At 41.7% G+C, this 288,358-nt stretch overlaps 4 protein-coding genes and 1 long non-coding RNA gene across 8 annotated transcripts; 3 read left to right on the forward strand and 2 right to left on the reverse strand.

Moving 5' to 3' along the window:
- The first annotated feature begins 4,265 nt into the window (after window positions 1–4,265).
- On the forward strand, window positions 4,266–115,142 carry ADGRL4 (adhesion G protein-coupled receptor L4). 3 transcript variants are annotated; one of them, XM_039485386.1, is made up of 17 exons: window positions 4,266–4,423; window positions 7,297–7,446; window positions 58,986–59,138; window positions 68,123–68,278; window positions 68,823–68,893; window positions 70,694–70,873; window positions 70,998–71,145; window positions 73,407–73,523; window positions 75,564–75,757; window positions 86,801–86,971; window positions 88,492–88,695; window positions 90,683–90,903; window positions 91,018–91,084; window positions 109,568–109,659; window positions 111,240–111,408; window positions 112,006–112,064; window positions 113,608–115,142. In XM_039485386.1, exons 1-17 carry the CDS (start codon window positions 4,402–4,404, stop codon window positions 113,615–113,617), a joined length of 2,184 nt encoding a protein of 727 aa, XP_039341320.1. In that variant the 5' UTR covers window positions 4,266–4,401; the 3' UTR covers window positions 113,618–115,142. The 3 variants fall into 3 exon arrangements, with proteins under 3 accessions (XP_039341320.1, XP_039341318.1, XP_039341319.1); XM_039485384.1 differs by having other exon boundaries at window positions 4,268–4,423; window positions 70,962–71,145; XM_039485385.1 differs by lacking the exon at window positions 113,608–115,142 and having other exon boundaries at window positions 4,268–4,423; window positions 70,962–71,145; window positions 112,006–113,592.
- Window positions 115,143–127,387: 12,245 nt separating this feature from the next.
- LOC120370897 lies at window positions 127,388–143,780 on the forward strand. The gene is made up of 3 exons (XR_005584045.1): window positions 127,388–127,502; window positions 141,883–141,982; window positions 142,987–143,780. It is a non-coding gene; the product is annotated as an uncharacterized LOC120370897 (long non-coding RNA).
- Window positions 143,781–157,207: 13,427 nt separating this feature from the next.
- On the forward strand, window positions 157,208–202,145 carry LOC120370896 (vitellogenin-1-like). 2 transcript variants are annotated; one of them, XM_039486202.1, is made up of 35 exons: window positions 157,208–157,247; window positions 157,588–157,608; window positions 157,825–157,976; window positions 159,681–159,932; window positions 162,511–162,672; window positions 163,216–163,367; window positions 165,924–166,074; window positions 166,179–166,336; window positions 166,435–166,600; window positions 167,658–167,783; window positions 169,896–170,114; window positions 172,101–172,318; window positions 172,416–172,513; window positions 175,542–175,666; window positions 175,765–175,866; window positions 175,952–176,071; window positions 176,332–176,521; window positions 176,607–176,700; window positions 176,818–177,003; window positions 182,798–182,942; window positions 185,467–185,686; window positions 186,467–186,642; window positions 187,041–187,769; window positions 187,856–187,903; window positions 189,961–190,191; window positions 191,380–191,586; window positions 192,782–192,924; window positions 193,022–193,160; window positions 194,749–194,884; window positions 195,734–195,920; window positions 196,269–196,366; window positions 197,131–197,225; window positions 197,331–197,490; window positions 198,682–198,843; window positions 201,829–202,145. In XM_039486202.1, the coding sequence occupies exons 1-35, from the start codon at window positions 157,208–157,210 to the stop codon at window positions 201,951–201,953; spliced, it is 5,733 nt and encodes a 1,910-aa protein (XP_039342136.1). In that variant the 3' UTR covers window positions 201,954–202,145. The 2 variants fall into 2 exon arrangements, with proteins under 2 accessions (XP_039342136.1, XP_039342138.1); XM_039486204.1 differs by lacking the exons at window positions 157,208–157,247; window positions 157,588–157,608; window positions 157,825–157,976 and adding an exon at window positions 159,493–159,534.
- Window positions 202,146–215,297: 13,152 nt separating this feature from the next.
- LOC120369762 (interferon-induced protein 44-like) lies at window positions 215,298–235,701 on the reverse strand. The gene is made up of 8 exons (XM_039483416.1): window positions 235,563–235,701; window positions 228,667–229,172; window positions 228,533–228,584; window positions 221,719–221,914; window positions 221,324–221,476; window positions 219,313–219,484; window positions 218,133–218,233; window positions 215,298–216,293 (listed from the first exon to the last, which is right to left on the reverse strand). Exons 2-8 carry the CDS (start codon window positions 229,160–229,162, stop codon window positions 216,105–216,107), a joined length of 1,359 nt encoding a protein of 452 aa, XP_039339350.1. The 5' UTR covers window positions 229,163–229,172; window positions 235,563–235,701; the 3' UTR covers window positions 215,298–216,104.
- Window positions 235,702–248,076: 12,375 nt separating this feature from the next.
- LOC120370867 (interferon-induced protein 44-like) lies at window positions 248,077–264,238 on the reverse strand. The gene is made up of 7 exons (XM_039486143.1): window positions 263,628–264,238; window positions 263,494–263,545; window positions 257,177–257,372; window positions 256,771–256,923; window positions 254,242–254,413; window positions 252,134–252,231; window positions 248,077–249,191 (listed from the first exon to the last, which is right to left on the reverse strand). The coding sequence occupies exons 1-7, from the start codon at window positions 264,121–264,123 to the stop codon at window positions 249,003–249,005; spliced, it is 1,356 nt and encodes a 451-aa protein (XP_039342077.1). The 5' UTR covers window positions 264,124–264,238; the 3' UTR covers window positions 248,077–249,002.
- Window positions 264,239–288,358: the final 24,120 nt, after the last annotated feature.

The raw sequence follows: 288,358 nt of genomic DNA on the forward strand, positions 1-288,358 counted from the left end.
GCCTATAGCTAGTTTAGTGGACAATGAGTTAACTATTAAGTCTGTGCTTTACTAGAGGCTCCTTTATTTACAGGTATCGTGAGTGCTGCATGTGAAGGTAAGTTTGTTAACATTTGCAAGAAGAGATCATACATGCTATATCAGCATCAGCATCAGCCAGAGCTACGGCTGGTCCTGTTGGCGTATGCTGATGACATACTCCTCGTGGTCCCGGGGCGACTTGGTGCGGGTGGAGGCTTGCCAAGCCATCTACTTGGTGGCTTCCTTTGCCCAGGTTGATAGGGTTAAGAGCTCTGGCCTGGTGCTCAGGGATGGGTGGCAGGCGAGCTCCCTCCCACCACTTCAAGCCATTTGGTGGAGCGGGGGTCCGCTGCTCTATCTCAGTGTTTACCTTTCTGCCACGCATCTGTCGCCACCAGAGAACTGGCACGGTTTAGAGGGCAGGGTGGTAGAGCAGCTCTGGAAATGGACAGGACTACTCCAGTGCCTCTCCCTCTGAGGGAGGGCACTGGTGCTCAACCAGTTAGTCCTGTCCATGCTCTGGCACTGGCTCAACACCCTGGTCCCAGCCCCAGGCTTCCTGCCAGCCAACCTCCGGATGTCGATTCTAGAGTTCTTCTGGCCAGGACTGCACTGGGTCTCTGCAGGGGTCCTCCACCTGCCCCTGGAGGAGGGAGGACAGGGCCTGAGGTGCCTGCGCACTCAGGTCCACGTCTTCCACCTCCAGGCCCTGCAGAGGCTCCTGTATGGTGCAGGTAGTCAGGCGTGGAGAGTATTGGCGCACACCTTCCTGCGCCGCTCCCAAGGGCTCCGATACAACCGGCAGCTCCTTTATCTCCATCCAAGAGGTCTTCCAGGAGACCTCTCTGAGCTGCTGGCCTACCAGGGCCTCCTCCAGACCTGGAAACTGCTCTCGGTGACCAAGTCCGTGGCAGCCACTGAGGGGGTGGCTCTCCTTGCGGAGCCCCTGCTACACAACCCCCAGCTCCGTGTGCAGGTGGCAGAGTCCCCTCGGTGCGCCAGAGGTTGGTCCTGGTGAAAGTCACCAGAGTCAGAGACCTCCTGGACTACGACTGGGGAGACTGCCTGGATCCCCTGACACTCACTCAGTGTATGGGGCTCTCCAGGTCTCGTACTCCCTGGGTTTTCCTCAACCGGGTCCTGTGAAGGGCACGCCCTGCTGACTCTCCACCCCAGGCCCTCCGGACCGTTTCATCGGGCCCCTGCCCTGTGGATCTTCCCAGCCTTCCCACCCCTTTACCGTGAGCCGGCTGCACAAGTTGCAGCCCGTTCGGTTCTGGACCACACCACAAAAACATCTGTACACGCTCATGCTCCACACCCTTCACGTCCTCACCCTCGTGTCCCGCCCCGACACAAAGTGGCGGGACCTCCTGCCACCTCTGGAGGGTGACGAGCCCTGGTGGGCCAGTCTATATTCCACCCTGGTCCTGAGGCCCGCTAGGGATGTCAGCTGGCGGCTCCTTCACGGAGCCGTTAGCACGGGCATGTACTTGGCATGGTTCCCTCCACTCCTAGACACCTGCTCCTTTGGCAGCATGAGGGAGACCCTGGTGCATGTATACCTGGAGTGCACAAGGTTGCAGCCCCTATTTCGGCTCCTCTTGGATATACTATTGCATTTTTGGTTGCACTTTTCCCGTCACCTGTCATCTACACACTCCCCATCCATGGCCTCACAGGACCTCTTTATCAACCTCCTCCTAGCTCTGGCCAAAATGGCCATCTACAAAACTAGGGAGAAGAGGTTGGTTGATGGGATTTCCTGCAACTGTGGGGCCTATTTCCGCTCCTCAGTCCATTCACGCATCCCTGGCAGAGTTCCTCTGGGTGGCATCCGCTGGCTCCCTTGACACCTTTGAGGAGCAGTGGGCGCTGTCCGGGGTTCTCTGCTTGGTGTCCCCATCAGGTTGTCCCCTGCAATTATTTGGAATCCCAGACATGTGGATCCTCCCCTTAGGCTGGGGGGGAAGTCCTTAAGCAGTGGGTGGGTTCTGCCCACCCACTTCCTGGATACCAACAGGATCAGCATGGGCAATCCAGCCGGAGTAAACTACACTGTCCCAGGAGCAGGGGAAGAACCAGAGCTGCACTGAGCCTCATGTGGATTATAAAAATGAACGTATATGTTTTCTTTACCATGTTTTCATGAATCATTTATGTTTGTTTCTTTATTTGTTGGGAAACGGAAGAGATTTTTCAGCACTGACACTCCATGTCACCTTCTCATGTCATATATTTGAATGTCCTTTTCAAATGCACAGGGATGTACATGGATGTGTACATATGCCCCTGCCCCTCTCTATCTATAGACATGATCATGCATATATCAACTTAATATTTTTATTATATCTCACCAATTTTTTCTCAACAGATTTAGAAAACTATGACAGTGAAGATTTTGCAAGTGTCTATATTCTCATGTGTTTCACCTACTTTACTCTTCTTATGTGACAATCTTCTCCTTATCCCCACATACTGGTAGACACTATCAGTAAATCCAGACGGTTTAATCTCCAAAATGTCTCTGAGATCTTTTCTTTCCTTTTCATTCTCACTACAGAAATCCTTCCATCATCCTTGATTATTGCACTCTTATTCCCTTCAGAATCCAATTGACACATTATGCAATTTTTCCAGTACTCTGTTGCAAAAATAATCCACATCTCCCAGTATTAAGATCACATTCAGACATTCCTAAATCCCTGGCTCCCTATTGCCTACTCAATCTGATCTGAATTCCTCATGTCATTTTCAGTTCCCTCACAACCTACACCTTCTGTTCTGCTTTTAGCATCTATCTCCCTTATGCTCTCTGCACATCCAATGCCATTCATCAGAAGTTACCATTTCAACCTATGGTCCAACCTTCTTTGATTCTAATCTCTATGCCTGGGTCCAAGGTAGGGTGATCAGATAGAAAGTGTGCAAAATCGGGACAGGAGTGAGGGGTATTAGGCGCCTATACAAGAAAAAGCCCTGAATATCAGGACTGTCCCTATAAAATTGGGACATCTGGTCACCCTAGTCCAAGGTAGCTCAGCAATACTGTCTGAGCTGGGATGATTACAGTATTCTAGCCTGCCTGGTACATTTCCTGGGTTGGCCTGCCTTTTTTAACTAGAGGCTGGAGACAAGATACCAGTGACCAATTCAAGATATCATGAATTTCCAGGGAGAAAAAGGATGTCTGTTGTATAATGATCTTCCTAGTCTGAATAATCCATCCTTCCTTGTGTGTTTAGGCCTTGATTCAGCAAAGGATTTAAGCACGTTTAATTTTAAGCACATGCTTAAATCCTGTTGATTCACTTGCTTTGCTGACTAGGGATGGGATTATGACAATCAGCAGTAAACATGTGTCTAAGTGCTTTGCTGAATCAACCTTCCTGAATATGCCTTGCTGCATAACTTTCTGCTTCAGTCGCATAAATCCTTAGAAATGCTGGCTCCCTCTACTCCTGACATTCCCAGCCATGTATTTGCCTTCCTGCCTCCTTCCTCCCTGTCTCCATGTCTTTGTTTTCCTCACAAAGCAGAGTTCAGTGGATTTCCTGTACTTTTTCTCAGGCTGTTACCCTTAAAGTGACAGAGCCTGGCAGCAGTTAGGACGTCCCTTAAAATGTGGAAAGCAACAGGGACAAAAGCAACTGCAGTCAGTGGGGGTCTTCTCTCAGAGACGGGTGTTAGGGCTGTGACAGGGAACAGCCAGGGGAGGCATGCAGCAGCTTCTGAGCTGCTTACCAACCCCTTGCACCCTTCTGTCTGTCTGTTCCTCCCATCCTCTGTGATTTGTCCAGTATTCCCCTGCTCCAATCTGCGCCACCATCCATCACCCCTTACACTCTGCGACTGCTACCCTCCCAGTCCCTGGTCTGCTCCACACCCTCTCCACTACCTAAACTGCCTCCACTCTCCCTGCCACTGATCTGTTCTGCATCTGGCCTGCCACCGTCCTCCCCCACCATCTGTTCCACCACCGCCTCACAGCGACAATCTGCTTCTCCATCTCTCCACTGCCCTCTGAGCCCCTCAAATTACTCCTTTAGCCTACTCACCCCCGATCTACTCCAACATCCCCTCCATACCTACCCCTGCTTATTCCCCTGTGCTCTCTCATCTGGTCCTTATCTTCCCCTGTAGATCTGTTCCTCTTCTTCTCTACCCTCCCTCCCCAGCTCCTGAGTCACTAAGGAGTTTTTTTTGTGGGGGAAATGAGGCTCAGGGTAAAGGGCAGGGTAAGGCCAGCAGCTTCACTGGGGTTTCACATTCCTAATGGGCGTGTGCAGACACTTCGCACATGCTCATACATTCTAAGGCAGGGCAGGTTCTTCTATTACACAGGGGCTCAACACCAAGCACTGCATAGCAGCACCACCAATGAAACTACTCCCTCTCCTAGGTAGGTGATTTTCCTTACCAAATAAGTGAGGGGCAGGTGGAAAACAGGGGTTGGAAAGATGAAACTGGGGGACAACTTTGCAGGGGCTATGCAAAGGACGGAGTCAGTGGCAGCTGAAGGGAAAACTCATGGGTAACAATGATTAAAAGTTTCCCATAACTCTGGTTAGTGCAGCTGCTGCATTTGACTATCCCATCTCATCAGGGTAACCCCAACATCTCAAAGGCCATAGGTATTAACTCTCAGAATCCCTCAAGTGTTTGCCTTTATTTCATTCTGTAATCTGCTCTGTAAAACCAAAGCTATTGATTGTCTTGGTTCGGGATGATGTTGGACTTCACTTCTCCTCTAGCTTTTTTGCTTCCGATATCTGCAAGATGCTCTGAACAGTAAAAATAAATGAGCAAGAAGATGGAACTTGGTAGGAAATGGATTGATTTGGTTTGTATATAGTTTTTAAACAAATATGTAATTTTTAGAGTTTTTCATGAATTTTTTTTGTCCAGTAAAGCAACTTTTCAATGAACTTTTCAGGGGCAGTGAAAGGTGTAATTGTAACACTAGGCTAGCAAATATTCAGCATGATATTTTTGTAGAGAGAAGCAGAATTGCAGGGGAAGGGAGTACCAAGAAGGGGCTTTATGTTTTGTAACTTTCCTTATGTCTTTCTAATGGTTTGTAAAGTACAAAGTCGGAAATGTTTTTCCTCTCCAGTGTTAGCTGCCTGGTTTTCTTAATTATATATATTTATGTCAGTTGGCATGTATAATTTTTTGTGAACTGTTAGTTTCATCAAAGTCAGCAGTTCCTCTTTGTGTTGAAAACTATACACATGTATATAATGGGAAAGCAGCTTCTTAATTCAGGAATCATTTAGTGAGAGAAAATAGAAGGTAGCATTTTTGGAACACAGACATGCTGTTTAAAAAGGCTTTTTTAAAAATAATTTGGAGGTTTTTTTCAAATGATAATGCTACAAATGTTGTTCCATGGGAATTTAATCCTCGCTCAGATTGTGACTATGTTCTGTGTTAACTAGATATGGGTAGACATGGTTTAAAAATTGATCTGGGGAACTCTCACTGGTATTTTTCACCTGGTTATTGTTAGGTAGTTTGGATTACACTCCATGCATAATTCTGAATACAAAGACAACTATCTGCATCTGCATCTAGGAAGGAGTAGAAAGCTTTGAAAATCTTTCAAAGGTTTTCCCCACTCCACTATGTACCTTTTATGTTGATCATCATTTTAAGCTTGTTGAACACAGGTTCCAATCCTCCAAAGGCTTAAATGCTTACTGAATTTTGAGCATGTAAGTAGTCTTATTGAGTAAGCTTTTGCAGGACTGGAGCTTCAATTCTTTGTACCACTTCAGTGGTACCATATTCTTTAATGTTTACATAAAAACATAAGAATGGCCATATTGAGTTGGACCAATGCTCTATCTAGTCCCATGTCCTGTCTTCTAACAGTGGCTCATGCAAAGTGCTTCAGAGGGAATGAACAGAACAGGGCAATTTATTGAATCATATTGTTTTCCAGTTCCAGCTTCTGGTAGTCAGAGGTTTAGGAACATCCAGAGCATGGAATTGTATCCCTGACCATCTTGAATAATAGCCATTGATAGACCTATCCTCCTTGGAATTACTTAATTCTTTTTTTAACCCAGTTATAATTTTGGCCTTCACAATATCCCCTGGCAATAAGTTCCACAGGTTGACTGTTCATTGAAAGAAGAAGTACTTCCTTATATTTGTTTTAAACCTGATGTCTATTAATTTCATTGGGTGATCCCTGGTTTCTGTGTTATATGAAAGGGTAAATAACACGTCCTTATTCACTTTCTCCATGCCACACGTGATTTTATAGAAATCTACCATATCCCCCCTAAATCATCTCTTTTCTATGCTGAACAGGTCCTAGTCCTTTTAATCTCTCCTCTTATGGGAGCTGTTCAATACCCTAATCATTTTTCCCCCTTCTCTGTACCTTTTCCATTTCTAATGTATCTTTTTTTGAGATGGGGCAACCAGAACTGCACATAGTATTCCAGTTGTGGGCATACCATGGATTTATATAGTGGCATTATGATTTTTTCTGTTTTATTATCTATCCCTTTTCTAATGGTTCCTATCATTGTTAACTTTTTTGACTGCTGCTTCACGTTGAGCAGACCCCATCATTTTATATGTATAGTTTGGATTATATTTTCCAATGTGCACTACTTTGCATTTATCAATATTGAATGTCAGCTGCTATTTTGTTACCCAATCACCCAGTTTTGTACCATCCCTTTGTAACTCCTCACAGTCAGCTTTGAACATAAATATCTTCAGTAATTTTGTATCATCTTCAAACTTAGCCACCTCGCTGTTTACCTTGTTTTCCAGATTGTTTATGAATTTGTTGAACAGCACTAGTCCCGGTGTAAATTCTTTGGGGACCTTGCTATTTTCCTCTCTCCAATGTGAAAGCTGACCATTTATTCCTACCCTTTGTTTCCTATCTTTTAAACAGTTACTGATCCATGAGAGGACCTTACCTCTTATCCCATTACTGCTCATTTTGCTAAAGAACCTTTGGCGAGGAACCTTGTCAAAGGCTTTCTGAAAGTCCAGGTACACTATATCCACTGGATTACTCTTGTCCACATGTTTGGGTTTAGAATTCTGTCTAAGAATTCTAATAGATTGGTGAGACATGACTTCCCTTTATAAAAGCTGTGCTGAATCTTCCCTAACATATTGTGTTCATCTATGTTTCTGATTACTGGAACGCCCCCAGTTGGCTGGGTATGTCCTGCCGATGTCTGATTTTAGAATTCAGTATGCATTTTAGAAACGAACAAACACGGTTTACATTTGTTTCAGTGTTTGTGTCCAGTCTGCTGGACTATGGCTACACTTCTCCGAACTGCAACATGACGTGCCATAAAGATGCGGAGTGTGAAGTTAAGGGTGGAGTACAAGGCTGCTATTGCGTCCCAGGATTCACAGGAAATGGCATACTTTCCTGTCACGGTAAACATATTTTACCTATGTACATTGCTAGAGGGCATGAAAAATACACCCAGTATCTATTAGCTTGACGACTAAATTTATAACCAGAATAATACCTATGTTGACATGCCACCAAGGCTAAAAAACTGAAGTGCTATCCGTGGTAATTTAAATTAATAGTGGGTATTGTATTTCACTGCAACTTGTCAATCAACTTTCTATCTAATATTTTAATGTAATTTACCATATTACATCTCTCTTGTTTTATTTGACCTGCTTTCCCTGTTGGACTTTGTTCTACTTTGTCTGTCTTTTCTTTCCTATGATAGATAATTATATATTTTTCACAAGTTACTTTCAGCTATTTTTCCTTCTGTCCTCCTTTCCCCCCACCGCTCTGAAAAGATTACAAGAATAGAAGTGCACAATTTATGGAAAGAATGGTTATTTAGATCACCTACATTGATTTTCTGCCTTTTTCCACTGCTGCCCACCTCAGTGCTACCAACTCTCATATCATCTGATGTTTTTTTCCTAAAGCCCCAGATCCTGGAGCCCTGTGATTATGTGAGAATCTCAACTTTAATAAAAAAAATAACTTTCTATGGAGAAAAGCTTGAAAAAGTGAACCCTAAAGACTAATAAAACAGAAGACAAATAAAAAGAGTCCTAAATACATTATTTTAAGCCAATCTCTTGGATTTTAAGCCAATGACATGACTTTGGAGGGGCCTGACTCAGTATTTTTTAAGCTTGGATAGGCAATACTGCCACTTCCACACTCCTTCACACCGATCCACTTGCACATAAGGCTTTGCAACTTTTCTAGACACCTAATATTAATAACTGACAGGCCAATGTTCCTCCTTTCACCCAGCTGCTGGAAAGGGAAGTATGCTGGGATTCCTAACAGGAATTGGTCCCTGGGGGACTCCATCTTTCATAGGTATCTGATTATTTTGAAACTTCCCTCACCCCTGGCCATATCTCTCTGGCTGCTGGAAGGGCTAAGGAATTTCTCTTTCTCTCTGTTCCCCTCTCCCATCCCAATCTCTACTCTCAGCATTCTGGGCTGCTGCAACATATGTGGAGAAAGAGGTTAGGTCCTGCTACTCTAGCCCTCTCTCTGCTTTCAGGCTGCTGCAAGTGAGGTCGCTATACTCTTCCTCTCCCCCAGCCTTCATTTGTGAATTGCCCTTTGCATTAAAGAGTTGTAGTGCCTGCCTCTGCTGCTCGTCAAGCTATGCCCAGCTGCAGCACTGTGACCTGATTCTTGTCAGTTTTCACTGCTGTTCACTACGTCTTTAATAGCAGTCGTGACCAGTAACCAGACTCTGGTCAGAGCTTCCCCTAGTGCACCTTGGCAAAGCTCTGAGCAGAAACAAAGGCACTGGAGCTAGCTGTGAGCAGAGTAAAGAAAAATCTCTGCACTTGGGAGTCCGTGATCAGGGGCCCAGCCGCAGCCCCAGCGGCGCCTGGGGCGGCCGGGCGGCGGCGGGGCGGGCATGGGCTCGTGGTGGCTCTCGCCTGCGCATGGCTGCGCGGCAGGCGGACCGCGGACCGGACCGCTGCGCGGCATGACTGCGGCGTCCCCCCTTCCCTTCCCTCTCGGCTGAGCTCGCGCTCTGACTGCGGCGGCAGGTCCGTCGTCGGCAGGCAGAGCAGAGCAGAGCAGAGAGGAGGAGAGACCCGGGGCGAGGAAGGGCGCGCAGTGCTCCACTCCACTTTGGGGCAGCCTACTTTCTAGAGCCGCCCCTGTCCGTGATTCAGGTTCATGAGCCTAAAGGCTAGAAATTTTCTTTCTTTTTATGAAAGCATAGAACTTGAATGTGCTTGCCTGGGAAAGCTGCCTTCCCTGCATGTGTCTAGGGAACGTTTGGGTGTAAATATAACTGATCAATTAATGAAAAATTGTAGTGATAAAAAACCCAGGTCACCTGAATCCCAGTCCAATGATCTATCCACTAGATCAGTTAATCTAATTGATTTCAATGCTCCATACATGTTTGCAGAATCAAGACCTCTATTTGTGAATAATTATTCAATGAAAAAAATCAATTAATATTATTTGCAACTCACATTTCCTTCTGCCTCATTATCATGTCACTTTGATATTTTTTTGGTGAGGAGCAATTATGAGTCAGCAATTAAATTCACAGCAAAGTTCTTTCACTATCCTTCCTCCCCAAGATCTAAGGTATTTCAAATGTTTATATTTTGTTTATTTTAAAAAAAATCCCCCTTTCAAAGACAGAGAGATACTTATTGGTTACCATTTACACCAGCTGCAGTTTAAGACAAAAGTATCAGTTATTCTCAAAGCGTCGGGCTTGATTAGCTATATAGAGTTATGCTAAAGGCTTGTCTACACTACTGCACGGGATCGATCTAAGATATGCAACTTCAGCTACGTGATTAGCATAGCTGAAGTTGACGTACTTAGATCTACTTACCGCGGTGTCTTCACTGCAGTAAGTCGACAGCTGACGCTCTCTTGTCGACTCCGCTTGCGCTCCTTATTCTGATGGAGTATCAGAGTCGATGGGAGAGCGCTCAGCATAGACGCAATAAATCAACCCCCAGTGGATCGATCGCTGCCCGCCGATCTGGCAGGTAGTGTAGCTAAGCCCTAAGTGTCAGCAAGCTGAATCCTTCAAACCAAATTCCTAAAAGCGTTCAATTAAGGCAGCTTCCAGGCAGATTCATGGTGCATCACAGTGAAATCAAGACTGTTTGGGTATGTCTACACAGAAAAGAAAAGCCCGCGACTGGCCTGTGCCAGCCAACTCAGGCTTGTGGGCCTCAGGTTGCAGGGCTGCTTCGTTCCTATGGAGACTTTCAGTCTCTTGCTGGAGCCTGAGCTCTGGGATCCTCCCATTCCATGGTCCTACAGCCCAGGCTCCAGCCCAAGCCCGGAAGTCTACACAGCTATGAAACAGCCCCACAGCCTGAGCCTGATGGGTTTTTCTTTGCTGTGTAGACATACCCTTAGAAGCCTCAGTTAAGTGAGACCAACAGTTTCTATAACAAACCACCTCTAAAACCACCAAAGTCACTTACCCTCCAGCTTAATAGGGCAGTTCATATGTGGGATGTTCTTCCTGAAAGAGAGGCTGTGTTATGCAGAACATTGTTAACAATATATGTATTCTTATAACAGAATACACAAGTTCATTCCATTTTAATTGGGTAGGCTCTAAAAAGGATTAAAAACATAGTTAGGCCTCACCCCATCATAATTAGATTAAAGCTGAAAAATGTAGAGCAAAGCTGCAGTTGTTTAATGATGTATTAGATCTTATTGTTCTAGATAAAGCATGCAGCACAGGTTTCTACTATTCCAGAGAAAGCTACACATTTCTCTTCAATTAATAATTTTAGGCTTTTATGATGATAATTCAGTCACCTTCAAAGCAGACCATCAATCATGCGTTAACATAAGCATTTTTTCTAAATAGTGCATATAATGCCATTTTGTAAGAATTTTAGCCCTTTTTGTTATTTAGAAAGGTTGTAACAGTCATAATTACTGTCATTAACATGAATAATGTTGCACTGCGTAAGCCTATCTTCTCCTCTGTATTGCATCTTTCCGTTGATAACCACCCAAAGCACAGTAGCTGTTTCTTTTGAAAAAGAAGTTCAAGCTCCATTTTTGTCTTCATTATATGATTTTCTCTCTGTAAAATGCTTTTAACATCAAAACACACCCGTTGTCAGTTTAATTCCAAGTCAGTTTATATAAAACTGTCCCTCTTTATTTAAAGGGACATACTCAATTATTTCTAAGTGGTTTTAATTTGTCTCTTTACACTCAGTTGCTTTTAACACCTTTTAAGTTCTTGTAAAAATTATTTCCCTGCCAAGTCTGTCTTTTCAATGTGATACACTTAGACATTTCCCTCTGAGTTTATTGTGGAGCACAAGGCAATATAGTCCTGTTACTTATTTCCTAGCACTATCATTGATCAATCATGAATCACTGATGTCAGTATACCTTAGGGAATGGGGTTTGTTAGTTAACTTGTCCTCTCTTTGCCAGCTGGCTAAGTGACTGCAGAGCACACAAAATTATTGGACTCACTGTGTTTAGATAAAGATACACATATATATGAATTTAATTTCCTGGTGTCAAAATCATGGATTTTAAAATAATTATCCATTTAGAACCGTGTGGATTTTTTCCCACTAGATATCAGACATTTTCAATTAGGTCATGTTTTGAATCTTCAGGAAGCACGGTTTCATCCAATCCTGCAAAATGTTACTTCCATGGCTAGTCCCATTGTCTTCAGTGGGAATATGTGTAGGAGTGAGAATAGCTATGGGAATGACCGTTTGCTGGATCTGGCATCTTCTATATATTAGCACTATAATTTACACAGTGATAAATTCTGTCTGAATATAATCTTCCAGAAAGCTACAGATGAGCCACTTTTTTCAAACTTTACACTACATTGCTGCAAAATAACCTTACATTTCTCTTATTTCTTGTAAAAGATCTGTTTCTCTAACTCTCTATTTATAATATGATGCAGAGAGAATGACCTTTCAAAATGTAACCATTTTCCTTCTAGGGCTCGCTTTGGGGGCATATATAGTAGTATATTTTGAATATAATGCATGTGGCTTTAGCTGCATATTTCCTTCCATCTGTAATTGAATTTGCACAGCTAACATTAAGGTAAAGCATGACGCTAGCATTATGGTAAAAATATAACCAAATAGGACTGATTTATCAGAGAATTAACTTCCTTTCATGCAAGATTTCTGTGGATTTTGTACAAATAACTAGACTATATCTGCCACTTTCATAAATCCTTTTCTTTTATAAAAAGGGTGACCTTTTTCTTTTGTACACAAAACATCCTTACAAGCTAAAGAGAAGAGAATTGGCCATGTAAATTACATGTTGCTTGTAATCCTGACTTCCTCCATTCCAAAAAACTTTTAGACCTTTGGAGAAAAGCAGGGTGCGGAAGTGAAACTTAATGGAAGTCAATCTTTTATTTTTAAAACAGAGAGAAAAATGGGCTGGCACCATTTAAGCTTTCTCAAGCAGCTCTATCATTTCAACACTGGCTGCCTCTTGCATGCTGTCTGCCAATTTGCGGCTTTGTTGGCACACTGCAGAAAATTAAAGTAAACAGTGTGATCACCGTGTTTACTTTAACTTTCTAAAATATGGCAGGAAAATGCTGCAGTGCTGTTTGTTCCAAGCAGGCAGGCAGGAAAAATAGGAACCCAGTATCCCCCCCACATTTCCTTTTAAATGTCCATTGAAAATTAGCCTTCTAAAAGATGAATCAATCTTATTTGTAAAGTAGATGCAGTTTTTTCAGACATAGCGAGAAGGGAATGATGCCATCAAGACAACATTAAAACTTTAGTAGGACACAGGGCTCTGAAAAGCTATCATGTCTCTCTGTCCAATATGCAATAGAGTAATATTTATCAGTTTTCTAGAATCACAGCCTGTGTAAAGTAATATTTTATACCAAAATACAGAAGCCCTGTTAGATTGTTGGTAATTTACCTAAATTCAGCTAAATCAAATTGAAAGCCTACTGGAAATCCAAATGTAGATATATTTTAATGTGTCTTGTTTTATTGAGAAGCACAGTGCTGGCTTTATGGCTTTAGCCAACTCTGAAGATGATCTCTCCTGTAAGACACCAGGTTATCACCCTAATGTGATGTTATCATATTCCACCATCCAGCCTTCATGGCAGTCACTGAATTCATTTTGATTCATCAGTGTCCCTATGGTCATTAAATGGTATACTATAGGTGTATGGTTTCCAGAGAAATTTTTCCTTATAAAGTAACATGACCCTATAAAACCACTGTCTCTAGTCATTTTATTCTATAAAAAGATGGTCTTTAGCAGCAAACAGTCTAGTCTAAATGCTGGCCCAGCAAAGGATCATTTTTGTTGTTAGAAGCAGATACGCATCATTAAATGTCGCAAAGCTTTTACTTCTGTGTTTACCAAAAAGCCTGAAACCACTGACGTAAAGGATCCAGTCCACCCACTTCTAAATCCATGTCACTGGTATCAGTAACCAGAAACCATAAAGGACAAATTACAGTAGCTTTAGCATAGTGCAGAGATGTTGGGAGATGATATGCGTTAATCAGACACAAGTTATTAGGCTCAATACGGGGGTAATGGGGCAAAATTATTTTGCCTGTGTTATGCATAAGATCAGACTAGATCATCTAATGGTCTCTTCTGGCCTTGAAATCTATTAAACCCTTTTTGCTCAATCATCCCTCAATGCACCTGCTCAGGATACAGCCATGTGATTGATCATGTCCTAGTAGTGCAAAGGTAGGAGGCACTATTGCTGGCATCCATGCATGCAACTCAGAGTATTCTACACTTCCTGTGCACTAGCCAGAGGCTGTGGGTCTGTGAAGAAGGACATTGTACAAATGTAATAGGGGCTGTCACTAAGTGTACACACCCTGGGTCCCCAGCAGCATTGTGTGTACTCCTGCCCTCTGTGAGCCCATGTGCTGCCCTCTGTAGGCCACCATTTGGGTACTACACCTCCTCATCATTGTCACAGCAGCTCAGGCTTTCTTAGCTATAAATAAGATGAAAGTGAAATAAAGTCCCAATCCTGCAAACTGTTCCTCACATGAATAGTTATGCTGAGGTCAATGGGCAAGGACTGCTCACTTGACTAGGAGTTTGCAGTATCAAGTCCTCAGTCCATTGTTCATGAAGATCTGAAGCCATGAAAAGCTTGGTTCCGACACATTGCTTCTAGCTATGAACCCTAGCTTCTATTGAAAGCAATTTTATTTTTTTCTTTGCATTAATATTGGCTGACTTTGACATTCATATTATTAGGTAGGGTCCTCCTGGGAGACTGATCCTGGGAGAAGGGGCTAGCTGAGTGAAGTGTGCATAGTCTTGTGAATAAGGTGCCTGGCTTTGGTATACAGCACATGGTTGTGGTTCAAGTTTTCTTTGTGCTTCTGTTAAAATTCTGTACTTTACGTAGTAAAGAATGTAAGGGTTCTTCTGGAATTTGCTGACCTAGGAAGGTCAATCCTTCTTGCAGATAAGGAGGCTGGAAAGGCTGACCTGAAGCACAGCTCTGCAACATGGAGTTGTGAAGGAGTCCCAAGGAGTGATGTGTCCAGTCCTCTCCTCCACATGGGCTAACATTAGTTTCATTAGCAAACTTGAGGCATACTGAGCATGTGTAATGCTGACAGACCCCTGTTGTCAGCGGGCGGGTTTGAAGCGGGGACCTCTGGAGCTTAGTGCATGAGCCTCTACAGCATGAGCTAAAAGCCAGCTGGCTCTTAGCTAAGGCTGCAGAGCAGACTCATTAATCTCTCTCTCTCAACATGGTCTTGGTGCCACTAGATGGGACAGAACAACACACCCAGCAGGTGTGTGTGGGTTACACATGCTCAGAGCGTTCTCAAAGCATGCCAGGATGGCTGGGCTGGGTCTATTTCTGACCCCCGGAAAAAAGGCAGACACAGGCATGGAGCTGATTTAGGCAGACACAACTTCTCCTGAAGAGTTTCTGTACATGAGCCGTCACAGAGGCTATATTATTGGCTCCTCTCTAAAGAAAATATGTGATTCCGGATGAGCAATATAAAATCTGAAGAAGAAAATTCAGGATAGAAAAAAATATATTTATTGAAATGTTTCATGCCTCTGATCTTGGGCGTGTTATCCAACATTGTTTCATTTTCCCAGCTGTGACATGGGAATAATCATATTTCCTTTCCCAAGGTGCTATGTGAGGCTTTGTTTATTAATAATTGTAACATGAGATCCTTTAATGGAAGATGCTATATTTACCTATCTAAAAGACCAACACTTTAAAAGACAAATTATCTAGTTGTGTCTTTTTTAAAGTGATGCTGTCAGGGCTGAGATGTCCAAAGTATGACCTTCTGCATAAAACCTGATTTTTCAAATGTATTTATTTATTTGCATTTCTGCCTTCACAAAAAACAAAAACAAAAATAAAAAACGCTACACTCACCTCATCAGCTCTCCCAAGCAGCCAACCCAGTCTTAACATCCTCAGTGGCTGACTGGAGACATCAGAGGAAAACCCAGGATATGCTATGTTCATTGTGGATATGGATGTGCATGTGGTGTGAGCCAGCGCACTACATCGTATCTTCACGTCTTTGCTGGCCCTGTTCTTGGGCGCCAACAGGATGAGGTAACTAAGAATTCATGTTAGTTTTAATCTGTGCTATCTGACAAGAACAGAGCTGGCAGTGAAGCAAAGGGATGTTGGAATGCAAGACCCTTGTGTGGGATTCCAACAAAGATGCCGGCCTGGATCTTAAAATTTTGTTCAGTGTATGTCATCCAACTCATTGGATGAGGTTTTAAAAAAATATATGATTATTGTTCATTCTTTCAGAATAAGCCACATGTCTGCAAGGATCCAGATGATAGATTAGCTGAAAAATAACCAAGTACATATATCTGTCCTCATACCAAAAGGCAGAGTGGTACAGAGGATAGGGCATGGAGTCAGTCACTGGATCTGGTTCTGTTTTTGGTTCTGCCACTGACTTGCAGGTTGACCTTTGACAAATCACTTCACCTCTCTGTGATGTTCTGCTAAGGACACCCAGAACTGTCAGCCACTGTGTTATCCCCCTGTCTCAGCAAAAGTGAGCTTTGCTGGAGATTAGACTGTCAGCTCCCTGCCACACTGGCCCATCTGCTTTACCAGCATACTCCTCAAGACTCTGCCAGTCAAACCTTGCCTTTGTGGCAACGATCAGTGAACCCCAGGTCCCCAGAGACATATGTGTACAGTGCCCAGCTCCCTCTCAGTAGATACTCAGAAATTATTAAGTTCACTGCCTCCAAAGAGCAGAGTGCACACCAGCCTGTTAGCTTAGCTGAGAACTCACACTGTAATTCAATATAACAGCACTGAGATAGTTTATGGTCAAACTAAGAATAAGTTTATTAACAAAGAATAGAGATTTACATGATATGAAGCGAGAGGAAAAAGAGATAGTCATGGTTACAAACAAAACAAAACACGTTTTCTATAGACTAAAACTTAAGTTGAGCAAGTTACAATCTTTGTCTAAGCAGTCTTCTTACTTACATCAATTTACCAGCAGCCCCTAGCCCTCCTGGCCAGGAGATCCAGCTTTCACAGGCTCAGAGGATGCAGTTCCCCATGTTCCCTGAGTGATGGATTCCTAAAGCGTCTTTTTGCTCCTGTGATATTACCCAGAGTCCATTGTCTCTGACTCAAGGGCTAGCAGGGCTTCCTGGGATGCAGATTCTGTCCCCTGATCGTTAAACTATCTTCTCCCTGCTTGTTAGCTTGATGGGGTTGTTTACCTTAAATGTAAATGTACTTTAATTTAATTGTCCTCTGCCTGTTATCAGGCCAGTCAGAAAGGGGAAATCATATTCCTTGTCTAGGGCAGGCTTAATGTATGCACTGCCTCTCAACCACATTTGAAGGACATATTTCTAGCACACATATATAACTCCCTGAATGCAACCCATACATACATCGCACAGTGATTTTCGGGGCCAGCACATCACCAGTTTAGGTATGATTGCTAACAAGACATCTTTTTGATACATATTATGACAACAGTGTGCTGGGGACAGTGTCAGGCCTGATATGAGTTACAGTATGTTGGGTACTCTGCCAGTTGGCATTAAGGAGCTACCAGGGTCACAATTACTTACCCACTTTTGAAAAAGCACTTTGAGATCTACGGATGAAAAGCACTATACAAGCACTAAGTAATATTTATTATTACATACATAATTATTGGGGCCTAAACATTTGTATTTGTCATTATTTCATCATCACACAAAACAACAGTAGACAGATGGATGTGAACAAATTGAAAATAATTTGGCATGTTGTTTCTTGGCTAGGGTGCATATTTAAAATGGAAATAGGTCCTATGAAACAGGCTACTGTGAAGAAATGGTGAGATTTTACATGTTCTACAAGTTCTATATCTTTCAGATGACAGAAAAAAAATCCTTTTTTGTTTGTTTTGTTTGTATTTTATTTCATTTGAAATTATACTTTGAACATGAGTAAAGTTCAGTACGTGAATTTTCTGAATGGGCCAGAAGGAACAAAACTTCCTCTTTTCACATCTTTAATCCTATTCCTACACTCTTCTAAATTGCTTCTGATAGCCTCTGAATAAAGCTAAAAAAAAAAGATGGGTAGCTGATGTGATAGAAAAGCGTTAGTTTCCCCTTCTCAGAAATGTTCCTCAACCTTCAAGTTGATTATCCAAATATGGATGAATACTTGTTTATTTAATTAAAAATGTGCTTTAACATTTGCCAAGTGTTTCTGACTTCCTTTCTCTAAGAAAGATCCTTTTCATCCTGTTTTGTGGCTCTAAAATCAATCAACATATTACATGTTTAGAGGATGTGGGAAAATTCATTTAAGAAGCTGTAAATGTATTATCTTAGAGTCTGCTCTACTTTGTGTCTACCAAAGATATGATTTTCTATCTGGTATCTCTAGTATCAAAAGGAAAGTGGTCCCAAGGTCCAGAAGTAACAAATACGTATAACTAGCTTGTTTGTCTGAAATAAAGTGAAGGTATGTATTTCCAGCATGTGTGTATGTATTAATGTGTGTATATTTGAGTATACACTTATGTGTATACAGATATTTATGAAATTGAATTTACATGCTATATATTCCCTAGAAAAAATATTTGGAACAAAAATATGAAGTTATCTTTCTAACAAGAAAATGTAAAGAAATATAAAATTTCTATTGTTTTACTTATGTTGTAAGACTTAACACTTTCTTAAAAGATTAAATGTATACTGGGGTTTAATGGGAAGGAATTGCTTGCATAATTTCCATTACCTTTAGATGTTTAGATCCAGTATCTAGACTTAGACAGTAGTAAAGTTTGCCAGCTGTTAGTCACCGCAGTTGTATTTGTGGCTAAGCAGAGAGCTGAGAAAAAATGTGTTAGCTAAAGTAGGATCCCAAAGAATTATACATGTGAAAGAGAATGATATCATTTTCGTGCAGGTACCTTGCTGTTTTCCATAAAGTACCAGTATGTAAATTATTTCTCTATGTGTGGCTGGTTTGGTCTGTTCAATATATTGTGTCCCCATTGCATAACTTAGCTAGTTTAACATTAGAGAACTTGTTCTTAGTTTTTCCCCGTATGAACTGGGCAGAGGTGGTGGTGTTGTGCACACAACCTCATTTGAAATGTGTAATTTATCCAGGATGATAGGCTGGTGCACAATTTTTCTGTGTATGACTGTGAAAAATTGCCAACTGAGCTACTGGCAGATGGGACGTCTAACCCTGTATAAATCTTGTATGGATAAAAGACTTTAAGAAGGAAATTGACACTTTGGGCCTCTATTTGCCGTAGAAAGAGATAATGACATTCTCCAAGAAGATTAGAATCTAACCAAACATTGTATTCTAAATACAGAGCACAAAGCCAGGTGCCATTTGTGAAAATGCTATTGAGTGGGTGAGGGAACCAAGAACTAGTTTTTTTCACTGTATATTTTTTTAGGTACACAGATTTAATTTGGAGATTATGCTTTGAAAATAAAATGTATAGTATGTGTGTTTTTGGCTGATAAGAAATTGATTTTGTGACCTTGGTATACTCTAATTTAAATATCTGGCACTGGGTTTTGTGGCGGTTAGAGGAAGCCATATATGCTTGGAACCATATTATTTTTTCACCTTGAACTCTGCAGTTAATCACAACTGTAATCACTGGGTGGAAGGAAGCTGCTGTTTTGATGTGGTACAAGGAAACTGAATAATCTCTGTTTATTGTCTAATGGGTAGGGTCTTATGTGATTACTTTGGGATTTAGAGCTAAGGTTAAGAGATTCATGATGATTTTAAAAATGGAGATTTGTGGGTGAATTAACATTGAATAAACATGGAGGGACAGAACCACAGCTACAGTTGTGCGGGACACAGTGCAAAGGAAGGAAGAGGAAGTCTAAGGCTCAGTTGAGCAACATCATGATCCTGCTGCCTTTGTATACAGAACTGGACACCTTTGGCTGAGGCTCTTCTAATTTACACTCTCTGCTAGCCTCCCGCCCTCCCAATACCAGAAAACTCATGTAGTGAAAGGGTATCCTGACCACTCACATTCTTCTATACCGTGCCAGCAACAGGGAGGGGGATTGACCCTGGCATAAGAACCTCTGTGCCAGTGGATTGCCTTGTGAAGAGAAGATCTCTGCAGCCCAGCGTAGGGGCAAAGTGCACCAGTTGTATGGCATGTAGCAGCAACCCTGCCTGGCAGAAACCTGCCCAGAGTATTTCTCTGGTGGTTTTTCAATGTTATGTTTGTTTGATGTTGGGACTGAATTTTTGGCCCGGTTTAGGTTCAGGCAAGTGTGATGGTCTGAAATGGTTGGTAAACCAATGTTGTTTACACAGTTGTAGTGTCCATGTTAGTCCCAAGATATGAGAGAGGGAAGGTGAGTGAGGTAATATCTTTTATTGGACCAATTTCTGGTGGTGAGAGGGACAAGCTTTCGAACTTACACAGAGCTCTTCGTAAGCTCAAGAACTTGTCTGTTTCACCAACAGAAGTGGGTCCAATAAAAAATATTACTTCACCCACCTTGTCCTGTAAACCAATGTGGCAGATAGTCTCATTATTTTAGTTATGCTTTAATGTAACCCATTTGTTACCTTGACACAAGGATCTTGTTTCTTCAAAATAGAAAATTAAACTGGCTGAAAATCCTCCATAATAAATGGTTATTTGTTCAAAAACAGTCAAATCCAATCTTTATTTATGTTAGAGATGTTCAATATAGAAAAATAGTTCTTGCAGATGTGCATTGCCTTTTATGCTTTATTCATAATGAAAGCTATTCACATAGACAGGTATCTAAACAAGTTACTTTGAGGGAGGGCATAAGTATAGATGGTGACTAGCATGTTTATATATTAATATTTATTTGTTGCAAACAGTGCCTGGAAAGGATTTGAGGCTAGTCTGTAGAATTTTGAAAGTGTAACAGATTGTTTCTCATCCCTAAGAAGCTGCTCTGCAAAGGCCAATGAACAGCCAAATTGCAAGAGGCCAAATAAAGGATGAATTCTGAAAATTCATTCCTGTTCCATCTGACCAGAGAAACACCACTCCCATTCCACTCCTTTACACCCCAGCATGAAGAGGGCAGAAACCACCAGCATCTCCCCAGATGAGGAGTCCATAGCATGGGATAGAGTCCCCAGACAGTTACAGAGCTAGCATAGCTGGTGGCTGTGCCATTCTTCCCACAGCCCACATGTGTATGGAGAGGTCACATTACAGCAGAAGCTTCCCTTCACTTAAATAAATCATCATGGAGAGGAATACGGGAGGTAGTGCAGAGCCTGTGGAGGGGTGACTGGATCTGTACTATGCAGCTCCACTGGCCCAAAATTAGCACATAGTGTAGAGGGGAAGTGAGTGGAAGTTGAGACTGCTCTATAACCAACAGGATCAGAACCCTTGTGTCCAGCCAAAAAGCACAGTAGAGTATTTCATCATTTATATCCACGATGGTGCAAGCATCTGTCTTGAAACAGTGAGTGATGCAAAAATGTCAGTTTCACTGTCCTATTGTATAAAGGATACATCATGCATACAGAGAGAATTTTATCTCCATAACAACCACAGAGAAAATAGGAAAGGCAAATAGCTTCAATTGAATATTGACTTAAAAGCAGATTTGGGGAAAGTTTCTATAACTTAACACAGCTTCTCATGTAGGTTAATCCGAATAGAAATGAACTTGGGTTGCAGCTGTAAATGGTGCACGGCCCTGGCTCAGCTCCTTTTATCTTCCACAGTATAATAAGTGGGTGTCATGCAAATCTTGGTGCAGTAATTGTAAATATGATTAAGATTTTATTAGACTTAGTTCCATGATTCAGTAAAGCCGTCTTTAGACAAATGAAATCATAGTCTGCTTTTAAATAGGCATCACGTGGCATCATTGTTTTCACAGGCAGGGCTAAGAGCTCAAACGTGTTATGGCCTAGGTGTGTCAGGATACAACAGTGGGCTACAAAAATGCTAAGTTCATTTGTATCACTATACACACAATGTCTAAAAGTGAGAGGGATGTGGCAGGAGATATTGAGGTAATATTTACACAGCTGTGTGCTGCAAAGAAAACATTCATTAGCTGAACTTTTTGTATATCCTCTTGGTTTGCGTGCACTGCCAAGTGCTGCTTGCCGTGGGGGTACTCCAACTGGCATCTGGACTGGATTTCTTGTTCTCACACACTGGGCTCTCGAGTGTTGTCCCTATTCTGCCTTTCATCCATCCACAAAAACCTCTAGCTCAAGTGTGGTGGTGTTTTAAACCCAAGCTAGCTGGCCTGTCGGCAGGTACAGGCTGAAACTCGAGTGCTGTTGACATCTATTAACAGAGCCACTCTTCTGAGTGGATGCATGCTATGGCTTGTCCGGACAAGATTTTAGGGTTCCCCCTTCATTTTGTTTAGAAACAACTGAGTCCCCCTTTTGCATTTTCTGGCTAGCAGAGCAGACACCTGACCCTCAGTGAGGGAACTCAGATAGTAGCTCTTGGGTCAGCTTTTAGCTGTATTCTGTGGCACTATGATAAAAAAAAATCCCCTTTGATTTACTTGGTTTCCACATAAATTATACTCTCCCTTCAGTGATAGGAACTACTGAATCAATAACAATCATGATCATTATGATGTGCCAAATTTCCATCATAAGTCCACTGAGGGAGTGCTGATGTTGACTATAATGTAACGGGGCAGTGACTTGCAGATGACTTTTACAAGCCACAACAGCCATAGAATATGTACCTATAGGTTGGGCCAGGATTTCCAAAAAGTTGAGAGTGGAGCACTGATGAAATCTAGCTCTTATTTAGGTGCCCAAATGGGAGTTGAGCTGTTTTGAAAATATGGTCCTGGTTGTGGGTGCAATTGAAAATAAGAACTTAGAACGGCTGTACTGGGTCAGACCAAAGGTCCATCCAGCCCAGTATCCTGTTTACCGACAGTGGCCAATGCCAGGTGTCCCAGAGGGAGTGAACCTTACAGGTAATGATCAGTGCTCTCTTTCCCTCCATCCATCTCCACCCTCTGACAAACAGAGGCTAGAGACACCATTCTTTACCCATCCTGGCTAATAGCCATTAATGGACTTAACCTCCATGAATTTATCTAGTTCTCTTTTAAACCCTGTCATAGTCCCAGCCTTCACAACCTCCTCAGGCAAGGAGTTTCCCAGGTTGACTGTGTGCTGTGTGAAGAAGATCTTTCTTTTATTTGTTTTAAACCTGCTGCCCATTAATTTCACTTGGTGGCCCCTAGTTCTTATATTATGGGAACAAGTAAATAACTTTTCCTTATTCACTTTCTCCACACCACTCATGATTTTATATACCTCTATCATATCCCCCCTTAGTCTCCTCTTTTCTAAGCTGAAAAGTCCTAGCCTCTTTAATCTCTCCTCATATGGGACCCATTCCAAACCCCTAATCATTTTAGTTGCCCTTCTCTGAACCTTTTCTAATGCCAGTATATCTTTTTTGAGATGAGGAGACCACATCTGTACACAGTATTCAAGATGTGGGCGTACCATGGATTTATATAAGGGCAATAAAATATTCTCCATTTTATTCTCTATCCCTTTTTAAATGATTCCTAACATCCTGTTTGCTTTTTTGACTGCCGCTGCACATTGCATGGACATCTTCAGAGAACTATCCAAGATGACTCCAAGATCTCTTTCCTGATTGGTTGTAGCTAAATTAGCCCCCACCATATTGTATATACAGTTGGGGTTATTTTTTCCAGTGTGAATTACTTTACATTTATCCACATTAAATTTCATTTGCCATTTTGTTGCCCAGTCACTTAGTTTTGTGAGAACTTTTTGAAATTCTTCACAGTCTGCTTTGGTCTTAACTATTTTGGACAGTTTAGTATCATCGGCAAACTTTGCCATCTCACTGTTTACCCCTTTCTCCAGATCATTTATGAATAAGTTGAATAGGATTGGTCCCAGAACTGATCCTTGAGGGACACCACTAGTTACCCCTCTCCATTCTGAAAATTTACCATTTATTCTTACTCTTTGTTCCTTGTCTTTTAACCAGTTCTCAGACCATGTAAGGATCTTCCCTCTTATCCCATGACAAATTATCTTCCTTCTTATCCCATGAAAAATCTAGCCCTTCATTTTATGCCCATGTGTGCTAGCTGTTTTTACTTTTGATTTACTTATTTTGAAATTGCAAAGACCCTTTAATTAGGGAGGGAACTATATGAATGAGTTAGATCTGGCAGTGGTAATGGCTCCTCTGCCACAAGAGATTCAATAATTAAATAAGCAGATAATCTCCTCCTTATTGATGAGATTTAGTAAATCATAAGGACATTACACTATTACAGTACAATGTTTAACATCAGTAAATGGAGAAAAAACATTCTAGCAATTTTTATCAGCTGCAATGCACGCAGAGGGACATTTTTCTTCCTTTTGAACAGCACAACACTGAACCTTTACTACATCCCTCCTTGTTACGTATGTTTACTTTTTTGGTGGTTAACCCCCCCATAAACCTGAAATTGAAGCCTTCCTATTAGAATACTTGCTGACAGCTTCATCAATAACATCCTTTCCAATAGTACCATCACATCGTGATTCATCTATTGTGCTCGATATAGTCAATTTAACCAGATGTGTCTTCCTCAGTTAGGATCCACTTGCCCTCATTGGTGATTTTTTTTCCTTTAGACACTTTATCAGATCCCCACTATAAACCTATGTTTATCTTTGGTACCCTTTTAGTTGTGGAATTCAGGTAGCCTGCAGAAAAACAGAGTAATTGGCTTGCTGCGGGCGAAGAGTGGGAGTGGCTGAAAGGAATGGCAAACTCCAATGCACAAGACAGCAGTACTGCCCCTTTGCCTCCAATGGCTGCTATCCCAGGCTGTGGACTGGAATTCCAGCTTCAATTTCTCGGCACCACTTGCATGAAATGTTAGGGCACTGGATCTGCGTAATCACCTCAGCCAGTCTGCTTCCAGCAAGAGCCTTCCATTCCAGGCTCTTCGTAGCCAGCACAGAGACCCATCATCAGTGTGCAAGATAATGTGTGGCCACTCTGTGCAGAACTCCACTTGAAGCTCTCCTCACACAGGATCCTCAGCATCGTGTACAATAACATAGCTTTATTGATTTACACCAGCTGAGGATCTGGTCTAATGATCTTCCCACATTTTAGTGTAAGAAACCAAAAAAAAAAAAAAGGGAGAAAGAATTAATTGAAATTTAACATTTGTTTTCAGAATTAAACATTCAAGCAACAGCTTTATCTGGTGAAACCGCTAATACTGCTTGAAAACAAAACCTATGTTTTCTCTGATGCTGATACAGTTAAACATCTTCTGCAACTAATTTTGGCCCCTAAATAATCTCTGCAAGTAATACTGGACACTAGCAATGATGCAGATCTGAAAGACTGAAAAACTGAATCTCTTTTAAAGTCATTGATTTAGTCCTACACCCTGTTAGGTGTTCTGATCCAGATCCTCAGGTATGCAGGAGCAGTGCTCAAGGGCGGCAATGGTGGCTTTTCACCCTCTTTCTGTCCCCGATCCATGGTGTAACATAGAGTACCCTTAAAGCTATTCTAAATTTGCACTGGCTTGCAGGGCCCCACTAGGGACCATTTGTCTTATACATTTTTTTTTCACAATTAATCTGTATTTTGTTAATGGCCAGGTTTTCTGAGAAGGCAATTGCAATCCTTGCTTTATTTTTCTTTTCATGCTATACTAATACTGAATAATGAACATATGTAGGAGTGTTTATACATGCAGTATACATCACTGTTTTGCTTTGCTACAATTTGATAAATGTGATAAACATCATGATTATCCTAACATGCAGAGTTTCATACAAACCCAGGGGGTCTAATTCAGCCCATAATCTGTTTTGGTTTTGCGTGCTGTGTGGGCTACAAAGTAGAGGCGAGAGAGATTCCTATGTTTTCTCTTGGTAAATACATCTTATCTCTTTCTATATGCATGTGCAAATACAATAAAAATTATAAATGATATCTACATTTCTTGAAATCTGCTGAAAAACATCAGAGATCAAAACCTTCTGGTAGAAAATTTGGATCAGTATTTGATTTATGAGGTACTTGGCTTCCATAAATATATTTAAAAAAATCAGATTCCCTGTGGCTGAAATATCCTCTGCCCTGCACAAAGCTGACTAAAATGGCTTTGGACAGGGATATAAGCAAGAGATGCTGGAGAAGAAATTCACACATCTCAACCTACAGGCAGGCTACTGGGACACAACAGAACCCCTCTGTAGGCACAGCCCCTGTACTGCAATTCCTGGCCATTGCAATAATCTAATCCAGACCCCATGAAAATCCAAGGATAATCTCTCAGATGTTCTGCTCCATTGGCCCCTCTGCTGGCCAACTACATCAATCCATTTAGAACTTCCCCTCTCTGACACACTTTGAAGCCTCCCCTCTCTGGTGCACCTGGGATGTGGTGGCTGGTCTTCAATGTAGCTGAAATGGCACCAAGTTTTTTGTATAGACTCTCCTCAATTGAGTGTATTTCACCCTATAACAAGATGTTACACTCACATTCTTATACTGGAAATTGATCAGCAAGGATCAGGAATCCATATAAATGGACAAATTGCAAAGCATAGAGACCTGCCTTTTATGGAAACCTAATTCATTCAAGATGGAAACTGCAGTACAGAAAACGAGTGAAATCTCAAAAATACCAATTAAATGTGAAGTACCCAGCTGGTATGGAGCTTCTGATAATAGATACTCTTCAACAATGCTCACAAACAATGAAAGCAAACTTCTTCAGAAAGTACTACCATCCTGAGTCCAGTACTACCTATTTCCAATTAAAATTTGACAAACTTCAAATGCGAATCCACTGAGCTAAACTTACTATTATAAATGCAGTCACCAGATGGCACTATAACATACAGTCTGACAAGTTTTTTTTCTTCTCGTATAAGCAGTCTTTGAAGAATGGTGCATTGTTAGTTTTATGAGTCAGGATGTGTTTGGAGAAGCTCTTGCAAATAGCAAGGGAGGTTGCTCTCTGCCTTAGTCTGTGTAACCAATCAATTGTTGGGGTAGAGTTGCTTGCAGGGAACTGGGCATTGTGTTGGCGCTGAGATTGCTGAAAGAGCAGATTGCTTTTGTGCCTGTTGGACCACTTCTTTTCAAGGACTGGCGCATATAGTGTAAATAAAACAAGGAGATGCATAGATTCCAAGGCTGGAAGGCACCATCGTGATCACATTGTCTGACCTCCTGTAGCACAAGGCCATAGAACCTCCCCAAAATACTTTTTAGAGCATATCTTTTAGAAAAAATCCAATCTTGATTTAAAAATAGTCAGGGATAGAGAATCCATCATGATCCTTGGTAAATTGTTCCAAGGGTTAATTACTCTTGCTGTTAAAAACTTACCACCTATTTCCAGTCTGAATATGTCTAGCTTCAACTTCCATCCATTGAATCATATTATACCCTTCTGAGCTAGACTGATGAGCCCATTATTAATATTTGTTCCCTGTGTAGGTATTTATAGACTGTAGTCAAGTCACCCCTTAATCTTCTCATGAGTAACACTAAGGAAACATCAACACTCTGTGTCACTGATTTCTTTTTCAACAGGAAATCAACATGCAAGGCTCTGACATCTGCTCTCAAGAGGCTTCATTGCAATAGCTTTCTAAACTGATTCTAGACAATACTAGCAAAAAAAAAATCCAGGCACCTCCAAGTATAAAAACTGTTGGGACTATAGAAATGAAATCCCTAGGTTGAAATTTTGTACAGAGAACTTTGTGTCACAATAAGGCTGTCACAGCTCCCCAGTTGGTGATTAGGTATGGACAAATTGTCAATGGGCCTCCCTAATTGTGCCCAGATATTCCCATAGGACATACAGATGTTCACATTTAGTACATATAAATATTGTCATTGACTCTTGCTGTTCCTAACCTTTTTGCCTGCCTTTGTATTATTTCTCTGGCCTGACTGGTGTTAACAGCACCTCCTAAGATAGTACCATCTGTGAATTTAATTCACAGGCTGTTCATCTCTTCTTCCAGAATATTAATAAATATGTAAAATAAAACTGGGCTTATCAACGATCCCTGTGGCAACCCAACTGGCCACCTCTTCACAACTCAGTACAGTGCCATTTGTCACGACTCATCCTTATCTTTTGTTTACATTCCTTCAACCACTTTTCAATCCACATGACAGCACTCCTACCCAAGAATATGAATCGAGTAAGATTTTGAGAGCCTTCTTATCAAATGCTGTAGTAAAATCCAGATATGTTTCAGCAACTGTGTTCCCTCTATCCACTAACTGGTAATTGTCAAAAAAGCAATTATGTTTTCCTGGCATGATCCAAGCTGTTTATTGGTCATAATTCTATTACCCTCTTCCCAGTGTTTTCACCCTTTAATAATTGTTCCATTATTTTACATGGGACTGAATGTAGCCTTGCTAGAGAGAACTGCCAGACTCGTTCTCCTTTTCCTTCTCCTTTCACTTTGGAGATTGCTAACAACTTTTGAGGTTCAAAGATTCATAAATTTTAAGGCCAAAGGGGTCCATTAGATCATCTAGTCAGATCTCTTGTATGTCATAGGCCATTAACTTTTACCATTACCTTTGTGTTGAGTCCAATAATGTGTGCTTAACTAAAACACATCTTCCAGGAAGGCATCCAGTCTTGAAAACATCAAGAGACGGAGATGGATGTCTCTACTTTGTAGTCCACGCAGCATGCAAAACCAAAATAGATTATGGGCTAGATCAGGCTCGCTATGTTGGTATGTGTAAGGGTCCGGTAAGGGGGTTCGTCCTTCTCAGGCACGGCAGGGAGCCAGGGCGCCTCACTACAGGCAGCGATCCGTCTCGGGCTCAGACCCCTCAGCAGGGGCGGAGCAAACCAATAGTCTCTAAACAAGGCAGAGTCCCGGCCCTTCAGCAGGGCCCGAGCAAACCCAGAGTCTATAAGCTCGGCCCTGGAGCAGAGCAGGGCAACAAGCAGTCCAGGCTCAGGCCTTTCAGCAGGGCTGAGCAAACACAGTATCTAAGCCCTGGTCAGGCCAGGGGGAAGGGGGAGTCTGCCACCCTTGGAAGGGTGGCAGGGGGAACGCAGGCCCTCCCACTCCACTGCGTTCCAGCCCGGGGCCCTAGCAGCGGCAAAGATTCGCTGCAGTCAGTGGGGATCCTGGCCGCAACACACTGATATTGGCTCGGGGGTCCCCTGGAGCCAGACTGGGGTCGGCTACCCCCGGGCCACTTCCAATCTCCCCCTCCCTAGGTACCTGTCTCTCGCCGGCATCATCCGGTGGGTCCCAGACCATGGGCTCCTCAGGATACCGGGCGGAGGGGAGCTCAGGCGACTCCTCTGGATACCGGGCAGAGGGGAGCTCAGGCGACTCCTCTGGATACCAGACATAGGGGAGCTCAGGCGACTCCTCTGGATACCGGGTGGAGGGGAGCTCAGGCGACTCCTCTGGATACCGGGCAGAGGGGAGCTCAGGCGACTCCTCTGGATACCGGGTGGAGGGGAGCTCAGGCGACTCCTCTGGATACTGGGCGGAGGGGAGTTCCAGCAGCTCCTCCGGATACCGGGCGGAGGGGAGTTCCGGCAGCTCCTCTGGATACCGGGCATGGGGAAGCTCAGGCCAGCGCTCCTCTGGATACCGGGCACGAGGAAGCTCAGGCCAGCGCTCCTCTGGATACCGGGCATGGGGAAGCTCAGGCCAGTGCTCCTCTGGATACCGGGTACGAGGAAGGCTGGGCCCGGCAGGAGCTCAAGCACCGGCATCTGTCCTCTCCGGCAGCCTCCGTCTAACTGAGCGCTGGGGCCTGGTTTTTATACATCCTGTCCCACCCCTTGACTTCCGGGGGGCGGGGACAGGCGGCGGTGGCTCTGCCCACTCCGGCGCCTGGTCTGGCTCGTCCTTCTCAGGCGCGGCGGGGAGCCAAGGCGCCTCACTACAGTATGAAACTCTGTCCATGTATATGGACAATCCACCACTTCCCTTGTCAGTTTCATCCAATGGTTAATCACCCTCACTGTTAAAAATCTGTGCCTTATTACTGACTTGAATATATCTGACTTCAGCTTACAGCGATTGGTTCACATTGTGCCTTTGTCTGCTAGATTAAAGAGCCCTGTAGCACCCCAGTGTTTTTTCCCTGTGAAGATACTTGTACACTGTAATCAAGTCACTGCTCAGTCTTCTTTTTCATAAACTAAACAGATTGAGCTCTTTAAGTCCCTCACTGTAGAGTATTTTCTATAGCCATCAAATCATTTTGTGGCTGTTTTCTGTATCCTCTCCATTTTTTCAACATCTTTTTAAATTGTGCACACCAGAATTGTATTCAGTATTCTCGGATAACTGGTGGAGATGAGAACTACAGTGGAGGGTCCATAATTTTTCATTCATTTCAGTAGTTCCTAAAGTTGCTATTTTTTATGAAGGGGTCTTGGCTTTTCATTTTTCTGGTAATGCTCATGTTACTGCTTTATTCAGAGCATTGCACTGGTGATTTTAGAAGCTGATCATAAGGCTAATGTCCAGTTTCTGTTTGTGAAATGTGATGCATTTGTTTCTAGTATAGGATACCTTTAATGTGTGATTCTTTTCTTGAGCCATCTGTGCCTTTTGCTGTGTTGAGGAGGATAACCTTTGTGTGTATGATCCCACTTTGGGGGCCAATCCTGTGGTTTAAGCCTGCAGTACACAGGCATAACTCTCACTGCCTTCAGTGGGAGTTGTACTTGCCTGAGGACTGCCGGCTCATACCCTCGGTGGAATTATTTTTGTATGGGAATTATACATTCTACCACTGGCTGGCAGCAAATCAGTCACATGGTTCAGTTGCAAGAACCTATTCGGGGGCAGGGGGACGCGGGAAGAAAATCAAATGGAGAAAATTGGCTATGACAAGATAGAAACTCTAATAGTGGCTCTGCATCAATGGGGATCATGGGAGAGCGCTCTCTCAGACTCTGATCTAGCAAACAACTCTGTGTGGACTCAGTGGGACTCTGCATGAGTGTAGGAGTCTACCCACCCCAGATTAACTTTCAAATTGGTGCCTAATTGAGCTGTAGTGCAAACTAATGTATCCCACTGTGCCAAATTAGGAAAATGCTAACTTATTGCTGCTGATGCTAATTTGCCACCAACTCTGGTGGGTTCCCTAATCTTTTGTATCAAGGGGTCCCAACATGCTCGTTTATTTTCAGACATTATTTTCCTTTGCTGCCATCTCTTGTCATCTTTCTCCAACTCTCTTCCCTTTTTTCTCTGTATCTCATTCCCCAATCTTTATTCTCTCTCTTGCCAAACCACATTCCTCAAAAGGATAATGAGTTTCATTTTGAACAGCATCAAGGATTTCCTTGTGAAAACAATGGTGTTGAAAACATGTAAGGTCTGACTTGAAAGGACATCGTGGACACTTTGTCCATGCTACAAAAATCTTGATCTAGCTCCTGGAAGAAAACAACATTAGCAGATTTTTGTTTCTTGCAGACCTGCATGCCATATGGTTGATAGAGCAGCAGAAAGGCATACTTCCTCTGTTGACAAGCAGAAAGGCAGATGTTGTCACTTCCACCCACTGGAATTTGGCTGCCAATTTAGTTAATATCCTCTGCCTATTCAAACAACTCACTTAGGAAGCCGGTGGTGATAGTGTAACTTTGAGGGTTTCGCTCCGTTATCTGGTTAGGGTTGCCAGGCGTCCAGTTTTCGACCTGAATGCCTGGTCAAAAAGGGACCTTGGCTGCTCTGGTGAGCTGTTGGGTTTCAATAAGAGTGGCAGGTGCTCAGCAGCTCTGAATTTCATCTCCAAAGTATTTAAGTGCCCAGATACATTCCAGTCCCTTCACTACTATTGCAAAACCCATGGGAGAGGGTTGGGAGGATCCCCTCATGATGACCCACCCCACAGGGAGAAAGATGCAGGGCCAGCACACAAACAGTTCGTGTGGGCAGAGCTTTTATACTTGCTACCTATCCTGATAGGATCCACAGCAGTATCTCTCCAATAGAGCTGTGGAACCAAGGACTCCACTTGGTTGTAGTCACCCCCAGGATCCTTGATGGGGAGGAATGCTCTGTGAAAAAGATAATGCAGCACTGAGCAGTCCCCTGCCCTGCCCCCAACCCACACAGTTGCTACCTGCTACCTCAGTGAGGACCCCACAGTTGCAGAGAATTGGGGACCATGCCAGTGAGCCAGCTAAAACTCCTTTCCAAACAGAAGATGAAAAACAGAAGGTGATGATCTGGTGGCAGATCAAAGGTCTATGAATTTAGATACCTGCATTTGTACACACAAGTAGGAAATTTTGCCCCTAAACTATAGTTTTATTCTGATATGAGGAAGGTTGTGTATTTTATTCCTATTCCAATTTTTGCTGATTAGTTCTAAGAGAAAACAATAAATATAAGGAGACAGACTGTGGGGCTGATTATATCATTTTTATCAGTAGCCTTACACTAGTGACTGTGAGAGGAGAACCAGGCCCTCCTTTTTATGTAAATAATCTATTTTAGGTACTCATATGGACCACATTATATGAGCAGCTCACAGTCTTTAATCATTTACCCTCACGACACCTTTGGAGGTAGGAAAGTACAATTATCCCCATTTTTCTGATGATGAACTGAAACAAGAGAGACCAAGTGCCTTGCCCAAGGTCACACAGGAAGCCCCAGCCTACTGAGTCCTAGGCTAGCACTCCAATCCTGCCCCTTTATAGCTGTGACAGTTTGGGGGAATCAGTCTCTGTACAGGTTAGGAATTCCAGTCTGATTTTATGAACTGTGTGTATCCTTATATCTTATGCCTGTCATTTACTGTGTACCTAAATCATACTCCATGTGTCCAGGATGAGGGAAGCCCATCAGGTGTGTATTGCCTTGAATAGGCTAATCATAAAAGATTACCACCACCTGACTTGATCTAGCCCATAATAGAATAATGGGGTTGTTGAAACCTGACCGGAACCAGTTCTGCCCAGAGTGTTTGGAGAGAGCCTGGGATTGGAGTAGTGGAATTTCTCCAGAACAGGACAGAGAACCAAGGTGTTGATTCTAGCTTTTAAAGCCTCAGAGACTGGGTAGGTCTGAGAGTGAGACAAAGGAAGCGTGAACAAGAGAGGGGCAAGCTTTCAGAGCAAAGGGGACCTATTTAATTGCAGGACTAGGTGAAGAAGCAGGAAACTGGCCCCAGAGGAGAGAAAGAGATTCTGAGATTCAGAGGAGAAGCTGTGTGCTGTAGTGGGGATCATGGACTACTACAGAACTCTGACCTGAGCACAAAGAATGCTCAAACGTGGTAAGGAAACCGAGGCAGGGAAATTTTGTCTAGATCTTCATATTTCTTGGGCCAGCTAAAGTGAAGAGTGATTGGTGTTTTGGGAGGCTTACAAAGCCTGTCAGTTTGCTTTCACCATCAGGTGTCCCTGAAGAACTGAGCTGTAAACCCAAAGCAGCCACAAGCCTGGGAAAGGGTATGCTTACGGGGAGTCAGCACTGGTCCTGGGGTCAAGGGCAGCGGGGCTGCAGACCCTCATTTACATGAAGGGGTAACAAATAGACAGCTAGTGCCTAGGAATTATCCTAGAGCAGCCAAGGAAACAGTGTTATTGCCTACTCAGGCCTAAGGATGCACATGGCTTTTGTATGGTAGGACCCAAACACAGCAGCCTAGTGAGTGTCCAGCTGGAGGAGCTCAACCAGGGCTGTGTGACAATATGCAAAGACTCTTTCTATGATGTATTTTGATAAATGGTGTATAACTATTGTCACTTGTAAAATGAGATACTGGAGCTGCCTGGTATTTTGGCCTACATTTTAAGGAGTAGCTAACTTACTGGTTCCATCATTTTAATATTCATTGGTGCAAGTTTTTATGGCAGTAGATGCTGTGGTCATTTTTCATTTCTCCTCTGATTTCGTGGGCATGGTGTCTGGGCTGTCTTTAGTCTGGCTATTGAAGGCTACTCTATCTAAGGGACATTTCTTTGGGTAATCCATATACAGTATGTTAAAAAGAAAACACCGGTAGGTATTTTCAAGGGTGCCCAAAGCACCCATTTGTAAGATGTCGAGATCTAACTACATAAATAACACTTTCTATGTTAATATGCAGAAAAACAATGGGCCAGTTCCCAGATGGTGTAACTTGGCAAAGCTCCAGTTAGTTCAATATCTTCCTGCTGCAATTTTTGGGTGGGAATGGGTGGGAATTTTCTTACTAAGAACAGTGAAATATATATTTTGCATTTCAAAGCTAAAATACAGAAACCAATATGTCATTAAACCATTTAATTTTCTTCCAAGTTTGAGACTGGATTGACAAGAAATCAGCAATTGGCGGGAGAACAAATGGAACATACTAAAGCAACCAATTTGCCAGTATGGAGGGAGGCAGATGTGTCTGTTTTGCATCTATTGTTGTAAAATCCTGGTAGTTCTTTTCACATACAGTACGTTGTCTAAAGGGTTGATTATTAGATAATTGAATAATCCTTTACTATATCATGTGTACAAATGCTAGGCCTCCTTTCCATCTAAGGATCCTTTCCACCCCTGCGTTGTGGTTCTGTGTTACAATTCATTATGGAGGTTTATGATTTACACAGAACCCTTCGTACCTGCCACATATCTGTTCCCAATGCCAATTAAATTTGCTTGTTGTACCCTTATGCTCCAGATACCAACTCACGTCCTTTTTCTAGTAAGTGCAGACACAGGAAGAGGAGTGGGATTGTCACTGCTACCCTGCTTGAAGCCAGGTGCCGAGCAGCAGACAGAAACAAGACAAAGAAAACCTTTTCCATATTTTAAATAGAGCCAGGCAAGTGGGTAACCATAGATACTTAATTTATTTGTAAAACAAGTAGACAAGTGTGAGTTAGATTGCCAACTTTCTAATTCTAGAAAACCGAACTCCCTTGCCCTGCCCACTGTCCCACCCCTGCCCTGAGGCCCTGCCCCCTACTCATTCCATCCCTCCTCCCTCTGTCACTTGCTCTCCCTCACCCTCTCACGTGCTCATTTTACTGCAAGGCCCAAACAGGCATATTTATTGTTTTGACAGATGTATTATGCTAAGTTCAGGTTTTATTTGTTACAGAACCTTAGAGCTGGCAGCAAAATAGTCAAAAAGGGTAATTTAAAAAAAAAAAGGAAATTTCACAAAGATTTTAATGATTCTTTCCTTCCCGTCTTCCCATTTTTCATAATCAGCTCCATGTTTTTTGTTCACTAAAGTTATTGTAACGTTATGTGTGGAACTAGGACCACACATTGTCACAGCTGCAGTGAGTCCATTAAAGGCCCACTCCTTGAGCCCAAATAAAAAACAATACAACCACAGAAATGTACACCTGTCCAGATACATGTGTATACATCTAGCATGCACTAACACATTTACTTCCACATTATTTAATATTACAATTGTTGTTTAGTGCCTAGAGACCCCAACTCAGATCAGGGCTCCAGGGTGGTAGGTGCTGGACATACACATAAAAAGAGAGAGTCTGCAACAAAGAATTTATAATGTAACTAGAAAAAGATGAGGAGAAATGTATGATCCATTGGGTCTTTTGCAATTACTAGTCAACAACATTCACTTTTTAAGAAATAATATATTTCTTTTAGCGTTCCCTTCTCTTTTAAAAACTTATGACTTTTTTTGTGCGCAAGCCAGAAAAAGGAATAAAAGTCAAAGAGTTAGGCTGCACATTTTATTCACACAGGTATACACACATGCAGCATACACACACCTCCCTACACAAAGACACAGTCTCTTACACACACACAATGAATGCATGCACGCACTTGCCTACACAGAGAAACTTTTTCATACTCTTTTCCAGGGGCTTCCTAAATCACCCAGCTGGGAAGGGAGGAGGCTGGGCTGGAGGAGAAAAGATGGGGAGTGGGCAGTGGAGGAGAGAGGTTGGGGTAGGAAAGAGGCCAAGGATGAGAGCAGGGTGGGGTGAGATGGGCAGTGAAGAGGAGAGGAGGAGGAGTGGGGGGTATGTGGGGTGGATCGGGATGCGGGGGAGGCAGAAGTCTACAGGTGCATGAGGATGTGGGGGGCACAGGGATATATAAGGACATAATGGGAGTGCAGCAGTGTATGGAGGTGAATGGGGTGCAAGGGTGTGGGGGGTGAGGGACATGGGGGTGGCAGCTCTGGGAGGTGGAGAGGATGGGTGGGAGAGCACTGTAAGGGATACAGGGCTGGGATGGGTAGGCATGGGGGCAGGACAGGATGGGATGGGGAGGGATGCAGAGAGAGAGCTGGGGGGGGGGGGACAGGGAGGGATGCAATGAGGTGGATGGGTGTGCAGCCCCATTCCCAGCACTTGGAGATGGGGATACACATACCTCGAACTCCTAGGTGCCAGTGATGGGGTGACAGACAGACACCACGGATCGCCACAGGCACACGCTACAGCTCTAGCCCTGCCCCACGAGGAGTGTGAGGAGAAGAGGGCTGGGCAGCAGCGGGAGAGGTGCACGCCAGCAACCACTCAACAGCTGCCTGCTGAGTGCTCATGAGTCACACTAGTTCCTGCCCTGACCCAGCCACTGGGAGCTGCTCCAGGGGGTGGGGCAGCACGCGGACTCCCCTGGCTGCCCCTGAGGCTAGGAGCCAGACATGCTGTCTTCTTTCTGACCCAGGAGCTGCCGGCCCCACTGCACTGCACAGCGTGGTGATGCACCGCGCCAGCCGGACAGTTAACGGCCCGGTCAGTGGTGTGGACTGGAGCCGCCATGATCCCTTTTTGACCAGGTGTTCCGGTCCAAAACCTGGTCACCCTAGCTAGGTGGTCACTCAATAGGCATTAGTTAATCTGGCCTGATCAAGAATGCTGCAGTGGTTATTGTTTGAAGGGCTGGTTAGAGATGATAAGGTAAATAATTCTCTGCCCATAACTTTCCCAGACATTAGTTCTTGAGGCTTTAATAGAATGTGATAGATAGAATAATGGCATACTTCTCTTTTATTAATTTTAAAGAATTACAGCATATCCTGGATGGTATTGAGAATTTCACACTGGAAGTGGCAACAACTCTTAATCAAACATTCAAAAAATCATGAGTCAGGTACCAAAAAATCAGGAGATTGGCATAAAAATTAGATGTTTTTAATTTGATTTTTGAGCCTTTTCGCTGCAGCCATGGGGGGGTTAGAATTTTTTGTGGGGGGGGGGAGGAGATGGTTTTCTCTCCTCATGTAAACTAAAATTGTCACATGATTCCAGGAGCTAAGGCTTTAGAAAAATACTAAATATCATGAGACTATTAATCTTGTGCAATCTAAACATTTCTAAAACAACTGATCCTCATAGCATCTTGGGGTTGTTCACAGTAAAATAGCACCGGGAATTCTGCCCAAAATTATGTTCAGCATCTGCTTTTTTTTTTTCTTGCTACAATTTATCTCTTAAATCCACCACTGCCTGAAGTTCTGTGTTTCATTATGGAGGGAATGTCTCAGTGGAGACATCCTGATCAGTGTTCTATAGGTTAAGGTCCTGCTTCAGGATTGTGCATCATCCACTCATCCATAAATCCTTCTAACAAATTAATAAAACCCAAAGTAGCAGGCACTGGCTGTGGAAACCTTGTTTCAGCTCCAGCGGAACTGCACCACTGGGAGCTGGGACAGCAACAAGGAGCTCCGAAGCCAATGCAGAGGCAGAAGGCTATAAGTTCTCTTGGGCCTCAAAGGATGTTCCAAGTTCTGCACAGATTTCAGGGCTTCCAGAGGTTTGGGTATTCCACCCTTAGTTTTTCATGTGAGTGGACTCCAAGCTAGCCTGTTTTAAAGTCACACCCTACTCTTTTACTATCCTTCACCCAACAACATAGTAATTTGAAGGGAGACTTCGCAATATTTTGTTACTACTGTTATTACTAATTACTTGTTTTACAATAGCAGCAAGAAGTCCCAAATGAGATCAAGGCCCCATTGTGCTAGATGCTATATATACACATAGTAAGACAGTACTTGCCTGAAAGGGATTATAAATAAATAGATAAGATCGAAGACAGAATTTTGCTAATGGGGAATTGAGGCACAGACAGATTAAGTGATTTGCCCAACCTCACACTAAAAGTCTGTGGCAAAGACAGGAAGAGAGCACAGATCTCCTGAGTCTCAGTCTGGTGCTTAACCACAAGATCATTTTTCCTTTCTTCCGCCCTGGACAACCTCCTATGTCTGAGTGTTGCCAGTGGAGAAGATGATGAGGCCCAGTGTATTGTGTTGAACATCATTCCAAATTATCCAATTGGTATCAGCAAGAATATCACACCTTCCACATTACCGTAGTCACCCTTCAAAAGTCAGCATTTCCCAGCAGTTATCACACAGTGCTATTGGAGGTGCTGCAGTTCTCCCTCTATACTTAGAGTAGAAGGTATCAAGGTGACTGTCGGTAGCAGTTGGCAATTTAAAAATTGTGTCTACCGCACTTCATATAATTATTGCCAAGGTGATAGTATAGTGAGATAAGCATAGCATTGACAAGCAGACTTATCCACCTTCAGAGTTTAGTTAACAGGCTGGCTGTTTTGGAATTCAAGAGAAGTCCACTCTGTCAGGAAGGATTTCAATAGAAAATTAAATGGGTTTGCATATTGCTCTGCATGACAGATTTTTCTGTTAGCCTTCAAGGTCTGCATGATCTAACCAAGCATGTAGAAGTAAGATACATGTTTCTGAGTGCTGTAATGTTTGTTTTTATTGTGGAGAACTATGAAATATAAGCAATGGTTCCCTTTATCCTGTTTTCCAAAATTGTTGTTTTAATCTATTAAATATTGTATGGGTTTACAATATTGAGTGGTTCACTTTTTGGGGGGGTATTGCCCAATTAGCTTCCCTCTCAGAACGAATTTTCTCTCTGGCTATCTTCTTCCCTCAGGGGAACGATTGTAGACAAGAAAGATGGCTCTGCAATTATGTCTTGACTGGAAGTAACTGCAGAGGAAATTGTTTAGTTTTTCTTTTCTTTTATGAAGTGCAATTAGTACTTTGCTTACCTCTTTTCACGAGATGTTTCTGTACAACATTATTATTAAGCAACATATGCTGCCACTGAACCCATCCTTTAAATATGCAGTTGAAACAGTCAGCTCTGTTCCACTGACACAAAACATGAGAGCGGCAAAGCACAGCATTTTATCTAGTGGGGGTAACAGTATCTCAGCTAATAAAATGGCTGTCATTCTGCCCGCTGTATAGATAAGGAAACCAAGGACCTGTGGATGCCCTTTGTTGGCATGCCAGTTTGCAATTATCCTATGATGGAGCACTTCTGTGCTTTGATTAAGCATTTTGGAAGAAAGGACTTAAATAAGGGAATTTCACTGGATTTCACAATGACATTGTTAACGCCACAGTAGTCAGAAACAAAAACATTTAAAGTACAACTGGGGAAAAATGGCCTCATTTAATCTCCCTCGGATGTCCTTGCCACATTCCCTTATTCACCTCATATGTGGGATGTAAACAACTTAAATTCTAAGGTTCTTGTATTGACCTTTTTTACCACTTGGATCAAAGTAGTTTCTCTCAAATAAAGATGAGACACTTTCGAGACTTCGGCGGCTTGTCACAATAGGCTGTGTTTAAACATAGAACAGCACAGTGATACAGCCTTTGGCTAAAACAGGCAGTAAAGAAATGTGCAGCTCCTCAAGAGAATCATGATTATCTTGCACCTTGAAGATGACCTAAAACTGGGCTAATTTTGAACTGTTTTTCTTTGTTCTTTCCTGTGTCTTAACATAGGAAATAACAGTAAGACTCTGTGCCTTGTCTCTTAGGCACAGCACAGAACTCGCAGGCTGGGAGGAGGGGTGACTTTAAGCTACCCGTGCAACTGCTTGATCCTGGGCTGCTTTGGGGACTGGAGAGGCCCCCTGTATAACTTACACAGCCCTTGGGGCCTTTCTAAATTACAGCAACTTCCCTGAGTCATAGTGCTGCCTGGGATTTCTACAGTGTGATATGCTGTGGTCTCATCCCTAATGTCCCCCTCCTGACCCCAGCTCTGGCTCACTCTCTATGCCAGGGCTTGCAGCAGGGTCTTTAGAAAGCAGTTTCCCTGACCTTCCAGAGCCCCTTTATGCCATTCTGGATCTTTTATGAGGCACAAAGGAGTTGGAACGTAGCTAAGAATCTTGCCCTATAATTTTAGTATGACATACCAGGCCACCGGTTCATTTAATTTGGTGTTCTTACTCTGGCAGTGACCAATACATCAGAGAGGAAACTGACCAACACACCCAGGTGTTCGTGCAGTGCTGGGAATGGTACTGTGGAAACCCCACAAAAGATCACAAAGCATGAGATTTGGTTATTCTTTTTATTTTAGCTGGTAGAGATATAAAATGGTGTGATTATGATCGTTTACTGTAATAACCATGTCCTGTAATAACACAGAATGAGGCCTGGTTCTGCTAGGCACTGAAGTAGACAGTCCCTGCCCTGAAGTGCTTACATTCTAAAGGGTAGTGGAAGGGTAGGGCTGCCAACCCTCCAGGATTGCCCTGGAGTCTCCAGGAATTAATCTTTAATTAAAGATTATGTCATGTGATGAAACCCCCAGGAATATGTCCAGCCAAACTTGGCAACCTTAGGAAAGGGACATAACATCTGAGCCAAGAAATCAATGTGATGACAGCAAACATGCAATTCCAAGACACTTTGGAGGGTTGGCAGGAGGGATAGGGGTTGAATTAGGCAGAGATGAGCTAAATAAAAAGACAAGAGGAGGGAGAGTAGAAAGAAGGACAGAGCAGGTGAGGAGGGGGAAGGGAGAAGGAGCAGGTGTGGAGTGAGGCTGAGGTGAGGAGACTGGGGGGAGGAATGGGAGAGGGTTGGAGCAAGTATCCAATCAACACGGGAGAGAATGCTGTACAACTACTTGATGGCCTCTTGTGGAAGTGAGTTCCCTATATTAACTATATTCTGTGTATGTTTCTTTTATTTCTTCTGAATGTATAGCCACTTACATTTGTTGTTTCCCCCTTTGCTTTCAGATTATGGGACAGATGTTGTTATTCATTTTGGCTATAATCTTCATAATTTTGAATCCCTTCACTCACTACTTTCCAACCTACATGATAGTAATTTTTGCAACATTTCTTCATAACTGTCTTCCTGTACCTCTTACCCATTTTATTGTTTTGCACCTTTTTAATCTCTGTCTTTCTTAAAGTGAAGTCACCCAAACTGGATAAAATGTAACCAAATTCCATTTTTAATTTTGGTGAAGTTAAGTCCTAAATTAAGATTGAACTATATTTTCAGGAGCTATAAACCTATTCAGTGCTGCGACTGAAATAAGAGTGTTTGTCAAACCCCAGTTAAGTTAATGACCTGCAGTGTCTTGACTTTTTAAAGGAGCAACAAACTAAATAACTTCTGTAAGTATTCAGTAAGCAGGGGGCTGGACGCTGCAGGGAGACATCTCCGGGAACTCATCTGCCAGGCAACACTGGCAGAGTCCTGAAGAATTTGCAGGCAAGCTAGTATGGCAGGGAGCTCCCACTCATTTTAGCAATAGCAAAACTCTTACTTGCTGAGGCTGAGAGGGGTAACCCAGTAACTCTCAATTCTGGGAACCTCAGTAGATTGTCACACTGGCAGACAGTTTGGGGAATATTCAGGCATGGGAGGGTGTTGTAATCACTCTGCAAAAAGTAACTGGGTGGTGGAAGCCAGGGTGAGTCCTGCATGCTTGTAGACTGGCTATTGGTATCAGGGCTTTGAGTCACAGCAGCATAGCACTGAAGGCACTCAGTGTTGCAGGGCAGGCAGTGACACAACCCTGAAGTGTCACTACGAGTTTCAGCAGTATTCCCTGTTATATGTATACAAGTTATCACTCAAGCCAGTAGTATCTGTCAAAATCATTTGAATGTAGGACTGGAAGGGACCTCGATACATCATCTAGTCCGGTCCCCTGAACTAAGGCAGGACGATAAGTATTATGTAGACCAGTGATACTCAGACTGAGGCTCGGGAGCTGCAAGCGGCTCTTCAGTGTGTGTCCTGTGTCTCTTTGCAGCACATGACATTAAAACACTGTGTGATTTAATTATTAACCAGTCTAAGTTATTAACCAATCAGGATACTTTTGCTATGTTGTTAACAAATTTTAGAATACTTGCTTAGTCATTTTGCTGTGAAAATTATATATAGAGAAAGTAAATGAAACAATGAATTCACACTACTGCGGCTCTTGTGGGTAATGTTGATCGCTAATTTGACTCTTGAACCACTGAGGTCTAATCTAGGCCATCCCTAACAGGTGTTTGTCTATCCTATTCTCAAAAATTTCCAACAATGGAGATTCCACAAGCCCATTACTTCTTGTCCTGTCCTCGGTGATTAAGGAGAACAATGTATCACCTTCCTCAAACAAACCTAATTTTGTCGGTCTTTCCTTGTAGGTAATTTTTTCTAAACCTATAATCATTTTTTGGAAATGGAAACATTTCAAGTTTGCCCACTGTATAAACTGGGAGTTTCACATCTCAGTGCCAAGCATTTGTGTGTGTGTGTGTGTGTGCGTGTGCACGCGTGTGTATGCACAAACATACTCAGTAATAACTAAGAAGGTTATTTACATAAGTTGTTCAGGTACATTAGTGGTATTTGAAACCACTGTCCAATAACTATTGACAAATACCTTAATAGGTTGCCATTAGGGGACACTTCTATAACCACCGAAGGCAAAGCTCCCCATGGAAAGAGTTAAGATGCCATAAGCTATGATTGCAGTCACCCACCTTGTCTCTCTCCTATGCCAACTACACACACAGGAGTCATTGAGTGGGTTAACTCACTCTCCCCTTGGAGTTCAAGCTTTGAGAATCCTCTGTATTGTAAACAGGCACAAAAGGAGAGCTGAAACCCAGCTCACCAACCATGTGGTCTGAAAGCAGCTTGGAGCTGCCAACATTACATAACTCTAAAGCTCATAAGCTGGGTTTGTAAGAGGAAAACTGTTCTGTGACATCATCAGTTTTGGCAAAGACTGTGGATATGTCTACACGGGGAAAAAAGTGTGTTCTTAACTTGGGTTAAAATAGTAGTGAAGTCACAGCTTTTAACTCACTTTAGCAGCTCAAGTTGAACTCAAAGCTGCTAACCCAAGTTAACAGCTGAGTTGCCATGTCTTGGCTGTTGTTTGAACATGGCTCAGCTAACCCGCTTAAAAGTGTACTCTTTACCAGTGTAGATATACTGTGAGTCCTGATTCAGAGGCAAGAGAGCAGTTTCTTGGACAGGGCAGAGGTGTCCGGCCTGAGGTTTCTGCCAGAGAGGGTTGTCTATATACTATTTGTTTCTTCTTCTGCCCCAGAAAACCAAGCAGGTGTTTATTTTGTAAATAAACAAATTGCACTAAGCAAATACCTGGCTCCAAATCACCAATTTCTGCTCCAAAGAGGAAATTGACTTATGAGAACCCAAAAATCTGCTACTCCTTGGCAGAGGGGCCTGATTCTCCCCATCTTATGCTATGTTACTCCATTGATATCAGTGGATTTAGTTCTAATTCACAGCAGAGTAAGGGATAGGACGATCAGGCCCTATCTTTTTGATGGTGACCCAGGTGTAATATACACACTCCTTAATCTAAAGAGGATTTTCACCAAGCGATTGAATACTTACAGCATTTACAGTAGCTAGAAATACTTACAGTAGTTATTATAGTTGAAGTAATTAGTCTAGCTGCAGTATGGCTGGGATGTTTTCCCTCTGGGCGGAATACCTCAGTCTGGGTGTCTCCTCCTAGGTCTCAGCTTGCCAGACTGTATATGATATCTTCCGTTTTGGAGACTGGAAATTTTCCAAAAAGTAATGGCTTTTCTCAATTATAGATTGAAATGGTTTCCTTTTGTGAGTTAGTCTGTTATTGAATAGTGAAGCTACTGAATTCCAGAGCATTTAACTGAATGGCTTACAAATAATATAGAAGGCATTTTGTTTATCACCAAGTCACATTAATGCTAGGGGCGTCATCATGTAGCTATTTGGTGACATGGTAGCTTTATGGTTCACGTGTAGTCGTAAAAGAAGAATGAAGCAGAGGCAATTAAAGAAAAAAACGTCCACTCCATGCTTACATCAAGTGGTTTATTTACTGGGATTGTTTTCCCTTTAATAACTCAGCCTTAATAACAAAGGAGACACAGTTGACATAGCTCAATGTCTCTCATCAAGTCACAGATTAAGACCATAATGGACCATTAGATCATCTACTCTGACCTCCATAGAATTTCAACCAGTTAGCTCTGCAGTGAGCCCCATAAGTTGTATTTGACTAAAGCATATCATAGTCTCAATCTCTGATACCGGGACAGATCTCTGAAAAGGACTTTCTCCATGTAGAGGATAATTAGCTACTGGTTTTAGATATCAGTGAATGCTGCTCCACACAGAGCAAATATCTTCTTCAGAAGGCCCTTCTTTAAGGGCTTCTGTTGCATTTGAACCATTACTTCTGTCAAAGCAATTTTTACCACATCTTTTGGTCTATTTTATTACCCAGAATGGAGGGTGCGACAGATATGCAATTTCCTGCAATATCCAGGACAAACCTTATTGAATTAAGTTGAAGTATTTTAAGAGTTAATTATATTAAACTGCAAATGTTTATGTTATTGTGGAATTGTACGTAACATCTCAAGGGGGGAGCTGTGACTAATGTAAACCCTGGGAAGTGTTATTAGCTTCAAAGGACCATTTGAAACAACAGGAAAGACAAGAATGAACTTTTTAAGTTAAGTGGTTTTCCCAGGAAATCTTTAAGGGGAGGTGTACACAAAGGTATCCCCATGGGTAATGCAAAAACTCAGCTTTTTGAAACTTCATCCTGAGGAGGGAACCTCTGTCTGCTGGTCACTGTTGCATGAGGACAAGATCAGAGGCACAACAAGTACACAGGAGTGACTCTCAGATTCATGGTGTACTTGTTTTGAGCCAAGGCATTCATGAACTTGTATCTGAAACCCCCTTAGTGGGGTTTGAAGGATTGACTTCCTACCAGAGTCCTTGTGGGAGTTGGGGTGATCTCTGGTAAGCTTATTAGCATGTGTGTCGGTTCTTCCATTGTTTTGATATGTTTTCTCTGTAATGATTTAATCATAAGAATTAACGTGCTTGCATAGGGAAAGCTGGGTGGTAACTTATAACTGTGGGGAATTACCCTGCTTATAGCCTTTGAGGAGAAAAGCAAAGTAGGCCTGACTTGCTGGGGGCTTCACAATGTAGGCAGGCAATGTGCAACCTATAAATATGCCTGGTCAGGAGGGAGTGAGATGTGAGTCTCCACCCAAGACAGCGACAGCTGAGAGCAGGAAACCTGAAGGTGGGAACCCTCGGTAGACCATAGAGGGTGGAATACGGGTTCAGTTACCCTTTGTCACAGGTCAGGGCATTATTATAACAGATCTCAATCTAAGAGCAAGCAAGACAATTAATAAATACTTTATTTCAGATACTTTAAAGCAAATTCTTTTTTAAAAAGCTTGGCATTTCTGAAGGGAAAGGTAACACACTATTACATATATATCATACATAGTGCCATAATGTGGCACCAGTTTTTAGGTGGAAGACCCAGTGAAGTGAAGCAGGAGTTCTCTTTCCGCACTGATGGTACTAAATGGCTCATATTATATATGCCATTGTTTCTCGGAGCTGAGATTTCCTATAATGACTTTTAAATTCATCCGATATCATGACTTGGCAAATAAGTTTTCAGCAGAGATGGAATTTTTTTTTCCTCCTCAAAATATGGTTAATTAGTTGAGCTGTGTAGCGTTGGCATAGGCAATCTTGGAGTATCACCTTGGGTTACAGAGGAGACCCTGAAGCCTGCATAGGGCTCTTTTTACCCCTCCCCATTCATGCTGCCGATAGATGGGGCATTGCTCGAGGAAAGGGGCTGTGGTCAATACTTATGTGTGCCTCTCTGGCCTCTGACTGCATTTGCAGCCTCTTTGTAGCTGCTAGCAATTGACATGAGTTAGAACAGCCTGAGAGATCCACTAACTTATGCTGATGTACACACAAACACACACAGATGATGATACTACCTTTGCAGCTGCACACACCTTGTGCTGTACATAAAATGGCACTTGGTAGTTAGATGTGAAACCATTTTCCTGAGAGTAGGTGGTTTAAAGATTCTGCTTTAAACATGCAAAAGAAAGTAAATTCAGATGTAGGCTGATGTTCCATCCTGAATTTGTGCAATTGGGCTTATGTATTTCAGAAGATCATATCAATCGTATTGGTTCTGCAGCTGGAAGATTCAGAAGTGGATGACCTATCTTGTGCAATAGCTACAACAGAGTGAATTTAGGGCTGAATGGTAGCCTTAGCTCTGACTTTCCTGAATGCTGTTGTAGAGTGGATTCTGGTATTCATTTCTTAGGAGAAACCATTGTATTCCCAAATGCCAAAAAAGAGTTAATTTGAGATTGTGCTCTTAGAATTGAGCATTACAGGTTCTGGTCCTTCTAATTCTGTAATGCTGGTGTAATATCTGCACCATGGCAAATTGAAAATACAATGGGACATCCACAAGAAATTACAGAGGAGATGTTGTCTGGTTTTAGTTTTAAAACAAATACTGTTCTAGTTACCCTGCTGAAATGAAGCATTCATTTGGACTGCATATTTAATGCTGCAGTGAGCATTGTTATCAACCAAAGAATCTTTCTCAATTCGAGACACTGCTTCACTTCTCACTTTCCTTTTAAAAGAAAACATTTTCTGAATGTACATATGCTTCTTTACTTCTTGGTTAGAAGATGTGATTTAATGAAAATAAGTCGGTTAGCAACAAAAAAGCATAACACAAATTGAGAATGACTCAATGTAATAAGCGTGGAAGTTTCCAAAAGCCTTATTGGTAGTGTTCAGAAAAACATTCACACCTGTATATGGCTGGCAAACCACATCTGATATACTCCAGTTCCAGAATACATCACCTTGTTTTAATTCAGTTTTTTCAGTGGAGGAAATCCAGGCATCCAATGGTGGTTTCTCTTGCCATAATGTCTCAAGCACGTTGTGTCCAATACCCAAGTGGGATGTTTGACACAGGGTGCATGCCAGATTGTGTTTCCCTGAGGAAGGAACTTGGAAACTTGATCCATTTGTGGTGAGAAGAGTATAGGCCATATGTTTTTCATTCTTCCTTCTGTTTCTGTGCCATTTTTGTCTCCACCAGCCTGATAAAAAATAACTGAAGTCAATGGGAGCCTTTCCATTAATTTCAGTGAGTTATAGATCTGGCCCCAGTTCAGTACCAGACTCTTCGCACACTTACAATGTAAATATATATGAATAAATTGTGGATCCATTTGCTCCAGGTGAATGTGGAGGCTGTACTGCCATTTCACATCATATCACTAGGGGGGAGTGATAGTGCAATTCATGCAAGAAAATGCTCTTTGTTCAGAGTTCAGTGGAGATGAGCCTGAGCCAAACCCTAAGTCCAAACACCCATCTGCCATCCCCATCCTTTGAGGGAGTTCAGAATCCCCACCTGAATCTGGTTCCAAAGTTCATGTCTGGCCCCTAACTCTATAATGGACCAAACAGAACAGAATGTGGTTTTCCCTTGCATCCAGTAGGCCCCAGTTCAGCAGTGTATGTAAGCATCTGCCTAACTTTGTGCATGTGAATAGTCCCATGTAGATCATTATAGCCAATGAGCACAGTCCATTTCATACTGCATGGTCAGAGTAGAGTTAGGTCTCAGCCTAACTCCAGCCGTGCTCAAAACTCCCCTCCGTACTCCTGGGGAGGGCTTAGCAGGCAAAGAGTTGTGAAATTCTCCTAAGTGCTTCTTGCCCCAGCTCCCACCTGCAAATTGGAAATGGGCAGTTTCTGGTGCCATTTGGGCCTAATGTCGACAGGTTGAGGACTCCAGGATTTGACCCTATATAAACAAAATGTGGGTATATACCTTAGTCTAATGCAGTGTTGTTTCTCAAGCCCTTTGTTGTCTGTTTTATGTTATGAGTCGCTCGTTAGATAAAGCCCTAGGTGTATCTGCCTAATTCAAGCTGTAGTCTTGTTTATCAACACTGTAATGACAGGGTTCGTAAGCCAGACTGTTGTGATGCATTTCCTGGCTGCTGGTGATCAGGTTCTGTTGTCTGGAAATTTGGGAGAGTGTTGCCCAGAACATAAACTTTTCTTCTTCTTTTTTTTTAATCAAACTGCTTGTTGATGTGTTCTTTTCTGTAATCTTTGGTGTGGGACCAAAATGTTTAGATACGCATGATGGTGTCTCGCTCACATCCTCTCCAAATAAGTTCACTGTATTTGTAATTACTAAGGAATAGAAGCTGCATGCGATGTCTCAATAGAAATTGGATCATTGTTTATCTCCTCTTGTCAAGTCTCCATCAGGCCATTTTCCAGAGAACTAATCCATTCCTCACAGTCACAGACTGAGAATTCAGACAACTCACTCCTAATCTGGACTACCAGCATTTCAATTTTGTTTGTGACTCATCGTTTTCTGTTATAACTAAACTATCACAAACAGGTCACTCACTTTTCTTCTTTCAGTCTGTGCCTTAACAATCTCACCAGACCAGATGCTCTGCTGGTGTAAATTGACATCATGCCATTGAAGTCAAATTTCTACTTGCTTTGTGATGAATTCATAGAACAGCCAGTGCAATTGGGTTCCTGGCGGGTGTGGGGAGCGCCGCCTCTTATGGGAAAATTCACAGCAGAGAGAGGAAGTCTCTGTGACGTCAGCTTGTAAAGTTTTCCTCAAATTGTTCTGTACAGGGAGAGGGGTTAGGAGTCGCCTAAGTGAAACAAGCAATTGACTCTGTTTCTTCACATGAATTCTGGAACCACCCATAAGCTTCCAAGCAGCACAGCTGTAAAGGAGATGGGCTACCGAGTCTTCTTCTGCCCACTGCTGCTCCTGAGATACCCCCGCCCTCAACAGTGCAATGCTGCAGACATACACACATTCTTGGTGAATCATACCAAGGTGGGGAGGGTGTGACACCTCTCCTCCACACACACACATTCACGGGACTTTCTGAGGGAAGAGGAGTGACAGTGCTAAGGACACTACTAAATAAACACTTCCCTCTCTGTATGGGAACAGTGAGATCACATGCAGTTGTTCCAGACTTTACACGGATCCTAAATGATTGAATTCCCTCCCCCCCACACCCATGCTCACTTTCCCTGACTAATTTGAGCGCCTGCTTCTTCTTCTTGAGTCCCAGCTGATGCTTTGCAGGGTAAATATTTTCTTTCCAGTCAAGGAGTAGCATTTTAATGATGTTTTTTTCTTTTATTCTGTTCTCCACATATGAATGATCACAAATTATAGATTTTCTTTTCATGATACTCCACAAGCATTGGAGAAGTGCATTGTTCTGTGCAGCTAAGCAAATGACACTTCTCATCACTAGCATTTATTCCAATAATAAATGCATCTCACATTTAATTTATAATGTCTGATTTTACAGACTATAATGAGGAAAGCTTTTTGGGTAACATAAGAACCTCTCCAAAGTTTGCCCAAGCTCTGAATAAACCCAACCTGAATGCTTTTTTGGTTTCAAAAAAGTGTAACCCTTTTCCTCCCCACTGTCTTTCATTTTGGGGGGCTGCTTTGCACTTCAAGTTTCAAACCAGGACCTCAGTGTCTGTTTACATGGAATATGCAGCCCCATTGTTCACGTAGAAGCACAAGAAATACTGGCCTCAATTTGCCCATGCATCAGTGCAGAGCCTGGTGCAGGGATTGAGAGGGCAGCCTTATGCCTCAGTGATTCCAGGGGTTCCCAGGGTTAGTTTGGAACTGGTGTGGAACCATTATACCCACATGCCTAAAAGACCTCAGCATGCTACTAGAATGCCCGGGGCATCTCCAGTGCCACAAACTCTTGCAAGGAGGTGCACAGCCATGAAAGCACAGCAGAAAAGAGGCATGGATATTTCCCATGCAGCTGTGTGGCTGCCGTGTATTCCCTTCATGCCAGCATAGCTGGTGAAAGGCACCAGAGGTCAAGGATGAATCAGGCCCATTATGAAAAAAAATAATCCTAATGAGATTTCCAGCCCAGTTTTGCAGTCTCAAATGGTTCATCTAAGCATCTGCTCTTTCCTGCTGATTTAAGATATTTTAAGAATCATAAATAAATTGTGTTAAATTAACATTAATGGTAACATATTGCAAAAAGGAAAGCCGGATTGTTAATGGCATTGCTATTCTCGGGTCAGTTTCTCATAACTGTAGAGATACTGTACTGCAGCACATGAGTAATGTATGTAAGATTGCCTGCTGTTCTGAGACCTCTAGACAGGCTAAGCACAGCAGGGTGAGTAGCACTGGAATTTGTTTTACAGGAAGCCTTCATTTCCTTGCTTTTGAGGGGTTAAGTGAGGCACTTCAACCACTGCTCTCTCTTGGGGGTTATGTTGGGGAAGGTCAGCTTTAAGTTTCCCCCTGAGGCTTTTCAGGAGCTCTAGCAGTAGAGGCTGCTGTCAAAGGAGAACAGCAGAATGCAATGAATCAGTGTATTCCCCAGTCACCTTGGCTACATTCCCTTCCCAGCCAGTGCTGTCCATTTTTCAGACTGTGATGGTTCCACGCTAGTCCCCAGGCTTGTGCTGTCACAACCACCCTGACAGATTTTTGACCACCAGGGACCTGGTTTACGCTGACCTGAATCAGGGCTCAATCTGATTCTTTTTTTAATTGCTTCTTTTAGGGTGATATGGGGAGGGAGGAAAATCTGACAATAACGCCGTGAGCATACATTAGCATCAGTAGGAGCTGAGTATCTTATAATCCATAATAATATCAAATGTGTAACTACCTTTATGGAAAGTAGCTACTGTGCTTGTTCAGTTGTTGCTTTTTAAAACTCAGTGCATCATTTTAGCAAGCTGCTTGCTATGTGTGGGTCCAAGAGGGATGAATTTGTTGTAGAAATATTTTGTATGTGGGGGAGAACAAAAGTGTTAATCTCTCTCTCTCTTAAATGAAAGTGGTTGATTTCAAAATTTCTAATAAGAAAAATAGTGCTATTGCTTCCTGGCTAAGATCTAGTGTGGCAGGTCTGAACCTGAGACTACTTGGCTAACAAACTGTTCTCACTGTAACAAAGTTTATCATGGAAATTCACTAATTTATAATGGAAATACTTTAAGGCAGTTGTTTTGCTCAGCTAACTGCCAGGAAAGTTTATGCTTTCTCTCAAGAAAAAAATGAAAAGGGTATTTCTAATCAAACCCAACATTTAAACTACCGTTGGCACTTCGGGGACTACTTCTATTTAGCTACTGCCATATTACTGATCGTTGATATCATTTTGTAACTGTAATAGTTCCAACACATCCATTTTGGAGATTGTAATTTAGTTTCCATCTAGGGTGACCAGACAGCAAATGTGAAAAATCGGGACAGGGGGTGGATGGTAATAGGAGCCTATATAAGAAAAAGACCCCAAAATTGGGACTGTCCCTATAACATTGAGCCATCTGGTCACCCTATGTCCATCCTGCATTAAAATTGGGTAATGAGTGGGATGAGGATGGAGAACTTTGTACTATAAATTCAGATTGTTAAAGTCATGCTGAATAGGATGCATTTTTCAGTAACATGGCGGCATCCAGACACATAAATGAATATTTTACACCAAAAGTTCTATTTCATCCAAATTTTAGAGTTCATGCGTAAGAAATGTTCCATATGTAAAACTTTCTTATAACTGCATTGAAAGAAATAGTTATAGCTTTTCTTTACCAGTAGCTGTACAAGCTACGGGGTTGGGGGTGGGAAGGTTCAATATACAGCCTGCTGAAGTCAATGGAAAGACACACATTTGGCATCAGTGGTTTTTGGATTAGCCCCTGTAATTAATTCATGAAACTAATGTCATGCACTGTTTATACAGAAATAACATCACCCCAGTTCAGAATGCAGTGGGCAAGTAAAAGCACATCAGTCTCTCAAACCTATTCTTTTAGAACATCTTTATATGTAGCCTGGAAAGTAGCAGAGAAATTGAGTTTGGCCAATAACTGACTTGATTTTTGTTTGACTATAAATATGCCCGTGCATCATAAAATATAGAGTGTTCTCTGAAAACAGATGTCCATTATCCTTGTATTTTTTAGACCAGCATGAATAATCACTTTTATTTTACACATATAACAAAAAACCACCCTACTCGTACACGCCCCCATGTACAGTCCTTTTTGGTCTTTGGGCTACTTAAAACTAATTTCCTGTAACTAAGTCACAAATTATTCATGGTTTCCTCCCATTGTGATATTTAATGATAACAATTTGAGTGCATACTAAATATTATAGAACTCTGTGCTTTAAAAAATGAATTCAAGACTGATCAGCCATTCTGTGAACCTCTTGTATATCAAATAGATTGGAATGCCACATTACCATTTAGGCACAAGAATTACCCTTGTCATTTGACCACTCTTGTTTCTAAAAGTCATTCATATTTTTCATCAGTTATTTTTTAAAAAATCTTTAAAAAATACCTGTTTCACTTATGTCATTTCTTTCCCTTGATTTTCAGTTTGCATTCCTGAAACATTGCCTGCAATGCTTAATGGGTTTCGTTTGCCAGCAGTTGCTTTACTGTGCATGTACATGTCATAATTAGATTATACAGCAACAAAGCAAATGGCTCGTATGCCTGTTCGTCTTTTAGGGTATCCTCCTTTCTGTCCATATTGCTAAACAAATTTGTTTAAGAAGGGGTTAGAGATTTTCTAATCTATAAATCCTGATTTTGTCTGATTCCCCATAAACCACAAATCTGATAGCATTATAAATTATATAAAAATTGGAAAACATCTTTAAACTCCTAGGCTGGATTTTTTTATACAGTAGCTCAATATCTTGACTATAAAAAGAATTGAAAAATATGTTGTTTTGTTAGTGGTTTTTAAATATTTTTTGTCAAGTCAAACAGAATACTTAAATACGATAACAGCCACCCTTGCCGCTGTTCATTGATATATGGGATGCAAACTTCCATCAACCGCATAGCAGAAATTCCATCTGGACAGTGCCCTGCAAACTTTCCATTTATGTGAAATTTCTTTTTTCATGAAAACACATCCCCTTTCTGTCCCTTGCAGGAATTCAGTAATTTTTTTTCCATAGTGAGCATCCCCTTTGTTCCACAGATGTCAGTGATACTTTTGCCATTAATTTCAGTGGGAGTAGAACCTGGTCCACTAAATTAGACCCCTGGCATGGTCTCTTCAAATGTCATATATGTGAAACCTGAGCATGTAGGGAAAGCTAAATGAAAGTTTACTGTCACGTCTTCATTGATATCATATTAGCACTTCAGATGCTCACTTTGCTTGTGTTTGACATGTAAATTGCTAGGTTTCATCTCAGACGACTTTGAGGTTTCTTGCATTCCAATCTAGATTATGTCAAGCCTTGTGTGTTCCTGAGAGCAGAGTTGGTGGCCAGGTTAGAGATGGCAAGGTCATGTTTGGCCTAAATCTCTACTGCACACCCTGTGTCACTATTGACAACTATGCAAAATGGTGTGAAATGCTGCCAATCTGAGTTTGGTAGCATTTTGCATCCACTCTGCACAAGCCTAAATGACCACCCCAACTGCAGGGCATCTCTCCACCTCTCTGCTGATGCAGGGTCCTTCTCTAATGTGCATTTTCTAGTGCTTTGTCCAATTATTTTAATTGTCTTAGGTGATGGAATATCCACCATTTCTCTTTAAAGGCTATTCCTCAGTCAAAACAGATCTCATAGTTTCTCCTATTACTCCTATTTCTAATGCCTTATCCCACATCAGAAAAGTTTATCTTGCACAGTGCAAGCATGAGGGAAAGATAATGACCATGACCAGGAACAATTGGCAAATTTTATCAGCAGGGGCGGCTCTAGTAATTTCGCCGCCCCAAGCACGGCGGCATGCCGCGGGGGGCGCTCTGGCGGTCGCCGGTCCCGTGTCTCCAGTGGACCTCCTGCAGACATGCCTGCGGAGGGTCCGCTGCTCCCGCAGCTCCGGTGGAGCATCCGCAGGCACGCCTGCGGGAGGTCCACCGGAGCCGCCTGCCGCCCTCCCAGCGACAGGCAGAGCACCCCCCGCGGCATGGCGCCCCAAGCATGCGCTTGGCGCGCTGGGGTCTGGAGCCGGCCCTGTTTATCAGGCATTAATGAAAACAATGTAGTGTGACCACCAAGTTCCTCTGGTCTGGGAGCTCTATCCTGCAAGGAGCTCAGAACTCTGGCTCCAGTCCAGTAAACCACTTAACATCATGTGCATAGTCCATTGTCTTCAAGGATGTTAAGGCTCACACTTACTCCTGTATGTCATTAGATACACACATTTTCTGTCTTGCTATATCTTACCCTTCATTTTACCTGCACTGTTACTGCAGAGTATAAGAGGAAACATACAAGAGGCTTGAGACTTACTTCACTGCACACTTGTACATAGCTATAGCCTGCATTTACAGATGGTGCTGGAAAGCAATAGCCATTTGCAGGGCAGGCTCTAGGTTTTTTGCCACCCCAAGCAAAAACATTTTTGGCTGCCCCCCGCCCCAGCCCTGGGCTCTCACCCCCGCCCCCACCGCCCCAGCCCTGGGCTCTCTCTTCTCACCCCTCACCCGCACCCCCTTCCGCCCCAGCCCTGGGCTCTCTCTTCTCCCCCCCCCCACCCGCACCCCCTGCCGCCCCAGCCTTGGGCTTCTCCCCCACCAGTGCGGACTCCGCCTGCTCCCCCCTTGCCTCCAGCTGGCCCGGTGCTGGCAGGGTCGGGGTAAGCCGCACCTCAGCCCGGGGTCCCTCCAGCTGGGGCTCCTGCCTCCAGGACCAGCCGGGACCTGGGAGGACAGAGCCTGGGGACCACCCCGGCAGGGGGCTGAGGAGCTGGGGCAGGGTAGCTCCAGAGGGAGCGGAGCCCCGGAGAGTGGGACACGGGCCCCACACGGCAGCACCTCGCCCTCTATGGACCTGCTGCAGCTGCTGCTTCTGGCCGTCCTGCCACAGTCCCTTGGAGGCTCGGGACGCTTCACCCAGTGCTGGCTGCGGCGCTGGGGGGCAGCCGCCCTGAGGCACCTGCAGGTGGCTCCATGTGCCCCGTGGGGCGGCCCCCAGCCTGAGTGTCCCCCCGCTAGGATCCTGCCCGGCCCAGCCACAAGGTGCGGCGCTGCTCCCCCGCGGCACGAACCACAGCGGCCCCAGGGTGCCCCCCGCGCACGACGCGCTGCTGCTGCCAGGGCTGGCTCTAGGGTTTTGCAGCTGGAAGCCAAAAAAAAAAAAAAGATGGCCAGAATGCCGCCCTTGAAAATGTGCTGCCCCAAGCACGTGTTTGGTTTGCTGGTGCCTAGAGCTGGCCCTGGCCATTTGCTTCCTGCTGTGCATCACATCAGCCCTTGTAGATTCAATACTAAATAGTTTCTCTCTTTCCTTGGTACTGAAATACTTCAAATATTTGTACACAGTTATTAGGACCCTCCTAGACATTGTGGAACCAAATTATACATAGATCAGTCCCGATTCTGCTGTCTGTGACACGGGAGCAAATCAGGATTAGAACCATTGATGTATATGGAGTTGCATCCATGTAAACCTGACGTTAAGTGACCTGGGAAGTTAGCTTTCATAACCTTCCTTGAAGGAGTTCCTGCGATGCCTCTGTGTAAGCAGCCTAAAATTCTGTGCTCATTAGCTAATCAGGCCAGATGAATGAAAACAAGCCAGGCTTGTAGGGTGATTAAAAAAGAGACTTGTTTCCTCTCAGGAAAGTGTGGGGCAGCAGGAGCACTTATCTGAAAAGGTTCCCAGAACAGGAGATCCTTCTAATATACAATGATTACCATTAAAATATTTATGAGCTCCCTAAATATATGGAATGCCGCCAATACCATGGGAAAGTTAATTAGACAAAACTGTAAAGATTTTAATGGTGTCCACTGTATGAGTCAGTTTATACTGCTTGAGAGTGTTCTTTGGGCCACTTGAGAGCTGTAATACAGCCAGGCTTTCAGGACTGCAGCTCTTATGTCCGAGACACTAGAAAACACAGGCAGGAGTTTTTGTTTTTTACACTCACAAAATTCTATGACCTCTGTCTATTCAGCTTTATTTCCCCCTGGCCTTGAATAAATCTCCATGCAGTCAGTTTTCTTACCCACTTCTGTTCTTCTAAGGCTTCCACCCCCACATTTTCCAAAACCAGTGTGTCTTATTTTCTAGAAATCATGGCATTGCCTGCCCCAACACCAAATTTTTCTATCTTAATAGTAGAAATTGTATGGTGCACTCATAGCCACACTGATTTTTCAGCTGAAAGGCTAGGGTTCTAATGGATAGTATGCTTCACAATAATAGGTCATTCTGAGCAAGATCACCAAACACACACACAAAATGCAAGTCCATCGTCACACTCACTGTCCCTAAGAGGGTAAGGTCTAAAGGAAAACAGCCTGAAGGTTAAAGTTTTCTATGGCATGCTTGTCCTTAGAGTGAGAAGCATGCCACAGATCATGAAGTACTCATATCTTAAATTATTAGTTTCTGGCTCTGATTCTGATCTCATTTACACCAGTTTTTCCCCGATGCAATACCATTACTTCACTGAAGTTAATTCGGGTGTACACCAGTGTTCTGTAAGTGAGAGCCAAATCACACACCCTTCTCTATTGTTTTCTCAGAAGTACAGCTGCTGAAGCCATAAAATAAATATTGTTAACATACATTAGCAAATTGCTTTTACACTTGGATTCCTTATTAAATTACAATATTAGTTATAATGAGTGTAATCCATTCATTAGCATTGACCCAAAGTCCTCTGGAGAATGTTGTAAATCCATTTGATGTTCCTGAGTTGGCATTTGCACTGTGAATTAACTGAAAGGTGTGTTAAATCATATGTAGTGAAAGGGCTTCCTATTAACTTCATATCTGAAACGGTCCCTGTGCCAGGGCTATTCCAGGGGTCCAGAATAAGTTATAAGGCAGAAATTTGTTCCTGCTATATCCTTACAAATATTGCCACTCTCAACAAATTTGTCACACTGGTATCTTCTTTATCTGCTGGCACAGTCTTGCTCCTGTGTCTGAAAACACCTTATTTGTGACATTTGCCATCATTTTTTCTCCCCTACTACCATGCCTCTTAATATAATTATCCTTCTGCAATTAATAGTTATATCTTAGGGTTTTATATTGCTCCCCATCATTATAGACTCTGAGCATCTTCCATATAAAAATAAGACCAAAGACCCTAGTGGACTTCATGGGAATAGCCAAGGCCTCCCTCTCTTAGGCCTGGTCTACACTGGGTTGGGGGGGAATCGATCTAAGATAGGCAACTTCAGCTACGAGAATAGCGTAGCTGAAGTCGACGTATCTTAGATCGAATTAAAATTACTTACTTCACATTCTCGCAGCTCTGGATCGACGGCCGCGGCTCCCCCATCGACTTTGCTTCCACCTTTCACACTGCTGGAGTTCAGCAGTTGATGGGAGAGCGATCGAGGATCGATTTATTGCATCTACACTACATGCAATAAATCGATCCCCGATAGATTGATCGCTACATGCTGATCTGGCAGGTAGTGTAGACGTACCCTTAGGATTAAAATCTCTGCTTGGAGTATTTTTTGGTTCCTGGGAGCTCTTGGTAGGTTAATTTATTTCTTTTGCTTCAGGATTTTGGGGGGAATTTGAGGGGGAACATTTGAGTGGATAGAGGTATTGGTGTTGTGTCATTCTTGCTATAGTGAATAGACTTTACTGAAGATGAAGGTTTTTCAGTTTTTCCTAAAGTTGGTAAGACGATTATTTAATTGTATAGAACATCCAGAATGCAATGTGTATGGAAGAATATAGAAGAAATAGTTGTATTGTGTGTATTGATTCACTTGACTAATGCGCTAGTCTTAGTAATGGCTTCTTAGTATGTTTTGCCAAATCACTTGGATCATTCCTCTTCTCCTCCCTCTCCCCCATGATAAAACCCACAGAAAAGGTGTCTAGAGAGGTAATCTTCAGAACGATACCCTTATGAAGTTATTTCCCTGTTGTTCCATTGAGAGCATGGGTTGGCCTGCTTCTGAAATATACCACTGGGCCTTCCTTTATGGTTGGTGAATCCCCCAAAATTTGTGGGAGATTAAGGTTATCTAGGTCAGGATTCTTGTCCCTGGCAGAAGCTCTCTTCTCTTTGGCATTAGCTGTCCCAAGGACCCTCAGGAGAGGAGGCTCCATAGCAAAAATAATGCATTCTTTTCCAAAAAATATCTAGAAGGATGGAAGTGGAGAACAATATACTGTATATCTGTGCACCTGCCCATGGCCCATCCTCCATGTGTGGATCTTGGGACATCATCCACATGTTAAGGACTGGGACAATTGTCTGAAGGTCAGAGCAGAAGTCAGGTCTAGTGGGTACAGCAGGTGTCCAGGTCAGCAGACAAAGTCAAGGGTCATCACTAGAGTCAACTGCCAAATTACCAGAGCCCAGGGTCAGAGCTGGGACTGGTAACTGATGGTCAGAAGTGAGGCAAAATGACAGGAACTGGAAGAAAGGCAAGGATGAGGCACAGAGGTGAACAGGAACAAAGGCAGGGGGAAGCCAGGAGCAAAGAAGGAATCAGGAACAGGGTTGGGTGCAGAATGAAGGAAGCAGGCACACGCAGGATTTGATGCAGCAACAACAGGGAATCACCTAGTTGCTCAGACAACTTCCTATGCCTCCTTCTGGCTTACGTGGAGTTTGGTGATCCTCCAATCCAGGCTCCTGTGGGTGGTGCCTCGGCTGAGACTGTAGTCATATTAGCTCCTCAACCCACCAGGCTTCAGCAGACATTGGATGAAGATGAAAATGTGACAGCTGTCTGGGCACTCTCAGACCCGGGTTTGAGACCCATCACATCAGGTCTCTATTTAGAGATCATCCAAACATGAGCGTATCTGACCTGATATGTGATTTGGAAGTGGGGGTCCCAGCTAGAACATCCGTTTAGTACATGCATTTCTGTTCTCCTCTAATACAGAGCTGGTTTTACTTTGTAAAAAGCGACAAAGAGTCCTGTGGCACCTTATAGATTAACAGACGTATTGGAGCATAAGCTTTCATGGGTGAATACCCACTTTGTCAGATGCATGTAGTGGAAAGTTTTACTTTGGATACCTATGTGGCTTTGAGCATGATTAAGTCCTTGGCATTGGTGAGGCCAGTGTTAAATAAATAATCAACATGTTAGTCTCAACATCTATAAATAAAAAATACTGGAGTCCAGATTAAACCATTATTTTGTTAAACTGGCAAATAAAAATTATTTTTATGTAATTTGTCTCTTGACAGATGATAACGAATGTGAAAATGCTACACAACCTTGTGGAGAAAACGCGAACTGTACCAATACTGTGGGGAGTTATTACTGCATGTGTGCAACTGGTTTCAGATCGAGCAGTGGTCAAGAGAAGTTTGTAACTAATGATGGAACCTTTTGTGTGGGTAAGTTACTGTAATGTCATCCAGGTAGCTTTAAATTGTCACTTATTTCTTATGTCTCCTGTTAATTAGAGAAATCCAGTAAAAGAAATTCAGGTGCCCTGATCTGTGCAATTTGGATGAGGGCTTCCCACAGTTCACAGACCTGGTATTCCAGTTCAAGCCCCTATGTCTCAATAACAAAAGACTGCTTCCTAGTATCTTTACTCAACAAAAGTCCCATTGAACTCAGCAGAACTTCAAGATTTAATCTGAATGTGGTAGCTTTATATAGGAATATAGATCTAAGGCCAAATGGTGGCCCACATTCTTTCTACCTTATAACACCTTCTCCTGGCTCTGCCAACACAATGGGCCTGGCGGGGATCAGATGGGATTTGGTCAGAATTCAAGGGGCCAGCAGAATGGCCTTTAGGGTTTGTCCCATCCACGTTCAGTTTGCTTACATCTCAGCACCAGACTCTGGCCAATATTCCAAAATTCCCTTCATCCCTCACTAATTCTTCTTTTCAGTTCTGGTTTAAGGTAGTGAGTAGGATAAGTAGCTACCTGCATTCTGTGCAGTCCTTCAGTTTCTGCCTGTATAGCAGTTTGATGGATCATGTTTAGGATTACAAAACAGAAATATTCTCTGGGAAAATATTATTTCTGAACAATTGTGCGGTCCTTAAGGATTACCCTTCATTGGAAGAATTGTAACTATTTCTCTTTTTTCAATCCTTTGGTAATTTTCTTTGTGTGCTGTGATACTCTTTGGGGAATGGGAAAACAAGCAATAAATCCGTTGCCTCTTTACACAGGTATATCATCTTTGGGCTGATTATATCTAGTTCCAGGTATCGCTCTCCAAAGCTTGACAGTCCTGACAATCTCTGTCTTTTCTTACCATTTCAAATATAAGCAAAATAGTTGCATATTAGGCTAGAGAGTGATCTAGTCAAACTTCCATTGATGTTCTTCACATCCTGATATCATGTTTCCCTTTTACTAAGTTGCTGTGAATCTCTTCTCAAGTTATCTGGATTTTTGTGAGCACAATGAGCTGTAAAAATTACCTGTTTCTAGATGTCTTGATTTTTACTATAAGCTTCAGAAGTCTTGTCTTCAAAGTTGTTTCACTTGAATGTTCCTAGTTTTGCTTTACGTTTTCGCCAGTTGAGAGAGATTACTTTTTATTATTATGTTTGTCTGTCTATATCCACCTGTCATCCCTTTTCTTGTACTAAGATTATGTCTACGCTGCAGCCATAGGTGTGACTGAAGCACGTGTAGACATACCTAAGCTAGCATTGGTCTAGCTAGCTATGTACTCAAGAGGCTAATCTGTGCTGCTGCAGCTTCACTATTATTATACAAATTAGCTAGATCCAAGCTAGTTTGGATATGCCTACATGTGCGGAAGTCCCTGATTTCAAAGCAGACGTATCCTAGATTGTAAGTATCTAGATGGAACAAGGACCATCTCTTCGTTCTGTAATTGAACACCACCTAGCACAATGGGGTCCTGTTCCATGCCTACGGTGTTATATATTAATAATAAACTTTTTTGCCCTGCTGTTCAGAGTGCAGACATTCTACTGTCATCCTCTAGTGGTCCTTGATTGTCAGCTTTCCCCTTCTTTTGTGCAAATCAGTGTGGATGGAGCTGACGTGTTCCAAAACAAAAAATAGCCTTGTGGCATATTGTCCCATTAAATACAGGGACAAAATAAATAAAGTCAGTTTTGCAGTTTATCAAGGAAGCCATAGAGGATTACGTTGTAACCCATGGATCTGCTACAGGTGAGAGAGGTCTCAGACATGTCTTCTGTACACAGACAATAGCACCCTAGTGGAGTACCTAGGTGGCAGGCAGTGCCATATGTCTGGAGTGGACACCAGTATTATAATAGGAATCTAGTAGTGTTGGCTATACTGTACAACTCAGAGCTGCTTAATTTGCACTAGGACAGTGCTGCCAGCCCACTTGCTGATTTATATGGCCCCAAGACACGTTCTGAATTTGCACAATCTAAGCTTTCTTTAAACAAACAAACAAAAAGTTTCTATCCCTTTGAGATGTCATGTTAACCTTTCAAATGTGAAGCAAGGATAACCAATGCAATGTTGAAGCAGCAAAGAATCCTGTGGCACCTTATAGACTAACAGACGTTTTGCAGCATGAGCTTTCGTGGGTGAATACCCACTTCTTCGGATGCAAGCAGTGGAAATTTCCAGGGGCAGGTATATATATAAGCAAGCAAGAAGCAAGCTAGAGATAACGAGGTTAGATCAATCAGGGAGGATGAGGCCCTGTTCCAGCAGCTGAGGTGTGAAAACCAAGGGAGGAGAAACTGGTTCTGTAATTGGCAAGACATTCACAGTCTTTGTTTAGTCCTGAGCTGATGGTGTTAAATTTGCTGATGAACTGGAGCTCAGCAGTTTCTCTTTGAAGTCTGGTCCTAAAGTTTTTTTGCTGTAGGATGGCCACCTTAAAATCTGCTATTGTGTGGCCAGGGAGGTTGAAGTGTTCTCCTACAGGTTTTTGTATATTGCCATTCCTAATGTCTGATTTGTGTCCATTTATCCTTTTCCTTAGAGACTGTCCAGTTTGGCCGATGTACTTAGCAGAGGGGCATTGCTGGCATATGATGGTGTATATTACATTGGTGGACGTGCAGGTGAATGAACCGGTGATGGTGTGGCTGATCTGGTTAGGTCCTGTGATGGTGTTGCTGGTGTAGATATGTGGGCAGAGTTGGCATCGAGGTTTGTTGCATGGGTTGGTTCCTGAGCTAGAGTTGCTATGGTGCGGTGTGCAGTTGCTAGTGAGAATATGCTTTAGGTTGGCAGGTTTTCTGTGGGCGAGGACTGGCCTGCCACCCAAGGCCTGTGAAAGTGTGGGATCATTGTCCAGGATGGGTTGTAGATCCCTGATGATGCGTTGGAGGGGTTTGAGCTGGGGACTGTATGTGATGGCCAGTGGAGTCCTGTTGGTTTCTTTCTTGGGTTTGTCTTGCAGTAGGAGGCTTCTGGGTACACATCTGGCTCTGTTGATCTGTTTCCTTATTTCCTCGTGTGGGTACTGTAGTTTTGAGAATGCTTGGTGGAGATTTTCTAGGTGTTGGTCTCTGTCTGCGGGGTTAGAGCAGATACGGTTGTACCTCAGTGCTTGGCTGTAGACAATGGATCTTGTGGTGTGCCCAGGATGGAAGCTGGAGACATGAAGGTAGGCATAGCGGTCGGTAGGTTTTCGGTATAGGGTGGTGTTAATGTGACCACCAGTTATTTGCACCGTGGTGTCTAGGAAGTGGACCTCCCGTGTAGATAGGTCCAGGCTGAGGTTGATGGAGGGGTGGAAGCTGTTGAAATCATGGTGGAATTTTTCCAGAGTCTCCTTCCCATGGGTCCAGATGATGAAGATGTCATCAATGTAGCGTAGGTAGAGAAGGGGCGTGAGTGGATGGGAGCTGAGGAAGCGTTGTTCCAGGTCGGCCATAAAAATATTGGCATATTGTGGGGCCATGCGGGTGCCCATAGCGGTGCCACTGATCTGGAGATATATATTGTCATTAAATTTGAAATAGTTGTGTGTGAGGATAAAGGCACATAGCTCAGCAACCAGTTGTGCTGTGGCATCATCAGGGATACTGTTTCTGACAGCTTGTATTCCATCAGTGTGTGGGATGTTTGTGTAGAGAGCCTCTACATCCATGGTGGCTAGGATGGTGTTTTCTGGAAGGTCACCAATGCATTGTAGTTTCCTCAGGAAATCAGTGGTGTCACGGAGATAGCTGGGAATGCTGGTAACATAGGGTCTGAGTAGAGAGTCTACATATCCAGACAGTCCTTCAGTGAGAGTTCCAATGCCAGAGATGATGGGGCGTCCAGGATTTCCGGGTTTGTGGATCTTGGGTAGTAGATAGAATAACCCTGGTCGGGGCTCTAAGGGTATGTTGATTTGTTCCGGTGTTAGTGTAGGGAGTGTCCTGAGTAGATGGTGCAGTTTCTTAGTGTATTCCTCAGTGGGATCTGAGGGAAGTAGTCTGTAAAATTTGGTATTGGAGAATTGTCAGTGGTAAGTTTTTCATGGTTGATCATTATATCAGATAGATTAGGGAAGGGGGTGATGATAACACCCACAGGGAGAAGAAAAACTGGAGGTTGCTGTAGAGAAGGAAAAACACAGGGAAGAAAGGAGGAGAGTCACAAAGACACGGGACAGAGAAATTAAGAAAGGAGAATAGGGAATGAAAAAAGCCTCAAAGTAGAAATAGTGGTGGTCCTGAAGGTGAGAATATTTTCCTGCTTCTGATGCTCAATATAAGTTAAATAATAATTATAAGCTTATTTACTACATAAAAGCCATTTTCCACTTGATTTTTGTATATTAGTTCTGCTGCGGGTCAAAGGGGAATGGAGCCCTAAATTGTAACCCCAGCCCAAGAGGTCAAAAATAGAATTTGTTTCTGTCCAGAATGAATTTGACATCTCTGCATCACAATTTCTGGAAGAAGTTGCACCATTCTTCCAAACATGCACTATTGCATTCAGGTCCTGCTTTTTCCCCCAGCTAATTGGCCGTTCACCCTTTCTCCCTCATACCACTTTGTAGTGCCGTTTGTGTGGGGATATGGTATTATGCCACATAGCTGTTATCTCTTTGCATATGCCCTTCTTAGGACAATTTGGAATCCAGTTTGTGTACATTGCTTCCCTCCACAGTGCAAAACCAAAAGGAACATCTGGTCCTTTACCAGTGGACTTTTCAATACTCTGCAAGCTGCTAATAAGCATCATTTATAATGTAGACATCAAGCTGTCTTGACTGGCTGATGAAGAATCAAAGAAATATAGCTATGATCCCATAATTGGCAAGACTGAACATAATAACCATTCTCACTACCTTTATATAAATTGGAATTATCTTGCCTGCTGTAGTAAATGAGCAGTGACCAAAAAGCAGAAATATAATAAAAAGTTATACATCTCTTTTCATACTAGTTAAATGGTGTTGGTGGTGTTATTTTGGGGGATTTTGCTTTAATATTTCTTTCTGATCAGAGCTATTATAAAAGCTTCAAAGCTCAGTTCCAGGGTTTATTTTGAATATTTTCTGAAAGGCAGGGTTTCTTGCTGAGCCATGGCAAATGTTCTTCTCATTAGAGGGCCCAGTCCTTCAACCATCACTCACGAATCTTCTCACTAAAGACTACTCATGTGCGTTAGAGGCATAAGACTCTTTGGGCCCCAAACTTGCTCCTATAGTAGATAATGGGAGAAGGAACGGGCTCCTAGCTACAAACCTCAGGTGGAAGTGGATCACTTTCTAAAAGAATTGACAAGCTGTTGTCTCCTGTGTGGTCTAAAGTTGCATATTCATTTAAAATAGAATGACCCCCCGCCCTCCAAAAAACCCAAACCCTGCAACAAGTCCAGAAGAAAACTTAAACTGACACTGTTAAACTATTTAAAAGCAACATGCAATCTACCTTGAAATGGTAGTAAAATTGTTGATGGCACCTGCAAATCATATTGATTTAAAGAGAATGTGAAGGTGATCAGTACCTTTAATTATGTACTCCAGTAAATATTTTCTCCAACAAACACTGAATTAGCTATGATTCATATAAATTCATTCTGTATTGACAACTCAGCTGCAGATAAACTATTTGTATATACTCCTCAGTCGTTTTGTATGTCCTTAGCATCTTTGTTGCCTGTCATGTCCATGAGCTTCCGCTTCTGTTTTGATAATCCTGGCTCCTCATTAAGGTTCTCTATTACAATTAACATGTGACAACAGTATGAAAAGAAAGGTAATTTGTATAAATACCTAATAATGACAAATACATGATTTGGGTTTATGAAAAACAAATTATCATATGTTGCAAGTATAATAACCTTGAAAAACTTTTGTAATTGTAAGTGACATAGCAACCTGATACTTAGCAATGATGATCTTGAATATGTTCAATTATTTAGGCACATCTCTAGGAGGTATAATTTTTAGGAAAGGAAGGTTGCTATTGGTCATCTGTTGATTTTTTTATACCAACTTTATAAGTGTTGTTATAAATCAAACTATTAATAGATTATTTTAGCACACATTCAAATCAGGCATTTCAGGTTGTTGTGAAGTTTGGCATTTATTGATATTTCACAGTGAGCTGCATGCTGGAGATCTTGTTAGGACTTACACATCCTTCTCTACGTAGCTGAGAAGGCCAAGAAAATCCCTGGAGATGAGGCTCATCTGTGGAGCCATTATGCAGACTGGTGTTGTCATTGTTTTCTCACCCTTGGCACTTCAATTTAATCCAAGTGCATCAAGAGTCACATAGTGGGACACTGAGTGACATTTACATGCTCCAAAAAAGAGCCATACAATTAATTGATGTGAATGGATTATTTAAATGCCAGGACTAGTGTCTTTGGCCCCATGCCTTCAAATGACAGCATTTGATTATGATTTACCCTTTGTGTAGCAATATCTCACATGGTACTTCTCTTTTTGTTTTCTCACTTTTATCAATCCCCTGAAATTTGACATGGTTGCCACCTCAGCAGGCAGGTCATAAAAACCATTCAGATAGAAATAATGCAAAACCCCATATGCTGAAATCAAATGACTCAATATTTGTTAATTAGGTATCAAAACGAATTATCAACATAACACAGATGTCAGCAACTTAGGGGGAAGGAAACTGGAAAAATCGATATAAGATAACGAACTTCAGAAACGCGAATAAAGTCTGAATATCTCTTATCTTATATCGATCTTTCCTCGCTCACCACGATCGGACGGGCGGTCTCTCGGCCTCCCGCCGCGCATCGCCCGGCGCGCTCGTGGAGTTCGGAATAGAATCGGCGTTCGGGAGGATCGATATCGCGTCTAGATGAGAGCGCGATATATCGATCCGAAAAATCAAATCTCGCCCGCCCGACGACGGGGGGTAGTGTAGACGTAGCCTTAGCCTCACACTTGATCTTTCAAGATACCTCTTAATGCCTTCTACTGTGATCATGGCAAGCTGTAATTGTCTAGGAAGGCCTCAGTCTAAACCAGTAGAAGATAGGAGGCTGTGGGGAACTGCAGACAAAGCAATAAAAAACAGTGGGGTGAGATGGTTCTTAGACTCCTCCATTAAATGTTCAAATGCCATGTACAATTCTGTGCACATAAGATTTTTTTAAAGCATTTATCTGACCTTTTTTAACCAGACATGCTTGTCATTGGCAAATTACGTTCTATTAAATTACCAACAGATGATGCCCACCAAAAGCAGAGGCCTTTTGTATATTCTTCAAATGACTTTATGTATCTTTGCCTCCCTCCCTGAACTCAGACAAGTAAAATCTTTTTCTCTTCCTCCATTCTCATTGTTCTGCTTCCTCTGTTCTTCTAATATTTCTTTTTTATTGTATTATCCTCTCCCTAACTTCCTTTCCTCCTTCCAATTCCAAATCTCTCCCATTCTCTTTTATTCCCTGAATTTCTCCATTCTCTCTCTAGTCCACATACCCTAACATCTACTTTCGATAAATGTATTCCCACTCCTCCTAATCCGTACTCTCCCCTTTCTGTGCCGAATCCATTCATTCATTCTTTTTCTTACCCATTTTTGCCTCACACATTCTCTGCGTCACAGAATCAGTGTCACCAGAAATCCACTCTCTAATCTAAACAGTGCCAGCACTGAAAAACAATGATCAGTTCCTCAAAACTAAAAGACTATTTTGTAGTCCCCCCCTCGATCCATTCTCCATTTGTTCTCTCCTAAGCCGCTCTTATCAGCATGAGCCCCTCCATTGATTCATAAGTGTTTGCACCATCCCACAAACGGATCACCAGTTGTTTTTCCCCCCAACCCCTACCCAATGTATTCAGTTATCCCCAATTCACCAATTTAATTTTGCCCCCTTTCCCAGATCATCAGTTCTGTTTTCCACCTCCACAATCCTTCAATTCAATTCTCAGCCCCTCCTCTTCTAAATCTATACATGTATTGGCTTCTCTCTACAAATTAATCAATTCTTTTTTCGGTCCTTCCTCTTTCCAGACTGTTCAGTTCTTCCCTCCTCCTCAGTACATAATTTCTCAGACCCCTACCCCACTGCTCACAATTACTCAGTATAGTTCCAAGACTCAATGTATCAATTGAATTATTTGGTCGCTATCCCCAGTCAGTTGATATAATGCAAGACCCTCTTTCCCATCCATCAAATCAGTTTTTGCCCTGCCTTTCCAAATCCATCAGTTCACAGATTTCCTTCCCACAATTCATCAGTTTAATTCTCAGACCCACTCTCACTCGGTCAATTGAATTACTGAACTTACCTACCCAAATTAATTAGGAAGGCATCATCAATTTTAGAGAAATTAAGTTTAAATGTGGATAAAATAGACAAGTCAAGCACTTTGAAGAGTCTTTGACTTAAATATTAGATTAACCAGATAGGCAAATTGATCCTTTAAATACTAAAATAATAAAGCATTGATTTTAAATCAAAAGGCTGTGTATACCAGTTTCCTCTGTCTTTTCTAACTGAATAATAAGGTAGTACAATTTATTTTAGTATAATATGTAGAAAAATTAGGTTTCAGATTATTTTCATCATACATAGTCTAGTATTTTGATATTGAATTAACTTTTAAACTCACTTTTGAAACATGAAAAATACACTATATGTACAAATAGAAGGTTTTTTCAGTGAACATAGAGTTGTTATAGCTGTGCAAAAAATCAGCAGTCTCTCATTGAAGAATATTTTTAATATTAAAAAGATGCTTAATTGTGCTTTATTGTTCCAAACCCTAAGTGATATAATTAACAGATGTGTTTGCCATTAAATTTGGCTTTTTTAGCTTTTTGCTATTTTTTTCTTTAATAGTATTTTGTGAAATGTTGATGTGAAATTGCTGTATGCATAACTTATCAACAAGGCAGCAAGGTGTTAGTCTTTAAATACTTAATAAAAAATTCAATTTCTCACGATATTTGCAGATATAGATGAGTGCAGTGAAGCAGTAACCGTTGCCTGTGGAGATCATGCGAAATGTGAAAATGTGGATGGAGGATATAACTGCTCCTGTAAGGAAGGTTATCAACCATCCACAGGAAAATTACAGTTTAAGCCAAATGATGGCACTTCCTGCCAAGGTAAATGATATTATAAAGGTTTATGTGTTATTATAGAACTACATCTTCTGAGAAACCCACCAGTGTCTCTTTATCTTCAGTTAGATTAATCAGCCAGACATGAAAAAGAGGCAAGGCACTCACACCTATATTTTCTAAGAATATCATTGAGATGTGCTCTTAGAAATGTATTTGTACTGAACAATGTGATGAAATCTGAAGACCCAACCTGACATTGTGCTGATGTGTATTCTAAGCTGCATAAGCCTGATTTCTTCTCTCACTCATACCAGTGTAAACAGTGAGTCAGTGGGTCAGATTCTCTGCTGGTGTAAATTAGCAAAACTCCACTGAAGTAAATGGAGCTGCTCCCATTTAAACCAGCAGAGAATGTGGCTTGGTGCCTTTATACCAGTGTAAACCCAGTAAGTGAGGTCAGGTCCTAATAGTTTATGCTTGCGAATGATCCATATGTATGTGCAAGTTTCAAATACTGTAGAGGTTTGGGTTTTCTTATACAAGAACTGTTACTGTAATTGATTAGTCTTCTTTTTAATTTCTACAGAAAATCCAAAGGCAAAGTGCAAGTTACATAATGACTGTATAACTGAAAATATTACTCAAACCTCAGCTGAAGTAAGTAGCAATGGTTTATAGATTAATTTGCAAATTCTTTGATTGTTTCTCTTTTAAAACTGTTATTTCAATTATATCTATTGAGGCACTTTTAACAAATGGCTGAAGATATAGATGAATGCAAGCATATATATAGAAGTCTTTTTAATACTTCCAGCTTATTTGAAATGGTTATGTATTTGAATCACAGTGTTAATTTGCCTGCAAGCTTTGTTTTGTTTGTATCTCCAGTGAACTAAATCATGTTGTGCATAGAATTCAGAAGTGTGGTAATCACTCAACAGTTTCTGAATGGCAAGTTCTTGAAATTACACCTTTCTACATTTAATTATGTGCAGCTATTTGTTTGTTCTGAATGAAACCTAGAAAGATAATTTATAGAGGCAGTAAAGGCAAGTGACAAAATATAAAATAGAGCAATAATACACTTGGGTACCAATATTTTTCTCTCTTTCAAAACATCACGTGTTAGGCTGCATGTGAAAGAATTGGGGAGCCAGATTTTTCCCCAGAAGCATAAATTTCAAACAGCAAATTAAATAAACTGGTGAGTCCACAAGACTATCGGTTTCTGATTTGACTAAGTGAATCACCACTGTGCGTGTTTACTTTTTATCTCAAGGAGTTTGCCTCAATGATCAGATTTAAAAGAACCCAGTCTTTTAACATAAGAGGTTTGATTTCTTCAGTGTTAAGGTATACATTATATTAACATGCTTACTGTAAATTTAAGTAGAGAAGACAGGATAAGTATAACATCTGAACTTAAAACCAAATAACTCTCTGTTTTTAAAGCTGTATTTAAACTAAGGTTGGGTCAAAAACTTGAATCTAAATTTTGAAGAAAAATGAAGGCTTTAAATTTGAGCCCTGGGATCTGAACCTACCCCTGTAGTTTTGATTCTGAGTTAGATCAAAAACAGAAAGAGGCCTGTTTTCCAGTTCCATTAAAATGCAGCCAAAGATAAAGTCCGGATCTCACGAGAGCACTATCTCATGGGATATTCACCTTTGAGATCAAAGGAATCTCACCAAATTGGATGATCTCATTATGTTTCTACTATTTAGGAATGAAATCTCCTTGGATTTCAATGCCAGAAAATCTGAAACCCTTCTCTGATTCAGCCATGGCACTGAATTCTGAATCCTAGCCTAACCCTAATACAGATCCAGATCTCAGTCTTCTCAGCCCATTACTAATATAAACATTTTTGTACAAACATTTCCATCTAATTACTTTATATTAATATTTTCAGTAGGGAAGTTATTTAATAGTTTTCAGCCCTTAGCAGTGAAGATTAAGATTGCAATAGAATATTGGTAATCTGTGCGCTTTTTAAAAAAACTGGCCATCTGTTTCCACCTCTCAGCAAAGATTTAACAGAAGAGGCTGTAGGTAAGTTGGCATACTACTAAGATTTAATTATTTTTACAAAATATGCAACAAAACGTTTACTAGTACATAATGGAGCATTATGCTAAATAAAACTGAGTTGTACTGGTCAAAATAAATTAAGACGGTATGCTGGATATGTATTATACTTTTATGATGTCTATTTGCCTGGTCAAATTCTGGCTTGCCTACTCAATTGGAGTAGCTCCATAAGTAGACCTGCTGACCTGCTGTGCCCTGTTTGTGTGTAGAAACCGGCCCTTATTCACGAATTCACAGAAATCATTAACTTATTTCCCCATCATTTGTGCAACTCTTTTATATTCCCCAAAAGTCATCAGTGGTTGCTTTGCTGGTTGAATTGCCAGTGGAATCTCCTAAGTATACTGATTTCCTGTTTCTTTCAGCTTAGGACTATAAAAGAACCCTTGGCTTTCCTACAAGAAATCAATAGGAACACTGTGGGACAACTTTCACCTGTAGATATGATTTCATATGTGGAAGCATTATCTGTATCTTACCCATCACTAAGTACCATGAATAACACAATTTCTGACAAGGAAGCACTTACTAATGTGACTATTAATGTAAGTGGCTTGAGCCTTACTATTGTTTTTTTTTTCTTTTATAAATAGCATAAGGCTTTTGTGCTTAAAAATATTTTTATACTGACAGGTTTTTGTTAACACCGTGAACAATTTTGTTCAAAAGGATAAAATTACAGTTTGGGAAGCACTCCCTACAGATAACAGGAGAACAAGTCTCACTAAGCTGATGCATGCTGCAGAACAGGCAACGCTGCTCATGTCACAGAACTTCAAAAAGACAACACAGCTAGATGTTAATGCAAGTGAAATGGGTAAGAAAAAGAAAATGAATGTAAGTGATACTTTAGATGTGAATTACACTGTGAAGTTTTTTCAGTATAAATTGTTGAGATTAAAGTAGTGTTATATAAAACCTACAGATTTGGGGGTTTAAGAGTTTGAATGAGCAACCAAAAAACACCTACAGATTTTGGGCCAGACGCTCGGCTGATGTAAATCAGCTAACTATATTGACTTCAATGAAGGTAAGACCAGCTGAGGATCTAGCTTGGTTCTTAGAGGGATGATGTAGAGGGTCCTGCTTTCCACTCTGAATGTTTTCCAGTTCAAACTTCACTCATGACCAAAGTGGCAGTCATCACACTGCATTTAGCAAATCATTGTACATCTTGAACAGATGCATTAAAAATGCCAACAGAATGAACATTAGAGTTGCTAGCAGAACTCTACAAGCCACGTTTTGTTTTATTTTTGATTCAGTAAAAGTAATGTAAACAAACTTTGAACTAGTCTGTGCCTTGAAGGCCCAGCCCTGTGTTGGTGATGGCACAGCTGTGTTTTGAATTTCAAGAAAGTTCAGATAAGGATATTGGGGAAGATCTCAACTTGACTTCCCACTATCTCCCTCCATGTATAAGTTGCTTGTCTTCTGTATTGTGGTCTTAGGAAGACACTAAGAGTTGCATTTTTAAAAGTGCTCAGCTTTGGCCTATCTCCTTTCACTGAAGTCAGGCATGCAGTGAAGATAACAGTGTTATAGGCTTCAGTGGGAGCAGAATAAGGCTAGTGCTGCGCCCTTTTTAGATTCTATCCTAAGACTACACTGTTGTTTCCCCTTTTTGGTTGTGACCAGCCATTCTGCTTTCCTCCTTCCAGAGTAACTCATCTATCCTCTGATAGACCCAGTTTCCTGATCTGGTGTAGTAAAATCCAGTATTCCCTCCCCTGGTCACATCAATCTTGCCATTTACAGATCACTTCCCAAAATGCACCGCAATACTGAGAAAAAACTTGCCTCAGTTTCTAAGGAAGAACAGATCCTTTTCCTTCTTTCACTTCAGTGAGATTTGCTGTTGTCAGATGAAATGAGGGAGAGAACATAGAATGAACCACTGTCTCATAAGCTCCAGGGAGCCTGTTGCATTTGTAATTTGTAGCACAGATGGACCCAGTTGTATGGCCAACTGTGGGAGCAGTTTGCTAGGCCACACCCTAAAGAGAAGCAGATGCTAATACAGAGACCTAATGGAGAGCTTTGAAAATTTCAGTCATTTTCTGGCAAAGTTTTTTTTGAGAATCTGAATTTATAGGTGCTTATCCAAACTGAACCCAAGCTCTAAACCTTTTGACGTTTTCCCATTACTACTCAGCACTATGAATATCTTACCCACAATGCCGATGTGTTTCCCACACACTTATTTTTGAGACCAGGCCCACAATAATGTCTCATTCTCCATTGCATTTCATGGTGCAGCTTCGTTAACTACAGGCTATCCAAAACTTCAGCCGCGAGAACTATTTCTTATGTCCTGACAACATTTTCTGACAGCTGGTCTATTGAAGAGCTCATATTGTTTTTGTGTGCTGCACTATAAGCAATGCAGATGGTCTAGTTTAGTGATTCTAGCCCATCAGTCAAGTTTTAGATTTTTCTTTAAGGCCTAATTCACTTCTTTTTCCCCACTATGGGTGATTGAAACTCTGCACTATAATGAACTGAGTAAAGAGCTCAGTGTCCTCTAATGTAGTTTTTGTCCTGAGGGGCAATGATTGTTTGTTTGTTTTTTGTTTTGTTTGTTGACAGCACACATCATTATATCATGGTGCAATGTGCATTTCGTACCAGGGAATGATCACTGTGAGAGATTCACTTTTCAAAACTTGGCTTTTTCAAATGTTTCTATTCAATGGAGGATTTTATCCTTTGCTTTTTATAATTGTGATTTGTGGTCCCTTTCAGAAATGAATTTTTAATAAAGCAATAGCTCTTCCTAAAGTAACCCACATTATTCTTTCCAGTGCCTAATTTAATGCAAAGTAAATAAAAGACCATATTTTTCATGGAAAGAATAAAAGGTATGAGAGAAAAACGTATGCATTAGAATAACAAAGTCTAGCGGTTTAAAGCAAACATGTACCCTATTAATAGCATTTCTTCTTGAAATATTTGGCACAATGATGTATTTTTAAAATTCGCAATAATTATGCAATCTGATGTCACATTTATTAACCTAACTGTAAATTATGTTAGACTGTAATGGAAGTGATTTGCATAGTATTTTTCTTTTTACAGCTCTCAAGGTTTTTGCTTTTGATTCGCACCACATGAAACACATTCACCCTCATGCACACATGGGAGGAGATTATATAAAGATATCTCCAAAGAAAAAGGAATCACCTAATTCTAATGGTAAGAAAAAGCCATTAAACAATAGCTTAGTTTAAGCAGCATTAATGGTACCTACTTGCTGGCAAAAATCTGATGCATAATTCACTAACTGTGTAGTTGTGACATTGATAGCAATAGAAAAAGGCATTTGTAATACCTTGTTGTCTAGCCCTGGTCCTATCTGCTCTACAGCTTCCACTATATAATGCACCGCAGGAATATTATGCCTCTTATTTTTGCCAGTTTTTATATGGAAACCTCCCTCCATTTTTTATGTCTTATTATGATATGTTTTAAATGTACTAAAATACTAATGATCATACTGGCACATCTAAAGTATTTTACAAGGAAGCATATTTCTTAAAGTTCGAGGTGTGTGTACGTATATTAAAAATATGTCAAGTAAGATCCAAGTATAACTAGCCCATCCAGACTGACCCCAGCTCTCAAGAAATGAATTGATCAGCAGCACAATAAAACTACCCCATGCATCTCAACCCACTCCTCAGCGAAGAGAAAGCCAAGACAGTAGACAAGTCTTACAACCTGTCAGAGTTGGGTTAAGTGGAAGGAATGACTTGCAGACTCAGTTACCTCTCCTGAAAAATACCCAGTCAAATGTCCTTTGAAACCAAGAAGCTGTTACCCTGATTGCAGTGGTGGGAGTACCACACAGAGATGTACAAAAGTGATGGTGGCTATGTTGAGAACCTAGAGGGATAATATACCATTTATGTGAAATCCCCTCATACTATCCCCCTAAATTGAAACACAACAGCTGTGTAATAGCATATAGCACCACTGTATAACACTTTAGGACAGACAGTGAAGAAAAAACGTCTAGCTGAAGCAAGGTGGAGAATTTTGGCAGGCATAATGTACCTACATGATCTGTGAGCAATAGTGTAGTGCCGCTCTTCTCAAACTGTGGGTTGGGACCTCAAAGTAGGTTGCGACCCCATTTTAATGTGGTTGCCAGGGCTGGCGTTAAACATGCTGAGGCCTGGGGCTGAAGCCCTGGGCGGTGGGGCTCAGGCTTCAGCTTAAGCCCTAGGAGGTGGAGCTCAGGTTACAGCCCCACCCCGACTCTGCCCTTGATTGTGTAGTAATTTTTGTTGTCAGAAGGGGGTCACGGTGTAAGGAAGTTTTGAGAACTGCTGGTGTAGTGTAATGCACAGGGCACTGACTTCTGGGATTTAGAAAACCTGGGCTCTATCTCTGGCTCAGCTATAGATCTGCTGGGTGACCTTGGGCAAGTCACTTCACAAATCTCTGTAGCTCTGTGTATCTTGTCTATTTAGGTTGTAAGCTTATCGGGGCAGGGACTCTCTTACTATGTGTTTGGACAGCACTTAGCATAATGGGGCCCTATCTTAGCTGGGGCCTTATGGTGTCACTGAAATACGGATAATAAGAAATTAGAATTTTGCCAGAACACCAGAACTAATGCCCCAAATCTGGCAAAACCAACCTTGAGCTCTTTCTCTGTCTTTACCTGGGTTTTCAGCCAATCAAAACCTCACTCCCAAACACCACAGAAGGGCATGGTATCAATCCTGACTCAGGAGGAAGCATCCTACGTATTACTGTGGGTTTCTGTGCCTTGCATGTCTCCTATCCAGTTACTGACCAGGCACGAAATCCTGGGTGCAGTAAAATCAATGGCCAAACACCCATTAACTTAAAACTGGGGCCAGGATTTCATCCCCCTTAATTAACATTGTTTATCTTACAAGATCTGACACCTGACCTGCAGCCGGAGGTAGTATTGCTGCAAGTATACATTGCTCCAGAAAAAAACGTGCATCTATCCTGTTAGAATATCCGATATAAACACACATTTTTAATTCCAGTGGACATTACATTGTTTTAAGTAAGGCTATATTTCATTGTCTCTAAAACATTTTTATAAGTATTCCACGAAGATTCCATCTGTTTTGCATATTTTATGCAATAGCAGTAATAATGTCTATTGTTTATTGTTTTCTTAATGTCTTCAATTTTGTTCTACTATAAAAAAAAAACCCACAAACTACTAAACACAGTCTGTTTGATTGATAGGCACTGTTGCAGTTGTGTTTCTGAGGTATAGCAATATTGGTTCTTTGCTTTCATCATCTAAAAACTCCTCATCGAAAGATAGTTCAGAGCAGAGAGAGACAGTAAGCTCATCAGTTATTGCTGTTGCAATTAATTCAAATCCACCTACACTCTATGAGCTTGAGAAAATAACATTTACTTTAAAGTACATCAAGGTAAGATTTTTTTTTAATCAACATCTGAATAAAGGAAAACAGTACTGTAATTATTTGATGTGATATAACTGTACCTACAGGATATGTTGGCTACCACGGGAAAATGTTTCTAGAGTATGTCAACAGTAATAACTACAGAGTCACTGGACTAATTGTGAGCAAAAAGTTATAAGTGTGATCAGAGAATCCTTCCAGCTTCTGACCTTTCTGTATTTAGGATAATCTCGCAAACAGTTTGTCAGATGATTAGAGCCATAAAAGGGAAACACTTCAAATCAGCTTGAAGCAGATTTGCACAGGATAAGTGACTGCAGAAGCTTTTTGTTCTGTGCACATTAGCACGTGTAGCACATCAGGGCCCTGGCCCATGGCATGTCATGACTGGCACTCCGAGGTCCTACCACAGTACAAATAATAATAAGGTCTTGGCAGTTGCCAGTATCATATTTGATGTCAGTGCATTGATGTTGAGCCAGAAATGGCCTTAAGTACCCACTAACCCCTGGCTCCCTCCTCCTCTCCTCCTCCCCCCCACCCACCTGACCCTCTGGCTGGACTTATAAAATGTATAGGACAAATCTGTTCTTTTTCCCTGTGCTGTGACTATTGCAACACAAGATCATTTATGAGCAGTGAGCTAAGCCTAAAGTCTTTTTCTAGTTCACATTACTTGTAGATGGAGGCACCCCAGGTTGCTTTACAAGTGCCCAAGGTATTCAGTGTGATAGATGTAGCCCTGAGGATTAATCTGTTGGTCTGTATAAAATGTCTTTTTGATAAAAGTGTGTAGGCTGCATAGATTAATAGAATTTGCAATAGCTATAAATGCAAGATACCTAGAAGCTTCTAAACCAGACATCCTGGCCTATTTCCTCTGTGATGCTGAAAGCAACCTTTAAGACCCTTACTCAGAAAAGTGATACTAGGAAACAAACCTACGCAAATTGTCTAGGGACTTTCTGAATATCTGCTAACCTTTCACCTAGTTAGGTGCAAAAGTAGGGTATTTCTGCCCACAAAATATAACAAGTCTACCACAAAATACGTAGATAGTTGTCATTAGTACGTACACAAAGGTCAGCCTATGAAAACAGGTACCCTCACCTTTCCATGGGGGAAAGACAAATTTGGGCATAAAGGGAAGGATTTTTACCTATAAAAGGTGTGATAATCCACCATTAGGGCAGGCGATACATCTCTCTGTTTCCTGGTCGTCTCAACCTGCTTCGAAGCCTCCTTCTCCTCTAACGCTGTCAATGCTAGTCGTAGTATTAATTCTTTGTGAGTATGAAATAATTCTTAATTTCTACTTCACCTCTAAGCATCTATGCTAAGAAGGGTTTAATTTACAACCAGTTTCTTTATAACTATACTTCCTCTAGCAGAGGTGTGAAATTCACTTAGTACTCTTTGCTGCAGAGTGCATTTAGGACTGTATAATATCATATTATATCTCTTAAAGAATTGTGATACTTTGTAATCTCATACTGCTTTTAACATTTTACATTTACTTCTTGTTTCATTGATTTTAAATAAAAGGTCTTGTTTGACTAAACTTTGTCTCAGTGTAATTCCTGTTATACCCCAATCTCCTTGGTATTAAATTCTGTGAAGCCTGATTCAAGACGAACTTTTATCTTCTGATCACACATATTGGCGAGCCATACCCATATTATTAATATCTATTAATTATTACTAACATTCTTAATTAATTAGAAAATTAATTATTAAATAAAACTAAATTAAGTGGATAAATTCCACTGTCCCTATTAACCCTCCCCAAATCAGGCAACAGACTGGCGAGCCAGCCAGGAGGAGATTTAAGGAGTGTGTGACAGGAATTTCTGGACCCTTTAGAGACTTTTTCTTTGAACCGTAAGTAAATAGTTAATTTCAGTAAAACTCTGAAATCTTTCTTTTAAACCAAAGTCAGAATCAACTGTGGTTATTGCTGCTGGCAGCACGCCCAGTATTTCCGTTTTGTATTGTGGTTAAGCAATCTTAAGGTCTTTACTTTCACTTTTGCCTAAAGGTTTTGTATTGATAACTGAATATTAAAGTAATATTGTTTTAAAGTGATAAGCGCGCACAGAAAGGGGTTTTTATATGTTGAAGAAGTTAATGAATGGTACCGAATAAAATAATAGCAGCCGCACCTGGATCCGGTGACCCACACTAGTGGTGGCGGGGAGTTAATAAAGGTATTCATAGCCGCCAGAAAGGCCGCAATCAGTCAGAACTTGAATAGTTCAAAGATACCTTATCTTAGTCCCATTAACTCTTCCGGACTGCACCTCTGATCCGTCTGCCTCAGTATTCCCCGATATTTGGCAGGTCCCGACAGAGGGGAAAGACCTCTCGATCTGCTATAAGCCATCGAGAGAAGAGAGAAGAGAGTATCCCCACTCCCTCTATTTACTTGGGACTTTTATGATACAGTGTTTAAACCGGTGTACAAGGGGTATTATCCTGTTGTTTCTGTGAAGGGACGCCTTCTATATCAGAGTAAATCAACAGAAGATTGATTCTAGTGAATATACTAGACAATACTAGATTCTAGTGAATATACTAGGAAAAGAAAGAGATGAATTCTCTATTTCGTAGTAAGAGTGTTAAAAGTGAAGATAGCACAGGAGTGGAGTGTGTTGGAATTTCTAGTAGTTTAGCTTTGGAAAACTTTGCTAGGAAATATATTCAGGAACATGGTGGAGGTTTGGAGCAGCTGAGAAATAGTAGAATGATTTCTGAGCAGAGAAACCCATGGGGTTTTGTGAGTAATGTATTTGAGGATGAAACAGAGCAGAAAAAGAAAAAAGCTAAGGTGGTGAAGGGAATAGCTGTTGAATGCTTGCTTGTAGCTTGTAGTTCATTGGGAATGAAATTGGATAATAAGATGGTGTTTCTCAGGGAAGTTCAGCAGATGCTGGTAGCCTATAGAGTGGACCGTGGTCGGCTGTTGGAAAAGATTAAAGAACTAGAAAATGGAGAAAATAGAGCAGAGGAAGTTGAAGAATTGATTCCCATTCCTATTGGTATGGTGGACCCGACAGAGGTAGAAAATCTTATTGGACCAGTGACTAGAAGTAAAACAAGAGAATTAGCAAACACAGTACCTTCAGAAGCGAATCTTGAATCTGTAGAGTCAGAAGAGGAAATTGGCAGTGCAGAGAAAACTGACAGTCTGCCGATAAGAGACGGAAGTTCTGAAGTGACAGTTCAGGAGGCGGAGACAAGTGTCACAGTCAGTGAAGCAGTTAGTGACACAAACAGAGAAGCAGAGAAAGAGGAAAAGATCTCTACTTCTGTAGAGACAGCTTCTGTGAGTGTACCTTTAGAATCGGTCATTGTTCAAGGGTTGGAAGAGGCTGTATCACAGGTAACACAGGTAGCTAATGCATGTGATGTAGTGATCTCTAAGTTACAAAGAGAGCTACAACAACAAGCAGGGAATAGAATTCCTGCTCCTCCACCCAATGTTACATTAGCACCATATAGAGTAGAAAATCCAGTCCCTTTGGGTGGACATTTATTGGCATTCGGGCAATCAACATTGCCTAGACCCCAGGAATTTCGTGGGTCCTCTACACCCCCGTGGTATATGCTGGTATCACCTAGTATATCGGTAGAACGCCCTACCACGCCAGACTTTAGTGGACTAAGAGATGTCCTGCGTCAGTGTGGAGACACTTTGGATGTAAGCCATAGATATTTCATGGAAAGTTATCCTAGATACCCAGGATTCTCTCCAGTGGAAAGTTTTGATGGTTTAGATGAGGAAAATGTGAATCCAGGTAGAAGGAGGCAAGGAATAGAAATTGTAGATTTAAGCTCAGATGAAAGCTCAGATTCAGATCCAGAAGAAGGAACTGCAGGTTCCAATTCTGATTGTCCTGTAGCAGTTGTCACAGATATTAAAACCTTAGACCTGGTAGCTAAGCAAGTAGGAATGATGGAGGATTCTTCAGTTGCTATGCATGCACAACGTGTGCAGGAGACAGCAAAAGTGTTTGGCTTACCAAGGGAAGATTGGGTTAAAATCTTACAGCTCACAGTGAATCGAGCATTGTGGAGTACTTTGCCACTTAAGTTTAGGGTAGGAGAGAAAAGTTTTCAAGAGACAGTAGCCCTATTGGAACATAACCAGCACCCAGGGCAAGCTGGAGTAGCAATTCTGTCTAACCTAAAGCAGAAACCTAATGAAACTCCACATCAGTTTCATTTGCGGTTAAGTGCAGCTTGGCGGAGTCATATCAAAGAGGAAACAGACGAACTGCCATACATCAGTTTGCTAGTTAATAATTCTCTTCCTCAGTTAAGAGAAATGGTTAATATGCATATCACTGATGATATTTCTTTAAAAAGAACATTAGCCTTACTGGCTAAAGCACATGCACAGGGAGGCTCTAAATTAGGTCGGCATGGAGCCCCGGTTGCAGTACTTCAGGAACCACAAACTAATCCTACGGTGAGGATTGAGGGACCTCAACCTCAGCCAGGATTAGGACGAGGAGTTCCTAAATTCCCTAAGTATCAACGTTGGCAAAATGACCCTAACCCACGTAATAACCCTGGACCTTCGAGTGGCCAGGCCCCTCGACAGGGTTATGCGTTTGGATCCTATGCAGGAGCCCGGGATCGTGTTCCTTTCTTTTCAGATGCTGCACAGAACAGTTCACGTCTGCAGAGACCCAAATCACCGCCTTTGCACAAAACTGAGGACTCAGTTGTGAAAATGTTTAAAACAGTGCAACAGACGCTTGAGGCTCAACGACGGGCTATCCGAGAACTTCATGCCCGTGTGAATGAGCTGATGATGATGGAAGGCCAAGGCTCAGCAACCTTGAACCGTCCAGTGGCCTCCGTCGATCCATCCCCTTTTTCCCAGTGGACAGCCACTCCTCCAGAATTGGCTGCCTCTGAGGAGATAGAGGAGGAACCCCTTGATTATCTGACAGCATATGCTGCATGACTACAAACAACCCCGAGTGTAGTCATAACCCCGTTAGGCAGAGATACAAGTGGAAGACCCACAATATCTGCAGTGATAGAGGGACTAGACAGGAATCTCATTATAGATACTGGAGCAGCAATCAGTATTCTCCATGTCGAGGATCCTAGATCCTCTCCTCTATCATCAGGATGTACCAAGACACTTGCAACCTTTGCAAGTAATCAGGTTACTACCACACTTTCTAGACCCCTTGAAGTACAAATAGGTCACCTAAGAAAGAATCATACTTTTGCATTAATGAAGTTAGCAGACCCAAAGAATTCCTTATTGGGAACTGATTTCTTATACAAACAGGGATGTGTTCTTGATTTGTGTAACCAATTATTGTGTCTTTCAGTAGAACAGGAAAAGGATGACTCTCCAGTAGTCATACCTGAGTGTGGCATGGTATCTCCAGTGGAGGACTTTGAACCTGAAGGGTATGATTTGGACAAAATAGTGGCTAAACATGCAGACCAACCTGAGTTACAGGCATTACTGTACAAACATGCAGATGCCTTTGCTAAACATAAACATGACTGTGGATGCATGGCCGTCACTATTGTGGTGGAAGGAGGAGAAATTTCAGCCCAAAAACAGTATCCTTACCCAGAACAGGCAAATCCATACATAGAAAAGACTATTAAGTTTTTACTGTCCAACAGGGTAAAAGATGGGCAAGTTTCAAATGCTCGCCTTGCTCACTGGGCATTATTACTGCAAGGGAAAGATATTGCAGTCAAACCTATTAGGACACCATCCTTGTTACCAACAGCTCTATTGTATCAGGGAGAGCCACACAAGTGTCCCAACTTTGATCAATTGGATCTAAGGGGGGAGGAAAAACAAAAGCTCTTTCAACCTTTAATCCAGGAGACAGATCCCATTAATAGGTATAAATTCTTTGTTGATGGTTCTAGTTATTACCATCAAGGCAAACCCTATACTGGGTTCGGAATCTATGCAGTTCCCCCTGAGGGGAAAGGAGAGCCTTGGGAAAAGGCATATTCATGCACTCCACATTCGGCTCAATATGCAGAATTAGCTGCAGTGGCTTGTGTGTTGGAGTACTGTGTGCAGTTCTCCATCACCACCACATACCAAGATATCTGTCTGTTTTCAGACTCTGCATGGGTATGCAATTCTCTCACAGAGTTCCTACCATATTGGGAAACAAATGGTTTTACATCTTCTGATGGCACACCTATTAGGTATGCATCACTGATGAGATACATCCATTGGTTAACAGTAATAGTTACTGTTTCAGAGCGGCCAATCAAAATAAAAAAGGTAAAAGCTCACTGGAAATTAGACCCTTATGCTATGGAAAATGAGAAAGCTGATAAATTGGCCCGTGAAGGAGCCCAATCAGGAGAATTTTGGGAAAGTAAGGATCAGGAGTATTCTGTTATTACCCATAATCCTAAATGTCCTGTAGCTGCAACTAAATTGGTACAACCCAATATACCAGATCTAAAAGACATGCAAAAATTGGATAAGGACATAATAAAAGTAATTTTAGAGCTTTCCAAAATAGACAAAGAGGGATCACTAACAATAGACCCTTTGTACAAACGACATGAACAGCAGTTACAAGTCGTAGATGGAGTTCTCATGTATACAGGAGGTCCTTTCCCTGTGTGGGTAGTTCCAGCTCACCTACGAAGGGAAATGATGTACATGGTCCATGACACTCCTACAGGAGGACATCAGGGAGTGGACAAAACTGTCCAACGTCTTGCATCTGTAGGGTAGTGGCCACTTCTTAGGATGGATGTGCAACAATATTGTGAAAATTGTCTGGCATGTGCCCAAGCTAATCCTACTCCATCCAAAAGAAATGCGCCACTAAGATCCCAGGTGTATGAAGGTCCGTGGATGGCTTTGCAGATTGACTTTGTAGGTCCTTTGCCAAGGACCCAAAGAGGTAACCAATATTTGTTGGTGATTATCGATCCTTTCTCAAAGTGGATAGAGGCATTTCCTCTTAAAGCCAATACTGCAAAAGCCACTGCCAAGGTTTTGGTAGAACAAGTCTTCTCTCGCTGGGGATCCAAGGTAGAATCAGACCAGGGATCACATTTCACTGGACAGTTCTTTAAAAACTGTCTTAAATTAATGGAAGTCCCGCAGAGACTACACATCCCATACAGACCATAGTCATCTGGGATGCTGGAGCAAACCAATCAAACTATAAAAGTAATGTTGAGGAAACTGGTTAAGGCCAATAAACGTAACTGGAACACTCTCATTCCTCTAATTTTAATGGCATTGAGAGCAACACCGGCTCCATCTACTAATAAAACACTCTTTAAAGTGATGACAGGCTGAACAATGTAATTGCCAGAACATTTAATTTGGCACACCAGTGGCACTCAATTAGAGGGAATAAAAATGGATACCTACCTGCAAAATCTGCAAAAACATTTAAATCACATTCACTTGCAGGTGGCTGCTAAATTGGGAAAATCCAGACGTAAGGCAAAGGCTTACTTTGACAAAAACCAGAGAGAGAATACTTGGGAGGTAGGAGATCAAGTAATGTTATTGTCATATAAGTCACCAGAACATGGGTTGTGTAATCGATGGATTGGACCTTTCCAAATCATTGATAAACTCAGTTCAGCAGTATATAAGATCAGAGTAACAGGAGGAAAGCATAATAGAGACAAGATTTATCATGCTAACCAGTTAAAGCTGTATCGATCGTCCAGGTCTCAGGAGCAACTTCTTCCTCAGGACTTAAGTGATCAGACGAAATCGCAACAATTGGAGCCCAGCAGTTTGCAACCATGAAATTGACATTGACATTTTTGACTTATTACACCCTTATTGTTGCTCTAAGGGTAGGACTATGCCAAAATCTTAAGTCTGAAACTGAACTATTGCAACCCCAGGAAACCAGACGACCGGATCACACTCAGTTGTCTGAGCCCAAGCAACAGAACATACCAACAAAGAAGGAACGGACTATTATACTTAATCCAGAACTGGTCAACAACCCGATTCAACAGGTTAAGGGAATTCGGGGGGAGGATGTTATTTTTGAATATCAATTAGTAGAAGTAACTACCCTCTAGTGGTTGGAAAAAGATGTGTTAATCGCTTTTAAAGTTAATTGCTTTAAACAATGATCAGAAAAGAGATCAGCATTTGGGGAAAGAAATTATATGTTCTGCATATGGGGAATATGTTGTAAGCACAATTACTGATGCATTACGATCCTTAAAATTAGGAGAAGTCCCTGACTTAATTAAGGATGAACAACTAATGAGTTGGTATTGTCCTAAATGTTTTCAAAAGCTGGAAAAGGAAAGATCCACTTGTTTGGATGCATGCCAGCATTTGTCAGTGGGTGCTATGAGAGAGATAGAATCTGTGACACCTCACCCCAACCGAGACAGTTGTTCTCTTACAAAAGATTGTATGATGGCACGGTCTTTGTATGTCTCATTCACGGTCTCGTTACCAGTGTTTGACCCAGACAGAGATGTGTACAGGCAATTGGCTGCTATCCATTCTATAGGTCACCTCGAAGATGACATCTACAGGGAACGCGTTAATGCACCTCCCCTGGTAGTCTATCACACTCCAACTCAGACTTGGAAGGTACCACAGATGGCCTGTTGTTCTGAAAAGGGACCCCAGTATATCTGTAGGTGTAATGTGTTTGAAACAGACACTGTTTTGTGTGGACTACAGGGAGAGAAAGCACAGAATTCATCATCGTCATGCCTGGTGAGGCTGACCACATGGAAGACTCCGATGGAGAGGGTGACCTATGCTGGAAGGAACCAATTTTGCGTGGTTACCAACCAAAAGAGGTACCAGTATGGTCCCTTGGAGTGTCCTGTCACAGAGCCAAATTTCTGTTTTACCCCAAAGCAACCCACGGTAATAGGAAATCAAGTTATTTCCCCTATTCCTATTTTTGAGAACATTACCATTATTCAGTCTAACCCTGATTACCAAAATTTAACTATTCAAAGTATACCTACTTTTCTGGCTTATATTCCACCATTAGGGTTGCAACTGAAATCCTTAATGACTCGTAAAGAGACTCACCTCATTCAAATTACTAACAATATGGATGAAGCCCAACAAGTTATTACCCAATTAATGAATGAAGGGAATGAGCCTGCAACAACTTCTAAAGAAAAATTCGGATTAGAAGTATGGATGATTATCCAAGGAATTGGGATTGTGATTAATTTCCTTATGTTAGGTTATATGCTGTATAAATGCAACAAACCCAAGCCAAAAACTAGGCAGAGACCTAGACAGACACCCAGACAATCCCCTAAACAAATGCACAGACGAGCACCATCTGGGGATAAAGATGAATATATATACATGGTGCCCATTCCTGATACATACCAAAATTTGCCCAGGTATGAAACTAAAAAGGGCCCCACAGATATTAAGTCCTAGGTGACGGGGTTTCTTTATGTAAACCACCCCGTCAAAGGGGGGCGTGTAGCCCTGAGGATTAATCTGTTGGTCTGTATAAAATGTCTTTTTGATAAAAGTGTGTAGGCTGCATAGATTAATAGAATTTGCAATAGCTATAAATGCAAGATACCTAGAAGCTTCTAAACCAGACATCCTGGCCTATTTCCTCTGTGATGCTGAAAGCAACCTTTAAGACCCTTACTCAGAAAAGTGATACTAGGAAACAAACCTACGCAAATTGTCTAGGGACTTTCTGAATATCTGCTAACCTTTCACCTAGTTAGGTGCAAAAGTAGGGTATTTCTGCCCACAAAATATAACAAGTCTACCACAAAATACGTAGATAGTTGTCATTAGTACGTACACAAAGGTCAGCCTATGAAAACAGGTACCCTCACCTTTCCATGGGGGAAAGACAAATTTGGGCATAAAGGGAAGGATTTTTACCTATAAAAGGTGTGATAATCCACCATTAGGGCAGGCGATACATCTCTCTGTTTCCTGGTCGTCTCAACCTGCTTCGAAGCCTCCTTCTCCTACGAACGCTGTCAATGCTAGTCGTAGTATTAATTCTTTGTGAGTATGAAATAATTCTTAATTTCTACTTCACCTCTAAGCATCTATGCTAAGAAGGGTTTAATTTACAACCAGTTTCTTTATAACTATACTTCCTCTAGCAGAGGTGTGAAATTCACTTAGTACTCTTTGCTGCAGAGTGCATTTAGGACTGTATAATATCATATTATATCTCTTAAAGAATTGTGATACTTTGTAATCTCATACTGCTTTTAACATTTTACATTTACTTCTTGTTTCATTGATTTTAAATAAAAGGTCTTGTTTGACTAAACTTTGTCTCAGTGTAATTCCTGTTATACCCCAATCTCCTTGGTATTAAATTCTGTGAAGCCTGATTCAAGACGAACTTTTATCTTCTGATCACACATATTGGCGAGCCATACCCATATTATTAATATCTATTAATTATTACTAACATTCTTAATTAATTAGAAAATTAATTATTAAATAAAACTAAATTAAGTGGATAAATTCCACTGTCCCTATTAACCCTCCCCAAATCAGGCAACATAGAACAGAAAAGAACCATGCTGCCTTAGGGCTGCAAATGAAGAGGGAGGAAATGAGAAGGAAAGAATGGAAGCAAGCTGTTCTATTGGGTAGGCTAGGGGCAGCAATGTGGCTGTAATGTTGCAAGTTGTTCCATTCAGGTGCATGTATGTATATATAGTTGTGTACCAGATATAAGATTCTGACACCTTTGTAAATGCCAGGAAGGTTGGATAGTTGGATCAGTCCAGCTTGTTTAGTTTGCTGTTAACTAAGTGAATCAGGTATTTCAATGTTGTGCTATTTTTAATTGCTTGGGATAGGTTTGTTTGTTTTTATGTTTTGTTTTATGTTCTGAAGGTTGGTTTGGAGTGGGGGGCGGGTTGTGTCTTGTTTTGTTTTGGTTATTTTTCCTGAACCTTCCTTCAGTAAAATACAATTTTTAATGAATTGTTCTGGCTAATGTAACAAGAGTCTCTTGATGGAAAGTGTCTGCCTTTCACCATCAGTAAAACATCTTATCTCTCTTGCAGACTGCAGATAAGGATATTAAATGTGCATTTTGGAACTACTCAGCAGACACAATGAATGGCAACTGGTCTACCGAAGGCTGTGAGCTGACACATTCCAACACTACTCATACCTCATGCAAATGTAATCATCTGACTCATTTTGCTATTTTGATGTCTTCAGGCAGCTCTGTTGTAAGTGCTATTTTTCACTTAGTGTTTTACCAGATACTTAGATCTCATTTAATGTGGGTTTTTTTCATTGCCACTAATATCATTTATTGCCATTCCCCACCCCTACCCCCATTTTCGCTCCATCTCTTTTTCCTTATTCAGCAAACACACAATTTATTGTGAACAGTGCAAACACAATTCCTCCCATTTCTGCCTGAATTTCTTTGTGTCCATTTTGCAGTATGACAGGACAGTGATGCAGCAAAGAATCTTGTTCCAAACTTGCAGTCTGTTGTTCTTTAGTTCAAAACCCACTTCAAGGCTACAATGGGATTTAACTGGTATCTGAAGTGGTCAGCAACCATATGGCCTGGGATTTTGTTCACAATGCTTTTTTGTCATATATTCGTCTTAGTATCTAAAAATCTAGAATGTCTCCTTTAATTGTATCCGCTGAGTTGCAATAGCATTGTTGGAAAATTGCATAGGAATAGCAAGGCAGGACTGAGTTCATGAACATTCAAACAGGGACCCTCACAAACATCACAGAATTGTGAAAATGCCCCCTCACTTTGTGCCCCACTTGCATTAAAAGGCTCCTAAGGTTTTTGGAATCCATACAGGATATATATATATAGGAGCCTAGGTTTAGCCTCAGGAGGCAGCTTTTTTAGGCATCAGAACTGGTGATAAGAAGAGCTTTAGCATGAATACATTGTGCTGAGACAATTCTTCCACACTGTGCACTTCATACTGATAGAGGGTGCTTCTTAGTTGCTAAATAGCATCTTAAGTCTTCTGTTCAAATTTAAGACTTTTGAGGGGTCCTTATATAGTTTATTTTAAAAAGAGGATAATCTCTGGGCCTGTATTTAGAATTCATACTTAGATATACTTTATGGCCAGCCACAGCCTGCCCTTATGCAGTCACGTATTTCAGAGGTTCTTTTTGCTGAATACCAAGTAGCCAATGTAACTGTCCTTCTGCACAGAAAATACATGCACATAATCATTAAAAATAGCCCATAATATTTTAGACTGTTTCCATACTATGTATCTTGAACTAGCATTTGATTTAAGCAATTGTAATTTCCAAGTCTTTTATTGCTCATGTTGACATTGAAGAAAAGTGATGCCCTTTGCTATGTAGGCAAATATGAATGAGTCACTGATGAGGTAATATTTTAATGTCATGTATTAATACATTTTCTGTTGCCAATATGTTTGTCATTTAGTAATAGATCAGATTTTTTTAAAGTCATATTACCAGATATCAATACTAAGATGATATTATGCAAGGAAATAACACATCACTGGTGTTCAGAACATTGAAATACATATTGTTGTTTTTACTGAGCATTATATCTGCCTCAGAAAAAATACTTTTGAGATTATCAAAAGTGTGCATTTGCACTGCAACCCTACAAACATTTTTGATGTATGTTTTGCAAAAAGGTAAAAGGGACTATATTATAGAATGATGCTTTTTTGACAAGGTACACAGTTATTCTCTTAACTATTATAATATAATTTTCCCCCAGGGTGTTACAAATTATAACATTCTTACAAGAATCACTCAGCTAGGAATAATTATTTCGTTGATTTGCCTCTCCATGTGCATTTTTACCTTCTGGTTCTTCAGTGAAATTCAAAGCACTAGAACGACAATTCACAAAAATCTCTGCTGCAGTCTTTTCCTGGCAGAACTTATCTTTCTTGTTGGAATTAATATGAACAATAATAAGGTGCGTAGCCCTTGTCATTCCTTGATTTTTACATTTGCAAAGTAAATACACAGTATAAAGTACCATTTTCCATATAGCATACAATATTTTCTGATGTTAATATGAACGTTCTAGTGCTATTGACATCTTAGTCTCCACATTACTTATGGTGAATACAAAGTGTTTTTATTGTGTTTTAGTGTGTATTTTATTTTATTTTACTTTGCTTTAGTTCAAGAAATAGAGCCACATTAATTGATGTAGCTCCATTGAATTCAATAGTGCTTTGCCAGTTTACGCTATCTGAAAACTTGGCCTCCGTGTGGTTGGTATTTCAACTATTTCACAACCCTAATGTTTTGGCCTTTAAGAGTTCCACCAACTAAGCATTTAGGTGCTGTACAAAGCAATGCTGATGAATCAATGGATGGCACTTTTCCCTCAGAGTCAGTCCTGAACCAAAGCCCAGGGCCGGCTCCAGGCACCAGCTAAGGATGCAGGTGCTTGGGGTGGCCAATACAAAGGGGCAGCACTCCGTCCGCTATTGGGGCAGCACGGCCGGGTCTTTGGCGGGAATTCGGCAGCGGGTCCCTCAGTCCCTCTCTTCCTCCTTGAGCTGCCGCCGAAGTGCCTCAGAAGAGGAAGAGAGGGAGTGAAGGACCCGCTGCTGAACTGCCGCCGAAGAATGGAGTGGCACGATTGAGCTGCCGCCGAAGTGCTGCTGATCGGCTTTTTTTTTTTCCCCTCCACTTGAGGTGGCAGAAAACCTGGAGCCAACACTGCCAAAGCCCCAGCCTTGTGTTAAAGACACTGTGCTGCTAGAGGTGCCATCTGTCAGATAAGATCTAAAAGTGATTAGAATATATAGAGATATACCTATCTCATAGAACTGGAAGGGACCTTGAAAGGTCATTGAATCCAGCCCCCTGCCTTCACTATCAGGACGAACTACTGTCCCTGACAGTTGTGGGAGTTTTTTGTTTGTCCCCAGATCCCTCAATGGCCCCCTCAAGGATTGAGCTCACAAACCTGGGTTTAGCAGGCCAAAGCTCAAACCACTGAGCTATCCCTCCCCCTCTTGACCATTCACTGTCACTTAAGACCTCATGACACTCGTCAGTGGAATAAGGATGTTGAGCCCTGCTTCCTGGGAAGACTATAGTTCTGCCTACCTAAATTATCGTGTAGTTTCAAGTGAATATGGTATTCTTCAAATCCTGCCTTAAACTGCTGGTTAGCATTGCTGTGTACCACACACCAGAGGTGGCTGAGTCTCAGTGGAGGTGGGGGTTGTGAAGTAATCCTTGTGTAATCCACCTCAGTGATGTAAAAAGACCTCTTTAGCACCTTGAGATTCTCAGGTGAAAGTTGCTATGTACATGTAAGATTTAATAATTATGATTTTTGAATTAGCTTGACATCATTTTAATAATGGACAGTAGCTAAAAAGCATCGTCTCTTTTCTCACGTATTGTAGAACAGTATTTTAAATTGTTTGAAAAATATCATTTGAAATTCCTGAGACAGCTCTCCAGTATTGATTGACTGAGGAGTGTAATTTTACAAGCATTGTTTACTAAAAGCATGTCCATATGCTTTAAAATAAAACTTTAAATAATGATTTGCCAGGCAATTTAATTTTGGTATCTAAAGGAAAAATGCATTGTGCATATTCAGCTCAATATATAGACTAGTCAGCTCCAGTTGTGGGGTCAAGAGTGTCAATTTATAGATGTGATTTGGGCAGGGGGACACAGACATAGCCACAGCTTGATTTTAAAAGTTAAATATATTTTCTTTGCTTTACAGATTGCTACAGAAAAATAATAATGAAGAGGTTTAGTTTTGTGTTTAGGCCAAGTATCTCTAAGTATGGTTAAATTTGGACTGTGATAATACCCTTTTGGCATAATTATTAATAAACAGAGCCCCCGGTCATATATTGTAATAGTACCGGTAATACATTAATTACTATTTATGACTTTGCTTTCTCTGGTTGACTTTCTAGCTCTTCTGTTCAATCACTGCTGGATTACTCCATTATTTCCTTTTAGCTGCCTTTGCATGGATGTGCATCGAAGGCATACACCTGTACCTTATAGTTGTGGGAGTCATCTACAACAAGGGATTCTTACACAAGAACTTCTATATCTTTGGTTACGTGAGTCCAGCAGTGGTGGTTGGAATTTCAGCAGCGCTAGGATATAAATATTACGGCACTACCGAAGTGTAAGTTGCTGTTTTACATGTCTGTTTCAGTTAGTAACATGGTGTAAGAATGCAGAGGAAGTATATGCAGGAGTTGGGCACATTTCAAGACATTCTGTGCTGTTTACTTTTCAGATGTTGGCTCAGCACAAAGAATAACTTTATATGGAGTTTTATAGGACCAGCATGTCTAATAATTCTTGTAAGTATAATTTTCCTTTTTATTATAGTTCGTAAAACTGATAATAAAAGGTGTTTAATAATCACTAAACTATTGGCAGTCTATCTGTGAGTGCTAACTAGAGGGCAGGATTGACTATTTAAGACTATTTTTATAGTGTCTCTAAATTATTTCTATGCTATATATCTAAATGCTTTGCTAGCCTGGAAAACAAATGTTGGACTAACAAAACTCCATGGCAGATCAGAGCTGTTTCTTCTTTTTTTTCCCTTTTAACCTGATAGTTTGAGGAATTCTGTGCAGCATTTTTAGTCTGTAAGAAGCAACATCTTCACATGTCAGTGGTATCTCAGCAAGGCTCAGCAGGAGGTGTATACAGACACTATGCCAACAGACAGATAATCTAGTATTTGAAATGTTGCGTTACTTAATCTTTTATCAGTGATCGGTCATCTTAGAAGATTAGACTGTCATCTTTATGGTTTTTTCTTTCCTGTGTACCCTGTCATCATCAAAGCTATTTTAAACTAAATTGCGATGTCAAAGACAAGAACCCTCTATTTCACGTGGGCAGACAAGTCAAGTATTGATAGCCCTATTTCAGATGGGAAGAGGGCCTTTTTAATTCTTATTGAAAGTGGTTTCAAACCTGCAAATTTGGCAGGTATTATATGTTCCATTCTAAATAAGACATCTTTTGGTACTTTACAGCACTTAGAAATGCTCTTGAAGTTTAACAAACCGTTCCATCTGTAATCGGGCATCACTATATGTGAGAAGATTGACAGTGATCAGACAATAGCAGGCGCTCTAAGAAGGAGAAGGTATAGTGGAGGCCTTGTGGCCTCGATGGTCAGTTCAGTTACAACCCTTAGCTAATTTTTTATGTGTTTGGTGATAAATTTTGTGGATTTTTAAAAGGAGCAAGTGACAGTGTTCAATATGAGTACAGTGAAAGCAAAAGAGTTTAAGCAAGGACTACATACATGAAAATATTAACCTCTTTAATGCTGAATAACGTACCAGATATATTTTGGCCCAATTCTACTTGCATTATGTGTGTACCCAAAATTCCCACTGAAGTTAGGGGACCAAATCTTGAGCTCTGTCATGCTAGCTGTGCATCGTTCCAACAACTCTACCAGATACAGGACAATCGCCCTCAGGACAATATAACCCCCTCTCACCCGTCCCTTCCAAGCCTAGCACTGAAACCATAGGCAAATTTCAAGTCATTCTAACTTCTACATGGGAAGCAGACCAGTGGAGAGTAACTCCAGGATCAGAGTAGTGCAAAAGTATATTTTGCAGAAGGCAGGTTGTCGGAGCTGAAAGGGGGCAAGAAGAGCAGTGAGGAGAGACAACTCCTCACTAAGACTCGGTTTTCTCCTGTCTTCTAGATCATAGGGCTTTACAGGCTTAGGATGCCATTTCCCCTGCCTCCTTTATGGACTTTATCCACTTCTTCTGTGAGCATAACTTACAAGGTCCACATTTCTTTGTTCTTTCCATTCCTGTGCCTCATATCTCCAGGGGAGGGTATCCGTTTTTCCTTTTATCATTAATTTCTTGTCAGCGCTATGCCTTAGATTAATTCACTGTTAGTATCCAGAACTCCAGTCTATAAAACTATGGGATCTAAATATAGAAATCGTCACAGTATATACATACGAGTTTCAATTCTCAGGTCCAACTGAGCTGTGCTTGGTGCAGGGCCTAAGAGAAAAGATGCAGAGATAGCTTGACCCCACTTTTGTGGCTTCCCAGTTTTGGACTCCACTCAGCCCTTGGCGTAAGTTAGAGTAGCATCAGAACTGCTCTCATTTAAGTCTAGTCACCTGTGTCCCCAAAAGCAGACCAATCATCCAGGAGTAGGTAGACTATGTGATATACAATGCAAACCTGATTGCCATGCCCCCTATACCAAGAAGATCATGGGGCACAGATTGGAATGGGTTAGACCAGCGGTGGGCAAACTTTTTGGCCTGAGGGCCACATCGGGGTTGTGCAACTGTACGGACGGCTGGGTAGGGAAGGCTGTGCCTCCCCAAATAGCCTGGCCCCCACCCCCATCCATCCCCTCCCACTTCCAGCCCCTCTCAGGACCATCAACCCATCCAACCCCCCTTCTCCTTGTCCCCTGACCACTCCCTCCCAGGACCCCCGCCCCCTATCCAACCCCCCTGCTCCCTGTCCCCTGACTGTTCCAACCCCTATCCACACCCCTGCCCCCTGACAGGCCCCCTGGGACTCCCACCCCCATCCAACCATCCTCTGCTCCTCGTCCCCTGACCACCCCTTCCCGGGACCCCCCTCCCCTAACTGCCCCCGGGATCCCACCCCCTTATCCAACCCCCCTGCTTCCTGTCCCCTGACTGCCCTCCCAACCTCATCCACATCCCCGGCCCTTTTCAGGCCCCCCGGAACTCTCACTCCCAACCCTCCCTGTTCCCCATCCCCAGACCACCACCCCAGAACCTCTGCCCCATCCAACTGCCCCCTCCTCCCTGACTGCCCCTCAAGACCCCCCGCTCCCTTACCCAACCTCCCTACTCCCTGCCCCCTTACCAGCAGCAGGAGCTCGCAGCTGCGACACTGGCCAGAGCCAGCTGCGCTTCCCCACGCTGCCCAGCGTGGCTGCGGGGGAGGAGGAACAGCAGGGGAGGGGCCAGGGACTATGCTCCCCAGCCGAGAGCTCAGGGGCTGGGCAGGATGAGCCCATGGGCCGGATGTGGCCCGCGGGCCGTAGTTTGCCCATATCTGGGTTAGACCCACTATGTCAGTTCTACACCCCCAAGTAATTTCCCCTGTCCAGGGAGAGACCACTCTGACTAGTTTCCAAGCCCTTTCCATCCATGGCGCAGCACAACATGGCTGTAGCAGGTCAGGATATCAAATCAAAAATTGTTTTGTTGTGGTTGCCTGTGCAATGAAAGTGCTTTCTGACACTGTTTATTTTAACAATATTCTTACACATTGATGATTGTCTGTTAATAACCATGTGTGCACACACTACTAAATCCATGAGGGAATGTACTCCATTCACAGTGGACTCTTTTCCTGCTGTGTGACTTTTTGATAGTTTTGATTGGGTAGTAACGGAAATTAAGAAGTGAAATACACAGGAATGTTTTCAAAGTACTTCAGGGGATTAGCTAATTTGCCTGCTCTACTTGGAAAACCTCAACCCACATAACTCTCCAAGGAGAAAATAGAAAATATCTTATGAAATGCTTGATTTAGGAGATGAAGTCAGTACTAAGTTCTGTGGAATGGATACAGATGGCATTATTTCCATTCTTGTTGTTCCTCCTTCCCAAATAGTGTGCTAGGTGCAGGGAATGTAACAAATATATGTTCTTTCCAAGGCAATGAGGACTTGGAATTACCTTTTTAATTAGTAAACCCTGTTTCTTTCCATAAGGCTTTCCAAGGTTGCTGTTCCAGAGAAAGATTAATTAATTTAAAATCAATAGAGAAATCTCTCTGAGAAAAAACACAAAACAATTAAGTACCTTGAAAAGGAAAGGCTACTTTTTGTTCTGACATAAAGAGATAGAGCACCAGAATCTTCAGATATAGAACTATATATACCGGCAGCTTTCAAACTTGCCTTTAATCCTGAGCCTAACTAACTGATGGCAGGGAGTTCACAGGCTTTTCCAAGCAAGCCTAAAGGGATTTGTACACCAGAGTTCAAATCTCTAATGAACAGCTCACCACAGCTCTAATTCTTACTCAGAAACATTACATTCTTAGTCAACAGGAAAACCCATGTACTGTAAATGGTGCTTTCTGCTTTTATGAATGGAGCCCTAGGAGATTTGTGGTTTGGGATTATAATGTAATATGCTTTTGAGACAACATGTAAATGATTAAGAACAGAACTGGTTCTGTGCTGATGGATTATCTACCTCTGGGTGCATTGTTTCAAACAGATCTTTGGTCTTTAAATCTACTGTAATAATAGCTAAACGCAAGAAGCTCAGGTCTTTATCATCAAGAGTACAAGCTATGTTCCTCTCTGTTTGCTTAAATAGTAACACTTGCCTAAGGTATTTGCTTATTAATATTAAGGTTCCATTAGAATTCTGAAGTATAACCAATGGCATTATTGATCCTATCTAAGGATTAATTATTATTATTTATTATTTATTAGATTGATGACTGTACATGAAAAGGAGTGGGTCAGAAGTTTGCTAGATTGGGTTATGGAAGAAAGGGCATTTTAAACCTGGGTAAAGCAAGCTGAAGGCTGAAGATAATTTCCACAACTTCACATCTTCTTATTTCTTCTTCCTAATACTCGTAATCTTTTAGAACCACAACCATTTTAACTAAAACTGTGCCACAGATTAGATCAAAGCATACAAGCTTGAAGAAATTATTTTGTAAGAACAATTTAAACTTTTTAATATAAAAATGAATTTACTACAGACTTTAAAGGGAGAAAATATATACACACACCCACAACTGTATGCTTGAATGAGGAAAATACAAAAGTAAGCTCCAGTGATAAAAGGTATAAAAATGAGAGAAAATTTTCTAGTTTTTTTTAATGCACTCTTATAGCTTTAATCTCTATGCAATAGAAATAATGTAAAATGAAAACATGCTTTGCACACAGTTTAGTGCAGGTGCATTTTTGATTAATACATAATGTTAGCAAAGGATGAAGTCTACCTCTTATGGAGATCTCATGCAGAGCCTCCCACACATTTGAAGCTGCCCATTAAGTACTGTGTAAGAGGGAGAAAGGCCCCTGACACAGCCCCCCATGACTTCAGTGGGGCAGGATGAAGCCCTCTACTCCCACACACTGCAGAGAAGAGTTCTGCATTAGCTCCCCAGTAAGCTGCTGAGGAGGGGTCTCCAGGGATGGGCCAGGAATGGAGCCACAAGAGCTGTGCTTATGCAGATCCAGCATCTGGAAGCCACTGAGTAGATGATACAAAGGAGAATCCAATTGCTTTTGGATGAGCAGCCATCAGAGGGCCCCTTTCAATATCCTACTCACCCATCCCTGACATCTTTCCCTCACAAAGCCTGTTTAGTGGTGCATCAAAGGTTGAATTTCAGCCATAATGAATTAATTCAATCAAAATGTCCCCTAGTAACAGTACTTGCACCCTGACAAGACATGCAGAGATACACAGGTCTGATATGACTCGACTCTCCGGTTACACCTATGTAATTCCATTGATATGAACCTGGCATACCAGAGCAGAGGACTGGCTTCTGAAAGTATTATAAGCAGTAGTATTAACATACTAGGTATGCAATTCAATTTAACAATCATATCTATCAGTGCAGTCATTACCTCTGTGATCACAAAAAACATACATGATCCATAACAATGGGGCCTTGAGACTAGAAGATATCCAAAACTGGACACTATAAAATGATCTCTCTAACTTTTTATCCAGATATTGCAGTGCTGTGTGTAAGGAGGACATTATTACTGTGTTCTTCCATTTTTACTCCTCTAATGTGTTTTCAGGGACACTGAAGGGACTTGGCTCAGATTCAGGCTCTAATTTCTTGAAACAATTGGTAATTGTGGTGGTTGCAACTACAGAAATGGCTTATAAGATGAGCCCTGCAATTTCTAGATTGTTCTTGTAAACTGGGCCTGGAAAGTACAGACTGAAATTACTTCCTGGGAACGGTATCTCATAAATGCAGAGTTCCTTTTCAGGTGCTCCTATACAGGAATAGAATGACAACTGTAAGAACATAAGAATGGTCCAATTGGGTCATACCAATCAGGGGCGGCTCTAGACATTTTGCCGCCCCAAGCACGGAGGGTCCGCTGGTCCCGCGGCTTCTTCCACCGAAGCCACGGGACCAGCGGACCCTCCGCAGGCAAGCCGCCGAAGGCACTCTGCCTGCCGCCCTAGCGGCGACCGGCAGAGCGTCCCCCACGGCTTGCCGCCCCAAGCATGCGCTTGGAGCGCTGGTGTCTGGAGCCACCCCTGATACCAATGGTCCATTTATCCCAGTATCCTGTCTTCTGACAGTTGCTGGTGCCAGATGCTTCAGAGGGAATTAACAGAACAAGGCTATTATCTAATGATCCATGTCTTGTTGTGCAGTCCCAGACTGGTAGTCAGAGGCTTAGAAACACCCAGAGCGTGGGGATGCATCCCTGACCATCTTGGCTAATAGCCATTGATGGTCCTGCCTTCTATGGAACTTATCTAATTCTATTTTGAACCTAGTTATGCTTTTGCCCTTCCCTTCATCTCCTGGCAACTAGTTCCACTGGTAGACTGTGTGTTGTGTGAAGAGGTGCTTCCTTATGTTTGTTTTAAACTTGCTGACTATTAATTTCATTGGATGGCTCCTGGATCTTGTGTTTATGTGAAATATAACACTTTCTTATTCACTTTCTTCACACCATTCATAATTTTATAGACCTCTATCCTGTCCCCTCCCTTAATTATCTCTTCTCTAAACTGAACAGTCCCAGTCTTTTTAATCTCTCATTGTATGGAAGGTGTTCCATACTCCTAATATTTTTGTTGCCCTTCTCTGTACCTTTTTTCCAATTCTTATATATATAGAGGGGGCGGGAGAGGGGAGAGAGAGAAAGAGAGAGAGAGAGAGATGGGTCCACCAGAAACTGCATGCAGTATTCAAGGTGTGGGCGTACAATAGGTTTGTATAGAGGCATTATAATATTTTCTGTCTTATCTATCCCTTTCCTAATAGTTCATGACCTTCTGTTTGCTTTTTTGACTGCTGCTGCACATTGAGCAGATGTTTTCAGAGAACTATCCACAATGATGCCACCATATCTTTTTTGAGTGATAACAGCTAATTTAGACTCCATTCTTTTGTTTGTATACTTGGAATGATGTTTCCCAATGTGCATTATTTTGTACTTATCAATATTGAATTTCATCTGCCATTTTATCACCCAGTCTAGTTAGAGCCCTTTGTAACTCTTTGCAGTCAGCTTTGGACTATCTTGAGTGTTTTTGTGTCATCTGCAGATTTTCACACCATTTGCCCCCTTTTCCCAAATCATTTATAAATACGTTGAACAAGATAGGTCCCAATACAGATCCTTGGGGTCACCCTCCCCATCCCTGTTTACCTCTTTCCATTGTGAAAATTGACCATTTATTCCTACACTTTGTTTCCTATCTTTTAACCAGTTACTAATCCATGAGAGGACCTTCCCTCTTATCCCATGACTGATTACTTTGCTTTAAAGCCTTTGATGACGGACCATGTCAAAGGGTGTCTGATAGCGCAAGTACACTGTATCTACGTGATCACTCTTGTCCACGTATTTGTTGACCTCCCTCAAAGATTTCTAATGGATTGGTGAGGCATGATTTCCCTTTACAAAAGCTGTGGTGACTCTTTCCCAACTTATCGGGTTTGTTTATGTGTCTTATAATTCTGTTCTTTACTATAGCTTCAACCAGTTTGTCTGGTACTGAAGTTAGGTTTACCAGTCTGTAACTGCCAGGATCACCTCTGGAGTCTTTTTTTCAAAAATCAGCATTACAAAAGCCTGCCTTTTATCTGCCAGTTACCTGGTACAGAGGCTGAAAAGCAATAGGTTACATACCATAGTGTGTGTGAATCATACATTGTACAATAGAAATATTCTAATGATTGCAGTGATTGATTAACCATAGGATTTTGAACATCACGTGTATAAATGAATGGGTAAATGAATAAAATATACAGATTGCAGTTGCACAATTCAGAAGAGTGACATGTGAATGATGAAAGCAGGCTACCAGTAGATTAATGCTTTTCATTAAGGGACTGCCTGCATATTCATTAGAGCTGGTCAATTACTTTAAAAAATATGCATCAGATAATTTATTTGATGAATTTTGCCATTATTTGTCAAATTGTTTATTCAACAAAAATGGGCAAATGAACTGAATGGTGCATTCATCAAATAGTATTCGACTGTTCTCGTACTAGTTCTGTGCATTTGCAGCTAATTCAGGAATAGTAATATTGCTGTAATCAATGCAAAAGAGGTTCTAGACAAAACTATTACTAACAGCTTTCCCACACTTAATGCTTTAATCTGGATTGTTCTGATTGATCACGTCTTTCTTGTTGAAAATAGGCTCAGCAGAAACAATATTTCTCAGCCCTCAGATATCAGGCAGATTTACCACTCTGCCACTCCAGTTTTACAGTGTAACTCCTCTGAAATCAGTGGAGTTCCACTGGTTTAGAAAGCAACAACAACAACTGGACTAATGGAATGGTGAATCAGGCCTATTGTCTCTTCAGATTTTGATATGGATGCTTATATTATTATTTCTGTTCTAACTGTGAAGTTCAAGGCCAGTATTCTTGATAGCCTACACTATGTTATTTAAAAGGTTCCTTGACCTCCAGCATCTGCCAAAACAAACCTTACCACCATCTCACACTTTTCAGCTAGTGTTTATGCTCCTTAGAGTTTTAGCTTTCCTGGAGGTTAATACATTGTGGTAGATACCTATTTACATTTCTTACACAAATGTGTATTGTTTGGTCTCCAGTGTTTAGAGTGCATCTTCCATAAGCCATTTTAACCACTTGTTTTATATCGACTCTTGTTATTAAGCCTGCCTTTTAGTGGAAATTAATTTCCTTCAAGAATTTTCTGTGGGTTTATTATTCTTCACAAAAGTAAGTGTTAATAGTCATCTTTTCACCTTTCACTCCATTTCTTTGGATGAAGTGGAAAAAATTGTAACACAATGGTAGTTGACTTAAAGATCAAGGCTTCAATCATGATTGAAATACAGTAGTTCAGACTGCAGTGTTATTCAGCAATCCATAGACCCTGCTGTGCTAAATAATCACAAAACCTGAGGACACCTACCTTGTGCCATGGACACCAACCAGATGCATCCTCCAGACTATAGTTCCCTAATCTTACCAGTGTAGGAGGGGTAACTGTTTTCTCATGGAGGCACTGGTACATGTGCATGAGAAGAAGACCCAACTTTGCACGCATGTCTTCCCCCAAATCATCCTTAATACAGCTGTTCCCAAGCACCTGCAAATAATTTGGAGAAAGAGGCCTCAACACCAATTTCCACCAGAAGGGAATGCCCTCCTATTAAGTTGTTACATTGAGAACAAACATCAAACTCTGATAGCTGGATGCTCCAGGGGAAGGGGAAGGTGGTGCCACAGATTAAAAAAAAAATGTTTACCAACCCCAAATATGGTGACCAGTTTCACCCTGGATGGAGCATGTGAGAGACAATCAATCCAAATGAGCTCTGCCATAGAAGCAATTGCCACACAAAGCCCAATCTTCAACTTCACTTATCAGAGTTAAAAAGTTCTTTCTCAGCTCTTTCTAGCATGGGTGCAGAGTACTTTCAGGTTGTTAGCAGTGATATAAGAAAGGCCCCAACTCCCACTGGCAGCCCCTTTTTAGTTTCTGCCAGCATGTGGCGGGCCCACTGCCACCTTCTCCAGGCCTATACTCACTCATGGTAGCTGGAGGAACATTCCACTCACCAAAGTAAAATTTCCTCCATCATAGGAAAACAACCAAGGACAGAAAGAAGGAGAGGAATACAGGCCAGGTGCAAGCTACCCTTGCAGACTACATGACCCCATCCCACTAGGGTTGCCAGGTGTCTGTTTTTCTACTGGAATGCCCATTTGAAAAGGGACTCTGGTGGCTCCAATCAGCACCACCAACTGGGCCGTTAAAAGTCTGATTGGTGGTGCTGCAGGTCTAAGACAGGCTAGTCCCTACCTGTCCTGGCACCGCACTGCACCCTGGAAACGTCCAGCAGGTCCAGCTCCTAGGACCGCAGGTCCAGCTCCACGAGATGCCACACACGGCCACCGCCCCAAACACTGACTCCGTACTCCCATTGGCTGGGAACCCTAGCCAATGGGAGCTGGAGGGGTGGTGCCTGTGGGTGAGAGCGGTGTGCGGAGCCTCCTCCCCCACCTCTGCCCACCCTAAGAGTTGGACCTGCTGGCCACTTGCGGAGTGCAGCGCAGTGCCAGGACAGGCAGGGAGCCTGCCTTAGCCCCACTGCACCACTGACCGGGAGCTACCTGAGGTAAGACTGTGCCCTATCCCTGAGCCCCCACAAACCTGGAGACCCCTCCTGCACCCCAAACCCCTCATCCCTGGCCCCAGCCCAGAGACCAGATCCCTTCTTGCACCCCAACCCACTGCCTCAACCCGCAGCCCCCTCCCACATTCCAAATCCCTTGGCCCCACCCCCAGCCTGGAGCCTCCATCCTTCACCCCAAACCCCACACCCCCAGTTAGAGCCCTCACCCCCTTCCACACCCCAGTGCCCTGCCCCAGCCCAGTGAAAGTGGGTGGAGGACAACAAGCCACCAAGGGAAGGGGAATGTAGTGAGTGGGGGTGGGGCATCAGGGAAGAGGCGGGGACTCTGGGAAGGGGCAGGACAGGTTGTTCAGTTTTGTGCAGCTAGAAAGTTGGCAACCCTACATCCCACAGCCAGCCCAATCTCCCACATTTTCACTCAGCACCCTGTTTCTTTTCTAGCTATGGAAACCATATCCACAGGTATGTTCTACCTTCATGCTGCTTTTCACCGAAGCCACTGACATTTGGATGACTTCTCTTCTTACTTTTCTATCCCTTAAAATGCTATTGGAGCTACTTTACTTTGTCTCTCTTTAAAGTGCTCATTAAAAGGAATGTGTGGGTTTGCTTTAGACAATCTATGGAGAAGAGTGATGTCCTCTATACTTTTCCTAGTGATGAGCTATGATTATCTCTATGACACCACCATCAATGGGTGAATACTATGTAAAAATATTCATGAGCATAAGTTTTTATTCAAATGGGAATTTGCTTCCACTCTACTACTTCGATTCATCTTTCACAAACATTTACAGGAGGGAATTTTTATTCACAAAAATGATTGCAGAAAAAATGTTACAAATACTCCCATGACCATAGATTCGTAGGAGTATTCTCCTTGGCAGTGTCACATGGCCATCTGCTGAAAGCTCTTTGAATCTAAGTCATCCAACCTGGGATCAGAAACAACACCATGTGATTTAAGTGACCAGTCACACAGCTGAAATAGCGGATATTCAGGGGACAGGTCATAACAAATAGTTTGTGAGCAATCCATACGTCAAAATGTGTTTGATAAATAATACACCAAATAATGAACAAATCCGGTTTTAAAAAAAGCCAGTTTCCCTGTGCATCACAGCAGCCTTCTGTGCACCTGTGGGACGGAGGGGACTGTCTGCTATATATTCACACACACACCCTGTATTTGTAGGCTCCCAATGGACTCGTGTATCCCCAGGTGTCATGCTGCTGATGACTGTGCCCCACACCTCCCAGCTGCCTGCACACCCCCAAATGCCCACCATGCCTGGGGTCCTGGAGCAGGGCCGGACCCTGTGTAGCCAGCTCTACACCAGTTAAGGATGCCCTTGTGCAAGGGAAATCTTCAGGCACTGCTTTAAGGCAGCTTTAAATCCTCTTTGCACCTCTTTGAAGGTGTGTGGGGACTTAAGAGGAGCCCAGGACTTGGCCCAAAGGGTACAGATTCTTTGCAGAAAAAGGGGCAGATTCAATCTAGTAAATAATTTATTCATATAGACCTATCAGAACTATTAGTTTCTCTCGTATACTGACCAGTATAGGCCACAGTCCTACAACAGAATAAAAGCAGGCCACTTTTATGCCCAAATGGAGTCCCATAGATGTCAGTGGATCTCTGCATTGACACAGAAGTCCGCCCTTGGCTGCAGGATCAACATTAAAGAAAGCTATTTCAGAATCAGCTAGTAAATCAGGGCTAGAGCCGCAAAGAAATTTTGGAGCCTAATGCCTCATTAGGCACCTATATCCAAAATTTAGTTCCTCAAAACTCCACACAGCTGCCATCAAACCCTTTAGACACCTAAATTCCCAATCTGTCTAAATTTCTGCCAGTGGCATCTGCAAAGCTACCTAAATCCTGGTGCACCCCACACAGCTCAGAATCTAAGCCCCAGTGGGATTCTCAGACTGGGTGTTCCCTGCCTATGTCACCTGTGGGACCACATCCCATAGGCACTTTCAGAGCCTGCTGGAATGGATCTTACTCAAAGCAGAAGGGGAGAAGGTGGTGGTGGTAGTCCAGTGGTCAGGGCACCTGCATAGGAGACCCAGGTTCAAATCTCTATGCTGCCTGACTCGAAGCAGCAACTTCAGCACCGCCACCATGTCAATATCCTCATTTCCTTTGTGGAAGGACTGACCTGGCATTGGCACTTAACTCCAGGAGTGGGTTCATAGCTGTGAATCTTATGTGGAAAGATGTGCCTCACTCCCTTTGAAGGACAGGTGTTAGGCCACACTCTCCTCCTCAGCATTTCCTATTAGCTAATTTAGGTGGTTCCCTGCTCAGCTTACTGGCTTTTGTGGATCCCGTTCTTAGGTGTCTGTCTAACTCTTCCTACGGATCATATAGAGAGCCTGGATGCCTAACTCAGCGCTCCGGATTCCACTAGACAGCAGGGCCCCTAAGCATTAGGCAGGGCAATACTGAAAGTCCTTTTTGTGGATCTAGCCCCCTGCAATCCATTGACAAACTGCATTGAATCTAGAGTGCTTCAGAGAACAGAAGCTAGGCACTCCCCCGAGAAATGCAGAAAACCACTTATTTATTTATTGAGGCCTCCCTAAAAGGGTTCTCAGAAATGTTGACAACTACTCGCTTATCAAATTGCTAAATCCACAGCTTGAGGTGTTTAAAAAAGATTATGAAATATTCATAGCTACACAACTTTATGAGAAGATGTCATAATTATTGAGACAGGGTCTGAAATGAACTCAACCAGTACATATTCACACTTTTAAATAAGCGAAGTTACTTAAACAATTAGAGTCACAAAATCTAGCATGAACCACTGCAGACCTTTTCTTTATTCTAAACAATTTTTTCCCTACATTTTCCACTGCTGCGTAAGGTTACTATTGTCTAAGTAAAGCATGTAAGAAGTTGTATTCATTTGGGAGATGATAATGAGAGAAATCAGACAGGAAACAAAACCCAGACTGTTTGACTGCCAGCTTGTGTGCAATTTTATGCAATTAATATGGCATACATTTTCAATTTGAAGCTTGAACTGTTATATTGTTAGCAGCTTAACTCTGTTCTACCCTTTCAGAAATAATGTCCCACTAACTGTTGTCGTTTTACCCATCCATTAGTCAGGTAGCCAGTCAGAAATATCTCTCTCTCTCTCTTCATGGCAGAATTCAGACCATCACAGACTCGTTAATTCCACCACTGATAATAAGGGTCATTGAAGGAAATGATACAGATACAACTGTGCTGAACATCAGACATTGTTTGAAGGAGCCAAATTCAATCTGATGTATGTAAAAAATTCAAGTATATGCCTAAGAGAGCAGCAGGAGAAATTTTCTCATTCTTTTTTGTGAGATCTGACATCAGCATATAGATGGTTTCATCAATTATTGAGACCGAGACTGAGAAAGGAAAAAAGAATGATTTGGGGGCTTCATTTTTGAAGTTTGAATGTGGAGAGCTCAGACTGAATCAGAACTAGTACGTCTGAATCTTTAGAATTAGCTGCTTCTTTATTGTACTAGCTCTGCTTTGTAATGATGGAGAGCCTTAGAGTCTGGAACTAAAAGGATTTTAATATCTTGTGAAAAGCTAAACTGTGTCTTCAGTGTTCTTAGACCAGAATAGCATTTATGAAAGTACACGTTCCTTTCTCTTTGGTAAATACATTTGTACTTGAAATAGCTTCAAAACGCTTAGCTTCAGATTAAACTATTACTACTCTGTTTGTTTATAAAGGGTTACGGTTAGATAGTCCTGGGCAATTTCATTTTAACAGTTATTCTGATGCTCTTGCTTATAACAAAGCATCGGGCAAAAACCTATTGTATATATTTATGCATTACAAAAAAATAAGTAGTCTCTTGGTTGCAAAATCTGAAAGCTGTAACACAAACTGATGGAGAAAAATGATGGCAAATCTCCTTGCTCAGTAAGCTCTCAGTTCTGTCACCCTTACTCACATTGAGTAGTACCCTTTCTCCTTAAGTAGTCAGAGTGATTTAGTAAGGGCTACTTATGGAGTAAGCTGCTACTCAACATAAGTATGGATAGCAGAATCAGGCAGTTACTTTGCATGCTTTAGTACATTTTATACATGTAACATTCAGCACTCAACAAAAATAATTAGCATTTGATGCTAAATACAGAAGTGTTTCATATAATGCGAAGCAGAAACATAATATTTACTCCAGGATATAACATTGTTATTCTGCCACTATAAAATACTCCATTTTTAACATTTTAACAGGGGAATTAAAGATCATTTTTAAACTTAGTAGTTGCTAAGCAATATGCTGTTAGCAGGACTCCAACAGCTTGGAGCATTTAGCATTTTAAAACCTATGTTATCTTTATATGATTACACAATTTGCAAAATACAGTTAGAGATCAACAAGGAAGTTTGTAATTTGCTTAGACAATAACATAGTGCTATTATTCAGTACTTTTCTGAGTCCTTGTTTGTTGTACCCAGACTCAGGAGCACCACACACCACAGTTGTTGGACTGTCTCCCTATATCACCAGTTCCCAGAAAACTTCAGAGTCCAACTTCATGTTGTCAATGGAAGAGTAGGAGAGCAGAGACAGGGAAGCAATGACACCCAGGCTTCTGAGGGAGCCATCCTAACTCAGGGCTGAGGTAGACAAGCAAGTAGAGTGGAACCACTTCAAATAGATTTCTCCATGTTCATGGAATAACTGTGGCTGGAGGGGCATACCTTTGCTGATTCCATTGGCAAACAAACCCCATCTCATGACAAGCTGATTAGTTGAGACCTCTGTGGGTTTCTTGGAATTTGCATATTTTTTAATCCTATGAGTTTTTCTCCAGGAGGGCATCATCCAAACCATGACATACATGTATGAGGGCTGTATTTAAACTGTAGAGTGAGTTATGCATCTGATGGGGCTCAGAGTAGTCTCTTTCTTACCTGTAAATCTTTTGATACTCCGCTATTCCTCCAGAAAACACATAGGTAAAATTCTGGCACCACTAAAGTCAATGAGAGTTTCGCCATGGACTTCACTAGGGGCAGGATTTTATCTCACATTTCTGAATCCTCCTGTCCTGCATATGGAGGATCCTACAAAGAAGAGTGTGTTTGGACAAATCAAAATGTAGCACTTCTATTACTGTATGACAACAAAATGCATTCAAAGCCAGCTGTCTAATGCCTGGAAGGTGCCAATAAAAGATGAAATAACTTATGCTCCTTGAGTTTCCTTAGCTGTGTACCCAATAAGAAGCTGTCTGATATCTTTCAGATCCATCATGGATCCTAACATAAAAGCCAGCATTCCAGGATGTCATTTGGATTTCTGACTCTTGCTGGGGTAGTCTGGGATTACATTGGTTCATATCCATAGCTGTCTCTCTCTATAACATACATTATAGCTAATTTTCTTTTTTCAATGGCTTTTCATTTACACGTGCCTTCACTTTTTTTGTTCACATACAAAGCTGTAGATTCACATACAAAGCTGTAGAATCACAATATACCAATGTACATAAATGCTACTAGAAGGTAAGATAGGTCTGGCTAAATATCATTTTGTAAATGTATTTAGAAACAGATGATGTGGTAGGGGTGGTTCCTCTATCTTCTTTGGCCAACCACTTATGTCATTGAACTTCATAAGACACTACTGAAAAGTCAGAGTAATTTCAAAAACTGTACTTGCAAAGCACCCAGTCCTCCAAGTTGCTGAGCCCTTCAGTTCCCATTAAAATCATTGGGAGTAGGGGCTGCTCAGTGCCTTGCAGGCTTGGACTCTACATCAGAAGTTTTTAATTTGTGTGCCTGATGTTAAGGGAGGAAAGTGGAATAATAAGAATTCAGTTTGCCACTTGCCCAGCAGCACCTGGTTTTTATGAGTGTACATTGCAGTTTCCCCTGTTTTTTGTGGGAGAATGCAGTTTCCAGACCTGATATATCTCTAGGGGACATTACAGTTCCCCTTTCCCCCATTAGATCATATGGTGTTAGAACAGCAGACCAAAACCAAATACATACTTCACAGAACCCCCGTCAGGACACGTAACGATTTCTCAAGCCGTTCAGCCTTTGTTATATTGAAAACAAACTTTATAACAAGACATACTGTAAATTCTTTCCTTACTTGGGAAAAGTGTGGCTCCTTGGGGGCAATTGCAAATATTTTGTTATCACCTACTCTTGTGTCATCTAACAGGCAAAGCTGCACTCCAAGAAGTTTCTTGCTAGGGTTTGAAAAATTTGCATACAACTCACTGTTTTGAGCATTCTCACTTTATTATACACACTGCAAATGTATTTGGCTCATTATTTTTTATGTACAGAGTGCTTGGAAATGTTAGAACCTGGGGTAAAAACCTACTTAGGATTTTAATAACTCTTGCAAAATACCCTGTATTTCAGAAGTAGAGCTCACTGTCATTACCATGTAACACAACCTCCTGTGAGGCTACTTGAGACAATAACTGTGTTCTGACAGGAGACTCCAGTGAAGCCAACGTTAGCCTCACCCATTCCCTTGGTACATACAGATTATTCCTGTTAGAATTAATTGAAGAATCAAATTATTAGAATTAATGGTTATTACATTAGTGCAGAGGGCCAAATCCCAGTACCTTGCTCAATAGACAGAGTAAATGGTCTCTGTAGGGGAATCCCATTTGGATCCAGGGAAATGGAATCGTCCCTCACCAGTACACCCCTTTCCCAGTTACTCCCTGTGGGCTGCCCCATTCCTCACCCTTCAGGACATTTTTGTCCATGGGCAAGGAATAATAGGATTTGGCCCATAGGCCCTGCCACAAAGCCCACTGAAGTCAATGGAGAAGGCTCTGCTTTGGCACTGGTGAGTTTTGGAACAGGCCCATAGAATGGAAACTAGGCCACATGTTTTGTATCATGACTCAAAGGTTTCCAATCTTATGCCACTTCATAGAGAAATTATAGTGAGTATTCTCTCTGTGTACAGTATTTGGATCACATTTTATCTTACTTTCTAGACAGTATTTTAACAAATACATTAGATTGGCTATGCAAACTACAGTGTATATACCAAGTTACTTGATTTATTATTCACCAGCAAATATATGATAAAAAGTAACTCTGCATATAATTATCACAACTACTGACTTACTTATAATTAACTTTGAAAAATTGCTGGTTTAGGAGATATTATAGATTACAATTTTAAATGTAAGTAGCTTCAGAAAATCTCTCATGATCTATGCAAGTGCAAGGTATTCAATGAAGAATTAATTCCCTAAACTACTAATCAGCTCTCTCTCCTGTCTTATCAAATTGTAAATACATTATTACTGTATTAAAGCGAGCTAATTAAAGCAGAGCCTGCATTTAACAACATACCTAATACCCCCCCAACATAATCAACAATGTTCTGAGACCATACACAGCAAATGTTAGAAAATTAAACCGATACTTTAATAGTGATGCTGCACTTTTTTTTATTTTTATTTTTTTAAGGAAGAGAAGGGAAAAAATAATACACAATCATTCTGGAGAAACAAGTGAGAGAGGTATTAATTCTATTCACTCTACAGCTGTAATCCCACAAGCATCTACAAATAGAATCTGGAAGACATCCAGCTGAAACTTGCTTAATTTATTAACATTTTTAATAGATGTGGATATTAAATGCTGCAAACCAAAATAAGAAATTTTAAAAAAGGAAGACCGCAAGCCCATACATCTTGTAAGAGGAATGTACTAGAAACTTAAACATGAAAGCTCAGTGAAGCCTAGCCAAGCAAGCAAATTGAGCATCATTTGCAAAACCTCTTTTTTAGTTCTTTTTTGTTTCAACCACAAATAAGGCACCATAATCATAAAACAGGTCAAAAAAATTACTAAAAAATTATTCCACAGTCAAACAAACATAAATATAACGCATAATACCCAGCAAGAAACCCTTCAACCAAAGTTATTTTTGAAATTCTTTGTGTAAACCTCTAAGTTTTTTACTCCGCGTTTACACACCCTAAAGACCTCAGATTATATGATGCCATTAATATTATTTGGCAACAAAAAGCAAGTTTTATCAATATAGAGTATAATGATAAATCTATAGGATTTTATTTGATATATATATATACACACCCACACAGGAAAAAAAATTGAGCAGGAAATCTAAGAGATTTCCCAATGAAATCAATAAAAACATTTGCAGGGTGCTGTCAGTGATACTGTTTAGGTGCAATAGAGTTACAGACCTGTTTGATCATTGTTTATTACCGGGCTCATAATTTTGTTTTTAATATAAGTGGATCAGAGAGAGGGGTTTTTGCCCCCAACAACAGATTCTTTAGATTCCATGTACACAGAAATACTTATCTGACTTGTTTTATTTAAACACACAACTGATATTGCACATTAGTCTGAACTAAAAACAAAAGCATTTTTTCCCTCAGGTCAATTTGCTGGCTTTTGGGGTGATTATTTACAAAGTATTTCGACACACTGCAATGTTAAAGCCAGAAGTTAGCTGTTATGAAAATATAAGGTAAGTTTCCCTTTTAACACAAATTCTACAGTCCATAACTCTAAATACAATCAGAGGTTAAAGTGATCATTCCAAAAATAATGGATTTGCCTACTCAAAGATTTTTTTAATGGTTTGTAGAAAGAAAACTAATTCTCTGTTATCACATTAAATTCATTTTGGGCTAGATTCTGCCATCTTTTGCTCACATTGAGCAATGCCTTATTCCTCAAATAGTCCCACTGACATGAATGGGGCAGCCTGCAGAGTAAATAAACCCTACACAAGGTGAGTATGAGAATCTAGCCCTTTATAAAGAAGAGGTTAAAGACTGGTGGTAAGGGTTAAACGACTAATTTTCCATTCCTTTTGAAGCACCAGATCCTGCAGCCCCTACTCAGGCAAAAACTGATTTCAGGAACCGTGCCTGAATCAGAACTGAAAGATTTCTCCCTGAGTAGAGACATATAATAAATATATGAAGAAACCAAGTTCTCAGTGAGTCACTTTATCTGTGAAGAAATTGTACAATGAGGCTCAGTGTTTCTTTCTTTTCTTTTTTCTTCCCCAGGATTTTTACTTTGCATGCTGCTATGATTTTTCCATCAACTCGCTCTCTTTAAAACTGATTTATAGGGACCTTGAAAACCGTTTGTGCAGGAAAAGCTGAAGTGTACTACAGGGAACATTGAAAACAACTTACTGTTTGTGTTGCTTAGAAACACTCCTGCAGTTTCAATGCATTGCCCAAGATTTATAGTTAGGATTTAGAAATTGTTTGATTGATTACTTTCTCTTATCCCTCATCCTTCATAGCTTCATGTAGTGAGTTGGTTTTAATGAAGTTGAAAATTATTCATTTTCAGAGGAACAATGCTAAAAATGTCTTCTGCTCTAAGGAAGCCCTGCAATGACTGGGCTAAGAATGAATATGAAAGTAATGAGTGGTTTCATTTCCAAGACAACATACTGTAATTTGCTAGAGCGAAGGAGCTATACAATATGTTAGCAAAAATAAATCACAGCCAATCAATGTATAGAATATTAAGGCAGCAATATTCTGACCTGGAACTATGTGAAGCTATTTGTGTTGTAAAAGCAAAATCTTTTTATTTTTATTTTTACTTTTTTTTAAAAGAGAGTGCATTGTTTTACTGCCGGCCCCATTTTCTGATGAGGGCGTCATAAGATCCCTTTGATGCCATGCATATGTGCTGACCTAAGAGCATACTGTACATTTTTCCTGGTTTGGGGAGGGGAGAATACTTCATAACAGACATATGTTTTACCTTGGGGAATTACACTCACAGTAGATTTAAAATCAAATCATACAGCACTGCAGTACACCAGAGGAAACTTATATGAAGATTAAGAAAGCCAGTGTTTTAAATCCATCCAGTTTTACTCTTTTCCTATTCTACAATGACTGTGAGCATATTCTTGCAATAGTGCCGCAGCACAACCTAAAGGACACACCATGTAACTGCAAAAAGCTAAATGCTCTCAGACCCTTTGTGAAGCATTAATTTTTCAAAGGAGAGATTAGAGGAAGAAAATGACGTAAGTCACCACATTGATTGCAATGTTTTTCTTTTCCCTAGGTCTTGTGCTCGGGGTGCTCTTGCTCTCCTGTTCCTTCTTGGGGCTACCTGGATCTTTGGGGTGCTCCATGTGGTCCAGGGATCAGTGGCCACTGCGTATCTTTTTACAATTTTCAATGCGTTTCAGGGGATGTTCATCTTCCTATTTCTTTGTGTTTTATCTAGAAAAGTAAGTACCATCTTTCCGGTGGGAAATGTTTCATGTGAATATTCATATATAGCTACATAATCAGGAACCTAGTCCTGAAAACATTTACGCACATGAGTATCTTTTTATGCATCTGAATTAGCTCTTTGAGGTCAATGAGGGGCATTTACATATATGAAGTTACTCATGTGTAGAAGTGTTTACAGGATCGTGCCCTCTGGCATAAGTGGTGTAATCCTGACCCCACTGAAGACCATGGGTCTTTTGCCATTGAGGGGCCAGAATTTCATCCCAAATTCTTATCTTCTCAGATATTTCTCACAGGTTTAGAGTTTTTAAAACAATGCATTTCAATGTCAAAAATGATTACAGTGCAACTACTCTATGAAATAATGTAAAAGGTTGAATAAATCTGGCCTTCATTCTTTTCAATTAGGATCTGACCTGGGGCTTACTGTTCACCTTCCAGTTCTGAGATTATGTAGTCTTTGGTGTCCTTTCCTAGTGCCAAAACCAGTACCTCAATACTGAACACCTTTAAAACCAAGTAAAATGGAACACTGGCTTTATTAGTCTGTTAATAAATTGGTCATGTTTAATCCCATCTTTTCATTTCAGATCCAGGAAGAATATTATAGGTTGTTCAAAAATGTTCCTTGCTGTTTCAGCTGCTTAAGGTAAATGGAAGAAAAATATGTATGAGCAGTACAATGGAAGAAGGGAGGAAACCAGGCATTATTATTGTTATTTCAGAAAATGTAGCACTGTGAAAATATGAAATGACCTAGTGAACAGATATCTCTCTTAACTCAATAGCTATCTCTCCAGTATAGGCATTGTACTTAAATGTGCACTCATGCACAGTGTTTATACTACACTGTGTACAATCGGTATACATACACAAGAGAAGCTGAATTATTGTAAAACAAATATCATAAACAAGAAGAGAAAAGGAGTAGAATTGCTAAAGATGCTAGAGACTTTTCATAGTTTAGGGTTTATTTCTAATATTAGAAATATCTGCAGTTCATGAGAGAGAAAGAGGGAGAGAAAAAACCAACCGGCACAGCAGATTTTATTAATCACTTTGCTAGTGGAAACATTCCTGTTGCCTTTTTTGTGGTAATGAGATTCTTCACATAAAGTTGTATATTACCATCTACAGGGAACGGGTTCCATTAAAGTGTTCATAGATACAGGTCTGCTTCAGCCCAAGCTTTTGTTCAATTTAAAGTAGATTTTTAAAATGTTTTGTGGTTTCATATAATTCTCTTCTCCCTCCCAAATATATATTAATCTTTTTTTTAACTTGTAAGGAATTCCTCTGAGGTCTGGTCTAATAAAATAATGTGGACTAGACATTTTGTAAGTCCAATTTCTTTTGTGAATATCTTCACAAGAATTTGGTGCTGATTTTATTTAACCGTTGAAAGATTGATATCTACTACGTCCAGGATTGTGACTTGAGAAGGTTTAGGAAAAGAAATGTTTTCATGAGTTTGTCATCTGGTGCACATTTTGAGGATCCTGACCTTATTTGTCAAACTAAAATGCAGGCGCATAAGTTACATGGGCAAATCAATGCAAGTGTAAATGCAAGGGTATGTGCCTTAGTTTCAGTGTAAAATATATTGTAAATATAGCAGATTCCTTTGCTTCCTTTATGACATGCAATAGTCTTCCATCCAGGCCCCAGATACTGCAAGCACTTACACATGTGTTTAACTTTAAGCATGTGATGATTCTGTTGATGTCAATGGGCCTACTCATGTACATTTTGCACGATTGGAGCCTAAACATGTTGTTTCAGCATTTCCAATGTTGTCCTCTTATAAGGTCTGCTGTCACGTCATCCTTTTAAGTGCCTGGTCCTGTGAGGTGCAGAGACCCCTCAGTTCTCACTGCCTTCTCAGAAAGTGCCTCGCACCTTATAGAATCAGGCCCAGTACCATTACTGGTAGAGGGCTGTGTAAATATGTATCTGTTTATAAAATTCTACTACTATCTTTTTTTCTGTTGAAATAAAGAACACTTCTCAATAATTTTATTTATAACCAAGAAGGCTTTTTAGCAATGGTCAAATTTGCTTGGTTTTTGTCTATTTTCCTTACATACAAGTCCTTACTTACAGTACATTTCTCATTAAACATATTGTATGTTTCTGTCAAAATCTTCTTTGGAAAATTCAAGTGGCAATTTTCTTTTCATTTTTTTTTTCAGAGAGAAGTAATTACTGTCGGTCACCTGTATGTAAAATATGTTAATAAACTGAACTGTTTTGTCTGATTCTTTCAACATGTTTCCTTTAGTTCGTTTAAAGAAATAAAGAAACAAGTTTTATAGCTAACATATTACTTGGCCTGAATGTTTTGCTGCATCTGTTTTGCTAGCTGTATATTCTCCTTAAGCTATGGGGATATACAGATGCATATCACTTACATATGTGTTTTCACAGGAATACCTATTAACGCATCATCTGTTATCTCATATAGAAATGTGTAACCTGTGCTAAGGTTGTCTGGGCAAAGAAACACCTCTACTAACTCCATAATGACTTCAGTATGCTCAGGGAGATTGAAAAAGTACCTTTGAACGAAAATATCCCACAAAGTGTTTACATTACAATGGACTTTATAATTAAAGAACATATTTTAGAGCAAAACTCTGCTGTCCAATCCACGAGTCGCATCTTTACTCTGATACTTTACTTTCCTCACAGATCCATGCTTGAAAGAGAAGATCTATCATGTGGCTCTTAGAGTTCTTAAATCTTAGGACCTTAATATATTTGTCCTCACTAAATGTTGAGGATAAATATAATTGTACAGGGCACATCAGTCACCTCATCAACACATGCCCCATCCCACACAGGTTTCTCATTTCCAATACTATTTCCAGAATAAGCCTTTCCCTCACCTTTAGGCATCTACCACTGTGAACATTTGAAATTGGCCCTTAGCCACACATTGAGGCAGCCAGTTTATCACTTCCTGACCAACTTTGGTGACCAGTCTGTTCTTCAGCTGCTCTGTGGTCTATACCAGTCTCTGTGGCAAGTACATACTGTTGCTTCTTGGGCTGAGAGTGGGAGAAGGGATTCAGCAACAGGTGGAAGATGGCTGTCATTGAATGAGCCAACAGGATAGGGAAGAGAGGAGATGGTTCCTGGCTTGGTGGAACTGTGCGCAGACAGGAGTCCTGAACCTGATTCAGTTCCCAGGGGATACTGGCATCGCACTTTCTAGTTGCTCCCCAAATCTCTTGGAAATTAGCTATTACCCAGGTTAAGCTACCTGAGTACTGACCATTTTCCTATGATTTAATTTGTTTAATTATGTTTAGATTCATGTGTTTCACTTGAGTAGTTTCCGTGCAGTGGAATTAGTGTTGAGTATTCAGGTAACCAATGAGTTTGTCACTGACAAACTGACTTGATTTTTATTGAGCTCTTTGGAAGACTTTTCCATACTGGATAAAGATCTTGTATTTCTCATGGAGGTCCCAATCCTGCAGCCTTAAGGACATGCATAAGTCTTTGTAGAATTGGACCCTTAGCAAATGAAGAATACTGTATACTACAATAGGTATAAAACCACACGGTCAAACTATATTGCTTTATTCTTTGATGTGTACTAAATGGCAAAATAAAATCATGATAAAAAAACGCATTTTTAATCAATAATGAAATAATAATGAAACTAGCAAAGGTCCTGTAATATGACAGGGTGTAATCAATAAATCGTGTACCACATAAATATTCTGTATGTCAAATCATATTTCAGGGTCTGTGTGTTTTGTTGATGTACCTTTCTGGCTCTTCAGATGCAATTTAAGAAATGTTATTCTGGGTTCAGAGTAATTACAATAAAATTCATTTCTGTGTGCTTCCACCAAAACCAAAGCATAGAATGTAACCAACAGAAATATCCAAATGGAAAACACCACCTACACATTATCTATGGCTTTGCTAAGAAAGCTCATACTCCAGCGAGTTGTATAACATGAACTAACTGCAGTGCCAATGAGAAATCTGCATGACCTATTTGTCAGGCCAGCTGATTACCAGTTGACTGATTTAAGCTCTTTTGAGATCTACAGATTAAGAGCTTTTGAAAGTGTGGCACATCAAAGTGGGTTCAGTGGTGGTGGTGGGGAATCAGTGAATGAGATAGATAAAAATAAAATGTTAAGATTCAACTCTGAAATTGTGCTGGCTGGAAGAGAGGGACTGTTTCTACTAAACCAATGAAAGCTTGTGTTCACTGTTATACTTGGAGATGTGCTACAGAACATTATAAATAAGATCTAGGTTAAGAAAGACCTGTTCATTCTGTAAATAATTACTTCCCCTCCATTCCTCACTGAATTGAAAGTGAATTTCAAAGAAGCTGCAGCATTTAGGAGATAATTATCCTCACAGCCAGCCCAGCTTTGGAAGCTTCAGACTGCAAGAGAAGTACTGCAGAATAGACCACCTGTAATCTTTGCCTGCTGTGAAGAAACAAGCATGTGCCGCCACCACCGCAAATATTGTTCAAATTACACTTAAAACTTTCCCAATTTTTTTTCAGCTCTCTAATTTTTTTCATGAATGGCAGTATCCCAGTGTGCCCATTTATTCCACTATTTAGTCCCACTTGGCAATCATGGGCATTTACAGCACAATGTTAATGTATAGTGATCATTATTACTATTTATAGGACATAATGTTACTTAGGTGGACAAAGTAAGTATTTACATATACCATACCCTCCCATGTCTCAGTTCTAAGTGATTGTGTACTACTTTTACACATAGATATTCCGTACATGGGCCATGTGGCCACAAACTACTCTTCATAAGTAGGAAGTTTTCTCCTCACATAGGCCATTTTCTCATTTGTACATAGGATAAATTGCTAACTGCATAGGGAGTTGAATTCAGTCTTTTCTGGTGTGGCTGCAAGGAAAGCAGGATGGATAACCTGGTAGTCTATTAAATTAGAGGTGAGAGGCTTGAATAGCCCAACAGTGGTCCTCTGCCTCAAGATGGTGTGGCCAGGTCAGATTATGTGGGTAGCACATAGTGCTCTTTTTGGACCAGCTGTTAAGAGCACTGCTGCATATGGTGGCAGTTGGCAGAATGAGCGCTGCCCCTATATTAGCAGAATGCTTCAGGCACCTCTTCCCAGGTGCCACAGCTTCAATACCACTCTATCATCAAATATCATTTATTATTTGTACTGTGGCAGCCCTCAAAGACTCCACTCAGGAGCAGTGGCCCCCTCCTACTACATAAAGACTCCACTCAGGAGCAGTGGCCCCCTCCTACTACATAGGAAGACTCGGTCCCTTTCTGGGAAATCTTACAAGTGGGATCTAAAAGCCAAAATGCAGCCCACAAAAATACTGAAATTTTCCTCCATCCAGGCCGGGCTGGCTCTAGGCACCAGCCCTCCAAGCATGTGCTTGGGGTGGCACTTTCTAAGGGGCGGCACTCCGCCCCCCCCTTTTTTATTTTTTATTTTTTTGCTTGGTGCGGCATTGCCGGGAGCTGGCCCTGGCATAGCCACTCGCCCTGTCAGCGCGGGAGCCAGGATCCACGCACCCTGCCCAGCCCAGCGGCGCCCTGCTCAGCCCACTCAGGGAAACGCCGCGCCACCCTGCGGAGACTCAGAGCGGCAGCGGCAGCAGGACCCCTCCTCCCTTCCTGCATCCCAGGCCTCGCCTCCCTCCTTCCCCGGCTCCTCACACATTCCGGGAGCCCCTCTCACCTTGCGGCGGCGGCGAGAGGGACTCCCAGAGTGTGTGAGGAGCCGGGGAGGGAGGGAGGCGGGGTTCCCTGGAGCCGAGCCCAGGCTGCGGCAGTGGCGAGAAGGGCTCCCAGAGTCAGGGCCATCCGGGGGGGGGGGGAAGCAAGTGAGGCAATTTTCCCTGGGCCCCACAGGGCCCCCCACGAGTATGTCGGAGGCTTCCCCCGCCTCCGTCTTCCCCCATCCCCTGGTGTCTCAGCTGGTAAGGGGATGGGGCTGCGAGCTGCAGCCGAGCAGTGGGAACTCAGGCCCCACTGGAGACACCACGCCGCTGCAGCGCTGTCCAGGAGAGGGGGTAAGCGGCATGGTAAGGGGCCGGGGCCAGAGCTGGGCACCCCCCCAGCACTGACCCCCAGCTCCAAGCCCAGCCCCTCTGAGCCGGGCACCCCCCGACCCCATCTCCCACAGCCCAGCCCCCCAGCTCCGAGCTCAGCCCCTCTGAGCCGGGCACCCCCCAACCCCATCCCCCACAGACCTGACCCCCAGCTCTGAGCCCAGCCCCTCTGAGCTGGACACCCCCCCGACCCCAGCTCCCACAGCCCAGCCCCCAGCTCCGAGCTCAGCCTCTGAGATGGGCACCCGACCCCATCCTCTGAGCTGGGCACCCCTAAACCCCATCCCCACACAGCCCTGACCCCAGCTCCGAGCCCAGCCCTCTGAGCCGGACACTCCTGACCCCATCCTCCCCACAGCACCGAACCCCAGCTCCGAGCTCAGCTCCTCTGAGCTGGGCACCCCAAACCCCATCCCCACAGCCCTGACCCCCAGCTCCGAGCCCAGCCCCTCTGAGCCGGACCCCGCCCGGCCCCATCCTCCCCACCGCACCGAACCTCAGCTCCGAGCTCAGCCCCTCTGTGATGGGCACCCCCCCGACCCCCAGCCCCCCCACAGCCCTGACCCCCAGCTCTGAGACCAGCCCCTCTGAGTTGGACACTCCCTGGCCCCATCCTCCCCACAGCCCTGACCCCCAGCTCCAAGCCCAGCCCCTCTGAGCCGGGCACCCCTGACCCCATCCCCCTCACAGCCCTGCCCCCCAGCTCCGAGCCCCGCCCCTCTGAGAAGGGCACCCCCCACACCCCCTCCCTCCCCACAGCCCTGACCTCCAGCTCTGAGACCAGCCCCTCTGAGTCGGACACCACCCGGCCCCATCCTCCCCACAGCCCTGACCCCCAGCTCTGAGCCCAGCCCCTCTGAGCCGGGCACCCCCCCGACCCCATCCCCCACAGCCCTGACCCCCCCAGCTCCAAGCCCAGCCCCTCTAAGCCGGACACCCCCCCGACCCCATCCCCCTGCAGCCCTGAGCCCAGCCCCTGTGAGCTGGGCACCCCGCAACTAAGAGCCCAGCTCCCCACCCAGGCCTGGGCAACAGCAGCACCACCCCCAGGCAGCGACAGCCCATTGGCACCAGCAACAACCCATTATGTAATTGCAAATGTCTACATACCATTAAAGCATTTAATGTTTTTAAATAATGTATTTCGTGTATTTTCAAATTCTTACAAATTAATTTTTGAATGTATTTCATTAGTTATTTTTTACATTTCCAAATACATGTTGCTATAGTATTGCCACTTTTTTATGCAAGGGACCCCCGAAATTGCTTTGCTCCAGGCCCCCTAAATCCTCTGGGCAGCCCTTCCCAGAGTGTGTGGGGAGCCGGGGGTCCACTGGAGCCGAGCCCGGGCTGCAGCGGCGGCAAGAGGGGCTCCTGAAGTGTGGAGGTGAGCGGCCAGCTGGGCTCGTCGGTGCTGAGCAGGTAGCCTCGCAGCCAGAGATCCTCGCCTTCCTGCCCACCGGGGCTGGGCCAGGGCGTGGTGAGGCTGAAGAGCAGCAGGTCCAGGATGCTCTCCAGGTCTTCGCCAGCATGTCGGGGGTGAGGGTGGTGAGCACGAACTGATCCACCTCGGCCACCAGCAGCACCATGAAGCCCAGGAAGGGGGTCGTGTTCTCCATGCCGCCCTGCAGCCGCACCGCCACCTGTAAGTTCTCCCACTCCACGCCGCCCAGCAGCTCCACCTGCATGGGGACAGAGTCGCAGCTGGGCCAGAGCTCAGCTGCTGTGTGCTGGTAGCAGATCCCATGTTTGGGGGGAGCCCAGTGCTGGGGTGGCAGGGGGTTGGCGGGGAGAGAGAGAGCCCAGTGCTGGGGCGGCAGGGAGTGCGGGTGGGGTGACACTGGTGGGCAGGGGTGGGAGCTCAGGGCTGGGGGGGGCAGCCAAAAATTTTTTTGGCTTGGGGCAGCAAAAAACCTAGAGCCAGCCCTGCATCCAGGGAAGGTGAGAGAGGGCTGGGCAGCTTCTCATCACTGGCTGAGCTCCTTCTTTTCGGTTTGTATTCAGACACACATAACTCCCTCACTGTGGCACTCGGCAGCTCTGGTGCACACAAGTGAAGATGCCACCCCATCAAACCAGACTGGAAAATCTATTTTTATATCAAATGACGTTAGGGTAGATATAGGATTGAAACCGTACCCTCTTCAGTGTACTGACACGCTATTTCACACAAAGAAAAATGTCAAACTTGCTAAAGCATTCCACAATACATGCAGCTCTCTACACCTCCCTATGTGTAAAGGATACAAACTGTGCTGACCTTATTTAGCATCCACTCTCCAACTTCAATGGAGATGGAAGCACTTAAATCTGCCCTGTACAGACAACTTCTCCATTGAAAGGTTTACACATCATTTCCTTGTGAAACACAATCCTATCTCTTTGAAGAGATTCAAGCAAGCTGTTCCTTGGTTGCTACTGTTAGTAGTTTTTAATAGCTGTAAATGTTTTGTGGTCCATACTCACTGAGCGGGTCGACGCGGTGAGTTCGACTTCTCCGAGTTCGAACTATCGCGTCTAATCAAGACGCAATAGTTTGAACTCCCCGCGCGCTCCGGTCGACTCCGGAACTCCACCACCACGAACGGCGGTGGCGGAGTCGACCTTGGAGCTGCGGAGTTCGACCCCGCTGTGTCTGGACGGGTAAGTAAGTCGAACTGGGGTACTTCGAGTTCAGCTATGCTATTCGCGTAGCTGAACTTGCGTACCCTAGTTCGACCCCCGCCCTTAGTGTAGACCAGGCCTTACAGTCAGACAGGCAGTAGGAATGTGTGACACAGAGTCTCATCCAAAAGCCTTTGATGCCTTGGGAGTCTTTCCATTGCCTACAATGGGCTTTGGGTCTGGCCCGTAGGTTATTACACTGATTCATCTGTGAATGCCTGGAGATTATCACCAAATCTCCCAGTGTGTGGTTGCACTTTTCTAGGACCTTTTTCCCAGAATACCTTTTGAGGAGCTACTGGCCCTTTAAATGTGACATACGAGCAACTGCTGCCCTAAAGCAGCCATTTTGCAACTGTCTGCTGTATCTCCTTCTCCTCCAGTAGGTAAGTATTCTCATCTCCTATTGTACTTACTCTTTAATATTTTGGAGGGTATGGTGGAGACTCACAAACTCAAGTACCATCTGTGAATTTCATTGAGGTGATGTTTACTCACACCAATCCTTACAGCAACACCCTAGAAATCTCCTTCTGACTTAATCCTTTGTATGTACCATAAGTATTTGTATAACCCCTTCAGTGCACATAAACCCAAGCCAATCTGAACAATTTGTGAGTAAGACTTGTCTGCCAACATTTGTTCATTATAAATCCATGTTGCTAATATCCATCATTTAATTATACTGTGTATAGTGATGCTCTCCCCCCATATGTGTTCCATTATTTTTCTGGGACTAGAAGTTTGACTTAAAGGCAGTAGTTTCCTGAATCACTTCTCTCCCTTTTTTGGAATATTGCTTATACAGTGTCCAGATTTCTGGTCCCTCCTTGGCTCCCCATGAGTTTCAAAAATAATTATCAGTGATACAATTTGTTTACTCTCCTTTAGCACCTAAATCCCAGTCCTACAAACACTTATGCATTTGCTCAGCTTTATGCATGAGTGGTTCCATTAACTTAAATAGAGCTACTCATGTGCATAAAGTTAAGCACATGTGTAAGTGTTTGCATGATCAGGGTCTTAGGATGCCTATTATCTGTACTAATGGATCTGCATATATTCATGGTCTCCCACTACAGTATTCCCTTATCTGCTCATTATCAGTAGTGATTTTTCATTAGTTATTCCTCATTTACTGATTATATACAGTGGGGCTTTTTTAAAGAGATTTTTTTTAAGTTTGGTATCTCAGCTATTTTTGAGACATCATTAATTTCATCCCTTCCTTCATTTGTTAATTAATGCACATACTTTCCCTCTAATACTACTTTCCCCCTCAACACACATATAAATGTTCATCTTAACCCCCTGTAGTTTAGCATCAGCTCATTTATGTTAGTGGTGAAAGATCAGGTTACAACACATAATCTGAAAATTTGTACCATGATGGAGTAGCAAAATCCCCAAAAATATCATGCCCAAGAAAGATCTAGAAATCATGCAGTCACTGTGACTCTTTCACAAGTCACGGTTCCTGTCACCCAGGAGTTAGGAGCTAAAAGAAATTAGCAGCATCTGCAGCACATTTGGCATGCGTGGTAGTAAAGTAGAAGGCAGGTTACACACATCTGCTTTCTAGCTGTTAGTGGAAAGCTAGGGTTAGTGCACCATGCTTTGCCCTTCACTTAAGTTATGGTGCATGCTGTAATAGAGCACAGCCTTCCTTCCCACATTCTGTTGTGCTCTCACACACTGAATTCCCACAGTTCTGCAGGATAACTCCTATTGGGTTCAGGATTTGGCCCATAGTGTTCAGAAAACCCTACTCATTTTGCTCATCCCTGAAATTTCAAAGGAGGGATCCAAAGCAGTTTTCATAACACTAAGCATTGATACAACCTTTTCTCACCTAGGACCCACAGTTTCTTTCCAGGCTCCAATCAAATTCTGCTATCCAAAGGGTGGCAGCCGTAGGCTCATAGTTTGAGGAACCAACATTTCATTGCTGGAGAGTATGGATGTTGCTTCATGGGAAGAGATGGAAATGGGGGATGGCTGGGTCACTTATAGAGGAAATGTTATTCTTCAAGTAGCGTGCCAATGGGTGCTCCACTCTTGGTGCGTGTGTGCCCACAATTGGAGATTTTCATGAGCAGTGTCCATTCAGCTGGTGTGTGCACCATTCGTATCCTTGTGCCCGACACTAAGGCTATATCAGGCTGCTCAGGCAAACCACCCAGGCAGCTCCTTCTCAACTGCTTTGGCCAGAGACAGAGCTAGTTTTTCCACTTCTTGTCTACCACAGAAATTAGAGGTTTTCTTTAATTAAGTAGTTAGTTCATTAGTAGTATTTCATTTAGTATTTGTTTAAAAACATTTTTTAAAATCACATTTTTGATTATAGAAACTTGTTCTGTTCCCTCTGGGGAAATCCTCCCTGTGAGGGGCGTGCCTGATTTGCTGTGGTTTAAATGCTGCCTCTCATGTAAAGAGGCCATCCCAGTCAGTGACGGACACCCAAAGTGCATTTACTGCTTATGTAAGGGGACTGTTGCCCCCTTACTAACATTCAGTGGGGGTGTTTTGGTTGCTAGCTCCCAGCACTAAAAGGGGAGGGATCGATGGCAAATCAGGACCCTGAGACTGACAGTCCCCAGGAACAATGGCAAGAGGCCAATGCTCCAGGTCAGCCTGATTGACAGGGCAGGCCGGCTAATCAGGAAGACAGAAGGCCAGGGTGGGTCCCGTCTTCCGTGTGAGCAGGAATGTGCCGGAGTCAGACGGAGTGGGGCCGAGCTAAGGAGAAAGCAGGGGCCCAAGCTGAGCTGGAGAGCAGAGCCGGGCCAGATCCAGAGGGGCCAGAGGCACAGCGCAGAGAGAGCAGACCCTGTGCTGGGAGCGGAGCTGCAGCCAGAGAGCCAGAGGCACAGCGCAGAGAGAGCAGACCCTGTGCTGGGAGCGGAGCTGCAGCCAGAGAGCCACAGGCACAGCGCAGAGAGAGCAGACCCTGTGCTGGGAGCAGCCAGAGAGAGCCAGAGAGACAGCAGAGAGAGAGCAGAGCCTGTGCTGGGAGCGGAGAGAGAGCCAGAGAGAGAGAGGAGCAGCCCAGTGGCAGCAGACCCTGTGCTGGGAGCGGAGCTGCAGCCAGAGAGCCAGAGGCACAGCCCAGAGAGAGAGCAGATCCTGTGCTGGGAGCAGAGCTGCAGCCAGAGAGCCACAGGCACAGCCCAGGGAGAGCAGATCCTGTGCTGGGAGCAGAGCTGCAGCCAGAGAGCTACAGGCACAGCCCAGGGAGAGCAGATCCTGTGCTGGGAGCAGAGCTGCAGCCAGAGAGCCAGGTGTAGTGAGCAACTGGGGCCAGCCAAGGGGGGACCTTGGGCAAAGAGCCCAGCACAGAAAGACACCCCCAGCCAAGGGTCCATGCAGGCCAGGCTGGGAGGGGGACCTTAACCTGCCGGGGGGCTGGCACTGGAAAGAAGGATCCCACCACCCAAAGCCCGGAGGTGTGTGGTCACCACCATTTCAAGTGTCCCACCCACAGCATCCCTGCAGCACAGCCAGGGCCTGAGAAGGAGGCCTGGGGCCTACAAGGAACAGACTGCAAAGTGCCTTGATGTCCAGAGCCACTGTTTGTAATGTTCCCTGCCACAGAGCAGGGTGATGTGTTTCCCTGTAACCGTTCCCATTTATTCTTATTCTTTTCTTCAAATTGATTGTTAAGTAAACAACTTGTATTTGCTTTAAATTGTCTGGAATAATCAGTGGGTCAGGGAGGTGCCCAGTGCAGAGAGGGTACCCCGGAGTGGGGACACCTTAGCCCCTGTCCTAGGTGGCCACAGCAGGGTTGGGGGTTGAGCCCCCCAGGAATCCTGGGCCCAGTCTTGTTGGGGCTACGAGAACTCTGCCAAACAGGAGAGTCCTCAAGGGCAGGGAGGCCTCTGGGTAAAGGAAGTGGGAGCGAGGACTCAGATCCTTTCGCTAGCCCACTTCACCGGGGTAGCACAGAAGCCAGGAAAGTTCCCCACAATAGCGGGACCATTCCCCCGCTTACACTTAGGCTAGCTGTGCATTTCGCAGAAGGGCAACTTCTCTCTAGCCATGAAATCTAGGCTTGAAAGAACCAAGAAGTCAAACTTTGACTCCTTATGATGGAGAGTTCCCTTTGCCCTGCTTCAGAACCAGTTTAGTACCCCCCTGGACATTGGTATCCGGGTGTTTCTAATGGCTCTTCCACCTTGGTGCAACATTCTCTAGGAAGGAGAAATCCTCACAGTCCTCCTCCAAATCTTCTCATAGGGACATGCATTTTAAAGAACTACTGTTAATGCACAGGGTGAGTAACATCTTCATTTCTAATGTGATGCAGAGGGCGTAGTGAAAACAATCTTGTTAAACCCATGATTTAAAGTTTCCAAAAGTAAAATAAACAGTTCTTGGATGAAGTGGATATACTGTAAAACCATCTCTTGAAGAACCACTTGGTTCCTTACCTGAAAATTGAACATGACAAGAGAAAAGGGAAATGATGAGGCGGTGGTTGTGTTTAAGAAGGAAAAAAAACAAATTTATGGACTATTGAGAAAATGAGAGACGCATGAAATGATCGCAGTTTGAAAAGGATGTCTCCTCTGGAGCTAAACAAATCTTAAATCAACTTTCAATGACATCCTATATTCTGCCTTTTTAATGAATGATTTGTATGCAACACTTCCAAGCAGGATGACAGCATTACAAGCTACTGAGTCCAACATAATAATTCTGCAGACACAGCAGGAAAAAGTTTACAATAACAAGTGAAGAGTAAAAGATCTTAGGATCCAGCTAGATCATTGGCCTTCCAGAGATCTTACTAATTCAGAGACCACTGGCCTCTTGAAAGCCACTGGCCTCATAGAAACCACCCAAGCAGCACCACCTATGACATTTGCTTATGGTACTATGTGGTCTGAACTATCACTTAGGTTTCACCCTTTTTTCTTTCAAACATATTGCTTTCTTTTAAAAGAAATTATATATATTAAATATGTACTGAACCACCAGAGACATATGGCTTGGGTATTTGCCTTCCTTCTGGATCTGCACCGCCCTCCAAGTGTATCAGACAGAGGTGACCTCGATATGGTATAATGTGCAATGAGAAGGATGAACCGAAGCACATTCTGTACTTTCTCTCTTTGTGAATAATGTGAAAATCAGTCAAAAGCAACCTGAAGACTTTTAAAAAGTGAATTGGCCTTTCAAGAGGCCAGTGGTCTCTGAATTAGTAAGATCTCTGGAAGGCCAATGATCTAGATTCTGTAAACTGTATACATGAGCCACGGCAAAGCGATGCCTGTAATTAAATCACATTCTAAGCCATTCGGGCATGAGTGCATATTGCAAATTTTAGAGTCCTTTCTCCTCCTTGTAATTCAAGCAATACTTATGGGAAGTATTACAAGTGACAGTTGTTCTATGTTTTCTGTACTGACATGACAGGTGAACAGCACCTGGAAAAGGGTTTTATGCAATGACAACAAAGCAATAGTATTGTTTCCTTTTTTGACCCAAGCCACTAGTCAGAATTCAGGGCTCTAGGGATGTTCCGTGTGGAAACTGAAATTGATGGAATCTGTTTTGTTGTTGGTGGTGGTGGTGGTTTTTATTCAATCTTGTTTATTTAAAAGAAATGCACTAAGTCCTGCTTCGATGCAGGAAGGATCAAGACCAAAAAGAGCAGTTTCTTAGCTTACAAACCTCTTTAGCCAATACCCAACCCAAACAGTTGTCTCTCTAGCTTTTTTCCAAGGTCATAAATCATGCTCACAGGCTACTACTTGGCTTTCTTGCTTTGTTGCCTTACTGTTCGTGTCTGTCCTCAGTTTCCTTCTCTCACACACCCATGTACAAAATAATACTCAGCAAAAAGCCCCTCTGCCCATGTAATCCAAAACTCCTCGGCCAGTTCTATTCTTTTAGGTGTGGCCCTTTAACTTTCTCACAACTATTTTCAGAGCATGCTCACACCACAGGTTTAACCCAGCTCATAACAATGTCTTCCCCAGCCCTTGTAGTGCCAATCCAGCAAGCTGACCTCTGATGCTTTACCTGTGAGTTACTACAGTACTACTGGATGATGGCCAAAGTAAATATCCTTTCCATGACACTGGTCACATTTGAGATTTCCACCTTCCCATAGAAAGAAGAGCTAGAGGGACTGTAAATATGAAACATACTTTGACTCTTCTTCCAGAATGTGTTGTATCAGAGAGAGAGAGAGAGAGAGAGAGAGAGAGAGAATCAGTCCACTCTCTTAACTGAAACTGCAACTTCCAGACCAGTGAGAGGGAGTAGTTAAGTCAAGAACATTGAGTCTGATTCTGATTTTACTTACATTAGTATACAGTAAATCAGGGGCAATTCCAGTGAAATAAAAGGATTTACACCAATGTAAAACTCATATAAGGGCCCAATTCTGCAAGATACTGAGCTTCTCTTATGAATTGTTGAGTGACCTGTACTCCCAATGACTACAGGAGATACTCAGCATCTTGCGGTACCCAGCCCTCAGTGGGAGAGCAGAATCAGACCCATTAACTGTGTGTAAGCCTGTCACTTTACTTTAGTGGGCCTAAACACCAAATTATAGCTCCCACATCTGTCATTGATCAGGGCAGCAAAACTTTAGAGAATTCTGAAATCCATCTGGAACCACAGTGAGTATAGTCTCTGGAGGCTAGTGCAAGAGGAACATATTAACTCTATTAGTGCTGATGGAAAAGTGGAAATTCCAGGCAGTTGTTACTAAATAAAATGAGGTACTGCATAGAAACCAGTAAATGCATAATTATTTTTATATAATTTTTTTTACCAGATCTATGCTTGTAAAGGTAAGTCCGAAAAGAGAATATGCAGGGATGCCTTCTTGTGTCCTTGAATGTGTTTCAAATTGAAGCAAGCTAAAGATTTTGGCGTGAATTTGCAAAGGGTGGACCCAACAGCAGAATTTGGCCTATTTTATCTTACTCTTTGAAAGACAGGAATTTTTATTCCTTACACAGATGCATTCTTCCAACAGATATTGGTTTCAGAAGGCTTCGTCTCATTGCCCTCTGTCCTACATGTTTTGGCTTGCATCTTGCAAAATGTATTCCTGTGACAAACCTGCTCCTTTGCCATTTATTTGTTTAAATGGGTTCAAAAGTTCTTAGCTTCCTGACAACATTTTTTCTTTTGTTTTACACCAATCAGTTAATTCTCTAACATGCCCCCCGTGTCTTCTGATCTTAGTTCCAGCTGGCTGAGGATATGAGCATCTTTATCACCAAGTTACAGCCAGCAGTGGGGAATGCTGGTGAGAAAGGAAAGGAAGAGGGGAGTTCATTCAAAATGGGGAGGAACAAGGTAAGGGCACTGGGGCAGATGGGGAAAGGACGGAGCTGCAGAGAATGGATACATTTTAAAAACAAACCAATGCAGAACCAACCAGACTGGTGCTTAACTTCCCCTTTGGTCACTTTGGGTATATTTACACTTCAAGCTAGGGGTGCAATTCAAAGAGCTGCACTCACTCTAGCTCTCATAGAGGTAGTGCGCTAAAATTAGAGTGTAGTCGTGTGAACACGAGAGGCAGGAGGGGCTAGCCGCCCCAAGTACGTGCCTAGGGTCTCAGATGGGGACAAACTTGGGGTGACCAGTCCATCCTGCATTCTATTTTGGAGTGCTGGCTCAATGAGAGCTGATGCAAGTTTGTCTGCTCAAGCTGGAAATGCAGCCCCAGCTCGAAGTGTGGACATGCCCTTTGAAGTGTATGTTACATCCTTTTCCCCATCTACTAATTGTAAGGTCTTCAGGGCAGGGCCCAGTCTTCATGCAGGTTTTCTTAAGTGCCTTGCACATTTTATGTATTATATAAATAACAACATATCAAAAGCCCTTATGAATTGCTGATTAAGAAGAGTAGGAGTCTGCATCCCAAATCGAAATGTTAAAGCCGGTTTCACAAAAAAGTTGTCCCTTTTTTCAATCCAAGTTTTTAACATCTTCAACAAGTCTGTTTCAATGAGCTTGATTTGGGCCTCACTTTCAGTGGATTGATGGAATTACTCTTGAGTTACTCCAATGTCCATTAAAGCAGAATCTAGCCTTATGACTCTGCAAAAGAAACAGATAATTAATCAAACAAAATTTACTCAATGTATTGAACAATATTGTTCAATATTTGCAGCATTTGGAGCCTGACATTTACATACTGAGAGCCTGATTCTCATCTGGAGTCAAATACTGTAGCTCCTTTCTCTTGCTGCAGAGGAGCTACACTAATTTATTCCAGCTGTGTGATCCAAGATTCCCAGATGTGTTCTCCACTAGATACGCATGGCAGTATGTGTCCTAAGTGAACGGGTAGTGCTGCCTTGCCCTCTCACCTCTGCCAGTGGCCCTTCCCAATCAGGGTCAAGGCACACACTGGGAGGACCATATGGGGAAGCGTGCACTGCTGCTGTCATTACTGTAGCTGTTGTGTGGATAAAGAGGGAAATCTATTTTCTTGTAACCCAGCACTAAAGTCAGTCAGAAGAAAACAGGACCATTTAACACACTATTGCATTTTGTGTGTAGTGGGACAAAGCAAATAAAGAGTTAAAGTGTGAATGCTTTTAAATAACTCATTTCACTGGCAGAACGTTTTTCCTTGCTGCTGGCTAAAGGGAAATGTGACTCCATCCACAGAAAGAGGGACAGGTCTGCCAGTAGAAAGTGTTTACTTTCAACTTCTATTTGTTTTGCTGCCACACAAGAAAGAGATGCACTATTTCTGAGAGGCACTGTACATTTCTCTTTTCCCATCAACTGAAAGTGCTACACTGACAAAGCAGGAAACTAAAGGGCTCTGTTTATCCATCGGGCAAGGAGAGAATGAGCAGCAGCAGCACAGCAAGCTTCTCTCCACCAACCACCTCTAAGGCTGAGTGGCTGTTTATGACAATACCATGTACCTAGGCCAAAATTCTCAAGCTCATGAGTCACCTACATCTATACTTAGGCACTGAAAGGAGTCACCAGACAGTGAAGGGAACTGAGCACCTACAGATACCAACTTTGGAATCATGTCACTTACTTAAATGCCTACCCACAGGATTTAGCCTAGCTAACACTAGGTTCCCACAACTAGTGGCAAACAGCCTTCTCGGAATTTTAAATCCAAATTCCAATCAGCAAAATTCATGCTCCGACTAACAAACAAGGTGTGCTGATCTGGAAGCAGGTCTCAATACAGGTGGCAGAAGATCAGTGACAGACAATTTGCTCTGTGGCTAGGACACCTGGCTACAGCCCCTTGCCACTTAGCAGAGAGTTGTTGGCTGATTTTTAAGAAGCCCATCTTAAGGCAGTTGGAGGCCTCTAGAAAAAAACAAAAAACAAAAAAAACAGTCCTTCCTAGATCTGCCTGCTCACACAGCAGTGGGCAGAAAGTATGTGTGTGCACATGCTCATATTATTCCTCCCTCGCGTTCTCCTGAATTAATGTTGGGTTGAGGTTGAACGTGGACAGTTTTAAATAGTATTAGAGAATTCAATATTTAAGTGCCATAGAAGCTTTATGGGTAAAAGACACAGTGTAGTGTTATTGTTGTTAACATGCTGTGATAGGAGATACTGCAGTACTTTCCTGTACGCTCTGACCTCCACTCCCAAGCAGTTCGGGAACATAGATTGATAGATTTTTAAAGCAGAAAGGACCAGAAGTCTGACGCCCTGCATTACACAAATCAAAGAACCTTTTTCAATAATTTCTGCCATTAGATAACATAGCTTTTAATATCCCAAGACTCTAAGTTCATTTGGCCCCTTTTCTTTAAGCCTCTACAGTTCTGGGATAGAAGGCCCTGTAAAATATATATGCAGATACAGGCATTTTACAACATGCTTGCCATGAAAGTAAACATTTTTAAGCCTTTGAGGAAGCACAAATAGGTTAGGATTATAATTCATTGTAATACCATGGCAAGGTGCAATTTCAAAGGCAAAGGGCCTTTATTTTGTAGTCAATAAAAAATTTAAAGGGATAAAAACCCAATTTTAGCGCTGCTGCTTTATAATCAATAAAATGTAGAATTTTTTATCTTATTAGAAGAGCTTGTCAGTTGCATTCAACCATTGTCAACAGCCTATTTGATCCATCAGTGAAACAAGTCATTACAAAGAACACAGCAATGCTGCTGCAGCTATTCACTGTGTTTTTAATGAGGAATGAAATTACTTCTATTCCATTTCAAGGTTTAACAGAACTTTTGTTGTACTCACTCACTGGCTCACAATAGAAGGCTGGGATTTAAAATAATTGCATGAGTCTAAATCGTTCTATTAATTAATTTCTTTTTTATGAATTATTATTTTATTGTATCTGTTCATGTTATTTAAATGTAGGCACCCTAGTGTGTTAGATGCAAAGGGATTCAGCCAAACATCTGGCTTGTGCAAGCCATGAGGTAATACATGGCTGCTCCGTGGTAAGCTAACCAAGGGAACCAGTGAGGATTTTGGAAGCTGCTCAGGGAAGGACGGCAGAGAAGATAGTCCGTGAATTTTCTGCCTCCCATAATTTTGTAACTGTTCTCATGATCCTGTTTCCTCTCCACAACCCGGGGTGTGAAGCCTGAAGGAGTACTACTGCCTAGTTAGTAGCTTGCATGAACCTTAAAGCACAGCCCAACTCTGCCATTAACTCTGAACTGGGGTTGGAAGCTAAACAGAAGAGCAGGACGTTCTTTGAAGGACTCCCTCCTAAACCAATATCAAAGCTAATGTTTGTTTGGGGGGGAAGGAGAAAGAATCCTTAGGCCACATGATTCCTATTGTTGTGACGTAACTAAACTCCAATAGAGCTGCCAGCCAAAAAGAGCCTGTTTAGCTCTCCAATCGCATTAAACCCCTTCCCCGACTCGCTCACTCTTCCCCCAGCTTTCCACAGTAAAATATCAGGGGGCTCAGCCTGATTGTCAGAAGTAGTGAGTGGGGTGGGCAGGTCTGTAACTCCACTCCTCAGGAAAAGGCAGTGGGAGCCACCACAGAAAACTGGAACTAGCATTATTTGGTTGTTACCCATGGATACCTCCCCCTAGGAGCTGGATTTGGGAGTATCCTCTATGACCTTTGGAACAGCTTCAGAGGCTATTTTGAGCTGGCTGGGACCCAGAATTGTCAACAATCTGAGTAGCCACTTGCAGTCCTGCTGTGAACTGATTATCACATCTAACAAAATAATTTGCTGGAACAAATAACACTTCAGGCTCTGTTGTTTCAGGTGAAACTTAGTCCTAGTAAGTATAAATCTATAATAACAGCAGCAGCATGATGAGTTTCCCAACAGCCAGGTTTAATTCAAATACATATTTCAGACCCTTGAGGGGACACTCATCTTTGTGCACTGGGATTTGGGGATTTACACACATAATTCCCATTAACACTAATAGGACTTACAGTATGCACAGAAATCCCCATGCATCAAGAGGACAATATATCCCTGAGGATAATAAATACATTTTTAATTCTGGGTTCTTGCAGATTCGTACTGCTAGTACATAACCCTGACATAAGAATTGTTTCTTTGCAGGAAACATACACATACTCTGACCTTCCCACAGCATAGGCACACACATACTTATGCTATGTAAATGTAAGAAGGATATAATTTCTCTCAACTAGCAGTGCAAGTTCAAGACAATTGCTGCTTGTAGTTTAAACTTATACAGTGTTCATTTTTTTTCAAGGATGAAATATTCTTTGTTTGCAAATACACCTTCTTTTCCATCTACCAGCCCTCTGACCCTGTAGAGCTTTTATCAAAGGATGACATTTGAGAAGGGAGCTTTACAGCTTGTGCCCTGACACAGTGTTTTAGTGCCACCTGCTGGAGAGCACTTAGAAAGCTAACTAATCTGAAGAAGTGGCACTAAAATCATCTCTCTCAGTCAGCCTAGGTGTAACAAAGACCCCAAATGAGGAGCAAAATATAAAATAGCCGAGGAATTGCTCAGATATCATGGTGGTGAGCTCAGTCTAAACGCCTAGGTAGAGAGATAGACGGATAAGATGGGAGCAAGGAATTACATAGGGATTTTTTTTTTTTGGGATAGCTACAAGATTCAACATCTCAACTGGTACAGTAATGAAGTGATAGATCCACAGGGTAGAGTAAATTTGGGCTTAATATGAGTGGCATTTTTCATAACATAGGTGTTAAACAGGTAAGACTCTGACATCTACCTTTAGATTCCCTTCCCCCTCTTCCCCACCCACCACCCCCAACTATTTCTCTGCATTTGCTGGGGGTGACTTCCTGGCATGAATCCCTGAAGCAGCTTTGTGCTGTACAGTCAGGGAGGTAAGGTCATTGGGAACATGAGGGTTGGCTGGCGGGGTATTGGGCTCTTGATCCTCGCAGAATTCACTGCTTGAGAGATTGGGGAAGTCACTGCTGAAGATATTGGAGGGTAAGTGTCCTTAGAGAGAGATTGGAGAGAGTTGGGAGCCTCACCCTACCTCACTCTGGCCCCAATTTAATGAAGCACTTGAGCAAGTCCCACTGACCTCAATGGAATTTAAGCTAGTACTTTAATTTAAACACGTGTTGCTCAGTCAGGGCCTCTAGAATTCAGTGGAGAAGTGTATTATGTTGCCTTACATTGCATTTATTCCTATTGCGCTTGTGGTCCATCGTGTTGGCGATTGAGCCTTCAGCACAAATCCCCACACAAATTACCTTTATAGTAAAGCGGTTTCTGGAGAACCCCGTGAGAACATGTCCAAATGGAATCTTTCCAGGGGCTTGATTCTCCTCTTACCAACAGAATTGTATTCAGAACTGACACTGGTGAAGTCAATGGATTTACACTGGTGTAAAGCTAGCCTGAGGGAAGAGTCAGGCCCAGGCTCCGTTCTTTATGCTTTCAACACTCATCAGTAAGAGTTAGACTGAGTCTTTGCTTGATGCCCTGAATATGAGATGGCATATAGATCCATCACCCTAAGAGGAGCCCCAGGAAGGAACTGTGATTCCAGAAAAGAAGTAATTAGTGTCACCTTTTACCCTGGTGCTCCACTGGCTAGCCCATTGTGGGGGCAAAGTCAAGGTTCTACACCTCCCTGCTTAGTTGGTCACATGATGTGGGGGAATAGAGGCCACACAGATTCCCTCCTCACGCACCCCACACATACACTCTGCTTAGAGATGACTTGCTGGGAGGCTGTGCAGGGGAAGGAGATCTGACTTACCTTATTTCCCTGCACTGCTGCATTAGTGTCATCCTGAGCCAAGAACTGCAATTCTTACTGTACCTATGAATTACCAAAGTGGACTTGTAATTGGCTGTTTAATGATGGTGTATCTAAGGAGGGCTGACTTGAACTCATCTAGCAAGGCAAGAAAAAATATAATTGGAACAAGCTCTGCTTAACCTAAAAGCCCTCTAGTCATTTAAATCCCACCTGAGGACCCACCTATCTCATAAAGAACTACAAGAAAGAGTGTCCCAAATTACACCAGAAATGAGCTTGGTCTACTATGTATTGTGGCTCCAGAAAAGAGGATTTTAAACACTGAATTTAATGGAGTTCTAATTATTTACACAAGCCGGGGATCTGGTCCTTTGTGTATTTCCTCATCTTCAAAGGGAAGAATGTTTGCTAATGAAGAGCTGCTATGTGCTGTGAGACACTAAAGGATCTGCTGGATCCTTCCATTCCTGTGAACTTTAGAACTGGAGGCTCTCTGCAGACAACACATTCCTTCCCAGGAGAGTGTTAGAGGTCATGCTGGGGACTGAGACGCTGCTTTGGCTGGAGGGCCTGATCCAAAGTCAAGGGGAATTTTTCAGTTGGCTTTGGATCAGGCTCTTAGAAAGCAAGTCGATTTCTACCTTGTTATTACCCAGGTGATCTGTACATCACTGTGTACAGAAAGTTAGAGGTTAACTAACTGTAAGGAACTTTCTGTGCCTTGTGCTTCCCTACCTGCTTCTCCAAAGGAATTGCACCAACAAGGGCCTCCTCCGTCAGAGCAAGTTACTCGCAGGCCCCTTTTTAAAAGGAGGCCAGGGAAGGGAACACATCCGCAATCTATAGATAAAGAGAATAATCCAGCTGGAATGTTGTAGACGGCTCATTTCAGTGGGTCAGAATCTATGTATGGAGGCAGCTCTGTGTGCGTGTATCTAACACTCCTGTGCGGGCTCTGGACAGCCTTGTGCTGGGGGAGGTGCTGTGTCAGGAGGCTCACACTGTCAGCTCTCCAGCCAGCACCTTATAAAATTATAATCCCCCTCTTCTGGTTTCTCCATTTATTTCTTGCTCCCCTCTTGGGGGTTTTCTGTATTTTTACTTCTGTTTTGTTTTGTCTCCTCTCTATCTGCTGCTGTTTTGTCTCCTCTCTATTCACTGCACTCATTCTCATTCTCATGCTCTCTCACTCTGTGTCAGTTTCACTGGCTCAGCTGCTCAGTGGCTCTTCCAAGTGACCATTTTGCCCAGGAAGGGGTGCTAGCAGGACAAGACACCATTCTTTGTACAGGGGCTGGGACTCAGGGACACTGGCTCATCCCACACAACACTGACAGAATATTTTGAATGAAAACTATTCCGTTGACATTCCAATATTCCCCTGCAGTTTCTGTATTGCCATCTCTCATGATATTTTATTTGGTGTTCTGTTTAAAGCTGCTGGAATCAAGTGAATGCAGGAGAACCTCAGTTTTCATTTTAAAAAAGTAAACTTCTAGCCCTTGTGGTTTTCAAGTCCCCACTAAAAGCTCAAAGATCAGAAGACAAATAAAAAGAAGCCAAAGTGTGTTATTTAAAATCTTCTTATTTTTAAGCCAATCCTGTGGTTTTGTGGGGACTGAGACATGATTTTTGAAGGCTTGAGGTTGGCAGACCTGCAGTTTTGAAGTTGTGAGTGCAACAGTGAGAAGCAGAAAGTGAAACTGACTATAAATATAAAGTGAACCTGACCTGCCTAGTTTCATTGTCCAAACTGAGGCCGCATCAAAGACAGGTAAGGATTTAAATTAATCATGATTTTCATATTGGCAATGATTTTTCAGCATGATTCAGAATCAAACACTTGCTTTTAACACACACACAAAAAAAGACCACTGAAAATATACGGACAAACCAACAACTGCCTATGAGAAATCAAACAGTCTGTCTGGGAATGAAGTCTGTATCTGTGAATGCTGTCGGGTCATCATGAAATAAAAAAAGCTTTACATTGCTGACCTCTGTTGAAAGCAAACTTTCAGCAGACCACTTTGACCTGTCTCTTGTCTACCTGTCAAAATAACTGTTTGCTCTTTCGCTGTGCCTAGAACAATTGCAGGGTAAGGGTTTATTTACTCTTTTGAGTCATATTCAAATCATTTACTTTTATAACTGTGCTAAGCTGTTCCAGGAGAATAAGGGCTGAAGATATAAACAGCGACCACAAACAAAGACAGCTAAAGAGAATGTACATTTTGAAACAACACAGGACTTAACTATTTTAGTGCATCAGGTCACGTAGCAATCTGCCATTAAAACTGAAGCACTCTATAATACCTACTACAGCATAAGGTATATTCTTTTTTGGTACACATAGTGAACTCCCATTAATGTTAATGGGATCCACACACAGAAACTGAGGTGAAAATACAGCCCTTATCCACTGTTTTTCATACAATCATGTAAGTCAGTGCTAGAAAAGACTTATTATCCCATCACCCTGCTCCAGTCTATGCAGCTACTTAATGTGATTTTGTTTCTGTGTACAGGCACCTTTAACATTTAGGTCTATGTTGTCTGCTGGAGGCAGCTGCCATTTTGTGTTCAGTTCCGATGTAATCTGTTACAAAGGTGACATATGCACCCACACTGAGATCTGAAATTACTGAGAGCCGGGTGGCTAAAAAAAACCCATCATCTTTGAAAACCACTGTGCTCTCCTGTGAAGACTTTTCTTGGTTCTATCTTGTTCTGTTGTTTTCCCTCAAACTAAAATAAGTAATTTAGACTGGAAATATATGGTTGCCCTAAAAGTATAAAATAGAATCTAACAGTGTTACCCCCCCCAATATACTTAATAATGTTTGGGCACAGTTTAGTACAGATATGGGCACAGTTAGAGTGTACACTTCCCTAGAGGTGCATTGTAATTTCCATTGGATTTAATCATGTTCACTTGTGATTCAGAAGTCAGATAATCCAAAACAGAATTTAGCCACAGAAATCTCCTTCTTGAAAGAAAAATCTTTAGATTTTCTTTTTCAATTGCCTTTGTGGCATTTCCGTACCAGGAATGTGTAGACAAAGTGAGCTTTTTGCAACCCATGTATGTGGAATGTGAGGTGGCAAGGGTTCCTTTCCAGCCAAGTACACATGCCCAGTGGCATTTCAGTCCTTCAAAGTAAATCAAACATTTGTGCATATCTTACCATTTGATCTATTCACAGCACAAGTATATGAAAAACTGCTAAATGTGTATACTCCACTTAAAATACAGTTGAGACAGATTTCACCAAAATCACATGCTCTCAAATGATTTTGCAATCCATTAGCAACTGCTACAGAACTTTGCTGCAAGATTTCAGATAGGGGTGCCCCAGAAAGGAGGAGGTCATGCCACAGTATGTAAGACCAGTGTGCCATTGAGACCACAGAGACCTGATGTTAATCAGTGTGCAGTCGTAAAAACAAAAAGAATGGTCCTGTCCTAAGAGGAAATGGTCAGTCCTAGCAACTGACCGGCTAGTGTGGGGAAGTTTACCTTGCTGCTGCCCATATGCAGAACAGTCCATTTTGTGGACTCTAGGACAACAAAGTACTGTGAGCAAAGGGGGTCAGCATGGAAAATGTGTATAATATGTGCTGTAGAATATCTTTCAGGAGAGGCACTGGACTGGGACTTGAGCAATCTGACTTCAGTTCCCAGCTCTGCCATGGACTTCCTATGTTAATCTAGGCAAGTCACTTAATTCCTGTGCAGCTCTGTTTTCCAGCTCCCTTTCCCCTGATCTGTATCTATCTTGTCCACTTCGACTGTATGTTCTTGGAGTCAGGGACTATAACTCCATGTTTGTACAGTGCCTAGGATAGAGGAGGGGGGCACTGATCTCCATTGTGGTGTTTAGACACACAAGAATTTAATCAAAATGTGATTGAAATATATGAGCAGAGTACAGAATGCATCTGAATGTACTTTAATCATCATGATAGGGAAAAAGGTCCTAAGGACACATACTCTAGACAGTCATCCTGAGCTGAACTGGTTTTGTTCTTATTGTACAAATTCTCTATTAATTATTGTAATAGAAATCAACAAAAGACAATTTAAGCAGCAAGAGAAAAAAACTAAATGTAAAATCATAATATACATTATGAATAGAGGCTACAAGTGCTATGAATAGAAAAGCAAAAACAGTACCATGCTCTGTAGCATTAGGAGCTAAGATGGTCAAGAAATTTGGTTTAGTTTTTGAGGCTGTCTACCCTTTACCCTGGGTAACCCATCCCATTGACTGATATTATTATCATACTCCCTTCTGGCAATCTCCTACCTCTTTATCCATGCGCCCTGCAGTTCTGCTACTGCTTTTATTTTGTCCTTTGTTTATAACTGCTCTGTCTTCAAGCTCTTCTTCTCTCAAGATCATTTATAAGAGGAGTCATCTCGATTTTATATTTTCAGATATATGGCTTGCTACCTTACAAAACATGTTTTTGATAGATTGTATCTCCTCCCTCCCCAGAGAGATCAAATGCTTAATATCAGAGGCCACAGCAGCTTTTGTTAAAACTAGCTTCACCTATTTGCCTTTTCATTCTTTTTGTCTGGCAGCCAAAGTTACCTTTTGTTTGTCAAGCCTTATTATGGATGCTCCGGTCATCAAAAATGTTATTTGTAATGAAAGGCATAAAAAAGATTATTTCTTCTAAATCACAATATTTTCCCCACTGTAGCTAACCATTCAAGCATCCATACCAAAGGCAATCATGAAACTGAGCTGGGAGAAATATCTGTTGAACAGACTTGTTATGTACATAGGAAAGCCTAGAGTCTCTCAATGTGTGCGTGCGCTTATGTGCGTATCTATCTATCTATCTATCTATCTATCTATCTATCTATCTATCTATCTATCATGCACCATGCCATACACTAAATGAGTGTAATTACTCTAGTGTAAAACTTGTGTAAATCAGATGAGAATCATGCCCCAGTTTTTGCAAGTGGTCTCAATCTAGCCTCTTGGGCTGTGATTCTGCAAACATTTAAGTTAACTTGGCTCCCGTGAGCACTTCCATTGAAGTTAAAGGGGACGAAAGTGGATGAAGTCATGTACATACTTCAGATCAAGATCAAGGCCTAAATTTACACCTTCCAATTTGAGTATACAATTTTTGTCTGCATATAATCTTGCATTTGTTTTTGTTTTTCCAATCAGGCATATTTGTACTATCGATGTTTGTTTACCCAGTTTTGTGTGTGTATAGTTAAATGTCATTTCTTGATGCAAATGCAGGGTTTTGCTCAAGTACAGAAATGGCGTGTGCAAATTTGCTGGTGCAACTTTATGGTCTGGTTTGAAAATTTGACCCCCTTAACTGCTCTTTAGCTTTCTAATCCAGTGGTTTTCAAATTTTCCTGGCAACAGGGTAAAGGCATAGTTATGGTGACTTGATGACACCTGGTCATGACCCCCCACTCAGAGCCAGCACTAGGCATAAGCAGACTAAGCAATTGCTTAGGTCCCCAAGCAGCTCAAGGGGGCCCCATATTCGCTTTTTTAGTATGTGTTGTTTGAGAGGGGGTCCCCCAAAATATTCCTACTTAGGGCCCCCAGTGGACTAACAGCATCCCTGCCCACACTTTGAAAACCCATATTCCTTTTTCTTTCTAGTTGATTTAAAATCACATAAACAGCAGGATGATGGGAAACTTTGTAACAGTTAATTCATTTTTGCACAGCCCCAACTCCCACAAGTAAAGAGAGCAAAAGAGCACATAGCATAAGCCACAGTTCACATGTCTATGCTACAGACCATGAAGACCATTGATTGATGTGGCATGAGTTTACTCTCCAGGACACAGCTGAGGTTATTGGTGGGACAGGGAGAAGAAGATTATGTTGCAGCTATTGGCATCATTCATGAATTGTTAATACAGAAGAGTGAAGTAATTCACTCCCTAGACAAGGCAATCAGTTCCTCTTTAAAAACACACAAGCATTCCCGCAAAAGAGTGAAAGAAGGTTTAAACTATGAGAATTGCTTTCAGATTAGACACCAATTAGCCCTGTTTTATATTTCGAAAATATCATTAATCACGCTAGACAGTGTTTGACAACTATTAACTAACAAAAAGATTCAGCTTCCACATATAGATAACTTTTATTAATGAATAAGAAGCTGGAAAAGTCACTCTTACTAGATACTTTTGCAAAAATGTATTGTTTAGACTTTTTTAGAATGTTCTGACGTGAGTTGAGAGACTTACTAGAAAACATTATTCTGTCTGTGTGTACACACACAGGCATGTGTAAAATGAATCGTTACCTTCCTCCTCCAGAAAATATTGGTGTAATAGTTTGCTCATTTGAATTTCAAGTCTTTTGTGTAAATTATAGCAGACACCAATCCCCAATGAAAACTGCTGCATTAGCCATTTTTGAGTTCCTCAAGGTTAAGACCAACTTTAACCCTGCTCCCATATTCCACCAAGCTTTCAAGTATACACTAAGGACCACCTTTAGTATTCACTTCCTTACTCCCTTTTCAGTACAGATCATAGGCACTCACTCTTTCAATATACTATCTTGTTAGCTGCAAAACAAATCACATGTAACTGAGCTTCAAAAAAACAAACTCCTCACTAATGACCAGAAACTACTGTACTTCCCATTGTCATTTGTAAATATAGGACAGAAAAAATCTCATCATCCCACTGTAACCTGTCTCCACATCACATAATTCCTCAAGGGCAGTCAAGTGACAGGGAAAGAATATTGAATATAATCCATAGATTGGAGGCAGTTACTCTCCACAGAGAGGCATAGATTGTCCTGTATCTTCTCCATCCAACACACTGAATAAAAAAAGACCACATGACTCAAAGGGCCAAACTGTGGTTCCATTGAAACCAATGGTAAAACCTACATGGCGTTCGATGGACCAGGAGCTGGTCCTTGCAACCTTCATTGGTAGATCTTTAAACACTTGTGAAAAGCCAAGTTGCAAAGGAATGTGCATTTTTCCCCAGCAAATACATTGCTATATCACAAATATGTATCAAAACTAATGTAGCAAGTGATTAAACTCTCTGCTGCATGATTGGAGGAAGCCAGAGATATTGGAACAGATTTAAGATTGGTGTAGGAACTTCAGCTTTCATTGGAGTTTAATGTTTGGGATTTTTTTATATAGCTACAAATAATATAATTACTGAAACTATTACCATATAACTGATAGTATTTTTATGTGAACTGTATTTTGAACCTTAACTCTTTTGTGCTTTGTCTCCTCCTGAGCTCTCTGTTCTGACTAGAGCTGTAAGAGTACACAATGGAAATAGTTTGGTATAAGTTTTGACTTTTTGACACTGGGCAAAAGTTATGTAGAGTGTGGTGTGATGCAGGAACAGGAACAAAGTGCTAGCAACCAAGAGATTTAGGTAATGGAGAGGAGCTTTGTTTTCACTCAATGATCCCACCGTCCAGAGGTGCCACTAGGGAAAGAAGTAGGAGATGAGGGACAATGGGAATGAGCTAGTGAGCAGTGGAGGAGATGGGCTGTAAAGGGGAAGGAAATGAGGAAGGAGAGCAGGAATGTAACAAAAGACATGGAGAGTGTGGACAAGGAATAGAGGAGGAGGAAGAGAAGACAATGAGACAAGAAGAATAATTAAAAAGAAAGGAGACTGGAGAAGGACAACAGAGAAAGAAAGAATGAAAGAGGAGGGCAAAAAGGGGTAGTGGAGAGAGGGAACTGAGTAATAATTGGGGAGGATGTAGTGAACAGAGCAATGAAAGTGAGAAAAAGGTATTGGGGGGAAATGGAGAGGGGAAAGGAATGGATGGAGAAAGGGAATGGGAAATGGGAATGGGAAAAAGGCCAGAAGAAAGTGGGAAAGTCTCTAATAAAAGGGAGAAAGAGAAAACTACATGAGAGAAGGAAAGTGGCAGATGGTTGGAGAAAAGGGAATAAAATAGGGGGAAAGGGAAATAAAAAGCAAGGAAAAACAGCTTTAAAGATTGGAAAATATATCGGATGTATTCAAGTTTCATATTGTAAATGCATCATGGGGATACTATCTGACACGACATCTGTGCAGATTTAGTAAATATATTAATGTAAATTAGCTGTGGCCCTTGGGCTCATGAGAACTGTGACTCTCAGCGCTGCAAAGGTTGTATACCACTGCACTAGAGAAATCCCTGCTGGAAGAATAAAGTGGAAGTTTGCTCAAAATCTATTTTGTGCCATCTTTACAGAGTTTGTAATGCTGGGTGCACTAGCCAAATCCTTTTGTGCTTGATGATGTAAGCCTTTCTGCTTAACGGCAGCTCATCGAAGGAATCTGTTGAAGACACAGCCAGCTCTCAGCAATGCCAATGTAATATTATCATCATTATGTGTACTTTGGTGGCCCCAACTGGGCTTGGAGCTCTATGGTCTAAATACTATACGTTCACATAGTGAGAGAAAACCCCTACCCCAGAGACCCTACAAGCTAAATAAACAAGACCCCTTGTCACAGACAGGGAACTGAGATACAGACTGATGGGGTGACTTGCCCAGAATCAAACCAGAAGTCCGTGACAGAGTTGGGAATTTCAACCAGTTCTCCTCAGTCCCTGGTGAGTACCTCAGCTACAAGACCATCCTTCCCCTTCCTGCAGTAGAGTTGTCAAAAGGAATCCAGAAATATTTCCTCATATCCCTTTATCTTAGCACACATCCATTGAGTAATATTGAACCCAAACATCTAACTATATTTCCAATTTATACATGTGCTCTGGTTAATAAATTCATGCTTACATGCCACTAAGCAGCTTGCATGTACTGGCCAGCAAGACCCACTTTCCTTGAAACAAAGCCATTGAAAGAAGGTCCAATAGTCAGCATAGACCTCTTTAAATTGTACTGAGAGCACAGGAGTAGCTAACTCCAAAAGCATTCGGCTTCTCTTCTCTTTGCATCTGCATCCATAAAATTAGTGTGCATCATACATTATGATTGCTGACAGTTATTTCCTAGTACTTCAGTGTTTTGTATGAAGCTTTGCTATTGGGGTTTTTTGTAATCACTCAGAAAAAGTGCTACCTGGACTCTCAGCTGCCCTTAATATGAATATTAAAATGATCTTAAATTGTAACTCAGTATGTTAAATTTATGCTCAGAGGCAACATTCTACCTTGTATGTCTCAGTCTAGCCACATGTCAACAGAATGAACAGTACTTTTTCCTCAGCAGTGCATCTGCGCAACAGTGCTGTAAAATTTAGTTCTTACACCTCTCATTTCCTTCTACAGCTTTCCTGAGTCTTATTCAAGTCATCCATCAACAGTTTAGTTCTTCTCAGATCAAGGGAATATATAACATTTGAAGTTGTCATTTTGATTGGCAGTAGAGATACCGTTAGGTGTTAAATAGTCTGAAATAAAGTAGGTCACATACATTTGCAGAATTTAGTTTGCTGAATACCTATGGAAATGTACATAGTGCATGTTGTGAATTTCTTTTGAGAAGACTGTTCCCACATTTAGCTTTACAATGAAGCGACAGATGGGAATACTCTTCTCTTCTCTTCTGACAAATGCACCGTTCTTACTTTCTTTGTTTGTTTCTTTGTTTCTTTCAGCAGGAATATATGGCTGATGTATCCTACTTTTTCTGTGATGTTAAGGCATGAAATGGGAAGTGAATATGAATGGAAGCAAGAGAATTGATGGGCCTGGATATAATCAGGGAAACAAAGGTGGACATTGGAGGCTCGCTTTGCCTATAGAAAAACTGATCACACAGCAAGCAGCTTTAATTTATGTAAATTGTATTCAGACATATAGTCCCATACTACCAGCAACAGTATTACTGCATTCCCATCTACATCTAGCTAGCTCATCTATCTGTCTACATGGTAATATGACTCTCATCACCATGGTATCTGATTTATGGGGCCAAATTAATCCCTTGCTTAACTCCATCTCTATAATTCCAATTTGTTGAGTTAGATGTGGAGCTAAGTGAATATGTAGCCAAACTGAAAAATCAGACAAAATTTTCATTTTGGGTCCACTCAAAATAGTATTTTTTGTTTGTTTTCTCATCAAAATAGCAATGAAATTTTATGTCAGGTCAAATGAAATATTTAGTTATTCCAAAAACTATTTTTGCCAGGGTTTTTTTGTTTCATTCTTAGGTGTTTTTTAATCTGTTTGAAATAAATCTTGATAAATTGCAAAACAAAACGTCATTTTGAAAAGAGAAGTTGACATACTGAAATGTTTCTTTTGCTATTTCCGTATACATAGAGGCCTAAATGGTATTTTCCAGTGAATAAACCTTGTGTCCAAAAATTTTTGCCCGACTCTAGTTAGGTGCAGAAATCAATGGGTAAAAATCTCTGGGCTGTGTTATTCTGGAGGGCCGACTGGATGGTGAGAATAGTCCCTTCTGACCTATGAATCTTTAGGCACTCTGTTTAAAAAAATAGTAGGGAAATATTTAAATATCTTTAATCAATTTTATTTAGTTTAATGGCAGCTATACAATGACCAGTAACAGCCTAAAGCATTCTCTTCTGAAACACATTTTTGTGTTGCAGACACTGCCTCTTTCACTCATTGTACTGAGGTCCCTTATTGCCCAGTATTGTACTAACTCTGTCTGGTCTACTGTAATGTGTTAACGCCCCCTTGCCCATTGTACTAGGTTAGCACCTCCTTGGCTATAATAAGTATGGAAAAAATTGAAGGTTTAACTCATCAAATGGAACTTTTCAGTGACTTATTAAAAGGACCCCTGCGGGATTACAGAATGCAGGTTTGCTGTCATCTAGCTAAAAGACCCCTTCATTTTTATGTGTGTAAAGACAGTTTCTCCTCCTGAAAGTCTTTGATTCTTCCCTGAATGAAATCAAGTGTTTTAAAACTTTTTGAGGCGCCCCAAAGGCTCGCTTCTGTACTACGGACTGTAAAGGGCTATAAAGCGCTCATGGAACCATCACATAGATGCTTTTCAATGTGCTCATAGAAATGAGCGTTCATTACTTACCGCACGCTTTTATAAAAACTGAATAAAATTGGGGAAAGAGGAAACTGTGAACTGTGTCCCTCTTGATCATGAATACTTCGGGGAAGAGGCTGTATAGAAAGCTGTCCCCAAGATTGCATGGTCTGTAGTGAGGTTAGTAGAAACTGTTGCTGAAGACTTCTTGCCTAATGACACAAGAAAGCTAAAGGAACATGGGATGAAATAGCTCCCCTGTTAACCTGCCGTATACATATACACTTTAAGTGCTGTTACCTCTTGTACTTTGAAAGCAAATAGCAATTTTAATTTGTAAGACGTGAGCCACTTGCTGTATATAGAGAGCACTCTGGTTTTTTTCCTGTATAGACTCTTTGGAGACCTATCTTCGCACCACAGGATAAAAATTATTCCCAGTGAAGTTACTTGTATCCTGCAGCAAGTGAATCAGGTCCTTGGACTATTTTCTAAAGTACACGTGCTGTTCTCTCACACTGTCTCAAGCACTCAGTCTCTCACTGTGTAGTGCTGAACTGTAGCTGCTTTCTGATTTTTAGAATCTATTTTGGACCTGAGAGTTAAGGAGGTGAACAGTGTAGCAAGTTTCCAGTGACCTGTTCATATGTTTTATTCAGATGCCAATAAAATAAGTGGAAATATGTGAAAAACAGTCAGAAATTCTTTTATTCAAATAATTTTAATTTGTTAACCTTAAATGCCAAGACCAGAACTGTAAACAAATTCACATGGAAATTTGGAGCAGTCTTTCCCCAGTTGTTGACAGGGCATGTGGAGGAGTCAAGGAGGGGACATCAACCCAAAGAGGATGGGGAAGGAGTAAAACCCCATTTGCCCTGGTCAGCGGAATGGTCTGAATACGCCAGGAAGAGACAGCGACACTATCCTAAAGGATAGTACAGACTGTGCTCCTCCTACCCATCCAGAAGCTCAGGGATGGATCAATCTCTCCCCATCTTTATCTGGACCGAGTAGATCCACCCATTCCTTATGTAAGTGCTTATCTGGTACAATCTAGTCATCCATGCAATAATGGAAACTACTAGAAGGGTCTGGAAGATCATGGAACAGCCTATTTAAGAGACAAGGGAAACATTTTTGGGGACACTTTCTTTTGGTGCTTCCACTGGAAGCAGCATTTGACTTTGTGCTTTCACCTCTTCCAGGTTACTTCACTTTTGACCAAAAGCCCAGTACAGTCACCAAAGCCAAATAAACCAAACTACAAAAGGAACCAAGTGTGAGGACCAGAGACAACCCTTGACCTGTCACCCCACGAGGCTATAGTGGATGATCATTAGGATTATCAGGTCCTGCTCACTCCTTCCCTTGATGTGCTTTTCTTTTCCCTCTTGACTATTCCCTTGTTGCAGTCTGTCTAACTAAATCCAAACATACATAAAACTGGACGGAACCTCCTGAGTGATTGAGTCCAGTCCCCTACTATCACAGTTAACGCTGTCATAGAATCCTGTTCATAACTGCAAAGCTCTATTTTAAAACATAGTTTTACCTCACTACTCCTATTGGAAAGTTGTTCCAGAACCTCACTTCTCTGGTGGTTAGAAGCCATCTAATTTTCAGTTTAAATTTATTCATAGTCATATTATAACCATTTGTTCTTGTGCTGACATTGTCCTTAAATAGCTCTTCCTCCCTGGTGTTTACGCCCCTGATGTAGTTACAAAGAGAATCAGATCCCCTCTCAGCCTATGTTTTGCTAAAGAAGCCAAGCCCTCTCTATTCCCCTGATTATCCTACTAGCCTTCATCTTTCTTGAACATGGCCCATGGTACTGATTCTTCATAAAGGGATTTCCAATAAAACATCATCTGTGGGAGAAATACACTGGCTTAGGATTGAAGATTTTGCAGGGCTTTAGAGCAAAATGAATGGCACCAGAGGCAAAGTGCTGGGCCCAGCAATGGCATAGTGATCTCAGAATGGAACTCTGGAATCTTCTCTCTCTGAACCCAAACAAAACTATACCAAGGGAATTTTCCCCACTTTCCTGAATGCCTGCTTAGCAGCACACTCCTGTGACCTTTAGAATCGTAGGTGATCTCCAGCTAACCCTCAAAATCGGGGATTGGCAAATCGTCAAAGGTTCAGAGTTTGGGCTGAATAAGAATTAAAAAGTCTGGGTGCTTATCTAAATCTTATCCAAATTATCCAAACATTTGCACCAATCGTTCCACACAATTCCCCTGGCTAGTCTTTGCCCCCCCCCCCACACACACACAACCATCTTCTCTCAATCATCACTAGTACAACCCCTCTCCCTACTATGTCTCAGGAACATCATCCACTCCTTTTCAGTTCCTGGGGTGATCCTTAGCACCATCTTGTTTCTTCCCAAATCGGCCTAGGTGTACACTAGCCTAATTTTCCACCTCTTCAGGAGGTTGTCAGCAAGTCTTTAGTTAGTGGCCAGCAGGCCTGCTCCCTGCTCTCTATATCTTTGGGGGCAAAGTGGGGTAGCAGCACAGGTCCAAGAATAGTACAAAATCTTTGTGTTGAGAAGCTTAAAAATGTGTGGAATATTGTTCATTCCAATATACTATACATTTCAGCTATGCTAGTTTCCCCTGATGCTCCAGTAATTATCATCTAGCGGCTAAGGCTGAATCACAGTCAGTGGCAGTATGGACAGTTTTATGTTTTTAGAGTCCATTGACCACTAACTTGCAGGTCTCTAGTTTGCTTTATTTATTCTTCAGACATTGACTAAGTATTGGTGCATGCACTACCGCAACTCCCTTTCATCACTTTCTATACATTTCCCAATGCATTGGGTAAGTGGGAATTTATAGGTGGAGTTGCTGATGTGCTTTGACATGAAGCATATTTTTTTTTGAGCTGCATGTCTCATATTTGAATTTCACTTTGTTGTTACCAGCAGAAACTTTTATGCCTGGAAGATGAGCTTTATCAGACTCCACCAATGCTTCTTACAGCTACATTTCTTTGTGGATTGGCTGGAAGGAAGACATTGAAAGTAAGTTACTGAATTATATTGTATCAACTCCGGTCTTCTACGTGACATCTGAACTCCTCCTGATTCCAGGTTTAGTAATAAGCACCACCAAAATACTATGTAAAGCTACCAGAACAACGAGCTAGGCACTAGTAGCAGAAATCTAGCAAAACACCCGTTCTCAATCCCACATGTTGATGGATTTCCACCAGCGTGTTTAGGTCTCTGGAGTTACAGCCCCATTGATAAAATGCATCTTTTTTCACATGAAAGCCCAATTTTAGTAAGACTCTTGCTGATCTTCTTAATAGTATCACCAATTCTACTCCAACAAGAGTCTTGTGATACAGTGGCCAATAGTCTATGGGACAATAGTATTATCACTAGAGAATCAGGTAATGAGAGGGCTCAGAGGGTCAACAGAACAGTATCCATATCAAGATGTCTTTATAATTTTATTCAAATAGTGCTTACTAGATGTTAAAGGGTACTTTTGATATACTGAATATTTTGTGAGTGGAGTGGAGATGGAAAATTCAATATTTTACCTTTTCACAAAGGAAAGCATAAATGTGAGTAGTTTTATTGGGTATGAGGACTTTGTTTTTTCATGCATGCTGCATCATCATTCATAACAGATGAAAATCAACCACTGAAAAATCTGGAAGTCCTCAGATCAAATTTATTATAAAACATGAAGAATTCAGGATCTAGCTTAAAATGAGTGAGATGTCAAATCTCTGATTTCCTTTGGTTCTTACATTCTTAGTTTTTAATGTCACAATGTCCAAAGATTATAGGAAAGAAATGATGAATCCAGCAAGCATGTAATGGAAGATATTTAGGCTTTTTGTATTTTCCATCTTTGTCTTTTGTAACTTGGTATCTAGAGTATATGCATGATATTTCTAATTTCCCACTCATGGGGATCTCAGCTGATTGGTATAGATCCTACCAGAAAAAAGTAATTAAAATATATTACATAAACCAAGATCATCCTGAGTGGGAGATTATAAATACTGGGCTAGATAGTCAATTGCAGTAAATCTGCATAAATCCATAGACTTTGATGAGCTCTGCCAAGTTACCCCAGCTTAAACTCTAGCTCATTGACTGATTCATACAATAAACAGTAGATACCTATTGTCAAAGGTGAAGGAAAAGGCAAAGTGCATAAAGAGTATAAACCTTATATGGCAGGGCATCTACTTGTGTTTCTTTTATTCCACTACAGGCCACATAGAATTGTTCAGTTGGTCATTATGTCACACTTTGGTTTCAAGAATGAATATTGTTATTTATTGATCAGTGCAGGAACTGCTACAGAACAATTCAGAAGTTGCTTTCCCAGTATTTTTTTTCTAAAAAGGCCATGAAAAGCATAATCCTGCTACTGCTTTCCCCAGAGATGGGAAAAAGGAAATGAATTTACACATTACAGCAACTATGTACGAAAAACTAAGAAACTGGATGGTTGCTGAAATAAGGGTCAGCATTAAGGGGCCTGTAAAAATGTGCTGAAATGCTTTGTGAGTTAGAGCCAGATGCTGCCAGCCCTACTCAGATTGAATAGTATTTTATTCCTAGAGCACTCCTATTAAAGTTAAAATAACTTCTCAAGGAGTAAGGTACTGCTCAGTATGTGCTTGATCCACTCCCTTTAAAGTGAATGAAACAACTCCATTCACTTCAGTAGGAGTGGGATTGAGCTTTGTGGACAGGGCTGCCAGAATCTTGGCCCTTATCCTTTACATATGCATAAACTAGGATGGGAACATGCAAATACAATTCAAGTGACTAGACCACTCAATGTGCATGCAAAAATACATTCTGCGTGCAACATACTGTATGGGGGGAAAGATACTGTGCTGGCTACGTAAAAGTCCTCCTGTCCTGTAGGAAAGGAAAATCTTTTCTACAAATACACAGCACTGTTCTGTGGTATTCGTTCTAATGAACAAGAAATGCCCTGCAGTATAAGAGGAATGTAAAAGGGCCAGGACACAGATATGAAAAATTTCAGCCGGAGACAGCTGTGAAATGCAAATCTGGATTTCAGTCCTGATTCCAAAACAGGTAGATCTGGGAAGGTTGTTTAGGCCCTTCTCTCACAAACACAGAATCAAATTCATCCTTGATGATCTCAGCCCCAGGTGAGTCCATGAATTAGAACCAAGAATAAATTTTTCCCAAATGGTTTACAAGTAGTACTCTTTTTGTGATATGACTGAACGTTGCCAGGAAACTCAGAACCCAGAACTAGCCTGTGCATACAGTACATCCATGGTCAATTACAATTCAAGGCTTTAGGGCTATACGACATGTCCAGGTGGGTTTAAGTTGCTTAGTTAATAGATATGAACGTCACTTCTACATTTAATATTCTAATGTGAAATTATATAAAACAGAAAAAGGAATAATGAGCCATTTAAAATATAGCAGAAATATCCATTTTATAAGTGTAACAAAGTTTTTCCTAATTAATGAAATATAAGGTATTTAATTTATACTGAATTAGCCATAAGATTAATTTTAAAACTAAACTGTGTTAGTCTGCATTGCTTTCTTGTTTTCATGTGACTAGATCCCTGGGTCTTACAACGTCAAAGTCGTTAATCAAATACTGATAGGTGATTTTGCATTTTTTGAGGGTAAAGTCAATGTCTATTATTTGTATTGGCAGAAAAGTGTTTCTTTCTTGGGAGTTATAAACCGCTTATCTTATCTGGCCTATGACCTGATGTCACAGTGACCTAGTGGTAAGGCATCATGCTCTTCATATGTTCTGCCCCTAAGTGAGTTTATATTGAATTTATAACCTGTTATCATTAACTTCTTTAGCTGTCAATAATACAGGAATGTTCTTATGATTATATGGCAACTGGATGAGCCTGATTCACCATTCTGTTACACTGGTTTTATAGCATAACTGAATAGAGAATCAAACTCATGGTCTAGAAAACAAAGAAGTCTGCAAACACCTTGCCTGAGAAATACTATTGTTTTTGTAGGCTCTTCGGAGTAGTGGCAATGGATTCCTCTGCATTTGGAAAGTGCTTAGCACATTTTGTATGGAACCACAACATAAATGTAATTATTAATTAGTATTTATCTGGATAGTACCATAAATGTACACAATGCTTTTAAAAACACATACAATCAAATCTTTGCCCAGGAGAGCTTAAAGGCTAGAGCCAGATTATGGGTGGTCTGGCATAGGATATAATGGAGGAGAGAGAGGGTGCATGGAGAATTCCCCTCTTCCTTAAGCACGTCTGCAAAGGTCTCAGTCCTTGTGCTCCCAGAGCACAAGAGAGATTCACATTCTGCAACTTCATGAAGGTGGTAGATTATGGAGGAACATGGGCTGCCTTCTACAATGGCTCTTAGAATATAGTCAATGTGTAGGGCCCAGAGAACCTCTTGTGAATGGTTATAAAAATGGCCATTCTGGCATGTACTCTTCTGATGATCCCAGATACATTCTGTGTGCCTTATTGTTAAGGTAAACAGAATACCTCCACAATCCTATACATACATACCAACTGGGGTGATGATGCTAGCAGCCATAATTGAGCATCAACACATTATCTATCCAGTCAAAGTGTATCAGCACAAACCATTATACTGGCACTGTGACAATAACCAGGAATACAACCACATGCAGTGGCCCTTATGCAAGAACAGTGTTTGAAAGCTAGGTACACTGTTTGTATCTCTGGAGTATCCTGTTTGTACAGACACTGTTTCCTCACCAAGGTGAGTTAAGTGAAAACACATTTTCATGCAAAGGCTAAATTTCAGTACTACTTGATGTTGAGTCTGCATACCAATGCCACAGAAATTAAGAGCTACCTGACCAAGAAATCTGAATTAGGGCAAGATGAACTTATAGCAGATATCTGCTAGCACTCAGATGTGACCAGACTCTAACATCAAGTTGACTGACATTTTCCCTATCCAAGCACTGCCTCAAGTAAAAAAAAAAAAGAAAAAAGAAAGCAAAAGCCAAGTAATTAGCCTGACAGCTGATGAGTGTGATGATGATGATGCATCAGTGCTTTCCATTTCTGTAGATATATAATTTCCATAATTATAGCTAATTTAATAATTTGCCTTTTTTCAAAAAACATTTTCCTCTTTTTTATCTTTAATCCCATTGTAGAAGCTCAAAAATCAAATGAAATGTAATTTTGTTCTGAGGTGGGCATTCTGTGAGCGGTGGAGTTTTGTTGGCTGTTGTGGGGTTCGTATAATTTGTTCTTATGGCTTTTGCCAGGGGAGCTGTGGACTAGAGCTGGCTGGAGGAAAATTCAATTCATTGACAACATTTGAGATTTTGAAATTTATTTATGAAAACAAAGCCTTTCAAACAATTTTGTGACAAAGAATTGTGTTCAAACATCTATTTTCAAAAAGGCTGGGGTTTGATTCAGAGCTCGTTGTCTCTCTCTCTCTCTCTCTCTCCCTCCCTCAATCTGTCTCTCTCTCTCTCTCTCTGTGGAAATGACTGAAGAGTCCACCCTGGACCTCAGAAGCTTTCCTGTTGAAAAGATCATTGATATTGGTATATCTCCACGAAAGATTTCAGCTTCAACGAAACAACACAGTTCAGTGAAAAACCATTTCATTGAAAATGTTCCAACCAGCTCCACTGTGGGCTTTGGATAGATGCCCCCATTTAATTTTTGCATATTCCAAAAGAAAGACAGAAATAATAAATAATTTTGCCATCAATGTCATTGTGAAGGCACTGTGTCTGGTCCCACAGGTATGACTCCACTGAAATCAGTGGTGCTAACCAGTATGAAACTGGGGTAACATGATAGGAAACTGGGCCTGCAGCTTTATCTCTAGTACATTGGACTGAATTGTCAGGGTTTTTGTTGTTTTAGAACAACAAAAGAAACTTTTAAAGCAAGCTGATGTAGCAAAGTCCCTAGGTGAATGCGGGGCAATCAGCATCTGGCAGCCTGGCCCAAACTAGAGAACATTCCTTGTTAGTTATCCACTGCCCCAGAGCCAGCAGAGGAAGTACAAAACATTGTCTTGTAAGCCATACTGAAACACTGGCTAGTGAATATATTTTTAAATTTCTCAGTGACTGAATGTTCGATATGATTTCTTTGGTCATTTTAACCTTTCTCCAACTATAGAAGCTGTGTACAATTCGAAGGCAAAAATCTTAGCCACCCAATTGCATCCATTTTAACCTACAGTGGTTGCTTGGGAGCTGTTTTGCTAATCCCTTCTTTGTTGTTAGGCAATATATTAGCAGGATGAAAATGGCATCACTGCACCATAATTCAGCAACATAAATACAGAACAAGGAGAGTGCAGGGCTATCAGCAGCAGTCCAACAGCAGATAATAAGAGTCTGTTACCTGAGTAGAATCTGTTATGAAAGACAATGGCAGCGTGGAAGCAATAGTTCTAATTGGGTTAATTAGCCTGTATTCATATTTCATTTATGGTGCACGTACCTGTAAATTCAAAGCATCCTACCTTATCATGCTACAGCCCTTGTAAGTATGCGCTGCCATCATGCTCTCTGGAACTCTCCCCACCCCCACATATTGAAATAGTGCACATCATGGTCCTTATCACATGTGTTGCTGTGGAAATGGCATAGAATAGTAGCATTGTGATCTTCTTTCACTTGCCTTTTTTTAAGATGCTCCCATCATTTTAAAAATCATGTTTTGCTTATTGTTTGTATTTTAGCAATACCTTTGTAGTTTGCAAATGAAGTCTGTGACCAGACTGCAAATTCCTTCCTCTATCATGAAAGTATGTACCCACTAGCTGGTTACTGTCGGGTTTTTTTCAGTTGTATTTATTTTAGGTGTATTTCAGTGGCACTCATTACTTGTATTTTCCTTTTCATCTGATTTCTTAAAGTGGTAGGTTGTTTATCCCTTCTGACCTGGATGTTTTGGGGAAATGCTAGATTAGGGCTCAGTGCTACTCCCCTCAAAGTCAGTGGCAAAACTCTAGGACTGTCTTTCAGGTACCCAGTGAATTTGTGTGGGATGGGGAATGGTCCACCAGGCTCCCCCTTGAAAATAATGAGAGGTGTAACAAATTTCTGTACCTTTTTCTTCCTGACGCCCAGGAAAACAAACTCGGGTAGTGGGGATTCAGCAGCTATGGTGAGGTAGGGAGGAAATTTTGCAGAAACTGGTGATGAATGGAACACAGGGATACTCCGGAGATTCAGTTATCTCAGGATGTTCCCTCTTCTGCAATCAGGAGGTGTGATTTCAGTACACGAGACATACCTGAGATAGCTTTGATCTAGCTAAATCAAAGCTAGCTTGAATAACAACAGCAGTGAAGCTGCAGCAGCATGTGTGGCGGCCACTTGAGTATGTACCCAGGCTCTAGGAGGGCAGGACTATATCAGGTATATCTGTGTGCTGCAATCATATCTTCTAACTGCAGTATAGACATACCTTTAAGTGTCCAAATTTGGGGTGCTTATACAAGCTGATCACAAACTTTAATCCTTTTAAGGTTCACCCATCACTAAAGTAATGCTAGAACAAGACTATCTGAACTATAAAACCTATTGTTAAAATAGAAATGTCTTATAGCACCATATAAAAATGTATGAGTGCCTCTTACACATTGTTCCAATACTGTGTTAATAGTCTCACATTAATAGTCTTACTTACAGTGTTTCAACATTTTGTACTATGCAAGCCTGGCCAGTTCATCATGATGGCACAATATGACTGCAGCGGTCAGGCTATATCATTGAGCTATATCATTGATTACAGTAGAATGAAAGAACAGTAATGGAAGCAGCAGAATTCTGATGTTACCACTCAGAAAATATTATGTTGCCACTATACATACAGACACTTTTATAATGTGGCTGCAGAAAAAATAAGCATTTCCTTCATTAGTAATAGCACTTTATCAAATACTTCCAGTAGTCACCATTGTATACTTAATGCCCTAGTCAACAAAGGCAAAGGGGTAAGAAAACTATACAGTCAGTGAATGTTTCATGTCTCTCACACTTTTCTCATTCAACCAGATCAGATTGAAATTAAATTAGGATTTCTTAAAAGAAAGTTAATGAGAGAATACGCATTTACACATTTGATATTAGAACTTCAGGGCTCAAAGATCTTCCTGGGTTATTCACTGCCATCTCTTTAATATATTTTTGTAGCATTTTACTTAGAGACGTGCAAACTTTCTGTTTCTTTCCCCACATTATGCAGATTACATCTTTGATGGGAAAACACCAAGTGGACGGAATATATGAGTTGGGAAAGATGGTGATACTTGGAAAGACAGAATGGCACATTCTTTTAGGCTGACATTTTCAAAGGAAGTAGGTGTCCATCTCCCATTGAAAGTCAATGACAGTTGGGCATCAAACTCCTTTAGGCCCCACTGAAAATTGCAGGCTGAATTGATAGCAGTTAATAAGACCAAATGACAGTTCTAATTTCAAAGTTGGAAGCTACTGATGCACACTATGGGCCTGATTTGCCACTGTGTCTCTCCAGTTTTACGGTGGTGTAACTCCATTGAAATCCATCGCTTATTAAAGCCACTTACGGCAATATACATGCTACCTGCAAATGGATGCCACTGAACCCCTATCTCCTGAAAACACTGTGATCTCATCAGATAGCCACAAGATGGGAAACATGAGGGTCTAGTTAACACTCTGAAGAGAAAATGTTAAGGAAAACCCAGTTGCTCTTGATTATTCAGTAAGGTGGTATTCTACCATCCAAACTGGCACCGAACCAACGACTTAAATATGGATCTGGCATAACAACTCAGATATATATCTTGCAAATTTTAATGTGTTTCAATAGAAGATATTTTCATTGGTTTTTTTACTAGAGAACAGCATGATTTCCAGGAGTGTATACATTTTGTTTTATGGAAGGCAGGTGTGAATTTAGGATTTCCAGGACTTCTAGCAGCATCAATAATAAGGGTCCCCAGATGAGTTTGCCCTCATCCTACTTATTTTTTCTGCCACTGGTTTTCCTCATTGATTATCTGTTCAACTCCAAAAGTGATGTACAATAGCTGCTCCATCTGTGCACCTCGGTGCCATCTACAGAGTAACTGGTGTTGCCACTGCTAAGCACAATGATTGTCCACTGATGACTGTGCACAGCACATTTATGTCAGGTTATTCTACGTAGTTGACTGCTCCATGCACTCCACCGAAAGAGTCCTCCTCAGAAGCATTGGCACAGCTCTAGTGTGTTATTCCCTCATTCGGGTAGCAATACTCAAGTAAATGTACAGTATCATTATGGTAGAGAGGGAACTAGTCAATGGGTCCTCCATGGAATAGATTTTTAGGCCCAGAATAAGTCTTAAAAATCCAGCACCATTTTTTATTCTTCTTATTCTTAATGAAGTAGCAGCCTAAGGAAATCTTTTTCTTCTTTTTAGCCGCTGTGTTTTAGCTGCCTGCATGTGAATCTATCTTGCAAGCACTTTTTTTAACTTTCACAGCCTCAAATACTAGACGTACATCTTGATTTCTCCTCCCCTCTTCGCATAACAACCTTAGCACCCAGCTACTTGAAAATTATGTCTTTTACTTGATATGTAATTTACATAAAATATTTGCCCTTAAGGCAAGGTTACATTCAAAATGGACGTAAGCTCATTCAAAATGTGCATAACTGAGGTGCTCTTAGTTTTGGGAGATATAGGATTTGGAACACATTGTGAACTTTTTCCAAAGGAAGATTAAAATAATTGTCATTATTACAAGAAGCTGGGCATCAAAAAGTTATATAAGATGAGTGCAAGGTTGTGGGTAACATTTTCAAAAATCACCCAAGTGATTTAGTGGCCATTCCTTTCAAAGTTAATGAGATGTAATGCACCTAACACACACGGGTGTTTTTGAAAATTTTACCCACTGCCTTTTCTTAAGATATCACAACAAAATAGGTTCACTTGTCTAGGTAAACACAGTCCTGCCTCAGCAGAGGGGTATAACTTGATGACCTCTCAAAGTTCCTCTAAACCCTGTGATTCCATGCTCCCATGAAAATGGTGAATTTTCCTCTCATTTTTATGGTGTAAATCTAGAGTAATGCCATTGACCTAAATGGCCAGCCCATTTATTTGAGATTGATACACACGTAACCAGCAACAGAATCTGAGGGAAATGCTCTCCCCAGATAGCTTCACACAAGTCTGTAATAAGACCCCATTCATGCTAAGAGAACTGCAGGGGGAGCCATGCACAGTCATTGAGCCTCATTGACTTCAGTGGGGCTCTGCATTTGCATGGTTTTCTCTGCAGGATTGTGACCTAAAGCAACATGCACAAATCTCAGTCACTGGAAGATTAAATCGTGCACAAATCCTCCTTTAAGACTATGTCATTTTGAAGAACTAATGTATGTCTCAAAGAGCTTGTGGTCTAGATATGCAGGAGGTATAAATCATCATGACTTCACTGAATTCAATGGAGCTAGGCTGAGTTACATCAGCTGTGAATCTGGCTCCACTGTTTTTAAAGTAAGCCCAAATATTTATTGCCAGTTGTTGAATTATTGTATAAATGTGTGTGGAGAAATGGAAAAAAAGGGCGAAAACAAGAAATATCAGAAATAGATTCCATATTTCATAGAAAAAATACATTTGGTCTAAATTATCCGATAGATTTGCATTAACAGCATTCCTACCCCAAGAAATGTTTGTTTTTTGATTGATCAATACTGATTCTGAAATATGCTTATTTATTTTGGAACATCACTTTGATGATCATGTGATACACAATGCCTTTATAAAAGAGAACCTGGCACCTTCACCTTTAGCTTTATCCTTCATAATGAGGGACTTAATTCTAGCTCTGACTTTAACCCTTGTTGGTAAGTAAGTATGTTATCTGTCTGGATAGGTTTATAGCAGAGCCTTTTTTGAATAAGGCTTAAGAGACTAATTGTTGTTCATTTATAAATATAAACTTCAAAGTTGCATAAATGGATAAGAAAACCTGATAGCAAATTCTCCATTGTCTAGGGGAGGAAAGTTTGGATATATTCTGACTTTAGAATAAAAATCTGTGTTAATTTTTAAACAGAATTAAATGGAAAGTATTATGCAGTATGTACTTCAGAGGTTGAGATAAAAATTTGAACAGTACTTTTTTATTTAAAAAAATGTAAAATGATTCTTTGCCATAATTTCTATATTTTTTTTCTCTTTCAGGGAGTCAGCATCTTAATTATCGTAAGTATTTTTCCTATCAGATTATATAATTCTAGTGAGTGCAATTGAAATATAATCTGAAAGGTGTAGGAATGTTTAATTTAGTTTTACAACTGCTAATGTGCTTCAGAAGTAATATCAAAATGAACAAATTGATCGTTCCTGTTTGGAGCTAAGTATACTAAAATATATTCTATAGGTTCTCTATGATGTTTACTGAGCATTGTTTCTTTACAGAACCTGATTTCAAAGAAAACAAGGTTTACACATATGATTCTGAAAGTGTATTTCTCAGTGGACTTCCAGAGAGAGGACTTGCAAGAGCTGGAATAAAAGTAAAATGTAAAGTGGAAATCAGTGGTATTGGGCCAAAACTTTGTCTTATTAGGGTAAGAAAATGTATCCAATGTGAAAGCTGAAATTATCTTCCTACCTGACTTTTTTTTTTTTCAGGCTTTGGAGAGATAATTAAGTTTCATCATGTGTTTTGCTTACTCGGGCAGAATGTAACTGACACTGTTATTTTTTTATGCAGTTCCCTATATTCTATTTGCACTTTGCCAGGTAATTCTCAGCTCAAGCCAACCTTGGGCTTGAAGGATTTCTTCTGCTTTGTGGTCAGGGAGACAACAGAATGTAATTTCAAATTCATAATAATTCATTACTGGATCAATTCAATTGTTCCCAAACTGTACAACCTAAGATTATTTAATCAACTGATTTTGCAACTAGCAAACAAACAGAAATAAACATATTATAGCAGCTGGATGTCATTCAATGTCTGGCATACGTATTTTTTTCTGGCTGTTTCTTTAGCTTCAGTGGGAAAATGTCATGTTGTGCTACACTGAGATTGTATTCCTTTATTGTATGCTGACATTAATATTTTTGAGTAATTACTAGAGATTTCTGATTATATGAAAATGATTTTGACCTCTAATGTAAGCCTGTGTGTGCTTCCAATGAATGTATTGAAACAGACTCCTTTAGTGCTCTGGGCTGATTCCGTTTAGTCTTGTATGTGTGTGGAAGAAAAATCATCTTTTAAAAAGATTTCACTTGGCAAATTTAAATTATATATAGGAAAGACTAGTGGCTGTGTCCTAATAAGTGCCTGAAAAGAGCAGGAACATTCCAACTGAAGTAGCTACCTGCTGTTGTGTATGCTTATAGGATATAATGAAAGACAATAGGAAATGTCTCTTTTTGGTTATGTAACATGGCGTGCCCTTTCAGCTATAGGGGAAGTTTATTTTTATGCTGCTAAATTTAAAGCATGTGGTTCTGGAGAAGTGAACGGCACAGGAGATTAACCTTTCACTTATAGGCCACTGGTTCATATCTACCTTAAGTCAAAATTAATGGTCTCGGACCCCTTCCCCGTAGACAAGTATCTTCATCGTAAAACCACCAGCATAACTCTCACCCATGTTGGCAGTCTCCACTGAAAGCCCAAGTACTGAATGTGCCCTGGAGATTGAACATATATGGCATAAGCACACTGATGGGGCAGTGTGTTGGAGGGTGGGGTTTTGCACTGCAGCAGGGCTACAATATGAGGTGGAGAGAGCTGCAGCTATCTGAGCTTCCAACCCCAAGGTTCCCCAGTAAAACATATAGGGAGGGACAATTCCTCCCCTCTGCTCTCTAGCCGCCCTCCCCCCCACACACACACACACTAATTGTGACTCTAAGAATAGCTCAGCAGCCATGTCACTATTAGCTCTACCCTTGGCTGTGCTTTGTGACTTCAGTTAGGGGGATCATAGCAAGTGCCACCAGAGTTAATGCTGCTTCATGCAACGTTGACTTTCCACACAATTTACTGCAGGTCTTCCACAGTTCTGGTGGTAGAATAGGGCTTAGTGTGTCTCTTCTCTGGCTCAGTTCTGCACACAGGCCAACCCTTGGGCCAGACAGATGATCTGCAAATTGAGCCAAAGGATGGTATGTGTGGAAACATCCCACTCAGCCACTTTTCACATCTGCAAGTCCCTGTCATGGCTTTATCTTGAGGTATTGCTTCATAAAATCCTAAGAAAAAAAATTCATGGAAGAATGTTAATAGGAAATCTATTTCCCCTTTTCCCCAGATTCATTCACTTGAAGCAGCAGAATACAATGGTATCTGGCCTAGAGATCCATTTGCACGGTCATCTAAACTGACCCAGGCTCTTTCAGCACAACTCAGAAACCCCGTGAAATTTGAATACAGCAATGGCCGTGTTGGAAATCTTATGGCTCCAGATGCTCTCTCCGATGATGGTCTTAATTTCTATCGAGGATTTCTGAATGTGCTGGAATTCACCCTGAAGAAGTCACAGAATACATATAACTTGCAGGAGGTGAGCCCTTTGCTTTGGTAATTATGTTTATGGTGTAATTTGAATAAACATACACTTCTGGTTCTTCTAACTCATTTATCTGAATGTTAAGTGTCTATTTACTAATAAGCAACATCTAGACTTAGAGGAAAGTTGTTCATCTATTCTGTACGGCCACTGGTAGATCTGGGCCTTAATGGTCCAGAGAAGTGTATAGATTTTTAATCTAATTGATCAAATGATTTCAGGGGTGCATTAACAACGTTAGAAACTAAGAAAACATGGCTTGTTGGGTGGTAAAAGGAAAAGGGAAATCGCTCTGAAAGCTATAATGTTAGTCTACAAAAAATGTGAATAGTACATTAAAAGAAACTTAAGCCCTCAGCATATTATTAACATTTCATCTAGAAATAATAGCAATTTGATGTCTCTAAGAAATCATATATACTTTAATCTCCTTTAGCTCCTATTTGGGAAGGAATATAGTACATATGATGTGTTATTATAATAACATCAGCTGTACTTGATGTTCTGTTGGAATTTCCACTGTTTTATGGGTTTTAATACCATTTTAAGTAACCCCACATTGACATTCAACACACAGATTGAAATTAATTTAGTTTTCCATAACTATATTTACACTGATGAGGTTGGTTTTCATTTCATTGATATTATTTTGCTTTCAAAATATTTTTATTGCAAATGTAGACCAAAACCACTTTCATTTACTTGATATGATCAGAATAAGGTTCAGAAATGAGCTTCAGGATCTCATATTTTTCACAATATGTGTTCCACCTGCAGCACCATATTGAGACCTTGTAGCTGTAGCATACGCAGTATTTTGCAATGCCCAGTTGCACATCTTCATTATTTCTAAATGAATTGGTTACATGTGGTAGTCCGGTTGCCAACCTACACATATGGGTTTAGCTACTGAAATCTTCTCTGAGTTTTCATTATTTTACTCAGTCATTTACTGATTAGTAAACCTTGGCATCTTTCCCTGGGGATCTCAAAGAACTTTAGAAAGGAAGATAGGCATCATGATAGGTCCCAAAACACAGAAGGTGAACCTGAGCTGCAGAGCGTGACTTTGTGTTTCCTGTGCCTTCTAAACTCCCAGTGAGGTCAATAAGAGTTGGGATATTTAAGGAATGAAGAATCAGGTGATAAATGACTTACAAGAGATCACTTAATTAATGAGAGTTTTAACTGAGGTCTGCAAAATCAGGTCCTGTACCACTAAGTCCTTGGAGTAATTGTACGCAGGGCCAGTGCAACCATTTAGGCCACCTAGGCGCACTGGGATTGCGGGGGGAGCCATTTTCTTCGGCAGCGACCGCAGCGGCCAGATCTTCGGCCGCCCCGGTCACCGCTGGCATTTAGGCGGAGGGAGCTGGGGCAAGGAAGTGTGGGGAGGGTCACCTGCAGCAAGTAAGGGGGGTGGGCGTCACGCAGGGGAACTCCCCACCCCAGCTCATCCCTGCCCCACCTCCTCCCCGAGCACACCGTGGCTGCTTCACTTCTCCCGTCTTCCAGGACTGCAGCACCTAAGCTGATTGGCGCCGCAAGCCTGGGAGGCGGGAGAAGTGAAGCGGTGACGGCGTGCTCAGGGAGGAGGCGGGGCAGGGTGAGCTGCTTCACTTCTCCTGCCTCCCCGGCTTGCGGCGCCAATCAGCTTAGGCGCCGCAAGCCTGGGAGTCGAGAGAAGTGAAGCAGCGACGGTGTGCTCGGGGTGCTTGTGCTCATGCTCATGCGCGGAGCAGGGGTGAGTTGGGTGGGAGGGGGTGTCTCAGGGCAGAGGGTGGGGGGTGGGCAGCTGCCTCAAGGGGGGCACCTCAGGGCAGGGGCGCGGGGGAGGCGCAAGGTGGAAGTTTTGCCTAGGGCACAAAACATCCTTGCACCGGCCCTGATTGTATGCTATCATTAACAATGAAAAGTCAGGAAATGAACCATTCCCCCCAAAAATACATTCACTTATCTCCCTTTAACATTAGTAGAAGTCCTGTTCACTGACTGAAGAGAACAATACATCTTATACATATAAAATTTTAAAGTAGTATTAAACATCTGAGTTAAACCTTCTAATGCAAGAAAATCCCCAGTAAAAGCTCCACTATTCTTAACTAATGTATAATTATTGCTGCTCACATTGTGTGTCAGATTATCTGCTGTTCTGAAGCCTCTAATAGAAGAATGTATGAGCTGGAGATTAGGTATAATGGGATTTTTAAGGGCAAAGTATCAGCCGCAACTCAAAAAGCTCTTGCTTTTGAAGTTTAAGTCTGACTGATCAAATTATTTCAGCACATATTTATTAATTTTTCCAAATTATATCTCCTATTCCATAGTCCCTAACTGGAAATTGATACAAACCTCTCACTGAGCCAAAATTTTATCCCACTGAAGTCAGTGGGAATTTTGTCTGTGCTTTCAATGTCTGTGATTTCAATTTTGTCAGTGCTTTGGCCCTTTGACAGTATATGTATGTTTTTTAAATATGGTGAGAGCACAGTAGAGCTCCATGTTAGGCATCCAGCAATTCTGCATCAAGACAAGCATTCTCTGAGAGCTGATTGGTTCTAATTTTTGGCAGGCTGGGATCGATGGTGTTTGCAATACAACCTATGTGCTTCAAGAAAATAGGAAAGCAAATCAAATGTATGTGACAAAATCCAAGGACCTAAACAGCTGTGATGAGAGAGCTCAGATGTTTACTGGTGCTGCATATACTTGCCAATGCCCAGACTGCAGAGAAGTAAGTAAGACGGATTTATATTTAAACACATTGTGGGGCTGATTCCTCTCTCACATGCATTGGTTTTGCACCCATTTAATTACATTGGCTCCTGATTTATACCACTTTAAGTGGAAGGCAAATCAGGCTTGTTACATCTAATTATCTATGTTTTGTTTCTGCATGGTATTCATGTGTATTGGCCATTGCAAAGCCTCTGTATCACATTATGCCCTCAGAATAGGGGTACATATGTCTCATGCTGTCTTTGTTCAGAACAAAATTCTGCCCTCTCAAACGAATGATCAGTTGCTTAAATTTAAGGAAAGAAAAGTTTGTGCTTAAAATTCTTAGCAGTATGAGCAATGGGATTGAACTTCATTATGTATATATGCCAGCAGAGTTCACATGAGACATTAATGGGAATAGTATAGTGAGTAGCCTTGTAAACAAACAGGTCACACTGGATGGTATAAGTGGTATTTTCTGAGCCTACTATCTATGAATTCTATTCACGGAATTTAAATTAAATAACTTTCTGTTTGTCACTTTTTCATTCTGAAGAAAAACAAATATTCCCGGGCAGCCACTACTTACAGTTACAAAATCAAATCTTCCCGTGAGGAGGCTTTAATTGTGCAAGCTGATGTCCAAGAAGTCCATCAGTTCACACCATTCCATGAGGTCACTGGAGGGGATGCTGTAGTAGAAGCAAGGTATTGTACATCTGCATAGCTGATCCAAAATTACCTATCCCTTTAATTCACTAATTCAGCATTTACGTAATCTAGTCAAATTCCCTAGAAACAAATTTGTTTTCCACAGAAACAAATTATTTTATGACCAACTCTAGTTATGGGCTTTATATACAGAGGAATCATGTCACAGAGTAGGGAAGAGAGGGAGTTCTTTTTATCACTTAGATATATTTCACCTCAAGCCAGATCCTAGCTTATGTCAACTGGCATTGCTCCATAAAATTCATTGAGGAACTGGTCCCTCCACTGTAGCCTATTGGTCTAGGCACTGCAATACCAGAAAGATTAGGACAAATTAGGAATTCAGAGAACTGTAACAAAAATAAATAAAGGGGTGGAGACCAATTAATTAGCTAAGAGAAGCATAAGTGGGCGTAACTTGGTTAAACAGTGAACAAGCAGGGGTAGGATAAGGTATTTTAAAGAACTTTTACACTCTAAGGATCAGATGTGGATATACATTTGGGTGGTGATGATGGAAGGTGTTTGATGCAGCCCAGGAAAGGGTCAGGCATAATTGCAGACCAGGTGCCAGATCCTAGGCTGTTGTAAGTTAGCAGACCCCTCTTGGAGCCAATGGACCTACATTGATTTCCACCCCCTTAGGACCTGGCCCTCTATCTTCAGGAGAGCACAGACTGCTTCCTTCCCATTCCTCAAGAGCTGCTTGATGCTCCCAAAAGAGTGGGAAAGAGACTCAGCAGTAGCTTTGCTCTGCTCCCTGCTCCTATACTCCATGAACTGTCCAGCAGACTTGGCCAACCACATAAGGGGTAGTAAGGGGAGAGCATGCAGCCTGGGTCTCCAGGAAGCATTTGTCAAATAATTAAAGCTATTTTAAATAATTTTTTCATATAACTCTGAAGTAAAATATCAAGACATTTAATACACTTTAGTACAGATTTTCAAAACTGTTCACCGCTGGCCTAACACTGCTCCCATTGAAATTGGGGAGGGGGGGGGTTACTATTATTTTACCTTTTAACCCCACCCTTAGGCCATGGCTATATTACAAAGCCTATGCCAGCCTAGTCCCCAGTGTAGATTCACCGTATGCTGACAGATGGAGGTGTTCTCCCAGTATAGTTACACCACCTCCCTGAACAGCACTAGCTAATGCCAATGAAGAGTGTGTCTGCTGGCAAGATACATCTACGTTGGGGGATTTGTTGGAATAGCCGCATCACTAGATTTATTTTCCCCCTTCACATTCCCAGCTGACATAGATATGCTGATATAAGTTTTAAGTGTAGACCAGGCCTTGATATTCATTTTCCCTTATATGCACATATGCCTCTTCCCAATACTTCAGAGCTGAAGGTATGTAATAGATTTGGCATGTCCTGGAAGGGGGAGAGAAACCTGTCTGAGTGTACCTGGCATTATACTTCCAGACTCCAATGCCGTTCCAGTAATATAGTATATGTTTTCTGGAGAGGAAAAATCTCTATTGATTGTATAGACCCTTGTATTCAGCTCCTACTGGATTGTCTGTAGAGTATTTCTATAATATTTTTGCAAAGATCTTATGAAATTCCTATAGAAATTGTGTGTGGAATGTTTCAAAAGATCTCTGTAGAGATTCCAAATTGGTAAATGCTAATTTTCTATGGAGGTTTTAGAGACTATTCAGTACAATCATATCTACTGGAATGTTCTCAGATGTTCAGTACAAATACTTACAAGTATTATATTGTCCTAAATGGTCTATTTAAATGTAATTGTCAGGATAAGACACATTCCTTTAGCCACAGATATGGCAAGGATAAGAAATGTTTACAAACACAGGCTTTCATTAAAAACTTCTTGATGATGAAGGGTGATGGTTTGGCTCAGTTTGAAAAGCTTCCAGAGGTTTGGATGTATTTCCAAAGTATCTGAATCTCTTTGCTTCAGAAATCAGGTTGGGGAACTCTCATGAGAACATTTCATCTTATAAAAACCCCAGGACATTCTGCTTACAGGTGGATCAGTAATAATTTAAGAAGAGACTGTAACATTTCTTGCAGTATTTCATTTTTTTCACTTCCATTTGAAACCAGAAAGTGAAGAGGTGTTTAAGAACTCTCAGGGAACCTCTAGACAGGCTCAAAATTCAGTGATGATTTCTGATGAAGGATCAAGTCCGTTATTTTTGTCTGAACTTCAATACACAAATGTACATAGAACACACACATTTCCTGTGATCTTATTTACTAAGCCCCCTCACCCTACCCACACCCACCACACATACTCCTCCTGACCCAGTTTCCCTTCCCCTGGAATTTCAGTTCTTTAATCCTAAAGGGGAGTAAAGTCTAGATCTGACCCTGAGACATTCTGAGTACTGGGAGTTGCAGGTTCTCTCAGGATCAGGCCCTCTCTCTGGATTTCAGTGCATATGTTTGTGAATAACTTTGCATCTTGATAACAAAACACTTTTGTAAAAATACATAATTATATTAAGAGCAGAACTTCTCTTAATTTTGCACGCTGGATCTCATTATGTTAGTTCACTGGGTTTCTCCATTGCAGGCAGAAGCTGGTACTGAGTGATGTGGAAAAACACTCCCCAGAAGTCCCATCAACAGAATTCCGGAAACGTGGATCTCTTCGGTACCATTTTGGCAGTGAATTGCTTCAGCTTCCCGGCCAGTTATTCAAAATGAAAAACTTGGAGAGTCAGGTAAAATTAACTGCCGGAAGTAAATATTTCGCTGTAAATTGGTGCTGATGCATGTGGGAAAGGGAACATATTTGATCTTGCTGTATATTTTAATTTTCTTGCAGATAGTGGAAAACCTGCGGTATCTGGTAGAGCACACACATGAACGGGTTCCTAGTGATGCTCCATCAAAATTCCTGAGGCTTGTACAGCTTTTCCGGGCAGCAAATGATGATATCTATGAGTCAGTTTGGAAACAGTTTTCTAGCCGGCCTGTATACAGGTAATAGTAACTTTAATTCTTAAAACTATGATTGAAGATATGAAATTAATGTGTTCAGATGCAGATCTGGAAAATGATCACTGTCTTTCCTATTGCAGGCGCTTGATTTTGGATATAATTTCTGCCGTTTCGACTCATAGTGCAATCAGATTCTTAAGGCATAAAATTGAAAGGCAAGAACTCAGTGACTTGGAAGCAGCTCAGGCAGTGCTTGTGGGCCTGCATTTAAGTACACCAACCCGTGATGTGATAGAGGAAGCTGCGGTAGGATGTTTTAACATTCTAATCTTTCTCCACCAATTCTAGCATCCATTGTATTTACTCCTTTGGCAAGATTGCAAAGGCTTTGAAAATACAAAGGTTTTATATCCGGCAGTGAGGTTGAAAAGACTTTATTTCCTGACTGTGTTGGAAGGGCAGAAGCAATCAAAGGGACATAGATGAAGCCAGAATGAAACAGCTGAATATTCTTAAGTGATGTAGTTTTAATGTTGCAAAGTGATTTCTGGACGTCTTTTGTCCAAATTAACTTTATAGTTAGATCAAGATTGGCTCTGTAACTCAGAGACCCCACAACGGCTAGACTGGTATAAATCAGAGTAATTCTGCTGAAGTCAAGGGAATAATGCCAGTGTGGAATGAACTTGTGTAAGAGAGAGTAGAATCAGGCTCATTATAAAATTTTGTACATATTCTGTGGGTCAGATTCTGCCCTCAGAAGCATAAAGTCATTTCCTCTTAATTTCAGTGAGAGCCATGCCTCTAAGAGCAAACCTTGGCCCTCTATGAATGTCACCACAGAACAGTTATTAGCATGTTCAACTATGGGGCAGAAAGTGATGGGTTCAAGTCTGATATTAGCATATGCTTTCATGCTAAATAGTCCCATCAGTCTGAATTATTGGGATATATTTAGTATCCCTCTTAGGTTTTTTGTCCCTACAGTTCAGGCAATTATAAAGCAACAAAGAACATTCATAGTTTTATGAATACTATGCGTCCCTCAGTTCTCAGTAAAATTCACCTTCCCTACTTGGGTGATTTTTCACCCTTTGGATTACAACAAGAATTTAATACTCAAATCAAAATCTGGAATATTATTAAAACAACAAATCTGAAGTTTCTCAGAGATACCATGTGGTCACTATGTGAAATACAGTAACAGCCATTGACCAACTAAGAAGCCAGCCTTTCAGGGAATATCAGTTGCTATGCATTGCCTTTTCCTGCATGCGGATTTATATAAAACGTACATAAATGCAAAATAAAAATTAAATTATTTCTTGCTAGTGATGGTAATGTCCAAATATTTTCTCTCTAGCTCATCCTGAAAAAGGCTCATGCACACTCAGATACTTTACTGCACAGAATTGCCTATCTAGTCTATGGCTCATTGCTTCACAAGTACTGCTCCGTTTCAGACTCCTGCCCTGAGTCAGCTCTCCAGGTACACAGCCTGAATTTCTTTTATTTATTTTTTAATGGAAAAATTGTAATTGAGACAGTTAAGGTTGGAAGGACAAAGCATATCATTCTGCACGCTTTCATGGTACCTTTTATCTGAGGCTCTCAAAATGCTTTATAGTGAAGTTTCATGACACACTCATAGGCACCGACTCCGTGGGTCCTCCGGGGCTGGAGCACTCACGGAAAAAAATTGGCGGGTGCTGAGCACCCACCGGCAGCTCCCTGTGGCCCCGCCCCCCTTCTCCAGCTCACCTCCGCCTCCTCCGCGAGTGCGCTACCGCATCCTGCTTCTCACCCCTCCCTCCCAGCACTCGTGCTGCAAAACAGCTGATTTGCGGGGCGAGGAGGGAGGAGGGGGAACACAGCATGCTGGGGGAAGAGGCAGGGCCAGGGCGGGGATATGGGGACGGGATCCAATAGGGGCAGGGAAGGGGCGGAGTTAGGGCAGGGACTTTGGGGATGGGGTTGGAATGGGGGTGGGGTCAGGGGCGGGGATGGGTGGAGTTGGGGTGGGGCCAAGGGTGGGGAAAGGGGAGCGTGGGCACCCACCAGCACCGGAGAAAGTTGGTGCCTATGGACACACTTCCATGGTACTGATAAATAGAACCATTTAACAGATGTGCAAATTAAGGAACACAAAGCTTAATTCCTTGCCTAAAGTCAGGCAGTGAGTCAGTTGTAGAGCTAGGAATAGAACCCAGAAATCTTGACACCTAGTCACCTACTTAAACCAGTAGACTACACTGGCAATAATAATAGCCAGTTCTTATACAGCGTTTTTCCTCAGTACATCTTAAAGTGCTTTGCAAAGGTGGTAAGTATCATTTTCCCCATGTTGCAGTTGGGCAAACAGAAGCACAGAGGGCTAAAGTGACTTGCACAAGGTCACTCACCAGCAGGGCCGGCTTTATGACCTGCAGGGCCCGACTGGAATACTCGGCAGCAGACCGGGGCTTTGGCAGCACTTCGGCGGCGAGGGGATCCGCTCCGGGTCTTCTGCGGCACTGAAGGACCTCCTGTCACCAAAATGCTACCAAAGACCCCCGGAGTGGACTCCCCACCACCAAAATGCTGTCTAAGACCCCCAGAGCAGGGCCCCATTCCAGGGAATTGGCATAAAACTGGCCCTGCCCACCAGGCCAGGAATAGAACCCAGGTGTCCTGAACTGCACTGTAGCACTCTTTCTCCACTAGACTACACTGCCTCCCACCTAGTTAAGACAAATGTTATTGGGAGATGGGAAGTGTTTAAAGCAAAGCAAGGGGTCAGACAGGAAATGTTTTAAATTTGGATTTGCCTATTAGTATTATCCTGTGCAAGTTTTGAGTTGGATTAATAAATCAAAAATATGATGTCTTAAAAAACAAAAGTTGCTCTTTAGGCCTATCTGATGTATTGAAAATATTCTCTGATATTTTGACTCTTTTCATTCAGCCCTTGTTTGTACAGTCAGAAGATTTATCTACCAGGCAAGAGTTAGTTCTAGCCACACACTCAAAAGTGACAGCTGTTTAGACCACAAGTACAAATCCTGCCCAGTGACTAAAAAATTTTACGATTTGCTTGCTTTACAAGCAGCAGAATGAAATGGCCTGGTGGTCTCCCTAGAAGTCGATGCTACAAAAACTGCCACTCCAGTTGGCAGAGATTGGAACCTTTATAAACCATCTCTTAAAAGAGACTAAAGACAGAATGGGCCCAAAGACTAGTCTGTCTTCTTGAATCTATGGGGGGTTCTTAAACAGGTAAGGAAAGATTTTCAAAGGCAACAATGCCAGGTTCCTAACTCCCATTGAAAGTCAATGGGAATTGGGTCCTAACTGCCATTTGTGCCTTTATACATCTAACCCATCGTGTTTAAGGTATATCGGTGAGGAACTGTGCATTGCTGCTGTCTATGCTGAGTTGTCCAAGAACAAATTCACAACTTCATTCTTCAGCACTAAAATTCCAGCAATTTCCACGAGCACTAAATGCAACTGAAAATACTTCCATTAAATTATTTGAACAAACTAAAACTACTCAACGACCCCCCGCAGGGTATGTCTACAGAACAGAATTACAATTTAAACCCTCTTTTTTTTTTTTCAGCCACTATATGATTTTGCAGCTGAAGCATCCAGCAGGGCCAAGGAGGAAGAAATGGTTCTGGCCCTGAAGGCCTTTGGGAATGTAGGACATCCAAACACCCTAAAGCGCATCATGAAGTTTATGCCAGGATATGCACCTGGTGCTTCTGATCTCCCACTCAGGGTTCAAGGTAATGCAGTGATGGCCCTGAGAAACCTGGCCAAGAGAGACCCACGAAAGGTAAGGAAACAACCTTTAGCATGTGCTATAAGCTCACCGTGTTGTTTCTATTTGTTGCAAGACAGGAGTGGCATTTTATACATACTTCTGGGGGTTTTCTTTACATTATTCCATTATTTATGAGTGGGAACCTCCAGTTCCTTATGACACATTCATCTTCAGTATTTCAGAATGCACGGAATAGCTTAGTATAAGGATACATTCATTATTCTGTTGTTGGGTTGTTGTCCGCATTTCCATTTTAAAATCTTATTTTCCAAAGATACATGAGAGATAAGTTACTGATCAAAATGTGTTTAGTGTTATTTCAACACTGGTGTGAGAGAGAACCCACAAAGCAAGGTTTTCCAAAGATTTATATTAACTATAGATTAAGTGTCACATCTAGTCATAAATCAAGGCCATATCTTAGCTAGATATTGATATCTCATAGATATTGCAGATTTGAATCCTAATTATGAATGTATAGACATTGTGTGTTTTTAAACCATAAATGGAACATTTATTAAATGTGACTTTTGTCTTTGAGTTATATTATGATCAGGCAGCACAAAATAGTCTCTTACTCCACAGATCTGGCTTTACTGCTCCTCTCACCTGAAAACAGTTTTATTCTAAATCAGAAACCTTATGTTTTCAAGTTTGACTTACGTTAAAGATTCTTTTTTAATCACTCAGGGTGGAATATTGTTTTCTTTTCTTTTTCTAAACAAAAACAAAGTATATGGTTTTAATTAATCTTTACATCAGCTGAATTCACAACATCCCTCTGAGGCTTTATCAGGATTTCTGTTATACCCAATTTTCATATATGTTGTCTTGATCCCATATATTGGCTCCAGGGTAAGCCGCTCCAGAATGTGTTTTTAGCAGAAAAATAAGGAAACAGCTGCTAGGTTGCATGAGCTATATAAGCAGGGAGATAGGAGTTGAGCATGGTTTCTTCTTTAGAGGAAAAGAAAAAGCTGCTTTGGTGTTTCAAAGTGGTACTGTGGCTGTGATTTCCCCTCAGCCCAACACTCCTCATGTGGCCCAGGCAGTTATTTCATTACATTTATTATGCACTTTTTGGAAAAACCCTAATCTGAACTATTTTAATGCCCATGACTGGGTGTTCCACTGTATAAGAAACAAGGTGATCCCAGGTTTGTGGTTTACTACACACAAATTTGCACTAATCAGTCCTATCGGGTGGCCTTTCATTTCATGGCTCAATTTGAAATAGTTGTGTACATTTTGGACACATTTGCATCCTTGTAGTCACCTTTATTTTAACATTTGCTAATCCACATCACTGAATTAATATCAGGTCAGGCAGAGCTTGATCATTAAAGTACTTTGGATCAAGCCCTTCCGCTGCACAACCTGGATGCTTACACTACTAAATATTGTACAGATCAGACTGTATTTGTCACATATAACAACGTGCAGTTAAATTTGTTGTGTAAACTTGAGGTGGCTGGATGAGAATCTACAAGTATGTATGTGGGGAAGAGATTTTTTTATAGTTGAGGGCTGTTCAGTCTAGCAGACAAAGCTATAATGAGATCCAACGGCTGGAAGTTGAAGCTAGACAAATTCAGACTAGAAAAAAAGGCACGTTCAGGGTAACTAACCATTGGAACAACTTACAAGGTAGGTGGCAGGTTCTTTGTCACTTGAAGTCTTTAAGGCAAGACTGACTAGCTTTTTAAAAGAATTGCTATAGCTCAAACAGAAATTCTGGGTTTCATGCAAAATGCATTGGATGAGGTCCTTTGGCCCAATGAGGTCAGACTAGATGGTCATAATGGTCCCTTCTGAACTTAAAATTATGAACTTTGTTGCCAACATTACTTCCAAGAATTAAATGGAAAAAATAAAGCATGGATTTTGTTTCTAACACAAGACTTGTACTACAATTGTGGTAAAGCATGGGAAAAGATGAATAGTTAATTGCAAATGTTCAAACATACAGTAACTTAAAATTCTATTTACTATTTTCAGGTACAAGATATTACCCTGGAGTTGTTCCTAAACCACAAGATTAATCCTGAAGTCCGAATGGTTGCTGCCTTTGTTCTGCTTGAAACCAAACCAGGTCTTCCTGTCTTGGTGACTTTAGCTAATGCTATGCTAAAAGAACCTAGCATGCAAGTGGCAACTTTCATCTTTACGTCCCTGAGGGCTCTGGGCAGAAGTACAGCTCCGGATCTCCAAGTCGTGTAAGGGCACTACACATTATGTCTCTAAAAGAGAAACTTGCTTTCCTGAAAACTGCAATGGAGATGTTAATATGGTACAATTCACTGAATCTTTCAGGGCTTCTGCCTGCAGAATGGCTCTCAGAATACTCAGCCCCAAACTTGACAGACCTGGCTATCGATTCAGCAAAGTTTTCCGCTTTAGTATGTTTAGAGGTAAGGCTCAAATTTCTCCATCTATATTAATCACCTGTAGGCTTTGAAATAAATTACACATAAGTTAAGGATGGGAGGGGAATCACACAAGCCAATCATACAAGCCCAGTTCTACCCATAGATTTCTGAACTGCTTGTCAGTTACACATTGCACCTGAAAATTCTTCTATCATGAGGAATATAATGTCATATCTAAGGATCTTCCCTTTAAAGAGATTTATATCCCTGTGCATTTTACGTTGTACACAGCCAGCCCAATATAGCTTCCATGATGGGCTAGGAACAATGCAGACATAGGCCAAGTTTTCAAACCATAGTTGGGCACTAAAACTGACCAAAACTGAATATAAGTGGTCTGATTTCTAAAAGTGCTGAGCCTCCACAACTCCCCCTGAATTCAAATGCAGCTGTGAATGTTCAACACTTCTGACAATAGGTGCCCATCTCTAAATATTCAAGTTTGAAAATATTCAGACACAAATATTTCCTTTTCCCACGACTAAGATTTACATCCATAGCTTTTTCTTGCACCATCATACCCTTAATTCTCCTGTACAATACAGTAGATCCATGCATAGGATCCTGTTGATATCCCACTCCTCTCAATGGGAGTTTCACGCACAGGTCATAGGCAGTGTATGGCCGTTAGCTGTATAAAGAGAGAGAGCATAAGAAGACACATGCTTGCTCAACCAAATTCTAGCTATTTTCATGCAAGTTATATTTGATAATGGTGATTATTTAAGTGGTTCCCCCATATAAATGACCATGACAGCCCCAACAATTTGGCATATGTAGCTGGCAGACTAGGGGGATTATATCTATAAACACAGTCCCTCTGTATTGGGATGTTTTTATCACTTTTGTAACTCATCAGGATATTTAAAGCTATTTTTGTAAAAAAATCAATGAAAAACAAGTCCTTGAAACATTCTAAACCTATAGTGACAAATGTTGATGTATTTTGTTGTTATTAATTATTAATTATTATTATTATTTTATTTTATTATTTTATTGCAATGCCTTGGTAGATTGTTATTGCTCTGCCTTTCTTTCATGGATTTTACATAACCATTTAATCTGCTCTACAATGAAATAAGTATAGTACATACCACAGTGACCACAGTAATATACGATACACATGCTTGCTACCTTGGAGACGCAGACAGAGAGTGCCTGAAGAAATAAAATCACTAATACATGCTATGTGAACTTTTGTACCTTTTAAAATGCATTCAGGGAGATACTCTAGAAATTATTACAGAATTAAATAAAACACATTTATTAATATTTTAGGGTTTCATTTTTGAACATTGCTTTTTGTCAGCACTGGTTTTTTTCCATCAGTCTCTCAGTCTTCCTCGAGATATGCCATCTAGTCAGATACATTTATATATATCCACATCTCTCCAGATATATTGGCTACAGTGCATCATATGGCTGTGCCAACACAAATTTGCATTGGTAAATATTGGTAAATATTTTCTCAGAAAACTAAAAATATTTGCTACTCAAGCTGTATGAGTTACTGACACACACTGATGGAAAATGTCCATGCTGTCTTCAAGTTAATACATTTTGTGTAATCATCTAATCATTTACAAGCAGCAATTCTTATTAAGTGTCAGTAGGTGCAATGTTTGGATTAACAACAAGATTTCATGGCCTAGAAAGTAGACAATATGCACTGTAACACACTAAGTGTCATGTCCTACATCAGTGGCTGGTTCATATAAAGGATAATAGAGTACTAATGCTACTAGCTAATGGACCTATCTCAATTGGTGGAGACCTGTGGTTTCTGGTGTTGAACGCCCCAGATTTACTCCTGAGTGGGTGATCCAGTGTGGGATTATTACACACTAAAATGACATCTCTTGGCTGTATTGGAGACCATACGAAATTATAGCTCCTGATGGCTTAGTTTGTTGCCTCCGGTCCTTTCTCCATTAGATTCCTGTGTTATGTAATGGGATTGCGGCAATATGGGGTCTCAGTAAAGTTTATTCAACTTTGTGCTGCATTGTTGGTATAGTCTGGTCCTAAAGCCAGTTTAACCAGCATGTGGAGTATAATTCCAAAGTAAGGGTGACCCTCCCGTGGCAGAGATCTAACAGGAGTTCTTCAGCCACTCACACTAGCTGCTGCTGGTGTAACAAGGGAAGAGTGGACATAGCTGGAGGAAAGGAGCTGTAGTAGGGATGCCCCTGTGCTATCCTGGTTCTCACATATGGTTTTGGTCTTGTTGTTGTTGAAGCCCAATTTTTTTTAGAAGAGCGTTGAGGCTACTTTCACACAGCACAGGAACTAGACTGGACAGAGCTGCACCAAGATCAAGGGAGTGCAAGGGAGAGTTTTAAACCACCTTAGCACAGAGCCATCTGATGTGTTCTGTACAGATTAACCATGCCCTAGGATCTGCCCCATTGTGTATGATAAACCTAGAGAACGGGAAATACATATAAATTACATTGCTTTCTATTTACTTGACAGTTAACAATTACCGAGCAATTAGTGCCACTTCATGTAAGGAGTTACAACATTTATTACTAGATGTATTTAACTGCCTTAGAGTACTTTGGGAGACACATCTACACCTCACCATCTGTCCTTATAGGACATCTATATCACTTTCCCTAAACTGTTAGCAAAGGATGGCAAATCTGTTTCAATTCCTGATCCCCTTTGTCAAGTTACATTGAATGATGTCTTGTAAATGCACCTCATCAGCTGATGTTACAGAATCTGACCGGATGTAAATGATATAGCAGAAGCAATTGAAAAAATAGCATAATTGCTATGCAACGAGCAGGGGAGTTGTAATTTTGTCCATTAATAGTTCAAATATGCAGAATATTCTCTTTATGACAGTTTTATGCCATCAGTTTTATTACTGGGATTTCTGGCCTCTCTCATGTCATGCTGTATTGCTCATATTATGCAATTAGTAAATTGACACAGTCTGCACTCTGTGGTTTTAAAAACTAACTGAGCTTGCGTTTTACTGTATATTTTCCTTTCTCTTTAGAGTCTCTTATGATTGGAATGGCAGCCCATTCATTTACACTGAATAATGTAGGCAGCATATTCCCGTCAAGAGCATTGTCCAAATTCAGGGCCCATTTCGTTGGACACATTGCTGAACCTTTGGAGGTAAATGGGCATTCCCACAATTTTTCTCTGATTAATATCACTGTTTTTTTATTCCTCCCACACTTCTTTTTTCATTTCTGATTTACTTCTTTACGCAGGTGGGACTGAAAGCTGAAAGACTGCAGGAGATGTTAGCGAAAAGACACTTACCTGACAGTGATTCTGACAGTGCATTTGATGTGAGGGAAGTTCTGAAAACGGTGCGTTCACAGAAAAAAAAATGTAGTAAGGGGTTAATCCTACCAATGCCAGGAACATTCTAACAAATTTCTTCTTGTCACACAGCTCTCTGACTGGAAGGCGCAGCCCAGTGACAAACCTCTTGCAGCAGGCTACATGAAGATGTTTGGACAAGAAATCCTCTTTGGTGCACTTGATAAAGATTCCATCCAAATTCTATTGCAGGTAGCTCTTTGATAGTACCATCAGACACATGATCAAAAGGTGTAAAATACTGTTTCTTTTTTTTTTCTCTTTCCTTTTTTTTTAACTTTACACTCATGAGATGTTTTGCGGTAAGGATTTGATCATATACAATAAGTTCAAACTTTGATCAACGGTAATTATTATCACTGCTGGCAGATTTTCTCCTGGAGCATAATTTGTGACATGGACTATGATATTCAAGTTCTACTTATTTAAACAGAGCAAATCTATAATTGCAGGCATTGTATGGACCAGAAGAAAAAATTCCCTCAATAAAGAAATTCATAAATCATCTTCAAAGTGGTGTAGGGACCCAGTGGTCGAAAGCTTTGTTGTCTGCCGAAGTCCGTCGCATTGTGCCTATGTGTATTGGATTCCCAATGGAAACAAGCTTGTATCATGCTTCTTTCACAAATGTTGCAGGAAGTGGTAAGGCAAATTGAAAATCAAGTGGTATGCAGGACTGCAAGGTACTTTTTACACAGTTTCATATTCTTTTCTTTCTTTACAATAGTTCAAGCACAGATTTCACCAACTCCAAGTTCCGATTTCAGACTGGCTGACTTACTTAATGCCAATATTAAAGTGCGATCCAAGCTGACTGTAAGGTAAACATTTAGTACAAAATAAAACGATCATATTTCCAAATGCACAGGGCAGTTGTAAGTATCTGTCAGCTGTTTACTGTATGTGTGCAACTTCACCATGTTGTTCTAATTTTTCAGCATGGTCAAGGACATGATCTTTGTAATGGGAACTAATACACACCTGTTCCAAGCTGGATTGGAGGCACATGCTAAAGTGAATGTAAATATCCCTATGAACATTGCAGCTACTGTGAATATTAAGGATAAGAATTTCAAATTGGAAATCCCACCATGCAGCCAGGAAACTGATGTTATTACTCTAAGGTAAGATGCATACATTTTATGACTGGGATTTCTGAACTTTCTCATATCAGGTTGTATCAGTCATATTATGATACTTTTGGTGATATTATATTATCTTCCCATGTAGTAATGCGGAAAGGAATCTTTTGAAAATAAAATGCATTTCCTTTTTAGGAATCACCCCATGCAAATAATTTGGCTGACTGGCACTGTCTGGCATAACTTACTTATTACAGAGTAAATGCCTTGAATCAAAAATTATGCTTATATAAATGCCACTTCTCTCCAGTGGTCTTCACTTGCTTTTCTCTTTTAAACCACTTTTAGGCCCAAATTGTTTATAACATTTATTTCATCATTTTTTTTCTCTCAAATAACTACACAATATATATGTATTAAAAAGTTTGCATTTTTGAAAGCATAAGGTTAGGTTTAAGCAGAATGAACCCCATTGATTATAATTGGAATACATTGCTAATCACACACACACACATACACACATTCAGTGTTTTAACATTGTACAGAATTCAGCATTTCTTGTGTTCTTATCTGGTTTTCCTGTGGTGGGCATTTGATCTTCTTGCCTGATTGGGCTACTTGATTTACTACCATTCATGCAACTACAAAACACTCTGGAAAACTATTGCAGCCAGATGCCAAAGAACCAAAAACAGATAGAAATACAAGCACAAAGAGAGGCAGGGAGGAAAAAAAAAGAGAGTGTCCAAGGAATCAAAGCAGCAGACCAAAGCTTAGGAAAATGTTCACATACAAAAGACACAGAAAGCCAGGCTGAAAATTCATCACAAAGGAGAAGTGCCAGCAACAACAGAAATCTACAGTGCCCAGAAATGTTAACAAGTTTCTGTTCCAGGAATATGGCGGCCATGAAAGAATTCAGTGTTTGACCCACCTGAAGTTAGCATTCATGACTGCTGGCTCCTGGAAGCTCTGCAGGTCTCTTCAGTTTAGCAGTCATGGAGGCTGATCATTATTCACCCTTAAAAGTCCCCTCTCCCTATTATGGTCGCAAACTGTCTTATTAGACATTCTGTATTACACCCTCCTCCAAGTGTGAATCCTTCACTCCATCAAGAGTGATCATAACCAGGTTCTCCACAATGACTTTGGGGGTTCCAGTGAACATGCTCAGGAAGCATTTCCAATGCCTAAACAGAGGGGCGAGTTCTTCCACAATTGACAGAGCATCAGTTATCTGTGCAAGAGCTTCAAAGGGGTCATGGCTCAAAGTTGTTTGTTCAGTCTCTTGCATGGACCACACGTCCATTCCTGAGATCAGCTAGAAAGGGATATTTATGCCAAACACTCTGAGTGGGTCCCAGTGTGGGTCAGGCTAAAGGGAATATTAAGGAAATAAATAATAATAATAATAATGAATATTAATAATAATGCTGAGCATTTACCTGGAGCTTCAAATTTAACTAATGTACAGCACTCCTGCAAAACTAGTCAGTAGTTTTCCCTGTCTGTCAGAAAAGGAAACTGAGACACAGAAATGTTAAATGACTTGTTCCAGGTCAGAGAGCGAGCCAGCATTAGAACTGTGGGATTAGAACTCAGGAGCCACGCCTTCCTATTCAAACCACTTCCCTTGCTCACTTCTGAGTATCAAAGCACAGTAAGTTATATGTCACCTGAAATCATCTTAGATAAAAATAATTAGATAATGCCTAATCAAACACATAAATTAATGGTATAGACTCTAGCAAAGATGAACCAAGTTTTATCACCGTCAGTTTTTCTTATGCTTATAAAAGAATTTCAAAACTATGCTCCGAAACAAGTGAGTAATGGCATATGCACTCAGAATGAAACAATGTGCACATAAGGGGAATGATCAGAGAATAAAACATAGAACCATGTCACCAAGGTACTTCTGGGACAAGTAAAATCTTAAATGTAAAAGGAAAAAGATTAAGTCAATATATGGAGAATTAGCAGGAAACCTTAATTTAATGTGGATTTGTTTTGCATGATATTTTGAATAGTTCAGTTCTTCCTGTCAAGTTATAAGAAATCTATTGGAGACAATATTTTGGAAATTTTCTGACACTATTTACCTAGTTAGCTTTGTATCCTCTGTTAAAGAAACCACAGGGAATGGTTCTTAAGGGCAGGCTGAGAAGTTGGAGATGTTTGCTATTTAGAGCCCTTTGTGAGCAGCCTTCATAATGAAACTATATTTTACAATATGGCACTTTGATTCAGTCTTTATGGACTTCACACTCAGTGAGCTACCTAGGCATCACAGAAACACGGTTCAAAGAGACCTTAAAAAGTCACCTAGTCCAACCAACGTGCACTGAGAGCTTACAGTGACATTACAGATAGTGAGAAGATAGTTGGCTGCATGGAGAAGCTAGTATGACTGTCTCCTGTCACTCATGCTTTGAGAGTGACCAGACTTCCATGGGCATGTAACTGTGAGTAAAATCTGGTTCAATATTATCTAGGCTGGTACACCATATCTGTGAGAATGGTGAGATGCATGAGACTCCAGCAGTAAATAAAAACCCAGATGAGAAATCACTGCCTTTTGAAGAATTGATTTACAGTGTTGATGATAAAGACACTGAAGCCCCAAGACAAGACAGCAAATTTAGGACTTGGACTCCCTTTTCAACACACATCACAACTACCCATTAATAATACTACATGAAAAATACAAAGCATTTGTTTTAATCCAATCCAATCAAAGTTAAACTGAATTTGAGAAACAATACAAACCCAAGGTATTTTTAAAACCTTTTCCACACACTTATTGGGTTTTGCATATTTATTGATATTATATTCAGCTTGCTAGCAGATGGCCACTTAAAAACATATTTTTTCCTATAACATTTACAGGAAGAAATGTAAATAAGCTTTGGGGAAAATCAGAGCCTTGTGCTTAAAGTATATGTAAGGAGAGATGCCAGAGAATGCATGCTCTGAAAATGTATCTCATATTCTTAATGACAAGCTATTGAAATATATACATTCACTTGCATAGTGCTGTGTCCCAGTTTTTAAAAAATTGTAGGTTGGCCTGGCAGAAATTGCTTCACAGGAGCCTCTTATAAATAAGATTAATGACAGAATTGCACAATTTTATGTGACATGAGATAATTTCACTCTCCTAGAAAGGAGTACACAAGTGGGCCAGTGTGTGGTACAGGACATTACTAAGGAGATGTGGTGTGCATGTGTGGGAGGGAAGTTCAATACCAGTTCAAAACTTTATTTTTTTTAACATTCTTGCACCAGATTCTGAATTAATTTTTCCTGTTATTAATCAGGAGTAATTCTGTGGATTTCAACGGAGGTACTTTGGCTTTTCACTGGTGCAAATGAGATCAGAATTTGGCCATAGGGTTGTTACTTGCGTACCATTTATGTAGTTCTTATAGGTAGTGTTTTAAAATGAATAAAGACTTTTTTAAAATAATGAAACATATTCATATATAGCTCTTATTTTCTTTTTTCTATGCTAGTACTTAGGACAACACTTGCTGCTGACATAATTGGGCCCAGTTCAACAGAATCGCCCCCCCACACTCACACGCACACACAGATACACATTGAATTTGGCTGATATTATATCACAGATAAATGAACAGCTTCTTCTGTTATCCAAGAAATACACTAATACATATATTGGAAAATCTCCCTTTTATTTTCTCCCTTGTATGGGGATCACAGAGAACAGATTCTTTCATACCATAGCTGTAGGTCCTCTTTGTAACTATTTTTTTCTTGTTAAAGAGCCAGAGCTGGCTCTTGCAGCGTATTTTTACTGTGCTGTGTGATTCTGCAGACATTGACATGTGTCACCTCTGATGCAGCTGCATTGTCAACTCTCTGAGCACAACAGGGAGGAATTGATCCTCCGCTTTCATTAGGTGGCAGGAGTAGACTACTGGCATAAAAAAATACCAAAAAAAAAAAAAAAATAGGAGAGCTTTGTGCCTGGAGACCCAGCCTGCTGTTCGGTGGTCATTTAAATTATTGAATGGGACTGAAATAAAAGCCATTTGCTTTTTCCTTTGTCTCCCTTATCCAGATGAGCCATCTGAAATGCATGTTGATTTGTATTTTCTTTTATCCACTCAGCTTGTTAGGAAGAATATTTCACTTCAGATTCCATTCTTCAAGGTTCTACTCACGCTCAGCATGGAGCGTTGCTGTCATGTCCTTATCTAAAACGGGAGAGCAGGAAAAGCAAACAAAGCCCCCCTGGGTGACACGTGTTTTATTGAGGTGTTCCACATGAAGTGCAATTGTATGCTTTACAGTGCACGCAGCATGGCAAGAGTCTTCAAGAGGAAGAGAGCACCATCAAATGAATACAAATTCACCTTTCAAATAGGGAAGATTGAGAGCTCTCAGACTTTCACACAGTGTGGACCTCATTATAATAGAGATCATCTCATAGGCCATCTCCCCATTCATGGTCAGGCAGGCCACCTCCTCTCATTCACAACCTCATAACAACCCTGTGGTAGCTACAGCAATTGCTGACATGAAAAAGGAACATTAGGAGAGTACATAAGGTATTTTTAGTTGTATTTTAATGCTATTAAACAGCTAGAAATAAAGAGCAAGCACCAGAGGTAAGATCCTCATCTCTGTGTGGGCCCCCTTACAACAGGTAAAAGGGCTGGAGAGGTGTAAAGGGACCTTAAAAGCCCCACATCTGGCTAAGGGAGGATTCTCCAGGCCATGGGGCAGCCCAGGATTGGGAAGGCACCAGGGGCAGCTCTAGGGATTTTGCCGCCCCAAGCACGGCAGGCAGGCTGCCTCCGGCGGTTTGCCTGCGGGAGGTCCACCAAAGCCGCGGGACCAGCGGACCCTCTGCAGGCAAGCGGCCGGAGGCAGCCTGCCTGCCACCCTCGTGGCGCCGGCAGAGCGCCCCCCGCAGCTTGCCGCCCCAAGCATGCACTTGGCGTGCTGAGGCCTGGAGCTGCCCCTGGAAGGCACAAAGGTGGCTTAATGCCACCTCAGCCCCCTTCTCATTCTGAGCCTTTAAGGGGTGCAGTACAGAATCTCATCCTATGTTACTAGTACCAGATCCGAGTGCTCTTGGACCACCAGCAGTCCACAGACAACAGCTTAGGAACCTCGGTACTGAATATTATTATGTAAATGAAGTTCTGACCATTCCTGGTCTGGGAAAAGCAATGATTCTAGTGATAATGCAGTTGCAGCAAGTTGCGGATGTTTTATTCAGGTGACTCTTGGCACCTCTCTTCAATGGCATTTTTAATAAATGTCACACAAGAATTTACATTTCATGGAATACTTTCCCTGGTGTTTATTATTTTTAATTATAAAAAAGAGAGGATGAAGTAGCAGTTGAGAAACAAGCATGCCAAGTGCTAGTCTTTTCTAGGCTATGTACAATTTTGAAAATTAGAAAGAAGGCCATAATTTCCAAACATGGGAGCCAAAAGCTAAGCAATTAAATCCATAGCTAGACACCAGACTAAGTGGCCCCATTTTCCAATGTGCTTACATGCACAGAGCCCACTGCTTTCAAAGACTGTTGCAGGCAGGTGTGCAGCACCTCTGAAAATCTAAGTATGAACACAGGGGCCTATATTTTTGCACCCAACTTTGAAAATGTTGGTCTACATTTCTCTGCAGCCTTTATAGGGCTTGACAATCTCACTAGCAGGATGACTTCTGTAAATATCTGTGAAGTAATTTGCAAGGTAGAATGTTTGTTGCTAAGTACATGCCACAAGATATAATTCAGATCTTTTCCTCAGAAGTGCTTATCGATACAACGTTCCTCTTCATGTTTATTCTGCAGGTCTAAGACATATGCTGTTACACGAAATCTTGAAGACTTAGCTGCCGCTAAGATGACACCAATTCTTCTACCTGAGGCAGTGCCTGACATAATGAAGCTGTCCTTCGATTCAGGTTCCGCATCAAGCGAGAGTGATAAAATAAGGGTAACACATATTGGATTTTGAACACTCCTTTTGTTTTTTTGATCAGTGTAAGATTATCTCCTTTATCCAGAAGTGAATTTGTATTAATTATTTCTGACCCATTATTTTTTTCAAAATAAGTCAAGTACAACCTTCAGACAAAAATAACCCAATAGTAATGCTATAACAAAAATCTGGAATTTAACCACAGTGTCAGGCTAACATACTTGTTTTTAGAAACCATTACATTGTCTTGACTAATTAATTTTTGCAATTTCCTGTGGGAAAGACCCACAACCCTTTAAATGCATTGTAACTCTCATGTAGCCTTCCTGTAAATTAACAGAGGGTCACAAAATGTTCCATGCGGCGATGGGTGGATTATTCAACAAGTAGAACTGAACTCTAATGTTGAGAAATGGAGCATTTCTGGTTCAGGGATGAATGTCTGTTTTTGTGACAAAAAAAAGATTCAGAAAATGTTCTTTGATAAATAGATGACTTAATACTATGCATATTAATACAGAACTCTGAGTAATAATTTGTTTAAACTACAATACAGAACCATATTTCCCACGCCCCCCAGAAGCAGTGCAAAGGCTGGGGGGAGTCAGGGGTAACAGAGGATCTGAGTGAGAGGGAAATAATTGCTGAGAAGGAGCCTGGGTGTGAACTTGAAGGGTTGTTGGGTATGGGTGGGAAAAGTATTGAACAGGTTTTTTGGTTGTTTTTTTGGGGGGGTGGGGGGTGGGGAGAGGTACTGTTAGGGAGCTTCCCCCATACGGATCCTGGTTGGCCTCCTCCATTCAGTCAGGCACATGTGTCCCTGCACCACCACTTAAGACACCCACTCCCCACATCCCCATGTATCCTTGCACCCCCTGTCCACATGTGTCTCCCCAACTGCACTCAAACATCTACTATCCCCATCTCCATGTGGCCCTGCACCCCCACCTCATCCCCATATGTCTCTATGCCCCCACTCAGACACCCTATATCCCTATGTAGCTCTGCACCCCCTTCCCCATCACCATGTGGACCTGCACCTCCCTTACCCATGGCCCTACGCCTCCACTCCCATTCAGCCCCTGCCCCAGTCTATCCTCCCCCACTAGCCCTTATGAGCCCTTGTCTGACCCCACCAGCATTCCCGCTGTCTGTCTCCTCATAGCCCCTGTCTCCTGACCTGGCCTGCTGTGAAGAAGGCTCTTTTCTTCCCTAGCTGGCTGGGAGTTGCCGCTGTGTTCTAGTGCCACAGCGCACTCTGGTGGGCAAAAGGTGGAACTGCAGAAGTTATTTTCTGCTGGGAGCTGCTGCAGTCTGTTGCCACAGCGCCCTCTGGTGGATAAAAGGGAGAACTGCAGCAAGTTTTCAGCAGAAGCTTTTTTCTGCGCAAAATATTAAACCTATGCATGGCTCATTAATTACGCATGCATGCAGTGGTGCGGAATTCCCCCAGGAGTATATAAGGTAGAGCAGCCCCTGTGGCACTGAAACAAGCTGAATCCTCCTAGTCTGTGTCTCTCTGCTGCATCTGCGGAGAGCTGCAGCACAGAATCTGGCCCTGACTGTTGAACTGACGCTAAATGAACAGTAACTAAATGATAAGCCTAACTTGAACGATTCCCAGCATAGCTGGAATTTACCTACAAAAGAAAGAGCTACCATTAAAAGCTCTATTTTTAGAGTATGCCTTTGACAACTCAGGAATCTTGTAAGGCAGTCCACAAAAATGTGAAGTATTTACTCATTTCTGAAAAAGTAAAATTGATTGTAAACCTTTTACTACATTTAAAGAGGCACTATGCACCTGGCTGGTGGAAAGTCATGGTTCTGTCCCTTTAGCTGTTAGCTTCATTGCTCAGGGAAACCATAAATTGCATTGCACAGATTTAGTTCCAACCTCTTAACTGTAATTCAGTGGGTCCTTTGGAACCATTGTTTGCCATATATGGAATGCTTGGGGGAAGCACTTTCTAATGTCATCCACTTTGGCCATCTAGGAGATCTTTGTGGCTTTCTTAGCTGATGAAACCTGTAGTCCTTACTAAAACTCTGTCAAGGCAAATGCTCCATTGACTTGAGTAAGGGCTCCACAGTTTGGCTCAAGGTTTATTGTAGGACAGAATTTCATACTATACATTTATTTTTGTCTAGAACTTCTAGTCATTATAGGGTTACCGAGATACTGGGATTCAGTGAACACAGCTTGAATCACTGAACAAACAAAGCAAGATAAAATAATTAGCACGATTAGGTGGAACTCCATTTTCCAGCCTTAAATCCTGATGCTCCTTCCCCTTCTATTCAAATTGAAACCATAAACGTGAGATGACATGGCCTACTTGACCATGAGATGACATGGCCAGTTTGACCAGCTGACAACAGCGTCATTCCATGTCAGATGACCAGAATCTCAAGCAAATCATTTAATCACCTCTATAAAACATACAGGAATCTATTCTTAAAACAGAAGACTTAACAAGATTATTTTTTTTATTGGCATCACAGAATCTAACATTGATATGTGTTTATTACACAATAGGGTAGACTGTCTTCAGAAATCATTTCAACAGGAAACATCTATTCAGCTGGACAATCATCCCAACAGAAAGTACCATCTGTTCGTTCCATGTGCTTCAATGCAAGTACATTTGGAGTTGAAATTTGCGCAGAAAGAAGAAGTGTGAATGCTGCATTTATCAGAAAGGCTCCTCTCTATTACCTGGTTGGGGAGAATGCTTTTAAACTTATCTGCAAACCAGGTAAATACTATTGTCTTGAGAGAAACTAATAAATATTTGTCTTTCTATCTTAGGCACTTTCATGGCCCCTATTACCTTAGTATCTCAGCACCTTACAATATTTAATATATTTATCGTCACTACACCCCAGAGAGACTAAATGACTAGTCCATGGTTATACATGAAATCTCTAACAGAGAAAGATATTGAGCAAAGGTTTCCCAAGTCCCAGGCTAGTGGCCTGAACTCTGAACCATCCTTTAAATATCCAGAGGCAAGCACAATATCTAATTAATTAATTAATATATAAACACAAAAATTCATGTGAATTTGTCAAGACCGATATGGCAACAAATGTGTAATTCTCTTATCAGAGCTGTTGCCAAGAAAGGCACCGCCAATAAACTCTGGTCAAAAAAGCAATTTATTCCAGTGACCTGGATGTGCTGACTGGATTATCTGCAATTTTTTTATTCACTTGAAATGAATCTAGCGTCATGCTCAACACTGAAAAATGTGTGTAAGTTCAATTTGCATGACACACTATCGAAGTCACTAAATACCAGAAATATCCATTTTCACCAAATGCAAATATAACTGCAAAGAAAAAATGTTGCTTTATCTCCCACATACAATATAAAATCAGAAATTGGCACATTCTGGGCTATTGTAGTCCTCTACTGCTATTAATAACAAAAAACAGGAACAATACTGTTATACAATACTACGGCTAGTGTAGTCCTCTGCTGCTATTAATAACAATAACCAGCAACAGTGATATTAATTGCCATGTAATGTCAGTCCATACAGGGTCATCAATTGAGAAAATACAAGTAACAATCCAAGCAGGTGCTCAGGCTGCTGCAAAAATGGTGCGTTTAGTAAAATTTGAAGACGCGGAAACTGAACTGGCTTCTGGCAAAGAGGCAATTAAAAAACTGAAGAAAATCCTTGATGATCCCACAGCCCAGACCCAGGTACTTATCTAATATATACACTTCTAGACTTGCAGGGGACAATATACACACACTTGGTACACTCTTAATAGTAAATAAAGTGACAATCACAAGGCAAACTTAGTACTTTTGATAGTGTAGGAAATAAAACATCATACAGTATTAACTTCAGTCATGCATAATTCTATGCACGGTAACTTCTACACGTAGTCATCTAAATGTATTGGTTTAGAGCACCATCCCATGTGGACATCACTAAAACATGTTCTAAACAGAGATGAAGTTTCTATTTGGGGACTAGACCTTGCTTTCTGAAGGACAGCAGAAAGACTTCTTTCTCTCAGAAGAGCATTTTACGTAAAAACTTCCGCAAGTGAACAGAATAATAATTGTCTTTCTCTGCTCATATCTTCTACTAGGGAAAATCACTCATTATCCGAAAAGGCAGAAAATCATCATCCAGCTCTAGCAGCAGCAGCAGCAGCAGCAGCAGCAGTAGCAGCAGCAACAGTAACTCCAGCTCATCCAGCAGCCAGTCCAGCAGTGATTCTCAGCGTAAGGCAGGTGACCGGATAAATCTGAAGAAGAAAGATGTATCTTCCTTTGACGATTCATTGGGCCCACCAAGCAAGAAACAGCAGAAGGAGCAGCAAGAACATGAGCAGAAAGGGCCCCGCAGCAAAGGGCATTCTAAAACCAAAGTAAAGAAGTTATCTCCATTTGGGAAAAGCAGCAGCAGTAGCAGCAGCAGCAGCAGTAGCAGTAGTAGCAGCAGCAGCAGCAAAGCTGTTGGAGGAAGACATACAGCTAAGACACATTCTAAGAAGCCACCTACTGTACAAGCTACTAGTGCTGATAAAGAGAGAGGTTTTCATGAGAAGAAACATTCCAAGGCTGCACGCAAACAGCAGAGCAGCTCTAGCAGCAGCAGCAGTAGCAGCAGCAGTGAAACCACCACCGGCAGACCCAGCAGCAGCAGCAGCAGCAGCAGCAGCAGCAGCAGTGAAAATGCTGATAAAACTCGCTACGATGCCAAGAAGCATTCCAAGGAGTCGTATCCTTTCAGCAAAACTGATAGAAAAGATGAGAGGAAACAGGCTAAGTCTCAAAGGACCAGTCGCAGCAGTTATGACTCATCTGAGGATTGGGTAACCATTTTTAATGTATCATAGTTGAATGTGATATGATTCTTGTTGAATCATTACAGGCAATAATTTGTTTTGGAATTTTGCAGGAACAGCATGTTCCAGAAATGTACCGACTCCGCTTCAAGTCCCATTTGGTAAGTCCAATATTTAAGTGTTTACTTTAATGATCATTAAACTAAGAAGTTAAGCGGATATTAGAGCAAACCCATATGGCTCCATGCCAGGAAGATTGACAATAGATACTGATTTTGAGCTGAGGCAGTTAGTGAGAAAAATTCAGAGAGAAGAGGGAAAATATTCAGATAGTGTTCATTGATCTTTGCCCAAGTTCCCAGGAAAGTCATCCGGAGGTGTACAAAGAAGAAAATGATACCGAACTTTGTGTGCAGCTTGTTCAAGCCATATATGTAGGTGCAATGTCAACAGTCAAAACTTCCTAGTAGTGAAAGAGAATGATCGCTAAAGGTGGGAGTGAATCAGGGATCAGCACTGAGCCCTTTCTTGTTTATCCTCATCCGGGATACCCTTACAAGGAACATACAAAAGAAGGAAGCACTTTGGTGCACGTTTTTTGCAGATTATATCATTCTACGCAGTGAGGAGAAAGATAGTCTAGAAGAGGATCTTTATAAATAGAGAGATGTGTAGGAGAGACGGACTCAAAATAAGCAGAGGAAAAACAATATACGGTATGTAATTTTAATAATGTGGCCACTGAAGAATTATTCCTACAACTAGATGGACAGACAACACCAAACCCACAAAATGTCAAGTATCTGGGTTCCAGAAAATGGGGAAGTAGAGGATGAAATTAGAGCTAGGGTAATAAATGCCTGGCTCCAATGGAGATAGATAAGTGGTGTAATATGTGGCAGAAAGATACCAGTAAGATTAAAAGGGAAGTCTATAAAACTAGACCATCCAGTTTTAAGGTCTGGCGCTGTGGGTTGGGCTTCAAAGAAGACATATGAGCAAGTGACCTGTTCCACAGAAAACCGGGACTGTGGAGATGGATGAGTGCCATAAGTAAGAAAGACCACATGAGGAATGTGTATGTTTGAGACATTCGTACGAGAGTCCAACAGATGAAGAATGAAGGAAATAGAGAGAGAGGCTGACTCAAGGAAAAGTTGTGGGATGTCATAAGGGAAGACATGTTAGCATGTGATGAGATAGAGGATATGGCATTAAACAGAGCACTTTGAAGGGAGAGGACTTGTAGAGCAGTTACTGGGAAGATAGGAGGAGAAAAATGACTTTTATGTTCATTTCACATGGACATTCTGAAGAGTGAGTGACCCCAAATAATTTAATATCCAATGTCAGAATGTGAAGAATACTATGGTGTCATCTAGAGCAGCCACAATGGACTGATAATCATTTTTATTATTGATAATATTATTATAATACCTGCATATTGCTGTAGCCCTAGAAGCCTTAACAAGATCAAGGCTATTCTGAGTTAGGTGGTGTAGAACCATATAGTAAATAACAAGCAGGCGTGGCATGGGAGCGGGGAAGGAGAAAGGGATAACAAAATAATAAGATGTTTTAGCACAGACTAGCTATGTGCAGAATTCTTAGACAATCAGTAGCAGTAATAAGAGCTTGCCACCTACCTAGACATTATCAGAAGGCAGATTCTGTGTGCATCACAGCAGAGGTGAGTTTTAAGGAGGTACTTAAATGAGGAGGATAATGTGGTGGCTTTATGGATTTTTCCTGTAAAGTTCTTGTTATTAGGGCTGGTCACAAAATAGGAAAACAGTTTTGTGAAATGTATAATGAAAAAATCCTGCCCTTTTTTATACAAATAAAATATTTTTAACCAGCTCTAGTTTTATAATGAGATGTTACACTGCTTAGGTGCCTCCGTGTGACCTAGTATCTGATTACTGACACAAGAGCTTCCAGTTAGGAGAGGGAGTTTTCATGATAAGAGCTGGATTTGGCCATATACACCTCTGCCTCGATATAACTCTGTCCTTGGGAGCCAAAAAAATCTTACCGCGTTATAGGTGAAACCATGTTACATCAAACTTGTTTTGATCCACCGGAGTGCGCAGTCCCCCCTCCCCCCACAGAGCGCTGCTTTGCCGCATTATATCCGAATTTGTGTTTTATCGGGTCATGTTATATCGAGGTAGAGGTGTACCTATCCTACAGTCTTTCACCTATTTCTCTTCTACAGAATCCAGATCAGGCGGCGTCAAGCAGCTCATCATCATCATCATCTTCCCCTCAGTCAGACAGCAGCAGCAGCAGCAGCTCCAGTGACGGTAGCAGCAGCAGCAGCAGCAGCAGAGAGAGTAGCAGCAGCAGCAGCAGTAGCAGCAGGAACAGCAGCAGTAGCAGTAGTAGCAGCAGCAGTAGTAGTAGCAGCAGCAGCAGCAGCAGCAGTGATTCTAGCTTTGCACATGAGGTGAAATTTTGTCTTTGCCTGGGAATTAGACTGTGTAAGGGGCATTGTTGATCTTGCCTGTGCCTCTAGCCATTAACCCCAATGAGTCTTTGCTCCCCAGGAAATGCACTACAGGGCGATCTTTTTTATTTTTACAAGCTGAAAACCAGAAATGATTTCTTTCCTGTAAAAAATTGTGACAAAGATTTTTAAAGTTCCTTTCTTGACTAAATTTTTCAATTTTTTTTTTTTTTTGGAGTTTTCAGCAGTGAAAAACTTTCAAAGAAAAGTTTCCTTTTGGATGGCTAGAAATGAAAATATTTTCAATTTTTTAATGAAAACTCCAAAATTAAAATTTTTGGTGAAAATGTCCATGTCATTGATAAGGTATTTTCCATCAAAAACTGTTTTGACAGAAATTTTTCAACCAGCTCTACTGAAAAACACAACTTAGGCATGTGTCCTATATAATTTATATAGTCATCAAGAGGTATGAAAAAAACCCACCTATTCATTTAAATATTAAATCCTGGTCTTGCAATGCTTATTCTCAAGAGTAGAGCCACGGGAGTCATCAGTGTAAGTCCAGTGTAACAGAGACAAAATCTGGCCATGTGCACAGTAAAACTGATCCATTACTTTTAGAGAGAAACAAACATTTCCATAAGCACCAGTTAGCTCACTAACTGTTCACAATCCTTAGTGTGGTATTCTGAATCCATTCCAAGTAAATGTATCTTAATAATAATATACCAGCCTGGCCAATTCCATAGTGAAATATCCAAAGGATTCATAATATTGTATGAATACTGCAATTAATAAGAAACTCACAACTGTCATTCTGGCTCAAAGGAGTTGCTTCTGAATGAATATATTGCTATGGTAATATCCAATGTTCTAGAAATCTATTAAATATTAAAAATAATACACAAAATCTTAATAAGTCCATTGCCATGTCTTAAGTAAGTTGTGGATCTTGTGTCAAGACAACTGCATCTTTTTAAAATTCTTTATTCTACTGAAATAAAAAAGATTAACCCACCAAAACTTCCTCTGAAATAACAATCAGAGTCTGGAACTATGTTCATTCTCAACCAGCCCAGGGTCTGTACTGCTGTACGGCTATCAGTGCAGTACAAAATGAATCCAGCGGTCACCACTGGCTATACATGTGCATTTAAGCATTGCCATTTTTGTTTTGTTTTTCAGCCCAATTTCCTGGGAGACGTACTTCCACCTGGGCTCACCATTGTGGCTCGGGCAGTTAGGAGTGACAACAAAAATCAAGGTTACCAAGCCACTGCATATATTAACTCTGCTGCTGCCAAAGTCGATATGCAGCTGGTTGTGGTTCAGCTGGCTGAAACTAACTGGAAGGCGTGTGCTGATTCTGTAGTATTGCCTCTCAAAGCACAGGTAAAGATACAACTAGCTCATCAAGTTAGAGCATTAAAAGGCCCCCCGGTATCAAAAAACCAGATGGCTGTGCTGATTAGAGATGGTCAAACAAGGAAGACAAATTTTCCGCAAATATTTTTCATCAAAATATTGAATTTTTGAAAAAATTCAACCACTCTTTATAAGCCTTCTGAAAAACAGGAAAATAAATTTGTGAAAATTTTCAAAATTTGTTTGCAAAACATTTGTAGCTAAAGTATGAAAATTTGAAAATGTTTGACCAGCTCAAGTACCAATTTACAACAGCTGAGGATCTGGCTCATTCCTTTCTTTATACATGCATTTCAAATGACAGCCTCTTCAAATGTTGTATGCAGCACAGTTGTTATGTCGGTCCAAGGATATTAGAGAGACAAAGTGTTCCATCTTGCATTTGGCTCTGCTGCTCAGAGTACCTTTCCCAGAGTTGAAGAAGAGCTCTGTGTGGCTCAAAAGCTTCTCTTTCACACCAGCAGAATTGGTCCAATACAAATTTTTATCTCACCCACCTTGCCACTTCAAGGACATTTTGTTTCCTTCTTTCCATATAAGAGAGGTGCTGAAGTCTTGTTGGGTGTTCAGTTGATGCCTGAAAGCACAGGAATTAGGGCACTGTGTTTGCAGTTTCTATTTTCAAGCCTCTCTGTACAGCAATGCCCACGTGCCCCAGTTGTGGAAGCCTTCATTTGCAGAGCTATGTACATGTATAGTGATCTCCAGACTTCTGCATTTTGTGGCTGCAGTTTCAAGATTTCATCAGAATTGTCAGTAGTGAAAATTGTTTATCTTTGCAAAACCAGACATTTTTGTAAAAGTAAAATTTCTAAAGGAGCATGCCGTTTCTTTTTTAAATATACAGATTGATGATGAATTTGCAAAATGTAATGAATCTCAGCAAAATGTCACACTGCAGAATTCTAGGTCATGTTTCAGTGCAAGATTTTGAATGTTCAAAATGGGAACATTCAGCCTGGCCTACCACCCTTCCCGTTCATCCCCATATTCCTCCAAATGCAGCCAAAGCTCCTCCACAAGTATATTTAGTGAATGAGTTAGGAGCTTTGAAGACTTCACTGAAGTTTCATAAAGAGATTGTGTGTTTTGATATGACGACAGATTTTTTAATATGATTTAATTTCCAAAATTCTAATGACTTTTTCTCTTCCTCATGAAGGCCAGGTTCCGGTGGGGCAAGGAATGCCGGGACTATAGAATTGAAGCAAGAGCTTCCACAGGCCAAATTTCAAGGAATCCAGCCGTACAGGTGAAGGTGTCTTGGACAAAACTTCCATCCTGGATAAGGAGGACAACTATAACGTATGCAGTCTGCTACCTTGTCATTTGTTGTGTTGTTCTTGTTACATTGGTTGGTGTTATGAAAGTTCTGAGTATGTCACATCTTGTTTATCTCTAGAGCTATGGAATTTGTTCCTGGAATAGCATTCCTGATGGGCTTCTCAGAAGTGTATCAGAAAAATCCTTCTCAGGAGCTTGTAGTAAGAGCAGTTGCAACTTCACCACGGACAATTAATACAATCGTAAAGGCTCCCGGGGTATGTGGGCCTTTTGTTTGTTTGTTTTTCCAAATATACTTTCTAGTTGTATAGTTTGACTTTGGGTAATACATCTAGGCTAATTCTGAGAAAGGAAAAATGCAGAACCTGACCTCTTACATGAGCTACCGTAGATCTTGAATACACAGGCTTGACCCTGTAGTGTGCCATAAAGCACAGATAAAAACGTGATCAGCATTACTTGAAGTTCTTGGGAACTCAATGCTTTCATAATGAAAGAGCCACCAACTGCACAGAACCAACTGGGGGGAGGGATAGCTCAGTGGTTTGAGCATTGGCCTGCTAAACCCAGGCTTGTGAGTTCAATCCTTGAGGGGGGCCACTTAGGGATCTGGGGCAAAAATTGGTCCTGCTAGTGAAGGCAGGGGGCTGGACTCAATGACCTTTCTGGGTCCCTTCCAGTTCTAGGAGATTGGTATATCTCCAATTATTACCTTAACTCACTCTGGCCTGCAGAGTAATGCCCAAAGGGGAAGCCTTTAGCCAAATGCTTCATTTGTATGCAGAGGGTAGCATTGAAGCTGATATCGCCTCAGATATGCCCATCCTGCCCACACACTACTTGTTTTTATCCTGGACTCTCAGGAGTATGGGGTATGTGACTTACAAAGGATGCATTGAGGAAGACTATGGCTAGTGCTTAATCTTACTTGCACCTATATGCTGCCTGGTGCTGGAGTCCTACAGTCCAGTGCTTCTTGCAGTCCATTACTCACTGATCAAACCTTGGAACTCCCAAATGAAGCACTCCTCTGAACAAACAAGAAGGGCTATGTTTTGCCAGCAGCCTGCACAGATGTAGTCTGCAGACTCCTACTGATTAATTGGTCTTTGTCCACTAAATCCCTGTGCATCTTTATGAAAAATGTCCCCTGGTGGGTCTGGTGTAATTTAACAACAGCTTGGCTTTCCAGAAAGGAAGTGAGTGTGTTCTTAACCTATCCTTGTACTTCAATTTTCCAGGGGGTTTTCATATGTGATAATGAGGGAGTGGTGTATGACCTGTTTATCTAGATATATTTAATGTGTCTTTCACTATGGTATGCAAACTTAACCAAAATCACATCAAGCCAACTTCCATTCTGTAAGACTGCCAGCTAACACATACTCTTTAGTCTGCTGTACCTAGTTGCAGTGGGACAGGATAAGGCAGATAACTGTTTATTCAGCCACCCTGTGGTGTGGTGGTTTGGTTTTTCGTTTTAAGGAAGTCATTTAACAATACCGTAAACATCATCTGTGCATCTTAATTCTCTATGTCTTTAAATGGTCGAATCTCTGAAGAAAATGTACAAGTGATAAAATAAAAGGTTTCAGAGTAGCAGCCGTGTTAGTCTGTATCTGCAAGTACTCCTATTCTTTTTAATAAAATAAAAGATAATGAGCTCATAAAAATATATATGTTAGGTTTGGGTGCCCACAATGTCCTGGGAAGACTGTAATGATTCCAGTTATACAAATACATATTTAGGGAATTTTTAACAAGCGGGGTCTTTTTGCCTGTATGATTGACCAAATTGTATGACTAAACATATCCTAAAGCATTTTTTCATTGCTTCTTTTTCAGCTAACCCTTTACTATGAGGCTTTCCCACTTCCATTTGCTTTGCCTGTGAGCCCACCTCCAGCTTCTCAGGCTCAAGAAGTGACTGCTTGGAATTTCCTTCCAGAAATATCTTCACTGATAGCTAGAGAAGATCAATGTAAATGTTACTTCAGTACTGGTCTAGTCCCTGATAAATGAGCAATGGTTATTTAGAGTAGTCAAAATTTGGCCCCTCCAGGGACGCTGTCTCCTGTCAGCTTTGAGCTTGGTCTTTTCAAGCAGTGTTCTTCTGGGGAAACTTGGCAACCCTAACCTTTAGCCTTACCCCAACCACAGGAGATGCCTTCTCAGCAGTTGTTGGAAGGGGGGCGCAGGGAGTTCAGGTCTGTATGCATGGTTAGGAATTCATGGGTTTCACACAGAGATCCCAAGTGGCTACAAGCACTGTAAGCTCTGTCCTTTGTCGCTTCAAAGAGGCTGTCAATCCCCACCACCAGAGGGATGACTTGGTGGATATAGATAGGGCAGGGACATGAGTTTTCCAATCCTCTTTATTTTCCTTAGAAGGGAGACTTCGTGATTTTTAGTAGGACTGGGTCTGTCTAATTCTAATGATACTTATTACAAACAGTGGCAAAATTTGGAGAACTGCTACTAGTTTTTGTCATGGGTTCAGCTTTTAGCTTCTCGGGAATGTGACAGTAACAGTCTCTTTAAAATGAGACTATCACTAGATGGTTTGTTTTCAGCTGCTTATCAAAAAGGGTGATGGGCATACAACAGTATAATTCCACACTGATTGATCATTTTATGTTGCTGCCGTGACTTTCTTAAGTATGTGTACTTAGGCTGAGATTTTAAAAGCTGCCAAGAAGATTTGGCTGTCCAATTCCCATTGATTTTAATGGGAACTGGCCATTCAGACCTCTTGGGCAGCTTTCAAAATCTCCATGACAATCTCCAAAGCACAGTTGCATCTGCCATTTATTTTTATTGTTTTTTTCAGCCACGTGTGAAGTGAGGGAAGAAAACTTCAAAACATTTGACAGAGTGAAGTACAAATGTTCATTCAATAAAGACTGCAACCTGGTAGTAGCTCAAGACTGCACTGCTCACCCCAAATTCATCGTCCTGACAAGAAAAGTCAATTCACGCTCTTCCTCCAGGGAGGTGTACATCAATATTAGTTCATCGTAAGTGTAATCATTCTTGAGTCTCTATATAGAATTTTAGGAAGTTAGTTTACATTTTGTTGCATTGGAAAAAATGATGGGTACTTTTTAAATCATAATACCAGCAATCCTCTTCTGCCCTCCAGCCTCTCCCTTCAATTTCTCAGGTAATGCTTATCAACAGCCCCCATGCAGCTACCTCCTTGGGCTTCTCATTTCCTGGAAAGTGTTGAACCAGAGCACTAAACCCAACCAGTGTTGAACTTTGGGGGCTATTCAAAATTTGGATGCTGAAGCTGGGGCTGGGGCTGTGTTGGTAATTTACATCAATGTTCCCACAGTTAAACGCATTTGTTTTCTTCTTTCAAGGAGCATCAGACTCTCTCTTTCTCCATCTTCCTCTATCCTCGTGTCATACAATGATGAGCCAGTGTTAACGCGCAACAAAATGTTTCAAAATAAAAGAGGTACAGTGTGTTACTCACCTTTCCAGGAATTATTTAGAAATTAAATATTTACAGGAACATAGAATCATAGAATTGTAGGATTGGAAGGGTCCTCGAGCGGTCATCTGGTGTAGCCCCTGCACTCATGGCAGGACTAAATATTATCTAGGCCAAAATATTTGACAAGCTTAATGAGGACTTCGAGATGTAAAAAATAATTGTGTATCAATACTAAGAAAAACTATGCACCTGATACTCCTGTGACTTACTTTGGTTTTACATACATGACTTCAACTGCCACACTCTTAATTTTCACTAATAAGTGAATCAGGCCCATTATTATATTGATTTATATTGTGTGCCTGCCACTGTAAAGCATAAGAATTAATCCTCTCACTGAAATGTGAAGCATTTTGCATTCAAAGCTGCTTGAATATGTTGGTACTTTTTTATATGTAGGTGCAATGCCATGATAATGAACATCATAGAGGAAGCTAGATATTTAGGACCAGATCTTCAGCTGGTGTAAATCAGGCTAGCTCTGTTGACTAGACAGAAAAGTCAATGACCGCTATGTAGATCAAGAGAAGCAGCATTTTGCAAATAAAAAGAAAAAAACTTATTTCTGACCTCACCTCTCCACAAAAAATGTATTCAGATGGAAATAGTAAATAGTCATTGTAAATGAATATTAATGATTATACACATTATCCCTGAGATTAGATAATTTCTTTACTATTTCAAAAGTAGAGGAACCACCTGTAAATTGTTGTATCTTTTTACAGAAAACATTCAAATTTATAGAAATGAAACAACAGTTGTAGTAGAAGCTCCAGACCAAGGGCTGGCGAATGTGACTTTTGATGGCTCGACACTTAAGGTACATCTGAATCTGTTATATTACTAGCTTTCTTCTCTTTTACACCTTGGCATTGTAATGGGCCAACACATTAGCATCGACAGAAAAGATGTGCTATCTTTCTAGATTACTGTCGTTTCATGGATGAGAGGAAGGACCTGTGGTATTTGTGGAAATAATGATGGACAAAAGCAAAATGAACTCCTCATGCCCAATCATAGGCTGGCACACAGCTGCTCAGCTTTTGTCCATTCATGGGTACTGGTAGAAGAAACCTGCGCCGAAGGTCAGTAGTAGATTTGAAAACAATTTCTACTTAGAGAAAATGTCATTTTTATTTTATTTTCCCCCTAAAAATACAAAAAAGAAAAAAGAAACATATACCTGTAAATAAAAAGGACCACTGTTGTCATTCATTTTCTGGTTATATAACTAATCGTTAGTTAGAACTCTCCCAATGAATCTGAAGTGTTGAATACTTTGTACTTTTTCTCACATTCAGTTTACTACTAGAGGCTTGATTCTTCCATGTTTACTCATACTTGAGTAGTTCCTTAATCCATGATTGGTAAAATCAGACCCAGTCTTGCTCTCAACACTGATTTGCTTCAGAGCAGGAGCATGCACTAAATCAGCTCGCTCTCTGTAGACTTAATTTAATCAAACAAACGACATATGTTATAAACAGCACACAGAGAATTTTAGTACATTGGGCCAGATCCTCAGCTGGGGTAAACTGGCATAGCACCATTGACTTCAATTCCATTTTACCCCATCAGAGGATCTGGATAGAAAGGGTGGGGGAGGGGACGAGTTGGGAAATACTCTTACTGTATAAGTGTGTCTCCTTGCATATACTTATAATACTACTACACTCCCTCCAACAGTGCGGTATTTTCATTTACTTTGGGTCTGTAAAGAGTCTCAATAGAGTCAAATGGGCTTTTACCATTGATTTTAGTGGCAGCAAGATCATACCCACAAGCACATCAGGAAACAAGATGGCATGTGGGATCCTGTGAATGTTAATGATCTTTTTAGTGCTGATAATTGTAGCATTATAAAAATCATCCAATACAACAGTTGGTCTTGATATCATTATGTAAATGCTGCCATTACTTATGCACTCACAAACAACTGACATGTTTCCTAATGTAATTCAGCAGTCCCTGTTCTTACACAGCACCTATTATTAATAGCTTTCAGACCCAAGAGGTACTATTTCTAAAAGAGTGGACTATAGGATTTCGTTTGGGCCATACTGTGCCATCAGTTTTTAAACACAACTCCCCTTTCAAAAAATCAGTTTTCCCCACTAACTATGGTCCTGATCTTGCCACCTTTACTGTTGTGAAAATGGATCATTGGGGAGTTGTACTTAAAAGCTGAGGAGAAAATATGGACTTCCCTTATTGTAAGGAAAGATTAGAGCCTCTGTATTCCTTAGGGTTTGACTACTTTTTCTTTTTCCTCTTAGGGTGTAAACTGCAACGCCGCTATGTGAAACTGAAGGGACATCCTGTTATTGATGGAAAGGAATCTACATGTTACTCTGTTGACAAGATACTGCAGTGTATGAGAGCCTGTACTCCAACTGAGAGAACCTCAGTTAAAGTTGGCTTCTCCTGTTTCCCAAAAGGTAGGATTTTTTTTGTTTTACTTTCTTTGTCACATACCAGAGGAGCTCTGTCAGATCAGTTAATCAAGATATAGCACAGCACCACACAGAGCCCCTACTAGCCCACCTGGCTTTCAGAGCTGCTATTTCCTAACCCCATTAATATTTTACATAAACAATTACAATCCTGGGTAGCTAGAAGCCAATGTGGATTATTTGGCAGATGGTATTGTCTGAAAAAAATCTTAGGGATGGTAAAAGGGGCAGCAGTGACCAATAAAAATGTGTCATGCCTTCCAGATGTTTCACTGGGTTGTGATAAGCAACAAAAAGTCCTTTAAGTCACATTGCAATCTGCTATTTCATGTAGACCAAGATGAGAAAAGCAACTGAAAGTCAGTCACTTAATGTGACATGACTGCAGTGTGATTAGGCTGCCATGCTCTGCCCATGTGCAATGCATCAGCAAAAAACATATTGCTTAGGTGTTCTCCAGATTATTTCAGAAAACAGCTTGGTTTTGAAGGTATTTAACTCTCAGACACATCAGATTTTTAAAAAGCATGGACCTGATTCTGTTTTCACTTATATCAGTTTGACACTAGTGCAACTCCGTTGTCTCAATTCATGCAAGTGTGAAAGGAGAATCAGGCCTCATGTCTACAGAGTTTCTTCTTTTCTGGTGCATTACTTCCAAATCCTTAAATATACAGGAATTGATCACACAACTCACATGGACCATAGCAGTAAACAGTTCTGCCACCTACCAGTACAGCTCTGTTCCACATGTTAACCTTCTGGGCCAGCGCCTCAGCTGGTGTAAACTGACATAGCTCCATAGAACTCAGTTTACACCAGAAGAAGAACCTAGTATTCTCTGACTGATTTTAAACAGTGTTCCTAAAGATCATCATGCTTTGCTCATATTATTACAATTCCCAATGTGCCAAAGCAGTTCACAAAAACATTGGGTATATATCTCTTCAGTAGGCAGCCCAGCTCACACAACCAATAAGAAAAGTAACACAGTGAGATTACTAATAGCATACTGACAGTACCATGTGATGTGACTAGATGAATCCTTTTAAGAAAAGAAAAGACACCCTCAACGCCAAGCTATCTCTAAAATCTTGTCATATCCATGTTTCACAGATTTTTTTTTGTGTCCATGTTCCATATCTGTGAAGTGTCATCACCCTAGGCCACTCACTGCTTCCGATTACTAGACTATAATAAACTTGTCTCATTCTCACACAAAATGAAAAGAAGATCAGCCAAATCAGTCATCATAGTCACTGATGCTTGCACAGCAGCTGCAGGTTTCTCTGGTTCATTTACTGAATCTCAGACACAGGAGCCCACTACCATCTCTGCTTCTTGCTCTTTTATCAAGGGTTTTATTATTATTATTTATGATTTTCCTGAGGAGGAAGAAGGTAGAGGATGCCATTGGTGTTCTTCAGTAACATGATTGCTTTTCCTCAGGCTGGGAATCAACAGCATTACAATGGAACGCTTTAAGAGATGTCCTCTTTTTGTTTTTGTTTGATGGGCCAGATAAGTAGCAGCAGAAGCAGAGGTGGTAACATAATTCTATCTCCCAGGTTCATAAAATGACCTCCTATATATGAGGGCAAAATTCTTCTCTCAGCTCCACACAGGGAGAACTCAGCCCTGATACTCTGCTCCTCACAAAGTGGGAGCCTACATCACTGACAGCAATGGGAGGCCAACACATGTAGGGTGAGCATAATATCAGGGAAGTTACTGCTGTGCAGAACTGAGGGGAAAATTTCCCCCTTTTGCCCTAGAAATCTGTGGCCAAATCCTGCAGTTTATACTTCAGGCAAGTTTGCCTGATGGACCAGATCCTACAAATTCTTACTCACTTGCATCGTAGTTACTCAGGTATGCAGTTCCATTGATGCCACTGAGACTGTTTGCAGAAGTAAGGACTACTTATGCAGCTAAAGGTTGCAAAAATTTAGAAGACCAAGGCATGAGAAAAAGCAAAAGCAAATCAAAACCAAACTCTTTAGGGTTTCTCATTTTCTAGCTTTAAAATATTAAATATTTAATAACAAACAGCTCAAGCATCATGCTAGGATATGTTATGTAGTTCATTATACAAAACCTGTATGTCAAGTTGGTCAGAGTGGTGTAATTCTACCAAATTGTGCATTAACATTTCATTCATTGAGTATGGATGACTGATACAGCCAAAACCCATACAAACAGTTCCGGATTTTCTCTTGGTATAATATAGTATGTTGTAAATATATTGCCCATATGTCTGACAAAACAACTAGAGATAAAATTATGGAAGCTTGGCACATTCTACTTAGGCAAACAACCTAAATGCGAGTTCTAATATTCTTCCATATGCAATGTTAAACCTCCAACCAGCTCAGAATGTTTATTGGGAGGATGAATATTATTATTCCATTTAGATTATTTCAGCAGTAGGGAGTTATGATATAATAAAGCTGCTGTTGATAAAGCAACCTGGTAAGGTTAATACTGAAACTGACATTGCTCTGCCAGTTTGGAGAATATATGGAAAACTTTAATTAGAAGTTTATGAACCTCTGAAAATTCTCTAAAGGGCTTATCCTTCAGAATGAACTTAAACAGAGAGCGGAAATACCCTCCCACCCACTCCACCCCCATAGGCAGCGATAACATGAAAAGAGATGGCTGATGTACAGAGTGCTCCTATTTAAAGGGCGGTCACATCCAGCACTTCTACAAGCTCCTGCTTTCTATATTTGTGCATCATGAAATTCAATTCATTTTGTTTTCGGGAGGTATTATAGTAATTAAACCACAGATGAAAATCCTGCTCCGAGTCAATAGGTCAGTCAGAGGTCAATGGCGGAGGCAGGATTGGACCCATATTCTTTGTCTGGTGAAAGAGTTGGCAGCCATCAAAATAATATTGCCTTGGAATATTTTCAAGTGTTAATTTGCTTGATGTTGGTTAATGTGACTTTGCTTTTCTGACAGATTCTGCTGTGAGCCTGTCTGACTGGCATAGGAGCAGTGACAGGAAACATGCAGCCGAGGACATCGTGGAGTCTGTGGATGCTGACATTGACTGTTCCTGCACTGACGATTGTAGTTCATCTTAATGCTTTAGCAATTTGCTATAGACGTACTCACCCAAATGATTGAATAGCTGGACAGCTGCAAGGGGAATGCAATAGCTGCAGCAAAATATTAAAAAAAAATGCTTTAAAAATAGGTAAGCCTAATGCATTACGTACAAAGTCAAATGCATTATGTACAATATGCGCTGCTTAATAAATGTGTTGCTCATTAAATAAGTATCCAGATCTCTTTTTCCTCCCTCCTTCTTATCAACAAAGCAATCAAGCCAAGTATAATATTCTGGATCCTTTTATCTGGAATATAATTACACTGGTCCTCTCTCTTAAAATTATGTTCACTGGGTGATGAGAGGAAAACATGATTATGGCTATCTCTAACATTCTATTATATAAAGGATTTTGTAATTTAGCATACTAAAGATACAGTACACAATTGTTTTCATTTATGTTTTCTAGTAAAAGGGAAAATCCGGTTCTTCAAAACTGTTCTGTAAAAAAAAATTTCACTCCCAGCAAGAGCATTAGCTTTAGTATACAGTACAAAAGAATGACTTGAACTGCTAGGCTCCCACAGTAGCTTTCCAGAGAGCCAATGTGTGTGACACAGTCCCCATTTTGATTTAAATTTAAAAGGGTGTGAGGTTAGTTCATAGGCTACCAGAGTAAAAAGGAACTTTTTCCGTTGATCATTTTCTATGGTACATCCATGAAATTCGTGCTTATAAACACTTTTTAGGAAACTATTAGTAAAACACCGAGTAAAATTACAAAAAGAATGACAGAAAAATATGATACAAATGACAACAATACCCATACATCACATATCTAAAATAAAGGCCAATCGTAAGGGCCAGATTCTGTCTGGCAGGTGGTTAGTCATAACCAAAGAATTTGTTCAGACAACTATTTAATGTTGATCCTCAATTTTCCCATCAACTCCATTCAGTCTAGGAACAATAACATCAGTTCTCCTGCTACATTTTTATTTGTGATAGTGTTCAGAAGATGTTCCCTATCCTTCCTTGAAGAACCTCTGCCTCAGTCCAAATCCATGTTACTTGCTAGTTCCTCAGTAGAGTTACACTGCAAAAGGATAGACGAAGCATCTTACACTCCTCCTCCCATTAAAATGGCAAAGTACAGGCTGAGCTACTGTCAGCTCCTCCATTGGGCCTGGGCCACTTCCCACTGTCATTTGTGGCAGCTTTGCCCTCACTTTAATGTGCTCACTACTGGGCCCACTGTCTCTAATTCCAAATTTTCTTGCCTCTTAAGCTACCTGTTTATGAAAGGGCAACTTTCCTCCAGTAAACCAGTTCAAATAAAACAAAGATAGTGAAGAGAAATGTTAACAGGAGCATTAATGCTTAAAAGGCATTTGATAAAAACCAAATACTCTTTACCATTACGAATTAATTCTATTTTTAATAGACCATGCCCTCTACATACAGATACCACAGTAATCAGCACTGATCAAACTGGTACCTGCAGTATCAAAAAAATATAAGCCCCTGTTACATCAGCTAAAAGAGAACTCCTTCCCCTGGAAGTAAGACACAGGGTGTTTATAAACAGTGGAACCAACCTCAAGAGAGGAAACTCAATCACATATACTAAGCCAGTGTATTACATAATGGCAACACAGTAATGCCATAAATCACGGCAAATGCAGAGAGTGTGATGTTCCTGTCTCAGGGGTGGCAGCCTCAGATCTACAAATGTAACAAAGAGAAGACAGTAAAAATGCATTTCCCTGTGTATAGCACCTGCTTAAATAAAATTTATCAAATTAGGCAGACTATACTGTACTGCCTGAAACGATAAATGCACATCCTCAGTGATGGAGGGCGGAGCCTTGAGTATTCAATGCTCAACCCTAGTAACAGTAACTGCAGGCCAGTCACCTGACTTAAGGTCAGGCTGCTAGTGATGAGTAGAAGGGAGCCTGAAGCGCAGAAACAGGAAGACCATGCTGCTACTTTAAACTTTTTTTGTTAACCTTCTTCTGCACTCAGGTGCACTAAAATGAGTCCCACCGCCTTCAGTGGGAATTGGCCCCAAGCATCTGAGGACAGACGTTAGCTCAGCAGCTTGTGACAGGCAACACGTATCATTGTTTCACGTTCTCGTGGCTCAGTGCTGCAGCTGCCATGCTGTAGCTGGTTTATTTCCAGGCCATTGAAATCAGTGGACAGTATTCTACATGTAGGTCCATTCAGAAGCAATACTGGCACATTCTAAATGGCTGTAAGCTAGAATGCTCTGCAGCACTTAAGCAGCTGATGAAAGGAAAGGTGATATCTGGGAGGTGTATGTGCTGGGAGCACAAGATGATGCTGGAGCAGATGTTCATTTCTGCTAAGGAAGTGCACAGAGGGGCAACCATTCACACTTTCTCAAGTAAGGCTTTGCTCAGACTGCAGCTTCGCCCAGATGGGGAAGCCGTAGCTAGTGAAACGAGTGCATGCCTGCTTCTCTCTGTTCCATTCAGGACAGAGGTTAGCCACAGCTCATATTATTTCCATTTTTAAGGCACAGCTTTTATTTCTGTCTGTTGTTCTGGAGGTGGTGGTGCTCATTCATTAGTGCCCCCATACGGAGGCAGCTGAATATCTTTAAAAGACAGAACGAAGCCACTGATGCTGCAGCTGTGAAATCCAAATATAATGAAAGCTTGTAAAGCTCTGGGTTGGAATTGGGGGGGAGGGAGGAGCCTGGGAGAACAAACTCATCTTACCAAAGGAATTAAGAGCAATATTAGATTTGTAAGTGTCAAAAGGCCAATGCGCCATGTGCTAATATACCGCAGCGATATTTCAGACCTATTTCAGAGGCTGGCTGAAGTTTGGATTTAAAGCTCATTTGGAATTCAGTCCTGCCCTATGCTATAAAGCAATTCTAACATTACAATTATCTACTGAGTAGTAAAATGTATATTTAACAGGCAAGGCTTTTATGTACTCTACCTTTCTTCACTGTTGCTTCTCAGCTGCTATGAATTGGTTAAGTTTTGTTCTGTATTGTAGCAAGCTATGCAAATGGCCTTTCACTTACGCCCCGTATGATGTTTTGGAGCACACCCAGACCAGTAAGGGATAAGGTTGCCAAGCCTCCAGAATTGTCCTGGAGTCTCCAGGAAGTAAGGATTAGTCTTTAATTAAAGATAATGTCATGTGAAAAATCCTCCAGGAATATGTTCAACCAAAATTGGCAACCCTACTAAGGGGATCTGTCACCACCTGCCCTGGAGCCTGGGGGTACCAGTGCAACTGCAGCTCAGATCCCTAACACCAGTAACTGTTCACAAGTGCAAAGTCACTCTGGTCGGGGCAGCTCTAGTTTTTTTGCTGCCCCAAGCACGGCACTCAGGCAGCTTTTGGCGGCGCACCTGCAGGAGGTTCCCGGTCCCGCGGATTTGGCAGCACGCCTGCGGGAGGTTCATGGTCCCGCGGATTTGGCGGCATGCCTGCAGGAGGTCCGACGGTCCTGTGGCTTCAACGTACCCGCTGCTGAATCTGCGGGACCGGCGGCCCTCCCACAGATATGCCGCCGAAGGCTGCCTGACTGCCGCCCTCGCAGGGACGGGTAGGGCACCCCCCCGCGGCTTGCCGCCCCAGGCACACACTTGGAGCACTGGTGCCTGGAGCCATCACTGCTCTGGTGTCCAGCAGCCTAGTTACTCCTTGCAGGGTGAGTCAACAGCCCTGCCAAAGTCCCCCCAAATCCATCTTTCTTGAGTTCGTAAGTACCAGAAACTCTAACTTCTCCCCTCTGGTTCAGCCCTCCCAAAGGTGTGAATCCAGCCCCTCACCCCGCACCCCCTACGTTATCAGGTCTCTTTGATGCACACACTCCACACAGTTTGCACCACAGAGACCTGCTTAGGGTAAAAATAAACAAAAGGTTTATTTAATAGTAAAACCACAGATTCAAAGATGAAATAGTAAGAGGTAGCAAACATATGAGTTACCCAGTAAATAAACACAAACATAACCTCAGGCTTTAACTTCCACATTAAATAAAATCCCTTTTCTAATACAAGTTGCCTTTGAACTGTTTCCCAGCATACTGTTTCCCTACAGCCTGTCCCTCAGTTTCACTTAAACCCCTTCCATTTTAAAAGTGTTTGGGGTGAGTGGGTGTGTGCGGGGGGTGTTCTTTAGTCAGTATAGGTATTCAGAGAAGAGAAAATGCTCGCCTGCCTTCGTTTTTGAAGACTGGGGTCGTCATTTCAGTTTCAAGCAGGTCCCATGGTGGTTCCTCATTGATTTTTCCTGGGCTGGACAATGGGTTGGTGCTTGAAGGCAGTCTTGTCTGGTTCAGAGGTAGCCCCCATTCTCACCTGATTCTGTCACCATGCTGTTGTGAGGTGGTGCTGAGGTCAGTTCCAATTTTCTATACATACATACAGTCATAACCCCAAAAGCCATAAACATATCTCAAAATGACTGTTCAGTTCAGTGCATTACAAGCTTTCATAAAAGATCTCACTCGGTATTCTCTTCCAGTAAAATAACAGTATATGCAATCAATTGGCTGAACTTCTCATTGTGGCGGAAGTTAACCCTTCTCTTCTCTCCTTGGGATGTCTGTGCAACCCACACACCTCCTGGGTGTGGTGTTCTGTAGTGGCACCGAGACCACTTAGAGAGGGAAATTAATGAGTCTGCTCTACAGCCTTAGCTAAGAGCCAGCTGGCTTTTAGCTCCTGCAGTAGAGGCTCATGCACTAAGCTCCAGAGGTCCCAGGTTTGCTCCTGCCCGCCGATGACCAGGGTCTGTCAGCATTACATCTACACCCTGATTATCACAGTCTCCCCCCTGAGTTTGATACTGGTGTTTTGGCCATTGGCCATGACGTAAGAGTTATTTCTGCCTAGGAGCTCCAGCAGCTCCCTAAAAGTGGTGGGCCGCCGACACCCAAAACCAAGGTCCTGCCCCACCACTCTGTCCCTTCCCCTGAGGCCTCACCTCCACTGCACCTCCCCTCCCCTGAGTCCCTGCCCTTCCGCTGCCTCTTCCCCCCAAGGCCCCACTCCAGTGGTGGATTATCCACTGGGCCCACAGTGTCCATGCCCAGGGACGCCGGCCAATTGGTGGGAACTGGGAAAATGGGCTCTCCCACCCCCAGTGTAAATCCACTGTGGGGTGGCAGGGAAATCCCCAGTGGCACCTCCCTCCCCCTGGTCCCCAGAAGTGCCAGACTGCCAGGGAAGCCCCCAGCACACACACACACATACACACACACCGCGCCTGACCTCAGCATGGGACATTAGGGGAAGCCCCAGCAGCAGCACCTGCCCCCAGTTCCCAGAAGCGCCAGACAGGCAGGACAACCCTGGTGCGGGGCAGCAGGGGAAACCCCAGTGCCCCTACCAGCAGCAGAAGCTGTGGGATGGGGAAAGACACAGCCCCTCCCTCCTCCGCAGCAGATTCGGTAGGGTGGCAGGGGACGCTCCCATGGCAGAAGTGCCGGGAGCAGACGGGCAGGTGGGGCAGGTGAAGCCCCGATGATCCAGCCCTGGTTCCCCGCAGAAGTGCAAGGGGTGGCAGGGAAGACCCAGCACCCAGACTCCCCTGCTGCAGGCCTGGGACTGGAGGAGCTCTCACTCCCTGCTGCAGGCCTGGGACTGGAGGAGCTCTCACTCCCTGCTGCAGGCCTGGGACCATGGAACTGGGACAAAGCTTCTCCAGTCTGGGGGCCACAGTGGTGGAAGGGGAAGAAAGGTGCAAACAGGATGGGGGCTTTAGTGGGTGGTGGAATGGGGGGGGCCATGGATGGAAAAGGGGCAGGCCTGGGGAAGGGGCAGAAAGGGGTGGGGCTGCAGGCGGGCCGCAGGTGGAGGGGACAGAACAGGGGGGATTGCAAAGTGGAATAGGTGGGGCGGGGGCACCTTAATCCATTCTCCCAGCCCCCTTTTTTCCCCAGTCCTATCCCCTACTTCTCCACTGTCTCTTCCCCAGCCCCCCCTGCCCCCCCCTTTGCCCTGTCTCCTGTGTGCACTCGTACAAGAAACAGGTAGAACTAGGACCCAAGAGGTGGCAGCCAACTGCTGAGGTGGTAACCCGGAGCAGCTGCTCTGTCCTGCTCCCCACCCCACTGGGCTGCCTGGCTGCAGGGCTTGCGCTGCTTGACCTGCCAGCAGAGGGGAGAGGCACAGAGTGGGAAGGACCGAGCCGCCCCACACACACACACACAGTTGCCAACTTTCATGTGGTAAATAAGCACCCTTTCCCAATAAACCAAAAATCAAACTAATCCCATTTCAAAACAAGGCCAAAACAAGCCAATCCCTAAGAACCCCAATGCTCTAAGTGACTAGATTCCCCCCGGCGTGCAGTCTGGGACTGTGGTGGGCCTGCTGGGCACCCCTGACTCTCGCCCCCACCTTGCCCTTGTTTGCCCCTTGCCTCTGCTTGCCGGGAGCTGATCAAAAAAAATAAGCAACAAACTACAACACGCTACAAGCCAAAAACTAGCCAACAAGCAACTCACAAGCCAATTAAGCCAAAAACAAGCCTGATTTCTGCATTTTTTTCCCACGGGTTTGGCATGTCTGTCCCCTCCCCCCCAAAGATTGAGCAAAACAAGCCCTGCAGGGCAGTTCAGCACTGACAAAAAGCTGGGGGGAGGGGAGTGGAGTGGCATATACCCTGCATGCCTCCCCCAGGCCTCACCTCTGTTTGGGGGAGCAAGACCCTCCCTGTACCTCCTCAAACTACGCCCGTGTCTTCAAATGCACCCACGCATGTGTTTAGAAGGCTGAAATTCAGAGACGCGCACATACAGAGGTGGGGGAAGTGGTGCCAGTGTAAATGCAAGTTAAATAAGTTTCACTTACTACTGTAAACTGCATTAATTAATTTATTGAACTGCCCCTTGCTGATTTAAATTGGTTGTGACATTTTAATTAATCTCAGTCTGCAATATCATGGTTTTTAAGTTAAGTAAAGGTGTGTTAATTTTAAACTAAATTTATATTAGATGCATATTGTTTATAATTGGTACTTTCGATTTAGACACATTGCATAGATTAGCTCAGGTTTATTCCTTGAGGATCCCAAGGCATGCATGGTACAAGGTCCAACCAGATGCAGGTACCCCCAAGATTAATTTCCTTTACTAGTACTGTAAAGGGACTGCAGCAGAGGGGTGGCTAGAGGATTCCCATTTAGCCAATATCACCACTGGGATACTCAGGATCTCCTTTACTGTCAACATCAGGCACCCAGGTGAGTGTTGCCTGCTCCTCAGTAATCCAGGGGGAAGGGGGAGGTTACACAAGATAGCATGAATTTGTCAGCACTTTTATCACACAGCCCCACCCACATTGCTTTACTGCTGTGCCTAGTTTCTGGGTTGCCGGCGGACCCTGTCCCACAGCATTTCCTAGCTGTGGCAGTATCTCACTGCTCCTAGCAGGGGCCATGGCTCAGCATTCATGTTACATTCCCCATCAGTGCCCGGCCAGGGCCAAGGAAGTTAATGATCCAACAAGTGGACTAAATTTGGTGATGAATCCTAAGGCACGTTGCACATACACTAAGAAGAGCCTGCTCCTAGCAGATTCTGGACCACAGCACCTTTTCACTGTGCCACAGCCACACACACCCCCGACTCAGTTTCCCAGGTAAGGGTAGATAGCAATTTTGCTCCCTCACTCACTGAGTTTGGCCCTCATAGGCTTCTACCTGAGACCTCAGAGTTTAACCCGTTTACTTAATTACAGAAAATAACACAAGAAAAACATCCCACATTCCAACACCCAGAAAAACCTTTAGTGGCCATAATGCTGAAGACTACAGGCAGAGCAATGGCATCCATCGTACCCACATTGCCCCTGATCAGGCACATCCTTATGTCCTTCCTCCTGGGTCCCATGGGCATGACTTGACTGTTTAAGCTGCCTGTTTGTTCTGGGCAACAAGCTTCTATTGCTCCAGCTCTGCCTCCACTTTCCTGATCCCTGGCCTCCAGTTTCTTCCGCCTCTCCTTCACAAGCAGCCTTTCCACTCCAGCCTCCACGGGTCTAGACCTTTCACCATCACTGCTACCTCTGCTGGATCATCTGGGGAACCATCTGCTTGGTCTCTATGCCCTGTATGAGAAAAAGGGACTTCTCTGGACCCTCTGCTGCTCTTCATGGCATGTAAGTGCAGCAAGGTCACCAGCTCTGATTTCTGCTGATCGACTGACAGCCCTCGCTATTCACACAGTTCTTCTGCTTCTTCGTGAGTTTCTTTGTTCATCTGCCTTTTCTGCTGCTTTATTCATCATATACTGACTTTTGTTCTAGTCCCTTTACCCATAATAAACAAATGGAAAATATAAAAGCTGTAACCTTGTACTTTGCTCCCTCACTTTTGAATCTGTTACAGTTTGTTTAGCAAGGTGTTTGGCGCCTGAATCTCGGTTCGCTGATTTTTTGGGGTGCAGCAGCTGTAACGAGTATACCACTGACATTTTGGGGCCCACCAAGACCACTGAGGGGGTCTCACCCCTCTATTCTTTACTTTCATTTGCACTTGTGTAATGAAACGAGAGCTGGAAGAATGACATCGGCCTGAGAGTATGTGAAGTGCTGACAACTAACCCTGGCTCTAACACTGACTTGCAGTGTGGCCTTCTGCAAGTCTGGTAGTCTTTCGGCCTCATTTTCTCCATCTGTGGATAACAATACCTACCTGCTGCATGGAGTTCATAATACTGAGATATTAATATTTATTCTTGTACACGTTACACAATTTAGTCCACGATGATAGAAATTAAGGTATTTTTCCAATAGGTCTCATAAAATAAGAAAAGGGTATTTTCAGGATTCAACACATTTTAAAACAACTAGACATTTGGAGAAATCAAAACAGCATGTTTGATTTGCTTGTGTTCAGTTTTGATTAAAACTCACCTAGTTGTAATGTCTAAATTATTTAGATCATTAAATTAAAGTGAAAGAGGGAAAAGGTTGATCTGAACAGATTCTTTTCATTCCTGAACAAAGGTGATAAACAGTTTGGTCCAATCAGATGCTTCTATTAGGTTCCTGTTGATTCATTAGTTTGAAAGGACAACGGGTGTCATTTTGAGAAAGTATGATATTGTACTGCAGCCAGCGACAAGGGATCCAGGATGACAGGCGAGGAAGAAATACACCTCTACCCCGATATAACGCTGTCCTCAGGAGCCAAAAAATCTTACCGCGTTATAGGTGAAACTGCATTATATCAAACTTGCTTTGATCCGGTGGAGTGCACAGCCCCGCCTCGCTGGAGCGGTGCTTTACCGAGTTATATGCAAATTCGTGTTATACCGGGTCGCGTTATATCGCGGTAGAGGTGTAGTTAAGATCAAGTTGCTGCTGGAAATTAAATGCCTACACTTCATAATAACACCTTTAAAAAATGAGTGACATCGCAGCCCCATTGTAGTCAATGACAAAACTCCCATTTACCTTAATGGGGGCCAGGATTTCACTCAATGTTTGAATAAGTGGTTAGTAAGTAAACTAAAAAAACAAATGTGCTATGTGTAACTAAAGTGCAACTTATGAATAAGAGACCAGGGGACTCCACACAGTGGAGGGCTTGGTGCTAAAACAGGAGACAGGGCTCAATGTTGAAGAAGGGAACAACTTTTCACATTGAACTTTCAAGTCTCTCACGCCATCTACTGACTCTTTTGATTATTAACAATAGTTTAAAGCCTCCTCCTCCTGGTTTATTTATATATTTGTAAACATTCTAGAAAGTTTTAAGTGAATTACTGCCCAGTTTGTTTCAACCCCCAAATACTCTTTCTTTGTATAAGTGCATTACAGTACTGAGCCTTTGTAAACACCCATTTTCTATTGTCTCTGGAGGTTAAAGATATTGCCTAAGCCACTCTCACTCCTGTTATTGCTGGATAAGTGCTGATTACATTACTAGCAGGGCTGGGAGAAGAGTTTGCTGAGAAAATCCAAAGCTGTTCAAAATCAGCAAATATGGCTTTCCTGGACTCAACATAGGAAGGTTATTTTGTGGGTACCTACAAACATCTGAATGCACCTAAAATAACTTGTGTCTGCTTCTTCCAACAGTTCACTTAACTGTAATTTACAGTGGATATTTGTTTGTCCCATTATTCTTCATTACTTTTAGATGGAGTGTTAGAAGCAGAAATTGTATTCACAGATAGACAAGATTACAACATCCACCATTATTACCTTAAATCTATTTTTTTTACCTATTTTAATTTCATTAGGTTACCAATGCACATTCTCCTGCTTGACTCACAATGAATGTCAATTTTTAATGCTCTTTCAACCAGACAGCAACTAAGCACAGATGGCCCCTCCTATACACAGAGTATGCAAAAAGCCATTCAAACCGTAGGCAGTTCCTAATAGAAGCCATTCATTAAACTTTAAGAGTTAAATTTGATCTTATGTTAAAATGTTTGTCTGACAAAGCCTTTGGAATTTTTTAGCCTTATTCTGTCTCTCCTGACTATGCTATCCACTTGTAATAATCTTTCCATTAGTTTATGATTGTAAACAGTTCCTTACCTAGGATGGGGGCCAGATCCTTTGCTGATGATTTCAGTGGAAGTACATCAATTCACATCAGCTGAGTAGCTGATCCTGTATTTTTTAAAAATACACACCCTTTCTCTTTCCTCTCCACCTGGGATTATATTAAAATTGTTTTCATTGTGGTTTAATGTCTAATTTCATGGGAGCTACACATTGTTTTTGCAGAATTCATTTTCCACCCTGCCACAATGGGGCCAAAACTCCTTGGATCGTTGCCCAAGCATGGAGTGGATTGGGACGAGGGATCCTTTTGAGTTTCTGGGCCTGTCTCTTCCACTTTGAAGACACATTTACAGGAGCGCCACCAGCTTTTTTGGCGCCCTAGGTGGCGGAAAGTCCTGCCCCCAAAATACCACCGACGACCGGGGCAACCGAAGATTTGGCCGCCACGATCGCCATCACCCAAATGTTAGCACCCTAGGCGACCACGTAGGTCGCTTAATGGGTTGCGCCGGCCCTGCACATTTATGACCTTTGGAATCTTCTCCTGAATCAAACATATTTCAAAACATATTGATAGCAAATACTTGAGATGCTGAGCAGTCCCTCTCCAATCCCTCTCCCCCACTTTTGTACTTTTTTCCCCATGCATCTCCTCACATTTGCAAATACACCTCTACCCCGATATAACGCTGTCCTCGGGAGCCAAAAAATCTTACCATGTTATAGGTGAAACCACGTTGTATTGAACTTGATTTGATCCCCCCGAATTCGTGTTATATCAGGTCATGTTATATCGGGGTAGAGGTGTATGTATACCTCACCCGTTATTATGGCCATAACATGAAATAATAATATGCAATATTTCGTTGTGGTTGCACCCTCTTCCCTTTCATGGTGAGGAACGAATTCTACAATTGTAGCTGCTGTTGCTTTCATGTTTTCTTTGTCCTCCTAGCCTCAACAATTTCCTGTGACAATGAGCTCCACTGTCCAGCTACGTGTTGTGTGCAGAATTTTTTCCTTTTATCAGTTTTGTATTTGATGCCATTTCAGATAATTAAATATCCCCCTCTTCTTGTGTTATGAGACCATGAGAACAGAAGTTCCCAATCTAACTTCTCCATACTATTCATTATGTTCCCTCTTATTTGTCTCCTTTCTGAGGTAAACAATCCCACTCTTTTCAATCTCTCTTCCTAGGAGAGTTTTTCTTCTCATGTCTGAATCTTCTCTAATTCAGCAATGTCTATTCTGAGATGAGGTGACAGGATTCCAGATGAGATCACAGCACTGCTTGATATAATGGCATTATAATATTCCCTGTATTATTCATCGTCTCTTCCTTACAAATCTTAACATTGTGTTTGATTTTTGACTGCAGCTGCACGTTGAGCAGAAGTCTTCATTGCACTGTCTACATTAGCAGTTATATAACTCAGAGTTTGGTGTGTGTTACACATCCCCCTCTCTGTGCTACAAAGGATGTGAGTTTGTTACAGCTTCCAGATATAAATTTAATTCTTTAGTTCATGCTACAGAGGCTGGCGTTTTTAGCTTTGGAAGTCCCTCATCACAACCAACATGGCTGTCATCACACTGTAATCTAGAACGGGTACAACACTATAGGCAATTCACTCTAAGACCCTGAAGATAGTGAAAAAAAAAAGGCTTGATGAAAATTTCTTTTACCTAACTGCCATGAATCAATTGGTGTTTTGCATGCAGCAGATCAGCTGGGATTCACCCACAATCAGCCCTTGAGAAGAGTTTCAAAATGATAATCGCCGGGTTAAATCTTACCAAAGCATGCTAAGAATTGCTCCAGCTTCTTTGCTTCACTCTCAGTGTTTGTGTAGAGTTAACACTGCTGAAATTATTAAACAGCAGCTTCTCTTCTCAACATCAGCATGAGCTAGAAAATGACAAAAGAGCCCAAACTGCAGAAATATTAGATGATCTTTTTAAATGATGCATGAAAAACAGAATACACACATACTGATGCTGATACACTAGCCTGATTCTACAGGGCTGGAAATTGCAATAAAAATTGTTTTATATGGTACACTGAGGAAAGGTGAGATAAAAGCTCTGAAAATGCTTCACTGCAACTCAACAGCTATTTGGTTTCATTTTTTTCCCCAAGAGGTTCTGATTTACCTCAAAAGACCTTTGAAGGTCAGTTATATCTTGTTTTTCCATTTTGTTGACCATCTCAGTATGCTACTTATGGGATATAATACACTTTTAGTGTGTTTTTACTATTGTCATCCTGAAGACAAGGTTTGACTGCGGTAGCTATATATGTTTATAAAATATGCTTTAACAGGATGAATACATTCCAACAGCAAAATATCAGGAGACGTAAAGAGGCCCTCCCATACTCCCATCCCATCACCTGCTGTTGTCTTATGATGGAGAGAGCTGGTGGCTTGCTACGTGCCTCTACTTTCTAGGCAGATGGGCAGCTGGATGGTAGGCTTGTTCACATCGGACTTGGATCAATGGGTAAGAAAATTCCTCCCCAAATAGTTGTGTGCTCACAGAAAAGAAAATAATAAAGAATTAAATCATAGGTCAGGCAATAAAATCCTGCATCCTAGTCTTTTCTAAAGCATCTTTATGTAGCACTATTTTCTAGAAATCCATATTTTGTAACTGTTGGCCACTAGAGGGCAAACTGGAACAAGTCAAGGGAGGTGGTGGAATCTCTATTCTTAGAGCTTTTTAAGGCCTGGCTTGACAAAGCCCTGGCTGGGCTAATTTAGTTGGGGTTGGTCCTGCTTTGAGCAGGAGGTTGGACTAGATGACCGCCTGAGGTCTCTTTCAACTCTAATTTTCTATGATTTAACAAAAAGAAAATAAATTCTTGTCCAATAACATGCATCGCTCGATTTTAATTATGGTTTATAGTATAGGAAGTAGCCCTTCCCCTCAACTGTACCTGCAGGGAACCATATACCAGCCATGCCAACTCTTTCTGGAACAGTCAGAACCTTGACTACTCTTTGTATTGTTACCATTGCATTTGATATTACATCTCATCAAAAATCTAATCCAAACTCTGCTCTCAAGTACTCAAGTGCAAATCTGAAGTAATTGCTGATGTCAACAGAGATACTGCAGTTTTTAACCAGTGTAAGCGAGAAGAAAAGTAGGTCCCTTGTGTTTCTGCCTAACCTCTTCTCATGGATTTTAAGGCCAAAAGGGACTATCATGATCATCTAGGCTGACCTCCTGCACATCACAAGCCACAGAACCTCACCCATCCACTCCTGCAACAGGCCCACAACCGCTTGCTGAGTTACTGAAGTCCCCAACCTGGATGAAGTGACTGAAAAAGTGATTACAGTAATTTATTTTTCCAATTAATCTAACAAAAGTTTTACAATCTACTGTTACAATTTTATTTTTAAATGGAGAAGAGTAAGAATGTGGAATGTTTAATAAAGGAATCCCACCTTGAAAGCTGGAGAATCTATTCTTCCCTTGATACATGCAAAAATACCATTAATCTTACGCAGGCAGTAACAAGATATAGAACCACTGAGCCAAATTCACCATGGGCATAAGCAAGTGCAACTCCACTGAAGTCAATGGAGCAATAAATTTGACCTCTCGTGATAGCACATAAAATATCCAGCATCACAATAAACATCAGGTTAGGGCTCTTTTTTTGGCTTCTCAAAAGGGAAATTGTCAAGGTAGCTTTCTGCTAAACGTATAAGCTGCCTCACGGCGGAAAGTAACAGGATGTCAACATCGAATGAAAGATCCAACTCGGAGCAGTAGTTTTTAACAGGTACAATCTGAGCAAGAGGGATTCCAAGTTTCTCTGCAGTTATCCGCATCTGTAGAAAAGATACAAAATGGATTATCCTAAAGAGATCCCTCACTATTTTTCAATCTTTCTGTTCCTTGAGAAAGCTAAGCAAAACCTTAGAGTATTTTCACAGATATTGTTTGGTGAGATTAAAAGTGGAAGATATTGTAGTTCTTCAAACTTCCTTATACTGAAGACGTAACTACTTTCACATATATTTTGAAATCATACCCATCCTGCAGCTGAAGTGGCAACTACATTTTGATGCAGTGTCAGTTCAAGGCCATGTTCACTATATTTTATTCTTCTTTAGCAAATTCACTGCTAGAAACTGACTGCGTAAACTACCCTGCAGGCCAAAATCCTCTATTTAATCTCAGAGGTGATACCCAGGACACAGGGCTATTTTTCCTCCATCATGATCTAGCGAGAACACGACTAGGGATTCATCTCTGGTACAATTCCACTTAAGTCCATATTTGGACTTTCTAGATACATTCTCTGGGCCAATCCAGCTCCTTTGTACTGGATTTTGGTCATAACTAGACAGTTAAGATTCTGATGAGAATAGCTCTTCACTGGTATAAAACTGATACAAGTCAGCTCCTTTAGAACCACGCTTCTGCACACATCCTGACCCAGCGTCGTGTGAGATGTAGAAGTATGGGGAGTATGTCAGAGGCAGGGAGGGACCAAGGCAGAGCTCTGCTTTGCTATGCTAAGCCTCTAAACCATGGTTCAGATACAGGACAGAATGTACCCCAGGGTCAGGACTCTACCCTAGGAACTGATCCAGTCCCTTTGTATCATTTCTGCTGAACAAAGCAGTCAGAACGCAGTCATATCTCCTAAGCTAAATATTCCCCAGGTGGGGGAGACTTCAAATGGCATAGAGTCAGCTATTCCTCTTGGCTGGGAGACGGTCACTTGGGCCACAAGTCTCAAAGGTATTTAGGCACCTAACTCCCATTGAAATCAATGGAAGTTAGGTGCCTCAATACCTCTGAGAATTGCTGATGGCTGAATCAGCCCCAGGCCAGCCTCAGTATTTGGGAACTGCAAACCACCACCAGCCTCTGATTCCCCACAACCTTCCACCTTGTGTTAGCATTTATGGCTGCGAAAAGTGAGTGCAGAGTAGGTGTAAAAATCGACCAAAGCAAAATGGCAGCATTTTACAAGCACTCTGCACGGGGTAAAAATCTATACGAGATGGAAGCTAGCAGGGAATCAAACCTTTATGGATTCTCTCCTGAGTCAGACTCTGCCAGCATGGGACAGGGGCAAGGAGTCCAAGGAGAAACTTCAGTGTGCTGGTGCGTGAGCTGTGTCATGACTTAGAACAGCCTAGGGACTGTACAAAATTAATCCAGCAGTGTTTGCTCCCCGAAAGACAATCTGCTTAAAAAAAATCAGCAGAACAGAGCTCCCTCCCACTTCCTTCCTCCCCTGAAGTGCTTTTTTTTTTTTCAGTTTTACACCTATTCACACATGGGGAAATTTGCACCTGGCCAGTTTTGGCCAGACTCCAGCTCCTTCATATGGAGTGGGGTTTGGCAAAAGAATCTGGCCCTTAATTTTTAATGAGGTTTCTGGTATCTCCACCTTTTTCTGTTATGTAGTTTTATTCTTCAGAGGTGCCGCTTGCAATTTTAACAAGTCCTAAACCTTTTAGGTAAACCAAAACCTGAGGTATTAAATTTAGTTATATTTTCAGCTTGTGCCTACAAGCCCAGAATGAGAATGTGTGTAGGAACCTGAGGGGATGCAAGTACTGCAAACGTACTGTTGAGTATCACAATACCTTGATTTGTTCAAATCAATTGAGTTAATAGATAGCGCCACAGTCAACAATGCCATACTTTACCTGTTTCTCAACAGCTTTGCTTTTGTACACACACTGGATGTCTTCTTCAAGACCAGGGCAAATTTCATCCACTTTAGTTAGCAAAACCAGCTGTGGGATTCCTGTACCAAAAAAAAAAAGAATAAGATTTTAAACCTAATTTCCCATCAGTTCTTCATTGCAACTGCTTCTGCTTATATAAGGTAAAAGCGTTTTTGTTTTGCACAACAGCATTAGAAAGATTAATTATTAAACTAATATTAATTGAACAGTTATTGGGCAGCACCCTAATTCTCTTGGTGGGAAGATGTTTTGTAAACAAAATTATTATTCCACTAGTATTGTAGACACTTCACTTAATGACTCACTCATCTCATTGGGAAGATTGCCAGGGCTGAGATTCCGTGCAATGAATTCAATGACTCACAACAAGGAACTCCAAAACATGCCACACCTAGCTGAGTTCAATAGCACAACGGAGGCCTACTTTCAGCCCCGTAGGTTATGTCTCTGTCTATTGCCTCCTATGGAAATTACTCATATCACATGGAGAGAAAATCAGATATTGTGTCCAAACATAACCACAGGAGCTAATGATGTAAACTGGCATTCACAAATATAAGTTAGTTTTTCACTTTTTGTTGCTTCCTGTCTTCACTGCAGCTGCAAATGAATCAATCTCACCTTTACTCCCTTTTAAAAAGGTTTTAATGCCTTGGATTATATGTATTTTAAAGTAATTAATGAAATCAAAGTGATTTTTTCCCGGAGAGACGTAGTCCTAGAAGCCTAGTGCACAGCTCTGTTTCCCTGGGGGCCTGTGTCAGCAGGAGGGCTCTGCTATATGGAGGAGCAGAAACTCAATAGTGCACACTGTAAAACCAAAGAGTAGAGAACAGCGGAGGTGATCAGGAATTCCTCTATTCTCCCGCCAACACCAGAGCCCATTGCAATGCCCATACTTCCATCAGTCTGGGGCCCTGTCCCTCCAGAGTGCATTAATCCAGCTCAGAGAGCCAGCCAGCAGGTAAACCTCAAAAGCAATAAGTGGCAATTCCTCCTCCCAGACCAAGGATAAGCCTGGCTCCTAGCAGTACTTCAGGCCCCTAATAACTCCAGCTGCTCAGGCTTGAAAGTCAGATCACCTCCTGGGCATGCCCACTTCATTCAGTTCTACGATATTAGGAGACATAAAACATACCAAACTGGTTCACTTTCCTTCGAAGCTGTTTCAGCTTGTCTTCCAGTTTCTCAGGGAGAATCTCAATTTTGCACCCATCAATAACAAATGCAACACAATGAATCTGATCCTTCAGAGAAGGGGTCTTGACATAGCCTGGAGAATCTGGGCGAAGGGTGGCAGCTGGATTAAACTGCAAAGAAATGTTTTTATAATAATCAGTAGCACTTCCAAAGAACTGGAGATTCAAAGGGCTGTACAAACACAAACTCAAAATACCCCTCAGAGCAGGAAGACAAGTATTCTGATCTCATTTTACAGAGAGGAATACTGATATGCAGAGAGGTGAAATGATTTACCCACACTCATAAAGGGAGTGGTCAAGTCAGGATTGAAATTCCAGATTTCCTGATTCCCAGTCTCATACTCATTCTTCCAGATGAAGAGCAAGATTCTGATCTCTGTTACTGAAAACGTGTGGAAATCCAGAGTCGCTCCTTTGAAGTCAATAGAGTTCCTCTGAATTTATATCCCTTGTGGAAAAGTAACAATGAAACCAAAAGGCATCTCTAGAAAATAAAGAGGATTCACGAGATATTCCGTATGTGTGTGTGTGTATACACCCATGCATGCATACACACACACACAAACACACACACACACCATTGACTATCCCTACTATAGAGTTTTTGAACACACTTTTTATTAAGGTTCCATCTATAAAGCATTAATAAATTATTAACAGATGTTTTAATAAAAGGTTAATCGATTGTTGTCGAGTCCATCAAAAATTTACCCATAATTATAGCTTATAACATCTACTGATGTGCTTATAACCATCTATACACATGCTGCTCAGTACTGTAATGTGCTTTTAACATTCTTCATTTATTAATTCTTTGTAAACCATTTATAGATGGAATTTTAATATAAAGTGGGACCAAATAAATCATGGAAAGATTGGTCTTGTGGTTAAGGCATAAAACTGCGACTCAGGAGATCTCACTTCCAATATAACTTTGACCAAGATAATTAATCACTGTTCCTCAGTTTCATATCTTTAATATTAGGTTAATAACACTTAATACCTTGCTGAGTTGTCATGAGGATTTGTGAGGAGCCAAGATACTAAAGTGATGAGAGTCATACAACGATCTTAGCCCTCCATCTTTGCTTCTGTAACAAACTCAGCTCAGGTGAATGGCCAATCAAATTCTACATCTCTTGCATATTACAACAGTTAAAATTAGAAATGGTCTATAGGCAGCAGCTCTCTACTAGGCAAGACAAAAGGCCACGTAAGAAGGCACTGTACTAAGCTTGAATATGGTGGAAGCTGCTCTTTACAATGTTTTAAAACAATGTTTTCTAAAAATTCAAAATGTCAACCTTGTTTCTGCTTTACCAAACTAACCCATTCTTCATTTTTCAATTTTTTTTTCACAAAAAAATAAAAAATTGCTCATTTCCTGAAAACCAGTTAAAAAAAAATAGAGAATTATTTCAATAATATAAATGATTAGATTTTTGCTAAAAATCTTTCAAAAAATTTCATGAAAAACTACAAGAATTTCAAGAGATAACAGAAATTTGGGCTGGGGGGGTTCAAGTCCATTTTTCTATTTAAAACCTTTTTGTTCAAAATATTTCAACCACCTCCAATCTTTATACACCTTGAGCCTGATTCTCCCTTGGCTTGTACCTGAACAAAGTAGGTGCTAAACGCTACCTGGGCAGAAGGGTGGATAGTGATTTACATCAACTTCACATGACTGTAAGAGGCTACACAAAGTGCAGGACAGTGGAGAATCGGGCCCAAATACAAATTTTCCATAGTTTATTCCTTTTCAAATACACCTTACCTATGATCACCATTCATAAGGTTTTACTGTACAGTACCACATTTGCAAGAATGTACTGAGTACTGTAGATATTTTGTTCCACAGTAATTAAATTTAGGATATAATATTTGTACATGTAAAAAAACATTAAAGGATATCAGTTGAACTGCATAGAATTGTAGAAATCCTACCTGGTACCTATCAGGAATGTGGCCTTTTATTATGTTGGACACTTCATCAATTTCCAGACCTGTTCCTGATTTTTCTTCTATTCCCATTGTGTCACAGAAGATAATAGGCAGAGGCTTGCCATCCCTTCCATCTTTAACTGGGTAAGCCCTGTACTATTGGGGCAAAAAAAAGTAACATATAGAAATACATATTTAAAAAATCCATATTTAGCACCAGATTATCTCTCATCCATATTGAGTAATACCTTTCTTCTCACAAGTACATGCATGGAATTCAGTGGGGGCAATCATGGACTATCTTTGGGTTTTCCGTTTAGTGGGAAAAAAAATGTTGATTTTTAACTAAGAGACTGTGCTTTAGCTTGGATATTTATTAATTAGAAGCAAATATTTACCTGTGTTGTCACGCTAGTATTATCAGATCCTGCTATGGCTTGGCTTGTCACATAACCTCGGAAAACAGAATTCACAGAGTTGAAAAAACTGGACTTCCCAGCTCCAATTGGACCAAGAACCAAAATCCGAATCTGTGGCACTGAATTTAAATAAGGTTTGTAAGATCTGATTTCCTCCATTATTTTCGCTCTTTCCCTGTTAAGACAAAAAGATTTGCATAATTTCAAACACGCATGAGATCACAGCACATGTTTTGCAATGCATTTAGGCACAGTGAATTCAGTAAACTGAAATATACCTATAGGAGAAAAACTCAGTTCTCACTCTGGTTGGGTGCAGCAATTGCATAGAGAGAGGGAGTGCGCTAGGACACAGGGTTTCCCTCTCCTAGGCAGGTCTCTCCACAGGTAAACAATTACAGCAAGCATTTATACTTTTTGTTACATACAATAATAAGCAACAGCTGCATTTTGTTTATACATAGGCCATCTTGATATCTTATTTTTCTCACTTCTATTTAGACGCTAGTCTGCATTCCACCTTATCGACACAAAGTCGCAACAACTTCTCACACAGTTCTTTCCCATTCGCCTCAAACAATCCTCGCTTCTACAAATCTCGCGTTATTAGGGTTACAGCTAGCCTGACTCTTGCTAACAGAGACTGTCATGCATTAAGATCCCCTACAAATCCCTGTCAGTTCTTTCTCTACTTCCACATTCCCCATCCCCCCATATACTCCATCTTTAACTATCATCAAACACACAGTCTACTCAGGGCTGTTGCACCAGCCAGAATGAGCACAGTTGATCGCGTCACACAAGGCATCGTGTTGTTAAGTTCCTAGATCTGGCTCAATCCTGCGAATCCACAAATCTCAGGGGTGGCCCCACTGCCGCACCAGGTACAGTCAAAACATGAACCCCCCAGGTGTCAATAGAGAGTTTGAGAGCATCCTGGTAACATGGCCAAAGCGCATCCAGTGGTGCTTTTGAATACAATGAGCAACTGAAGAACAGCCAGACTCCTCTGACAGAATGAACTTCACACAAAGTCAAACAACTTTGACATGGTTTGGACATGGAATGGATCTTTAACTATGATATCCTCTAATTTTGGGTGCCCAATTTTAAACATCCTATGGCCTGATTTTCAGAAAGTGCTGAGTACCCAGAATTCCTATTGAAGCCAATGGGAGATTCAGGTGCTCAGCACCTATACAAATCTGGCCTACAATGTCTCCACCTGGGTACCGCATATCAGTGGTCAACTTTGAAAATTTTGAAAATGTATTCAACCAATGCTGCTTAAAACAGTTGCTTTGACATGTCACTGGAGAATTAAATCTCTGTTGCAATGTGCTGACTGTCACTGGTAATGCAGCAAAGTTACATCCATTCATTCAAACAGCCTTAGAAGTAGACTAAAAACTACTAAGAGGGTAGGACGAATCCGTTTTCACAACATATGTATACAGAGCATACAAGTTGTCATGCAGTACGCATGTATTCAGGTAACCAAGTTCAGGTACCGTAAACCACCAAATGCAGCTTAGATCTTGTAAGCTGTGCACTGTGAAAACATAGCAAATAAGCAAAATCAGGCAGAACGGACACATCTGAACCAATGTCTAGTACAGAAGTGGGCACATTACGGCCCGCGGGCCACATCTGGCCTGCGGGACCGTCCTGCTCAGCCCCCAAACTCCTGGCTGGGGAGGCTAGCCCCCAGACCCTCCCCTGCTGTCCCCCTTCCCCCGCAGCCTCAGCTCGTTCGCTCCGCCATCGGCGCAATGCTCTGGGAGGCGGGGCTGTGAGCTCCTGGGGCAGTGCAGCTGCAGAGCCCGGCCTGACCCGTCGCTCTGTGCTGCGTGGTGGTGGCGGCGGCGTGGCCGAGCTCCAGCCGTGCGGTGCAGCTGTAGAGCCACCAGCCACCGGTGCTCCAGGCAGTGCGGTAAGGGGGTAGGGAGCAGGGGGGGTTGGATAGAGGGCAGGGGAGTTCAGGGTGGTGGTCAGGGGGCGGGGGTGTGGACAGGACTAGAGGTGGTCGGGGGAGGAACAGGAGGTTGAATGGGGGCAAGGGTCCTGGGGGGGGCAGTCAGGAAGGAGGGGGGGTTGGATGGGGCGGCAGGGGGCAGTCAGGGGTAGGGGTTCCAGAGGGAGTTAGGGGACAGGGAGAAGGGGTGGTTGGATGAGGCAGGGATTCCCAGGGGGGCATCAGGAATGAGAGGAGGGGTTGGATGGGCCAGTGGGGGTTCAGGGGCGGTCAGGGGACAGGGAGTGGGGCTGTGTGGATGGGGCAGGGGTCCCAGAGGGGCCATCAGGGAACAGGGGGAGTTGGATGGGGCAGGAGTCCCGGGATGGGGGGCGGGGCAGATAGGAGGTGGGGGCTGGGCCCCAACCCCCTCCCCTAACTGGCCATCCATACAATTTATGAAACGCGATGTGGCCCTCAGGCCAAAAGGTTTGCCCATCCCTGGTCTAGTATGTGTTCACTGGAGTGTGACTGTTGTCCAGGTGTGCATCTGTCAACATAGCAAAGGAGTTTCTGTAGGATGAGGTGAACAGAAATTCTCTACACTCAAGGTGATATCAGGCACAGTGACTTCATGTTCCTGATTTTTGAAGTGAGGACAGTGGCATGCTTTATAGAAATGTCTTTTTACAATGTTGACACATGGCATCTTTGACAAAAGATCCTCTACAGCTAACTTTGTAGACGCATACATGCTTAGCGGAAGCACAACATTTTTTCATGGAAGATGCTTTAACTACCCAGATATCTGTTGGAAAAGTAGGGCAGCAAAGCACAAAATGTCTAACAAGTTATCTGAATGTGTTGGAGACAATGTGTTGTTTCAGACGGTGAAGGAAGTAAGCAGGAAGCAACCATTTTAGATTTGATTCAGAATAATAGGAAGGAATTGGTTGCAAATCTGAAGGTAGAAAGCAATTTGGGTGAAAGTGATTATAAAATGATAGATTTCATGACTCTAAGGAAAGGAAGGAGTGAGAACAGTAGAATGAGGACAACGGACCTCAAACTCAAGGAACTGGTAAGTAAGGTCCCATGGGAAGAAAATGTAAGGAAAAAGGATGTTCAGTAGAGGTGGCAGTTTCTCAGAGAGACAATATTAAATGCACAGCACCAAACTATCCAGATGTGAAGGAAAGACAGCAAGAATAGCGAGAGGCCAATATGACCTGAAAAATCAAAAAAGAATCATACAATAAGTGGAAATGTGAACAAATTGCTAAGGATGAGAACAGAAGAGTAGTATAAGCAGGTAGGACAAAATCAGAAAAGCTAAGGCACCAAATGAGTTACACCTAAAATGGGACATAAAAGCAGGGTGGATTTTAAAAGATTTTAAAATATTATTTAAATTATAATAGGTTTTCTTTTTATAAACAAACCTGTTAAAAATAAAATCTGAATGTAATACAAAATATGTTAAGGTCAAAATTTATTATAATCTCTTGAAATATTTAAATTAAAGAATTAGTATGCTGAATCCATGAGCCTCCATCAAAAACTTTGAGTTAAAAGCTGCTTTTCTATATAAAGAAAGTATCAGGGGAAAAACATTTAACTTTTGAGGTCAAACTTTATAAATACGGCACAAGAGTAGCAATTAAGCAATATATCATTCACTATTTTCTAACATACTAAAAATGTACCATTAATAAGAATCTGAAAATATAAAGCTATATAGTTGTTTAAATAAATGCATATAATTATAGTGTACCTTTCTAGGCAGCAAAAAAAGAACCAAATCTAGTGTAATGGTTCTATTTAGTTGTAAATCAACATGTTTTAATGGTTATATCAGCCAATGAGAATGCACCTTTCTTTAGAAATACGAATGAATACACACTTTTCTGGACTAGGACTCGAGGAGCGTCAGAGAGAGCTTGAGGCACAGGACTGACTGAGATGGAATACACTGTAACTCTCTATGTTAACCAAGGACTTTCTATGCTGTGTTCCAGATATCCAATAAACCTTTCTGATTTTTACAATGCTGTCTGAGATTCACTCCAGATTAAAACAACAAGGAGTCCTTGTGGCACCTTAGAGACTAACAAATTTATTTGGGCATAAGCTTTCGTGGGCTAGAATCCACTTCATCAGATGCATGGAGTGGAAAATACAGTAACAGGTATATTTATACATAGTACATGAAAAGATGGGAGTTGCCTTACCAGGTGGGGTGGTCAGTCTAATGAGACTAAATATACCTGCTACTGTATTTCCAGTCCATGCATCTGATGAAGTGGGTTCTAGCCCATGAAAGCTTATGCTCAAATAAATTTGTTAGTCTCTAAGCTGCCACAAGGACTCCTCATTGTTTTTGCTGATACAGACTAACACAGCTACCACTCTGAAACCTGACTCCAGATCAGGGGTAGGCAACCTATGGCACGCATGCCGAAGGCGGCACACGAGCTGATTTTCAGTGGCACTCACACTGCTCGGGTCCTGGCCACTGGTCTGGGAGGCTTTGCATTTTAATTTAATTTTAAATTAACCTTCTTAAATATTTTAAAAACCTTATTTACTTTACGCACAACAATAGTTTAGTTATATATTATATATTATAGACTTAGAGAAAGAGACCTTCTAAAAATGTTAAAATGTATTACTGGCACGCGAAACCTTAAATTAGAGTGAATAAATGAAGACTCGGCACACCACTTCTGAAAGGTTGCCGACCCCTGCTCCAGGTTAAGGAAATTAGGGGTGCATTGCTCCCTTTGGGTTTGCAAGCCTTCCCCAGGTGTCCAATTCAAATTGACTCACTAAGGGGAGCTCACAGAGTTAAGCAGGGGAGCTGAAGGCTCAGAGGTTTGGTCCCAGGAGTCAGAGAATCGATGGGGCTTACCCCAGTGAGAGAAAGTAACCCAAAGGGGGATAACACATTGAAGGGGTCTTCTTGGAGACTCTTCCAGAGCTGTGCGAGAGCACCAGACCTGTGGATTCTGTAACAAAGATTATTCTTAAAGAGCAGTTCTTAAGGGTTTGACATCATACTGAGTGGACATATCCAGTGGGGTTCCACATGGATTGGTCCTGGGTATGGAAGTATTCCATATTTTCAGTTATGACTTGAATAATGAAGTGGAGAATATGTTTATAAAATAAGTGGATGACACTAAGCCAAAGGGATTATAAACACTTGGGATGACAAGGTTGGAATTCAAAATGAGGTTAACAAATTGGAGAATTGGTCTGAAATCAACAAAATGCAATTCAATAAAGACAAGGTGTAGCGAAGCGGTCTGGCTCCCCGCCACCCCGGAGAGGGACAAGCCTGGACACCAAAGTGGGCGGAGCCAGCAAACCCTGAGCCCACCCCTCAGAGGTCAAGGCGCAGGACAGGAAGTATAAAAGCCCAGCGCTCACTTGAATCTCAGCCACCAGAGAGACCAGACGCCTGTGGTGTAGCTCCCAGTGGGGAGACCATGGCGATCAGCGGCCAAACCGAGGACTGGCCAGTTCAGCCAACATCTGATGCTAGCCCGAGCCCAGAGATGCTACCAAGCCTACCGCTCGCCCATTACCCTGAGGAACTGCCAGGACTACCGTTTGCCAGTTACCCCGAAGAGCTGCCAAACCAACCACTAGCCAGCTACCCTGAGGAGCCCATGATGTGGGACCCCATGGAGGACGTTGTCCGGACCCAGGAACCTCTAGAGGGGAAGGAAGGAAGTAGCCCGGGGACAGCCAACCCGAGTCTGGCTGCAACACTGCCAGAGCCAATGTCAGTCTGTTGCGGTCAGGATCCACACTGACGCAGCAGCGGGTCTTCTGCCGCTGCTAGGGCCCCGGGCTGGGACGCAGAGGAGTGGATGGGTCTGCGTCCCCCCTGCCACCCACCTCGCGGGTGTCAGTCTCCCCCTCTCCCAGGCCGCTCGGAGTCAGGAGTTTGCTGTTCAAACTGTTTGCTCAGCCCCTGCCTGAGGGCCTGAGCTACTGACTGTTTGTTGGCCCGCCCTGACCCAGGGCCTGGGCCTGCTAATATCGAACTGTTTGTTCAGCCGGCCTGAGCTGCTGACGCTTTGCCGCACAGCCAAGCTAATTCCCCAACACACCTGACCAAAGTAGGGCAGCATCCTGGCTCCCCGCTGCCCCGGAGTGGGACAAGCCCGGCCGAACTGCCCTACTCAAGGGCATAGTACTAAAATTAGGAAGGAAAAATCAAATGTGCAGCTGGAATAGGCTTCTCAGGGAGGTTACAGAATCCCCATCACGGGAGGTTTTTAAGCACAGGTTAGATAAACACCTGTCAGGGATGATCTCAGTATATTTAGTCCTGCCTCAGTGCAGGGAACTAGATTAGGTGACTTCTTGAGATCCCCTCCAGCCCAATATTTCTGTAATTCTATGCTGAGATGCACAGGGTTTTCTAAATGTATTAAATACTTTTATGTTTGCCACACTGTACCTATGCCACTCTGGGAACTGCCCAGATAAGTGACTAGTTGCTTAATCATGGTCTGTAATCCTCTGGAATGTCACTAAGTCTCAGTGTGGCTAAGAATAAGCATAGCTCTTCATGAAGCTTATTTTGGTTCAGACATTAAATAATTCATTTATGTTTGATCTGTTCTGAAATCATCATTTTGTACTTATCCCCGGACTGTGAGGTGCTCAGACACCATGGTCATAGGTGCCCTATTGGTACCTAAGATACACAGATAAGCATCAAATACCACATGTCTGTCTATTCTAGCACCATCTACCTAAAGTAGCTCGCATCATCTGGTGGCCACAGATCATTATAGTGATATATTGCAACAAGTAACTTACTCAGTTGTCCATGTAATCTTCCTCCATGGAGATTCCAGGAAACTGCTAATATCTAGAGGAAAGGAACATATAACATTAAGAGTACGAAGCTATAATTTCCTCAATAAACATTTTCTCTTTTGATATCAACTTACCTTCAACTCGATACACCTCACATTCTGTAAGGCCTAGATCATTTCCATGCAGGTCAGCAACATTGTATGTGTAGTTGTTGTTAGAACTTGTTGCCGCTGCGGCGGCATTTTGGTTCAACAACTGCAGTGCTCCACCGCCAAAATTAGGGCCAAGGGAACTATAGTCATATATAGCACCTGATGCAGTTGTAACAGGAATTTTTAGTGGGCTAAGCACACCCTCTCTGCCTTTCAATCTAAAGAGAAAAGCCTTCTCATCCTTTATGTACCCTCCAGATGAAACATAGCACTGACTTGTAAATCCTCCAAAAACATAACCACTTCCATTATATGCTACTGCTACAGTTGGCCCTTGTCCATCACACTTGGCATGAAATATAGAAGCATTGTAACCATGGACGCTTGCTTTATAGAGAAGAGAGAATTGTCTGCTCCCCAACAGATGTTGCAGTTGCTTTACTTCATCTTGTGTTAATCTAGATTTGACACCAGCCATTCTTCTTAATCTAAAAAGACAGAAAAGATGTTACAAATGCAAGTATAACAGTAAGAAAAATGTATTATTATTTTTAACTCATCTCACCAAAGATGGAAGACAATAGGGAAGGCCCTGTGTTTCCCATGGAATAAAGTGGCATGTTAGTAAATCATTATCATCATCATCATTATTCCAGTTTTATTCCATGAGTATCTAGACATTCCAACTGAGGACGTGTGTGTTGTGCCTAACATTGCATTAGGCACTATGTAAACACATAGTTAGAGACAGTCCCTAACCCCAAAAGCCTACTGTCAAAATAAACAAGACAGACAAATAGTGGGAGAAAGATGTTTTTATCCCCATTAACAGATGTGGGAAATGATGCAGGGAGGGCCAACTAGTCTAACTCAGCATAGCTTCATGGACTTCACAGCAAAATACTTTTTCGGCCTGAATGGAGACAAAATATTCTTAAAACGTATGGCCCAATTGTGTTGCCTTTACTCGGGCAAAACTCCTATTGACTTCAATGCAAATCAGGACCGTTTTATCTAAATGGTGAAACCTTTCATACTGTGACCTGATTCTAATCTTACTTAGACTGGATAACTACACAGACTTCACTGATTTATGGTGGTGTAAATGAGAGAAAATACATATTCACTGTCTCAAAAATATAGTTCCCAGTTTATGGAGTGAATCTTTTTTCTATTTCCAGTAACAAAAGAATGGCATACTGGCTCAGACTAATGGTCCACCTGGCCCGGTATCCTGTCTTCTGACAGTAACCAGTGCCAGAAGCTTCAGACAGAATGAATAGAACAGGGCAATTTTGAGTGATCCACCCCCTATTGTCCAGTCCCAGCTTCTGACACTTGGAGCTTTAGGGACACCCAGAGCATAGGTTTGCATCCCCGACCATCTTCGGTAATAATCATTGATGGATCTATCCTCCATGAATTTATTTAATTCTTTTTTGAATCCAGTTATATTTGTGGCCTTCACAACAAGTTCCACCAGTTGACACTGCATTGTGTGAAGAAGTACTTCTTATTGTTTGTTTTAAACCTGCTGCCTATTAATTTCATTAGGTGACCCCCTAGTTCTTGTGTTATATGAAGGGGTAAATACTTTCCTAGTCACTTTTTCCATACCATTCATGATTTTATAGAACTCTATCATACTCCCCCTTAGTCATCTCTTTTCTAAATAAAACAGTATGAAAGTTGTTCCACACCCCTAATCATTTTTGTTGTCCTTCTCTGCACCTTTTCCAATACCATTATATCTTTTTAGAGATGGGATGACCAGAACTGCACACAGTATTCAAAATGATTAAAGGTCTGGAAACATGACCTATGAGGGAAGATTGAAAAAACTGGGTTTGTTTAGTCTGGAGAAGAGAAAACTGAGAGGGGACATGATAACAGTTTTCAAGTACATAAAAGGTTACAAGGAGGAGGGAGAAAAATTGTTCTTCTTAATCTCTGAGGATAGGACAAGAAGCAATTGGCTTAAATTGCAGCAAGGGTGGTTTAGGTTGGACAGTAGGGTATTCACCCATGAAAGCTCATGCTCCAAAACTTCTGTTAGTCTATAAGGTGCCACAGGACTCTTTGCTGCTTCTAATATAATGGTCTTTACAAAAGCCATGTTGACTCTTCACAAATATATAATGTTTATCTATGTGTCCGATAATTCTGTTGTTTAGTATAGTTTCAACCAATTTGTCTGGTAATGAAACTGTTTGAAATGGGCCACTCTCATTACCACTACAAAAGTGATTTTTCCTCCCTTCGTATCCTACTGTTAATTGAATTGTCTAGTTAGACTGACCTCCCTCTTGGTAAGGCAACTCCCATCTTTTCATGTACTGTGTATTTATACCTGCTACTGTATTTTTCACTCCATGCATCTGATGAAGTGGGGTTTAGCCCACGAAAGCTTATGCCCAAATAAATTTGTTAGTCTCTAAGCTGCCACAAGGACTCCTCGTTGTTTTTCCTGGTAATGAAGTTAGGCTTCCCAGCCTGTAATTGCCAGGGTTGCCTCTGGAGCCATTTTTAAAAATCAACATTAGATCCGCTACCCTCCAGTCACCTGGTACAGCAGCTGATCTAAGCGACAGGTTATATGCCACAGTTAGTAGTTCTGCAATTTTATATATGAAACTCTTGGGTGAATATCATCTGGTTGTGGTGACTTATTAACTGTTCAATTTATCAATTTGTTCCAAAACCTCCTCTGCTGCCATACCACCGCCTGAGATAGTCCCTCAGATTTGTCACATGAAAAGAATTGCTCAGGTGTGGGGATTTCCCCAACATACTCTATAAAGAATTAATTTAGCTTCTCTGCAATGGCCTTGTCTTCCTTGAGTGCTCCTTTAGCACCTTGATTGTCCAATGTCACTGTTTAGCAGGTTTCTAATGTATTAAAAAAATGCTGTTGGTTTTTATGTCTTCACTAGTTGTTCTTCAATTTCTTTTTTGGCCTGTCGTATTGTATTTCTACATTTGACTTGCCAAAGTTTATCCTCCTTTCTATTTTCCTCACTAGAATTTGACTTCCAATTTCTAAAGGATGACTTTTTGCCTCTAACCACCTCTTTTACTCTGCTTTCTAGTCACAGTGGAACTTTGCTGCTTTTCTTTTTTTTTTTAAAAATTGGGGTGTACATTCCATTTGAGCCTCTATTATGCTGTTTTAAAACAGTCTCCATGCAATTTGCAGGCAATTCACCCTTCTGACTGTTCCTTTTAATTTCCATTTAATTAGCTTCCTCATTTTTGTGGTTGCACTTTTTGAAGTTCAAAGTTACTGTGGTGGGTTTCTTTGGCATTTTCCCCCTGCAATGATGTTAAATTTAACATTATGGTCACTATGGTTCAGCTACATTTACCTCTTTGACCAGATCCCGTGTTCCACTTAGGACTAAATCCAGAATTGCCTCTCCCCTCGTGGGTTCCCGGACACATTTATGGTGCCTAAAAATTTTACCTCTGCATCCCTTTCTGAGGTGACATATACCCAGTCAATAAGAGAATAATTGAAAAAAACCCTATTAATGTGTTTTCTGCCTTTGTTGCCTCTCTCTCAATATTTCACAGTCATTGTTTCTATCCCAGTCAGATGGTTGGTAGTATATTCATACTGCTACACTCTTCCATCCATCTTCAAGGATGGAATTATTGTGTATAGAGATTCTATGATACAGTTTGATTCATTTAAGATTTTTACTTTGACGCTATGCTTTCTTTTACACATAGTGGCACTACCCCACCAATGAGCTACTCTGTCATTCCTATGTATTTTGCACCCTGGCCAGTTACTGACCAGTTGAAAGCACAGATCCAGCCCTGCAAATCCTAACCTGAAAGATACTTGTATGAGCAAAATGCATGGGGTTTACTGTCTGCATAACCACACAAGATTAGTTTAATAATTCTAGGTTTCAGAGTAGCAGCCGAGTATCCACAAAAAGAACAGGAGTACTTGTGGCACCTTAGAGACTAACAAATTTATTTGAGCATAAGCTTTCATGGGCTACATCCTATGAAGTGGGTTGTAGCCCACGAAAGCTTATGCTCAAATAAATTTGTTAGTCTCTAAGGTGCCACAAGTACTCCTGTTCTTTTTAATAATTCTGAAGCTTATATGGCAAGTAGAAAGAATGAACAAACACACCAATGTTATTTGTGCTTTCACCTTGCCACGTTTCATTTCCTCTTTCACTGCACTGTTTGTATGGACGGACAGAGACTAACACACCTCCAACAACTGTTCTTTTTTAAGTTCTCTTAATATTTTCCAGGGGGAGGAGGGTTTTTTTTTTTTCCATACTGACTGCTTTGCCAGAAGAAATCTTTGTGTGCAGCCAGACTCGGGGGGAGGAGGGGAGACAGAGAGTTTATGTCCTTTTTTGGTATATACTCTATTTTATTAATCTTCATTATAGAGATAAAAAAAGAAATATAAAGCTGTCCTTTACTCTTTGGGTCCTTTATCTGTAAATATGCAGAACTTTCAAGACCACTTACTGCTTAACTTCATATTAACAAATTTCTGCATGTCACAGTGCACATACTTTGCTCAGAAATGTACAATACATGCTGTCCTGAATAAATGTTCTTCTCTCGTCTCCAACTTGGAGAATTTAAAAAGAACATTCTTCACAAGATTTCCCAAGTATTCCTCTGTCCAAATATATTAGAATGATGGGACAGAAAAGATGAAACTCTACATTCTACTATTGGCAGCAGAGTGCGTCCTAAACACACTATGCTCCCTGCTTATCAAGAAGAACTTAGGGTGACCAGACGTCCCGATTTTATCGGGACTGTCCCGATATTTGCTTGTTTGTCCCGCGTCCCGACCGATGTTCGGTCGGGACACTGGACAAACAAGCAATTTTGCCCTCCGATCCGGTGCATAGACGGAGCCCGGAGGGGCTTTCACCCCCCACTTCCCCCGACCATCCCCCACCTTCCCCCATTGGACCCTCCCCAAATCCCTGCCCTGGACCCGCCCCCAACCCCGCCCCTCACTGCCCCATTGGATCCCTCCCCAACTCCCTGCCCTGGTCCCGCCTCTTCCCCAAGCACGCGGCATTCCTCCTCCCTCCCAGGCTTGCACAGGGGCCATGGCCAGGGCTGGGAGCGCAGCACGGAGGCTGCTCCAGCCCTGCAGCCTGCAGGGCAGTGCGGAGCAGGCAAGGCCTGGGTGGAGACACGCGTGGGGCGGACACGCTCCTGCCAGGAGGGGCCGGGCCCGGCTGCCTGGTTCGCCCCCTGCCCGGGGGGGTCCCCAAGCTCCCTGCAGCCGGAGCGGGGCTGCCCGGGGCGAGTGTCCTGGGCGGGACAGAGTGGAGCAGCCTCTGCTGTGGGGCTGGTGCAATGAAGCCCAGGAGCGGCTGGGCCGGGAGCTGCAAGAGGGGCCCGGAGCGTGGCTCGGCTGCACAGCTCGGAGTCCAGGCTGGGCCCAGGAGCGAGGGGATGGGGGAGCTGGGAGTGTATCGGGGGTCAGAGCCGAGAGTTGGGTGGAGACGGGGCTGTGCCACTGCCGCCTGGTGGCGGGGGGCGCTCCGGCTTTTTTTTTTTTTTGCTCCCCCCCGCCCCCCGGCGTCCCGATATTTCATGTTTGTCATCTGGTCACCCTAAGAAGAACTAGACCTAACATTTCTTGTTTGGGGTACATCAAGAATGACTTCTCTTGCAATGCTAAGCCAATTTCTCTGCTCTCTATTTAAATATATTGCCCTGAAGAGGATGATCCAGGTTTCAATTATTACCACTAAAATCTTAGGAATATTTAGTTTAGAAAAGACTTATTAGTTAGAATTACTTGAAAGTTCTCTACCTAGCCTGTAGGTGGAGCCAGAGCAAGAGTTCTCAAACTGGCGGTGGCGAGGTTATCACATAGGGGGGGTCGCGAGCTGTCAGCCTCCACCCCAAACCCCGCTTTGCCTCCAGCATTTATAATGGTGTTAAATATATTTTAAAAAGTGTTTTTAATGTATAAGGGGGGGTCGCACTCAGAGGCTTGCTGTGTGAAAGGGGTCACCGGTAAAGAAGTCTGAGAACCCCTGAGCTAGAGTGTTATGGTTAACACGTTACCCCGAATAAATCAAGAGTTACATTACTGTACCATGCGTATAGGTATAACTTGAACCCGATCTTATATATGACCATATTCACCCCTCTGCAGCCACATTCAAGAGCAGATTTTTGCCTTTCTGTGGGTATTAGTTAAAGCGATGGTACGGGGAGTATTTTAGTACCCATCTTGTGATTATATTACAAGTTCTGGCAATCAGCAGCCACCGCTACTGTCCATAACTGCTGAATGCCAGTTTCCCCAAGTCTCTGTAGCAGAGGCTTTGCTAACATGTTCAGTGTGAAACAAGGAGATTTCTTTTAAACAGTGCTTTTAGCTAAGAGGTGATGTTATGGAACAAGGGAATCCAGAACATGATGATGTTATTTCCACCTCATTGGTAGCTGGCACAACTCTCTCATTCTGGCTCTTCAATCACGACACTTCCTCCTTGCTCAGCACAGCTAACATACAAATGGCTTTCTGAAGCATGGCCTGGGACATGCAGGACTCCACTGGCTAAGGTGATCAATATCTGGTTTAACTATCCTCTGGTCTGATCTGAAACACACAACTTCGCGTTTTGAGAGCAAGAATTGCTCCGAGCTTTAGCTTTAGGGAAGCTTTAGCGAAGGGAAATGAGATCATCTTCCAGCTCCTGACCCCAGCTACACGTTAGAGCCTAGTATCATAGACAGATGCTAAGTTTCTCTTCGGAGCGTATAAATCTTTCGTGCACATAAAAAACCAAACCTTCTCTCAGTCCGTCTTAACACTTTAAGCGCTCACAATGTCTATATGCAAAGATATAGGCTCTTACCGTGCAAGCTCTTCTCTTGGGAAGTCTCAGGGCGGAAAAGAAACGAAACTGAAAGTCAAACCTTTGTTCTTTACAGCCCTGCCGCCAGTACCGAAGCAGCCAATGGTGTTGGATTTCTTCACTCTCCCGGGAGCGGGCTGCCGGCCCCTATCAAGTTACCAGCTGAAACATAAAAGAGAGGTGATGTGATCTCGAGCTTCCAGTGAGAACCAGTGCTACTCGCGGTGTAATAACAAGGAAAGGAAAGGGTTAGACTTCGAAATAAAATAATACTTTGCAATAACTCTTTAAGTGAAGGTTCTGTGGGTGAAATCCTGGCTCCTATGGAAGCTTTGCTATCACTGCCAGGATTTCACCCTGCAAGTACTAAGTAGGGTACAACAAATCGGAATGGCAGCACTGCTCATTATAGGTGCTGGAAGTAGAGGTGCTGGGGGTGCTGCAGAACCCCCTGGCTTGAAGTAGTTTCCATTATGTTCTGGGTTTACAGTTTGATTCAATGGCTCTCAGCACCCCCACTAAAAAAATCATTATTTGCAGCACCTGCGCTGCTCACTTGCCACTAGGCTAACCAGACAGCACGTGTGAAAATAGGGCCGGGGGTGGAGGGTAATAGGAGCCTATATAAGAAAAAGCCCCAAATATCGGAACTGTCCCTATAAAATCAGGCTATCTAGTCACCTTACTTGCCACTCTCTTGGTGTCAATGGGCTGGGCAGTAGAAAGTCAGACCCTAGCTCTCTGTAAATGCAATGGAAGGTTTTGGGATTCCTTTCTCCAGGTAGATTTTCAATTAAAAACCAAGGTTTGGCCCTTTGTGATAAGAGGCAGGATTTTGTTTGAAAGCTTCATTGTCCAGTGGTGCTGTTTTCGTGGTATGCATTTGATCTTTGCAGTTGAAAGCTAGACGCTTCTCTAACACTGGGGCAGTAAGAGGCAGCATAATTCTGTCCAGGGAAGCCTGGGAGAGTGCCCATTCCATTGAAATCTCACACCCACGCTGAACACCTACTGGAAATAGCATCATCTTTTTAAATACTATTTTCTCAGGTGAAGGGAAAGATCAGGAAGGCTTGGTTGGGGTCAAGGTTCTCCAGAAGCCAAGCACAGCCATACCCTGCTGACAGGAACTGTGTGAGACAGGGGCCTGCAGGCAGGGGAGACTCTGGCACCCATTTCCCCTGTCGATTTCCCACAATGCCAATGCACATCAGGGGCAGGTTTCCCTGACTCTCCCTGTCCCGCTCCCCCTTTGCTCCTCCCACTCGCTCTCTCTCTTGTACACAGGGAGTGGAGAAGGGGGTGGGACAGGAGCAGAATGAGAGAGGAAGGACTGGAGAAGAGCAGATCCTGAGGGTGGGGTATGGAATTCAAGGAGGCAGGAGAGGCAGTGAAGGAGGAAATAGGAGAGTGGAGGCTGTTCAGCTGAGCCAGCTAGCCTTTCTGGACACAGGAAAAAGAGAGAGAAGACTGGCTGTGAGGGAGGAGGGGGAGAATAGGTTCAGGCAATTTTTACTTACCCAAGGTTCCTTCCCCTGTGTCAGGCTTGCCCAGGTTTGACTGTTGGGACTCACTGGACTGCAGTGGAGTCTTGAAGAGGTCCTGCCTCATGGCATAGCGGGACCTCTCACATGTCCCCCATCCTCCACCTTCACCTCCTCCTTGTCCTCACTGTTCGTGCCAGGGGCCTATGACTCAGGCTCCTTGAAGGTATCCATGGTGATGTGCAGGATGGCAGGGGGTTCTCCCCAAGTATGGCATGCAGCTCTTTGTAAAAGCAGCATTCTACGGCTCAGCACCAGATTGATTGCGGCCTCCTTGGCCTTCTGCTGTTCCTGCTGCAGTTCCTTCACCATAGTGCCGCACGGCTGCTGATCTGTTATACCCCGTCCCCTGCATCCCCTGTGCAATAGATGTCCATGTTTCTACATCTGGTCCGTAGCTGTGTTTGCACAGCGCTCCCCACAGGCGGAGGAGATCTAATATCTCCTGTCTACTACGTGCCAGAATGTGTCTGGAGCATGTAACTGGCATGGTCAGCTGTCAGTTGCACACAATAATGGAGGGCTAGGTGTGCTCATCCAGATAGGCAATCAGGAAAAGTCATTTCAAAACTTCACATGGTTTTAAATGGAGAAGGTGGGGAGCTTCTGGTCATGACCCCTGGGCAGTGGAGTTAACAATTGTGACCAGATCAATCAGTGTCAGGCATTTTTGCCATATTTGCTATATATGGTCTTCTCTGCACTTGGATTCAGGAACTTTAAGGCTAAGATCGATGACAGCAAGAGCACAAGACAATTTAAGAAATAAACATCCTCTGCGTTCCTTATATAACATCAATAACAGGATCAGTTGGTTAGGTAAGAAGCTGTTGGTGGTTGTAGTGAGCCTGAGTGGCCTCCCTCTGAGCAGGAGAGCAAGGGTGCATTACACGCCCATTGGAGGGCAAAGCTAGACCGCCCTCCCCACCCCCCCACCCGCTTGCGGGAAGTACCAGGGTGTGGCTGGAAGTATAAAAGGCTGGCCCTACAGCACAGTTGGAAGAGAGCCTGCGGAGAAGGACGCTGTGCCTGCTCTCCTGTGTCCCCGAGAGAAATCTGCGCCTGGCTGTTCTCAATACCCAGACGCTGACGAGGACTGGCCCCGAGTACCTGCTGTTGTATATCCCGAGGAGCCAGAAGAAGCCTGGAGGCCGCAGGTACCAAACCCTGGAGTGGCAGGAAGTGGCCCTGGGGCAGCCCCGAAGCAGCTGGCTGCAGAGCCAGAGGTGGCCTATTCAGCGAGTTGCGGCTGGATCCCCGTTGACGCAGGGGTAGCTGATTCTGCCCCTGCCAGGGCCCGGGGCTGGGACGCAGCGAAGTAGGGTGGGCCTGCGTCCCCCTGAAACCCCACCCAAGGGTGGCTGACCCCCTACACTGTGAAAGGAGGCTCTTGCTCTGAAGAGGAGCTTCCCATACCACTCACCTGTAGACTGTTTTTGTTTGCTGGCTGCCTGAGCTCTGCCCCAGGACCCAGCCAGCCCTGGTAGAATGTGTTTAAGGGCTGACTACTTGAGCTACCCAAACCCAGGCTAAAGCCTCGTAGTGACTATTAATAGCGCGGCCCTATTGGGGGCTCTTGCCTGTCTGACACACTCTGGCCCTGACCCAACAGGCCTAGCCTGAGTGGCCTCCCTCCGACCAGGAGAGTGAGGGAGCATTACAGTGGTGCATGACTGGTTTATAGTTGCAGTAATAAAATATTCTCTTACTTTAATACCAGCCTGTAGCCACAGATCTTTATAGTCATGCAAACAAGTTACAATTAAACTACTGTCAAACATTAAGACTGGAGTAATAACAGTGAACCTTTATTAATGTTTTAGAGTTTATTGTTTCTATCAAAACCAATAGTAAAAATAAAAAATCTAATGATAATGTGGAAATTGGTTTTAAACCAAAATGCTTACTTGACTTTTGTTTATCTTTACTTAGCCATGATTTTTCCATGATGCATCACAATGGTTCTTACTTAGTGTTCAAGACAAAGACAGGATTGTCCCCATTGGTCTGGTAAGAAAATTTTAAATATAAGTAAGAAAAGTATAAGTTGGGGTCGATGAAGTCAAGAAAGACAATGAAGATGGTTAAAGCAGCAGTGGGAATTTCAATGGCTCCAACTCTTCAAATAGATCCCCATGCACAGACCCTTACTTCTAAACAGAACCTCATTGAAATCATATGAGATCCCCATAAAGAACAGAGATGCTGTGGTAGGACTAGGGAGAATGAGAGATGCAGAAACAAAGATACATGACCTGGAAAAGAATGGAACTAGCAAGCACTTGAACAAGGTATCCAGAATGGAACGGTGCCATGAAAACTGACCAGAGTCTCTGTTTGCACAAATTAAAAGAACAGGGTGGCACTAACACTAGTAAAGTCAGAAGATGTGAAAGGAAATACTACTTCACAGAACACACAGTCTCTTTATAGAATTCACATCAGCAACTTAAGTACTGTGGATAGATTCAGTGAATTTATAATATTTGTAGGTATGTCACCTAAAGACAATCAGATTTCATGCTTCATGGTCTAAAATAGCCTCAGGAATTAGGAAGGAAGTTTTCCCTAGTTAAGTGATATATAATTGGCTAGTTGCTTAAAGTATGATGGGTAGCCACTGTCCTCTGAAGTACCAGGCACTGGCAATTTCCAGTTTAATTACCATATTTCACAGAATAGTGGTTTCATCTGGCTGGACACTTTGTTCCAAGATTCTTCCAAGATACTCCCTGGAACATATTTTATATACCCTAGAGCAGTGGTTATCAAACTAGGACTGCCGCTTTTTCAGGGAAAGCCCCTGGCGGGCTGGGCCAGTTTGTTTACCTGCTGCGTCCACAGGTTCAGCCGATCGCGGCTCCCACTGGCCGCGGTTCGCCGCTCCAGGCCAATGGGGGCTGCAGGAAGCAGCGCAGGCCAAGGGACGTGCTAGCCGCCCTTCTTGCAGCCCCCTTTGGCCTGGGACTGAACAAGCAGCAGTCCTAGTTTGAGAACCACTGCTCTAGAGAGCTATTCCTGAGACCCCTATGGTATTTCATTCTCATTAATACCATATCTGATCATCCAGTAATTTTACTAACACTCTGGGAACGGTGTATTGTACAGTAACTCCTCACTTAACGTTGTAGTTATGTTCCTGAAAAATGAAACTTTAAACGAAACTATGTTAAGCAAATCCAATTTCCCCATAAGAATTAATGTAAATGAGGAGGTTTAGTTCCAGGGAAAATTTTTCTCCAGACAAAAGACTATATTATACACCGTATAAGTTTTAAACAAACAAATTAATACTGGTACACAGTGATGATGATTGTGAAGCTTGGTTGAAGTGGAGGAGTCCGAGGGTGGGATATTTCCCAGGGAATGCCTTACTGCTAAATGATGAGCTAGCACTTGGTTGAGCCCTCAGGGTTTAACTCTCACATTCTACAAGGCATCAGGAATGGAGGCAGGGGCGACAGCATCGCAGACAGAGACAGAGACACACACCGTGTGTATGAGAGAGATGCGCATTTGCCTTTTAAGTACGCTGACCCTACTCTTAAGTACACTGCCTTGTTAATTAGATCAGCTTGCTGAGACCGCAGCTGCTGCTAGCAAGCTCCCTCCATCCTGAGCGCTGTCGTGTCCCCCCCCTGCTCTATGGAAGCAGGATACAGGAGCAGAGGGGAGGGGGACACCCTGACATTAGCCCCCCCTCTTTCTCCTCTCCCCCCTGCACAGCAAGCAGGAGTCTTGGGGAGCAGCTCCAAGGCAGAGGGCAGGAGCAGCACATGGCAGTGGGGGAAGGGACAGCTGAACTGCCGGCAATTGATAGCCTGCTGGTCAGCTGCTTCACAGGGACCTTAGGGGAGTGGGGAGCTGATAGGGAGAGCTGATAGGGGGCTGCCGGTCCACCCTGGTTCCAAGCCGCCACCAGCCAGCTGCAACGGGCTGCTCTTCCTGCAAGCAGTGGACAAAGCAGGCGGCTGCCAAACAACGTTAGAAGGGAGCATTGCACAACTTTAAACAAGCATGTTCCCTAATTGATCAGCAACGTAACAATGGTAACCGGGACGACTTTAAGTGAGGAGTTACTGTATATTCCAAATGTCTTTTTATACCAAGTATATAAAAGTAACATTGCCAATAGTATATTACTGTCCTTTCCTGCAACTATCAGGGTGAGAATGAGAATCGATAAAATGTGCCCAAATGTGCAGTCAATTCAGCTCACATGTACCATTAATAATTCTGTAGTATATCAACCTCATATACCCTTGCTGGGAAGAAAATTAAAAAAATAACTTAGAATTTCACCATTCTATTCAAAGCACTTTCTTTAAATTAGTGGCTGTAAGACTGAAGTTCAGATTCAAAACACCAATAGTGTTTAAATTATAGATCTTTGTTCAATGTAATGCTCAATTAGAAGGTTACAAAAAATGTTTGCAAAGGCAAGTTGCAGTCCTATTCTAGAGTACTGTACCTGTCATTTGTGATAGCTTCCCCGCACCTCTCAAATACATTTTGTCAGGTACAGAACATGTTGCATTTTCCAAATCCTTTCCCTCCACTTCAAGTTTCATTTAATCCATCATTGACAGCTTTGGGTCATGGTAGGCAAGCAGCCATTTTGGCTTCTCTTTGCCCTCTGGCTGTTCTCAGTCTGATTCATTATTTTGCAGATATAAAAGAAACATCATAGGTGAGTCAAGATTCTATTGAAAAGATCCTTCTATAAAAAAAAAAAAAAGTCAGGGATAGAGTATCCTTGTTCCTTCCTTGATACTAGAACATTCAGGACTGACAACCACATACTGAGTTTCTCTGTTAATCATACATACTTTACTGAGATTTATTACCTTTATTAAAAAGTTACAGTGTAGGTGGAACTAAAATACCTATCCTTTGCAATAAATGAGCATATATTCATGTGTAAAGTAGAAAATCCATTATCAGGTATGCTTTAAGTATTGTGAAGTTGTTAGTCATTTTTCTATTCTATGACAGGTATAAAAAAAATTAACTTGAATTTTCCAAAGTAGAGAAATTTAGGACACATCAATTATTACCTTTGAATTTTTTCAGATAACCTCCTCTGAAGAAAGTGTCATTCTGCAAATCACATATTTCTCTGTGCATATTGGACCTAATCCAAAGCCCACATAGGTCTCTTATTAACTTTAGTGGACAGTGGATCATGCCCTTGAACATAACTTCACCACTATTAAGAACCTTGCTGCAGCAACTGGCTGCCAAGGCAGCTGGAAAGTTTTCATGTCTAAGATTCTGCTATATCAACTTTCAGAATAAAGCTTTACAGTTTCTCTGTCCATAACAATGGCTATTCCAGCTATTAGCTCCTACTTTTTGTACTGTTTGACTGAGATGTATGTTTTATACAGGCCATCTGCTTTTATATTAAGTATTCATATTTTTTTAAGACAGCAAGGATTGTGGACAACATTTTGACAGTGAGCATGAAAATGCAAGGGAAGAGAAACGTGACAACACCTTTAACTCCCTTTGATTGTTCAGCCCAAATAATATCTTCTATGCATCATAATCTTGACAGTGAAACTTGTAAAAACATTGAGAGAATGACAGCAGGGTTATTCTCATTGTGTGTAAAGTAATTAAAGCAAAATAAAAATACTGAATATTAAATATAGTTGGACTCATTTAAGATTGTACTAACATCATTCTGGCCAAAACGTCAAAAACATACCTGATTGGAGCCTGTGGGTGTTTCTGTAAGTTTTGGGGAAGGCAATATGCTAAATCAGGTATAGTATTTTTCCCTCTGCCTGTATTGTAGCTTATCTCTCTGCTGCAGTAGAGACCAGAGTGAAGTCTTTGCAGCACTTTGATATATGTGTATACCCACAAATATCATACAGAGTTAAATCTCTGATAGAAGGTCAGTGACACAAAATCTTGGAAGGAAAACATTTACTAAATAAATATATATATGACTACATCATAGTTACTTGCAGTCCTTGAAACAAGTCTGAATATTGGCAATAAGCAATCTTTTTAAGATAACACTTTCAGTGGGGTTTCCCCCAAGTTTTAGTATTTGGGGCTATCGTAACTTCAAATGTAACATATAATTATGTGCATGCACTCCCCGCGGACTCTTCCTCTGAGAGGAGTTGTCCTTCTCAGTGGCATAGTGTCCAAACCCGCTGTAGGTCATGCCAGCTCCTTAAAAAGGGATAGTCCCACAGTTTCCTTCAGACTCCCCTTAGGTCTTTGCAATGATAGTCTGCAATTTGCACAGCCTGCAGCATTTCTAGCAGTGCAGTTGGATGAGGGAGCCTTGCAGTCCAATCCAACAGACTGGCTAAACCGCTTGCATACAATCCTTACAGCAGAATTTTTTGGTCCTTGCACTGCTCCAACACTGCATCCTCCCACTCCTCCTATTTATAAATTACGACTCATCCCCATGAGTTGCTATTGGGCTGCCATTGGTTACACTCTCAGGGTCTCCGGGTGTGTCCTGCCAGGCTGCTAATAAGCAAGACTAGTGCTCACCACTCAATATTTGGATGATGCTGCCCCATCCAGCAGAGTCACTCTGCCAAGCTCCAGCAAGTCTGCAGCATACTGAGGCCCTAAAACAAAAAAAAGAACTATAAACTGCCTAGGGAGATTGTGGAATCTCCAACTCTGGAGCTATCTAAGAGTAGGTTAAATAAATGTCTATCAGGGATGGTCTAGACAGTATTTGGTCCTGCCATGAGGGCAGGGGACTGGACTTGATGACCTCTTGAGGTCCCTTCCAGCCCTAGAATCTATGAATCTATATTTAGGCACCTATCTTCCCCTTTAGGTTCCTAAGTCCACCATTTAAGGTGGGAGTCACAAAGGAGCTTAGGTGGCTATAGGAGTTAGGCATCTACATCGGTTTGTGAATCCCATCCTTAGGCTTCACTGCTATTTTCAAAACCAGCACTCAGATTTCACCTAACCCCATAGGCACTAAGTCCCCTAGGCACCTAAGTGTCTACCAGTTGGCATTCACAAACCTCCCATAGCCCTGTACTGCCCCATAGCTGACAAGCTGCTTGGAGGCTTAGCTGAAGCTGAAAACCTTGAAGCTCCCAAAGTGGGATTCTGAAACAAGGCAGGGCATATCAATAGGGTACAATCCTTTAGGTGTGCTCTGAGCATGCCTAAGACCCAACAGCAGAAGGGCCAGATGCAGGCCCCCAACAGGCGGACGGGCAGCACAGCACCCAAACAAGACAGCAGGGACACAGGAAAATGTAGGGTGAGTATGAGAGCAGTATTGAGCAGGAGACAGCGAAAGTTAGAGACTGTTTCAGCTGTGAGGGCATGGGTTCCCTAGGCACTAGCTAGATCAGCCACTTAACTCCAGGAGAGGGTTCATGACTGAGAATCCCAAATGGAGGGAGGACCTATCTATGGCCCATCAGCCAGGCAGCCCACTCAGTTTGCTGGTTTCTGAGGATGCCTTTCTGGAGCACGTACCCCTCCCTATGTGCCTAGCTGGAGGCTGAGGAGTCCACTAGGCAGCTGTCTACCCAGGGGTTAGGCACTGCAGCACTGACTGAAGCCACAGCTGTATACGTTTGAAGATCTGGGTCTCAGTCTCTTCCACTTAGAAGACACATTTATGACCTTCGGAATCTTCTGAATCAAACATATTTCAAAATATATTGATGATGGCAAATACTTGAGATACTGAGCAGTCCCTCTCCAATCCCTCTCCCCCACTTTTATACTTTAACTTCCTTTTTTCTCCTATATGTCTCCTCATATTTGCAAATATGTACACCTCACCCTTTATTGTGGCCATAACATGAAATAATATTATGTAATAATATACATAAGAATATTGCATATCATGTATATTATTCTTATGTATATTATGTAATATTATTATATAATATTCATCAGGTTAGAGCTAACTCTACAATTGTAGCTCCTATTGCATTGATGTTTTCTCTGTCCTCCAGCAGGGCCTCAACAATTTCCTGTGGCAATGAGTTCCACTATCTAGTTATGTGTTGTGTGCAGAAGTAAACACTATAGGCAGTTCATTCTAAGACACGGCGTGCAGATAGTGAAAAAACAGGCTTGATGAAGAATTCTTTTACTTAACTGCCATGGAAGTCAATTGGTGTTTTGCATGCAGCAGATTAGGTGGGATTCACCCACAATCAGCCCTTGAGAAGAGTATCAAAATGATAATCTCCAGGCACTCTAGGAATTGCTCCAGCTTCTTCCCTTCTCTCTCAGTGTTTGTGTAGAGTTAACACAGCTGAAATGACTAAACAGCAGCTTCTCTCCTCAACATCAGCACATGAGCTAGAAAATGACAAAAGAGCCCCAACTACAAAACTATTAGATGATCCTTTTAAATGATGCATGAAAAACAGAATACACGCACACTGATGCTGATACACTAGCCTGATTCTACAGGGCTGGAAATTGCAATAAAAATTGTTTTATATGGTACACTGAGGAACGGTGAGATAATAGCCCTGAAAATGCTACATTGCAATTCAACAGCTATTTCATTTCATTTTTCCCCCAAAGAGGTTCTGATTTACCTCAAAAGATCTTTGAAGGTCAGTTATATCTTGTTTTTCCATTTTGTTAAGCATCTCGTATGCTACTTGTGGGATGTAATACACTTTAAGTGTGTTTTTACCATTGTCATTCTTAAAACAAGGTTGGACTGAGATAGCTATATATGTTTATAAAATATGCCTTAGGAGGATGAATACATTCCGACAGCAAAATATCAGGTGACATAAAGAGACCCTCTCACACTCCCATCCCATCACCTGTTGTTGTCTTCTGGTGGAGAGAGCTGGTGGCCTGCTATATGCCTCTGCTTTCTCTTGGCAGAGGGGCAGCTGGATAGTAGGGGTTGTTCACATTGGACTTGGATCAATGGGTAATAAAAACTCCTCCCCAAATAGTTGTGTGCTCACAGAAAAGAAAATAATAAAGAATTGAATCATAGGTCAGGCAAGAGGGCTAAATAAAATCCTGCCCCATAGTCTTTTCTAAAGCATCTTTATGTAGCACTATTTTCTACAAATGCATATTTTGTAAGTGTCAGCCACTAGAGGGCAAACTGGACCGAGTCATTTAACAAAAAGAAAATAAATGCTTGCCCAATAACATGCATCGCTCAATTTTAATTATGGTTTATTGTATAGAAAGTAGCCCTTCCCCTCAACTATACCTGCAGGGAACCATATACCAGCCATGCCAACTGTTTCTGGAACAGTCAGAACCTTGACTACTCTTTGTATTGCTACCATTGCATTTGATATTATATCTCATCAAGTATCTAATCCAAACTCTGTTCTCAAGTACTGAAGTGCAAATCTGAAGTAATTGCTGATGTCAATAGAGATACAGCAGTGTTTAACCAGTGTAAGCGAGAAGAAAAGTAGGTCCCTTGTGTCTCTGCCTCACCTCTTCTCATGGACTTTAAGGCCAAAAGGGACTCTCATGATCATCTAGACCAGGGGTGGGCAAACTACGGCCTGCAGGCCACATCCGGCCCGCGGGACTGTCCTGCCTGGTCCCGGAGCTCCTGACCCAGGAGGCTCACCCTTGGCCCCTCCCTTGCTATCCCCCAATCCCCCGCAGCCTCAGCTCGCTTGCTCCGCCGCTGGCGCAATGCTCTGGGCAGCGGGGCTGCGAGCTCCTGGGGCAGCGAGCTGCAGAGCCCGGCCTGACCCAGTCTCTGTGCTGCACGGTGGCGGCGGCTGCGTGGCTGTAGCGCCGCCAGCCAGCGGTGCTCCAGGCAGTGTGGTAAGGGGGCAGGGGACAGGGGGGGTTGGATAGAGGACAGAGGAGTTCGGGGTGGTGGTCAGAGGGCGGGGGTGTGGATAGGGCAGAGGTGGGCAAATTACGGACCGCGAGCCACATCTGGCCTGCGGGGCCATCCTGCCCAGCCCCTGAGCTCCCAGCTGGCCCCAGCCCCTCCCCGGCTGTCCTTCCTCCCCCGCAGCCTCAGCTTGCTGTGCTGGCAGCGCGGCATCCTGGCTGGCTCCGGGGCTGGGCGGCGCGGTGCAGGGGCAGATTTACAAGTGAACACAGAGTGCCCTGGCAAAGGCCCCCCAACAACAGGGGGACCCAGGGCCGGGCACTCGGGCAACTCAACACTGGCTGCACTGAAATCATATGCAGGCAGGCGGTGCAGATGGCGGGAGCGCAGGGAACGCAGGCAGAGGCTCAGGGAGAGCACTGGGAGGCCACACAGCCGGCCAGAGAGAAGCGGCCCTTTGAAGGGGAAACTGCCGCTTCTCTCTGGCTGTGCGGCTGCCCCTGCTCCTGTTGAGTCCTCCGCCCATGTTTGCGGGGCCACATTCCGAAAGGGGCTGGGTGGGGGGAGATGGATAAGGGGTAGGGTCCTGGAAGGGGCGGTCAGGGCAGGGGTCCTGGAAGGGGTGGTCAGGGGTGGGGTGGATGGAGGGGGTCGGTTGGGGACAAGGAGCAGAGGGGTTGGATGGGTTTGGAGGTTCTTAGGGGGGCAGTCAGGGGGCAGGAAGTGGGAGGGGGTGGATAAGGGGTGGGGGGCAGGCTGTTTGGGAGGGGGCACAATCTTCCCTACCTGGCCCTCCATACTGTTTTGCAACCCCAATGTGGCCCTTGGGCCAAAAAGTTTGCCCACCCCTGATCTAGACGGACCTCCTGCACATCACAAGCCACAGAACCTCACCCATCCACTCCTGCAATAGGCCCACAACCGCTTGCTGAGTTACTGAAGTCCCAAACCTGGATGAAGAAAGTGATTGAAAAAGTGATTACAGAAATTAATTTTTCCCATTAATAAAAGTTTTACAACCTTTATTTTTTTTGAAATGTTAACAGCATTTTGAGAAACAGATGATACCATAAAACAACTACAGTAATTTTCACTTCCTCATAGCTGTCACTAGTCAATCCTAGTTATGAATTACCAATTTAACTCTGGTTATAAATCAATCCTCTATTCTTTATAATGGCTGCAGTGAGAAATATGAACATGTAGGTGAATATTAATTTTCACATATGTGCTTGTAGCTATAAAATGTTGGTATGAAAACTACTTTATGATATAGCGTAGGCACGGGAACTAGGGGTGCGGGTGGTGCTGCAGCACCCCCAGGCTCCAGGCTGCCGGCCCCATGCACCCAAAGTCCGGGCTCCCGGCCCCATGCGCCTGGGGTCCCGGCTGCCTCAGCTCTGAGGGGGTAGGGGTGGATAAAAGTAAGGGTATAGCTTTCAGTATCCCCACTATTAAAAAGGTTCCAGTGTCACTGTTATATAGTATAACATATAGCATAACAAACTTAAAGAATAAAAGTAAAGAACATATAGAATGCACAGCAACTAGCACTAGCAGCAAGCAACTCGCATGAACTACTAGGAGGAAGGTATCAGAGGAGTAGCCGTGTTAGTCTGGATCTGTAAAAGCAGCAAAGAGTCCTGTGGCACCTTATAGGCTAACAGACATATTGGAGCATGAGCTTTTGTGGGTGCATACCCACTTTGTCGGATGCATGTGGAGGAAGGAATATTTTTAGGCAATTCCTTAAAAGGTTTATGCAAATGATTCTTTTAGTGGAAAGGGCTGTCTCTGACTGGAAGGTTAGGAGAAGACTAAGAATGTGGAATGTTTAATAAAGGGATACCACCTTGAAAGCTGGAGAATCTATTCTTCCCTTGATGCATGCAAAAATACCATTAATCTTACGTAGGCAATAACAAGATATAGAACCATTGGGCCAAATTCACCACTGTCATAAGCAAGTGCAACTCCACTGAAGTCAATGGAGTTGCATCTGCTTAGGGCAGCAACAGATTTGACTTCTGATGTCAGAATTTTTAAAAGGTTAGCACATAAAATATCCAGCGTCACAGGTAAACAAGGTTAGAGCTCTTCCTTTGGCCTCTCAAAAGGGAAATTGTCAAGGTAGCTTTCTGCTAAACGTATAAGCTGCCTCACGGCGGAAAGTAACAGGATGTCAACATCGCACGAAAGATCCAACTCGGAGCAGTAGTTTTTAACAGGTACAATTTGAGCAAGAGGGATTCCAAGTTTCTCTGCAGTTATCCGCATCTGTAGAAAGGGCACAACATGGATTATCCTAAAGAGCTCCCCGACTATTTTTAAATCTTTCTGTTCCTTGAGGAAGCTAAGCAAAAGCTTCAAGGATTTTCACAGATACTGTTTGGTGAGATTAAAAGTGGAAGATATTTTAGTTCTTTAAACTTTCTTATATTGAAGGCATAACTACTTTCACATCATACCCATCCTGCAACTGAAGTAGCAACTACATTTTGATGCAGCTAAAGGCCATATTCACTTTATTTTATTCATCTTTAGCAAATTCACTGATAGAAACTGACTGCGTAAACTGAGGCCAAAATCCTCTATTTAATCTCAGAGGTGATATCTAGAACACAGGGCTATTTTTCCTTCATAATGATCTAGAGCAGAGGTTCTCAAACTGTGGTCCATGGACCACAAGTGTTCTGTAAGCTCCATTCAGGTGGTCCACAGATAGTTCCCTCTAAGGTGCGTGCCTTGGCGGCCACACACAACAAAATGAAGGGCCACACACCTAATTACTGAAGCTGCACAGGAGGGAATAGGGGGCTTCACTTGGGGGAAATAGAGGGTAGGTGGGAGGGGGCAATGGGGTAAGAAGAGGGGGTGGATGGAATTTGGGCTGTGCAGGGCTGCAGTGGCCAGGGAAAGGGGCGACGTTCCCCAGCTCCAGGGCTGCAGCTGCCAGGAAGAGACGGCCCTCCTTCCCAGCCTCAGCTCTGTGGCTGCTGTGGTGGGGGAGAACCCCCCCCCCACCTCCTTCTCAGCCCTAACTCGGGAGCTGCTGCAGTGGAGGAGAGAGGGAGAGACCCTCCTCCTTCCCAGACCCAGCTCGGGGCTGCCGTGGCGGGGGAGAGAGGGCACATCCATCATATTAGAAGGGTCAGACTACTGACATTAAAATATGCATTGTGTGCTTATATTTGTAGAAGAAAAATGTAAATTAAGGGTTTTTTTTATATAGCGCTTTTTTCCAAAGCGCTTTACAATAGTTAGCTAACAGTACAAAAAACATCTGGAAAGATCATTAAGTGGTCTGCTGAGACCCTCAGCGATTTTCAAGTGGTCCACAAAAAAAAAAAGTTTGAGAGCCACTGATCTAGAGAGAACACCCTTAAGGATTCATCTCTGGTATAATTCCACTAAAATCGATATTTGGCCTCTATAGATACAGGGAGATGCATTCTCTATACCAATCCAGCTCCTTTGTACTGGATTTTGGTCAGAACTAGGCAGTTCAGATTCTGATGAGAATAGCTCTTCGCTGGTATAAAACTGACACAAGCCAGCTTCTCCGGAACCACGCTCCCGCACACATCCTGACCCTGCATCGTGTGAGATGTAGGAGTATGGGGAGTATCTCAGAGGCAGGGAGGGACCAAGGCAGAGCTCTGCTTTGCTGTGCTGAACCCTTAGACCATGGTTCACACTGAGGCCAGCCCACGGAGTCAGGGAGCTGCACTCAGCTCTCTGACAACGCTTCCCCCATAGAAAGCAATCATATCGCCTAAGCCAAGAGTTCTCAAACTTCATTGCACCACAACCCCCTTCTGACAACAACAAAAATTACTACGCACCACAGGAGCAGTGACCAAAGCCTGAGCCTGCCCAAGCCCCACTGCCCTCGGTGGGAAGGCAAAGCTGAATCCCCAGGGCTTTAGACCCAGGCGGAGAGCCCCACTGTCCAGGACTAAAGCCCTTGGGCTTGAACCCTGGGGCCCAGCAAGTCTAGCGCTACCCCTGATAACACCACTAAAACGGGGTTGTGACTCACTTTGGGGTCCGGACCCACAGTTTGAGAACTTCTGTCCTAAGCTAAGGATTCCCCAGGTGGGGAAGTCTTCAAATGGCATAGAGTTGGCTATTCCTCTTGGCAATGCCTGACTGAGAGATGGCCACTTGGGCCACATTCCTCAAAGGTACTTAGGCACCTAACTCCCATTGAAATCAGTGAAGTTATGTGCCTAAATACCTCTGAGAATTGCTGATGGCTGAATCAGCCCCAGGCCAGCTTCAGTACTGGGGAACTGGAAACCACCACCAGCCTCTGATTTTCCACAACTTTCCACCTTGTGTTAGCATTTATAGCTGTGTAAAGAGAGTGCAGAGTAGGTGTAAAATTTTACCAAAGCAGAATGACAGCATATTGCAAGCACTCTGCGCAGGAGTGAATATCTACACAAGATAGAAGGCAACAGAACAGGGCCCCCTTCCACTTCCTTCCTCCCCTGAAGTGTCTCCAATGCCAGGATGGAGAGGCTAGTTGGTGCAGAAATTCTGTCTTTTCCCTCCCCCCGCCAGTTTTACAGCTATTCACACCAGGGGAAATTTGCAGCTGGCCAGTTATGGCCAGACTCCAGCTCCTTTATATGAAGTGAGGTTCAGCAAAATAATCTGGCCCTTAATTTTTCATGAGGTTTCTGGTATCTCTGGCTATGTCTACACTACTGTGGTAAGTCGACCTACACTACACAACTCCAGCTACATAAATAACGTAGCTGGAGTCGACGTATCTTAGGTCGAGTTACTGTGGGGTCTACACCACGAGGAGTCGACGGGAGAAAAATCTCCCATCGACTTATCTTACTCTTCTCATCGGGGGTAGAGTACAGGGGTCAACTGGAGAGCGATCTGCTGTCGATTTGGCAGGTCTTTACTAGACGCACTAAATGGACCTCTGGTGGATCGATCTCAGAGCATCAATCCCAGCTGTAGTGTAGACCTGCCCTCCATCTTTTGCTGTTATACAGTTTTATTCTTCAGAGGTAACCAAAACCTGAAGTATTAAATTTAGTTATATTTTCAGCTTGTGCCTACAAGACCAGAATGAGAATGTGTGTAGGAATATGCGGGGATGCAAGTATTGCAGAAGTAGAGTATCACAATACCTTGATTTGTTCAAGGCAACTGAGTTAATATGTAGCACCACAGTCAACAATGCCATAGTTTACCTGTTTCTCAACAGCTTTGCTATTATACACACACTTGACATCTTCAAGAGTAGAGCAAATTTCATCCACTTTAGTTAGCAAAACCAGTTGTGGGATCCCTGTACCAAAAAAATGAGTAAGATTTTACACCTAATTTCCCATCAGTTCTTCATTGCAGCTGCTTCTGCTTATATAAGGTGAAAGTGTTTTGGTTTTGCACAACAACATTAAAAATAAAGATTATTAAACTAATATTAATTGAACAGTTATTGGGCAGCACCCCAATTGTCTTGATGAGAAGATGCTTTTTAAGCAAAATGATTATTATTCCCCCAGTACAGTTGACAACACACCTAATGACTCACTCACCTTATTGGGAAGATTGCCAGGGCTGAGATTCAGTGCAATGAGTTCAATTACTCCAAACAAGGGACACAGAAAACATGACATACCTAGCTGAGTTCAATAGCACAACTGGGGCCCGTTTTTACCCCCATAGGTTATGTCTCTGTCTATTCCCTCCTATGGAAGTGACTCATATCGTGTAGGGAGAAAAATCAGGCCCTAGGTGTTGTGTCCAAACACAACCACAAGAGCTAATGGTGTAAACTGGCATTTGCAAGCATAAGACTCCAATTCTTCAGTTCTCTTCACTTTTTGTTGCATCCCATCTCCATGGCAGCTACTAAATGAAACAATGTTACCTCTACTCCTTTTTTAAAAGGTTTTATTGCCTTGGATTATATGTATTTTTAAAGTAATTAATGAAATCAAAGTGAATATTTCCTGGTAAGATGTATTCCTAGAAGCCTTTACTCCTGGGGGAATTCACTGCCACTGCATGCACGCATATTCATGTTCCGGCACATATTTTTGAAAAAAAAAAATCCAGAAAATAGTTTCTACTGAAAAGTTACTGCAGTTCCACCTTTTGCACAACAGAAGGTGCTGTGGAGCTAGAACACAGCAGCCACTCCTGGCCAGCACCAGCTCTGATAGGGAAGAGAAAGAGCCTGCCTTCTTCACAGTGCCTCTTGGGTGACATCAGGAGACAGGGGCTATGGGGAGACAGACTGGAGTTCATAAGGGCTATTGAGGGAGGACACACTGGGGGAGAGGGAGTGGTGAAGAGCCACATGGGGATAGGGGCACGGGTGTCTGAGTGGGGATGAAGGGACACATAGAGACATGGAAAGATATGCCTGACTGAATGGGGGAGGCGAGGAGTCAGCCAGGGTCTGCTCCCTAACAATCCCTTCCTGTCCTCCTCCCTCCCCAAAAAAACCTTTTCCATACTTTTCCCACCCATACCCAAAAATACTTCAAGTTCATACCCAGGCTCCTTCCCAGCAATTACTTCCCTCTCTTTCAGCTCCTCTGTTACCACTGACTTCCCAAAGCCTTTGCACTGCCTCTGAGGAGTGTGGGAAATATGGTTCTGTACTATAGTTTAAATGAATTATTACTCAGAGTTCTGTATTAATATGCCTAGTAAGGAAACTATTTGTCAAAAAACATTTCCTGAATCTTTTTTGTTGTCTGTATTATTACAGACATACTTACTGACAGGGATTTTGAAATAAAGTACTAAATAATTAAAACTGTTTGATTATATTGTGTTTATTTGTGTTTTGACAAATAAAATATGAAGAATTTTGCAGAATTTTAAAATATTGTGTGCAGAGTTTTTAATTTTTTGGTGCAGAATTCCCCCAAGAGTAATAGAAGCCTAGTGCACAGCTCTGTTTCTCTAGTGGTCTGTGTCAACAGGAGGGCTTTGCTGTACTGAGGAGCAGAAACTCAATAGGGCACACTGTAAAACCAAAAAGCGGAGAACAATGGAGGTGATCAGGAATTCCTCTGTTCTCCTACCACACAAGAACCCATTGCAGTTCCCATACTTCCATCAGACTGGGGGCCTGTCCCACCAGAGTGCATTAATCCCACTCAATCTTGGGTGACCTCAAGTACAATATGTGGCTATTTCTCCTCCCAGACCAAGGATAAGCCTGGCTCCTAGCAGTACTTCAGGCCCCTAATGACTCAAGCTGCTCAGGCTTGAAAGTCAGATCACCTCCTGGGCGTGCCCACTTCATTCAGTTCTACGATTTAGGAGACATAAAACATACCAAACTGGTTCACTTTCTTTCGAAGCTGTTTCAGCTTGTCTTCCAGTTTCTCAGGGAGAATCTCAATTTTGCACCCATCAATAACAAATGCAACACAATGAATCTGATCCTTCAGAGAAGGGGTCTTGATATAGCCTGGACAATCTGGACGAAGGGTGGCAGCTGGATTAAACTGCAAAAAAAAATATTTATAATAATAAGTAGCACTTCTAAAGAACTGGAGGTTCAAAGAGCTGTACAAACACTGATTCTTACAATACCCCTTTGGAGCAGGGAGACAAGTATTATTATCTCATTTTACAGAGAGGAATACTGATATTCAGAGGGGGAAAATGATTTACACATACTCATATATGGAGTGATCAAATCAGGATTTAAATTCTGGATTTCTCAATTCTCAGTCTAATACTATTTCTTCCAGATGGAGAGCCAGATTCTGATCTCTGTTATTGTAAACATGTGTAAATCCAGAGTCACTCCTTTGAAGTCAAAAGAGTTCCTCTGAATTTATATCCCTTGTGGAAAAGTAAAAATGAAACCAAAAGACAGCTCTAGAAATTAAAAAGGATTTTTGACATATTACTTGTGTATGTGTGTGTGTTTTTAATCACACTTTTTATTAAGGTTCCATCTATCAAGCATTAATAAATTATGAACAGATGTTTTAATAAATGGTTAATTGATTGTTGTAGAGTCCATCAAAAATTTACTCAAAACCATGGCTTATAACCATCTGTAACATCTACTCATGTGCTTATAACCATCTTTACACATGCTGCTCAGTACTGTAACATGCTTTTAACATTCTTCATTTATTACTTCTTTGTAAACCATTTAAAGATGGAATTTTAATATAAAGTGGGACCAAATAAATCACAGGAAAATTGGTTTGTGGTTAAAGCATAAAACCAGGACTCAGGATATCCGGCTTCCAATATATCATTGACCAAGATAATTAATCACTGCTCCTAGTTTCATATTTTAAAAATGGGATTAATAACACTTTATATCTCACTGGGTTGCATAGGCATGTGCACGGGGTGTGCCAGGTGTGCCCAGGCCTAATGCTCGCGGGCCGGATCCGGCCCCTCAGGGCTTCGGATCCAGCCTGCAGGATTTGCCCCCTGTGGTGCCGCAAGCCCCACACTGCTCTCAGAACGTCCCTGGGGCCTCCGGGTGGGGGGCAGAGGGCTCCGTGCCTTGCTCCAGGCACCGCCCCCTGCAGCTCCCATTAGCCGGGAACGGGGAACCGCGGCCAATGGGAGCTTCAGGGGAGGTACCGTCCTGGAGCCCGAACCCCTCCTGTACCCCGCTCCCCAACTCCCTGCCCTGAGCCCCTGCTGCACCCTGCACTCTGCACCCCTCCTGTACCCCAACCCCCTTCCCTGAGCATCCTCATATACCCCGCACTCCTCCTCTGCCCCAATCCCTTGCCCTGAGCCCCTTCCTACACACCACATCCCCCCACACCCCGCACTCCCTCCCGCACCCCAACCTTTATGATGTTCGCCTTTAAAAAAAAAATTCCCTGGGTGCACACCCTAATGAAATGTGCTGCGTACACCTATGCTGGGTTGTTGTGAGGATAAATTAAGGTTTGTGAGGGGCCAAGATACTACAACGATGAGAATCATACAATGACCTTAACCCTCCATCTTTGCTCCTGTAACAAGCTCAGTTCATATGGAATGGAGAATCTAAGTCTACATCTCTTGCATATTACAACAGTTAATATTTGGAATGGTTTGTAGGCAGCAGCTATCTAGTAATCGAGACAAATGACCAGATAGGAAGGCGCTATACTAAGCTTGAATATGGTGGAAGTTGCTCTTTTCTAGAGCTGGTGAAAAATGTTTTAAAACTATGCTTTCAAAAAATTCAAAATGTCAATATTGTTTCTGTTTCACCAAAATAACCCATTCTTCATTTTTCATCAGAAAAAAAAATATTTAAAAATGCTTATTTCCTGAAAACCAGGTTTCCAGTAAAAAATTAATTAGAAAACCATTTCAATAATGGAATTGGTGACATTTTTGCTAAAAAAATCTTGGAAACAATTTAACGAAAAACAAAAAAATTCAAAACACAACAGAAATTTGAGGGAGATGTGGTGTTAAAGTCCATTTTTCCATTTAAAACCTTTTTGTTCAAAATATTTCAACCAGATCTACTCTTTATATACCTTAAGCCTGATTCTCCCTTGGCTTGTACCCATACAAAATAGGTACCAAACGCTACCCAAGCAGAGGGGTAGATAGCAATTTAAATCAACTTTGCATAACTGTAAATGACTACACAAGGTGCAGGAGAGTGGAGAATCAGGCCTAAACACCTTTCCATAGTTGATTCATTTTCAAATACACCTTACCTGTGATCACCATTCATAAGCTTTCTCTGTACAAATGAGCACAGTGGGTATTTTGTTCCACGGTAATTAAATGTAGGATATAATATTTGTACATGTAAAGAAACATTTAAGGACATCACTGGGTCTAATAAGGAACTGCACAGAATTTGGTGAAATCGTACCTGGTACCTATCAGGAACATGGCCTTTTATTATGTTGGACACTTCATCAATTTCCAGACCTGTTCCTGATTTTTCTTCTATGCCCATTGTGTCACAGAGGATAATAGGCAGAGGCTTGCCATTGCTTCCATCTTTAACTGGGTAAGTCCTGTACTATTGGGGCAAAAAAAAAGTAAAATAGTATAGAAAGACATCACTGAAAAATGACTATTTAAAGCCAGATTACTATTTCTTAACCATATTGAGTAATGCCTTTCTCATCACAAGCAGATGCATGGAATTCAGTGGGGGCAATCATAGACCATCTTTGGATTTTCCATTTAGTGGGGAGGGGAGGGAATGTGGATTTTTAACTAAGAGACTGTGATTTAGCTTGGATGTTGTTTAATTAGAAGCAAATATTTACCTGTGTTGTCATGCTAGCATTATCAGATCCCGCTAGGGCTTGGCTTGTCACATAACCTCGGAAAACTGAATTCACAGAGTTGAAAAAACTGGACTTCCCAGCTCCAACTGGACCAAGAACCAAAATCCGAATCTGTGGCACTGAGTTTAAATAAGGTTTGTAAGATCTGATTTCCTCCATTATTTTCCCTCTTTCCCTGTTAAGACAAAAAGATTTGCATAGTGTTAAACACCCATGAGATCACAGCCCATGTTTTGCACTATAGTGAAATTAGGAAACTGCAAATATTCCCCATCTTTCCCTATACTCCATTTTTAACTATCATCAAACACACACTGCTAAACAATCAGTGGGGCCATTGGACAATCAAGGTGCTAAAGGAGCACTTGAGGAAGAGAAGCTAAATGCTAAATTGCAGAGAAGCTAAATGAATTCTTTGCATCAGCCTTCACTGCAGAAGATGTGAAGGAGATTCCCACACCTAAACTATTCTTTTTAGGTGACATATCTGAGGAACTGTCCCAGACTGAGGTGTCATTAGAGGAGTTTTGGAACAAACTGATAAATTAAACAGTAATAAGTCACCAGGACCAGATGGTATTCATCCAAGAGTTCTGAAGGAACTCAAATATGAAATTGCAGAACTACTAACTGTGCTTTGTAACCTATTATTTAAATCAGCTTCTGTACTAGATGACTGGAGGATAGATAATGTAACACCATTTTTAAAAAAGGCTCCAGAGGCAATCCTGGCAATTATAGGCCGGTAAGCCTAACTTCAGTACCAGGCAGATTGCCTGAAACGATAATAAAGAACAGAATTATCAGAAACACAGATGGACATGATATGGTGGAGAAAAATTAACATGGCTTTTGTAAAGGGAAATCAGGCCTCTCCAATCTATTAGAATTCTTTGAGGGAATCAACAAACATGTGGACAAGGGTGATCCAGTGGATATAGTATACTTAGACTTTCAGAAAGCCCTTGACAAGGTCCCTCACCAAAGACTCTTAAGCAAAGTAAGCAGTCATGGGATAATAAGGAAAGTCCTGTTATGAATCAGTGACTGGTTAAAAGATAGGAAACAAAGGACAGGAATAAATGGTCAGTTTTCAGAATGGAGAGAGGTAAACAGGGGTTCCCCCAAGGATCTATACTTGAATCAGAGTTGCTCAACACATTCATAAATGATCTGGAAAAGGGGATAAACAGTGGGGAGTCAAAGTTTGCTGATGAAACAAAATTACTAAGATAATTAAGTCCAAAGCAGACTGCAAAGAGTTACAAAGGAATCTCACAAAACTGGGTGACTAGGCAACAAAATGGGAGATGGAATTCAATGTTGAATATCATCCCAACTATACATACAAAATGGTGGGGTCTATATTAGCTGTTACCACTCAAGAAGGAGATCTTGGAGTCATTGTGCTCTGAAAAATCCACTCAATGTGCAGCAGCAGTCAAAAAAGCTAACAGGATGTTAGAAACCATTAGGAAATGGATGGAGAACAAGACAGAAAAATAATGATACATCTATATAAATCCATGGTACGCCCACACCTTGAATACTCTGTGCAGATCTGGTCACCCCATCTCTAAAAATATATATTGGAATTGGAAAAAGTACAGAGAAGGGCAACTAAAATGATTAGGGGTATGGAACAACTTCCGTATGAGGAGAGATTAAAAAGATTGGTATTTTACAGCTTGGAAAAGAGACGACTAAGGGGGATATGATAGAGGCCTATAAAATCTTCACTGGTGTATAGAAAGTGAATGAGAACGTGTTATTTACTCCTTCTCATAACACAAGAACTAGGGGTCACCCAATGAAATGAATAGGCAACAGGTTTAAAACAAACAAAAGGAAGTACTTTTTCACACATCGCACAGTCAACCTGTGGAACTGTTTGCCAGGAAATGTTGTGAAGGCCAAAACTATAATAGGATTCAAAAAAAGAAGTGAATGGTGGATAGTTCCATCAATGAATATTAGCCAGGATGGACAGGGATGCAACACCATGCTCTGAGTGAACCTAGCCTCTGGGTGCCAGAAGCTGGGAGTCGATGACAGGGGATGGATCATTTGACATTTCTGTGTTCTGTTCATGCCCTCTGAAGCACCTGGCATTGGCCACTGTCAGAAGACAGGATGTTGGGCTAGATGGACCGTTGGTCTGACCCAGTATGGCCATTCTTATGTTCTTATGTACATAGTCTACTGAGGACCATTGCAGCAGCCGGAGTGACCATGGTTGATGGTGTCACACCAGGCATCATGTTGTGAAGTTCCTAGCTATGGCTCATTCCTGCAAATCCATAAATCTCCAGGGTAGTCTCATAGACACATCAGGTAGAATCAAGACATGCACCCCTTCACAGGTCAATGGAGAGTTTGAGAGCATCCTGGTAACATGGCCAAAGAGCATGCAAAGGTGCTTTTGAATATAGTGAGCAACTGAAGAACAGACAGATCTCTTTGAGAGTATGACCTTCACACAAAGTCAAACCACTTTATGCTCAGGATTTGGTGCTGGTATCACATATGGAATGGATATTTAACTATGGTGTCCTCTATTTTGGGTGCCCAATTTAAAGCACATAGGGCCTGGTTTTCAGAAAGTGCTGAGTACTCACAGTTCCTATTGAAGCCAATGGGAGATTCAGGTTCACAGAACATATACAAATCTACTCTAAGGTGTCTCAGTCTGTGTACCCTAAATCAGTGGTCATCTTTAAAATTTTTGAAAAAATGTTAAACCAATGCTGCCTACAATAGTTGCTTTGAACGTCACAGGGGAATAAAATCTCTGTTGCAATGTGCTGGCTCTGTCACAGGAATGGCAGCAAAGTTACATTCATTCAAACAGGTTTAGAAGTAAACTAAAAGCTATTAGTAGGGTAGGGTTAATCTGTTTTCACAACTTATGTATACAGAGCATACAAGTTGTCATGCATTACACATGTATTCTGGTAACCAGCCTCAGGTACCGTAAACCACGAAATGCAGCTTAGGTCTTGTAAGCTGTGCAGTGTGAAAACATAGCAAATAAGCAGAATCAGACAGAACTGACACATCTGAACCAACATCTAGCATGCAGTCATTGGAGTGTGACTGTTTTCTAGGTGTGCAACTGTCAACATAGCAAAGGAGTTTCTGAATAGGATGAGGTGAACAGCAATTCTCTACAATCACTGTTATAACATCAGGCACTGTGACTTCATGTTCCTGATTTCTGAAGTAAGGACAGTGGCATGTTTTATAGAAAGGTCTTTTTATACTGTTGACACATGGCATCTTTGACAGAACATCCTGTACAGATAACTACGTACAGCATATATGCTTAGTGGAAGCACAACATTCTTTCATGGAGGGTGTTTTAACTAACCTGACATCTGTTGGAAAAGTAAGACAGCAAATCACAGCACAACCAACAAGTTCTCTGAATGTGCTGGGACCATGTTTGTTTCAGACAATGAAGGAAGTAACCAAGTGGCAACCATTTTAGACTTCATTCTGAATAACAAGGAGGAATTGGCTGCAAAACTGAAGGTAGAAGGCAATTTAGAAGTGATCATTAAATGATAGATTTCATGTTTATAAGGACAAGGAGTGAAAGCAGCAGCATGAAGACAATGGACTTCAAAAAAGCAGACTTTAACAAACTCAGAGAAGTGGTAGGTAAGGTCCCATGGGAAGAAAATGTAAGGGGAAAAGAAGTTAAGTAGAAATGGCAGTTTCTCAAAGAGACAATATTAAATGCACAGCACCAAACTATCCAGATGTGAAGGGAAGCTAAGAAGAATAGTAAGGGGCCAATATGCCTCCATCAGGAGCTTTTTCATGACCTGAAAATCAAAAAAGAATCCTACAAAAAGTGGAAACATGGACAAATTGCTACAGATGAGTACAGAAGAGTAGCACAAGGGACAAAATCAGAAAGGCTAAGGCATCAAATGAGTTACATCTAAAAATGGACATTAAAGCAGGGTGGATTATTTAAATTTTGATATTTAAATTATAAGTTTTTCTTTTTAAAGATAAACCTGTTTAAAATGAAATCTGAAATTAATACAAAATATATTAAGGCCTAAATGTATAATCTCTTAAAATATTAAATTAAAAAATTAGCATGCTGAATCCATGAGTTTCCGTCAAAAAATTTGAGTTAAAGGCTGCTTTTCTATATAAAGAAAGTATCAGGTAGAAAACATTTAATTTTTGAGGTCAAACTTTATAAATATGATACAAGTGTAGTAAATAAGCAATATATCATTCACTATTTTCTAACATACTAAAAATGTACAATTAATAAGAATCAGAAAATATTAAGTTTCAGGGTAGCAGCCGTGTTAGTCTGTATCCGCAAAAAGAACAGGAGTACTTGTGGCACCTTAGAGACTAACAAATTTATTTGAGCATAAGCTTTCGTGGGCTACAGCCCACTTCATCAGATGCATAGAATGGGACATATAGTAAGAAATATATATACATACAGAGAACATGAAAAGGTGGAAGTAGCCATACCAACTGTAAGAGGTTAATTAATTAAGATGAGGTATTATCAGCAGGAGAAAAAAAACTCTTTGTAGTGATAATCAAGATGGCCCATTTTAGACAGTTGACCAGAAGGTGTGAGGATACTTAACATGAGGAAATAGAATTAATTAGCCTTTGTTTGCAAAACCTGATGAAATTCACCCTAGGAAATAGCTGAAGCAATCTCAGAACCATTAGCAATTATCTTTGAGAACTCAGGGAGGATGGGTGAAGGACTGGAGAAGAGCAAACATAGTATTTATCGTTAAAAAGAGGAACAAAGAGGACTTGAGGAGTTACAAACCTGCCAGTCTAATTTTGATACATGAAAAGATACTGGAATAAATTATTAAACAATCAATTTGTAAGCATCTAGAGGATAACAGAATGGTAAAAAATAGCCAACATGGCTTTGTGAATAACAAATCATGCCAAGCCAACATAATCAGTGGATCAGAAGTGAAGCTGTAGACATGATGTATCTTGATATTAGTAAGGTTTTTGACAGAATCCCATATGACATTCCCATAAGCAAATTAGGGGCATATCGTCTAGATGAAAAAATTACAAGGTGGGTGCAAAACTGGTTAAAAGAATATACTTAAAGAGCATTTATCGAGGGTTTCCTATCATACTGGGTGGACATATCTAGGGGTTCCACCGGGGTTGGTCCTGGGTCCGATTTGAATAATTAAGTGAAGAGTACACTTGTAAAATTTGTGGATGACACCAAGCTGGGAGGGGTTGCTAGCACTTTGGAGGACAGAATTAGAATTCAAAATGATCTCGACAAATTGGAGAATTAGTCTGAGATTAATAAGATGCACTTCAATAAAGACAAGTGCAAAGTACTAAGCTTAGGAAGGAAAAATCAAATGTGCAGTTACAAAATGGGGAATAACTGTCTAGGTAGTAGTACTGTTGAAAAGGATCTGGGGGGTTACAGGGCTTCACAAATTGAACAGGAGTCAACAATGTGGTGCAGTTGAAAAAAAGGTTAATATCATTTTGGACTCTGTTAACAGCAGAATCAAATGTAAAGCACAGTAGGTAATTCTCCCACTCTACTCAGAACTGGTGAGAGGCCCCAGCTGGAGTACTGTGTCCAATTCTGGGCACTATAATTTAGGAAAGATGGACGAACTGGAAAGAGTCCAGAGAAGAGCAACAAAAATGATGAAAAGTTTAGAAAATCTGATCTATAAGAAAAAGCTAAAAAATCTCTGCATATTTAGACTTCAGAAAACAAGACTGAGGGGGGACTTGATAACAGGACTGTTATAAAGAAGAGGGTGATCAGTTGTTCTCCATGCTTACTAAAGGCAAGACAAGAAATAATGGACTTAATCCGCAGCAAGGGAGATTTAGATATTCGGAAAACCTTTTTAAGTATAAAGATAGTTAATCTTTAGAATAGCTGCTTAATCATGGTTTGTAATCCTCTGGAATGTCATTTTAAATCTCTGCCATAGCAGACTCACTGTGGCTAGGAATATGTATAGCTCTTCATTAAGCTTATTTTGGTTCGGACATTAATTTCACTTGTATGTTTAACCTGTTCTGAAATCATCATTTTGTACTTATCCCCTGATTGTGAGGTGCTCAGACACTATGGTCATAGGTGCCATATTACTACCTAAGATACATTGATAAGCACCTCAACAACACGTCGGTCTATTCTAGCACCATCTAGTTAATTCCTAAAGTAACTCACATCACCAGAGTATTTGGTGGCCACAGATCATTATAGTGATATATTACAACAGTTAACTTACTCAGTTGTCCATGTAATCTTCCTCCATGGAGATTCCAGGAAACTGCTAATATCTAGGGGAAAGGATCATATAACATTAAGAGTACAAAGCTATAATTTCCTCAATAAATATTTTCTCTTTTGATATCAACTTACCTTCAACTCGATACACCTCACATTCTGTAAGGCCTAGATCATTTCCATGCAAGTCAGCAACATTGAATGTGTAGTTGTCGTTAGAACTTGTTGCTGCTGCTGCTGCATTTTGGTCCAACAACTGCAGTGCTCCACCGCCAAAATTAGGGCCATTGGAACTATGGTCATATATAGCAGATGTTGCAGTTTTAACAGGAATTTTTAGTGGGCTGAGCACACCCTCTTTGCTTTTTAATCTAAAGAGAAAAGCCTTCTCGTCACTTATGTACCCTCCAGATGAAACATAGCACTGATTTGTAAATCCTCCAAAAACATAACCACTTCCGTTATATGCTACTGCTACAGTTGGCCCTTGTGCATCACACTTGGCATGAAATATAGAAGCATTGTAACCATGGACGCTTGCTTTATAGAGAAGACTTAAGCTTCTGCTCCCCAACAGATGATGCAGTTGCTCTACCTCATCTTGTGTTAATCTAGATTTGACATCAGCCATTCTTCTTAATCTAAAAAGACAGAAAAGATTTTACAATTACTAGTATAACAATAAGAAAAATGTATTATTAGTTTTAATTCAACTCAACTCACCAAAGATGGAAGGTAGTGGTGAAGGCCCTGTGTTCCCCATGGAATAGAGAGGCATGACAGTAAGTCATTATCATCATTATTAGTAGTAGTAGTATTCCAGGGCTATCTAGAGTCCCCAACTGAGGTCAAGGCCATATTGTGTTAGGCACTGTCCACACATATAGTTAGAGACAGTCCCTACCCAAAAAGCCTACCGTCAAAATAAACAAGACAGACAAATAGGGGAAGAAAGATAATGTTATCCCCATTTACACATGGGGGAAATGAATTAGAAAGAGTCAGCATAGCTTCATGGATTTCACTGCAAAACAATTTTTCTACCTGAATGGAGACAAAATATTCTTAAAACGTATGGCCCAATTGTGTTGCCTTTACTCAAGCAAAACTCCTACTGACTTCAATGCAGATCAAGCCCATTTTATCTAAATGGTCAAAACTTTTGTACTGTGACCTGATTCTAATCTTACTTACACTGGATAATTCCACTGACTTCACTAATTTATGGTGGTGTAATGAGAGCAGATACACGTTCATTGTCCCAGAAACATAGTTCCTACTTTATGGAGTGAATTTTTTTCTCTTTCCAAGAACAAAATAATGGCCATATTGGGTCAGACCAATGGTCCATCTAGCCTGATATCCTGTCTTCTGACAGTAGCTTGTGCCAAATGCTTCAGAGGGAAAAAAGAGAACAGAGCAATTTTGAAGCTTCTGGCATTTTGGAGGTTTAGGGACACCCAGAGAATGTGGTTGTATCCCTGACTATTTTTGCTAATAGTCATTAATGAAACTATCCTCCATGAATTTATTTAATTCTTTTTTGAACGCAGTTATACTTTTGGCCTGCACAACATCTCCTGGCAATGACTTCCACAGGTTGACTGTGCGCTGTGTGAGAAAGTACTTATTTTTATTTGTTTTTAACCTGCTACCTATTAATTTTATTAGGTGACCCCTATTTCTTTTGTGATGTGAAGGAGTAAATAACACTTCCCTAGTCACTCTTTCCATACCATTCATGATTTTATAGAACCCTATTATATCGTTCCTTAATCATCTATTTTCTAAATCAAACAGTCCCAATCTTATTAATCTCTCTTTTTATGGAAGCTGTTCCATACCCCTAATCATTTTTGTTTCCCTTCTCTACACCTTTTCCATTTCTCATATCTTTTTTTGAGATGGGATGACCAGAACTACATATAGTATTCAAGGTGTAGATGTACCATGGATGTATATAATGGTATTATGATATTTTCCATTTTATTATCTTTTCCAATATGCATTACTTTGTACTTATCAACACTGAATTTCATCTGGCCATTTTTACGCAGTCACCCAGTTTTGTGATATCCCTTTGTAACTCTTTGCAGTCAGCTTTGGACTTAGCTATCTTGAGTAATTTTGTTTCATCTGCAAACTTTGACACCCCACTTTTTACCCCCTTGTTCAGATCATTTATGAATGTGTTGAACAGCACTGATCCCAGTATAGATCCTTGGAAGAATCCCTGTTTACCTCTCTCCATTCTGAAAACTGATCATTTATTCCTGTCCTTTGTTTCCTATCTTTTAACCAATTATTGATCCAAGAAAGGACCTTGCTTCTTATCCCAGGACTGCTTAATCTGCTTAAGAGCCTTTGGTGAGGGACCTTGTCAAAGGCTTTCTGAAAGTCCAAGTACACTATATCAACAGGGTCACCCTAGTTCACATGTTTTTTGACACCCTGAGAGAATTCTAAGAGATTGGTGAGGCATGATTTCCCTTTACAAAAGCCATGTTGACTCTTTCCCAGTATATCATGTTTATCTATTAATTCTGTTGTTTAGTTCAGTTTCAATCAATTTGCCTGGTAATGAAGTTAGGCTTACCAGCCCAAAATTGCCAAGATTGCCTCTGGAGTCTTTTTTAAAAATAGGCATTATATTAGCTGCCCTCCAGTCATCTGGTACAGCAGCTGGTTTAAGTGACAGGTTACATGCCACAGTTAGTAGTTCTCCAATTTCATATCTGAGTTCCTTCAGAACTCTTGGGTGAATACCATATGGTCCTGGTGACCTTATTACTGTTTAATTTATCAATTTGTTCCAAAACCTCCTCTAATGACACCTCCATCTGGGACAGTTCCTCAGATTAGTCACCTAAAAAGAATGGCTCAGGTGTGGCGGTTTCCCCCATATCCTCTACAAAGTATTAATTTAGCTTCTCAGCGATGGCTTTGTCTTCCCTGAGTGATCCTTTAGCACCTCAGTCATCCAATGGCCTCACTGACTGTTTGACAGGCTTCTGATGCACTTAAAAAAAATTGCTGTTAATTTTTATGTCTTCAGCTAGTTGTTCTTTAGTTTCTTTCTTGGCCTGCCTTATTATATTTTTACACTTGACTTGCCAGAGTTTATGCTCCTTTCTATTTTCCTCATTAGAATTTGACTTCCATTTTGTAAAGGATACCTTTTTGCCTTTAACGGCCTCTTTTACTTTAGTCACGGTGGTACTTTGACATGCATCCGACGAAGTGGGTATTCACCCACGAAAGCTCATGCTCCAATATGTCTGTTAGTCTATAAGGTGCCATGGGACTCTTTGTTGCTTTTACAGATCCAGACTAACACCGCTACCCCTCTGATAGGTGGTATTTTTGGTTCTTTTCCACTGCTTTTTTTTTTTAATTGGGGTATACATTCAATCTCAGCCTCTATTATGCTATTTTAAATAGTCTCCTGTGAAAAACAGGGCACCCCAATATTCTTTCGGGGCACAATACAGATAAGGAAAAACAAGACTGACATCTTCATGCACACGCACAGAGTTAGGTGCAGTCAAAATCCCAAGATTGGGTAAAATTGGATATACCTCCAGGGAAAATCCCAGCAGGAACCATCCCTCTACTGATAATGAATTGGCAAGGCATCCATCAGATGCTAAGAATATTGTTGATGATGTGAGTATGACTACAGTTATAATAATTGCATAGGTATTTACAGGATTTACAGCATCAGTAATTGTAACTTTACTTATTGATTTAATAAAATGTGTATAACAGACTAGACCTTGTACTTGTGAATGTATGTGTGGTCACTATCCTTGGTGGTAGTGGTCTCTTTTTCGGTGAGATATACCTTTAGGCAATTTGTAGCTGCCTATATTGGATATCAAAGTCCTGAGTATCATGTCAGAAGGTATATACACCATTTTATTATTCTTCATTATAGAGATAAAAAAGAAATATAAAACTTTACTCTTTCAGTCCTTTATCTGTAAATATGCAAACTTTCAAGATCACTTACTGCTTAATTTCATATTAACAAATCTCTGCATGGCACGGTGCATACACTTTGCTTGGAAATGTACAATACATACTGTCCTGTATGAATGTTCTTGTCTTGTTTCCAACTTGGAAAATTTAAAAAGAACATTCTTCACAAGATTTCCAAAGTATTCCTCTGTCCAAATATATTAGAATGATGGGACAGAAAATATGAAACTCTACATTCTACTGTTGGTAGGGGAGTGCTTCCTAAACACACTATGCTCCCTGCTTATCAAGATGAGCTAGACTTAACACTTGTTGTTTTGGGTACATGCAGAATGACTTCTCTTTCAATGGTAAGCCAGTAATTTCTCTGCTCTCTATACAAATATATTGCCCTGAATAAGATGATCCAGGATTCAGTAATTACCACTACAATCTTAGGAATATTTAGTTTAGAAAAGCCCATTAGAATTAGAATGACAGTAGAACCTCAGAGTTATGAACACCAGAGTTATGAACTGGCCAGTCAACCACACACACCTCCTTTGGAACCAGAAATACGCAATCTGATTGCAGGAAAGACCAGTTAAAAAAAAAGTATAGTACTGTGTTAAATGTAAACTACTAAAAAAAAAGGGGGGGGGAGATTTGACAAGGTATGAAAACTTTCTGTGCTTGTTCAGCATTTTTCTTCTTCATAGTAAAGTTTCAAAGCTGTATTAAGTCAATGTTCAGTTGTAAACTTTTGAAAGAACAACCATAAGATTTTGTTCAGAATGGCCAACATTTCAGAAAAAAACAACGAGGAGTCCTTGTGGCACCTTAGAGACTAACAAATTTATTTGGGCATAGGCTTTCGTGGGCTAAAACCCACTTTATCAGATGCATGGAGTGAAAAATACAGTAAGCAGTATAAATATTACAGCACATGAAAAGATGGGAGCTGCCTTACCAAGTGGGGGGTCAGTGCTAATGAGACCAATTCAGTTAAGGCGGAAGTGGCCTATTCTCAACAGTTGACAAGAAGGGGTGAATATCAAGAGAAGGAAAATTACTTTTGTAGTGCTAATGAGGCCAATGCAATCAAGGTGTAATATTTATACTGCTTACTGTATTTTTCACTCTGTGCATCTGATGAAGTGGGTTCTAGCCCACGGAAGCTTATGCCCAAATACATAGTCTCTAAGGTGCCACAAGGACTCCTGGTTGTTTTTGCTGATACAGACTAACACGGCTACCACTCTGAAACATTTCAGAGTTACAAATAACCTCCATTCCCCAGGTGTTCATAACTCGAGGTTCTAGTGTACTTGAAATTCTGCACCTAACCTGTAGTTGGAGCTAGAGTGTTATGGTTCACACATTCACTGATTGTGCCCCAAATGCCTAGTCTCAACCTAAGCTTCAAAGCTGAAGTTATCCTGAAGAAATCAAGATTTACATTACTGTAACACGCCTATAGGTATAACTTGAACCAGAACTTATTCAGTACCGTATTCACACTTCTGAATCCACATTGAAGTCACTGGTGTTACACCAGCATAACTCACAAACAGACTTTTGCCTTCTGTGAGTATTAGTTAAAAGGATGGTAGGGGGAGTATTTTACTACCTGTCTTGTGGTTATATCACAAACTGACAGGTTCTGGCACTCAGTGGCCAGAGTTACTGTCCATCGCTGCTGAATGCCAACTTCCCCCTAGGTCTCTGTAGCAGAGGCTTTGCTAACTTGTTCAGTGTGAAACAAGGAGATTTCTTTTAAACAGTGCTTTTAGCTAAGAGGTGATGTTATGGAACAAGGGAATCCAGAATATGATTGATGTTATTTTCACCTCGTTGGTAGCTGACCACGACGCTCTCATTCTGGCTCTTCAATCATGACACTCTCTCCTTGTTCAGCACAGCTAACATACACATGGCTTTCTGAAGCATGGCCTAGGATATATGCAGGACTCCACTGGCTAAAGTGATCAATATCTGGTTTAACTATCCTCTGGTCTGATCTGAAACACACAACTTAGCATTTTTATAGCAAGAATTGCTTCATTCAAGTTACAATGCAGGTGTAAAAGCTCGCAAAGGGAAATGAGATCATCTTCTAACTCATGACACCAGCTACAATTTAGAGCACAGTGTCATAGAAAGAGAAATTTTCCAACTGCAGCCAGCCAGCACTTAAAAACCAAGCCTTCTCTCAATCCTTCTTAACATTTTAAGATACATATATATATATGTACGCTCTTACCGTGGAAGCTCTTCTGTTGGGAAAGATCAGGACAGAGAAGAAATGAAATTGAAAGTCAAACATTTACAGCCCTGCCGTCAATAGCAAAGCAGCCAGTGTTGTTGAATTTCTCCTGTCAGCCCCTATAAACTTAACAGCTCAGAGACTATTCAGCTAAAACATAAAAGAAAGGTGGTGTGATCTCCAGCTTCCAGTGAAAGTCAGTGCTACGGGGAACACGTATGGTGTAATAAGAAAAGTAAAGGGTTAAACTTTGAAATAAATAGTTATTGCAAAGTATTGTTTAAAAGTGAAGATTTTGTGGGTTATGTAACATCAATAACAGGATCAGTTGGTTAGGTAAGAAGCTGTTGGCGGTACATGACTGGTTTATAGTTGCAATAATAAATTATTATCTTACTTTAATACCAGCCTGTAGCCACAACTCTTTATAGTCGTGTAAACAAGTTACAATTAAACTACTGTCAAACATTAAGAATGGAGTAATAACAGTGAACATTTATTAATGTTTTGAAATTTATTGTTTCTATCAAAACCAATAGTAAAAATAAAAAAACCTAATGATAATGTGGAAATTGGTTTTAAACCAAAATGCTTACTTGACTTTTGTTTATCTTTTCTTAGCCATGATTTTTCTATGATGCATCACAATAGTTCTTACAAGTTCAAGTTCAAGACAAAGTCAGGATTGTCTCCATTGGTCCGGTAAGAAAATTTTAAATATAAGTTAGAAAAGTGTAAGCTTTTTAAAGTAAAAAAAGACAATGAAGATGGTTAAAGTAGCAATGGGAATTTCAATGGCTCCAAGTCTGCAAATAGATCCCCATGCACAGACTTTTACACAGAATTTCACTGAAATCATATGAGATCCCCATAAAGAACAAAGATGCTGTGGTAGGACTAGGGACAATGAGAGATGCAGAAACAAAGATACATGACCTGGAAAAGAATGGAATTAGCAAGAACTTGAACAAGGTATCCAGAATGGAACGGTGACATGAAAACTGACCAGAGCCTCTGTTTGCACAAATTAAAAGAACAGGGTGGCACTAACACTAGTAAAGTCAGAGGACGTGAAAGGAAACACTACTTCACAGAACACACAGTCTCTTTATAGAATTCACATCAGCAACTCAAGTACTGTGGATAGATTCAGTGAAATTATAATATTTGTAACTATGCCACCTAAAGACTATCAGATTTCATGCTTCATGGTCTAAAATAGCCTCAGGGATTAGGAAGGACGTTTTCCCCAGGTAAGTGATATCTAATTGGCTAGTTGCATAAATTATGATAGGCACTGGCAATTTCCAGATAAATTACCATATTTCACAGAATAGTGGTTTCATCTTCCTGGACAGATATTCTGTTCCTTTGATCCAAGATTCTTCTATGATATTCCCTGGAACATATTCTATATATTCAAGATAGCTATTCCTGAGATGCCTATTTCATTCTCCTTAATACCGTATTTGACTATCCAGTAATTTTACTAGCACTCTAGGAATGGTATTGTATATTCCAAATGCCATTTTATACCAAGTATATTTGAAAGTAACATTGCCAATAGTATATCACCAGGTTGAGAATCAGAATCAATAAAAAGTGCCCAAATGTGCAGTCATTTCAGCTCACATGTATCATTAAAAATACTGTAGTATATCAACCTCATATACCCTTGATGAGAAATAAGTTAACAAAATAACTTAGAATTTCACCATTCTATTCAAAGCACTTTCTTTAAATTAGTGGCAGTAAGAAGAAAGTTCAGATTCAAAACACCAATAGTGTTTAAATTATAGATCTTTATTCAATTTAATGCTCAATTTAGAAGGTTACAAAAAATGTTTGCAAAGGCAAGTTGCAGTCCTAATCTAGAGTACTGTACCTATCAAATACATTTTCTCAGGTACAGAACATGTTGCATTTTCCAGATCCTTCCCTCTACTTCAAGTTTCATTTAATCCATCATTGACAGCTTTGTTTCGTGGTAGGCAAGAAGCCATTTTGGCTTCTCTTTGCCGTCTTGCTGTTCTCAGTCTGATTCATTATTTTGCAGATATAAAAGAAACATCATAGCTGGGTCAAGATACTATTCAAAAGATCCTTCTACCAAAAAAAAAAAAAACAGAGATAGAGTATCCTTGTTCCTTCCTTGATCCGAGAACATTCAGGACTGACAACCACATACTGAGTTTCTTTGTTAATCATACATACTCTACTGAGATTTATTACCTTTATGAAAAAGTTACAGTGTAAGTGGAACTAAAATACCTATCCTTTGAAATAAATGAGCATATATTCATGTGTAAAGTAGAAAATCCATTATCAGGTATGCTTTAAGTATTGTGAAGTTGTTAGTCATTTTTCTATTCTATGACGGGTATAAAAAAAATTAACTTGAATTTTCCAACGTAGAGAAATTTAAGACACATCAATTATTACCTTTGAAGTTTTTCAGATAACCTCCTCTGAAGAAAGTGTCATTCTGATTACAACAGTGAGAGTGCAAAATCACACACTTCTCTGTGCATATTGGGCCTGATCCAAAGCCTACTTAGGTCTCTTATTAACTTCGGTGGATCATGCCCCTTAAACACAACTTCACCACTATTAAGAACCTTGCTGCAGCAATTGGCTGCCAAGGCTGCTGGAAAATTTTCCTGTCTAAGATTCTGCTACATCAACTTTCAGAGTAAAGCTTTACCTTTTCTCTGCCCATAACAATGGCTATTCCAGCTATTAGCTCCTACTTTTTGTACTGTTTGACTGAGATGCATGTTTTATACAGGTCATCTGCTCTTTTTTATTAACTATTATTATTTTTAAGACAGCAAGGATTGTAGACAACATATTGACGGTAAGCATGAAAATACAAGAGAGGAGAAAAGTGACAACACCTTTAACTCCCTTTGATTGATAAACCCAAATAATATCTTCATGCATCAAAATCTTGACAGTGGAACTTATTAAAACGTTAAGAGAATGACAGCAGGGTTATTCTCACTGTCTGTAAAAGATAAAGTCACTGAAGCAACTTAAAATACTGAACATTAAATATAGTTGGACTCATTTAAGACTGTACAAACATCATTCTATCCACAATGTCAAAAACATTCTTTTGATCAAAGGCATTTATTCCAAAACTTGTTGGATGAAACAAAGCAAGTTCTCTGAATGATGTTCCTTCTTTTAAAAGTGAAGTGTCCCAGAAACAAATATAGAAAAACCAAAATGAAGACACTTGCAAGCAACCGATGCCTGGAACAGGAGAATCAATACCACAAGGAATGGTAGTACAAAATGGAAACCCCAGAGCAGAAAGATGGTTAGGTAGCATGTTTCACAAGCATAGTGTGTTGTAAGAAGTTGGGAAGGAGTAGGGATGGGAGATGGGATTCCCTCTCTATGGTCCCTTGAGGGTACCCACTCTAGGCACTGGATTCCTTAGCTGTCACCTCTGTTTCAAAGATCAATCTCCTAACAGGGGTTTTCCAGGCTGCACTGTTCCCTGCCTACACTGTGGTATCCCCAACAACCCAGATTGCCTAAACAGGCCAGCATCTGCACTTTGCATTCTCTCCAAAGGCTAGCAGTCACAAGTTACCACACAGCTCTTTATAAGCAAGCACACTTGTTTCCAATCTTGGGCTCTGGTAGGTGTCAGTCCTTCAAAACCCACAGCTGGGCTTTTTACACATGGTTACAAATTCATAACAGTCTCAGATTCAGAACCTGAACAACCATGAACAGTTCAGTCTTTCCTTTAGATAGCTTGGGCAGTTGATATTGACCTCATGTAACAGGTGATCAGCGTACAAAGACCCTCAGACCCTCAGGGCATAGCTTCAAAAGGCTGGGTTTTTGCATAACTGGAGGTAGGGAATTTGCATTCACTTCCCCCTTCGTATTTCCCAGTAAAACCACTTCACACATATTGAACCAAATGTCCACTCTTGTCTGGCACATTGTACAATATAGTCCTTTGATCATCCAGGCCTTATATCCCCCTCCCCCAAGAGGTTACATACTATCCTGGCCCACAATAATACATAAACTATTCATGTAATACAATGGACCATAAAGATATGTAAACTTAATTCAAGAATGCCTCCCAAGGATATGGCAGGAAATGTCATATCTGTCACAGGTAGGTTAAAATTGATCATGTTACAAAGGGGACTGGAGAGAAAAGAAAAAGTTATTGTAAAGTATAATCCCCAGGAAACTACAGCATTTCTCTTAATCCCCTCCCGCCAAATGCTATAAACAGCTGCAACTCAGGCAGCAGGAGACAAATCTAAGTGTTTGCTCTGTCAACAACTAAAAGGTAACAATAAAAGGAGCAGACGCATTTTCACCTTAACTTTACTGAAGTGAATACAATAATAACTAATGCTGCAGCAAGCTCCTTCCCCTGGCCCATTAGGTCCCATACTATCCATCTTTGAATCAGTAAAAGTATTAGAAAAAGAGGCCACATCAGGCAAGATAAATAAATCTGAAATCTGTGCTACTGCCAAAGCAACTACAGCTGCTATCGTCACTTTTCCCACCGATGCACCTGAAATAGGAGCAGCAGCCCAGTGAAAATGAAACATCGTCCGAGTTTACATTGATAGTGACATGAAGCAAGGCTTGATCTTAATGCCTACAGGCTTTGGCATCTTCTTCTCTATTCTTCTTAAAATAATCTCAGAGCAGAAGGCATGTTGCCCAGTTCACACTTCGGGATCTTCGCAGATGAGGTTGCATTCATCTCTAACTCGTCTGATGAATTGCAGATCATGATGAATAAGTTCTCTGATGCAGGTATCAGAGAACTTGTATCGGCATGGTAATCACTTGTCATGTCACAGGGCACTAAGATCCCACCTAAAATGTACGTCAATAATGAAGCCCTGGACAACATGGATCACTTCTTCTATGTTGGCTCAACTTTAAGCAGCTCACTTAAACCTTCATAAAGAACTTGATGAGAGAATCAGCAAAGCCTCTATCAGTTTTGGCAAACATACCTTATGTGTTTGGAACAACAAGCTGTTAACCCTGAACACAAAGGTGTCCATTTATCAGGCTTGTGTCCTCAGTACCCTCTTTTATGGATCTGAAAGCTGGGCCACGTACTCCAAGCAGAAGCAGAGATTGAACAGCTTCCACCTTCACTGTCTCAGAAAATCCTTGGAGTCACTTGGGACCAACAGATCACTAATGAGATCCTTGAGAGAACTGGCCTACAATCTATGCGGACTACACTGGACCCTCACAAGCTTCGCTGGGAGGGACACGTGGAGCGTATGCCTCAGGATAGTTTGCCAAAAGCTGTGCTCTATGAGCCAACACAAGAACTACCCGTGGAGCAGAGAAAGGCCAAAGGTCTGATACAGCAACAAAGTCAAGCAAGGGCTCAAGAAATTCAGCATTCCCACTAACAACTGTGAGAAGTTAAACCCTGCCTACAACCTCTCAGTCTGGAGAAGCCAGGTCAAGGCTGGTGCAGTCATTGCAGAGAGCCATCAGAGCCCAGGCACAGGCCCTCAGGCCAGCCAGGAAGCAGAGCGTGCTCCAACCTCCATCTGGCAAGTGGACCTGTAGCCACTGTGGGAAGGTTTGCCCGTCACACATTGGTCTCTTCTCCCACACTACTGTCAAACACCATTGACTGACTGACACTTCATTGTGTTTCCTTTCATCTGTCAAGATGCTGGATGGCCATACATATATAGCCCATTTAGAGAACTGTGACTGTTCTCATTCCTAACCCTGAAATATCTGAAGTGAATTGAATTCTCAGAAACAGTGATAAATTGACAGTCATAAAGTCTCCACTACCCTCGCCTATGCAGTCATTTACACCTGGGGAAAGTGAATGTAAAATGGATTTGACAGCAGTTTACACCACTTTACATGAGTGTAAATGACTTTACCAGGTGCAAGGCAGAATACGATCAGGTCCCACATCCACAGATATGTATACAGTTGTCAGCTTTCTTTGCTGAGACTGCCAATGAGCATTCCACTTTTGATGACAATTTTTTATATGGCTACCTGTCCACTACAAGTAAGATTGAGGCCATAAAGTAAAGTTAAATAAAAAAGGTCAGGTGCTCCCTGCCTGTCCCCCCACCCCAACTACAGAAAAATTCATTTTTTCAGAAGTTTGAAAATCAAACTATTTAAGCCCACACTGCTCTGAACAGAGCACACACAGTCACAATATAATCAGAAGTCAAAATTTACCTCTTCCTGGGATCTGGCTTTACATTAATTTAAAACAAAAACAAAAACAAAAAACCAGGCCTACACTTTCAGTCTTTTCCCTGCATCATCCCTGCCCCCTTTTTTTGTCCACCACAGACAGGCCCTCCAACTTCCCTCATATCTTGATTGATGCTTACATACTCCACCTGCAAGCATGGGCCATCAAAAATGACTGTCTCTTTATGCAGGGTTCTAGTACCTGAGCATAGGGTTACTCAACAGAACAATCCTGCATTCCTACGCAGGGTCCTGGAATCTGCCCCTTTATTACACACAAGAGCCAGGCAGGAAGGAGTTCACAAGGACCATGGTCTCCCTGGAAAGACACTGACTAAGACCCAAAGGACACTCTGGAGAGGGGAGAAAATTGAGGCAGATCTTGTGTATATGCATTTTTTTATTTTTCCATGGAGCTGTATATCTCTTGCACTTTGGCAATGAGCAAAGTGTGATTGATTTAGAAATTCCTTTGTAAAGTCTGTGTCTCCCTTGCTTTAAATGTCATGAAATCCCCAGATGGGGCCAGTGCAGCCCCGGATATAAGTTAGATCAGCCACGGATACTCTAATTTATGCCAGGCATCTCCCGAGTTGCCTATGAGGTGGTCTTGCAGCAGCACAGACTCTCTGGCACTCAGAGCTGTGGAGACTGCCCGGCACACTGTTGCTATCCCAGCATGCCCCTTGCAACATGGCTTGTGCATGGGAGGGAAAGACAGTGTAGGGCTACTTATGGCAGTTCTGTAGAGAGCCTGCATCAGAGAAATTCTCCCCTGAGCAGCTGCAGGGCTTTTATGACCCGTGTATGCCATTGGATCAGTGTACAGGTTTTACGGGGGAAAGAATTCTTCCCCTTAGATCTAAATACTCCTTAACAATATAGTGTTCAAAATCTGGATCCACATCAAAATTATGTGTCTGGAGACCACCTCTAAAAATATACAAAATAATAAATACACAGGAGTAAAAACTTTTTTTTAACTGTACAGAACTAGCTCAGATTGTCTTGTAGTTAGTGTGAAACAGTCATGTGTTTTGGGGGTAGTCATCCTGCTGGACACAAGCAGGTCAGCATTATTCTGAAGGCTGTTACAAGAGTTTGTTCCTGAAAGGCCACAATATATTTCCCACCCCCTTCCCATTAATGTCAGTCTCCTTTACAATAAATAAAGTCAGTAGTTGAGCTTTAGTCAGCCTTTCCTGGATGATTTATGTCCTCAGTTTGTAATAAACTGAGCTAAAGCTTCCCTGTCCTTGATTCACTCCAACGTTATAACTGTTTGGTGACTTCTTTCCATCCTTTGAAATCAATTATTCAGCATGTTAGTGCTGATGATGCAATTTAAAGCCAGGTATTTTGCATCTTCCATTTTATTACATGCAAATTGCATTTGAAAATGGAAGTGGACACTGCTGGAACTATGCTGACAGATGATATTGTTACCAGCTGTCTATAGAATTCGAACTAAATAGAATATAGCAGAGGGAAGAAATTGTGTCAGTAACTTTGCTTTGCCTGTGTTTAAATATTAAATCTAAGCTATTTTGCTGTTGGGGGGACACAAAGCAATCACATATTGCAGCAAAGGGCTGTCATTTTGTGTCCTTTTCCAGTCCCTCTTCTACTACTTGCTAGTAAATCCAAAAAGATTTCTCACTCAAAGATTGTGCAAGATTTTCCAGAAGGATATTAGAATAATAATCAACTATGTAGCACCAGCTACCTAGTACCAATGGTTGTGGGTCACATTTATATAAAGGCTACTTTTTAAAATGCATCAATTAATTAAAACATTATTAATCAATGTTATATATGTATTATAGACATATTGCTATGCGTTACAGATGATTGTAAGTACATCAGTAGAAAGCACAATAGGTGGCTGTAATAATACAACATCTAGCACTTTTCATTAGAACTCAAAGTGCTTTACAGAAGAGATCAAGTAACATTATCCTCATTTTACATATGGGGAAAATGAGGCAAAGAAAAATGATTATGAGCAACATACTGACCTGTTGATTAACCACTTATCTAAACATCTATTAATAATGTATTAATCCTTCCTGGTAACTGCATCCTTAATGTGAAGTGTGACTCGGTTTTGGTACGTCAAATGTATTCTCTCCTACTCTGTGTGGATGAGAGTTCTGGTAGCTTGATACAAGGAGAAAGTCTAGGACTGAGTCAGGATACATGAGTTCTAGTCTCAGCTCTGCTGCTGATTTTGTGTGTGACCTTGGGCAAGTCATTTAACCTTTCTGTGTCTTCCTTAGTTGTAGAACAGGATAATTTACAGTGTTGCCAACTCTTGCAACTTTAGGTATTTTTCTTAAAGTCCCTGTCCCTGGAGTAATGTGGTATTTGAGAATCTCAGATTTCAATGAAAAAAGTAAGTTTTTAGCCCTCATTTTTGTGCAAAAAACCTTGAAAACATGAACATTAAGACCTCATAAACCATTACGCAAACCAATATTATTTTTAAAACTCATGATTTTTAAGTCAAACATAATTTGGGGGGACTGATTAATGATTTTTGAAGGCTTGGGATTGGCAATATTGAGTTTTCCCACCCTTGTAACATTTTAAGATTAGAGCAACACATAAGTGCTCTTTATTAAAGTGAAAATAATGGGCTTTGTCGGATGATACTTTTTCAATTCAGGGAACTAGTCTCAATGGAAAGGAAGGAAGCAAAACTATTCTAGGCAAGAGTAAGGTTAGATCCTTCTACAGGACTCTCATCACAGGGATACTCTCCACAGGATTTCTCATAAGAACTGTGTAGCTGACACCAAAAAAAAAAAGCCTCCTTTTACGGGGATTTGGTTTTAGAAGTAACTTAAATTTCTCGGGCTGTCGATCACAGTTAACTCAAGTGATCAAAACAAATTAACTAGATTAAAAAAGTCATGATTAAAAAAGTCATGATTAATTGCAATTTTAATCGCACTGCTAAACTAGAATAGAATACCAATTTACATTTATTATAAATACTTTTGGATGTTTTTCTACATTTTCAGATATATTTATGTCAGTTATAACACAGAATGCAAATTGTACAATGGTCACTTTATATTATTATTTGTATTTCAAATATTTGCACTGTAAAAATTATTTAAAAAAATAGTGTTTTTCAATTCATCTCATAGAAGTACTGTAATGTACTGTAAAAATGTAAAATGACAAAAGTAATTTTTTTATAAGCCAGTTAATGCCTTAAATCAGAATTTTGCCAGAGGAGATTCTGAAATGGTGCAGCTTAGAACTTGGCAAAATGTTCACAACAAAACCAAGACTATGCTCCTGGAATCAGGTTTCCTTATAAGCGTCAAATTCAGATCAGGTTTTTCAAAGGGTTCCCACGAGATTCTCAACCATAGTTCCAAGCAAGTCTGGGCTGAGTTTCAGTGAGCTTAGACTGACTGATAAGGTTTCATGTTAAAATCATTTGAAATTCATAGATCTTAAATGGTTTCAAATTGAAACCAAGAGAAACACAGTAGTTTCCACTGAGTTTTTCTTTCAGGTATTGAACCCAGAAAATCAAAGCAAGGCATATTTTGTATAAAGATTATTATAATGGTGTGTAGGGTGTTGGGAACGGGGATGAGGAGTGAGGGCAGGGCTTTGGGAGGAAGAGATGGAGCAGGGATGGGTCTCAGGGGGAAGAGGTGGAGCAGGGATGGGAAGAGAAGCAGATTTAGTGGCACAGATTTAGGGCTCAGCTGTGACTTAAAGTCCCAGTCCACAGCAGAGAGCATTGTAGAGACATACTGCTCTATTGGGAGCTCTTGGAGGCATTGTGCAACAGGCATGCACAAAAGCATAGGGAGAGGGAGATTACACCACCCATTCATAGAACACAGCATGTGCTTCCCCTGTACTTGCCAGCTCATATAACCCTCTCTGCTTCTCCTGTTTCTCCTTCCTGGGAGGCCATCACTAGCAGAGGCACTGCCATTGTGCAGTGTGCAAGAGGGAGCTGGTTCTATTGTCCTCTCACCAACATATGCACCCGCAAAAGGGCCAGGCCCAATCAAGCTCTCACTGTGCAACAGATAAATCTGAGGATTATGTAGCAGAACCCTTCACTCATTAATTAATGATTGGTGAAACATACTGTTCTCTTTGGACACTTTAGCTAATAGTATTTCACCAATATCTGAGAGAGCGCTATAAATGTTTGCTTTGCGTGACACATAAGTTTGGGAAAAAACATCCACTGCCATTGAATGACACATTCCAGGCACTGTAAATGATCTATGCATATCCTTGCTATACAAACCTTTTAAGTGAAAACAGTGCTAACTTGCTAACTTCTGATTGGAACTTGGATAGCTTAACTTTCAGCTAGTCACCAGGAGAAATAATGCCATTACTGCATAGCTTTTATAGCCACTCACTTTCATTTGGAAGCTGATCGGGGACTGTTCTTGGCTGTTCTTAATTTCCATTTACACCCTGATCTGTCAGCTATTCTCAACCATACTAGGGACGCATGAGCTGTGCAGCTGAAACAATGAATATTTACAGTGCAGCTCACTAACTGATTGCTCTCAATCTATCAATGACTCTTTGCAGAGGAAAACATCCCTCCCTGTGGAACGGTGTGCTATAATTTTAGGACTTGAGTTTTTAAAAAGCAAGTGTACCTGTGCAAAGCCATTCAAAGAATTAAATAATGAATAAATATTAGTAAAATACTTCAGTAAGGTAAGAAGTTGGAATGTAATTAGAATAATCAGTCACATGTGGAAATAGGCTGTCTTGACTGAAATTAAGAAAATTATTATTTACTGAGACTTATCTACAGCAGAGCTAAGACCATTTGTACCAATGGTTGGCTTAATTCATTCACCTTGGGCTATGATCTCATAAGCTAAGCAAAGTTGGGCCTAGTCAGCGCTAAGAGCTGATTGTTCCTTCTGCTGCTGTGAGTAGAGGGAACCCTGAGCAGCTGCATCTCCCTTAGGAAGCACAGAATGGGAGGCTGAGTAGCATCAGGAGGGATGGGATGATGATGAAGAGAGAATACTCAACCTCTCCTTCCATGCTTCCCACAGTAGATTCATCTGATCTGCATAGACAAAGTTCACTTTTCATTCAGTAACCTAGTCTTGAGTCTCTCTTCTGAAATATTGGCATACACTGTATATACTGATAAATTGCTGCTGTCTACCCGAGAGGTGGCTACATTTCAGCAGAAGTGGGAGGAGTGTTCCCTAATCATAAAGTTCATAGAGCACTAGAGGATCCTCAGAGGAAGAATGCTAAATAAATGTCTGATCTATTATTATTTGTTAAGTTGTGACAGTGTATTCAACCTTTTTTGTATGGTGATTTTCATCCCTGGACCTCAAAGAGCTTTTCCACGGGACAGAGAATAAAACAGTCACTGTCTCAAAAAGTTTTCAGGGAAAGTAAATGCAAAAAATTCAGAAAGAAAAAATGGTCTTGAGGCTAAGAACTTAGGCAATTTAGATTCAATTATTAGCTCTGCCACTGATTTCCTGGACAGATCCCTGTGGCTCAGATTTTTCACGTTATTTAGGTGTTGCTGTGCTCAGTGTTGCAACACCTACTTGATTTAGGAGCCTAAATTTCATTATCAAAAAAGATTTAGGCAGTTAGGACCCTAAATCCCATAGAAAATTAATGGGATTTATATGTTGCAACACTGAGTGCAGCAGTACCTAAATACCTTAAAAATCTGGTCCTTCATCTCTTTGTACCTCAGTTCAATATCTGTAAAATGGGGATAATACTTCTTGTAGCTCAACTTTTGCCTATTTTGTCTATTTAGATTTTAATCTTGTGTCCAAATACACCTCAGTATTCACACCCTACATACCATTATAATAATCTGTATACAAAATATTCCTTGAAAGGTATCACTTGAAAACTAATAACTTGCTGGTCAATAATCTCAAAATGTATGTAGCAAAATTATACGTAAAGTTTTGAACATAAGCTGAAATCATGACTGTAGTATGTTTAGCAGACAAGTTTGGGGAGTGGGTAAACCTGTTTCTCAAAGACAAAGGACAAGCTGACACCTCTAACCAGGTGTCATCAAAGATGATGGGCAATCACCTGTCAAGTGACCATTCTTTGGCAAGGAATGGGGCAGGAACAAACAGATCGGCATCTTAGCAAACAACAGCCTGGAACCTCTTTTATTATGAGACTCCTAGTCTCCATTCTCACAGCGGGAATGAACTTTATCTAATGGTAGCCATCAGGAAAATGTATTTCAAAGAGTGACTGAACTATAAAAGTGAGGGGCAACCCCAAGTTACCCATCTATCCATTGCAGTCCATTGCTCTCGCTCTTTCTCCTTCACCTAAAAAGACAAAAGAAACAGGCTTTGGACTTTGGGAGCAGATCCTTGGAATTGATACCTGAAGGCACTACAAATACACACTGTTAGCAGCCTGCATTACTTTACACATATGGCTACCTATATCTTCCAAACCCAAAGTAATTACTAATGGTTCAGCATAGCCCAACAATTCAATGTCACTTCTTTAAAGTATGATCATTTACAAAGGCATGATTCATGTGGGGAAGTTGACCTTCAGAAACTCACCATCATAAGCGGAAGAAGAATGAAACTTTCTAATGCTGCAGTTAAAATGGTATTATGTTATTTATAACTTGTTGGGGAAATGTTCAAGGTTTTTACCCTCTGGAAAATTTCAGTTTGTCGTCAAAAAACTGAGAACTTGAACATTTTCAGCTGAAAACAGCCGCAACATTTTTTTTCAGTTTTTGGCAAAGAAATTTCAGTGTGGGGGTTTCAATGAAAAATCAAAATGTGAAGAAAAGCAAGCTCTTTCTGTGAAAAATTTCATTCCTGTGAAACCTCAATCTTCCATACAAAAAAGGTTCTGAGCAGCCCTGTTATTCTTCTATCCACCTTTCCAAAACATTTCCATGTTGTGCACCTGTGGTGCTGGAATTTGAACCTTTACTGGTGCTAGGAAGCACACCCAGATACAAGTATTCCCACTTACTTCCGTGGAATTATCCACATGATGCAGTGCTCACCATGAGTAATGGTTACCCAATCAGGCCTATGGTGTTTTACAAACTGTAGTCCATTCTCTAGAATTTAGATTCATTAATAATGACGAGTGCAACACATACAATATGAGCACTAAGGGCAAGTCTCTTGACTAATAACCCTATTCCTCAAAACATGGATAAAATGTGGAATGTTTTAACATTTTATATAGTCATGTCGGACTGACTGTTCAAATTAAGATGATGTATCACACCAAAGAAGCAGGAGGAACCATTTGGCCTGACTCCCTAATGATGGGACTAAATAGAAATATAGAAGTTGTACTTGTAAGTCATGTGTAATATACTGAGCTGGGAATTGACAGCAGATGTTCCTGTGTGAGTGTATTTCTTCCTGATTCTCCCTTCTTGTTCTCCACTCTCACTATCCTGAAAAATAAACTATAAAACCAGAAGGGAGACAGGATCCTCATGAACTCTTTCTCTCCTAACATTCCTGTGAAGATTTGGGGAAATCTGTCTATGTACAATTTATGAATTCTGGTTGAAGTGATGAATTTGTTACAAAATTGTAGTATTATAAAATGCCATTATGTCAGTGTGAAATCCACCATTTGCTTATAGGGCAGAAACATCTCTCAGCCAGACTAGGGAAAACATTCAGTCATTAAATCTTACAGGGCTGCTTATTCAAGTGGAAATAACTTGGGACAATGGGCATGCAAAGGAAGTTGCCTCAGCAGAGAAGCTAGTCTCTCCAGGTTCTCTTCAGAGAGAGGAAATGAAAAATCCCCAGTGTGACAGATAAGGTGATTGTGATGTTACACTCCATATTCTTCACAGAAATATTGTTATGATATGAATATGGCATAACTAAGATACGTTTTATGCAAGGTGGATCATGTGAGATATCACTGGAAAGGTTATGATTTACTGAATGTGTTTATCCAATTTGTATGCATGTATCATTTCTGTATCTAAAGTTAGGAATATTGACTATGTAACAATTACAACTGTGTGTGTATTTGGGAGACACCCACCAGACAACCGGCCATCAGTCTTGAGGGGCCATTAGGAAGAAACAAGACTTTGAAGATACTAATCTCTCTCTTTTCTGAGAGGCGTCCTGGGATGCAGCTGTTACATTACTAGGTCAGGTGGTCCTGTCACCGGGTACTAAACACCATCTTTGACTTCTAGTAATTTTCCACTAAAAGGAGGGAGAGGTCAATGCTGGGAAACAAAAGATTCCGCCTTATGTAAATCTTATTTAAGGCTGGGGAGTAAGGCAAACACGACCCTTCTCCATTGCCTTCCTGCCCAAAAAGAAAGACTGTTGAAAGTACCTGAAGAGACAAAGGAACTGAGCTGTAGGAAAGGCAAGGGGTGGATCCAGACTAAGACAGGTGTCTAGTCTGTAAAGAGAAATAACTGGAACTCTAAGCTACAGAAACTCTGCAACTTGCCAAAAAAACAACAGTTAGGGTGAGAAATTATTTCTTGAAACCAGTCTCTTTAAGATCTTAAGCTTAGTATATGTGTTTTGTTTTATTTGCTTGGCAATCTGCTTTGTTCTGTTTGCTATCCCTTATAATCACTTAAAATCTGCCTTTTATAATTCATAAACTTGTTTTGTTTATTATTTAACCCAGTTTGTGCAATTTCTACTAGGTGGGGGGCAAGAAGTTGTGCATATCTTCCTCCACATTGAGGGAGGGGTCGAATTTATGAGCTTATGTTGTATAGATTTCTCTACAGCGCAAGACAATATTATTTTGGGTGTACTTTCCAGAGGCGAGCTACACTTGAGTGCTGGGCAATTTCCTAGCTGAGCCATCTCATAGAGAGCTGTTTGCAGACTCGGTGTGATTCCACAGCTGGTGCGTCCCTTCCTGTGCGTGTGCGCTGCCACTGAACCTGATTCAGCAAAACAGGGAGAGGGAGCCCAGGCTAGTGGATCAGGTGGGCTCAGTGAAATCCCAGTACATCGGGTGGCATCCCTGAAGGGAGGTTAAACCCGTCACAGTAATTTCCTGCAATATCCTTGGGAGATCTTACTGAATTAAATTTAAGTATCTTTGAGCTCCATTGTATTAAATGAATGGATTATGTATTGTTGTGGGCCAGAATTATATGTAACCTCTCAGGGGGAACATGTAAAATCTGGGGGTTCAAATGGGCCAGACAAGAATGGACTTTTGCAGGGGTGAAAGTAACTCCGAAGATTAATCTGTACGGGGGCCACCTCCAGCCCCCAGAAGGGGCGGGGCCTCAGGTGGAAGAGGTGGGGATGAGGGGTCAGCATCCCACAGCCAACTCTTCCACACTGCCTGGCCCACACTGCTTGGGACTCCAGCAGTGATTTAAAGGGCCTGGGGCAGATGCTCCATCAGTAGCCGGGGCGGGGCAAAAAGCGCTTTAAGCAGGGTCTTTTTCTGCGGCAGTGCTTTAACGTCGCTGCCCCTTTTGCGCCGTCCATCAGCCAGTAGGGTCTATAGCAGCAGGGCCGCCAATGTTGGGGGCGCAGCAACATTAAAGTGCTGCCACGGCAAAGGACCATCCTTAAAGCACTGCCACTGCCGAGGGTTTCTGGAAGAATAGCTAGGGGAAGGTGAATGCAAATTCCTCACTTCCAGTTATGCAAAAATGCAGCCTTTTGAAGCTATGCCCTGGGGCGTGGTCTGCTAGGCACCTGTTACATGAGGCCAAGATCAAAGGCTGAAGCTGCCTAAAGGACACACACTATTCATGGCTGTTCTGGTTCTGAATCTGACATAGTTATGAACTTGTAGCCATAGGGAAAACCCAGCTGTGAGTTTTGAAGGACTTACACCTACCAGAACCTGAGATTTGAGTTGATGTGACCTCTGGTAAACTTTCTAGCATGCATGTAGGTTCCTTTATTGTTTTACTGTTTTCTCTATAATTCTTTCACCTTGCTTATAAAGAGTTGCATGTAACTTATAATTGTGGGCAATAAAATGGGCATAACCTCTGGAGAGAAAACAAAGTGCAGTTGCTGGCCTATTTAGGTAATCTGGGTTGCTGGGAATATCACAGTGTATGCAGGACACTGTGCAGCCTGGAAAAAAAAGGGAGAGAGACATGGGTCTCTGTCCAAGAGCTGTGATGTCTGAGGAGTTGGTGCCCTTTGTGGACTATGATGGAGGAATACAGTACAGTTGCCCTGATCTGTTACATCTAGCAGGAGAACAAAAAACCGAAGTGTTGGTATGGGGACATATAATCTCAAGAAATACATAGAGAGTCAGGAAGCTTGGGGCACCAGAGATAAGAGATAGGTGTGGTTTCATAGTTGTGGGAGGGAGGGGTAAAGGATAGGGTTGGTTTAACTACGAAACCAGTGAAGGGCAGAAAAAGCTAGCTGGGCTAGAGAAGGATCCACCATTCTGAAGAGAAACCCTGGGCTGCAGGAGAAGAAACCTGAATATCCCAGAGCAGAGGTTCTCAAACTGTGGTCCATGGACCATCAGTGATCCGCAAGCTCCATTCAGGTGGTCTTCAGATACTTCCCTCTAAGGTGCATGCCTGGGCAGCTGCACACAAGAGAATGAAGGGCCACACACCTAATTAGTGGAGCCACGCAGACGTGGCAGGGCATTGCCTCAACTCTGCCCACCACCAGCAAGCTAAGGGCATGTTGGACTCACTGTTTGAATCCCCTGACCGGGGCCGGCTCCAGACACCAGCGCAGCAAGCAGGTGCCTGGGGCCGCCAACGGAGAGGGACGGCATGTCCAGCTCTTCGACAACAATTTGGTGGCGGGTCCCTCAGTCCCTCTCAGAGGGAAGGACCAGCTCCCGAATTGCTGCTGAAGAATGAAGCAGCACAGTTGAGCTGCCACCGAAGTGCTGCCAATTGTGGCTTCTTCTTTTTTTTTCTGCCTCTTGGGGCAGCAAAAATGCAGGAGCCGGCCCCGCCCCTCACAGCACTTTGGTCAGTGTCTTTCATATTATAGGGTGCAATCCAGACCAGTGAGGGGTTCTGTCACTTCCTGCCCTTTTACCTGGGTGCCTTAAATGCTCTCTTGCTGCAGCTCACTGGACACCAAACAGCCAGAAGACAAGCATTGGTCTCCTGAGCGCTATGCAGCCCTGGTTCAGTGCTCTGACCCCAGGGGCTTGCCTACACCAGAACAGCCCCACCTGTTTTGGTTACACCTGGCAAAATGACTCCAACACACTTCCCATCCCCTAAATTTCCATAAAACTGTCTGCCCTGAAGTGTCCAGCCCTCTCCTGGACCATTCAGAGAAATAATAATTCTTTGGCCAGCGTGGCTGACTGTATCTCTCAGTCAGGACCTTTCACAGTATTACGAGGTGCTGGTTTCTTTTGTCTTGTTGGGAGATAAAGGGTCTCTGTCTGTTCCTTATAGTCCCAAACAACTGTCTTTGTTCTTAAAGTTAGCAAGGCCTCCTATGTCTCCTGTGTCTCTCTTGGGTGCAGAGGAGCCATGTTAATTCTCTGTCTCTCAAGTTCAGGCTCAAGGCAACCCCCTCTGGTTTAGCTGGATAACTTCATTTATAGTTAATAGGTACACTGAGGTGAACAAACATTCCTTTGTCTAGAATAGACCCGTTTAACACCATTATTTAGGCTAGGCTGACTTTGGTTTAAACATGTTCTACTAATATTATACAAAGGGAATTCCTAAGTACACATATAAAGTGAACACGTGCAATTTACAATGACATTAATAACCAGTGTGTTACTAGTTTTCAAATGATACCTTACAAGGTATATTTTGTACGAACCTCATTGCAGTGGGGTGTATGGTACAAATACAGGTGTACTTAGGGTCACAGTGTCCAGTAGGGGGGAACTCAACCAGATCTGTGACAGGACTTTTATTCACAATTTTGGTATAAATAGGACTTCTGATTTTAGGTTTTACAAGATAAACACCAGTAAAACACCCCTGCTAACAAATATATATCCAATAAAACTGGGACAACACTAGAAATGGTTACTTGTAACTAGGGCTTGTCTACATGGAGCAGTAATGCAGACTATAGGGATATGATTTCTAAAGCACATTACCATGTTACACGTTAATGGGTCTGTGTAAACACTGCTGGCACACACCGAAGGTTCCCCAGTGCACTTTAACACAGTGTGGTTTAAAACAGTATTATGTTAAAGCACACTAGGGAATATTAAAGAGATTATTCTTTACACTACATACTACTGTAACTAGTAATGTATGTTATATACATGAGACAGAAAATGGCCCCAAAACCCTGATTTTTAGACATCTACATAAAACTCAAAAATTGCTAAAAACAAACACTGGAAAATGAAACTAATAAACCCTGAAAAACAAAAGCCC

This window comes from Mauremys reevesii, linkage group 8 (genome assembly GCF_016161935.1).
Source record: "Mauremys reevesii isolate NIE-2019 linkage group 8, ASM1616193v1, whole genome shotgun sequence".
In the NCBI taxonomy this organism is placed as follows: Eukaryota; Metazoa; Chordata; order Testudines; family Geoemydidae; genus Mauremys; species Mauremys reevesii.

Coding starts and splice junctions, on each gene's coding strand:
- ADGRL4 (XM_039485384.1), top strand. CDS start 4,402: ATGAAACTACTCCCTCTCCTAG. Junction 59,139..68,122: donor TGATGGAACCTTTTGTGTGG/GTAAGTTACTGT, acceptor CGATATTTGCAG/ATATAGATGAGTGCAGTGAA. Junction 91,085..109,567: donor CAGCATGTCTAATAATTCTT/GTAAGTATAATT, acceptor TTTTTCCCTCAG/GTCAATTTGCTGGCTTTTGG.
- LOC120370896 (XM_039486202.1), top strand. CDS start 157,208: ATGAGGGACTTAATTCTAGCTCTGACTTTAACCCTTGTTG. Junction 157,609..157,824: donor GAGTCAGCATCTTAATTATC/GTAAGTATTTTT, acceptor GTTTCTTTACAG/AACCTGATTTCAAAGAAAAC. Junction 196,367..197,130: donor AATGTTTCAAAATAAAAGAG/GTACAGTGTGTT, acceptor ATCTTTTTACAG/AAAACATTCAAATTTATAGA.
- LOC120369762 (XM_039483416.1), bottom strand. CDS start 229,162: ATGGCTGGTGTCAAATCTAGATTAACACAAGATGAAGTAAAGCAACTG. Junction 221,915..228,532: donor AAGATTACATGGACAACTGA/GTAAGTTACTTG, acceptor TTGTCTTAACAG/GGAAAGAGCGAAAATAATGG. Junction 216,294..218,132: donor GCAAAGCTGTTGAGAAACAG/GTAAAGTATGGC, acceptor TCTTTTCTACAG/ATGCGGATAACTGCAGAGAA.
- LOC120370867 (XM_039486143.1), bottom strand. CDS start 264,123: ATGGCTGATGTCAAATCTAGATTAACACAAGATGAGGTAGAGCAACTG. Junction 257,373..263,493: donor AAGATTACATGGACAACTGA/GTAAGTTAACTG, acceptor TTGTCTTAACAG/GGAAAGAGGGAAAATAATGG. Junction 252,232..254,241: donor AAAGAAAGTGAACCAGTTTG/GTATGTTTTATG, acceptor TTTTTGGTACAG/GGATCCCACAACTGGTTTTG.